This window comes from Aythya marila (assembly GCF_965140915.1).
Source record: "Aythya marila genome assembly, chromosome: 15".
NCBI lineage: Eukaryota > Metazoa > Chordata > Aves > Anseriformes > Anatidae > Aythya > Aythya marila.
The window spans coordinates 9,156,543-9,435,079 of NC_139056.1; the positions used below are offsets into that span (position 1 = coordinate 9,156,543).

General features: G+C 40.5%; 10 protein-coding genes across 20 annotated transcripts; 4 read left to right on the forward strand and 6 right to left on the reverse strand.

Annotated features, from left to right (window-relative positions):
• Positions 1–4,665: 4,665 nt before the first annotated feature.
• On the reverse strand, positions 4,666–19,369 carry ITPRIPL2 (ITPRIP like 2; the record flags this gene model as incomplete). The annotated part of the gene is made up of 2 exons (XM_082772621.1): positions 4,666–10,052; positions 19,340–19,369. 2 exons carry the CDS (start codon positions 19,367–19,369, stop codon positions 8,340–8,342), a joined length of 1,743 nt encoding a protein of 580 aa, XP_082628747.1. The 3' UTR covers positions 4,666–8,339.
• An 8,284-nt stretch (positions 19,370–27,653) lies between these two features.
• Positions 27,654–32,051, reverse strand: COQ7 (coenzyme Q7, hydroxylase). Of its 2 annotated transcripts, XM_082772083.1 has the most exons (5): positions 31,776–32,051; positions 30,671–30,785; positions 30,424–30,563; positions 28,961–29,029; positions 27,654–28,262 (listed from the first exon to the last, which is right to left on the reverse strand). In XM_082772083.1, exons 1-5 carry the CDS (start codon positions 32,037–32,039, stop codon positions 28,185–28,187), a joined length of 666 nt encoding a protein of 221 aa, XP_082628209.1. In that variant the 5' UTR covers positions 32,040–32,051; the 3' UTR covers positions 27,654–28,184. The 2 variants fall into 2 exon arrangements, with proteins under 2 accessions (XP_082628209.1, XP_082628210.1); XM_082772084.1 differs by lacking the exon at positions 30,671–30,785 and having other exon boundaries at positions 30,424–30,597.
• A 347-nt stretch (positions 32,052–32,398) lies between these two features.
• TMC7 (transmembrane channel like 7) lies at positions 32,399–47,989 on the reverse strand. Its single transcript, XM_082772248.1, has 16 exons — positions 47,614–47,989; positions 47,136–47,370; positions 44,334–44,482; positions 43,821–43,988; positions 43,532–43,617; positions 42,864–43,009; positions 42,088–42,235; positions 40,352–40,522; positions 39,040–39,197; positions 37,995–38,109; positions 37,389–37,486; positions 36,896–37,079; positions 35,914–36,044; positions 35,486–35,641; positions 34,653–34,731; positions 32,399–33,565 (listed from the first exon to the last, which is right to left on the reverse strand). Exons 1-16 carry the CDS (start codon positions 47,669–47,671, stop codon positions 33,506–33,508), a joined length of 2,142 nt encoding a protein of 713 aa, XP_082628374.1. The 5' UTR covers positions 47,672–47,989; the 3' UTR covers positions 32,399–33,505.
• A 2,166-nt stretch (positions 47,990–50,155) lies between these two features.
• TMC5 (transmembrane channel like 5) lies at positions 50,156–79,280 on the forward strand. 3 transcript variants are annotated; one of them, XM_082772245.1, is made up of 22 exons: positions 50,156–50,389; positions 58,459–58,620; positions 59,169–59,368; positions 59,784–59,888; positions 62,052–62,151; positions 62,757–62,847; positions 63,166–63,414; positions 64,643–64,794; positions 65,330–65,474; positions 66,052–66,207; positions 66,761–66,927; positions 67,578–67,656; positions 68,043–68,140; positions 69,893–69,988; positions 70,584–70,659; positions 71,924–72,057; positions 72,950–73,123; positions 74,307–74,385; positions 74,711–74,803; positions 76,448–76,546; positions 76,861–76,906; positions 77,462–79,280. In XM_082772245.1, the coding sequence occupies exons 2-22, from the start codon at positions 58,547–58,549 to the stop codon at positions 77,554–77,556; spliced, it is 2,508 nt and encodes an 835-aa protein (XP_082628371.1). In that variant the 5' UTR covers positions 50,156–50,389; positions 58,459–58,546; the 3' UTR covers positions 77,557–79,280. The 3 variants fall into 3 exon arrangements, with proteins under 3 accessions (XP_082628371.1, XP_082628372.1, XP_082628373.1); XM_082772246.1 differs by lacking the exon at positions 50,156–50,389 and adding an exon at positions 50,414–50,541; XM_082772247.1 differs by lacking the exon at positions 50,156–50,389 and adding an exon at positions 50,447–50,493.
• A 953-nt stretch (positions 79,281–80,233) lies between these two features.
• Positions 80,234–84,587, reverse strand: GDE1 (glycerophosphodiester phosphodiesterase 1). The gene is made up of 6 exons (XM_082772249.1): positions 84,249–84,587; positions 83,488–83,663; positions 83,162–83,267; positions 82,242–82,334; positions 81,393–81,604; positions 80,234–81,010 (listed from the first exon to the last, which is right to left on the reverse strand). Exons 1-6 carry the CDS (start codon positions 84,501–84,503, stop codon positions 80,863–80,865), a joined length of 990 nt encoding a protein of 329 aa, XP_082628375.1. The 5' UTR covers positions 84,504–84,587; the 3' UTR covers positions 80,234–80,862.
• A 1,045-nt stretch (positions 84,588–85,632) lies between these two features.
• On the forward strand, positions 85,633–105,353 carry CCP110 (centriolar coiled-coil protein 110). Of its 3 annotated transcripts, none has more exons than XM_082772242.1 (15): positions 85,633–85,709; positions 86,382–86,532; positions 87,900–88,028; positions 89,489–91,136; positions 92,126–92,250; positions 92,392–92,572; positions 93,712–93,851; positions 94,232–94,348; positions 94,629–94,730; positions 95,010–95,126; positions 95,640–95,719; positions 96,310–96,372; positions 96,889–96,948; positions 97,542–97,624; positions 103,050–105,353. In XM_082772242.1, the coding sequence occupies exons 2-15, from the start codon at positions 86,386–86,388 to the stop codon at positions 103,100–103,102; spliced, it is 3,045 nt and encodes a 1,014-aa protein (XP_082628368.1). In that variant the 5' UTR covers positions 85,633–85,709; positions 86,382–86,385; the 3' UTR covers positions 103,103–105,353. The 3 variants fall into 3 exon arrangements, with proteins under 3 accessions (XP_082628368.1, XP_082628370.1, XP_082628369.1); XM_082772244.1 differs by lacking the exon at positions 85,633–85,709 and adding an exon at positions 85,812–85,843; XM_082772243.1 differs by lacking the exon at positions 85,633–85,709 and having other exon boundaries at positions 85,988–86,532.
• Positions 105,354–105,476: 123 nt separating this feature from the next.
• VPS35L (VPS35 endosomal protein sorting factor like) lies at positions 105,477–161,155 on the forward strand. Of its 2 annotated transcripts, XM_082772847.1 has the most exons (32): positions 105,477–105,518; positions 109,042–109,141; positions 110,075–110,242; positions 110,546–110,668; positions 111,015–111,039; positions 112,053–112,129; positions 113,127–113,255; positions 116,263–116,347; positions 117,372–117,431; positions 119,082–119,178; positions 119,570–119,617; positions 120,640–120,733; positions 122,609–122,686; positions 123,324–123,446; positions 124,693–124,739; positions 126,672–126,783; positions 127,022–127,138; positions 127,482–127,535; positions 127,930–128,010; positions 128,818–128,880; positions 129,896–129,981; positions 131,746–131,826; positions 134,462–134,525; positions 136,352–136,450; positions 137,311–137,388; positions 138,185–138,299; positions 149,963–150,102; positions 151,808–151,973; positions 152,766–152,884; positions 159,663–159,809; positions 160,392–160,523; positions 160,780–161,155. In XM_082772847.1, the coding sequence occupies exons 1-31, from the start codon at positions 105,502–105,504 to the stop codon at positions 160,488–160,490; spliced, it is 2,892 nt and encodes a 963-aa protein (XP_082628973.1). In that variant the 5' UTR covers positions 105,477–105,501; the 3' UTR covers positions 160,491–160,523; positions 160,780–161,155. The 2 variants fall into 2 exon arrangements, with proteins under 2 accessions (XP_082628973.1, XP_082628972.1); XM_082772846.1 differs by having other exon boundaries at positions 160,392–161,155.
• A 2,836-nt stretch (positions 161,156–163,991) lies between these two features.
• Positions 163,992–173,801, reverse strand: KNOP1 (lysine rich nucleolar protein 1). 2 transcript variants are annotated; one of them, XM_082772849.1, is made up of 5 exons: positions 173,720–173,801; positions 171,455–172,799; positions 167,536–167,604; positions 166,948–167,025; positions 163,992–164,582 (listed from the first exon to the last, which is right to left on the reverse strand). In XM_082772849.1, exons 1-5 carry the CDS (start codon positions 173,731–173,733, stop codon positions 164,271–164,273), a joined length of 1,818 nt encoding a protein of 605 aa, XP_082628975.1. In that variant the 5' UTR covers positions 173,734–173,801; the 3' UTR covers positions 163,992–164,270. The 2 variants fall into 2 exon arrangements, with proteins under 2 accessions (XP_082628975.1, XP_082628974.1); XM_082772848.1 differs by lacking the exon at positions 173,720–173,801 and adding an exon at positions 173,274–173,317.
• Positions 173,068–229,225, forward strand: IQCK (IQ motif containing K). Of its 2 annotated transcripts, XM_082772853.1 has the most exons (10): positions 173,068–173,151; positions 173,246–173,350; positions 175,364–175,419; positions 177,116–177,254; positions 179,163–179,260; positions 185,347–185,399; positions 185,519–185,596; positions 196,042–196,126; positions 202,781–202,892; positions 228,660–229,225. In XM_082772853.1, exons 1-10 carry the CDS (start codon positions 173,133–173,135, stop codon positions 228,683–228,685), a joined length of 771 nt encoding a protein of 256 aa, XP_082628979.1. In that variant the 5' UTR covers positions 173,068–173,132; the 3' UTR covers positions 228,686–229,225. The 2 variants fall into 2 exon arrangements, with proteins under 2 accessions (XP_082628979.1, XP_082628980.1); XM_082772854.1 differs by lacking the exons at positions 173,068–173,151; positions 173,246–173,350 and adding an exon at positions 173,791–173,883.
• GPRC5B (G protein-coupled receptor class C group 5 member B) lies at positions 220,239–236,818 on the reverse strand. Of its 3 annotated transcripts, XM_082772852.1 has the most exons (5): positions 236,675–236,818; positions 229,767–230,780; positions 225,180–225,292; positions 223,739–223,803; positions 220,239–223,015 (listed from the first exon to the last, which is right to left on the reverse strand). In XM_082772852.1, the coding sequence occupies exons 2-4, from the start codon at positions 230,770–230,772 to the stop codon at positions 223,759–223,761; spliced, it is 1,164 nt and encodes a 387-aa protein (XP_082628978.1). In that variant the 5' UTR covers positions 230,773–230,780; positions 236,675–236,818; the 3' UTR covers positions 220,239–223,015; positions 223,739–223,758. The 3 variants fall into 3 exon arrangements, with proteins under 3 accessions (XP_082628978.1, XP_082628977.1, XP_082628976.1); XM_082772851.1 differs by having other exon boundaries at positions 220,239–223,803; positions 229,767–230,776; XM_082772850.1 differs by having other exon boundaries at positions 220,239–223,803.
• Positions 236,819–278,537: the final 41,719 nt, after the last annotated feature.

The window sequence follows — 278,537 nt, forward strand, 5'->3', positions numbered from 1 at the left end:
GCAGAGCTCAGACCACAATCTTCTTCTACAAAAGCGACAACCCTTGACAGCTTTGGCTGAAGAAGTTTGTGCAAATCACAGGCAGCTCTCAGAAGTGCTGCCACTTTCCCTGGCGAGGGCAGACTCTTCTGGTGACAGTTGGGTTAGCTGCAGCCTGCTCCAAAGTGATGCACCTGCCTCCTCCTTGCAGCAAAGCTGCTGCTGCCCCTGCCTTCCCCTTTATCTCACCATCTCCCCTCTAGCTTATCTACATGGATATTTCTGTTGTCACTCTAAGTTGGATACTAATTTCATCCCACAGCATCTCATTATAATTAGCTCTTAATTGCCACTAAACAAAGAGATCATTTTGGAAGTCTGTAACAATCTTCCTTGAAGAATTATTTGAGCATTGAACGCTAATTATCTGCCCCATATGCCCCTGTAAACATTGTGGATAATGAGAACTATTTCAAGAGGAAAATTTAAAGTGCTGTTACTCACACAAGCTCTGGAGGCCTGCGTTGTCTCTGCGGCTCTCAGGTGAGCACGGGCTGCAGTGTGAGCCCACAGACCTCGCCCAGAGCAATGTGTTGGTCTCTTGGAGACCTCGTAGTGTTTGCAAGGCATAGACCACACCAGTCAGGGTGTTTTGTGACCAGCCTCCCTTCCTCTGATGCCCACCATGTCTTTATACTGAAAGCATGAACATTTCAAGGAGCACCTGTAAAACACGAGGGGTAAACACCACGGGCAGTTGCAATGCCCTCATGGCATTGCTGCTGCTGTTGCAATTGGCACTCTCAGCCAGCTAAAAGCATGCAGAAAATCCTGAAGACTTGGCACTTCAGGGCCAGCAGTCACTCAAGGAGCAAAGAGAGAAGCAGACTGTCAGAAGAACCTCAACATCATCCTTTGGCAGATACAAAAGCTTTGTCTAAGACTTGCTTTGTTCCTGAACAAGTTAAACTCCTGCAAGATTTGAAAACCAACTGGATGCAATTTGACAAATTCCTACCAAGAACCACTGCCTTTTCCAGGCAGGAGTTACAACGAAGTGCCAATCAGCTTTATTTAGTCACCTACCTACCGCAGCAACAGCGAGACGGCACAGAGAGGAGACTGGTGCTATTTTGCTCTGCCTCACATTCCCCATGCCTCTTAAACCAGTCACCCTACCAAGAGCCGTTTTAATGTGTGGTTGTAGATCTCTGGAAAATACCACACTGAAATAAAAGTACAGACTCGGGTTTATGGTTTGTCAGTCTACTGATGTGCTCTTCTTTCCCCCCAACCAATCCTTTTTAAAAAAAATAAAAATAGAAAAAAATCAGGAGCTTTTGTTAGTTTTGTTAGGGTCCGGATGGTTGGTGAGCTCAGATAGCTTCTGGGAAAATGCTTCCAGGCTCTGCACAGAAATACTTTTTGGAGAAGTGCCCATGATTCAGAATCCTGATGACTAGCAAGTTTCTCCTTTTTCAATTGCACTTAAACAAGCCTTCAATGGTTTAAGACAAAATAAAGCGCTCCAATGCCACGCTACCAAAATAGCCCCCTCTGGCCACCCCTTCGGCAGCAGCCCATCTGCCAGCGGATGGACCTGGCACTGAGCTGCATGAACAGCACAAGGAACACCCTGGGAAGCACCTCCCTGGAGAAGCCAACCCTACACAACCTATTTAATACCCAGTGGAAGTCTGTATCATGCCTGTTAATACACTGGTGCTTAAACCCATGAATGTGGTGCTAGGGGGTGAACTTCCAAGAAGCCTTAAGAATATATTCCTAAATGTATTGTACAGCGCAGAGAAGTCCTTTGCAACAGAAATAGAGGAATGACTCATTTCCTCCGTAGCTGCTGCTCCAGCGCTCCACTTGCACAGGAAGCGGAGCAGTTACCTATGCCGTGCCGGCAGGAATGAGCAAACTCCAGAGCAGTTTTCAGCATGTACAAAAATACCTGAAAAGCCTAAATTTCAACAGGTGCTCGTGTTCTAAAAAAATGTTATCCCAGATGATAACGTGGGATAGAGAGGAGGTAGATTAGCAAACAGTTCCCGAGGACTCCCTCCCTCGACAGGAGTACTGTGTTTCAGTGGCTTCATTCTGCAGAGTAAAACATGGGAACCCAGAGCTGGGAGTTGCCTTCTCCCTCGCCCTGCAGCACGTTTGGTAAGCAGGCTGGGGTGCTGGTGATTTCAGCTCAAAGTTTCTATTCTCCCCGACTTGAAACTGGAAAGCAGTGGACTAAAATAGAAGTGGAAAAATAGTCCATCCTGTCACGTTTTGCTGTTCTTCCTCTGTGTCTTCAGCCAGCGGGTTTGTATCAGTACAGAGACTTGTCGCAGAACTCTGCCATTTTCTCCTCTAGGAATCTTATCACAAGAGGAATTTTTCTTCCTTAATTTGATAGCTAGTAACCTTCACAGCATAATCCTTGTCACTTCTGTCATCCTGATTCCTTACCTCCCATCATATTTTCCTGCCCAGATTATTGAGGAAACGCTTTGTGTCAGGGATAGACATCTATAGAGGACCACGAGTATCATGAAAACAGCAGCAAGCCATTATTAAACCCAGTCCAAGCCAGAGAACTGCTTATTCTGTATGCAGCTTTGGTCCTGGTTTTAGGGAAAAAAAAAAAAAATCCCAAGGGTTTCAAGAAATGCAGACCTGTAACTTGAGTACGCAGAAATTTCCCAAACCTCTGAATCAGTACTGCTATCCTTTAAAGGGAAAAAAAGGCTTCCTTAATGCAGAAAACTGGTACGCAGTGACATTTGATGCATATGCGTTTGTAACAACCTTTAAGAGTTTTGCATGTAAATCATTATTTGAACACTAACAGACTGTCGTGCAGATACTGAGCATATGTTATCTACAGCTCTATTGCTGATTTCATAGTACAACGCTTTGAGTCTCTTGAAAAGCAGTTGCAAATATGACAATTCTTGGGTATGGATTTAAAATAGGACACTGTAGGCACACACAAGAGCATAGGTAGTCTTTTAATTAGGCATACCTCCAGGTTGAGAAATCCAAGATGGCAACACAATGTAGAGGAAGCTCTGTGCCAGCCCTCCACGTCCTGCTGGTTTTGGGGTTGTGAGCTACTCAGACCCCTCAAGGAGAGCATCAGCAAGCACAGAAGCTGAATCCACAAGCCTAGAGGGGTGCAGGTTCCCTGCCCTTATGTTGATGGCAGCTTCCCAGAACTATCAGCACAACAAAAATGGGGCTGGCTGCTCTGCTGCCAGCTCCTCGAGTTAATTATCGTCAGTCAGAACTTCACTTACCTCAGGAAGACTCAACAGGCAGACATTTAAAGAGGTGACACAGGAAATAAAACAGCCTGGAAAAGCATGTTTCTCCTGCCTGAACTCTTTGAAAAATGGGATGAAAAAAGCCTTATGAAAACTGGATGCACACATAAGAGTCCTTTCCCCTCCAGGCAGCTTTAACTCGCATTAGCAGTACTTAATCAGCAATTCACTACTGACCTTGGCTGCATTACAAGGGAGGTATTTGCACAAGGGTGGAAGGATTTTAAACAATTTATCCAATGAGTTGGATGCAAACAGGCTTTTCTTTAAACACCAAGCATGCAAGTCCTTAGGCCAGTTAATTTTTGGTTAACAACAGATTTATCATGAAAGAAAATCCCTATGTTTCTCTGATGATTTTCTGCTGAATAGAACCTCAGGATTCAAATGGAGAAATACTTCAGAGAAATGAATTAATGGAGACCAGAGGATTGTTACTGCTTTTAAAGGAAGCCATTAATGTGAGATAATTTTATTAAAGAGGTAAAGATCTAAATACACTTCCTCTGTTCTGACTTGGGCGACTGAGTGTTGACACTAAAAAACTGATATTCCTTAAATGTTTGCAAGTGAGAAGTCCATTAACCAGCTGGACTTTCTCAGAGTCCTATAAAATGCGTGGTGCCCCTCTTAGAGAAGCTACTGTCAGCAATGTAAGAGGCAGGCACACAAAGATCTGGAGATAGTTATTTGCAACATAGCTTTGATTTAATCATCAAAAATGTAGAAATCTTGCTGTTATTCAATTCTTTAATAGGGAAAATCAGCACAAGCCACAAGTGTATAATTTTGGCATCTTACCAAAGAGTAGTAAAGGACAGGTAACTTGCTTGTCCATCCATTCAACTCCTGCTGGCTTCAGCAGGAGTTTTTCCATATTTAATAAAGCACAACCTACGTGATTTGGAACGGAGGCGTGTTTGTACATGCCATACAGAAAAGCTCACAGAGATACCGTGAAATGAAGTCCTAGCTCGTCATTAAGAATGAGGAAAAGCAGATTTTGTGCAGTGACCCGAAACAGAAGGTGGGGAAACAAGAACCGATACCTTCATAACCTCAGAGCACTGCAGCACAAACCTCAGCGTGCTCCATTTCAGAATTCAGCAACACAACCACCTGCGCCAGCTGTGCTCCAGTCTCTCTCCTGGCTTTCCTCCCGTATCTCTCTGCACAACTCCCAAGGCGTGGACTTCCTGGTTTCCCATGGTTTTGCCACTTTAGTCGTCTCCTCCTAAAGAGCATATAAACCTGCAGTCACAGTTTTACGGCTGTAGGTAGCTTTTACTAAGACAAAAAAATAAACAAACCAACAAGGAATTTCAATCTTGAGGCACAGGTGCTTTAAAACAGCTGTTTATTACTACAGTGAAATATTAAAACAAGAACACCAACTTTATGGAAACAATAAAAGTGCAAATGTATTTTGATATTAAATAGGAAATGAATTTATAAATGTTTCATTAAAAAGGGGCTGACATTTTGAGCCTATAAACACTTTTTGAAAACAAAACAAAACAAAAAAACAGCAATAGCAGCTGAACACTTTAGTTTAATCTTTGGTCTAATTATTAACCAGCAAAAATAGTTGTACCAAAAACATCCATTGCAGACAGACATTTGAAATTTACATTACTCTGTAGAAATTCAAATTCGAAAAAGGAGGAATGTTTTTGAGACACTTAGTCAGATAAGAAATAATGATGTCTTTGAGAAATACATATTATTTTTCAATACAACAAGAAGTCACGTGTATGCATTTTGGCATTGCCATTGCATTTTGGCAAATAAATTTACTCTTTCACAGGCGTGACTCCCCATCCCAACCAATGTTCAATAAAACCAACTTCATTTGCACAAAGTCTCTGTAACATTAGCTTGCAGATAAAGAGAACCAAGAACCCACATTAGTGCTAAATAACATGCTCTTTCTTCTGCATTTGTGTTTCAGTTTCCACGTACAGAGGCCACCATGCTGAACCTGTAGTACTACATGGAAACAGCTACGACCTTAACACATGGCACATATCCAGAACCCTGGTGTATTTAGTACAGTATCGCCAGGTCAAGTTCTCTGCACACCCCTTGCAGATAAGGCTCCGTAATGGCACCAGGACAGCACAGTTCCTACCACTGTCACGTTTCTTGTGGAATAAGATGAACAGCATAACAGAACCCAACTTCCCTTCCGCTCCTTTTGTCAATCAGACTCCTGAGCTTTGCAGTGGATGAAGAAAATACACTTCATGTCTCAGTTGCACAACAGAACTGCAAGTTAGTCTAGAGGTCTCCCTCAGCCCTCACCTAACAGCATGCATATGGTCACCTCAAGAAAGATTCAACTGGTTTGGAAATACTGTCAAAATAACACCCAGTTAAATCTCCTTTCCCTCCACCCCAAGTCTGCCAAACTCTCAATAGATCTCCAACCTTAACCCCATGTCCTTTGGCTTATTTGTAGTGTGTCTTCACTGAGAGCTTACCATCAGTCTCACTCACCCCTCAGCCCAACTTTCATTTTCTATTTATTTTCTCCATCTCTCCTTGCCATGAATTGCCTGATGCAACCATCTCTTCCTTTTATTACCCTTTAATGACAAAGTTCTTACCAGGTCTACTACAGACTCCCACCAGTACAGAATCCACACCAAACATGCATCCCTTTTCACAGAAAAGATCACTTTTCAGAGAGAGGGATGCACAGCGATATGAACAAACCAATAGCTGACTGAAACGGTTATGATGCAAGAATTAACAGCTGGAGTGTTTTTGTCATGAGCTCAGGCAGCCACAGTACCCTGGACTGGCCACCTAGTCCTTCAGGCAGACCTGCATCTCATTTCAGTCACCAAATAACACAAATCTGCAGAAACAGTACACATCTTGGTCTGCTAGAAAAAAAAAGAAAAAAAAAAAAAAAAAAACACAACGAAACAAAAAAAAAAAAAACACACCACTGACCAAGGTAGCTCACTTAGCCTTAAATACCATGTGCAAAGAACATTTGATCAATACTACCTTTAAATACACTATTTGTATTTGTAGAAAGAAGCCCAGCGCTTCATATATAAAAATAACCCAACTTGCGGGTGTGACCTACACTATAATTACCTGAAAATAAGACAGCAAGAGCAGTTAAAAAAATACACAGACAGAAGTAGGCAAACATCTGCCTGGGGAGTGTTTCCATTTAGAAAAATAGATTTTTATAAAGCTTCATAGATTTAAAAAATGTTTGTTTTGTGCTTTGTTGCATAGAACTGTGAATAAAGCACACCAGTATCTCTATGTACATCAGGGAGAGGAGGAGTGTATTAGTAATTTCAAGTTATCCTGAAGCTTCCCAGGAGTTACATTTAGTAATTTATAATTCCTTTCAGATTGCTCACCTAGGACACAGTAGAGTGGGTAATCAGGCAAACGTTAACATCCTGAGCATCAGCAACTCAGTAACACGTTTTGGCTTTCAATACATCAAACACTTGAGCAGGTGACCCAATGTTTTAACTTAAAGCAAAGATTTGCTATTCTGCATTTGCTGACACCCTAGGATACATCAGGCTCCTGTACCGGGAACAGAGGACACTCGCAGAGCTGCGTTACACCTCACCAGGTTATTCCAGAGACCGGGATGTAACCAGGCAGAGGCCCACAAGCCCAAGCACTCCATCAAGCTGGACTTCATCACCAAGGCCAACAGGAGTAGTTTAACAAACAGTTAAATGGTGCCTGTTCAGCCCGGTAAGATGCTTTGTGAGGTATTCTCAAACAGTCTTTCCACTAGAAGTGGAAATTATCTCACTGATGCTTACATTTAGAAGACACCATAATCCATAGCCTAAGACTGTCCCACTGTACCATGAAATGTACAGTGACTACATGAAATGTAGTACCACTGTACTACAGAATTTTCAAGTACCCTGAAATATTTTACTTCCTCCTCCCCACAACAAGATAATGATTTGCTATAGCACAGCACTAGAAAATCCCATCAGGTTATTTGGTCAAAACACTGCCACAGTCAAAGAACCGGCTAGGCATTAATCCAAAAATCCCACCACACTCTTACTGGAGAGCACAAGGGCACAGCAGTCAGCTTACAGCACTGAGATTTGGACTGGTTGAAGCTTTGTTCCAAAACAAATATAAAATATCTTTGTTTTGTTGTTGGTCCTTGTGTTAAAAAAAATTCTGAGAAAAAGTTACTCAAAAACAAACAAACAAAAAAACGGTTCAAAACCAAGAACCCATGAACGGACTCCCACATATTTCTGTCAAAAGAAGGTTTTCTCGGGGATGATTCAAACAGCATCCCTTTATGAAAATACTAATGCCTCCTCCATAGCAAGTATTTAGAGCAGCCAATTCTGGTAGAACGAAGGCCTTTGTGAAAATAAAGTGCTTTTTGTTTCTTTTTATCCATATTTCAATCCTTCAGTAAAACCTTCATTTAACACAGAAAGGCACAACTAGATTCTTCATACATCAGAGAGGTTTAACTTCTTCCCTCGATGCCACATTAGCATGCATATTATATTACCATTCAGCACGATGTATTAGATTACACAGGAAATTTAAATCATGTCATTGAACATTTCAAACTGAGATCAGCACCCATGCTCTAATGCTCATCTCATTTTAAGAGCATCTCGGTACATTAGGAGGTTTTGTTTGCACTCATGGGATTTTTAAATCCCAAATGGATTTTGTATGATAAAAAGCGAATCTCAGAAAAAGGTCAATTTTGCCACTAAAACAACAAGTTAAGACAGATTTCTAGAATCGTTGCTTGGAGCTGACTGAACTTTAACACTTCCTCACTAAGGCATTTCCCCAGAAATTTCACAATTCTCCACAAACCAACAAGGATGAGATTAAAACACTGAAGCAATCACAATTTCCTTAAGTCTTCGCCTTTGGTTTCCTGGTTTTCTCAGGTCAGGGACAAAACCGCAGAACAGTTCAGCGGGTGCCACCTTCCTCGGGGAGACGCGGGCTCTGGGCAGACAGGCAGGCTGGGCACGTGGGTGATGCCAGTCACTCTCCATGCAGCTCTTGCCGGGCCTCGGTGACGTGCCGGCACGGGGCGGGCATCGGCCGCAGGTACCGGGGTCTGCTGTACACCCTGATGAGGTGCGGGGCCTGGCTCCAGGTGTAGAGCAGCTGGAAGGCGGCCATGTCCAGCGTGGGCCCGTCGAAGGCAGCCAGCAAGTTCACAGGGGCGGCTTCCTTGAGGAACCTGGGCAGTGCCACGGCCTCAGGGAGGCTGGTGTTGCCCAGGAATAAATGCATCAGCACCTGCTTGCGCAGGCAGTCCCTGAGGTACATCACCAGGTCCTCCAGCCGCTCCACCAGGAACCGCTCGTCCCAAGCCTCCAGGGGCCCCTGCAGCAGCAGGGAGAAGAGGGCTGTCTTCAGCACGTAGGAGGAGAGCACCCGGCCCCACTGCGAGCAGAACGGCTCCTCCAGGCTCTGCCTGCGGAGATCCCGCAGGCCCTTGAGGATCTGCAGGCACTTGAGGTGGCAGGAGGAGGCCGGGGCTTGCTCCTTCAGCCAGCTCAGCAGCCGCTGCTCCTGCCGCGAGGCGTTCAGGCCCCACAGGACCTCCTGCGCCAGGGCTGCCTGTGGACCCTCAGGCGGCAGGGCCGTGAGGTAGAGCGCATCGCCCAGGGGGATGGCGGGGATGAGACGCACGGCCATGGAGATGTGGCAGCACACGTAGTCGGAGCAGGGCAAGATGTGAAGCGTCGGCGGGCGCCCTGGGCAGGCCGAGAGGCTGATGCGGCAGCGCTCCTGCAGCCGGTACCGCACGGCGCCCAGGCAGCGCTGCAGGTGGCCCTGGAACCAGCGCAGCACCAGGGCCGACGAGAGGAGGCAGCGGCCCTGCGGCTCCACGCAGAAGGCCTCGGTGAAGGGCCGGTAGCGGCGCGGCCAACCGGACCCAGCAGGGGCCCGCAGCCCGCACACGAAGGCGGCTCCCGGTCCCAATCCCGGTCCCGATCCCGGCCCCAGGTCCCGCCGAGGCTCGGGCTCCAGGCGCGGCGGCAGGCGCAGCGGCACCAGGACGTCGAAGCAGTCTGGGCTTCGCACCTTGTGCTGCTCGTAGGCGCTGCCGATGCGCACGAAGTCCCCGCGCAGGCTGAGGGCCAGCGGGCCGGGCTGCAGCCCCTGCGCCTTGGCAGCGCGCACCAGCTCGGCCACCACCCGGCCGACGTGCGCCTTGCTGTGCCCCAGGACGTGGGGCGAGAGCCGCAGCTGCCGGGCGTGGAAGCCCTCCAGGGCTCCCCGCCGAGCCGCGGCCGCCCCCCAGCCCGACCCCGCGCCGTGCCGCGGAGCGCCCCCCGCCGAGCCGCAGCAGCGGGCCAGCAGGCTGCCCAGCAGCACCGCCAGCAGCAGCAGCAGCGCCGAGCCCTTCAGCAGCGGCACGGAGCCCGCCTCCGCCGCGCCTTCCTCCTCCTCCTCCTCCTCGCCCGCCGCCGCTCGGCCCCGCGGGGCCTGGCAGAGGCAGAGCAGCGCGGTGCACAGGCAGGTGGCCAGCGGCCACAGCACCCGCGCGTCCAGGCTGTCGGACACGGCCGGGGCGCGGCGGGGGCTCGGGCCATGCCGGCCGCCGCCCGGCCCCGCGGGCGGGGAGCGCCCGGCCCCGCCGCCGCCGTCGTCCCCTTCGGCCGCCCCCAGCGCCGCCGCCGCCCCGCTCCCCACCGCCGCACGCCCCCCTGCCTGCCGCCGCCGCTCGCTGCGAGGCTTCCTCTTCCGAGGGAAGCGGCGCCGCGTCAGCCGCCGAGTGAGCTCAGAGGAAATGCCACGGGCCCGGCCGCCGAGAGAGGGCCGGGGGCGTTGTCAGCCCGGGGGCCGGCCGGCACCGAGCCGCCCGCGGGGCGGGGAGCGGCGCCGCCCGCTCCTGCCCGGGCCTCCGGCGGGCCCCGCTCCTCAGGGCCTGGCCCGGCTCCTCAGGGACCGGCCCGATCCTCAGGGCTTGTCCCGGTTCCTCACCGCCCACCCCGGTTCCTCACAGCCCCGCACCGCAGCCAGAGGATGTCCTCACCCCAACATGCCCCCGGAGCAGCCCCCTGCCCCTGAGGGTTCGGGCAAGCAGCCTCAGACCCATCTCACCGTGCTCCCATCACGGCCAAAGAATGTTTTGGGGCACGCATTTGGTGTAAAACTGCGTGATTCTGCAGCTCCCCCTCAAGGGGGTAGGGAGCAATGGGGCCAGGGCAGTGGAACAGCATCACGAGCTCGGCATTGTCCATTTCCACAAATAAAAGCGATAAAGGTCAGCCCCATGGCAGGGGAGTCATTGTTGGTCACAGCTCAGTGGGCATCAGTGCCTACAGAACAGCAAAGTTGTTGCCATCAATACATCGGGGTGCCGATGGGCTGCTGTACCAATAGCTGCTTGCATTGTGGTCTGCTGCTGTACCAATAGCTGCTTGCAGCCTCTTCATTCAAATCATGAAAAAAGCCTCTTTTGTTTTGTTTTGTTCGTTCCTCCTCCCCTCCCTTTCGCCCAAATCACTCATCAGCTGACAAACTAAAAGGGAAGAAGAAATAACCCCGGGAGAAGTTATTCATGTGTTGCACAGGGCCCGTTTCCTTGCCTGCTGTATGACAGCTGCCATGATGTCAGCCCTGCTGCCAGTAACGGTGGCTGTCTGCACAAACCAGATGGGAGAATTTGAGATTCATCAGAAATACACACCCAGGGCTACGGCGGGAGTCATCCCAAGCCCACGAGCGGCAGAGCCAGACAGGTTGGAAGACAGGCACAGAAACATCTCCACGCTCGCAAAGCCTCCAGCACTGCTGACAGGGTCATCGCCTTTCCCTCGCAAGCTGTGGTCTGTGGGGAGCAAGTGGCAATGTGACCTGGAGATTGCACCAAATAGTGCTGACCGAGGGAGATGTTGCACATAGTTAACCCTGCCTTTTGTTGCCAAGAGCTGGAGAGTCATGAGCCGAGCCTGTTGAGCTCGAGGTTCCCTCAAGAACAGCAACTCTTGGGCCCTGTTCTGGGACCGAGCAAGTGGAGCCAGGTGTGGGAGCACTCACATAAAGCTTTTGTGGCACGGTTTGCTTTTAGGAGGACAGTGCAGGCCAGGGATTGGGAACTAGTTTGCAGAAGATGTAAGGAAGCACACTTGCTTCAGACTGCATGGCTGGGCTGTCACAAGGTCTTTACATCAGCAACCACAGCCAAAAATGACAGTCTGACAAAGTTTCTTTGTTTGAGCCCTCCCTTGGCAAGCCTTTGAGGTCTATTGCATGAGGAGAGGGTGTGAAGCAGATTCAGGTGTGTGAGCATCCTGCTCCACAGGAGAGATGTACAAACCCGACTGCTGCAACCGCTCACACGGGTACTTCTCTCGGAAAGCAGAACACCCTGGAAGCAGGGTTACTACAATAAATATGAATAATAGGACTTTTAAAACCCCCAACGATAGAAACTACCAGTGTTGCTAGTTTGTTGCCTCTCAGAGGAGCAGGATAAATCACTTCTTTGTCTGTGGTTCCCTTCAATTTCTCAAATACCCGAGCCACGGGAAACTGAAGAGCTGAGGAATTACTGCTCTTCAGTGGACAAGCCATGCAGGTCAGCCAGGACTGCAGAGAGCAGCTGTGGGCCAAAATCTGGGAGGAATAGTGTATGTCCTAGAGGAGACAAGGGGGGAAATACTGGCAGCATCGTTAGTTAACCTAGGAGATGTACACAGCTCTATGTTACCAGATTATGGTTCTGACCTTCAATACTCAGCATAGAAGCCATAAGCAAGATAAAGTGTCAGGCATGAAACAAAATATACATATGGCAGCCTACTACATTTAAAAACATAATGGCGTCAGTCCACGTGCTCGTAATTTGCATTTTTTTATTTTAGTTATGGTTATGAAAAGGCAAATCAGATTCCTCCACATTTCTGTCCGCAGCCCACATCAGTGCTCCAGACTCACTGAGAGGAGGTTTGAGCAGTCCCATGAGGCCTCCGGGACTCATCTGTCGCTGAGACCTCCTCACCCAACCCTCTCCCTCAGGGCGCTGCCAGGTCCTGATGATCTCTTCAGACCTGCTTTTCCTCATATCTCACATGATGTCTCCCTCATGGGCCGTACCAAGCCCACTACAGCCAAGCTGTATTTCTGGATGCGTCTCTGTGTCCTGACTAGCTTTTGCTTCAAAAGTCCTGTGGTGACGATGCTTAAAACCAAGAAATGAGCATATTGAGTTCCTGCTCTTCAAAGACTTTGGAGTTTGCGATCGCCTGGATATCTGCAGGCAGCATCTCACATTTGCAGCCAGGGAAACTCCTGCCATGCAGTAACACACAAATCCAGTCACCCAGCTGGTCTGACAGTTCAGGACATGACTCCTTTACATAACATTTTCCTGTCACTGTTTCTCAACCATAAGGCCAGATCTTGTACTGCTGTTGTTTTCTCTAGAATTCCTCCCCTGCTTTCTGCACAGATAATTCAAGATCATTTTTAAACACGTATTTTGCTGGCAGTGTTAGCTCTGTCTCAGATGTCAGTGCGGACAGGGCCATCATCCCTGGCTGCTCTTTGTTTAGTAAATGTTTACTGAGTTTTGAAGCTGCTCGCTGAACTTTAAGAAGCATCTATATAAACATGGGTTGTGGTTTCATTTCAGGTAATCAAGTTAGAACTGCATTTCTGCAACACAGCTGCATCTGCACAAGGCTGGGGGAGGCCCCACTAAGGCACAGCAACAGCGTGTGAATGCAAGAGATTGAACCCAGTGAACTGAAAACACTGTAACAATCTGAGAAAGGAGTTAAAAGAAGGAATGAGTCAGGGAAATAAGTGCAAGAGAAAGGCTGCATAAACGTTTGTTTTTTGTAATTTGTCTTTATATGAAACAAAACATTACTTCAAGTACATAACCGTACTTTGCAGAAAGAAGCTCACGCTCAGTAGCCAATATGCTACACGCTGAGATGTCAAACTGGGTAACCAAGGCCAAGCAGCCTGAATTCATTCCCAGGCAGCCAAACCAGAGTGAGACTCGAGATTACATCTGAGAACTGCAGGGAGCTACTGCTCCAACACTGACCCTTGGAGTTATAAGCAAGATTTTTTTATTTTTTTTTTAAATAAAGCAGATGAAAAGGTAGGGAACCATAGGCTATGCTACGACATCTCAACCAGCAGAGTAATTCCATGCTCCATGAGGACGTTGCTGACAGCTGAAGTCACAGCCTTGCTCCTCAGAAGTGTTCTTCCAGTGGTCGGATTTTTGAAAACGAACAGGAAGTGAAAAGCTTTTCTCCCCACACACTCCTTGTTTCACATTTTCCTGTATTCCTTTGTAAGGCAGGATAAGAGGACCAAAGCATTTATCATGCTATTCACTGCCTATGAGCCATCACTGCAAGCACTCTGTTCTGCACCAACAAGCAGCAGAAGTGGTTAAAAAGCACAGCTGTGCTGGTACAAAGCTTATCCTTTAAGAAGCCCTATTACAAAACACCATTGAACTGTACAAACCCATTGGCCCATAGCTCCCACTTTCACTAGCCTGTGCTTCTTTACACCCTCAAACCCAAAGTGTTTCACGTGCCTTCAGGTCTTTGCCACAGGCACACTGATTTTTGACCCAGCCTGCACTGTCTTCATGCAAGGCTGACTTGAGGAGCTGCCCCTCTCTGCTCAGCAGCCAGCCAGCCACATCTGCAGGAGCCTGCGTGGCCGTGCCAGGCACCCGCTGCCCACCGGCTGCCCTCGAGCTTCGCAGCACGGCTGCTAGCACTACAGGAACAGTATACGGGGGAAAGGCTGCAGCCTCCCCCCCAGTTCTACATGAATTTATCTCTGCAGGTTCTGCTGGCTGGAGGAAATCCAGATGTCGCCTGCCCCCGTGGGACACGAGCCTGGGGCCATATGGCAGCAAGCGTGCATCAGCTGCTCCAGATGAGTGCAAGCACGGGCTCTGTGCATGCTTGTGCAGGTGCCAGCAGTGCTGGGGCAGCCTCGCCTGAGCCACAAAACAGCCGCTTGTACTCCAGTATCCACAACTTCAAAATTAGGACCAGAGTTGGCAACACTGGTTTTCACCACCATCATTGAAGTTACCAGCCAGTACCTCCTCAGCCAGCAGCAAGAAAAGAGCTGGAGAGCCAGGGGCTGATGAGGGATGGCCAACAGTCTATTTTGCAGGACCTTGGCTGCTTCCGTGTGCCCTGAGCACAGGTAAAAAGCTTTAGGCAAAAAGCTGAATACAGCAGAGGTAGGAGACTTCACAGGGGTGAGCAACTGCCCAATTTTGCTGTCAAGAGCTTACTTGGAAATTGCCAGTTTAAGAGTCACTCCATCTACCTGCTCCCACAAGCTAATAGCATCTGATGGCTGCTGTACCAGAAATAAAGGGGTTGTAAACACAAAACTACTTTCAGTTATCAAATAGCAGCAAGCACTGCTGCTCATTACACATCATTGCCATCCTACTGAAATTACGCTGCAGGGGCTGTATTTGCTTTGCAATGGAAACAGCTCATCCACGTTATCACCGTTGATCTGTAGTTCACGTTTTACAGCCCATCAGAGAGGAAAAGAAACAAACCATTTTATCTTGTCTGGAGTGCTTTGCTCCTCTTGTCACTTGGACTATCAAGGTTACATTGAACTTGAGGACAAGCAGCAGGGATGTGACTCGTCCCTCCGTGTCTGGGAGCTGGACCACAGGCAATGCATTTACTTCTGGAGCGGCTCTCCGATGTGTTTTCAGCCTCTCCTGGAGAAATAGCAGCTCATTTGTTTGGGTTAAATCATCTATAAACTCCACTGCTGGCAAGTTACAATGCTAATGCTCCTTGTTTTTCACTTAAGCAGCGATCTTATTGTTCCTGTATAAAACAACAACAAAGAAGTTGATGAGGTTTTTAATAGCAATTGCATACTCCAGAAAAATAACGTCATACACCAATAACCATAGCCTCAAAATCACAGAGAATCCACAACATTGATTTTTACTACCATTGTTTAAATCACCCATTGTTTAAATAAATGTTATCTAAACACTTGCTTCAGAATGCCCCCTATGCAGGATATCCTGTTTGCTAAATAAGGAATAATGTTATACTTAATCATGTACAACACCGAGCTAAAAATAGACAGCCCAGTATATACCATTTGCATGACATCCCTGCGGGAGATTCGTGGAGGCAAAAAGGAGTGTTGGGTATATAGCATCCATTAAGTGTTCCACCGAGAGCAGTATTTCATACATCTGTGTAACTGATATGTCAGTGCTACAGCATGCCAGACACTGTCTGAGACGTGGGAAAAGCAGCCTGCACCAGAGAGCTCGCCGTCTGGGCAGGCAGAAGAAAGCAGCAGAGAGGCAGAAGGCACACGCAGGTGATGACATTTGGTGCTTTCATGATGTACCTGAGGTGCAATCCTTAGAACCCTGCTGGGTGTCCCACGTCAGTGCCTGCACCGGGGAGCCCAAGCTGCACGTAGCCTGTGGCAGGTGCAGGAGACAATATGTGGGCACCCCTTCCTGCAGCAGGGAGCTACAGTTGCGAGTGGGTTATACCTGCTGCTTCATACCGCACGCTATTAAACAGGCTAAAGCAGAAAAGTACAATAAATCACACAGACAAAAAAAAAAAAGTGTCTGGAAGAGCAGTCAGACTCAGCAACCCAGGCCTCCAGAGCATGCCCATGGACATCCAGGAGTTTGTCCTCTCATGTCCTCTCTTAAAATATTTCCTATTTTGTAAGTGGGATGTTCCTGCCCCCTCTGCCAGTCTGCTCCCTCGCCAGCTATCAGCAGGGTATAACACTGAATCAGGAGGTCTGCGAGCAGACCCAGCTTCTATGAACCATGTATAGCCCAATACAGGATTTCCTTGCTGCAGAAGGACAGCTTCCTGAGTAATTCACACAACACTCTCTTGTCCAAGGCAGTCCTTAGAGCCAGAAATACCCTGGCTCTGTGCTGGTGAGCAGCACGAGCATCAGCAGGCTTACCTCCAGGTTGGCACACACTGTATGAAAACCTTCAAGGGCTCTTTTTTGGATCATGCAAGCAGAGAATTTATGCTTTCCCCTTACGCTGCTGTTCAGGAAGCCATGCCTATATGTTTCCAGCAATGTAATGAAACAGGAACAAAAACAGACAAAGAAAAAAACCCATATCTACATTAATGTACACTTACACACCAAATTCTGCCCACCAAGCCGTGAGCATGGGATGGGAGCATGCAGTGACATCCTCCAGAAGGCTGAGGCTGATGCTGCTGTGGAGACAGCCTCAGTATGTGTGTGTTCAGATGTAAATTTAATCACCAACAGCGATGGTTTAGCTTAATTAACGGTAAGCCACTTAAACTTGTGTTTGCTTCTGCCTGAGACGCGCCATAACTTGCTGAACTAATGAAAAGTGATCGCATAGCTGATTTCTAATTTGCTGATTAAAGCAGAGTAATTTAAATGAGGATTATAACAGTTTTGTTGCACCAGTTTGGGGTTATTTTACCATTTGATCAATTTAAAAATCTATTTAGCAAGATTGGAACATTTTAAACTGGTCTAGATTGTTAATGTTTGTTTGTTAGCAAAGAGAGAGCCTAGGAATGAGAATTGAACACCGGTTTCAACCTCCTATTTATTGCTCAAATTACTAGAGCACATTTTCCCCTTTGCTTTCCAAGAAAACTATGCTTGTCCTGCACTCTCACTCTGACTAACTCCACAAGCAATTTGGTTGAGATTAGGGAAAAGAGCAGAAGTCCAAACCATTACTGTTCACATTTTTGTACAAGAAAGCTCCTGTGGAGGTCCCCAGGCCGCACAGGAGGTCGGCCCTGCCTGGCCCGCTCCACTTGGGAGACTTCCACAAGTTCATAGCTTCACTGGGTGCTTAGAGCATCACTTATTCTTTCCCACATTTAAAACATAACTTTTCACAGAGTATGTTGAAGCTTCCCTTGCTTTCACCACCACCTGCATAGATCCCATCCACAAGCATTTTTCCATTTATCCTGGCAGAAAGCCTCATGTTGCACCGCAAAAACAGCTCCTCAGTGGTACTGATTACCTTGACCACCAAACAAACAAACAGAAAACCAAAATCACTTCTGCTCTGAAAAATAAAAAAAATAACAGTGCGAGGGAGTTAGAAACAAGACCTCAGGCTCGTACTAAGGCTCCCTGCTGTTTTCAGCGGCGCTGAGGATGTGTCCGTGTCACTGACGGCTTTTGAAGAGCAGGAGCTGCTGCCTCCCATTGGCGATGCTCATTACAGGGCAGCAGCCTCAGCCTCAGCTATCAGCCTTCCTGGTGTCTTTTAGTTTTAGGCTTTTACACCCCTAAGTTTGAAATTAGAAAAGGGCTTTGTGCCTGACAAATAACCTGTGGTGGTGCTGTGACCATGAAGCAATGCAATCCAGCATGGAGAATCAGAGGCGCATTGGGTCATGCGCTGTTATCAGCTTGCATCCTCCTATAACGGGACAATCCTGGCTCAGCCAACACTAATGAGCCTGGACCAGATCACTCGCCCAGGGAAAAGACGGACAAACAGCACTGCAGGAAACATGAGTGAAGAAGGATCTGCACAGGGAAACCTACTTGTCAACAGGCTTCAATTAGGGTAGAAAAGGCAGGCCCTCTGCCCCCCAGCTCTCATTCTGTGGGGCTGGAGGGTGGAGGTAGCTCGAGAAGCCTGGTCCTAGACCTCCTATCCTGTTGAGGACTGAGAGCACAATGCTAACAGCTTTAAAGGAAAGCAGCAAAAGAAGGAAAAGCAACCCCAAAATGATAGAGCAGCCTGAGCCAACACTGTTTCTCACTCCTTCATTCCGAAGGGGCTGACAGCATAGGTGATGCACGTCCTTATGATGCTATCCCTCCACCTTTGCCATCCCTTCCCATCCTCCAAATGGGATCTCTGCAATGGGGGCCCCAAAGCTTTACCAAGTGCTCAGTGTTTGGTGTGGCACTGTGGCCACACAACCACACAAAGGCCCCAAAACACAACCCTGGGGCTTAGACTTGTGCCCAGGGAGGATTCACCAAAACCCCATCAGCAAAGCCAAGCCTGGTCTCTTCCAGCATCCCTCTGCACTGATTTCTCAGGCAGCATCCCTTTAAGTAAGATTAAATGCTCCCCAGATCGATGCAAAGCAACACAATTAGCTCATTAGTGATACAGAAAGTGCAGCATATCCCCATCTTTGTTTAAGGCCAGTTAGATGAGCTCATTAAGTGACAGCTATTTTTACATCTAGTGTCATAGGTTTCCTTATTAGTACAGTGCCAACCACTTGAACAGAGGTAGAATCATCTTTCACATCCTACCTAATTGAATTTAAATCAGTTTTTTCCATTTGCCATACAGAAAGCATCACTTTGCTCTCTGGAACTGCAAAATGCAAGCCATCCTGCTCATCTCACACAGGTGCAAACGCAAAGCCAGGCCACCAAAGCAACAGGCTCAGCACAGGCTCATTTAGGTGGGATCGAGACCAAGCCTGAGCAGCCTCTACAACAAGCTGGCCCCCAGCCATGGTCTGTTTCCTGCTTTCCCTCTAGGAATATGCTCTGTCCCCCTGTTCCCTTGCTGATCTCTCAAGTGATAGCTGCAAGTGGAGGATGAGAACTCACAGCACTTCAAGAAAACAGCAGGAGGTTCTGCAGGTTGGGCAGCAGGGCACCTTCCAGAAGAGTAAGGAGGATGCTGAGATATTTTGCTTGGTACCATCAGTATCCACCCCCACTGACATGAGGTCCCCACAGATGGCTTCTCACCAGCGCTGGCCTCACTCTGCCCATGAAAACATCACTTCCCCTAGCAGCTGGGGCACCAGCACCCCTGGGACCTTCATAACTAGGTCCCCTCTGAATTGGGAAAGGACATATTCATAACTAAAGGGGGATATAAACACATAAACATCTGGAGAAAGCATAGGGCAATAAAGACCATGCTGAAAGTGTTCAAGGGAAACAGTCAGGCACCTTCATAACACCACGCGCTAGGGACGGCGGATGCAGTGCTGCAGAACAGACCTCACCGGCCACCCTTGCAACGGCTTGATGGTCATCATGGCAGCAGAAACTAGGGATGTCTGTGGTGGCCTGAGAACAAAAGGCCTGAATTGAAAAATAAAGAGGAATGGTCACCCACCCAGAACTAGTACTTTTGCCCAGATTGTAGCTCTTAAAATGACATGATGCTGTCCCCATACACATTATTCACCTCCCGCAGCTCCGCTCTGGCTGCTGTCACAGCGCGCCAGGTGACAAAGGCTTGGGGACAGACGCCTCGGGCTGGACAAATCCCAAGCTCCCTTTGAGAGCACTTTGATACCAAAAGAGACGCACTTGAAATTTCCATACCTTTTCCTCCACTGTGCTTACAGCTGTTCTGGGAGCTGATCGGATGTGAGCTTTAACAATTCATCTCTGTGGGGAGGCTTGGGTTGTTCAAGAAACGCGAAATACCAACGGTCGCCTCTAAACTCACTGAGAAATTTCAGTTCCAACAGTTTCAGCACCAGCTTTTGGCTCTGAAATAACAGATCCTGCTTCTAGGTCAGGTTTATTGGTTATAAGCCTAGGAAATACATTTTAAATATCACTCCTAAACACATTAAAGCACAATGAATTATTCCTGCTGAATGAGTGCCTCATTGAATTAATTTCCCTTGTTTTAGTGAATCATTCATGAACTTTTGGAAATTAATCTTACTTGAAATGTTCACCAAATACCTTGAATGAGCAATTCCGAAACAATGGTTTTTTTTGGACACCATTTGCCTCCACTGTCCTCTCACTGTCATTTGTGGTTCAGTTCCTGCTGTGTGTGCAGCCACACACATGCTACAGCACTGACTTAGCTGCCTGATTAGATGACTAAATAAATAACAATATAAAATTAATCAAATGAAGGTGTTTGTACGAAGATGAAGCATCCCCCCATCCAACCAATCAACCAGATCATTGATTAAAGAATACAGGGGAAAAAAATAGAAACGAATATAACCTGCTTTTAGTTCTATCTATTTTGTATTTAGTCGCTCAATGGAAAAATCATCACCAAGTTATTTTATTTGCTATAAACTCACACTAATAAAATTTACACCCCATAACATCTTTAGGGAAGCATAAATAGTATTCCTTCCTTGCATGTAGTGAGTGGGTAAAAATAAATATTTCTTTCCTATATCCTTTCACTATGATGGAAAAGCATCCTCCAGTAGAGCTCACAGGAAAGCATTATCATTGACCGAAGAGGAGATGAACTATAAACAAACAAATAAACAAAACCCAATGTCCTAGGTGAGCAGGGCAAGCCTGGAGTAAGAATAGAGTGGGGCACAACTGCCAGACATGCCAATGTTTGCGGTGGTTTTACAGTGTGAACAGCTATCCATTAGAAATCGTCCTCCTCAAACCTCTCCTCTTGGCTTTATGCTGTGTTTCCATACCTCACACACGCAGCTCACGCTCGTAATTTGTTCTGTTGGTTTCTCTCAGCTGTGACAGTAAGAGTCTTCACAAGCAAAATGGTTTGGTGCGTCTTTTCATTTGTTGGTTGGTTTGTTTTTAATTTTCCATCCCTCAGTGGATCAAAGACGAGCGTATTTGTTCTGCTGACTATTCTTAACTCATTGCAGCTCAGCCTGGAGTAAGTCCTCTGTACAAGATGACGTGAGTGGTATATTATAATGCATCTGCCGAATACAAAGGCTATATCACACGTATTTTGACAGCAGCAGGGAAAGTAAAAAGGTGAAGTATAACCACAGACTTTCTTGTCATTAGGAAGCCCTCTGTAAACACGACACAGGGCTTTCACCACTGCAAATGTGAAATTTATTTTACCACCTCCATCTAAAATACCAAATCTACAGGGAATAATGAGTTGATAGGAAAGAAATGTCGAATCATTAGGTCACTTCCAAGCCCCAACTTCAAGCAAGCATTTATATCCCAGCACCTTTGCCACACCACAGCCAAGCAATGCATCCGGCAGATCCAGCTAGCTGCTGAACCAGTTATTAACTGCCAGCAACGCAAGCTGAAAGCCAGGCTGTACTTCGCCTGCTCCATTTGGGATTTTTCCATGGGCTGTGCTACAACCCACGGGAAGGCTTGAGGTTGCTTGTGTCTGCTTACTGGTACAAATCCTCTTGCTGGTCACAAACCCAAAACATCCCCTGAGCATTAGGATTCACGCCACATCTGCAGGAGGGGAGTGTATGTTCCAGCTCACGCTGTATTAGTGCTTGTGCCGCATGTGTCTGCGTTTATGACAAACGATAATATAACCAGATCTAGAGTTTGTCTGTAAACACACGTAGCTGTCATTTTCCTTTGCAAGGCTCAGCTCTCTGACAAGAGAACTCATTTCTCATGCATTATCCCCCTAAACATATGCCTGATGTCTTACTAGATTCTCACATTGTATGTAAACAACAGTACTCGTGTCACTTAAAATTGAGATGTAATTATTTCTCATTAGCAAGTATTGCTGTGGTATTTGAGTGGGAGGAATTGAAGAGCGGACACATTACTTTTTTTTTTTTTTTTTTTTTTTTTTTAATATAAAACACATTTCAGCCACCCTAAAAATTTGCAGGCATGCTGCATTTTTTCTGCCAAAGTCAGACCCAAGAGGGCTGACAGGATGAGAGGCAGAGGCAGCACCTTAGCCATCGTTAGCAGTCAGCTTTCTGGTCAGGGCTGGAAGCGAGCCACTAAGCTCTGCTCACAGAACAACCTCACCAGGGACTTGAAGTCCCTCTGCTATTCTTTTGCTGGGTGAAAAATGCATAAAAGCTGTGAAGTCTGGATTTTTCTGTGAGATACCAGGAATGGGGTACAGGTGGTGCAGACACCCAGGAGGCCCAACTCCTCTCAAAGCATGATTTCCAGGAATTTCTGCCCCTCACCTGCTCGGTGACCGCAGGCAAGTTGCAAAATCCTCAGGGCAAGAGCCCTGCTGTGGTTTTGGCAGTGGGACACCAGCCCCAGCAAAGCAAAGCACTTGTGTCTTCCCTTCTGAGCAGCAAGGTGCCACCTCTGGAGCACGGCCCTTCCCTGCTGGCAGAGAGGGAGAGAGGGAATGATCAATCAGCAAGATGAGAAATCTACTTTAGCCCAGATACAACAAAGATGAATATGATCAGGTTGTTTGCTTTGGCACTGTCTGTCTGCTCCTATAAGCAAAGGCTTCTCACTCCTTGAAACGTTTTAGCCATTTACATACACAGTAAGCAGTCCCTGACTATCCAGCAGTCCTCAAACCACCAACTTGGGAAATCCATGACAGCTTGCTGAAATGCAGCTGGCAGAGGGTGCCTTCAGAACAGGCTGCAGAAAGCTATCACCCCTCACCCCTGCTGCCTCCGCTCTGGACCGAGCAGCTGCTGGCAGGTGGCTGGCCAGCAGCCATAAAGAAAAGTGCTTCTAGTGCCAGTAGTCTTTTCTTATTCTGCAGTCCACAAAATGTATTTTACACAGCAGAAACACAGAGTGCATGTGTTTGGCTTACTTTCATTGCTACCTCAGTGTACACGTGCCCATCTGTACCGTCACATCAATAAATCCACACATCCTAGGCGCAGGCAACATGAAAGAACGAATCACTGACACGCAAACAGTTGGGTAGAAAATAACAGCAGGGAAAAACAACAGCTTCAGGCATTCATTTGAAGCCTGGAGTCTAAAACAAACAGCATGGGAGACAGCCAAGTTGGTCACTGGATCTGTCTCTTGCTTTTGCATTCCTTTGTGCCAGCTCAGGAGCCCCACTACAAGGGGAGCATACTGCTCAGTGCCCTCCTTCCTCGGGACACAGTCCCACTGGCTCCTACCTTTTGCTGTGAAAGCCGTAACTGCAGTGGAAAAGCAGCAGGAATGATGCAGCCACACAGAAGAGATGTGTGCCCTGCTGCTGCCCTGGTACCCACTCAGCTCCTTAGTGTAAGGCTCAGGGGGGACACGCAGAAGGAAGGTGAGATCTAACAGTAGCCTCCAGCTTTCCGAAGGGTACTTAGACTCAGACTGTGAATCTGTTTAGATCCCAGATAATCACTGCTTAGATTTGGGTCCTGCTCTGTAAAACAGTACCATAAGGTGACACTTCCCAAAAATATGTGAAGGTAACAGGAAGCTGCATTTATTGAAAGCACTTAATGATAGAGAGCAGAATTTTCCTTCTAATGCAGTCAAGTTGTATTAGAGACCTGTTACCGCTGTTCCAATTAACTATTAATTCAGTTACTCAGCACTAACTCACACCCCCAGCTCCAGGTGTAAGTGCCAACAAGCTTTCTCTAATGCAAGTTAAGTTTTGCCACTCTAAGTGGGAGTTCAACTGCAGAGCTGCTGTCATTCCCTTAAATCTATTCAGGTTTTTTCATCTCAGTCACTCCAGGGAAACAGAATTAAGAAGTGGTAAGATGAATGGTCCTTTTAAAAGCCCTCCTATCATCACATGTTCCTCCTTTAACCTGGCCAATATTTTAGACTTCCCCCTTTGAAGTCCTTAAGCTGAAAATACCTGCAGAACTCAGCACAAGTGACATGCCACAAATTTGAAACTGTTGACAAAGAGTGACTGGCACCTGTCTGAAATGATATCTTCCCTGAAGTCAAGAAACCATGCAGACAGAAAGGACCACACAGATTAAGTAAGCCCCTAAATGCTAGGGAAAATCAAAGAGGTACAATTCACGTCATCACTAGCATAAATTGTAGGCACATCCTCAGCCTACCTACAACAAGCCTCGCTCTATTACACTCAAGTAAGCCACGCAGATTTAGTCCAGACAAAGCTCAAGCCTGTTATACCTGGCATTCATCTTGTATCAGTAATATTTATCATCTCAGACAGTGATCTAGCGCTCTGCCAAACAATCTGATGAGCCCCATTTTACATAACTCGCGGCACAACGTCCGTTCAGCTTATGTCAGCATCGTTACATTAATCACAGACACATGGATTTGGCTTTTGCTCAGCCAAGCTGCGGCAGCAAGAGACCAAAACACGTCCTGCCTATAGCCAGCTCCAAGCCCCTGTGGCGTCACACAGCTTTGCCATCCTGGCAGCTCTCTGGAGTTGAAAGGATGCAGATCTTCAGAGCTGTTTGGAACGTGCAGAGCCATCCTTTGCTTGCATGACAGAGCTGCAGCTGTCTGCCCACTTCCCTTTGCTTGGCTTTCCCTTCCCAGAGCCAGCAGCTGTGCCTGCGGATGGTGCAGAGCTCTCAAAACATCAGGAAAAGCGCCGAAAGCTTGGCACAAGACCCACACCAGCTGGCTGTCTCTCCAGCCTGCCAGAGAAGGCATTGCCTGCATCCTTGATCAGGAGCAGCTTCAGGGAACAAGGGCCACCCCCGTCCCAGCACCGATTGAGGCAAGAAGCAGTGTGAGAGGGCTCAGCTCAAGGCACAGGCCACAGACCCTCGCCTCACCGAAGGAGGAGGAAACAATGGTCAAGTCCTGTGTTACTGCGGAGTGGCAAGAAGCCATTGTTACTCTGAGGGGAAGCATTTTATCTCACTGCATACTACGAGACACAAATCATGTTTATCTTCAGGCTCCCCCCAACCCAAAGGGGCTGCGAAGACCCCGCCATCTCATCCGCTCCCTGATTTGAAAAGGCAGCATTTCACAGACTCCCCATCTGAGCCAGGTTCCTTTTCCTCTGGCAGCACGACCCGAGCCAGAGCAGAGTTCATTGGGAGTCACAGACTCGTACAAGTGACATGCTTTGACTTCTGCCTGCCATTAACCTCTGCCAGGATGGCTGACATCAGCCAGCTTTCGTTCTGGCTGAAGACAACATACAAAAAAAAAAAAAAAAAAGCACAGCCTTGCAGAAGCTCTGTATCACGCTTGACCACCACGTGTCTTTTTGCTGCCTTTTATCACCTTTTGTAGTCTTTCAAAACTTGAAATAAGTTTTGAAACAAAAAATGTCCATTTTGCACCACAAAACCAGAAAGCAACTCCATTTTCTATGTCGACTAACAGAAGTAAAGAGTAACTGGCAGCAAACAGAAATGCACAGCCATGAAATTGGCAGAACAGCTCACCCCCACTAACGGATGAGTGCAAATATGCTGCTCCAGTAAAAAGAAGGAACAAATCCTGATCCAGAACATAAAGCCGAGTTGTTCTCCCAATTCCTCCCTCATGCTCGCAGCTAGAGACAGCATTACTGTCTGACAGCCTCCTCAAATGTCCATGATGTTTTCAGCTGTTGAGGACAAAGAACTTGCTGTGAACGCTTTCACAGTTACTGCAGATATGGCCAAACACAATGACTTCATACAGTGATTTACTGATGTTTCCACTCTTCAGCCAAACAAAACTCACTAAAAATGGGATTTGTCTCTCAAACAGTGTTGCTCCAAATGAGCAGTGTGTGATGGTCCCAGAGGCCAACCACGCTTGGGAAAAGGATCACATAGACCCTTCTGTGCCAGCAGCAAATTCCCCAACAGCACCACAGACATCCTCAGAGGATCTCTCTGACCAGCACCATTAAGAATGGTTTTGGCAGAGTGCTGTCGATCTAGGAAAGCACCACACATGCCTCGACTGGTATTCAATCCTGAGGCAGCAGCTGAGAAAGCAGGCCACTGCCTGGCTCAGGGCTCCCAGTTTATACCACAGGCCCACTGTATGTGTGGGTGTGTGACTCCCAGCTTTGATTCAAAACACTGTTCTCCCTCCTTGATTTAATCACGGACAGTGCTGCCCCATGCCGCCCTGTTATTAAAGTCTTTACAATAGAGTATTCATCAAGCCTTTTTTTATTATTATTATTTTTTTATTATTATTTTTTACTCAGTTATTAAAGTTCATGGCTTACATGACTGCGCTGCACATTCTTTCAACACTACTTGCTACCGCTTCAGCCACTTTAGTTAACTATTCATTCATGCCAATTCCTCACTTCTTCAAACAATTTAGGAATTTTCCCACACCCAACCAGATCAATGTTTCAGGGAAATTAAGGTAAGAAGTTCAAGAGATTTAACTTCTGTTCAAAGAACTGGTCAAGTCAGGAAGACGTCTTAAGTGTAACGGGCCCTACCTTTAATAAACTCATATTTACATGCCTACTACTCACAACTGTCTGAGGCTCAGGCAAGAAGAATGAGAATCCATTAAAGCTACCCTGCTCTATTATGTAGTCCCTGAGAAAACAGTGATTTAGCTTTGAGTTCCTTACGTTATTCCAGTGGATGTGCAAACAAGTCATTGATAGAGAACCAAATACTACTTTGTTTAGACAATGTAAATAACATCTGCAGTTTGAGTATAACCAGGCCAGCCTCGCAATGGTTTGATAAAAAATATTCTCAAAGAATGTATAAAGCGTCAGTCAGAATAAATCATACAGGAGTTCCTATATTAAGATTTTTCCTTCAGTCTAAGCTCCTTTACAAAAAAGGGAAAATAATCCTCTTGAAGAAGTCTTTCATGACAAATTACACACTGATCAGTACCTGCAAACACTAACAGAACTACTCAAAAAGGCAAACTCAGATGTACCTGGATTACATACTGCCTGAAACCTTACCAAGCACACTGATGCAGGATGTTCTGGGTTCCTGTACACATCTCAGCATTGCTTCTCCTCCCCTGGTCTCAAAGCAACTACAACATCAGTACATAGAATTGGTCAGCAACACAAGACCAGAACCATCGCACAGCAACTCAATAAAAGAACTTAGTTGGCTTCAATAAAATTGTGCAGATTTGTCATAGCATGGTGGCCCCGTTCCTTATTATGGTAATGGGCAACACTGCTACCATTTTATTTCTTGGTTTCTAGTTCCTTCCTTCTTGGCTAGGTTTACATCCATTACATCCCATATCCAGAGCTGACCTGTCCAGTTACGCCTGGCTAGCACATTGTTAAGACCTAACAACCAAGGCATGCAATCTTGCAAGAGGTCCTTTTCATCTCTACCAGTTTAAGGCATACTAATTCCATCGTACTTTCATCATCTCATTAGAGTTTAGCAGAGCAGATATGCAGAAGTGTGTCCTGTGCATTCCCATCGGTCCATGGCAGGATGTCAGCAAGAAGCACGTGGAAATTGTTTGAAAGTTGAGAAAGCAACAGCTTTCTATTCAAGAACCACTGAAGACTAGACTAGAGGCAAAGATAAATGTGAAAACTGTAAGAGAAAATTAAGTGCAATTCCACAGGTGCTCCAAGTTGCTCTCTCCTGCTGTATATACCCAGATAGTGCATGCACTCAGGACAAATTCAAGGGAAGAAAAACTTCAGTTAAAAATAATTCAGAATTGAGCCAATAGAAAACAAAACAACAAAACCTCCACAAATAAGTCTTCAAATGAGAGTCTTACAATAACAATCTTTATTCAAGAGAAACTGAAAAGAAATACTTACTAGGACTTCATGTACTTACCCTGAAAATAGAACTCAAGAATATGCTACTTATTCAGTATTAACCATTTTAAAATGAGCTCATGAGCTCCAGCTTATTTCAAGAACATATAAATTTGAAGGCAACAGAGAAGATAGTTACCACTTTCATACGTGCATATATATGTTCTATATATCCAAACTCTCTTTATACACACACATATATAAATCATGTATATACAACATATTTTACTGCCACCTTGTGAACAGTTTCTGAATAAGGAGGTTAAAGTCACATAGACCCAATTCTATCATCATTCACATTTAGCTCAACTGACTTTAGTGTAGATACCTTTTGAACAAGTACTCAACGCAATGGCAGAATCAGGTGTTTAATGAAGAACATTTTAAAAGCCTGAATAAAATAGATTTTAGTCTTCCACAGTTTTCATAATCTTTGGCTTCACAGTTTATTGCCACAAACATTATGGAAAATATCACTATATTCTTTCTGATAAAAATATCGCAGCTTTGCATCCAAGCTGTATTACTGTCTTCAGAACAGAATAAGCTGGTGCCTGTAAAACAAAGAATAAAAGACTAAATGATCCTAGTAGAGTGGTGTTGTCTTTGAACTACATCTATCATAAGGAATAGTAAACATTTTAAAAAATTCACCTGTATTTTAACCTAATCTACCCTAGAGAAAACCAAATAAAAATTAATTCTAAATAAAGGTTCCATTTCACTACAAATATAAGCTAAGAGGAAAAACAAGTGAGGAAGCTACACATTCCTCCTCTGATATTCAGGGGAGCACAGTATTCTTCAGTAAACAGAAATACTTCAGTATTACACCCCTTCTATCATGGTTGTGTTTATCTATCAAGATGATGCCTCAATTTTCCAACTGTATTAATAGCATTTATTAGCCATATTTTTAAAAATATTTAATTCAAACTTAAAGAAGATCTTTACTGTCCAGAGGACAACTCTTAATAAAACACAATCACTAACACTTGACATGAGTTCCAACAGATTCAAACCGTTCCAGAAATATGAAAGCTCTAAGATGCCGTGCTATGTCAGCATTTTCTTGTCTTTATCTTCAGGAAAGAATATCATAGAATCATAGACTCTATGATTCTATGAATATCAAGCTCCTTATTTTCTATTTCTCAAAGAAAAAGCTGTGTCACAGTCACTGAATAAGGAAGACAAGAGTGTCACACCTAGATCTTTGCTAACAGCACGCATTAGTTAACATTGTACTTACTCCCTCAGCATCATGCTCCAGCCCGATGTCATGGTGCTCCCGTTCATCATCCCGAAATTGCTTTATTATCTTTAAAAATAGCAGTTAATTAGTAAATGTACTTTGCAGAAAAATCAAGGCAGCTAGAATACAGAACTACATCTCGTTGACCGTTGTATACACCAGGACTGGCATCTGAGGCTCATGTCTCTCAAAAGCTTCTCAAAATCCTGAACCTCCAATTGGCCAAGAAGGGGATTATTTGCATCCCCCTTAAAATCTATTCAAGTGTTCAAGAAGTCTTTAGAAAATTAAGCTATGGTTTAGTATACTACTGTCTTTTTCAATGTTTTAAGAAAACCTGTAGTCATAGTGACTTGTAACACTAATTTCACACATACAACAGTTACTGACAATTTAATTAAAAAAAATTGAAGTCCTTGCCTTGCCAGACAATCAGTAACAGTGTCTTCCTGTAACTCCACAGGGCTTTTGTCCACTTTAGTATACTCTAAAGAACACTACTTTTCTCCTCAATTTTTTCAACTAGTACGTAAAGGTTTAAAGAATTTCCTCTTGAGATACCTACAGATAATTAGGACTGCTTAATGATACGCTCAGAATTTACACTCAGGTGCTGTCCCAACCCAAGTGGTTTGCATTGGTTTTACCTTTATTACTGGTCTTCCTCATACTGACACTCTGAATAACCTTGCTGCTCAACGTTTCCTCTGTATTTCACACTCACTTCTTAGCCCTTATTTTCATGGGCAATATTTTCCTCACATAGATCAGCACAATTTGATTACTTATGATACTATTTTGGTATCGAGACAACAATTTGGAAGGATGCAGTCTTGGCTAGACATTAAACTAAGCACAGCTGAACACAGTAACGGTCAGCAGAGAGCTGGAAATGTGCACACAGGCCCTAGAGCAAGCTCCCACCACCCAGAGCACAAATGAGGTGAACATGCAGCACTTGAAAGCCCCTCATAAGCACCCTACAGGAGTGTGTCCCAGTTTGATGCTGGAAGTACTTGGGAACTAGTTCTCTTGCAGCGCTAACAAACATTAGCCCCGTTCATGCTCTGAAATGTTCAAAACTAGATACAGTCATATGCAGTATAAGCAAAATGTTACTATACAGACATAGTTTTTCTTTTTGTTTTCCTCTAAACCCTTCCTTTCATTTAAAAATAATCAAGATTTAAGTACAATTCTCCCAATCAAATGGAGAGTGATGAATTAATGAAAGCATGCTGAAGCTAATCTTACATTTTAATCTTGTTCCTCGATCAATTTAGTGTTATTGAAGGAACAGCCATCCTTTTATCCTAATGTTCCTATTGACTTTGGAATTCCAAATGATAGAACAAAGAGAGATATGCTGCAAATTCAATCAGCATATTGTTTTCTGAATCAAGTCACATTATGTAGTTCAATGAATTTGTTATGCTAGTTTTCAAGTCATGGTTAAATACCTGCAACAGCTCCTTGTACTTTTCTGGATCTTCTTCCATAAGAGTTCTGATCTGGTTGTTATAGTGATCCGATATGCTCTCTTCCACTGCCACCGTGCAAGCCATCGCGCCCTTCTTTCCAAGTAAAGCGCTTCCAGCCCCTGCGATTGGGGTACCAAACATATGCAATGAAATCTGAAACAACGTAAAAAAATTAAGTACTTAAAAATTTCATAAAGCAAAACCAGCAACAACGTGACAAACTCACCTAAAACAAAACCTGCTACATTCCAAAAAGGCAGCAAAACAGTAGGTCGAACCCTGTAGGCAATCATTAACTCGTTAAACTTTTTCAAGTGGTCTTTTTCTTGATTCCACATTTGCTGCAAAAAAGAAAAATGACAGCAAAGCGTAAGACCAAAAGAAAAAGTTAAACATTTCCAATAAAGCTAATAAATGAAAGAGTAAACTAAACTGCTGAGATCACACACAATGACTGTAAAGGCAACATTATTAACATCACAAAAAGGAAATGTGCAAGAAGGGGAAGTGAAGAGCTGACTGTGTATGCTTGCAGCCTAGAAGGCCAACTGCATCCTGGGCTGCAACAAGAGTAGTGGCCAGCAGGCCGAGGGAGGGGATTGTCCCCCTCTGCTCTGCCCTTGCGAAGCCCCACTTGCAGCACTGCGTCCAGGTCTGGAGCCTCCAGCGCAAGAAGGATGCAAAGCTGCTAAAGCAGGTCCAGAGGAGGGACGCAAAGATGATCAGAGGGCTGGAGAAACTGTCCTATAAAGAAAGGCTAAGAGAGCTGGGGCTGTTCAGCCTGCGGTGGGGGGGGCCTCACTGCAACCTTTCAGTGCTTAAAGGGGGCTTCACAAAAAACATGGCGAGTACCTCTTCGCTCAATCGGATAATGACAAGACAAGGGGGAACGTTTTTAAACTAAAAGAGTGGAGATTCAGATTAGAGATTAAAAGTAAATTCTTCACTCAGAGCATGGTGAGGCACTGGCACAGGCTGCCCCATCCCTGAAGGCATTCAAGAGCAAGTCAAATGAGGCCCTGAGCAACCCGATCCAGCGGGCGGCGTCCCTGCCTGCGGCAGGGGGGTGGCATGAAACGACCCGTGCGTCCCTTCAACCAGAGCCGTTCTATGACTCTAAGATAAGATAGTTACAGCTAGGGAACACAAGAGTTCTTTTTACGCTCCAAGTGCTTTCCCCAGAGCACCAGGACAACGCGCAGCAATTCCCCCCCGATCAGCCCCCCGCTCCTTATAATCCTAACCGCCGACTACAAGGCACACAGCTCGGGGAGCCGTGACCTTCCCCGTGCGGCTGCGTGGCGGGGCGGGGGCTGCCCGCAGGGCCGCACCTGTATGACGGGCCCCGCGGCCGACCGGCCCAGCACCGCCATCTGCCCGGCGTAGATGCGGTTGGCGCCGTACTCCCCGGCGTGGTCCACCCGGATGATGCGGTCCACCACGGCCCTGTTGATGCCGTCCAGGCTCGCCGCGGTGCTGCGGAGCCTGGGGGCTCCCCCCGAGGCAGGCCAAGGCCGCGGCGCCCCCCCGAGCCCTCCCCGGGGCCGCCCCAGCGAGCGCCGCAGCGCCGGAGCCAGGGCCGCGGCCGCCGCCATTTTGCTGACCCCGCCGCTCCGCGTCGCGGAGCGCTGACGTCATCACCGCGGGCCGGCCTCCCGCCGCCCCGTCCCGCTCTCCCATTGGCCGCTCGGCGCCTCCGTATTGGACAGCGGGGCTGTCAGTCAGAAGCGGCGTCCGCTGGTTGCCGTGGAAACGGGGATGGGGAGGGCGGTGCTAAGGGGGCGGGGGCTGCTGAGGGGCCGGCCGCGCGCCGCGCCTGGGCGGGAAGCGGCTGAGGGGCCCGGGCCGCCCCGCCTCACCGCAGCCAGCGCTACACGGGGGTAAAAATAAATCTGTAAAGCCCCACGGCGTCAACGGAACTTTTCTTAAAAATAAGTCAGCCACTAGGTTTAAAAAGAAGACATTTATTACACGTTAATTTCCCAGAAATGAAGAGAGAGAACATCACAAAACAGTCCATAAAAAGAACATGGTATCTCATGTAAATTACCAGTGTCCTGACAGAAATTTCAAGTTATGTACACATTCTTTGCACAAGTTCTTGAGAGGAACAATCTTTAAATAATAGTAGGCTACCTAGAAACATTTTTCTGAGTCACACAGCTCCGTCACCTCAATTAACTAAGAATTTAAAGGGTACTGGCATATAAGTTTCGGAATGCTGTATTTTTAACTACAAATAGCATAACTCTCAAATATTCACAGTTTAGAACAAAAAGAGTAGGCTTCAAGACATCTGTACATGAATGAAGGCAAGTAATAAAGCCTTACACGTGTTAGAGGCTACTCCGTGCCCATGAGACTGCAGCAGGGACACCCCGTGGTGACCTGACAGCTGCTGGTTTCTCCCTGTTCACAGTGTTTAGGCAGAACTCTCCTCTGCTGGTTTTCTCTAAACCATTTTATCTAGTGTTCAACTGGCCTTACTGTCTCAGAGCAAAATAAATATCAAAGTCTCTTGAAAAATTTACAAAGCTGATTTCAAACCCATTACATGTTTTCTTCTCCTATGGACTATTTCAAAATGCTGACATTAAGTTGCTTTGCTTTGGTTTTATATGGTGAGCAGGAAACACGTAAAATCACACCTCTCCCCTCACCAGTTCTTAAAGTATAATTCAGTTCTTAAAAGTATAATTCATAAAAACAGTGTAAACTTTTTTAAAAAAACTTTCAGTTCTGATTACATTTTACTCAAAACACCTGAAAAAAACAGGTGTATCATAAACCCTACCAATCTTGAAATTGCAGCACCAGTAAGTGTCCTACTGTACAATTTTTGGACAGGTCTAACACAGTACAAATAAACAACATTCCAGTCTTGGAAACTGTAAGGCCTACTAGCATAATCAACATGAAGAACGTTAAGTATTCCTGACAGAGAATGCAGTGCCACAGTTCCAGTCAGCTTCGCAGTTTTCACATTACGCTAATGTTCTCTTCTTACCTAGCAATTCCAGGAGTGTCAGGAAGTCAAGTTCTTCTGGCTTTTTTGTGGTTTTCAAGTACACTTCTGAGCTTCTGTTATTTTTCTGATTAGGAACAACTTGTCACGACTTTCCTGGAAAGACAGAATACAAAGTACACTCTAGATAAAAAGAAGTACAAGTTACCTATACACAGCTTATTTCTTTATTAGGAATAAATTGGTGCTCTCACTAAATGGTACTCTAATTATCAGTTAACAACATCCCCTCAACTGCCTAAACAATTTTAAGTTTACAATGGTTTTGAATTCATTTACCTCACATTCAAAGTTCTGCTTTGGGCCTAGCAGAAACATCTGACAGACCCAAAACCTTTAAAAATGTCCTTCAAGAAGCCTAACAACAGTGAGCAAACAGAAATAAAAAGCAAGAGCAGCAAGGCTTTTGCTCCTAAATGCATTATAAGCTTCAAATATCTCTTCCCAGCACACTGTTTTTCTAAGGACAGATTGTTAAGTGTCATATCTAAAAGAAGCACTTCACAAAACCCAGATTCTTTCTTAAGAAAGTGAGAAATAGTAAAAAGGTGAGAAATAGTAAAAAGGTGAGATTTGGACTAGAGCAGTTTGCAGACAATATCAAACTGGTAGATGGCAGCAGATTTTGATGATTGCAAACAAGCATATCTGCACTAGTGACATTCTCCAAAAGACTAGTTAGTGGTGATTTGCTCCACCTTGAGTACCTATTGCAGGTAGTGCTGGGACCCACAGTCAGGAATAAGACCAGATGTGACTTAATAGAAATATAGGCCTGGAGAGAAGGGTAGTGAATTAGGTGCCTGTCCATGACAGTAGAGAAGGAAACAGTGACAGAGGTCGTATAAGATGGTGGAACAGACAGGAGCCACAAGGTTGAGGTTCTAATTTGTCAGGAAAATACATGCATATGGGTAGATTTAAGCAAGACAACAGATAAAGAAGAGCAACAGCACTTCTTAGAGGCTACAGTTGCAGCTAATAGCTAAGCAAACCAACCAGACTGAAAAATGCTTCTGTACTTCAGTTATTTTTCCCTTGTAACCTGTAAAACATTCTTCACTGCCTGTCCAAAACCAGATATCCAGAAGACTTTGAAAACTGTTGTTCCTCTGCATGCCTGATTACTGATACAACAAGGAAAATTTCAGGGGCACAGAAAAGATAGTGGGTCAAATCTTACCATAACCAGTTGTTCCCTCAGCTGCTCAACCACTCTTTTATGGGCTCCAGCCAAGGCAATAAAATAGAACATAATAAGGCTGCGAACAACAAACCAACATTATACCTTAGCATCATACAAAACAGAATTGATCAGACAAAGGCTGTTAAGGATCAGAGGAAATACAGTTTTGTCCGTATGAGAAAAATACTGGGGAAATAAAAATAAATAAAAATCAGCACAGAGCTGGGCTAGGTAGGGCATAGCTTTGCTCAGAATGACCTGTGAGATATTTGTGTTGTCAGCAGGCTAGGACAGAGCTCTAGGAGATGTAGAGGCAGGGCCTCTATCAGATTTTACAGGTTGTGTTCAGACATGCCCAAACACACACAAAAAAGAGGACTTGATTCTTCCTCGGTACACAGCAACAGGTTCAATTCAGGAGAACACATTCAGAAGAAAAGGCTGGATGGAGTCTGAGATAAATTTCATGGTTTCTCAAGTATAGAAGTTGAAGAAAATGCCTGAAAACAGTCAGATTAAACTGAAATGAAAAAAAAAAAATCCATTTAAACACAAGAAAAAAGAAAAACCATATTGCTGCAAGAGCAACCAAACACTGGAAAAGGCTGCTCAGAGAGTTTGTAGAGTCTCCACTTTTAGCAACATTCAAAACCCAACTGAACAAAGTACCTGACAAACATGAATAAATGGCAAAGACAAAAGAGCCGAGGCTTCATAGAGTCTCTGATGCCTTTAACTGCAGATGGACAATAATTGTTTGGGACCAGTTCAGTAAGGAAGGAAATGAACCATGCAGCTGCATGACTACATAAGGTCTTCTCACTACTCACCAGACAACCATAAAAAAGGGTACTGCAAAGGCTTCTGATGCTATGCCATTAAGGACCATCTGTAGACCTGTTGGAAACCCAAGTATTGTATGTGGAACAACTGCCCATGAAGTGTTAAAATTCCTGAATGGCCCACATGCCTTAGAGGAGGGGATACTGTCAAAGAAAAGAAGAACAGAAAGGAGATGCTACACCAAAACGTAAAGACAAAATAATCCAACACAAGCCCATCACCTTGTTGCTGATGGGGTAAAAGCGTACTTCATCTTAAACCCATGTTTATATGGACTACATAATAATTTGACTTCATTATATGCAAGTGTATTTTATTCTAATTTATTATTACAAGTGTATGTGGTATCTGCTTTCTAGGGAAATTTCAACCTTAAGGCAAATACCAACTTCATAGAAGTTAAATTGCCACTTACTGTGCTATGCTGATTCCCAAAGGGATAAAAGCCAAGACGAGCCCAATCAACAGCACCACCAAGAAGAAAAAATTGGAACTCGATGCTCTGATAGGCCTACCTGGAGGCTTACGTGTGTGTATCAAGCTGATCTGGAGAGGAAAAGGGAGCAAGACTGTTACCAGGTACATCTGTCTACATACGCGCAAATACACCTCCCCCACCAACTTTATTTTCCCATCTTGCTAGCTGGTAGTGTATTTGAAGTAACCATCATTCCTTTGATGGACTGAGAAGGGATAAGACAAAAATGATTTATATTCTTCTATAAATCATCATCTCCTGTTTTGTGGAAGGGTTTGATCCAGAGAGAGATTCACACACTTGCACAGAGCCAAATGACACGAGACATATGGTGTATGATCTATGGTGCATCCTTTAGTTTTCATCTGCTGAAGCTTCATTGAATACATCCCCTCTTGTCAAAATTAAAGAGATCGATATGAAATTGTTGCACAGGAGATGTCTAATCATAGAGCAAAGCTTCTGATACACTGAAATCACATCTCATATGTAATACATCTTCCATTTCCCATTTTGCTTCCAAATATGTAGCAGCTTGGCAAAATCTTGTCCTAGTTCAAAGCTCTGTTAATGGTAAACACTTTTTTTTTTTTTTTGCAATGATTTGTTATATATTATCTTCTATTATAAAAAGATATTCTTTTAAAATAACATAATGAATTATATTGATGATGCGCACCATTAAGGTGCTGTTTTGCTTGATCTCAAAGGAAAATTCTACCTTGTCTTAAAAGCAAAAAAACACACAGAAAATGGAATTCTATTACCTCATTTCCAATATACTGCATCCTCGTTTTTTTGTTTTGTCTTTAAGGTTTTGTTTGTCTTAAATCAATTAAATATCTGTATTGAAAACCAAACAAACAAAACAAAAACACACAGATGTGCTGCTCAATTTTATTTACCACACCTTCATTACCTTTTTAACATAAAAGATGATGAAGTATTTTATAGTTGCTATTGCAGGAAGAAGTGGTGAAAAGAAGGTTCCAATCCAGCAGATAGTCTGTCCATAAATGATTTCCAGGACATTGTCAGAAATCCCAAATTCCTGCAAACCACACCACTGAACTAGCTTCCAAGAGCAATGAGTAACTAACAACCTAAAAACAAACAAACAAAAAAACATAATTAGTTCTAGAGTTCAGCTGAATTCTAACACATCTGAAATATCTGGAATACAGAAATTTAGCATTAAAGCATTAGACCACACAAAATAAAAATGTCTAAAGAAGATTAAAATATCAAAAACTACATCGATCTGAATAGCAAACAAGTACTCAAATCGCCAGAAATATGTTTTATTTTAAATTTCGTAATTGAGTTAGAAATATAGGAAATTAATAATTGAAAAAAGAAACATTTCATAAATCATTTTTGCAAAAGCACGCTCAAAAGGCAGAAATACTTACATCCTAGGGAAGTCCATAAAAAGGGTCACAGCAAGAATTATCATGAAATCAAATATCAACAGCTTATACATTTCTTGCCCAACTGCAGACTCCCAGCACTATAAAAGCAAGTCAGGAAAAAACAGGATTTTAAGTCTAATAACAAGTGGGGAATAAAATCTGTCAGTCACTACAGCAGCAAACTTTTCAATCAGTTAACACTAATATAGTTCAAGTTGTATTAATCACATTTCTAGAGCATTCAAGTGTTTTCAGAGCTTCCAAGCTACGTTTTTTGTCTGTTTTTGAATACAATTTGTCTTATTGAAGCAAAAAGACAGTAACACAACCATCTCCAAAACACAGCTACCTCAAATAAACTTCATGTCAGTCACAAAGTCTGAGCTAAATAACCTGTCACTGGAACAAGATCATTGGAGTTTTAGATAAATGGAAGTTGTATGAGAGTTGTACTGGTGTGCATTAAGCAGTAAGCAGCAGCACTAAGTACAACATGAATGACAACCTCAAGTCCAAATCTGAATAGCTCTAAACAAGCAAGTCTCATGGAAAAAGAATCTTTGTTTTTAATCATCTGAACTTGCAAATAAAGATAAATCTGCTTACAGGATAAAGTTTGTAATTGTATCCACAGGCCTTACAGTTGTCATCGTCACAATGGATCTGACTCCACAGTGAGAACAAGAGAACACCAATGTTGGCCAACCGCACAAAGACACACCTGGAAGAAAAGAAAAACCCAATTTTAAAAGTGCCAAAGCACAGCCATTCTGGCACCTGACTCAGTTTGCATAGGAGCCCAACGAAGCTGCACAGAGGCCAGAATGCGAGAGCTTTAATGAAATAACCAAGCAGATAAAGCTTGCTTTCTTTAGTAACAGGTTAAATCACTTTTCACCTTCAGGCTACAGTCCCTTAGTTTCTTTTCACAGTATTGTTTTTAAATCAGTCCTTTAAGTTCAGTCCTTCAACCCACAGTGGGCTGCTATTCTCTCAAGAACAGTTTGAGAGGCCAGATGACAACTCTGTGTGCAGCATTTTCCTCTTCAGTGGCTTCAGGCCTTCAGAGACAATAAGCCACATCAGAAATAAAAAGCACAGGGGCTTGACCAGAGTTCAGATGCTTCAGTCTGGATCTTACTACCTTAAGCTGCCAAATTCCAGTTCTTCATGCTGTCACTTTAAGGTATCTTTTATCCCCAGACTTTTAACTTCTGCCTTGAGCTGCTGTATAGCACTGTAGCACGAGTAAAGCTGGTTGCTGTGCACACACAACTGCTCATCCAGGGAGCTGCTGCACATAAAGCAGTATGAATTGACAGCTCTGCAGGCAGCACTTTCTAGTAATTTCCCTACAAACTTTCAGACTGTTGAAGATGTCCAGATCACACAGCTAAATGGAACAGAGAGAAACTTGGACACTAAATGGCTGCACTGTACTGTCACCAAACAGGAGACTGTTTCCAGATTTTAAATGAAAGCTTCCAATGAAACTTAAGTCAAACAATGCCTGCCTGGCTTACAGTGCCCAGGCCCTCCACTGCAGGGAGTCCAACCTCTCTGTGTCTTGATACTGGAATGTTTACAATATCTCTAACCTCTCAAGAACAATTTGTTCAAACATCCTAGGCTACAATAAAACCATCTTTACCTCAACAGTGTCAGCTTGATTTCAAAGGCTGGTGAGTAATCTTCAAATCTGATCAGAATTGAAAAGATCTGAGGAGCAACAAAGTTGGCCAACGTGATCACCATTGAAGGCAAATACTGAACTAAGAGATTAGTCTGGAAGTCCGTATTGCTGCCGTTCTGTACAAGAGATGAGAGAAAGATGAGACTACATGCACACATACATTTCTGACATTTTGCTCCTTTCAGATACGTACCCAGAACTCAGGCAGCACCTGTTTTGTCTTCAGCTTCTTCCTATATTTAGAACAAGCCTGACCACTGCCGTTTCTGCAGTTTGCTGCTACACACCCTTGCTTTCTTCTCCCTTCCTTCTGCTATGAATATTTTAGTGCTTCCCCAAAGCTTCTGTTGGAAGAGACTGTTTTCACCAAGACTTGCATGTGGCCATATTACCTAGCCTAGCACTAAATCTAACAGCTTTTAGACCTATGCCAAAATGCCAACACTTTTCAAGGTATTCTTACAGGTGCCAAGCAGCTCCCCGACTTTCCCATTATTTTAACAAGCTCCTCTACCTAATAATTTAGGCAAAGTCAAGATATCAACTCTTATTCATAAAGCTCCATTTCTATTAGGATCCTTTAACCCTGGAGTCCTACAGAGAGCTCAATTACTGTTGTGAAACTGTTAAACTGCTGCTTGCTCATGCTGTTCTGCTTCTGAATCACTCTTCCCATCTGTTTGTCCTGCCAGGGGTGAACATGCTAACAACTGTATTCTTTACACTACTGATGCAAGAACCTTTTCTTCTGCAAAGCACTCCCTGCTCCAAGACTTCCTGTCTCACCACACAGCTGTAACTCAAGCCACAATACAGATCATAATCTTTGCTCTCCCCTTCCCTTACTGTTTGTTTTTGCAGCTGAACAGTGAACCAGATCAAGAAACTGACCATAATGAAGTTTGTTTTGACTCAGTTCCCTGAGTCAGCTCATTGCCCAGACACACTAGTGGTTGTATAGCAGATCACAGATGTGAGAACAGTTACATGGCAAGGAAAGCGAGGGCTGCTTTTTTTTTCAGCTGCTCCAAGGCACTCGAGACAGAAGCCTTTGCATCAGAGGAAGACATCATTGTGCTTTTTCTTGCACATGCTTCTTGATCCTTCTCACTCTCTGCTACTAGTAAGTATAGGCCTTTTAGAAAGCAAGTGTTTTCAGATCCATTACGTGAAAGGTGCTATATTAAGATACTTGGCTTTCACAACACTTCCTCTTGCTCTAATCACCACACTTAATTGAATCTGTCCTAAGGTCACGTCTGATACTTACATTGGACTTTTCTTGAGAGAAGGCAGTTGCTTTATAAATAGAGTAAAAACATCCCAATAAAACTGCAAGAACAATTATATTTAGAAATATTCTCAGAGAGTAGATGCGTAGCTTTTCTTTCATTGTCCTGTCAGCTATTTTTCGTTTAATTCTTTCTTCCTCCAAGTCTGTCTACAAACAAAAGAAAAATAAAGTTTCATTTTTTGATGCAGGATATAACTTTTGACACCGTATATTCTACCTCTGGGATGTTCAGGCTCTGTGATATGCAAATCTATAGCCTGTTCTAGGAGGGTCACTCTACAGCCTGCCCAAATGGACTGAACTGAGAGTGCCTATTCATTGCCACAAACATGTCCACGCAGGAATGGGAACTCCCTGTGGGAGCCCAGCATGGTTTGTCTCCTCAGTCTGGGGGCCCAGTAGCCAAAGACAAGCAACTTGTAACCTATTACATCTACTGTATTAGTAACATCTTCTTGAGAAAGACAGCTTGTCTATTGTGAGAGACTGGTCTCAGATAGCTTGGTACTAAACTCTGAAACAGGCCGGCCTGCTCATCTCCATAAGGTAAGTTATGACTCAAACTTTTTCTGCTCTGTGAAGGTCAAGTGGAAGCTGACACAGAGAAAAACAAGCTCAGCCTGGAGAAACTAGTCATGTAAACTTTGTATATTTCATCTTAACTCATGTGAAAATAGAGTACTGACTGTGAAGGCAACATAACCTGGACAAAGCCAAATTATCCAGGTATTTTCTGAGGACTCATTTCCTTCAAATAGTATTTCAAAGAAAACAAAAACTTAACAAAGAAACAGAACTTCAAACATTTCCTTCAAACAAAAGGGACAATTTTTTTTTGTTGTTTTTGTTGGTGGTGGTTGGTTGTTTTTTTAAGATATGAGTTTTTGAGGCAAAAATGCAGTAAGAGCCTATGTGGCTCTGGCTGTAAGATTTAAAAAACAAAAACAAAACCCTGAAGATGGCAACTGAACTTTACTGGAGCAGAAAGCAACTCACTGTAATTTATGAAATCGATAATTACAGCTTTGTGGCTTGAGGCGGAAATATTTTTTTAGAGGTCACTGTTTCACTCCACTTCCAGTGTACAGATAGGAAAGAAAAAAAAAAAGGTAACTGGCTTCACCCAAAAAGCCTTTCAGAGCTCTCTAAAGATACTTGGTAAATTTATTAGCTCCCTCAGTATTTTGAATGTGCACATATGTCAAAGACAGCTAGTGAAAAAATTTTAGCATCTTCTTATGACAACCATGCACTGAATTTGTGAAGTATCCCTTCTGAATGTTATTCCTCTCCTAACAACTACCTAACACGTTGCAGACTTACAATCCAGCATATTCAAACTGACTCCCAACAGTAAAGGTTTTTTTTTTTGCCCACAACTAGAATAGCTTTTCCTGTTTCATTACGTAGAAACTAACACAGGAAGCGTGGTTGGAGTGTGAGGAAGAGGCAGATAAACAGCAAACAGGTTTGGCTTCAGTCCCCAGTGAATCGAGGAAGGGCCTTCAACATCAGTACCAACTCCTGTCACGTTATACCACAGTTCTAGCTACCTAGAAAGCATGCAAGAGGATGTGGTTCCCTGGTTCCCAGTGTAAACTACTTCAGTCCTTCTTATCCTTATTCCATTACCTGCACAATTACACACATCTCTTTTTAGTCATCCAAGTTATATTAAACGGTAATTGTAGAAAAATACACTAGATACTCACTTGGAGCTCGTACTGCAAGCTGCGATGTTTTAGCCGTGCTGCATTCAGATCTGTAATGCAGAAGTCCCAGCCTGCAAAGACTTTATTACAGTAGCTCTGGAACTGATCTTCATCATGCACCAAACTCCGCTTAAATCCTGACGCAGACCTAAGGAAAAGCACAACTTTACTTCATTCAGGACATATTTTACAGAATCACAGAATTTCTAGGTTGGAAGAGACCTCAAGATCATTGAGTCCAACCTCTGACCTAACGCTAGCAGTCCCCACTAAACCATATCCCTAAGCTCTACATCTAAACGTCTTTTGAAGACTTCCAGGGATGGTGACTCCACCACTTCCCTGGAGCCACAGGGAACAAAAATAACCCAAAACACAAAAACCCTACAGCTCAAGCAACCTAGCTGAAAGCCTAAATAATTCCCGAAGAGCAACCAGGAATATCTGTATTGTATCACTGAGTTTGAGAAAATTTCAGTGCGTGGTTCTGGAGCAACCCAAGACAACTGAGACCAACACAGGTTAATTCACTGTGCCGTTTAGCCACGTTCATTCTTTCTATTTTTACATATATAAAATATTGTTGGAGTTGTGTTCTCCCTTACTCCCCATTTCAGCTCCCCAAAAAACAGGCAAAGGCCACTGTGGTGTTGCAACCTCAAAAGATTCTCCATTTCCATACAGAACTATTCTGTAATTCAGTGTTCCCTACAAGTGAGAACGCAACATAAATTGTGCAACACATAGCAGTAAATGAAGTATACCCACATCTTTACCTTTTTATTATCCAGACAAGACTTAGCGCAAGGTAGGCAAATGTAGTCAGCAGGTATGCTAGTGGAAAGTTGTATCTCACGTTACGGAGCACGGCAGCATCTATTGCGTAATAGCCATAAAACAAACTTGTTGTTTCCAGGAATCCCTGTGAGAAAATGCGAAGAACACTGTTAAAAAAGAATTTGTAACAGTAGCAACGACTGCTAGGCTCAATCCTACCTGGTTTGAACCAAGTGTTTTGTAAATTTAAAATTTCTGTTGGGGCCACAAGCAAGCTACAACAGTCTGTAGCTTCTAAATACTGACATGCTTCTAACTGTCATGTGGACGCTCCATACTTAAAATCCCTCCCCTCTCCAATCAAACAGCACTGTGACAGGGACACTAATAAGCTACAGAAAGCACAAGAGGAGGCATGCTCTAGATCATGTACCATTTAACAGCTGGGGAAGAGAGGCACAGGCTGCAGTGTGCAATGAAGCTTGACACTCAGTAAAAATCTGTTTAAAAATGCCCTTCTCACAGGTAAGGGATAAATGCTAATTTTACCCAGTGAGCCTATGCCTTAACATTTTTGAAAATTATCAAAGCACAATTCCTTAAGTAAAATATTTTTGTGTTTTACATGTTATGTGAAACTTAAGGGAAAAAAAATGAAATTACTTACAGTTCCAGTGAGCAAATCTTTGAGGTAAGTATAGAAGTAAACAAGTCCCTTATTACCACTAGGTGTATAAACTGTGCAGAGAGAGTCTGTTAAAAGAAAGGCAGGAAAAGTCACTCTAATAGTAATGCCCACTAAACTGCCAGACCAAGTTAATTCAAGTATGACATGTTCTTACAGGAAACAAACAAACAAAAACAACACAGTATTTCTCTGTCCTGGTGGGTGAGGGAAAAACTAAAGGCATAGGGAAATCTTACAAACAACAGCAGTACACAGAGAAGATGTTTACCTGTGTTCTTTGGAGAAATTTTAGCAAAGCTACTGTTGAAAATTCCATATTTAGAGATGACAGTGGGAAAGGTAACAAAACCAAACATCAGGATAAAAATTAAAAAATTCAGCAGGACCAGAAAACGAAGGAAGGAGAAGTAGGACTGGATGCCAGTACCAAATTTCCCTGGGAATAAAAGAAGCATGTGTATTACTAATTAAGATGATAAAGATCACTGAAAAGTACAAACAAATTAGAATTTCAGTTACACTAACAATAATAATATAGCAGTAGTAAAGAAACATTACTAAAGCCAGTTTTAAGCACTGTGGGCTTTTAGAAATGGAAAAGGCAATGTGACTTTTTAATCACTTTCACCATTATATTTCTATCTATCCTGTTTTATACAGTTAACACTTTCTCATCACCAGTAATGAGGGTAACTGTTTAACCCATACAGGTACATCTGACATGTAAAACCACTAATAAAAGAGCAAGTTGAAAGAGGAGAAACCAAAAGAAGGTGAATACCTTCTATGCTGTGAATATCATGCCGCCAAAGCTGCAAGTAAGATAACGATTCCTTGATATCCTTGAGAACTTTGCTCCATGATTTACTACTCGTTCTTTTCCACTGATTCCATCCAGATAAATATTTTATATTGGCCTGCTGATAATCCCTAAGAAAGACGAAATACAATTACTGAGCACAAGAAATACTTTTTCATTGCATGTAACAGGACCTAGTGCAGTGGAGCCTGCTTGGAGCCTTCAGAGGGGTATCACAGTGCTAGCAGCTGGAGTAACGTATGCTAGTTGCCCCCATTTGTTCCTCTTCTTAACTGTCTTATCAGGTTAATTCAAATATAGCAAGTCCTCTCGTAGAAAACACTTGCCTCTCCTAGAAAAAAAATAATCAACTTGATAATAGGACAACACAGAAAAAACACGTAGCTGTACTTCCTGGCAGGATCTTTGAGAAGTCAGTGTCAACAATCTCATATTCACAAATGGCTGAAAAAGGAAGAGAAAATTCTTCAAAAGCATGTTAGTAAAGACATCCTGTTTTAAAATTTTTATCTCTATAAACTATTTACCTTCCCTCTTACAACATTATAAATGCAGCTGTTCAAAATAGAAAAATAACATTTTTGTTAGAAAATCAAGAAATCAAGAGATTTCAAAATCAGAATGAAGGTCAAAACATGTTGTAGGGTAAAAAAAAACAACTACCTTATCCAAAGCTATGAATTGGTTTCAATATTAAATTCAGTGCATAACATAAAACAAGCATTTTAAAAATTATTAACTTTTACTGATTCGGTTTTCCTAAAATTCACTGTAAACTGCTAACTCAATGACTTTGAAAAATTGTTTCTTTGTCAAATATGTATGGGTGTAAACCATTCTAAGAATAATCTGCAAACAAATGTCAAAGATGACCACAAATTGTCTGCAATTTTTGGTGATTTTTCAATAATTCCTTGTAGATTTTTATACAATCTGCATATACATTTTCATTTTAAAAACTGCTACATGGCCAGCAACAGTGTCAAAGAGAATTCTGAGTTGCTCACTGTTTGCATTTTGTTTTAAGAAACCTTAAAAACAAACAGCCCCCCCCAGAAACATAGCTTGAAAACTGATGTGTTTGCAGCAAATGCTGTTCCAAAGCCTGACACCCCTGAAGAAGGGCAGCAGTTAAGTACCCATGAGGAAGGAGCACTAGAGCAGAAGACAAAGGCTCTGATTTTTTAATAGTTGGTACAAAACCCTATTTATATGTATAAGTGACTCACTGAACAGCGTACTGTGTCAGGACCACAGCTATTGCCACATGTGCTCTATGTTGATGTGGTTTCCATAACTTAAGGTGATATTAATTTCATTCCACTCAGCTGAACATGAAATTAGGATTTGGATAGGAAACCTGATTAAACCCTGCTTGCGGCTATCAAAAAGCAGCAGATGATCTCATTTTTAAGTGTAAATACTCACAAAAGGTTTCATTGTATGGAAACTACAGGCTACAGCATGCAATGTTTTAAACAAACACTTCACAGAACGATCTGGCTTGTGTTTGCTTTGCATTTTAAATGTAGGCGTGGGCTGCATATTCATTCCAGACACTGAATATTCAGCATTTATTATATCAAGCATTTTGTGTTGGCAGCTGCTTACAATACACACACAATTACTGATCTGTGGAGGAGCCAAGGAGCCCCACCAGAATCCCATGGCATTAGAAACTTGTCAACAAGCTCAGGACATCCCAACTCCATCCCTAACAAGCACCATGGCCACAGAACTGCAATTCCTTTTTAACTGAGGAATCAAGCTTTATACACTCAACTTCAAATAAAATTCCGTGTATGGAGAACGTTCCTTTACCATGATCTAGATCTTCTGTAGCTCCTTGCGTACCATCTGCAGTGTTAAGCTTGACTCCAGAGGCAGGCTGCAAGAGTTGTTACCCAGGTTGAGCCACCCCTACCTGGTCCTTCCCATTTCCAGCTGCTCTTGCAAGCAATAGTTTTCTGTGGCGCATCTGTTTGTACTTTCACCTCTCCCCTAGCTCATCACCGCAACTACCAAGCACCTGATCTAAAGGTCCAAATGTGCCTAGACAATAATGTTGTAAAACCAAGTAATGGACTCTTTTCCCATAAAAGCTTTCAGGCTAGCAGCAGGACAGGAGACAACAGACAGGTTACAAGCAAGAGACACAGGCGGGGCAAAGCACACAAGCCCCAGCTGAGGGTTACCACCAGAGGACAAGGAACTGCTCACGGAAAAAAAAAAAAAAAAAAAAAAAACAATTTAAGAAAGGGTGAGAGAAAAAAAGAAAAAAAAGTCTCAAAAAGCTCTTTCCAGGCAGAATGCGACACATTAGGGAAAGCATGGTGTATTTGAGAAAACTGCCAACGGGAATGAGGAACAGCAGCAGGCACAGCAGAGAGAGAAGGGACTAACTCTAATGACAGATGATCTTTAAAAGGGCAAAACCCCAAGACAACAGAAGGAAGTGAATCGTTTCAGAAGCCAGGAACATATTTGTCTGCAGCAGGTAATTCGCAGTTCTCTTTTCTTCCAGCTCAGCTGGTCAAATGCTCCTTAATGCCAGCCAAAAGCCCCCAGTCCCACCTCCGCAGGTGAGGATGTGCCAGGGAGCCCTGTTTTGTGAGGGAAGAGCCTGGGGGGCTTCTTTTCAAAGCCGCGCCCCACAGGGCCGACTAAACCCCATTCTATTTCTGCCTCCCATCGTACGTGTAATACACGTACGTATAACAGCGTGTAACTTTTTTAAAAGTCAAAAAACGCGTGAAGACTCACCGTAACCTCCTCTTCTCCGCGATGCTCAAGGCGTGCTCCCTCAGGGGGCGAGCGTCCAGCTCGGCTCCCTCGGGCTGCGGCCCCCGGGCCTCTCCAGCTCGGGCCCCCAGCGAGCCCTGCGGGTCGTGGCCGCCCCCGGGGCCGGCCCGGCGCCTCAGCACGGAGCGGTAGCTGGGCAGCTCCTGCAGGAAATCCGCAGGTGCCGCGGCGTGCGCCTCCTCGGGGAAAAACATCTCTGCGGGACGGAGGAAGCACGGCGGTGAGGAGCAGAGCTCGCGCAAAACATGGCACCCGGCCGGCGAGGAGGGCAGCCCCGTTACAGCCGTCGGCACCCCAGGGCGCTGAGGGGGGACGGGGGCAGCGCTGCTCCCTCACCCCGCTCCCTCAGCTCCCCGCTCCCTCCCCGCGGGCGCCCGCCGCCGCTCCGTCCCCACGCAGCCCTCACCCGTCCCGTCCCGTCCCGTCCCCGCTCTCTCACCGCTGCGGCCGTCCGCCCCCCATGCCGGCAGCTCCCCGGCGACCCCGAAGCCGCTCATCGCCTTCCCGGGGCCGCCCCAGCCCGGCGCTGCCGTTTCCGGGCGCTGCGGAGTCGTGAGGCGAAAGCTGCCGCGGGGCCGGGGCCGCTGGCGGGGCGGGGGCGAGGCTCCCGCTCCGGGCCGCCTCCGTGGGGCGCCTCACCCGAAGGGGGCGCCCTCAGGCTGGGCTGAGGGGGTCGGGGGGCCGAGGTTGGGGTCTTTCACGTCCCTATCCCCGTCCCCGTGCCCAAGGGAGCGGCTGTCCCCGGCTGAGGGAAGGGGGTGGTGGCGGCGGGGGGGCTTCTCCTCACGTCCCCGCCCGGCGGAGCCCCGCGGTGTGAGGAGCGGCTGAGGTGAGGGGGCTCGGCACCGTGGCTGAGGTGTCCGGGTCCCTCCCTCCTCGGCATCACTTCGGACGTTGAAAAGAAGGATTTCAGACTTTGGGGCATTAAAGTCTGTTCATTCCTCATACCCAAGGCTTAGTTAAAAACCACATGAAGAAACATGGCATATAGACACTAACAAAAACTTTTTCTTTTTTTTTTTTTTTTTTGTAGCGAAATGAGGCCCAAACACCCAGCGAGTGAGGGGAAGGCTGAGGTGCATTGGCTCGGAGGTGGGTTTTGTTTACGTGTCGTCCCTTACTGGTACCTGACAGTGCCAGGTGCACTAAAAACTCCTTGCAAATTGATATTTGGTCAAGTCCTGTCAGACCATAAGCCTGAACTCCCTGCCTTGTTTGGAGGAATTCTTACCTTCGGTGTGAAAATACCATGTACGTGAGGAAAAGTGTTAAGTAAAATGAAACCTACAGTAATTTCCACATACTACATGAGAAAAAGTCAAAGCATTTCTGGCATTTCTTACTATGTTTTACTGATAGTTAAACAGACAAGATTTTTCTGAGTATTTCTCATCCACTTCCTGCAGTAGCTGTTAAAAAGAATTGTCATTAAGTTTCAGGATGATGAATCAGACATAAATAAGGAGATTTTTTTTTTAACTTCTCTCACCTGTGTGTCATCATGTCAGGTATGTGATCTTCAAATTGATTTATCAGCAAGAAGACTCGATATGGCTACATCACTTTTCATAATAAAACCATAAAATGTTAATGATAAAACTGTAAGCTGACATCTAAATGTACTCAAAGTAATTTAGGTGTACATGTTTATGATTAATAAGTTGATGTATTACTTGCAGAGGAATAAAGATACAGAGAATACTGAGATGGAATTAAAGCACGGGGACTTCCTTATTGCACTGAACTACTTTTCAGAAAAACATTTTGTAGATATTCATGTTTTCATGCTGGTATATCAGTCTACAATATAACTAATATTGTCAATATTGCTTTTTGGTTTTGTTCCTTTTCTTACCCCTAAGAATAAAAAGCAGAAAGGTAATATACTTGCTGATTAATAAGATTACTTTTCTGAAATGCCGTGGGGGTAGAAAAACATTGGGTTAATGACCCTGTAAGAACAAATTTAAATACAGATTGTACAAATTGAAACAAGATTAACTTTCCCAGGAATTATGTGAGAACATGGTCTATTCTCTCTTTCACTAGAGAAAGTTTTTTAGGCACTTGGCAATGTTTCAGTTAATTTCGAGGATCACAGCAATCTTAGGTGTGAGAACAGGAAGAGTAGCACACTGAGGTGAGCAGGTGATAGAGCTGGAGTCTGCCAGTCGCACAGCGATTGCAGCAGCTTCTTTTCTTGCATTATTTGTCCAGTGTATTCTGTTCACACAAGTAGCAGTTTTTAGTCTGTGTTGGGCACAAAAGCCAGTGCCATATACTATTTCCCACAATGCTGGAGATCCGGCTGTCTCATTTAGAAACAGCACATTTCCAGGACGTTTTTTCTTTCAATTTCCTCTTCATAATGCCACAGTTTAAAATGGCTACTAAAGGTTCACAAAAGTTCTTAGTGATTGTTCAATTCTGGGGCTTCTTCTGTTCAACTACCCTGTGTTTTCTCTGCGGTCTCTGCCACATGCAGGCAGCTCCTGGATCAGTGCAGGAGATCTACAGACAAGTCCTCTGCAGTCACGTCAGGAATGTTGCTTTGGGCAAAACATAAAGTAGGACCAGGAAACCTCACCTAACTCTATGTTGAATGCACCTGGTACAGGATAGACATGTTTTACCCAGTTTAGGAGCTGGAAAAGCACCATCCATTTGGTAAAAGTGGTCCTCAGGCGTTAAAACAGCACAGCTTCTGAACACAGAGCAAATTGGTTTGTTACTGATTCCCCAGTGGCTGGTAAGGGTGTCTTTAGTTGAATGAAATAAAACAAAACAAACAAACACATAAAACCAGAGAGGTACATATCATGCTAAAGGTGAAGAAATTCTGTATGTTCCCTACAGAGTTCAGCAACCTGGGCTGGGGCTGGTATGAAATCCCCCACCCAGAAGCTGCTAAGTACTGCCAGCTTTAGTGTGAACTCACTTTTTTTTTTTTTTTTTTTTTTTTTACCACTAAATGAGCCTTCCTGCAATACAAGATGCAAGGTCAAGATTTTTCTTTTTCTCTGCTATACAAATGATTAATCCAATAATCAATGTTAACACACCACGTGTCTGAAACTAATTACTTTCTGTCTCTTTGTACTTTGTGTCCCTTTACTATTGCGATCTGAGCCAACAGCAAGGCATGCCTTAACTCCTGGAGGGGAGGCGGGTGCCTGAGAGATCAGCTGGAAATAAAGTGACGTGTTCTGCACCAGGTAAAGCAAAAAAAACAAACGATCGTTTTGCTCCTTCCCTCTCCGTAAGCCTCAGGAGCAGGACTTCACTGGCGCGGTCCAGGGCTGCGGGAGGAGCCGGCAGGGTGAGGGACCCAGGTGCCTGCTGCGGGATGTGGGGTGGCCGGCAGCAGGTGAGGGGTGGGGGCTGTGCTGGGGTTTTGGTGGGGGCTGCGCTGGGGTTTCGGTGGGGGCAGCCTGGGGAGCTCCTGGGGGACCCTCAGGGCCTTGTAGCTGTTCTCCGATGGTGGGGCTGGGTGGTGGTTTCTCTCTGCACTTTGGGCTGGAGGAGTCGCCTGAACAGCCAGATAGCTGGCTGTAGTTTCCTAAGCTCGCTGATAATGTAGACGGATACAAGTCTTAAGGCTGGGTTGCATGTGTGCTGGGGGATGTGCCCGGCTTCTGCAAGGTGGGTGGTGAGTGACCACCTGGAGTGGTGTCCTCTCCTTGGTAGCAGCCCAGTTATGTGGCACCTCGCAGCTTCAGCTCCCCGTTTGTCACTAAAGAGCTTCTGCTGGCTTTAGCTGGAAGGATCAACCCCACAGGGGAGGATTGCCACAGCAATTTTCAGCCTTCCCTGATGTGTTCAGTGTGATGGGGTGTGCCACGCTCTGGACTGAGAGGGGTCACACCAGCCGTGCTGCGATCACCAGCTTGCAGTGCGACGTCTGGCAGGGAAATCTCCCATTTAAGAATCATGCTCTTTGTGGTCTAGCATTTTGTAACACCCTCAAAACACACAGGCTTACTACTTAAACATTGCTCTCTCTTCCTTCAATCACAGAATTACTTTTTTTTTTTTTTTTTCTCTTTATCCCAAACCTACAAAGGTTTAAACTCTTCCATGCAGAAGATTACATTCAAAGCCCAGTCTTTACATCCAAAATTCACTGCTAAACCTCTGTCCCTTTGAAACAGCCTTTGTTAAGCAAACTGCAACAAGTCAGTGGTACTGGGTTGAGGCTGTGCTAACTTCTGCTTCCACTGACCTTGTGTCACTGCAGTCTTGTCTGCAACTCATGGGACTCAGCGGCCATATCCTTTTCCATGTAGTAGTGTTATACACCAGTGTAAAACTGAAGCTGTGCTTGAGAATGGTGGCTCAGATGTGGGTGCTGTGTCAGTCCCTGCCCACGTAAAACAGCCTGACACAGGACAAAGCAGCAAACTTCCCATACTAAGCAATGTAATGGAAATTGCGTCCTGTTTTGGGCTAGCGCAAGGCAATCAATTATTTTCCTTTATTCTTTTCTCTCCCTCATATTCTCACCTCTTTTATTATTTATTTTTTTTCTAGAGTAAACTTGTGGGACATGCATATGCTGGAAGGTCTTTTTTTCTTGCCATGAAAGTGGTGAGGTGTTGTGGTGTTGCTCTATGGGCTGACATAACAGGCACTAGCACTTTGTCAAGATGTCCCTGTTCATAAATTTATGAAAGACTCTGTGACTTGTATAGTCCATAGCTTCTGTACATTCACTGAGGAGTAGAGCCCTAATGTACTGATGTGTTACACTGTGTTGTAATTTACCTTTCCTTTGTCTAAATAAAATAAAATAAAATAGTTTATACAAAATTAATTGTCCAGCAATTTGAAAACTGCTTGTAAGGATTTTGAAGAGCTAGGAGAAAGCTGTGACGGTACTGACTGTCTGCTCTGCTCACTGGTTCTTCCCAGACATTTTCTAGCTTCCTAGTTGACTTGCTAGAATGTGATGAATAGCTTTTGTTTTCCCTCAGGGTCATCATAAGTGCTAGCTGTGCAAATAGGATGAGATGACAATATCCTAACAGGAAGTTAAGCTAAAAATTACAAACAGAACAATAGCTTTTTTTTCAGATCAACAAACTTGTGTGTCTTCAAAGCACTGTTTTGACATAAAATGACTGTATGTGTAGTTTCTGTGGGGTTTTCCAATTGAACTTGTGAATGAGACTCCTGTAACTGATACTGCTCATTAAAGTATAATTTGAAGGTTGCATTTAAACTGAATAGGTGTCCATTGCACATACAGAATAAACAAAGCAAAACATTGGAACTGTTGTTGTAATCTGTATCTCCTGCCTCTAATACTCTAATAGATCAGGTGTGATAGGCTGTCTTTCCATGGAAAGCAGTAAAGTCAATTCCAAACAAGTGCTCTTGAAAAGTACTTATTTTTATTTTTATTTTTATTTTTATTTTTATTTTTATTTTTATTTTTATTTTTATTTTTATTTTTATTTTTATTTTTATTTTTATTTTTATTTTTATTTTTATTTTTTTTTATTTTTATTTTTTGTAACTAAACATTTCCTTCAGATCTGAGTAGCTGGTAGTGTTGGTTAGTAGACAGACTTAACAAACTTGTTTTGCAAAGCAAGATTTAGTCCTCATATGCAAAGAAGGCGATAGTTTGTAGTTAGGAAATTTAGTCACAAGACTGACTTGCACAGGTATGAAGTGATGCTTGCCTTAGCCTTTTTTTTTTTTTTTTCATAATAATGATCAGACAATGAGCTACGTAAAGTTTTTCAAGGGTCACAAAAATAATGCAGAATTCTGTTCACAGTTTCTTATTCTTGCTAATCTTTCCTCTCTCTGACAGGTATACTGTTTTTACTCTTTAGTTCCCTATTTTAATTTTAGCAGTTAGGTATATCCCCGATTTCTCCTCTTCACCCAACGCTTAAGTTTTCCCAATGGATTAAGTTGACTACTTGAGGTAAGAAAATAAAAGCAACAAAGCATCAAAGCACAAGAGATTTCATGTCAAAAGGATCTCTGGGAAGTGGGTTAGATAATACAATAAAATAATACAAAATCCTCATTGTATTTATATCAGTCCACAACAGTTGTGATTCTGTGAGCCCGTTTAGGCGGAGGAGCAGGTATTTTTGTGCTAGATGAGGGAGAGTACTATGAAGTATCCAAGTTTTAATCCATTTCCATTAAGCAAAAATTTTGAAGTGTGTGCCAAGTTCTCAAGACACTTAACTGGACACAGAAATTAAACTATATGCTGTAATAATTTTTTTTAATGTTTCAGGGGCATGTTTATTATAAAGGCACTTAAACTCAGGTGGAGCTGTAGAATCCTGCTTGAGACCTGCAAAGGTTAAGTAGCTGTCAGTCCTTCTCTAAAAGCCTTATCTAAGCAACCACGCATAATAGAAGGGATTTAACTTGCAAACAAAATTAACAGGATGAAAATGTTGTAGTGTCACTATATTTTGGGGGTAGGAGGAAATTACAAGAAGTCTACTAAATGGAAAGGACAAGGCAAACCAGTGAGCAGGTAAAAAAATGGATATAGAGCAGATAAGAAGCCAAGTTTATTGGGCTGAAGCTGTTTCTGGAAACGTTGGGAGCAGCCAGCTGACAGCGGAGATAGTCCAGCAGTAGGATGCCCCCATGTCAGACAGACACTGTTCTCCCTGCTCCTGACAGCTTGCCCAGCCACTCTGCACCCTGCTCTCTCTCATCAAGAATAGATGGGGGGGGGGGGGCACAGAGAGAATGGGACCTGTATTCTGGTAGGGAGCAGTGACCTATAGGACTGGGAAATACCTTCCTTTGTAAGCTTGAGGTTCAACAAGGTGTTGGGAGAGGCAACAGTATTGTGACAGTAACAGTGATGCTGTCACCTTTGCCTTCCCATTTTTCTTACCTGCAATTTTACTCTGCAGTGGTAAACAAATGAATCTTTGCTGCTACCACATCTCTTTCACTGGGAAGATCTTTTGTATCTGAGGCATGGTTTGCATTACTGAAACTAATTCGGTAGACTTCGGTCGAAGGTCTACTGTAATAAATCTCTGTTATCGTCTGTTGTGACAACAATAAAAACACAACAGACAGCCAGTAAGAGGTGGCACTTGTCAGTGCAGACCAGGTACTTTGGAAATATGCATAAAAGCTAACCTTCACTTCCCTGTATAATTCACACTTGTTTCATTGCTAATAGGTCAATTTAAGATCCGTTTTTCTCAAACGGAGTGCTTGTTTAGCTCACAGGCTCTTTAGATTTCTGAGAGACTTCCTAGTTTGTTGCAGCTGTGTTGAAACTGTTGGGGTAGAGATGGTGGAAGAATAGCGGTTAGTGCCAGACCTTTGCTACTGATGCAACATGTAATCTAGTTTTAACTCCAGTCTGACTTTCAAACTTACTTTTTGCTTCCAGAAATCAATCTGATATTCAGTTTGAAGCTGTGTGGAATGTGTTAAACAGGAGAGGGGGTCATGAATGAAAATAACATATATCTTGGTGAAATACTGTTCAGTCCTAGCCTACAAAATTAAAAGATCTTTATGCTAAAGGAACACATTCCACCATATGAATCATTTTTTCCATGATTTCTATCCCCTTCATTCATCATTGTTAGGTAAACTATGATGTAGTTCCGCAGTTTACCATTTGCATTTGTCTACAAGATTTGCACAAGTAGAATTTACTTTACGTAATCCTTGTTACTGAGAGATTACAGGTAAATGACTTGAAGGTGTAGATGGCTTTCCTAAAACATGATACCAGGGCAAAGTGTAATTAGCAAGACAGTCATGTTTGCTTAATTAATATTCTAAAAGAGGATCAGTGCCTATAGCAGTGAATTACCCAAACAGGAATAGGTGACAGTAACCTGGAATATTTTGTCATGGCTGTTGGTTTGTGACGTGAAAGCAGTTATTTTTTTTCTGGGAATCGATCCAGAAGCGCAAATTTGCACTGCTTGGAGTTTCCTGTTCTTTATCATTACAGAGTGTGTTGAGTGATTTAAGCGGAAAGCACCCTTTCTCTACCTATCCTGTACCTTACTTACGTATCTACATGTATGATTCTTAAGCCCACTGACCTTAAACCCTTCTCTTCTTCAGAGGGAGAGCATAAGATTTGCCTCATTGTTTGCCAAAATACAAAATGTCATCCAAAAAAACAGATGCCACCCTGCAAAGGGTTTGTCAAACTCCTGCTTTCTTTCCTTGATAAATAACCTTTGTTCTCCACCTATGTTATTTATTTTTTCCTTCTGGAAAATAAAATTTTCAATGGGAAGCTAAGTCTAAACTTCGTAGCTGTTCCTGGAGCTATGATTTACTGGATCTGGTCATAGGTCAAAGAGAAGAAGGAAATGTTTTAGTTTCAGTATTACATGCTTCTGGTTCTTTCCAACAAATTATACCTGATCAGAAATTTATAAACTGCCAGTGCATGAAACTGCAAACCAAACCAATAATGTATGTACTTGATTTGATAGGAAAAGTTTCTCATGGTCTTTGGGCGTGGGATGGAGGAAGAGGGTGGATTGGTGTGCTGTGTGTACACCCTATCTGTGCTACCTGTGTAACCCTGGCATGCCACTTGTACACCTTTAGCACGCATGCACAGACACACCTCCATCCCCTTCTGCAGCACTGTGTGCACCAGATATCACAATAATCTTTGGGTAAGTACAGCCTCAGACAAAAAAATGGGTTGTGCGTGTTCTTGCTTACTCTAAATGCCATTCAAGGTTTAGGATCTAATATTCTCAACTAGCAAGAGAAAAATCTCTAGTTTTTGCAGGAGCAAACTGCAAAAATTTGAATATGTCTCAGCCTACATGGGGAATTTATTTAAAATCCTCTAAGCTTCAGGAGTGCAGAGAAAGACGTGTGCTGTTTCACGTGCTGGATTCCTTCTTAGACTGTAAATGTCTCTGTGGATTTTTGCAGAAATTTTGGCATAAAGTGCATCTTTAAACTCAAAGGAAACAAAGTGAATAATGATGGAGCCCATGGACTGTCTCTCGGGTTTATTTGGGTGTTTTTGCAAGCCTAAGGTCTAGAGTTCTTCAAATGAAGTAAGAGAAAGAAGTAATGGATGTATTTTTTAGTCATGCTGATCTGTTTCCTCTGGTTGGGTGCATTTTAGTGGGCTGGTTGGTGTAGCTGGGTGATGCTTACTGCCAGAACAGAGCGCTTCTGGGTAGTGCTGGTTCTACAGAACCTATGTTTATCTGTCAGAGTGTTTGATCTCTACAGTTTGAGCAAAGACCAGGCAAGTTGACGGGCTGGTTAGATCTGTGCTCAACTCTCCAGTTGCCTTGCTGGCAGGCTTCACAGCTTTCTGGATGGCTGAATCTGAGAGTTTGGCCTCCTGGGAAACCAGCGTATTTTGGGGCACTCTTCAAAGACAGTTGTCTGAGAATTTTCTTCCTCTGAGAAAGGCATCTTTTCTTAGATAGCTTTCCATTACAGTTTGAAATGTTAAATGCTCTTAGAGAGGGAAATTTGATTTTCCAGGCAAATTCTTGCAGAAAACGATCATGATCTTTTTCAAAAATTGTACTTCTATGCTTTTTGATGAAGTGTAAGGACAGAACATGCTAATTCCTGAATAGTTTGTATAAAACTCCATATATATTGTAAGCTAGTTCTCAAAAGCTCATCAGGGGCTAAGTAGTTTTCTGTCAAAGAAAGCTTAGCTCTCAGGAGATTAAAACTTGCTACGACTTTTCATGTAAGACCCTTACATTTGTTTCCTGGAGTGATTCTTGGTTTTCTTTGGGGATAGAGGGAGGAAACTCTGCTTATTGCTTGTTTGATTACATGTGAATCTCACCCTGTCTCAGTAGGTTTTTGCCTGAAAAATACAAGTTTCACCAGGGGAAGGCTGTGTTTACAGTTTCTTGTTGGCAGGGATCAAAGTCCATTATTTACAGAAGCCAAGGGTGATATGGCACATACCAATTGCCTGCTGTACTTTTTTTTTTTTAACTGAATATTTGCTGAAGATGTGGGCATCATTAAAACATGCTGCATCATGATATAATGAAAGCATAGACAATTTTCTAATTAACATGTAAGAATCAGTTATCTATGTTTACAGGCAAATCTCTGTAAGTCATTGTGCAAAACCTGGACAATGTTTTACAAATGTATGTTACACAGCATGATTTTAGAGTATCTGCCAAAATCCTTAGGTGTGTAAATGATACGATAGTAATTAAAGAGCTAGGGTTTTGACAAGCCTTCAAAAGCCTTAACAAGACACTTCAATTATCCATTTGGAAGATACTTTTCTTCATGTGATACTTTCTTTACGGTGGTAGAAATTAGAAGTGAGAACCACTGAAGACAGAAAAGCTGGTTGAGAGGGTAATGTTAAATGAGATTCAGCTCTACATTTCTAGGAGTGGAGCTGAAAGTAAAGCAGGGAATCTGATAGATTTTGCCAGACATGTCTTTTTGTTTTGTTTTGTTTTATTTTTCTTCTCTGTTGTTGGATATCTTCCCAGCTATCAAACTTGGCATGACGCCTTTAAGAGCAAATGCTAAAAATTGCTTCTTTTTCATTTTTTGAGTATGACTTCTGAATAATTTCAATAATTGCTTGTTTAATATGGATTCTGTCTTTAATTTGAATATGAGGTTCTCCTTTTGCCAACTTAACTGCATACTCCCATTCTTGTAAATAAAGTTAAACTCTGAACAAGTCTGGTTTGTTTAGTGCTAATGTGGAACATTGTAAGAAATAAAGCTAAGAACGAAACTATTTACAAGATCAATACATTAGGTCATTGGAAGAGCTCTCATTAAAAATGGTTCTCTAAATAATGTCAGGTATGTACACAGCATTGATCCAACGTGTTGTGTGTTCACAACTAAGGCTTAGAGGTGCTGTTGCTAGTATGGAAGTGGGCAGACTTCACCTGCTCTTTGTTTTTTGGAAACACAGTGATCAGAGAAAAACCGTGTGTTTGTCTTTTCCTGTATGAAGAAGAAAGAGAATTTTTCTTCTTAATATTTCAACATGTTCTTACTTGTCTGTCAGTGCTGGGGAAACATGCTCAAGCTCTTTATTTTTTTGTAGAGATAGCTATAGAAAAATACTTCTCATTTTACCTGCAACTTCTCATGGACCATAATTTCTCAACAGTAAGTAGAATAAAATCAGAGAACAAAATTAAAACCATTTCCCATTTATATTGTTTCATGTTACTTGTTAGAAGAATGACATAATTAACTATTGTGCTAAAATGAACTTCCTTTTTTTCCATTTCATATGTATATGCATCTGTTTTGTAATTAGGTCTGATATTTGTCTTGTCATGAACATATTACTGAAGCAGCAGAGACAAAAGTAAGGAAGATTTCTTCCCTCAAACCACAGACTCATCATGTCTTATTATTACAATGAAGCTTTTGAAAATCCAGACTACCACTTCTCAGAGACACTGGAAATTGATACAAAGTGAGTTCATTTAATTCTGCTGTTGTGACTGTGCCATAAAAAAAGCAATTTTTTAAGTGCAGGGGAAACTTTTTTTCCTGAGTTTTGATTTGTGGAATTCTTTTAATCCCTCCTTTTTGCTCTCATTCTCAGGCACAAACTTTTAAAGCTGTCATCAGGAAGGTGGCATTTAAGAGAAATGGCTTGCTTGCTTTTTACGTGTTCATAATTTATCAGTTGTTTTTTTTTTAGGACTTATGGCATAGATATCATGGATATTTTTTAGTTTAGTAATTTTCACAGCATGTTATAATCTTGCATGTCCTTGTTTTCCAAGCACTTACTCATGTTTAGGCAAACTCCATGCTAAATTCAAGTGGAGAAAGTTTTAGTCTTTCTAATTCAGTTGACGACCAAACCCGAGTTATGATGCTGAAGTTCTAAATACAAAATACCTCTTCGTACCTGTGTTAGTACTCAGGTTTGATGATAATAGGTAACAATTTTTTAAGGATATCTATTGAAAGATTTTATGGCACTCAAGTTTTTCCTTTTTATTGCTCACACAGCAGGAGGTCTCAAAGGAATCTGTTACCTCACCAAAACCCCTGTGATTCTTCACCATATGGTAACAACAGAGAGCCCAATGGAAGAAGAGAGAATTACTCTCCAGCCATACCAATGGCCTCCATGAGACACGGCTCTGAATACAGAGAAAGTTTTTCACTAGCTGATGTCCAAACGAGAAGTCCATATGGAAAATTCCATGGTATGTAATTTCTCCTATCAACAATCGACATAAACATTGAAACAAATTATGGCTCACTCTATCCGGAGCGAGTCCTGTATCCTGTAGCTCCAGAAGGCTCAACTGTCTGCATATATTTGTACTTGGTGGCGGTGTGGCGTTTTGTTTTGTTTTGTTTTCCTAGAAAGGAGTTCTGATGATATATTAACAAATAACTATTGTAGTAACAGATTATTGGTAAATACTGACTTTTATGGAGTGTGTGATTCATTGAACAGTAGGATATACATAGTAAAGAGGGAGAATTTTTTTTAAATAGGATATATTGCTGTATTTGTAGTAGAACTGTATTTGGTCAAAAGACCTGATATTCTGTGTGTGTAAATAATCCATAGCAGCACATGACTTTCTGTATAATTCTGATTCCCTTCAACAGATAATCGTTCCTTTGAGCCTGAGCCAGAATGGGCATACAGCCCACCTTCTCCCTTCCATCTGTTGGATGGCCCCTCTGCTCCCAGTTTTTCCAGTGCATCAGAAGGTAAGATACAAGGATTGTGATGAATCAGAATACCGAACGTTAGTCTCACCTTCCATGAAATAATGAAAATTAAAAAAGCCTTCTTGTTCAGGTATGCAGATTTTCACTTAATGAAAGGAATCAGAACACACTAATTCTATTTTACTGTCCTACATCACTGTAGCTGAATTTTTCAATATCTTTCTGAAAGTGATGATCTTTGTTCCTTGAGGAATGAAAGCTGTAATACCTACCTATTTTAACTCAAACTCACGGTAAGTGGGTCAACATAAAAAATAAAACAAACCCCAACTTATACAGTTATCTGAAAAGGTTCATTGGAGGAAGAAATAAAGGGAGGATAGGATGCATTTTTTGAGACTGTTTTTAGTGAATTTTTCTCTCTGTTGTCTAAAAATAAAATCTGGACTATAGCAGTAATTGGAGATTTATGTTCATTAAGATATAGATGGATTGAAATAGTACAGTCTGAGTTCCCCCTTAGCCTAGCATAGCAGTTTATTGTTAATTTTCTGGGTAGGAACTGTTCTTCCCATATCCTGTAATCTTACTGTTACAGTCAGTTTGGTTCCTGCTTGCTGCTTCTTGAATGTAACTAAGAGTTCTTTTCTGCAATTATAACCTAGATGCATTGAAAGAAACATTTTTCTGTACTCTCATAGTAAGAAATTCTTTGATTTTTTCCTCTTTTCATCATAGGAACATAGTCTTTAATTTAAGATCTGATTTGGCAAAATCCTGTTTATATTAAGGTGTAACAAATTTTATTGGTATTTTATTGTCTTGCTCTGTAAGTGACCATAGAGAGAGGACATTTCCAAACATAGCTTTTTCCATAGCTTTTAATACCTGGTAGGAAGGAGAGTGTGCATTTCTAACATAATCAACTAGAGGTTAAATGTGTAGGTACTGAAAGTTCAAGAAGTACCTCTACAAGGAGATACAGTTGCTTTTCTTTTTCTGCTTTGTTTTAGTAGCTATAAAGGAAGTTGGCTTAAAGTAAAAATGACAGTAACATCAGGACAGCTTTAGACCTAAGTAGTAAATGTGGCTGGGGGCCTGCAACATGTGCATCAACTAGCAGACACTTCAGTCAGTTGGGGCCTTCCAAACTAGAGGGTTGAGCTCAAAAGGGGGGGGGAGGTGTAACATTGAGCAGATTGGCCATTAGCTTACTTGGGAGCTAAAGTAAGGAAAGCTGTGGCTAAACTCATTGGCATCATAGCTGGAAGATAGATGCATTTAAGGAATAAAGTTTGAATAATTGGATGAAAGAAGCTTGACATATGGAATACCTTGAAAACAGCTGCAATTTGGCCCCAGAAAAATGGAAGCTGATACATATATTCAGCATGATTGAATGTGATTCTGAAACAATCTCTCAGTCAGTAGAAGGATTTTGAAAGAAAGGAGGTGTCTTCTAGGAAGAAAACCTCCAATAATCAATGTGGACGTTTATGAATGGGTTAGATGAGACAGTTTTCCATGACAGCTGAAGACTGGGCCCAATACCATTTTTCCAGTGTGTATCTGAAAACTTGCATGCAATCATTGGGCGTGACCAGGGAACACGTGAGAGGGAGGGCATACACTTGCATGTAGGCAGAGAGATTGAAGGGTATATTTTTAAGTTCTTTCTGTGAAAGTGAAATTGTCCGAAGACAATTTTGCCTAGGAGCATCCTGACTTATTATACAGTTCATGTTACTTAGCTAACTTTATTCAGAGGAGTAATATCTTACTATCTATTTCATATCAACTAACTTCAACTAAGATTACAGAATAAATAACACAAAAGTCTAGCTTTCAAATCATTAAGTAGTATCTTAGAAATGTAACTATTAAATGATGATCAGCAATAGACCAGAACCTTACAGTCTGTTAGTATTGTATCTTCCTTTATATTACAGCTCCTTGCATTAACATTAAACAAACAGTAGACAAGTGACACTTATTTTTTTAACATTCAGTATTGTGCTATTTCTATACATCTCTATTAGGGTACTGGTAAGGATATTCTGAGCAGTATCATTAAGTCTCAGAACCTGCCACATGTTAGTGGCAGTGAAAGTGGGGAATATTATTATATCAATTTCATATGTTTTTCATAAGAACTACTGTTTTATCATCCCAAAACTTGGATTTTTCATGTTTTTTGTGCAGAAGAAAAGTTAGTTGAAAATCTTGCAAGTATGTCCACCCGTGAAAGGATTAAAGCAATACAGAAAATGCCAGAGACCATGAAAAAAAAGAGAGAAATCAGGTAAAAATAGAAGTTTATCTGTTTAGCTTTACAAGCAGCATAATGTTGACATCTAGTTATCAAGCATATGTTGCCATCTGCTCAACTTGAGTTTGTTACTTTGAGTATGAAAGAACTGAAAATACTTTTTTGTTCACTTTTTAAAAGTTAACATCTTGCAAGAAAAAATAATTTAAAGATGTTTCAGTGTCCTTTCTGTGAGTGAGAAGAATCTTTTACGTAACATGAAATGAAACAGCAAGGCAATGTCTTTCAGCATGCAGGAAAACTTGTGATTATTATTCAAAGGGAACTTGGATGTTGGTCATTGCAAATTAAGAACAGACCACATGATCTCAGCCATCATGTCTAGTTACATATAGTTATTTAATATCTGTGAATATTATATATATATATTTCCATCAATGAGTTAGTGGAGGGTCTAGGATATGCTGTCATAACTCAGCTTGTAATGGACAAGAGCTGTGGTATCAGCTAATGCAAAAACAACCATTAGAACTGACTCCACATTCATGAGCATGTGTTTGCAGCAGCTTCTTTGGCTTCTTGTTTTAATTACAACCTGTACTATAATGCCTGTCACCCTCTGCCCTGCTCTTCCTCAGGAATAATGTTCTTAGAGAAATAACAGAAAAATCAGGGAGACGTGGTACTCAATTTGACTGCTGTACAAAGTGTCTACGCAGAACAGAAGTGGTAAGTGTCAGACACTTCCGTTTATCACAATCAAGTAAACCACTACAGCTGCAGTGTTATTATTGTCTCCAGAGGTATTTGGCAGCTTGCTTTCTTACTTTCCAAAGAACCAATTCATTGCTGCAGTGTTCATTAGTAATGACTTGCATTCTGGTAGCCGTTAGGAACACCAGTTCAGCATCTTACAGTGTATGTAATGGGAGAAATATGTACTTATCAAAACGGAGCTGTAAAAATGTGAGTCTGCATTATGTGAATTTGAGCCCTGTGTAAGACTGCTTGCTGAGGTCCATCTCTCTCATATCTTTTGTACTTCAGTCATTTCGACGATTTAGAAACAGCTTGTCAGAACGTTTTCACCAACTGTGGTTATGGCACAAGACTCTGAAGATCATTGGTGGCGAGTTTGGAACAAGTGTTCTTTCGTATTTTATTTTCTTGAAGTGGCTGCTAAGTTTCAACATCTTCTCATTCCTCATAAACTTCAGTTTCATCACAGTCCCTCAGTTTATTGCAGCAGAACCAAATAACCTTTCATTCACGGGTCTGGAGCTGCTCACTGGAGCTGTAAGTATGTAACAATGGATTTGTGTTAGTACTCTCTGCAACAGATCTACTTTAAAAATCATGACAAAGTAAAAAAGCAAATATTTCTTCTTAAGAGATTGAGTTAGATGTTTATATGACTAGAAATGATAGTGTGTATTTGAAAAACAAAACAAAACAACAAAAACTACAACAAACATTAACCCAGGGTGGAACTCATTCTAATGAATGTGTCTTACTGCAAATGATTGCTGTGTTCAGCAATATATCAAGATTTTTTCATTGTTCTTCTAGAAAGGAGTGGAAGTCAGGCCTTCTGGAGGTGGATACAATAGTCTTTAGCAGAACATTTTTCCCATGTTAATTTTCCTCTAAAAATACAGTAAAGATTTCAGTATATATTCCTGTGAGTTTTGCTTATTTCTAAAGCTTTATTCTTCCAAGGAGTGCACAGATTTTGTGTGGCAACCCACCAACTGTAGTGTGCCCTGTAGACAGGAGGATCTTTCACTATGTGGAGATCTTTATATTCAGGGAATAAAATTCCAGGATATTTATAAACAAAAATTTTGCATTGCTCTAAGTTTAGTAGTATTCATCAACTACTTGATCTGAGAAGACTTACTCTTTTTTTCTGTCTCTGACAGTTGTAAAAATTGTGTCAATTTTATTGTTGTTGAAGGATTTCTCTGGTTAATAAACACGATTCTGCTCTTGCTAATGCTCTTTTTCAAAAGGAAAGGTGTTCACCCTTTCTTTCTAGAATTGGGTTTTAAAGTATTTGGCTCTATTTTATAGTAATGTTGTTTAATTTTGCAAAGTACAGTCGTCATTGCAGGAGGTCACCGGTGATGTAGTAACTCACGTATTGAATGTCACGTGCTTCCTCCTTGGTTCCCTTGCAGTTGTTACAATTTGTCAGTTCAGAACATTGCTCTGAAGAAATAAGCGATTAACACTTTCCCTCTTCAGGAATTTTCAGAGAAGGGTAAATCCTGCAAGCATATTGAATGCTCAAAATCATCCCAAATGATACAAGTCATTTATATACCTCTTAGAGTTCTCCAACATATGGAAGTTTATAGCTGACAGAATGAAAACAGGGTCCAGTTTTCACAAATTTAATCACACCTGATTTTACAGTAGGGAATGGGACAGCTCCCACATCTGAATTGTGCTTCAGGTGATGGTACTGCTCACTATATACAGGTACTAGAAAATATTCTGAATGATGTCCATATATTTACAGGGTTATTTTCAAAAAACAGTACTCTACTATGGCTTTTACACCAATGCTACAATCAGTAAAACGGAGAATGGTGCATCTTATAACATGCAGCTGGCCTATATTTTTACTGTTGGAATGTATTTTGTCATCTGCTTGCTTATCTTGTTGATCAGGTAAACTAATTATATATTCTTATTTCATTTATATTAGCCAAAAAATATGTAAATGTCAGACAGTGATAATTGCCTGAGTGTGTTTCTGTAAGTCCTTATTTCCAGGTCTCAAGTTTAAGCAGAAGATTCTGCTCAAAAGACAGTCTCACACATCAAACTTTCATTAGGTGAATGAAGAGCGACTGCAGAATAGTGAGGGCCATGCAGGTGAATCCCAGCTCAAAGCAACTGACAGCATGATCTCCCTTTTGTAATCTGTTGCTGCTGATATCATATAGTATTGACATGGCCTTTTAATATCCATGAAGTAATGATTGTCAGCAACAACTGGGAGAAAGAAGTGTGAGAGTTCACTCTTACATTAATATTTATTTTCCATGTCTTCTTATGTGAGATGCTCTGACATAAGTCCACTAGCCAAGGGAAGGGATGGAAAAGCTGACTCCTCTCCTCTCCCCCTTCCCGTCTTGCACTGCTGTGAAAACCTGACCTATTTCCCCATTATGCATCTCACAAATTTAATTTTTTGTTGCAGCATGGCAAAATCCTTCTGCAGGAACTTCATTAACCCTCAGATATACTCTGGAAATGCTAGCAAGCTTCTCTGTACTTGGGACTTCAATATAACTAATGAAAAAGCAGTGAAGCTGAAACAAAAGAATCTCAGCACACAGATAAAGGTACAAAATACAGGAGATGCAAAAAGGTGCAAAGAAGCATAACTAGCATGCTTGGATCACTCTGCCAGAATGTATGCACAAATAAGTCTCCAGACCAGTGACTCAGGCGTGCTAGTCATGTTTCTAATAAACTTAAGTCTTCCTGGCTGTTAAGTTTCATTTGATTTGAACTTCTGGAGTTGTCATAGCTACTTGTTTTTCTTTTCTCTTTAAGCTACATATAAATATTTATGTCGTTTTATTCTACTGAATGAATGCTTTTGTTCTACTGAACGAATCTCTATGACTATTAAACATATGCTAGAATATTGCTTTTTTTTTTCTTTTCCTTTTCGCAGTTTAAATATTTTGTCAACAAAAAGCAGACTTATCATATTAAACATTAAATTAGCATAACAGAGAAACAACTTTTAGGACAGGAACACAAAGTTGGCCATTTAATTTTCCCAGGATATTACTTTGCTGATCTTCTAGATAAAAAAAATCTTTTATTCAGTCTCTCAAGTAGTCACTTGAAACAGGTTTTCCTTCATGCTGCTGACTAAGCAATTCTTCATTACAATTTGTTTCCTTGCAGGAAAGCCTCACTGATGTAAACAAGGAAGTTCTAAATTATTCTGTAACAGAGACACTTGTTCACATTCTTATTCATCTTGGTGCCTGGGCTGCTTCCCTAGGAACAGCAGTGGCTGCTTGTGCCAGTGTTTACTTCCTCGCCATTAATAATCTAGAGGTAAGGACAGACTTTGCAACCTGTTTTTAGAGACGTTATTTTTCCACATGGATGTCATACACAGAATGCAAGCTGTGGTCTGTTTGCTACTAGGGAATGTAGGAAAGCGTGGATGTTACTGCCAATACACACACAAGTTCTTCTGTACCTAAAGAGCTGGTTTGCAAAGACTCACACCACTGGGACTATGGCAGGACTGTAGGACCTGAGGAGTCTGAGCAAATCTCCCACTTCATCCCAGAAGTTGCATACCACGGCTGGCTTAGAGCGCAGCTGGTGGCCTTGAAAGAAAGTGCAAGAAGAAGCCTCAGAAAGGACTGCCTCTCCTTTGCCCTGGAACAGCTTTTAAGCTGGGGCTCCCACCTGTGGTCCCATGTAACACAGTGGAAGGGGGGGGTCATTGTGGTGCTGGATATGGGCCAGTAAAACACGGTGGCCTCTAATCAGAGAACATTCAGATATGTGTGTCAGGTGTGTGGGCACAACTTGAGGAAGCATTTCAGCTAAGGTTCTGATTTCGGGGTTGGTTCTCTTTGTTTTTCTTCTCTCAAAGCTGTTTATGGAAGGGCATAAAAATGACCTGGAGAGCCAAGCTGCCATGTTGGTGCTACCAATTGTTGCATCTCTCCTCAATGTGCTCATCCCATTCTTCTACTCATGGCTTGGACAGCTGGAGAAATTTCAGAATCCCAGAAACAGGACATATGTCACTATTGCCAGGTATTTGTTGCTCCCTCCTCTTAGTGCTTTTTGCCTGAAGTTGGCTGACTCATCTTTTTTTTTCAGCAAGCTATGTCTAGATGGTTTGGTGGGCAGTAGTGAGGTATGGAACATGTGAATTCATCTTCTCCAAAGGCTTCTGCATGCTCTTCCCTCCCTATTCTGTTTGCTTTCTGTGAGTCTTCTGGAGTGTTACGTCTCTGCATGAGGACAGGGTATCCTTCCGAGTTAGGAACACTGTGACACTGGGCTTGGCTTTGTTTGTAGCTCCCATAGATAGCTACTGGGCTGTGAGCCTCCTGGGGAAAGGAAGGGAAGTGGAGAGAGGAGTGAGGAGGTCTAACTTTGCTATAGATGCCTGGAATTAACATTACATTACCACCAGTGCCCCTCAGGCCTTCCTCTCCTGTGAAGCCCACACACCCAACCAGCAGCATGTTTAGGCCTGTATCAAGGTCGTCACACCTGGCTTCACTTCTGCCAGGACAATAGAATAACGTGGCACCGGAGCTCCTGTTAGTCCTGGCACTGTGCAGTGCTATTGTTGGTGTGTAAGAAGGTAGCAACATGACCGATGGCCATCCTGCCATTGTTCCTCCCCGTCAGCTTACAGACTAGTCAGTGCAGTTACTGTTACTTTTTCTTTGTAGAAATATCATCCTGAAAATATCGATTATTGGAATACTGTGCTACTACTGGCTTGACATTGTGGCGGCATCAAAGTCCCAAGTAAGTTTCAAAAGTATGCGTCTTTGACTTATGATAACTCTTTAAGAACCACGTTGGTAATAGGCCTGCTTCATACGAGAAGTACATGGAGTCCTTTGGACAGCTGAATTTCCCACCCCAGCATTTCTTTATTAGAATCTCCAGAGAAATGAACTTATATAGGAGAATGAGTCACCCGATTTGAGTCTCAGCTGGTTTGCAACAGTCTTCAATGAGAGGTCAACTGTGATTAGTTAGGGTGCCAGCAAGTCTTTGATCCATAGCCCAGATTTCAGATATCCAAGCATTTGCATTTGGGAAAGTTAAAATCACGTAATTATTTCTTTCAGATACATGTATGTTTTAAAAATTTATTTATTTATTTTTATTTTTTCCACCTCTTAAAGTGCTGGGAAACACTGATTGGCCAAGATATCTATCGTCTTATTCTGGTTGACTTCATATTTTGTTTGCTTGGCTCTTTCTTTGGAGAATTTTTACGAAGGTGAGCACTATGTTCCTAATCTTGTTTTTATTAATTAGCCAAAGACATAGTTCTTTTGGTTGGTTGGTTGGGTTTTTCCCCTCCAATGTGAGAAAAGGAGAGGTCCAACAGGAGCAGACCTAGGAAAAAACTGAAGCTTCCTCAGTTCTCTCTACCCAGCATGGTCTCTGGGTACATGCCTTGGGTATATTCCAGCTCCCTCTTAGGAGAGGTCACAGTGTGTACTGTTCTACTCTCCCAGTGTGTCCTTGTTCCCTTTGGAGATGCAAATGCAGGCAGAGAGGAGTCACACTGTATTAGGTCTCCTTCATGGGATGCCAAATGACCGGGTGTCTCAAGCAGAAAACCCTGCTTTTCTGCATGCGCACAGGTGCACTGCTGGCTTTTCTTGGTATGTCCCTCTGTAAATGTTTTTTCTTTTTGTTATGTCACTCTACAGAGTGCATGCAAGTTTAAAATCTCATTTTAATCAGTCTTATTAGGGATGTAATATGTCTCCCTACTGTAGAGGTCTGTAGTGTGGTGTGTGAGAGAGTGTTTTTAACTGAAAGTAAGCTCAGCTAAGTGTGTAAACAAAAATTCATTTAATTCAGTAATGTGTTGCGTGTCCCTTCCTACTGCTAAACATTATTTACGACTACAGTAGTATAGTACTAAGTGCTTGCCACCTCTATAGAACATTTAGGGATCCTGGCTATACTTCTGTAGGAGATCTTTATGATTGTTTGCCCTTCACATGTGATGAGAACAAGATTGGTTTACAAGTTAGGACTTTGACTTTTGTGTCAAATCAACACAAAGCAATGTTGAGAAGCCCTTGATGACTTTCCCTTCACAGCTCTTGTCAGTGTACTTTAATCCATCCTCCTGTGTTATCGTTCTCTTTAGACATGAAACCACCTCCCTACAAAAAGTCACAGTACTAAAACTGTGTCATCAGCCATTATGAAAGTTCTCCACTGAGCTGTGTGAAAGCACCAGACTTACAGTCATAAAAGGTTAAAAGTACAAGTACATTTAATTACTTGTATGTCTTCAGAGTAACTGAAACACAGCCCTCAAATGTTGATGATGCAGCTGATCAGGTGGTACCCAGACCTTTACTCAAGGCAAGATGGGACAGTAACCAAAATCCTCCCTGTTCTTGCTACAAAAAGCAGAAACTGAATCTTCCCATCTCAGGCAAAGAATAAGTGATAAAATTAGGTTATAAGTCCTCAAGCGGAACCCTTGGGGTAATTGCTTACCTGTGTGTCTCAGCTACCTGCCACCTCGGTTAGTTTAAAGTAGAATATGTTTAGGATATGTTGCAAATGTCAGTTTAGAGGATTCATTTTTTTGATTAAAGCTAAGAATTTTCAGGAGTTGGGAACTGGAAAGCTGTTAGGTTTTTGTCATGAGGTTAATTGTCATTTCAATTGTTAAATCATAAGCATAAGCATACTTTTCTGATATAGTTATAAATCCTTTAATCCTTTTTTTTTTTTTTTTTTTTGGTCTTTTTTTTGACTTGCATTAAAAATGTCCTAAATCTTTCTTACTCCTGTTGTGTGTTATGGGAATTTGCTTTTGTCAGATTCTTCTGTTTCATTTTAATGTGCTGTCTAATCAACAAGCTGTGGCTGCTTTGTGGGACACGTGGTTAATGGAACCCCAGAATAACCTGTCACTGACCTATTTGCAGAGGTTTATACCATTTAACAAATGCTTTTTTTTTTTTTCTTTTTTTTTTTTTTCTTTTTTTCTCCCCAGAATTATTGGAACTACAGTCTTTGTAAGCCTGGGAATGCCAGAATTTGATATTGCACGAAATGTTTTAGACTTGATCTATGCACAGACTTTGACCTGGTAAGTGGTAAATTTACAGCTAAAACTTCATTTGCATGTAGGAATACCATGGAACATCCCGATTCAGACACTTACGGGTGCTTCGCATCATGAAAGAAAGTGTAGGACAAGTGTCCAAGAGAGATGATATATATCAAGTACCTTTGTAAGGATCGTGACTTGTCAGTTCTGTGACTGAAATTATTACCCGCATAATTACAGTAATTTAGATTGTGGCCCCCTGGTCTGGGAGAAAACTGTAAAAGGAATATCCAAAAGTTTTGTTTTAATCCCCACTGGAATAGTGTTCCTGTTGAATTAATCTCAGTGTTAAATACCGGAAAAACTGCCTTATTTCCTCCTTATTTCTGAGAATGAGTACAGTACTCCAGTTATGAGTTTTGCAGATGTGTACACAGATATGTATATTTAAAGTTGCATGTTTCTAAAGGCTAACTTACTGTTACAGGATCACTGTTAATATAATTATACATTTGCCGATAGCCAAACTCTAACTGTATATTAATATAGTGTGATATTTTCTATTTTTGGTGCACTGAGCACTGTGTAGTGAATAGTGAAGATGTAATTTTTTCTTATAAATCTTTTCTGTTAGGATTGGTATTCTCTTCTCACCTCTGCTGCCTGGTATCCAGATGATATCATTTTTTATAGTATTTTACGTGAAAAAGGTAACAAGCTTTACATGTATTCATCATACAGTACCATGCCATTTACGCTGCTTGAAATATGGGCAGGATTTATTGGGTTAAAGTGCTGGGTTTGGCTAGACGCTCTGGTTTTGTGCCCAGGGGAGCAGTTTGGTTGGTTTTGTTGTTGCTTTGTTATTGTTTTGTTTTTGTTGGTTGGTTGGTTAAAGAAACAACATTTGTATGCACACGTTTGAATTGCAAACCTGTAAAACTTGAGAGGGCAGAAGTGTGAAAGCATAGGAATTAGAAGGGGGAGAGAATAAAGGACTAAAATTAAAGCATAGGGAACTAATGGTATGTGCATTTCGTATGCATAATGCACATGAACTATACATGAACTAAGTGCATGTGGCAATATAGATACTCATCCTATTGCTGTGATTTTGGATTCTCTTTCTCTTCCCCAGCCACCTGTTTCCTACCCCCAAGTTATCTAGGTCTAAGTGGGGTGAACCAGCTAAATATCATGGTGGAAATTCTTCTTTTCAGTGTTCTTTGTTTCAGCAGTGTGATTAGACGACAGATTGGTTATTAGGTGACTGAACAGTTTGTAGCGTTGAATGCAGAAGAACAAAGCTACAAGCGCAAATTCAAACTTCCCTGAATCATATCACAGAACCACTTGGGTTGGAAGGGATGTTAAAGCCCATGAAGTTCCATCCCCCTGCGACCCACTAGACCAGGTTGCACAAATCCCATCCAGCCTGACCTTGAACACCTCCAGGGATGGGGCATCCACAGCTTCTCTGGGCAGCCTGTGCCTCACTGCCCTCTGAGTGAAGAATTTCCTAACCTCAAATCCGAATGTCCCCTCTTTTAATTTAAAACCATTCCCCCTTGTCCTATCGCTGTCTGCCTATGTAAAAAGTTGTTCTCCATCTTTGTTATAAGCCCCCTTTATGTACTGAAAGGCCACAATGAGGTCTATCTAGAGCCTTCTCTTCTTCTAGCTGAACATCCCCAGTCCTTCATAAGGACAGGTGCTCCAGCACTTTGGTCATCATGAACATTTTTCGTGTGTGCTGCAAAACCAAACTACCCAACGGAGTCCTCTTAGCATTTGAAAGACTATACCCTTTTTCTAAAACTACATTGTATCTATCAAGTCCTAGAAGTCCTTGGATACTTTTGATAGATGCTATTCTAGCAATTGCTTCCAACAATTTCAGTAGTATTGACTTAAATCCAGTTAGAGTGATAAGTAACAAAAATAAAAAAAGAGTATATTTTCATCTCTTAAAAGGTCAGCCTAATGAAGAATTGCCAACCCCCTCGCCAAGTCTGGAGAGCAGCTCAAATGACAACATTCTTCATGTTGCTGCTGTTTTTCCCTTCTCTCACTGGAGTCCTGGCTGTCATTGCAGTTACTGTCTGGAGGTAGGGAAGAGCACTGAGATTCAGTTCCAATATGTTATGCTGTGACCTGATACCAAGCAGAAGAATCTGTGTTGTTCTGTAGACAAATTTGTATTAATTGCTAAAGGAAGGATTCAAATGTTCATGAGATGTTTTGTGTTCTGAAAACACACTCGGAAAGTTTGCAAAAAAAAATGGTTAATGCAGAACTTGTCCCATAAGAAAGTGGGAGGGGAAACTTTGTTGCCTTCAAGTTTTAGTATTCTATTTAAATGTCAGAGAAAATCCTTTGATTCATCCTTTCCTTCTCCTGAAAAATTTCTGTGACCCAGCCTGTTCCTCGGATTAAATGTTATAGGCCATACCGGGCCTATTAAATGTTATAGGTCATGACTGTCTAGATTAGTTCAATTTCAAAGCAAACAATATTTTCCTCTTCCTGTCTATCTGAAAATGTTCATTTTTGCTAAGGAGACTACCTTACTTCACCACAGCTTGTTGTTACTGAAAGTTTGCAGTGACTCGTCCTGGAAGGCAAGGTGGGATGATGGTTCCTTTACACATCTGTTACGCAACTTTGGAAATTCAGATTTTCAAATTGCTGTAGCCTGTGCTACACTGATTGACTTGTTACATTTAGGTCAAGATTATGTTCACAGGTTGGTGCAGATCCACTGCGGCAGGGTGTCTTAGATCTCTGGCTGCAGTAGTCTCAGGGGGACATTGGGGTGGCGTTTTAAGGTGCAGGAGTTGACCCAAGTAAAAAATCAGACATAAATGATGGAAGTTCCCTGAGGGTCCAAAGAGAACAGAGAGCTATAGCAAACTAATGAGAATCTTCATCAACAAAGTGTTTAACTAAATCACATGTTAGTAAATGAAGCTTTAAATAGCTGTTTTCTCACACTTTCAGGTTAAAACCTTCAGAAGAATGTGGTCCTTTCAGAGGTTTGTCTTCTATGTTTGCAGCAGTCTCTGAGTGGATAAAAATACTGGAAAATTACACTGGCTCAAAATGGGTAGTGTGGATCTACAACAACTTAATTACTAGTGAACTTTTCTTCTTCATCCTCTCCATCATTTTCCTGTAAGTATTTGCTGATGAAAAGCACTTGAAAAGAACCTGAAGTGGAAAAACCTGGCTATGTCATAGCCATTCTCCATAACTGAGTTACAAAGTACATTCTAGAGCATCAGAAATTATTAATAAATTGGAATATCATGTCTTTGAAGTACATAAATAAGTTATAAAATCTATTCCTTTTATGTTAGGATGCCAAAGCTCTTTGTAAACCAGCTTCATTCTAACTATAGAATATGCTGCTTTCAATTGAATGCTTTTAGTTTAGTGATGCCTAGGCTTCCAGATCTTAATACCATCAGTTTATTTAGCTTTAGGACCATCAGCAAACAGGAACATGCTGCGTACAGTTGGCAGGTGAAATTACCTTTTTCATTAGTGTATAAATCAGTAGGAAAAGAGAAATCATTCACAAACACAGGTAGTACAGGCTTGATCTCTACTAGAACTTTGGGCAACATAAAAAGTGGGGGTTCAGAAGGTGTTTTCTTTGTCTTTTCTGACCATGGGGGCACTGTGGTGAAGGCCATGGTGGTACACAGGTGGCATGTTAAAGTGAGCACAGTATTTGGGGGCATGCTAATAAGTACATTGCAGTCTACATCCAGCTAATCTCAGGTAAATTCACATAGTGTCTTCCTGACTGAAAAGAATTATATTGGCAAAACCTGCATGTGAATCTTTAAGGTATTTGCCCACTGGTAGGGTTTGAAATTGTAGCTGTGCTGTTTGCTATTTCCATCATAGCCTGTGCACACGTAAGAGCCCAAACCTGTTCACATTAAAAAAGCACCCAGCCATTCAAGTGGAACCAGAACTGGCCTGGAAACAATAAGTGTTCAGTGTTGTGATTTAATGTCCATGAATGTGTCTGAGCAAATGACACAAAATTGGGTAAGAACATTAGGTTCATGTTTGTTATCTTAAATGCAACTTGTATTGTTTACTTATGTTAATTGTACCTCTCATCTTGAATAAGTCTGTAAACCTTTGGGCCTTTTCCAGGAGAAAGCAATTTCATGTTTGCCATTTGATATGCAATTATATGCATACAGACATATACATGTGTATATTATTAAATTTTTAGTGAACAAAATGAAAAAGATAACTTTCTGTTTAAGCAGTGACTAGAAGGAAATACACATGCGTATGAGTGTTCATCTGTTGGACTTTATTTATTTATTTTTAGAATTATTACTTATCTTTACTGGCAAATAATAGAAGGAAGAAAGACCATGGTCAAGCTCTTATGTAAGCAAATTGTTAACGTAAGTTCATCTTTCACCTTTATCTTGTTTAAAGTTTGGCTTCCTTGTTGATTTTCTCACACTTGTATTGTTCAATTGTAATCTGCTCCTCCTATAGCAATGCAGATGAGGGTGGTAGCCCTTCTGCTTGTCAGTTGCAGGGAAACTTACAAATAGAGTTGCTGCAAAAAAATTTTTACTTCTAAGCTGTGCTGCTGCAGCTCTCTTCATAGATTGATTAAATAGGAATCTTAATGATTATTCTGGTCAATGGTTACTCACAGACCTTGAGCCTCCCTTATGATTATTCCATTCCAGCTAATGATAAATAATTTCTTGACCACAGGTAGGAAAAGATAAAGTGTTTTTACTTCGAAAACTCCATTTACAACAGAGGGCAAAACAAAATCCATCTGTGCCAAGAGGACGAGACCAGCAGGTCAGTTTCGTAGTTCAGATATTCCTGTTTCAATTACATGTTCCTTATGATTCAATGGAATTTCTCTAGTCTTTCAATTAGGATGCCATTTTCAGCTATGTCTGTGTTTAAAACTTCACCTAAATTGCTTGCTTGCTATTTAGCTCCAGCCAGCAAAAGGATATCTGGGATATTCCCTACTTGCTCCAGAGAGGAATTTAACTTGGGAGGATGTAGAAGGTCCTTCCCCTCACTAAATATTATTTATGATTATTAAACTGCAAGAAAACATTTCTAATCTAGGTGTAGTGATGGTCAGAAAAGGATTCAGCCACACTTAAACCTTGCCTAGAATATGAAGAAGGCTGCATTCCTCCCCTGACTCTAGATTTCCTTATGGGTTTATGTTTTGTGTCCTCCTCACCCATCTTTGCTGATGTGTTGAACTGAGTGCCCTGATCTAACCCGATTTTAAATCCCACACAACATCAATAGACATCTAACATCTTTAAATTAAATTTATTTTTCAAGTCAGTGGTGCTTGCTGAACCATCAAATTAGTGTACATGTAGGTGCTGTGCAGTGTTTTCATTTAGGCTGAGTGAAAACTCTTTGACCTACATACTTGGGCAACAAAAAAGTTTGCTAGGCCCAAATAAGTACCTGTCCCATGGAGAATAGGTTGTCATCTGCAGTTGCTGCTTTGCTCCCTGCCACTTCTCATTGCCATTTTAGAGATCTGAAATAAGATAGGGCCATTTTTTTTTTCTTCTCCACCTGTTCATTCAGGTTAGTTCCTAGTAAGTAGGTCTGGATGTCACTCTCTGCTCCACGCTCTTCCCTGGCGTGTACTCACCTGCCACAATCTCACATATAATTGGCACTAAGTTACAAGCACCTTTGTCCTCACAGTTATCCTGCCTCCCCAGGCTTTCCTTTGCCTAGAAGAGAAAGAAAACAAGCTAACATAACTGCAAAACAATCAGAAATACCAGGACAAAAGTAGTCTCTTCAAGGCAGGAAGCTCCACGTATCCAAATTCAGACAGCATAGAGAGACCGGGCTACTTTGCACAGCATCCAGTACTACGTCCCAGCTCTGTATTTCCTCTATTGTGCACAACTGTATCTGCTTCTGTTCCATCTAGTTATTTGTGAATAAAGAAATATAAAGTATTCTAATAACAGCTAAATCACCTGCATAAGTCTTAAGGTGTCAAAGAAGCCAGTCCGAGAAAGAGAGGTGTTACCAGAAATAGTGGCTAAAAACAAGAGTCCGAAAAGGAAAAACTGAAATTTCATTTCTGTGTGGGTGGCAAACCATGAACACCTAGGTCCTTTTTATCTCAGATCCTTCCCCAACCTCTCCTATTTATAAAATTGGGGTTGTGGTGTTATCTGACTAGGTGATAATCTAGCAAAAAGTACCGTGCAGTTTGCAAAGCACTAAGGTTGTATCCCTGTGTCACTATGAGATGGAGTCCTGGTCTGTACAAAGGGCAGTGCCTCAGCACTCAGGCAGGTCCTGGTACAAGCCAGGTTGCCTTTTGGCTTCTAAACATCTCCCAAAACCATGGGTAATAGATGTGGGCGTGGGTACTGACCATAAGACCAGGACTGGAAGCCATAATATATTACTGCTAATGTCAAATATTATGTCTTTCAGAGAAGATCTTCATACCACCCATCCATGCAACGTTCCCAGCAAGAGCCAAACTACCTAGGCAGGACATTTGACAGAAATCAAAACGCATCCTACAACGAGGTGAGATAGTCAAAGAAGGACGTCTCTGCTTGTTTTCCCTATATAGAACATCGAGCATGTCCCTATATAGACAATGGGCATATGTGGGACAAAGAGGACAGACAGTCCTGTACATGTAGAAATCATTTTAAAAGATTGATTTGAAGAGATGAAAACATATAACCAGAGTAAGTGTTGGCATATTCATGTTCATAATCCTGCTTGAGATCTGGAGAGAGAATGGTTTACTTACAGGAAATGCATAATTAAATACAAGATAACAAGCACAGGAGGGAAAACTCTGACTTAAATCTACTTGTCAATTTTGTTTTCAGTATCCCTATTCTGCTGGGATCTTGAAGGGGACTGGCTTCCCACCTGGTAAGCAACAAATGCTAAGCACTGAGAAAGCAACTCTCACCAGCTCAGCTCAGTAAAAATGTTTGATTTAGTATAGACACAGCATACAACAGTTTGAGGTAATAGACACAGACTTTTAGCACCCTGTATAAAGAGAAAACAAAAAGACTGTTTCTGGGGCCAGCACTTGCTGTTGGTAGCTTATTGGTAGCTTGCTGCAATGTTGGGTGGTGACTTCTGAAGACTGATCTCGAGGTTCAGTATACTTGAGTTGAATTTTTTTGGGTAAATGAGATTCTTATTTTGTCTTATGGGAGCAGCTGTAGGAAAGAGTATTGCATCATATTAAATGAGTACTTAACCACTTCTGAAGTGGTTATTAACAACATAGAGTCCTTAGCACATTTTATGTCCAGAATAAAACACAGAAGCCTGCCTGGTAGCTTGAACCATTCCTGCTTCGTACAAACACAAATGTTTGACAGATGAAACTTAAAAAGCATGGGGCTTTCTAATGCAGGATGGCTATTGTACCCACATCAACACAGTTAACGTTATTTCTCTTGTGAAAAACAGATTTGGAGACATCCCAGCCCAGCAGCAGCCCAGGGGTGTCTGAAGCAGTGGCACTTGCTCTACGTGCCAGACAAGCAGCACAATGGGAAGATTAAGACGACGTAGATTTCCAGCTGTGAGCAGGCAGAGTCAGTGGTGAATGTTGTCATTGATGCTCTGCAGAAAACAATACTGATTCACATTAATGACTGAAACAAACACTTTTTCTTCCCCAAATGGAAGAAAAATAGGAGACTGCAAAATGCAGTTTGTTGTAAGAAAGACAGGGAATGCACTGCATGTTTGGTTTGGTTTTGTAGTGAAATTGTGGTGATAACGTGGCCAGGCCTGGAGGAAGTCTTTATCTTGTTTCAGTAAGGGTCACCCCACAGCTAGTCATTTGTTGTTGACTAAATATAAGAAAATTTGTGCCTAATTTTAAGTAAAAGCTTTGGTCTAAAACTATTTTTATGTGTTAGATTGTTCAAAAAACTTTTATCTGATCTAAACCAAAGGTGGAGTATCAGTCAAATAAAAAGAAAACTGAAGTGCAGTTGTTTTGAATGACAAAGATGTTGTAATGGCTGCAGACTAACGCGTATGAATGACTGTAAAGCTTTTATTCCATCTTCACTCTTCAGAGCCATTTTTACAGGGTTTATTTCAGTCACTCAAAACCAGCTTGATGCATTCAATTTTTTAAGAATGGTTTCTTACCAAACATCTCACCTGTGTAAAACAAAGTTGTGAACAAAAAAGTTTATGACACCTGTTCCAGTATTGAACAGAAGGGATTGGAAGTAACACAACAGGGACTTTTTTTTTTTTTTATCATGTGACTTTGAGACATTCAGTGCAGCTGCTTTTTACTCATAGCCCCAACTTTGCTATGATGATAAATTTTAGCTTTTGTTTTGTTTTGTTTTGTTTTGCCTGGTTTATTCCTCCCTAGCTGCTTTGGACATAGAAATGCCAAGGAAAGAGATACACCTGTTTCTCACGCTCATAATTTACATTAAAGACAACCCAGAGATACAAAAGATATAGAAAAAAGGACAAAATTTACATGCAAGACCAGAGATTCAATTTTATTATTAGTTTCTGCATGCGTAGCCCTGAAGTCTGGCTGTGAATATTTCAATATGGTCCAGTGTTGTCACTGAGGACAGTGAGATTCAGCACTACCAGCAACCCGAGCAGCAACAAAAAGAACAGACCTTTGTAGAAAGGATCATTTGCTGTTAAGCCAACTCTTCTTATCAGAGATTTGAGAACAACTGTAGAACACAGCTGTAAAGACAGAGGTTAGAACTCAGGGCTGGACAGAAACTGGCTGAAGGTATAAGTAACAGACACAGATACAGAACATGCACCAGAAGGCTGAGACTGTTGACTTTGCAGTACTTGGTAGAAAAGTGACATGAAAAGGTTCTTGTAATCATAACAAGAAAAACCACCTCAAGGAATCCAGCACGCCTCCTTACTCCTATGTTTCTTTGTGCTTATATATAACTTAAGATAAAAGCAAAAAATAAAATAAAAATTCATCACCCCTTGCACAAGATAGCATTCACTGACTAAATAGCCTTATACTTAGCTGCCTGAGTAGCAAGTTTGCTTGAAAAATAATAATGTAATAGTGTTAGTGTCCATTTGACACCACCTTAGGCAGCCCTCATAGTTGCGGTAGCGTACAAGGCTATCTACTTCCAGAACGTTATTTCATCGTCTCATCAATGTGTTAGATTATAATTACTTCTGCTGCTGTCTTTCAGGAGAGAGTATGTGCTGTAGCAAATATCCAACTCTTAGAAGTAAAAAAAAAAAAAAAAAAAAAAAAGAGAACACACAAAACCAACAACAAAACCTTTGTAAGCAGACTGGAAAGATAAGATTTTCTGAAGTGTGGCACATGCCAGGAAGTTTGCAACATCCGCGCCAAATTCAAGTATTCTCTTAATATGTGAAGAGGAAGATGCAGTTCATCTGCCACTAATTCAGAAGTTTGGACTTACCTTAATTAGGACAATTGTTCTTTCCACTGGTGATTTAGCGCACCAACAACACCTATATAGCTCAAGGGTCTACCTTACTAAGATATGATTACACAGTCTAGTCAAACATGCACACTGTTCTATGTGCAGTCTAATATAGCTTGTGAGATTACATCTGAATAACTTGTAGCAGGTAACCAATCCATTATGTTTCAATCACTCATTTCTGTTGAAATTAATATGACATTAAAGTACTAAACTTGGTAATTGCTATTTTCCATATAATGGCTATTAAGAAAAGGTGGTCTCATTTATGTTGGGGCTGGCTCCACGTGAGTTTTATGCCCTTTGCTAATCATCCACAGTCTTCTCTAACTACCAGCTCCTTCCAGAGCGGAGCCAAAATTGTTTATGGCATGTTAACGGCAGCTGTGATGATAACACCTAAGAGTTTTACTTAGAAAAAATCTCAAGCAACCTGCACTCGTTTTGACATACTACATCAATCTACTAGTGCACAGCTGGTAAGTATACTGTACCCTTAAGCTATCAGATACTTGTTTATTGTGACTGCAGAATCTTTTTTTATTTCAAGTTAAATCTGGATTACAGATTCTTATGTATCCTTGTGAATGTCCTTCAATCATGCAAACGATTAGCAAAGAAAAAAAGACAGCTCTATTTATTCTACCACTAGCAGCACTCGGTATGTACCTTGATTTTAAAAATAAATACATTGATGTGCAGTATTAATAGAAGTAATCTAGCCTCCCTTGGTGCTTTTAAAAAGACTGGAACATAAGAAGATAATCAAGTTTTAATCATTAATTCTCATAGTCTTCACAAAGAACATGGATTGTTGGCTTTTCTTTCCCTGTTAAGATGCAATACAGCCATTTTTCCATGCAGTGGAGGGAAATACACTCGCCCTCTATTTTGGCACCATTTTCACCATTGTTTTCAGAACAATAGTGTAGATGCTTTTAAGATACCGTAAATAAACCTCAAATTATTACACAGTTATAGAACAAACTGTTTCAAGTACTAGAATCAAAGTGCAATTTTACATTATGCCATCAAAAAGGCTGATACGACTTTATAACCAAGATTTAAACAATGCAAAGGAATAATAAAGCAATCTGCACATATAAAGATTGCCCAGTTATCTTATCAAAAATCACCCTTTCACATTACAATGTGATTTCCCCAGACTACCAATGGCGGTACGTCAGCTTTGCTCAGTGTTGCACCAGAAGGTTTTCCTGCATTCAAGACCTGATCACATAGCAGAAGTAAAATACTGTTCCTCCTCTTCCCAGAACTATCATTAGTAGTCCCATCTGCATTAGTGGATACTGTCTTGATGGTGAAATCAGACCTGCCTGAGTAAGAGAGCTTCTTTAAGGTGGTGAATAAGTAATTACAGGCCTAGTAATGAGGATCACAGTCTTCTACCAAGCTGTCTGTGATGTAGCTGGATTCAAGGACATTTTCATAATATATTTTTTCTGCAAATGTGTTCACTGTCCAGGCAACCACTTGAATTCCTTTTGAAGACCAGTGCCTCACATAATCTCTGAAAGGAACAAAGACACTGTAAGAGGAAGACAGACACTATCAGAGTCAAGACAGACAGCACTACAGTTAAAATTGAGTTTCAAGTCTTACAGTGGTAACCCATCAGGAACGACGGTTGCGTTATCTTTTGCAACATGTCATTTTTTGGCATGTGTCGCTACTGTAAACAAGCAAAAGCAACAGTATTCTTTTCCTTTGAGATTACACTTAGCATCTAACATAAAGTAAAAATAAAAGATAGAGGCTTAAAGAATAAAATAGCATGTAATAAGGAAACCATCTATAGAAACTTACACAATACTAAATAGAACATACTGATTAACATACTATTCTAGTGAACGATAGTGCCTCCTAATATATTAGCAAGCTTTAACACTCACTGAGAAACAAAATTTTTCTGTATGAGGAAGGCTGAAACCCCACATAATCTCCATAAGAAACTGTGTAGGCTCCAATCTAGAATGACATCCATCATCATATATAAATAATGTTTCCAGAAGGAATCGAAACGAGGCGTCCCATTTCCAAGATGACTCAGGTGCCAAGGCCGGTGTGTCAGGGCTGTTACCACATTTCTATCAGCTTGTCTCATCTGGAAGATCAAGGTGAAAAGACTAATTCAAACAAAAACCAAGTTGCTTTAAATATAAATTGGAAGAGGCTGGATACAAACTGCTAGCTTAAATTTACAGGTCTGCCACAATCCTTCTCCCCTTTCCCCCCAGATCCTTTCATAACACTTTTAGAAAGCTGTATATGATCCTGTACTGTTTTCTTAAAAATGGAATTAATAAGCAACTGCTCTTATGTAAGAAATAAAAAAATTAAAACGTGCTGGAGCAAAACGATCAGGCAATGCAATAAAATAAATGATAAATAGCCTTTGCAACAAGAATTAGGAAACAGTTTTAAGAAAAGTCTACATTTACACCAAAATATGGTATTTATTTGTCAGTTATCTTGCACATAGATAACTGGTCATGTGCCAACTGTAAGAGCGACACACTTTCAGAATGGAAGGAATCGCTGTAGATTCGTAAAATGTACATCTAATGAGCATAGAGCAATCTAATCTAATCTAATCTAATAAGATTCATGCAGGATTTATGATTTATGCTTCATGTGGTTTTAATGTCTCCACAGTTTTAACAACTCAAAGGCACTCTGGAAGTCGCATATCTTACTGAAATTCCCAGATAGAATTAAAAAAAATCCAAAATAAACATCACCTTATAAACAACATCTGGCATGAAAGAACAGACTATGCTGCTGTTATACAAACGAGGAAATTCCAGGTAGAGTTGTTTTAGGGCATCAACTGCCTGCCAATTAGAGATACACACAGATGTTATATTTACACAGACTCATATTTACTTTACACAACAAAGTCATTTTAGAATAACCCCCTTTAAAATACTTTCCTGTTTTGTGCAGCAAGATTGACATGGAAAGAGGGAAGAATAACAGTATCTTGCTCATAGCATTATCTCACAAACGCCGGTTTTGTTGTTTCAATAGAAGCCCTTTTTATGATTCTGATTAAGAATGCTACTCATTCTAGTGTTTGCAATACCCTTACATACATTACAGAAAACATTCTGAAGTACTGTCTAAGGTTTTGTTCAAGGGCAAAAATGAATTTATTTCCATATTTTGCTATGCTAGAATAAAAAATAATTTTAACTTAGAATAAAACATTCAGTTGGAAGGGGCCTTCAAAGATCATCTAGTTCAACTTGCATAAAATGGTAGTGATTCATCACCTGTATCTCTCTCAGTAATGCAAATTACAGACAATTGAGATCCCCAGTTGGAAGCTGCAGATGAGACACTAGGTCCCCCCAGCACAGGCGGGGAATTTACTTTGCTTTGTTGTGTGGTGGTGACGTGAGCTAAACTTGATACTCACGAGTCACATTCTAATTTTAAGTTGCCACTTCCTGGTTCAAAGGAACAGGGTGAGGGAACACACTGTTTTTGGTTTTGACAGGCCCATTTTGCATTACTTAAGTAACAGACCTGGCTTCACTCATGTTAGAGAGGACTGTACCACAGGTATCAGCTTGAGACCAACAGAAAAGGGTGAAAACCAAAAGCAAGGGTGAAAGAAGGTATCTTATTACAGTATATATAGTACAGTAAGCAGTACCTGATTTGCATGGCCTTTGACATCAAAGTAGATTGTAAGGTTGTGATGCATAGACTCCACAACAGCTTCTCTCAGAGTTGGTACCTTTTCACCCTGAAATTTGCTCCTGTAGGAACAGAGAGCTCCTCACTGGAATGCTGTCAAGATACCCATGGACATGCACGCACACACATACATCCCCAACTACACGGAACGGTTTCCTAGGGATTCCTGAAAGTTTTAAGTTTACACAAATTTTAACTGCTAATTGATCAAAGCAATCATTTTGTATATCAAGTATTTTTACCATTGAAACAATAGTTTCAGAATAGCAATATTTCCTTTACCATAGCCTGTGTTTTGCAGATGGATTAAGCCTCCTAATTTCATCGAAAGTCAAGTCACGCAGTCTGCCAGACCCATCAGTTGTTCTTTCGACTGTTTCATCATGCATTAGAATAGGAACACCATCGGCGGTAAATTCAAGATCCAGCTCAACACCTGTTGCTCCATTCTCAGCTGCCTTAAAAAGAGAGAAAGAGGAAACCATTTACACAACAGAACAGATAGCTTTATAGAATTAACACAGGCACAGGTACAATTCATTTGTTAAAAAGTAATAAACTACTAATGATCAGTAAGCCTGATCTGCAAAACAAGGTAGGTTTTACCCAAGTTCTTGTGAGAAGCATTCGTTGATCAGCTGAATGGATGTAATCTCTGTTACACACCAAGTGATAGTGTCAGGATGGGGACTGTTTCAGGATAAAATGCAGAAAAAAATCCTGCTCTCTCCTTCTGGCCCAGTACCTCCCGACTCCAGAAGTTGTGTTACCTTCTACAAAGCAGGGCAGCAAACGCGTCCTGTTCCTAAGGACCATTATTTTATTTCATTACGACTCGGGACAGCACACCCGATGACACCTTACCCCAACCCAGGGGCTGCGCTCCTGCCCCCGACTCCAGCCTCCCACCCACCCCACGGGGCAGCTCCGCGCTCCCCACAGCCCCGCTGCGCCCCGACCGCTTCGCTCCCGACCCGTCCGGGGCCAAACGCACCCCGGGACCCCCGAGGCCCCCGGGCAGGGCTGGGAGCGGCGGCGCTGACCTGTCGGATGGCCGCCAGCGTGTTCTCGGGCGCGTCGTGCGCCCCGCCGCGGTGGGCGATGCGGGCGGCGGCGCCGCGGGGCTTGAGGACGCGCTGGGCGCTCTGCGGGGCGGCGGGCTCCAGGCTGCAGAGGTGCAGCAGGAGGTAGAGGCCGGCCGGCAGCACGCACGACAGCGCCGGGCTGCGGCTCAGCGCCAGCAGCGCCACCAGCAGCGCCGTGAGGGAGCCCAGCAGCCCGTCCCCGCGGCACAACATGGCGGCGGCAACGGGACGAGAGCGGCCCCGAGCCCCGCCGCCTCACCTCAGCGCCGGGGCGATGGCGGCGGCGCCGTGAGGAGGCGGCGCGGGGCCGGGCTGCGAGGCCCGGCGGTGGCGGGCAGGGGGCGCTGCGGGAGATGCGGGGCGGGGCAGGCGTGGCTCGGGCTAATGTTTATTTATTTTATTTTATTTTATTAAAAAATTAGGCTCGGGATAATATTTATTTTATTAGCAAATAAATAAATAAATGGGGGCGGCTGAGGGAGGGGTGCTGCTCCGCAGGGGGTTGCTGGAGGTTTGTGTGTTTGGTTTTGTCCTGTCAGCTAATTGGGAGTGTAACGTTCATAATCTTAATTATGTTCCAGTTACTATGTTCCCAGCTGGCTGCCTGCTCCCACCCAGAGCGAGCCCCAGTCCTGTGAGAGGACAAAAGCCAAAATCATCAGAAAGTATCGGAGCAATGAGATACAGAATGGGGTGAAGGGTAAAGAAAAGGGGTGAAGGGTAAAGAAACGGGCTTGTCTGGGCTGGGATAAGAAAAGTAGAGCAGACAGCAGCCTGTCTTTACATAAATAAGGATTTGGGGTAGGATGTGAGAAACTCGCTCTGTAGCGAAGAACACTTTCCGACCAGAGGTGGCACAGGTACCAGGGAAGCTTCTGAACTGGATTCTGATCAACAAACACCAACGCCTGTCACACGGCGTCCCAGCTGGTTCTGAGCATCTCAGCTGCTCTTTTTGTCTGTGGCTTTGTGCTTGTGCCAGCCGTACACAAAGGAAAATCGGACGTGTACATACAGACGACACACAACAAGTAACTGAAAATCTTACATATCTGAAAATACTTTGATAAACGATGGCATTTTTAAGATTCAAGATGAAGATACAAACACAAAAGGAGCTGTTTCTGGAAGCCAGAACGTCAGCCTTCCCATCTCGGGGTGCTTGCTGGGATCCAGGCGCTTCCCCCACCCCAAGCGGCTGCCGTGCCCGAGGGCTGCGGGGATGCAGCGCCCCGGGGCGCGGTGCGAGCCGCCCCCTGCTCTCCCTATCACCACCCACCCTCCCTACGCGTCCCCGTCCCCGCCCGGCAGCCGCCGGGCCCTCGCTCCCCTCCCGCCCCGAGGGCAGGCGGCGGGCGCGGAGCACGCCGGGAGTTGTAGTGCCGGGACGGGCGGCGGCCGGGAGGGGCAGCGGCTGAGGCACGGTACCGGGCAGGCCGCGGCGGCGGGACCGGGACCGGGACCGGAGGGGGCTCGGGGAGGGAGGGGGGGAGGCAGAAACGGGCCGAGGGGGACGAAGCGCCGGCAGCGCCTCCTGAGGAAGCTGGGCTGTGGTGGGCGGTTTGTGTTCTCGGTGGCAGGGCTGGTCTGTGTTGCTGCAGGGAGACGGGAAGGGGGGGGGGTGGTGAGGTGAGCTACCCTCCTGTCAGCCCTCCGAATATCGAGGCTGCTCTGGCCTTAATATGGACTTAACATTAGTATTATTTTAATTTAGCTGCATTTTCTCTTTTAAGCGGCCGATGAGAAGTAACTGGTCGTAATGGGAGGCCTTAAAGGTTTAGTCTTTGATGGAAATGTTTAAGGTTACCTTTAACACATGTAACTGTGTGTGTCTGGGTTACCTCAGTGCTTGTCTCATCAACGGGTCTGCGATTGAACATGGTTTTTCACTCATATATGCAGATCTTAAAAGCAAATTAGCTTTGCTGCTTTTCTTAATGGCAGGAAAAAGATTGAGTGACATTTCTAACATATCATTTGTTTCCCAGATACAGTGATACAGACATAAAAACTGAAATTCGTTGTGTTGTTGTTTTCCTTTCATGGCCTTGGAAGTACAGTAGCTTAATTTTATTGCTCTCTGCTGTTTAGTTAAATGAAAATGGAGGACTATGAAGTATTCTGTAAGAAGCATCTTACCAGAATCCAGGGAGAGGCGATAAAGACAGAAACCTCTTTCATTGTTCAGCACAAAAATATCTCCTTCATTCAGTTCCATGGAGTTCCTGTGCTTTCGCCCCTGGTAAGGCTTCTCTTTCTTTTTCTTTCCTTCCCTGATGTGTAACCTGTGCTTTGATATGTGTGTAGTGATGCTTCTGAAGGTACAGTTCTGTTTTAAGGTACTACCTGACCGCTGCTTAGTGTAGTCTAGGCATTCCTAGCTTTAATTTTCCTAACTTTAATTTTCCAAGGTAAAGGGGTAAGTTTTTTTTCAGTTGGTTGGTGTTTTTTGTTTTGTTTTGTTTTGTTTTTTTCTGTTTGTTCGTTTCAATGACTGCTGTCATTTCTTGATTCTTCATTTATTATTGTCACATGGAGAGTGAAAATATTTGTAGTGTTAAATAGATAAATGTTAGTGCTGGGCTTAACTCTAATATTATATTGACATTCCAAATGTCAAATAATCTGTTTGTTTAAAACTGTCCAAAAATAATAATGTGAGAGTGGGAATAGGAAATACTGAGGTTGTTAAAAAGCTTTTTAATTATACTTCTTTTTCTCATGTATTTGTACCTTCCTCCTATATATTTTACAGGGTCATCAGATACGTTAAAGCTATTCTAAATTTAAACAGATCCAAGCAGAAAGCTGTTGGTAGTTTGTGTTGCAGTGATGGGAATTATGAATAGAGAGTATGTCTGACAATGATCTCCAAAAGTTGTGATGCAGATATACATTGGAGACTAGAAGAGTATATTGTAATATTTTTCATTTATAAATGGGTGCATTTTTGAATTTTCATAGAAGAAATGTATAATTTGGCTAGACACTGCTTAATTTTGGAGAACTTTATGAAACCACTTTTTGGAAATTTTGTAAATTTAGTTTTGACTTTTATCCAAACTACATATTCTAAAGTAGTAACTTAGAAGATTTTCTGATACAGGTTTTTGAAAGGATCCAAAAACTTGTTAGCTTACATTTCTGTTTGTCTGTCTCATTGTGAAATTCACCACTGGTTCAGAGGGCAAGTGCAAGCTAGTCCTTCACAGAGCTTAATAAATTGAGTGCAGGTAGGAAGGTTGGTCACAGGGCTGCCAAAAGCCCCCATCTCCATGGAAAACTGGGAAAGACCTGTCTTGCAATCTGAGTCCTGTGTCATTTGAAGTTGGCATTACAGCATGTAATGCTCATAAAAAAAAATATAAACTATCTTTTGAATTCATATTCATTAGAATGTATGCCAAAAAAGGCATTTAGTGCAACTGCATAAAAAAGTGTAATTGGTTAAAAAGAAATTGGCATTTAAAGTGTGTGCAAAATCTCAGCTTTGGTGTTGATTTTTTTTCTTCTGTTCTTAGTTTCTGTGGTTTTAATTTATTTCTTTAATTCTGTATTGTAACTTGCATTTAGTGGTATAAACCGTGTTTCTTACACTCTGTTTTGCAGCTGAACTTTGAAAAGAAAAAGGAAATAGAACAGTATAAACAGAAAGCACTGGATCTAGAGACCTGGAGACAGAACTCCAAGAAAAGAGCTTTACTGAATCGTGTTCAGGAGATTCTAGAAAATGTTCAGGTAGTGTTCAAATCCTTTTTATAGCTTTAGAGGAAACATCTCCTTACATATGCTTTGAGAAAGGGCTGGGATTTAGGTATTCACTTGTGAAATTAATAGCAGTTAACTCTCAAGAACCAGCATTTGCTAGTATTTGTGCTGTGTGACCAAATGATTGATTATTTAGCAGTAGTCTCTACATTCATTGTAATGTATGGGATTTGCTCTTCACTGCTTGTTTTGGTGTATGCAAAAGGCAGACCACACTAACTGACTGACTGTTGCTTTCGTAACGCTCAAGCAACTAGATTATAAAAGCAAACAAATGAAACTACTGTTGTTACAGCAACTGGCGTGCTTTATTTGCAAACCTGTGGTTTAATCAGAAAAATGTGTATGTGTATATGTATACAACTTCATGATTACAGAAGTAAAATTACCTTTGAAACAACTTGTAATTCAGTTGGGTGCTTTGTAATTTTACTGCAACTATTTTTTTTCTTTGGTTCTTCGGTGATGAATTCAGTAGGGTTTTAACTGAAAAGAATATTAAATACAATCAAGCAGTATTATTTGTCTTTGTTACATAGCTGTAATACAGCCTTTAAATTAACTTTTTGTTTGAATGGGTACAGTTAATGCTGAGTGTGTTGAGTTACTAAGGTGGCAAACCTCTGAGTTACCAAGCTTGTAGTGTTTACTGGAGCATGCATGGCAACAGTCACCTGACTTGGGATTTGAAGAGCAGACCAGGAACTTGCATTCAGTACAAAACTCTTTTTTTTTTTTTTTTCCCCAAGGATGTCCCCTTGATAATTGAATTGCAACATGTAGGATAACCTGTATTTTAGTGTGGAAATCCTTTTAACCAAATGCTGGCTAGAAGTACCATGTAATTTTCACTTACATAAAAGAGAAGCTACATAATGCATGAAATGTAACTAAAGTTGTTTTTACAAGTACTTAAAAAATTATATTTCAAGTCTCTGGATTAGTAAAGAAATGAAAAAAATATTTTATAGTTCTATTATCTTTAGGAATTATTTTGATTTGTTCTTAGTTGTCTGTAGGTTAATCTATTTGATGTTGAATTCTTTCAATTGCATTTCTTATTTAATATGGACGTGATTTCATATTTTAACAGGAATCTTGCAATACAATTTGAAGCCAAAAAATTATTTGAATGTATCCAAATTACTGTGTGAAGAAAAAAGCATCTTTACATTCAGATATTTTGTATCACTAAAAATTCTGAGTGGACCACTATCCACATTTATATTTTAATTCCAGTAACCTTTTTCTCATTGCATGGAGCTCCATATTGTGAGTAATTTGAAGGAAATTTGCAGTACTCAAACTGAAAATTTTTATAGGTTTTAAGGTCTCAGCATTCTCTTTTAAGTGCAGATGAAGTTTGCATTAATTTGAAAAATCAGAGATTTCATCCAAAATATGTGATATTTTTCAATTTTTATTTGCAGATCAGGAAGGGATCTATTGCAAGTGATGTGAACACATGGGAGGGTGTGAATACGTGCCCTGCTTCAGACTCAAAAGCTTTGACTGACCTCACAGCTCCATTTGATGACAATTTACCATGTTCTCCTAAACAGCATGGTCCCACAGAGCTTGAAAAGACTCCAGAACTCATGTCATCAGATACAGTGGAGCAAGTGATATCCAATGTGACAGAAGTACTTCAAGCAGCAGAAGAGAATGTTTTTTCAAAGCAAAGCGAGAGTTGCTTCTCCAAACACATACCTTGTCCAAGGGCTGCATCTCCTGATAGCACGCAGAGTAAGCTTGTGTCACACGCTTTGCAAAAGCAGGAGGTAGCAGCAGTGCCATCATCTGACAAGGAAGTCCAAGATCCGTACGCAATGAGCCTTCAGAACCTGCTGAAAAAATCCAGGGAGTACGTAGAGAAAGAGCAAACAAGGCGTAGCTCCAAAAGTAATTCAAAGAGGAGTATGAGTGAAAGTCATTCAGACAAAGAAAATGATGCGGTTAAAACACCTGATTCTGTGAAAGAGCGAGCAAAGCTTACAGGCAGAAATTCCACTGCTGTGCCGCTTGATAAGCCTAGTCTTAATAAATCAAATACCCTTCTCCAAGGTACCTCTGCTCATACCAGTAACACAAGTATGTCAACTTTATCCAGTTTTTCTAAAGTGGACATTCCTATGAGAGTTGGAACACCCCCGCTGGTGGATTCAGATTCAGATGAAGAATTAAAAAATACTTCTGCGGTTGATCGTGACAGTAGCATTGTCAGGAGCCTCATGGGATCATATACCAAATTGCCAAGCCCAGAGCCAAGCATGAGTCCTAAAATGCACCGAAGGCGCCCAAGGCCTCTATCGATGGGACACATTGTTATCAATAATCCTGTGAATGCTTATGAATTGAGCCCTAAAGGCAAGGGGAGAGCGATGGATTTAATCATGCAAGATATTGCTGATAAAAATAATGTGTCTGAATCAGTGCCAAAGTTTATGGTGGACTTCTCTATGCTTTGCCCTAGCAGAGTTCCTGGTGTCATCAGGAATTCTGCAGCTCCCTGTGATGGGCTGGTGGTTGGCAAACTAAATCGACATTCCTTTGGGCCCTTGGAAAGCAAGGGGCCGTTGTCTGCTACAGTGGAAGGACAGGTGGCCATGGACAGCAGGGGACCATATAAAGCAGAGACTGCTGCTACTACTGCAGCTCCAAAACTGAATGAGCCATTTGCTATCAGTCAGTCTACAGTAACACAGAAGCTCCTAGCAGTGCATGAAACCAAGCCATCTAGTTTGCTCGAAAATACTAAATGTAATTCTCCAGTAGAACTCAATAAATCTTACGATGTAGAAAACCCATCCCCGCTGCTAACACAAGGCAAGAATATGCATCAGCAGATGGATACTCCTAGTGTTCCCCCGGCAAATGAGCAGTTTCTGGAAAATACCTTTGAAAAGGTAAAACGTAGACTTGATTTGGACAGTGACAGTTGCCAAAAAGAAAACAGTTCCTGTGGTGTAACAGTTGGAATGGAAGAACAAGAGAAGCAGTGGTTGCAAGAACAGAAATATTCTGTGGGATCAGTTTACATTACCAAGAACGCAGCCCCTGATTCAAGTATAGTAAAAGGTAAAAGATTCATTAGTTGATGGTTTTTCCTTCAACTTAGTTCTCAGTTTATAATTTTTTAGGAAAAACCAATGATAATGTTATAATGTAGTTGTTGGTGGTTCGAAGTATGTATATATACCAAAAGAAACAGTTTGATTATGTCAGTTACCTTTTTTCAGTAATTTCATTATTTCTCTGGCTTTTAATCTCATTATTTCTCTGGTTTTTAATTAATAATGAATTATGAAATTTAAATTGCTACTTGAGCCTTTCTTAACTGCTACAGAATGGAGTCATTGCTGATTTAGGAGTCGATTGGAGTCAAAAGTCTTATAACATCTGTTGGTAACAAAAACTTGATTAAATAATTTATGAGGAAGGGCTGACTAAAACATTGTTTCTTAGTTTGGTGAATTCTGTATTTATTCTCAAGGGTGTCGTTTAACCACAAAAAATACTAAGTTCTCATCTGAATGTAGAATTTTGAACTTAGTTTTAATAAGAAAATAATATTCTATTAGACTTAAATAAGCCTACTGAAATACTCTGTGTAAATTAAAAGAAAATACCTTTTGAAAGGTAGGTTGCAAATTATTGTATAGGTATTTTCTTCCAGTTCAAGACTGTTACATTTGTGTGTGTCTCTACCACATCAAGCCAAAATGGCTTAAGTATTTTAACTCAAGTGAATGTAGGTATACTCTTCTCAGAACTAGATTTTTTGCATCTGTGTTTTAATGTAGGCTCAGTTGGTGCCACGTGCTTATCCTGCAAATATGAACATGCAAATATTTTGAAGGACTGCATTAACTGATAAAGTTCTGTGTAATACATAGTGGCAGCTTCATATCAAGGTTCTTGCAATACATAGTGGCTACTCGATGTGAATGATGCCATATTTTTTACCGATGGTGCAAATTACTCCTGTTAAAGCTTGTATACCTGTGGCAAGGATCGCATATAAAATGTTTGATGCTTGATTCTTTGTATTGTTTATATCTTCTTAGAAGAGATTTTAAAAACTAAAATGTTGGCCTTTGAAGAAATGAGGAAGAGGCTTGAAGAACAGCATGCACAACAACTGTCGATTCTGATAGCTGAACAAGAGAGAGAACAGGAGAAACTGCAGAAGGTAAAGCAAAAAAAGACGAAAAATTCCAAGCTGAAGTCATGTGTGTTGAAGTTTGTCAGGAAGCAATTGGTTTTAAAGTGTATATTCTGTTGCTTTGCAGTCTTAGAAAACCAGTCTTACAGTTGATTCTTTAATTTATAGGAACTGGAAGAACAGGAGAGGAAACTGAAGGGAAAGAAGGTTGCTACAACAGAAATAGAAATTTCCAAAGTGAACATTAACAGTAGGATGGAGTTGGAGTGGAGAAAAAGCGAAAGTGGCTTACTGGAAAGTGTGCAGTCTCAGCTGGAGACAGTCCATAACACAAACTCAACCAGCATTGGTAAAACTTAGAATATAATTAAATATTGTGAGATGTTTTGCTCTGGGGTGCTTGACTGAACTGACTGCCCAATGTACTAATAGAAACAGGGCTTCTGTTCACACCTTTTGTCAGCTGCTGCCTTCAACTGCTGACAGCATATGTAAAACAAATTTTATTTTGCAAGTTTTTCTGGGTGGCAGTTTCAGCCATTCTTGTACTGTTCCATGTGTTGCATCTGCATAGAGTTGTTAAGGGAAATATTTGAGTAAGGCAAGTTAAAAGTAAATTGATCCGGTCAAGGATGAGGACATGAATTTGCATCGTGTCACAGAACGTTCATCCTGATGCACGTAGCTGTGGTCTAGTGCTCTTGTGTGGGAGGATTAGAAGGGCTCTACCGGGGGGTCACGTCTGTAAGGATGTACAGCAGTAGTCAATGGCACGTCTTGCCTGTTCCAGTGTGTTATGAAATGTTTGTTCTTTTTTTTTTCCATTGGTTTATCTAATTTTGCTCTGAAATGAATCAAATTTTCAGATTGCTTCTTGCCTGTAATTGACCTTGTAAACAAAGTTGCTACCTCTGAGCTGAGTTCTGCTTCTGGACTGTTTTAAGGTGCACTTCTCAAACAGATGGAAAACTGATGTTTTAACAGGAGAAGAGCGAAGGAACTTTGAGAGTAAAATTTCTGAACTACATGATTATGATTATTTATTATTCATCTTTAGATGCCATGTTAGCAACATGAAACTCTTCAAAACTGCTTTTTTTGAGATGTTTTATGGATAAGATTTTGTGTAGCAACTTTAATATTATGTGAGTGATCTTTTTTTTCGTGCTGTAGCATACAGATATTTTTTCTTCCAATATGGAAGTATTATAGTCCACAATGTGAATAAGAATAGCTAACAGCACTGGGAGCCTCTCTGTTCTTTCCAAAAAGACTTCCTGACTGCAGCCTGAATTAAAAGTTTGTGTGTGATTGATTTTTTTTTTTCCTAATTAGTTATTTTTATGGAGTGCTGTCTTATGTTTTGTTCTTAAGTACAGTAATTGCATCTGATCTTGTATATAGAGCTCTGTGTGTATTTGTATGCATAGTCATTACTTTATGGAAAGAAATCTGTGTGTTAAACTGTACATTCTGCTTTGCATGCAGGTTTTGCCCATACTACAACACCTAACACCTTCACTTCAACAAGTGAAACTTCATTCTACCTCTGGGGACCATCGGGTAGTGGAGTTATAAAAACCTCAGTATCTAGGCCAAGTAACAGGATCAAAACTAGGTGGGCTCAGGTAAGGAAAAAATTTATTTATAAATTTAAAAGTCCTTTAGTTTTTGTAAGATGCTGGCAATTCTGTAATAGCTGTATAGTAATAAATTTCACTGAAAAGTTTGGTATCCCTTCCTCTATTGACTTAAATTACATGGGACAACTGTATAGCATGTTTTTCTTGCTATTACTATATGCAAAATAATCATATGACAGTATATTGCTTCTGCTAAATTAATACTGTAGTGGGTACTTCTGGCCTAGCCACTAGCCAAAACTTTTTACCCTTATCAACAGCTTGTTTCTTACTTCAAAACTTAAGTAACTGATGTTATTTGAGAAATAATTATTAACTTCTGCTTTGTTTATTCAATGTTTAGAAAATGCTACTTTTCTTTTAAGGTTTTCAGTCCAGAGATACAAATGAAGTTCAGTAAGATAACTGCTGTGGCAAAGGGATTTCTTACTCGTAGACTCCTGCAGACAGAAAAACTGAAACATCTTAAACAAACTGTAAAAGTAAGATCCACACTTTTAATTATGTGGTTTCTCCTCCTGTTGAGTATGTTCTTTTTATCTTTCTTTCTCTCCTGTTGTCAATTGACAGTTGAAGTAATGCATTTCCTGCTTTCAGAAGAATTTAGTAGTATCTGCCATTTGAACACATTTAAGTGCTGCATTGCTTACTGTCATAAGGTCCAAGTAAAAGACAACCTGCACTACGCAAAAAGTTTGTGATGATTCCTTGGTTGTGAAGGATTACGCTTGGTGCTTAATCTCATTTCCCCCTCTCCCCCAGGACACTATGGAGTTCATAAGGAATTTTCAGTCTGAAGCCCCATTAAAAAGAGGAAGTGTTTCAGCACAAGATGCATCCCTTCATGAAAGAGTAATGGCTCAGGTGACATAATTTAAACTTCCTTTTTCTTTCCTAGCTATTCTGCTTTTGTAAAAAGAAGTTGGTTGTTCATGTGTGGTAGTATAAATACATGAAACTTTCACAGTGGCTTTATTCAAAAGAAAAAGTTTAAACTCTGTGAAGAAAAGATTAGATTTTTCTGCTGACACATTAAGAGGGATTTCTAAATTACCTTTTAAAGCGTTTTGTCTAAACGGAGTTTGGTGATCATTTCCACAGGAAAGTTAACTATTTTATAAAATTTTTAACTATTCTTTCTAGCTGCGAGCTGCTCTGTATGACATCCATGACATATTTTTTACAATGGAGGCATCTGAAAGAATGAGTATTCTGCGTCATGATCGTGAAGTTCGTAAAGAGAAAATGCTCAGGCAAATGGTGGGTTATAGTCACAACAATGCAAAATGCTTTTTCTTTTTTTTAGAGTTTAAATATGTTTTGCTTTTAAGAGACTTTTTTTTGCTTTTAAGAGACTCTTCCTGACAAAGTAAAAAGTTTACAATCTTAATTGTTAAATTGTGCTCGTGTAATTATTAAAAGTTAAAAATAATAAGAAAAATCACTGCAGTAGGAGATACCTGTCTTGAAACTTTTAGTGCATAGACATAATAAACAGTGAAAAACATGATGAAAGTGACAATGAGGTTTCGGACTTTAAGAATTTGTTATGCCACACAAGCCTTCTTGATCTGGTAGTATAAGGAAGATTCTTTGATTTTAAAGAAGATAAAAATCTTGAATTTAGCCTGAACGTGAACTTTGTACTGAAAAGAGAAAAATTTAAAATATAGCAATATTTTTATTTGTTTGTAAAGTAGGGTCAGGTCAGATGAGGTTAAGCTCAACTAAAACATTATTGAGTGTTGCTGTTGGTTGTTTTTGCCTTTATAGGATAAAGTAAAGAGTCCAAGAGAGAGAGCAACGCTTTCAACAGCTACGCAGAAATCTCTGGATAGGAAAAAGTACATGAAGTATGTGCAGATCTCCCTTTGGTGGGTGGAGGGTGCAAGAGGATGGGTAGGAAGAGTAGGAAATAGTGAAAATAAGTTTTTTTGAAAAACAGATTATTTGGAAACCAACATCCCTTCTAAGAAGAATGAATAAAAAAGCTTCAGGCATGTGGTGTATTACCACTTGTAGCAGTTCCGTCTTAATTTTGAGAGACTTCTTGCCCCTATGGGCAAAACGGTTGTTCCAGGTTGTACATTTACAGCGTATTTCAGTGGTGATCAAAAAAACCTCTGTGCACTCAATTTATGGTTGACTTCTGTAGGTTATTTTATCAAACTTTCCAAAGTACCTAGCAAGAGAGATACTTGGTAGACTATCTCTGGCAAGGAGTATTTTTGGGGTGGTGGCAGACATCTGTCTACTGTAAAGCAGTGGACAGAATAGAAGTGTTACGCTCACTCATGCATAAAAAGTGGTTATCTGTAGAACTATTCTGGCAGTATTACATGTAGATGTAGATTCTGTTGCTGGTTTTCTCTTGCTATTTATGTTTAAGACTTACATGATGATTTTGTGACTTAAATATGCTTCAAAACTGTTGTTTCTCTAGGGCTTCAGAGATGGGAATGCCAAGTAAAAAAATAATCATAAAACAAAAAAGTCCTGAAAGCCGGTGAGTGAAGATTACTCTTATTATAATGCTTCTAAAGAACTGTCTTATAATGTTAGATTCTTTGATCTTTGTTGCTTGTTTGTCATCAATCAGCTTGATTTTAGCCATTATTATGGCATTAATGAAATCAGATTTAGTGTGGTCTGAGAAAAGGGGTTATTACTTCTGAAGTTAGAAAATACATTTTTTTAATTTTCCTCAAAGTCGGTTCAGAAATTATTTGTTTACGGTTTTAACTCTTTATGTTCAGGTTCAAGGTTTCTCTCAGATACCCTATTAGTATCTCTTAAGCTTTACTTTTGTGTGTGTGCCTTTGCTTTAAATAGCTAGTGAAAGTAGTATTTTTACTATGGAATTTTAATTCTTGCCACTTTTGCCCACATGTCAGAGCCTGCTAGCCATTCTGAAACTTGCTGCGTGAAAGATGATGCATAATTCAGTATACCTTGTGAGATTTTATTTTATATTTTTTTAAGAGGGGAAAAAAAGCACTAATAGAAGTTTGTGTTTTAACAGAGTACTTCAACCAAATCAAGGACAGAATGCCCCAGTTCATAGATTGCTTTGCAGACAAGGGTAAGGACACAGCATGTTCTTGGCCTAACGTTAAAAGTAAATGCAAAGTGCAAGAACACAGTAATTTCCAAGTAATATTTAGACTTAATGGTGCAACTGTTGTTCAAAGGCAAAATAATTCTCACAGTACTTTGAGAGTGTTGAAGCTTTATTTTACCTTGTACTGCAAGAAAATACTTAGTGTTATCATCCTCTTGTGTATTGTCTCCATTTACACCGTGTTTTGACATTTCTATTTGTAACATTCATTCCATGAAGCTTTGCTTCCACTTAATGAAATATATGTATTTTTAAATGTAGACTGTAATGCCACAGTATCTGAACTGAATCACTTTCTTGTACAGAGTTTTAAAATTCTCTGGAGAGATGTTCTCTTACGTAATGTATCTTCTTAAGCCTTAATAATGTCAATAGGTGTTGTGCGCATAGAATCATTAAGGTTGGAAAAGACCTCCAGGATCATCTGGAGGAGCCTATATGCGATGGCGTAAAAATGATTTAATGCCAAATAGTTTGATAGTGTCTTTATATGTTTGGATACGATCTTTCAACATTGATGCAAGTGACTTATTAACTCTTTTATATTTAATTAGAACCCCTAAGACCTCAATGAAGGGGGTTGAGCAAAATAGAAAGAAGGCCTCAGAGAGCAGAGTGTCTAACAAGGCTGTTCCAGGTGTGTAGAAAATTGGTGCTTGGATCGTATAGTAAATAAGTTACTAGTATCGAGAAAAAATAGATGGGGGATATATTGTTTTCCTGTTCTTGTGCACCTGCTTTGCTGTGTCTTAAATCTAACCTGTCTCTTCAGACATGCACTGGTAACTTAACCATCCACTGTAAAGTTCTGTAAATGTGGGGTATAGAATGTACAACATAGCTCATTTGATTTCATTTGCCAGATGCCCAACCATAAGTAATTTTTCCAAATATATTCACTGTAACTGTTTGAGAGGCTAATAGTCAAACTAGAGTTGGATCGATTGTGTCATTGCAGTTCTGTACCTGTGTAACTTGTCCTTCCAATAGGCTTTGTTTCGAAGACAGGACAGTTTCAGAAGACTTGCCAGTGGGCATTTAGTCTCCATAGGCTGAGACTTAAGTTTCTACTGTAGCATCTTACAGAATGTGTGAGTCTTAATGAGGCAAAAATAATACTCCAGAAGTGGAGTATTCCTGAGCTTGCATACAGAGATAACTGGTTGGTTACCTTTTTAATAAGAAGGTTTGATAATAGTGCCAGACCTCTCTGTTTTCAGCCTGTTCAGGCATGAAGAGAATAAAACTATGAAATATCTTTTGCAATTTCCATTTTTTAATCTGATTTCAAATTTCTTAAGTGACAAGCATTTATTTATCAACAGATGAGTTGATTTGGAGTTTTAAAAGCAGTTTAAGATCTTTATTACACTTTGCTCTCAAAGGAGAGTTCCACAAGTCAAGTATAAAACAATTAGGAACTTCTGGGCTCAAGAAGTCAAACTATAATGTGGCAGAATTTCAGCTCCTTCTCATGGTGTTCTGAAATAACATTGTGTATTAAGTATCAAATCTTTCCTAGAAGGAAGATTCTGCACTTACTGCTGGCCTGGAGCAATGCTATAGGGAGTACCTCTGTACTATAGTGCAGAGTGTGCGCTGTTCAAACGATCTGTTTTCTCAGAAATGATTGTCCTTGTACTTTGTGAAGCCTAGATAAGTGTCTGTAGAAAGACATACACTAATAAGAAACCATGCATATACATCTTTAGTACATACATCTACATTTCATTTTGAAAGGAAATAAAGGGGATGGGGGGAGGAGCAAATGATGAGATCCCAACCAAGGTTGGTTTGTTTTATTTTTCAGTTACCAATTCTCCTGGCAGTGTTGTCACCACTACTGTGCAGCAAGGCAGTTACACAGTTGCACTCAAAATTAGCAAAGATTGTAAATAATCTCTCTGAAATAGAAAGAAGAATATTAAGCAAGCAATATAACTGTAGCAAGCAAAGGTAACCATATGGCAGTTACTATTTGCAAGTTTGATGAAACGATCAATAACCCTTTCAGTTACAAAATTACAGCAGTTGTAAAGAGTAGTGATGAAAGGATGGTGTCAGTATCAAGCTTAGCATTGATTAGGGATCTGGATGCTTCCCCAGTCTCATATAATTGATGTTTGGGGTTGTGCTGGGTCTGTCTAGGCTGGAGTCACCTTTCCATGCAGCAGCCCACACAGTACTGTGCTCTGCTGGAACAGCACTGGTATCACTCCAGTGTTGTGTCTATTGCTGTGTAGTGCTGCCACAGCATCAGGACTCGTTCCAAGCCCCCAAGAGCCAGCAGGCTGGGGGTGGGCAAGTGATGGGGAGGGGACATCACCAGGTCAGCTGACCTAACCCAACCAAAGGGATATTCCATAACACCTGATGTCACACTCAGCAATAAAAGGGGGGCTCTCATGGGGGAAGGGGCTGTTCCTCCTGAACAACCGCTATGCATTTTGAGGCCCTGCTTCCCAGGATGTGGCCAAACATCGCTCGTTGATGGGAAGTAGAGAGTAATTTTTTTCCTTCTCTCTGTGCTTCCGCACGGACTTACTGTTTCTTTTGTTTCTTTTTCTCCCCATTCCCTTTCCCTTTAATTAAACCTTTCTCATCACAAACCTTGAGCTCTCTGTGCTGTATTTTCTCCCCCTTCCTCTTTGAGGAGAGGGAGAGTGAGAGAGCGGTTGTGGTGGAGCTTGGCTGCCCACCCAAGTAAAACCACCACAGGGGTGTGATGATCTATTGCATTTTTTACATTTAAGTCTGACATCCAGTTAAAACATTCACTGTCACTCTCCAGCATTGGCACTGTGTGTTGCTCTGCTGAGTCCCCAGGTCCGTCTTAATTGCAATTATCTAAGTTCTGACAGTTAGTACCAGGCAATGGAAGGAATCCTTTGGAATATATCTCTAAATTTCTCATTGCCGTTCTTTATTGCTACGTGTTGACTATCTGGAAAGCTGTGTAATGCCTCCTGTTGTGACCTTAGAACACAAAGTAGATGATTTAACCAGTTGTAACTGGAACTAGACAGCATACACAATATAACCTCAATTCAGTGTTTTAGACATCACATAATTTCCTGTGGTATTTAACAGACCACGTGGAAGTACTGGTATTAAATAAGTTAGACTACTTATACTACACATGTAGTAGAAAGGCATTCTGAAATTACTAGATGGGGAATGTTTGGCATGAAAGAAATCTGCATAACTTTGCATAATGAAGAATACCTTAAGTTGAATATATTTAATGTGGTTTTCTGTATATAGGCATTAATTTGAATAGTGAAAGATTTGGCAGTATGTTGAATATATTTGGTTTTAGTGAAGTAAGTTTCTTTTCAAGACAGATTCTTGAAAGTCAACTGTAGTAAGGCAACAAGTTTTGTCTGAGAGAGACCATAGAGAAACTATAATCTCAAGTCATTTTGAAAAGAAATGACATACTTATATCTGTAACTATGCTAAGTCTGCAAACTCTTAACCCATAATATTTCTATTTTGTTTATTGTCCTCATTCATCCCTAACTCGCAGTTAAATCCCTAATTTGCAGCTTGTTAGAGGGGCAAAAGGGAAGAAGGATTAGTAGAATACAGATATCCTAGATGTCACTTAAGCATTCAGAGTAGGTGTGAGAGAGAACTTCAGAAGAAGACGGTGATGGAGCCATCAAACTACTTTTTTTTTCCCCTTCTTTTGACTGTTCTTTTAACTTCTGTCAACAAAGTGCTTTGTAGTTCCAATACCACTCTGATTGCTGTCTTTTTCTAGCACAAAGGTATTTTTCTTTAATAGGTGGTCTTAAATTTAGTTTTTGTTGTGTACTCCTTGAATCCAAAGGTCTGTACTAAAGAGAGAACCTAACCTATGAAGTCATCCTTTTGTTTGTTTTTGTTTTAACGGGGCAAAGAAGCTCAGTCAGCAGCTTGCAAGATGTGCTAGGCAGGGAATTTACAGGGGGAGATTAGGCAGGGGGGAGAAAACTAACTTGAAATATGTCCACTTATTTCCTAATAGTGAAACATTAATAAAAGTGGGCTGATTCAAAACTATGTGCTTATTTTCTGTTTGTGAGATTTTTATATAACTTGGAGTGCACACAAGGAGAATTATGAGGGTAGTTTTCAATCACTACTAAAACATTGTGCTTGTCAGCCTGGTTGTTTGTCATATGGGATCACAGGTGAGCTGAAGAATACAGCACAGGTGAGTGCTGGGCCAGCAAGAATGTCTTTTTGCGTAGTGGGGAACAGTGTTCAGATGTCAGGGATCCTGCTGTGGTGAGGTCTCTGGGGGCATTTCCAAAGCTGCTTTGCACCGTGCTGAATGAAGCTCTTGGGCACCTGTAAGTAACCACTCTGACTCTGACAGAGTAACTGAAAATCCTAAAAAAAAAAAAAAAAAAAAAAAAGACTGGCACCTATTTGTCACATTTGTTTAATTGCCTGGTAACTGTTTCTTTTCCATGGCTGTCTTCCATTTTCACTGCTCTGCACCATGTGATACAACTTTCACTGCTTTCATGTAAATGTTTGCTCACATTGCTGGACACTCTCAATAACTGCCTGAACCTAATGAATGCTGAATTGTGCTTCTTTTTAGCAGCCTGCAGTGCTAAACCCTTATCACTGGAAGATAATTGTGCTATGCATAGTGTAATATGGCTTTCTAAATATGTATATATTTAGAAATTTGTTACACGTGGAGAGATTTTTATTTTACTTTTTAATCCTAAGCAGCTTTCTTTTTATTATAAGGGCTTTTTGCCTGATGAAGTTATTCATACTGCTCTTTTAATCCTGGTTGTGTTTGTCAACATATGGAAACCTACAACTGTTCTCCTGAAAAGACAGTTCATTTGTATTAAGATTTGAGTATTCTCTGGTGCGAATATTATTTTTTTTTTAATAAGTTATTGAAGTCTCTTTATGCTTAACAGTAAAGTTGCTGCTGAGTTATAGTTATCTGATAGCTAATAACTGCATTAGGAGTGTGGCAGATGCAAAGTATTTAATTCAAGTCATGCAAAGTAATTTAAATCAACAATTCCTATAATATTTTACCAAAGAGGTTTTGGCGAGTGAAGGTGTGGTGAGTGCAAGATTTGGTCCTTTCCTCTGTGTAACGCATGTGTGGGATGTTGCAAAAAGACAAGGCTATTGTTGTGGCAGCACGGGTGCATCTTGGTTTTGGCTGCTACTTCTTTGTGTCCCTTTCTCAGTTTTGGAGCTCTCTTTCTCAGATTTAGCAAGAAGTTCTTCCCATTTGCAGCTGCTTTCACAGAAAGTTGGATCACAAGATGGGAAAGGAGCTTATCTGTGAGAAGAAACTATCAGTGAAACTTTGCTTTTTGCCTATGCCTTATACTTGCTTCCCTCTGGCTCATGCACACTTTTCTCCTGAACCTGAAAATTACTCATCTCTGGGAGTTGCTATGCATTCAGAACAAGTGCAACAGAAGGGAGATGTGTTTTTGTGTGAATGTCTGAGGAAGAGAGTTTAGGCCCACATTCCAAGAAACCATAACGAAGATAATTAGAAATACTAAGGTCAACTTAAAATGTTAACTGCCTATGCTTTGCATTATTCTTGCTCTGTCACTACCTCTTTGTTTATTAATGTGGGAGGTGGGAACAGAAAAGTTGTCTTAAATATTTGACTTTGTATAGTATTTTCTTAATTGATAATCTGTTTAAAAGTAGTACATGGAATAGTTAATCATATTTAATCTGTCGTGATAATGTTACAAACAGACTTTTTAAAAATTTGCAAATTATAGTTGTACATCTTTTATATTAGCAGAAAAGACAATGGAACAATTACTGGGGAAGGAAAAACTAGAATGTGTTGTTACTTTCAAGCCTTCTAGTAGTTTTAGTAACCTGTTTTACTTACATGTTTGTAAGGCATTTCAAGTGTAACATTATGAAAATTCATTTTCAAAGTAGGCACTGAACGTATAATAATACTTTAAAATTTTGTCTTTTCAGCTATATTTGTTAGATAATCTTGTTTCAAAAGCAGTAGTATCAACTGTGAAATGGTAATATTTCTACTTTGTTTTTAGGAGCATATGCAGGAAGAACCCAAAGAAAGAAGCCAAATGTTGTGACAATTTAAGACGACAGCACTCGCTGGGATAAACAGGCTATTTTTTAATGATGACATTCTCAGCACTGATTCAAGTATTTTATGCCCTAAATGTTTATGTATATTCAGAAATGATAAACCTGCTTTGTTTTTTTCCAGATGATGACATATTCATACAATCATATTTAAGTAATAAAGGGCTGCAAAGCTCTAATACAGTGGAAAATTGCATGTTAAACTTATTAGATCTTCATACTACTGTGTACACATAAGATTCATAATGTTAAAGAAGACCATAGAGCAACATTAAGTTAATTCATGACTTAACACTATGTAATTCTTGTATCTCTCATACAATTTTTGTATGACTTAAAATTGCAAGTTCTGTGTATGGTTGGCACCATAAATATGCATATATATTTTTAGTTTCATACCATAAAGTTAAATCAGTTAAATAAGAAAAAAAAATCTTAAACAAAACTGAGCACTTTGGTCAGTGAATTTGTCAGCAGCCTTTCTGAATGGATTTGTGTAAATGCAATTACCTAACTTCATGTCTGCTGAGTTTCACAGGTATGGATCCAGATTAACTACTGGACAGACAGATGTACTTGCAATGACTGTACCGAAACTGCCCCTTTATACACATGGTAGATCAAACCATTGTACTGGAAGTCCTATGATTTTTTTTTCCTTCCTGTCTGTGGCACTTTGTTACAGAAATAATTTTAGCTGAGATTAAGAGAAGTATATGTTCAACAAAAACATGAGAAGGCAAGATTTTAATTGTTTTATCGTTTCAGACTTGCACACGATTGTCTATAATAATGATTCATATGACTTATGTTTTCTTTTTGACGACTGCAGTTTTTCTGAGCAGTTTCTCTTGTACCATGATCTAACAGCCCTTGTACTGAAATCATGTTTCCTGGTTTCAGAGGGGTAAAAACCTCTACCAAAACCCAAGGAAAACAGTCTCTCATTTAAGAAAATCTAATACTGAAATATCATGTTCATATTTTGTCTTGGTTGTCATACTGATGGATATTATTCTTCAACATGAGGGGAGTGGAAGTCTCTAAGTTCTTTCTCTTAATGAACTGGTGATGGGATTTTAACATTAGAAACCAGAGGAAAAACTTGGCTACTTAAGTCTTTGCAGTGCTTACTTCTTTGCTCTTTTACTGTAGAACTAGGGAACTGATTACTTAAATGTGAAATGGGTTATATTTTGTTTTCTTCCTAGTATCAGTACAGTGCAACCTTGGAGGCTTTGTAACATGTGGACACTGATAAAGGAGAAAAAAAGACTGATAAATTTTGTTGGGTTAAACAGTAACTTTAAAAAGGAGGATTAATAGTAAGATGAAGAGAGTTATCTTCAGCAACGAACAAGTTGGCTTGCTTGTGGCACTAGTTGTGACCTCTATAATAGTAAGTGTGTCCTCTGCAGCTAGTTACATTGTTTAAAAACAAATGTTTTGTACCAGGTGATACCAGATTGCTTATGTAGAAAAAGCAAAATACTTCCTAAATACTTTGAAGATGTCACTGCACAGTGGCTCTGTGCTGTAACTTTTATTTGAAAGCTTCCGGGTGCCTTCCCTAATGGTGCAAATGTAACAGTTTATGCCAGTGGAGAACCTGCCTCCTTCATATAAATTCTATGGCTCTTTAAAAGTTCAGATGTAATCCAAAAAATGCCTGAGACAAGCTTCCTGCTTACTGAGTAGTCATCAAAATGCTAATTTGATTTCCTTTGTTTGGAAACTGCAGAAATAGGAGTGGAAAACATCTCAAAGGGAAAAAAAAAAAGACAAGTGTAACCTGTGCCGCAGGTGGCAAAGCTTGCTGTTGATATATCAGAGCTAAGGACTGATGCTTTTAAAGGATGTTTTATATACTGTATTTATTATTAGCATAGTCAATATGTTGACATAAAGATAGGTTTAGTGTGTGAGTAAAAATGAATGCTTACCTTCAGGTCAGGTTTCACACCTGAGCCTCTTTTACTTTAAGCATGTTTCCAATGTGTGTAATAAGACCTTGTAGCACAACTTCGTTTGTTTTTAATGAACTTTCATGCGGCCTTTCTCTTGACAAGTGCCAGAGTTTGTTTTTTGTACTTGATCTGTGTTTTTTATTTATACATACTTAATTTATCTGACTTTTTATTTTGTGTGCAACTGTAATATCATTACAGAAGTGTATTTATTTTTGTACTTTCATTTTCACCGGTCTTGCTTTTTACTTAAACATGTTGCACAATAAACCTGCAATCTTTCAAAAGATTGTGCTATTTGTTTGTTTTCCCCCTAATTGCACGAAAATCGCCGCGTTAACTAGGACGGGGCCGCGGGATGGGGCGGGGCGGGAAATGGCGGCGGAAGGCTCAGCCCGGCCGCCGCACCACGTGACGGGGGGGCAAGATGGCCGCCTTCCCCTGGTGAGCCGGTGGGAGGGGGCCGGGGGCGGGCAGGGCCCGGGGCCGAGGTTCCTGAGGGGGTTGCCGGGCTCTGCGGCTCCGTGAGGGGAGCGCGGGGGGCACGGCGGGGGGAGAAGCCTTCGGGAAGCGAACCCCGGGGGGGCTCGGGGCCGCTGGGCCTGAGGGGGCTGAGGGGGCGGCGGGGGATCCTGGAGCGTCCCTCGGGGTCGTGGCGCCGCGGTCCCCCCTCAGGCTGCCGGGGAAGACGGGGGGGAGGCGGCTGAGGGGGGTGGTGGCTGAGGGAGCGGGCTGCTGAGAGCCTTTACGGGCTCTTCGTTTGTTTGTTTTCCCGAAGTAAACAAGAAAAATAGTTTAGAGCAGTTCGTTTTTTGGCCTGGTGTGATCCTGCTGCATTTTATGATGCCCCTCTAAGAGGAAGGGGCAGGGGAGGTAACGGAGGTTCGGTCCCGCCGTGCCCAGGGGATGTCGCTGTTGATCCCCATCGGAGCCTCCTTGGTGGGTACCGTGAGGTGAAGATTGCTGTGGAGAGAATTTAATTTTGCTACCAAGGGCTTTAGTTTCCATTAATTACCTCATACGAGCTAACTGGGACTGGGCGCTGTGGTTGTGGGCACGCGCTGAGGAAGCAGAGCCCAGGCAGCAACACGAAATGTTTCCACAGGAGCGCAGCATCCCGCCGGGGAAGCTGCATCTTCTTTGTTATTAACATGAGCAAACGTTTAATATAAAGTGGAAATAATTTGTAGCTGTAAAAGTTTGTTGATGGAAACCAGTTGAAATTTTATATCAATGTCAGAGCCGTGCTTTCTAAACTAAAGCATTTTGTACTGCAGTGAATTTAAAACGTGTATTTACACAGCTAAGAAAATCTGAGGGTATAAAACAGTTGTAAGCCATCTGGTGGCTGCTGGAATTGCTGGCGTGCCCTTAGCGTGCCCTAGTGACCCTGCAGAAACTGCAAGGAACAGGCACGGCTGCAACTCCCAGCTTTCTGGGGGGCTGGGAGCTGAAACAGCTCCAGTAGCCTGTGGGGTAGGGTAATAGCAGTCCCAGGAGAAAGGACCGCTTGCCGGGAGGAGGTTGGACGTCTGGCAGGCGTTCAAGGTTGATGGCAACCACAGTAATCCTCCTGTGTGAAAAAAGCTTGAAAACTGCTGTGGAGAAAGTACCTGCAGGCAGGGGCGTATCCTGCTGCATGCACTGCAGGTGGAACCCTGACTTGGCCTGAATCTTGTTTTCTCCTGGAAGCTGGCTGTGCTGCTGTGGCCGAGAAAGGAAAGCTTAATCTGCTTTCCCTAGAGGAGAGGCAGAACATCATGGCAAAGCGAGCTTGAACTCCTTACTCGTATTAGTTCCATTACAAGCTGTGTTGATCACTTGATCACATTGTAAATGCACTTTCTAAAGACTTATTTACGGGGTAAACAGCTCTTCTTCATTCCCACATGTGTATTTGATGCGTATGCATGCCCAGTGATGCCTTACGGTGTGGTTAGAATAAAGCTATTTTGGCCTGGGAATGGTGTGCCAAGGGGGAGCTGTGAGCAGCGTCTCTCTTTACTGTTGGTGTGGAAATATAAGTAAAGGAGGGTATGGAAATACTGACAGAACGGTAAGAGAGCAATAGCAATGCTGTAATTAGGAAGCCAGAGTCTGTCGGAAAGATTGTTCACCCAAATGCTAATTAACCCATGAAGTAAGTGAACAAGGAGAATAATTGAAGCGTGGGACAATAGTAAATTACAGAGACTATTCCTGTGTAAAGAATGATGCATGCAGTTGACATCTTTTTTTAGTTTCTTTTTTGTCCTGCTTTGACTTAGAACTCTAGGGAAGAGTAAGCTTTACCTGGACATCTCTGTTCTTGCAGTTCCACAGGAACCAAGGGCATGAGAGCTGAGGAGGGAGTTTTACTCCTTCTTAAACGTTCTTTGAATAGGAATTTTAAATTCAACTTTTTTTTTTTTTCTTCTCTTTTTTAGGGAGGCATGTATGGTATATAATATTTATATTAGAGCTGGATCCTTCACACAGCTGAAATTCTTCCTAATGACTTTGTGTCTGAGTAGGAATAGCTGTATACATTAGCTTTTGTGGGAAGGATGTGTATTACGTGGGGGGAATGTTTTGTTTCTGTTAGGAGCCTGATTCAAGACACCTTTACAAATCCACTGTTTTCACTTGTGGATGCTTTACTTACATAAGGCCTTAGTGCATGCTATAAACTTTCTCAAGATCCTGAAGGAACCAGGAAAGAACAAAAATTTTTTTTAAAGAAATCAAGAAATTGTGGCAGGTTGAATGCAGAGAAAATTATTTTAAATATATTTTTTTAGGTTTTAGTTGTTACTCCCTGGATCTCGTTCTGCTTTAGTTCTTACCTATTGCTGATGGAAGGTACCACGTGGTAGCTGTGATGTTATTTGTTTGGGGAAGGCAGGTGTCCTCTGTATTTTTGTGACCTTGCGTTTTCAGTTCCCTGTTTTAACAGTACTACTATTGCATACATGAAATGAATTCATTTCACATACTGATGTGTTGTAAGAGATATTAGAAAGCATGTGTAACTCTTCGTTCTCTTTTAAAGTTGTCACCAGTGTTAGTCAGGGAAGTTGTAGTTCCCCCTTTTCTTCCTTCCTACATTATCAAGTGTTTTTAAAAGCCTTTTAAAATATAAAATTATTTAAGCAATTAAAAATAGGATGGATGGTCTATTGTAAAAAAGAGCAGTGTGCTTAAATTGTGGTTAATAAAATGTATTACTCTTAGTTCCTAGTGGTAACATTATTTTACTCCAATACTTTTATTTACGTTGATTTCTGGAATCAAGTCATTTTAAAATTAGAAATGGAGATGGTTCTCTCTTAATTTCAGATTAGAAATAAAAATTGAAGTGCCTACGGTTTTGTGATTTATTTCACTTAATGACATACTTAATTTTGTAGGAGAGGCAAGGCTTTTTATACAAGGGCTTGTCCACAGTGCAAGCATACAAGTACTGATAGGTTTTTTCCTCATCATTTTACTGTTTTGACTTTCATTATGAGTACAGTGAACAGATGGAAATAGATTTCCCATGAAAGAGCTTTGCAGCTACACAAATTAATCTGTGCAGGCCCTCATTATATCTGTGCACAGTCACTCAGATTTCTTCCCTTGTGTTTTCACACTTATCTTTTTCCTTCACTCTGACAGCTCAGTTTAAAAGCTGTGTTTAATAATCTCCATCAGCCTGTCACACAGTCATATGCTTGGTTAAATTGCCCTTTTTGTGTTGTTTGGAACAGAAGAGAATACAGCTGAGAGAATACAATTGAATGGTTGCAAGTAAAATTTATTCACTTTTAGTTTATGTAACTGTAAGTAAAGAGAGAAATTTTAGTCTGTCAGTTGAGTTATTTTCCAATATGTGTTTTTTTGTAAATATGCCTGCATCTGTGTAGACATAAGAGCTGTTTCTCTGTTCATAAGTATGTGATTATTTATATGCATATATACTTATCCTTTAATCTTGTTTTTTAAGGCATGCAAGATCACGGAACTATGTTTCAGAATCTGATGTGTGCAAACTGGAATCTGTACCCTTGGATTTTGGTGACTACCATCCGTTAAAACCCATTACAGTGAGTTTCTTTTTGAGCATTTGGAAAATGCTCAAATCAAAACTGATTATGTTCCGCCCTTACTTCTGATCCTTCAAAATTGAAAGGCTTTGAAACTGGTGGTGGTACTAGCTGCCTTCTGTGTTAGTGGCCTTTTGTTCTAAAGGTATGAAGGTTTATTCTGTTGTTTGTCCTTTACAGAAATTTGCTGGTCCTGTTACGCATCAAAAATGGTCCCCAACTGACATAGCATCCCAGCTTGTGGGTTTTCTTGGTTGCATTAAATGCTGAATAATGGATAAGTTTGAAATCAAATTGTTGCATTACAAATAACCTGCATAATTGCTTGATGTAAGATTTGTTTTGGGTTAACTTCCAGTCAGCTGTATGCTTTAAAACATTTATCACTACTTTAATGTACGAGAGGCTTTTAAAAATGCGGATGTACAAAAAAAAAGCTTCAGAGAGATGATAGTCATACGCTAATGAATGATAAATGGACAGCAGCTTCTACTCGCGAAGGTCAGCAGGGAGGATAAGATGAAGTCCTTAAAAGTGGATTTGATGTTCAAGGCTTGTGTATTGCGAAGGAAAAGTAAAGATCAGACTGGCAGAGGAAATGAATAGCAAGAAAGAGGTTGCAAGAGAGCGAAGAAAACAAATAGTGAAGAGGTACTAGAAAGAAATTTAGAATGGATGTTCTTAGAGTTCTGTACACCCAGGACTGAGAAGAAGGAAAAAAAAAAAAAAAGTGATGGGAATGCTCCCAGACTCAGGGGGAAGAAGATGTGCTTCAATTTAAATGCCAATGCTGATTCCAAAGACTTTCTTGTAGGTGGGTCCTTGCTTTGTTGCAACAGTCCAGTGTGTGTAGTCCGTATTTTGATCTTTTATTGAAGGGAAGAAAGGGAAGACAATGACTTTTTGTTAAATGGTTTTGAACTTTTCTTCCAGGTTACTGAATCCAAGACCAAGAAAATGAGTCGGAAAGGAAGTACTTCATCTACTTCCTCTTCTTCTTCAAGTTCGATGATGGATCCATTGAGCAGTGTTTTGGATGGTACCGATCCCTTGTCGTTATTTGCAGCAGCTGCAGATCCTGTGATTACTACTGCTACCATGGTAATAACTAAAAATGTCAGAGTTATCTCAACTTCATAGAGCAAAATGACAAAGCCAGCTCTGGATAAAGTATATTTGTCTCACCAATTAGATGTTTAATGTAAATAGAAAATATATGGTATTAATAGAAGGAAGTATTTCCATTTACCTGTTTTATGTTGATGTATATTTATTTAAATAGTTTTTTTTTTTAATGTAGTAACTCATGGAACAGTCAGTAAGCACTCAAAATATCAAGCTGAACTTTATCAGTCTTTTTTTCTAGATTTGTATTTAACATTTGCACTCGTTCTCTCCTCATAGGATAATACACGAAAGAAACGAGATAAAGATGACAGCTCAGCAGTAGGAAGTGACTTTGAACCATGGTCAAGCAAACGTGGTGAAATCCTTGCTAGGTACACAACAACTGAGAAGCTCTCTATTGTAAGTGGCAGCTTCTCCAATTTTATTTATTTATACTAGACCTATAATGGATCTTGGATGCCGCTGTTCTGTGATTTTTCTCCTGAGTAAATTTTCTCCAAAATTTCGGTTTTAATGTTGTAGAAGGCTGTTCCACAAACTTCCACTTCTAATTTGTTGTTCAGACCAAAGGTCTGTTGATACTTAGGAGCTATCACTTTGTCTTTTCATAACAATAGAAATAACTTGTCTTATGTCCCTTTCTAAATTATTAGAGGCTTCATTAGCAATGTTATTACCCTGTGCATTCTTGGAATGCTAGCAAGAACATGTTTTCTAAAAGTCTGTGTTTTCTGTTTATTCACAGAACCTGTACATGGGATCCGAAAAAGGTAAACAGTTTCTTTATATCCAACAGTAAGAGTCTTTGCTTGAAGTAGGATACAAGTGACAGATTAGTAACCAGGAGTAGTTGAAATGTGGTTTCCACACATGCACGCCTACGCACCCTTCAGTATATGCTTGGATCTATGCTTTTTTGTGAATAAGTCATCTGGATTTTTACTTAAAACAATTACTGAAAATAAACCAACAAACCACCTTGTCTTGAGTTCCTGTAGGCTAATGAATTCCTGATTATGTGTTGTGGAAGGAAATAGAATTCACTGCCTTTCACTGTAGTTTAAAACTTTTTTTCCATTTCAAGTGAGTACTGATGATTTTTTGAGGATCATATTTATCGACTCTTCTGCTTGCTGGAAGGGAAGGCAAACAAATCCCGTGGGAACTTCTCAGTTATTTTTTTACATGAAAGTGAAATGATTTCAACTATATGCTGAGCGTTTGAAAAATAACCAGATCTTAAATTTTTCATTATATTTTCTAGTGAAGCAATTCTGAGTTATGTAGTCATAGCTGATTGCATATTAAATCAGAATATTTATGTATGAGTAAATGTGCAGCATTTAAGTTTCTGAATAAAATGAAATACTTCTTTGGATCGAGAATGGTCAAGAGCTGAAACAGGATGTCGAGAGAGGTTATAAAGTCACTATCCTTACATATCATTAATTTGACTGGATAACCTGCTATAACTTAAAGTTGGCCACAGACCTCCAGAGAGCTTTTCTGACCTAAATTATCCTATGGCTCTATCCAGTCGTTTTCTCCATACCAACAAAACTTACAAGAAAACCTCAAGCTGTAATTATATGTAGTTTTGATTACTTGTCATTCCATGTTCAAAGCAAATGTAGGTAGGATTAAATGTTTGTCTTCAGAGAATAGCTACCAAATGAATTCAACTACCTGGCTCCTGTCACATGGAAGTGTGAGTTTGTCAATCTCCTTCAGGTTTGTTTCCCTTCTGAAGTTCAAGTGAAACTAAAATATGGTCCCCTTACAGGAAAAGCTACCGCTACTGGCTCAGCAGTTTCTGAAAAAGTGAGAACTAGGTTAGAAGAGCTGGATGATCTGGAAGAGGTAAGAAAGGTTTTGGTCCAATTACGTTGCTGTTTGAAAAGTGAAATAAGCTGGTGAAATAAAAATCTTCTGTGAAACTTTTTAAGAAGGTCCTGAATCTGCATATGCTTATGCATTATTTAGATAAATCTATTCTCCACAGTAACTTCGATCTTTGTAGAATTTAGGCCAAATCACTCTATCTTGTATCACTAGAATTTGTGATCCAAAAATTCACCTTATCTGCCAATGTCAATTAACATTTGTACTGTTTATGGTCTGCAGCTGCTGTAAAACTTCATGAAGCCTAACATTCTGAACATTGGATAATTTTGTATGTTTCTAGGTTGCAGAAGCTGCATGTTGTCTACCTGAACATAATTATGTTGTATTTACTTATTTAGTTGAAACACTGAGTATTCAAATTGTTCTCAAACTGCAGTATTTTTCTGAATAAGGCCGAAGTGTTGTGTAACTTATTTTCCTAAAACCTGAATCTGTAGGCTACTGCTACAGTTGCTTTGGATAATGTTTTGAAACTTCTTAACTAACTTCAGCTTGCCTTTTGCCTGAGCAGGCACAGTTCTAATAGTTAAGTTTCACAAATACAGGATTGGCTTCTTGGAGTAGAAAAATACAGAATCCCTTACTGTAAGGTAAGGTGTAGCCTTGTGTGAAACTGTAACCGCATTTGCATTTTCTCTCTTCATCTATGATTGTTTCTACTTATGGTTGTTTCTAGATATTCAGATATTATGAAGCGTGTTTTGAAATACAGCTTGATAATAAATTAATCAGAATTTGTCCTAACAGTATTATTTTATTTTTTTTTAGTATCACTGGTACATTTACTGAAGACCATTACAAAGTTAAGAAGGGAAAGTGAGGGAATTCTCTAATAAGTTGTTTTTTTTCCACAGTGATTTGACTCTATAATAATGAATCTCTCCTTTCTTCTTCTTCTTCCTTCTCCCCCTCCTTTCCTCTCTTATTAATTAGACTTGTGTTTTCTTGCAAGGGGTCACAAAAAGAGCTGTTGAACTTGACTCAGCAGGATTACATGAACCGAATCGAAGAACTCAACCAGTCTTTAAAGGATGCTTGGTCCTCTGATCAGAAAGTAAAAGCTCTGAAAATAGTCATTCAGGTCAGTGTTACGTTTTTGTAGTAATTGCAGCTTGCCACCTGCCTGCTCATTATTATCTCTTAGTGCTCTGTGGACATAATTGTTAAGGACATCATGTGGCAGTTCTGAGGATTTTGATTAGGGTATGTGGGGCAGAATTTCCATTAAAAAGAGTGGCCAAAAGACAGATGTGCAATTTTTACCCGATTAAAGAGAATTATAATAAATAACATGTTGTTGATACCAGCTTCTCTAGGACTTGGAATTTCCTTTCCTTTTCTCTTCTTCCCTACCCTAGGATGATAATGTCTTTTGGAATCGTCAGTGTTCCCCATTCAGATCTGATATAGGACCCTAGCAAAGTGCAGAAAACTCCTTGTTTGTTTGTTTGTTTAATCTTCTCCACAGTCTTCCTCTTCCTCTGTCTCATCTGAGGTCATGGACTGTGAGGGGGGCGCAGGGAGGAATGGGACAATTAAATGTTCTCTTGTTTGGCTTGGCCTTTAAAAGATGCCACAGGCAGAGTGCATCAGAGGACAGAGGAGATAATGACATCCTTAAAAGCTGTAAAACTGATGTAATGCTAATAGTCATCAAGAAGGGTTATATAAAATCAGGAGTTTTTTTTTCATGCTGGATACTCTTGTGAAAACTGTTAGCAGCAACTTCATCTTAAATTGTGGTAAAGACAATAAAAGAAATGACGTGTAAATAAAGGGAAGTCAGGAAATGATACGTAACCTAAAGTGTCTAATGTTCTATTGTAATATGATGAAGTCAGCAAATTATTCTGAAAAAGAATCATGTCATTGTGAAGTGTGTGAATACTTTAATGAAAGATAATAAAATGTTAGCAGTCTTTGGAGGAGGAAAAAAGAGACACAGAGGCACTGTATTTATGGTGCACTAATACATATGCATGTATACAGCATGCACTGATAATCTGCACGTTCATACTTTGTAAAATAATATTAAAAACGATGTGATTAATGTTTTTGAAATAACATTGTTTCTAGGATGGGGTTCAGTACTTCATTTTAGGAAAGTTGTATCAAAATTGCAGGTACTTCTTTCTGTGTATTGTTCACTCTGTGTTTGAATTTTGTACTGCAGATGCTCATCGTTAATTGAAAGACTGGTGAGAATGAAATAGGTGTTTGGGTAATTAGCATGAACACAAAAATCCTTCATAAAGGAGTCTCTATATAACTGATAGTTAATTCTATACTTATAAAGCAGGATAGAGTAGAAACCTGACAGTTTTTCTTGTTGCTGCTGCTTCTTCGTAAGCTGCGTAATTTAAAAAATCCAGCATCCTCGTAGAAAGCTCAGTAGTTCCCTTGACGTCAGGCTGTGATTATACACGTAGTCTATCACTGTTAATGTCACATACTCATCAGTCTGCAATAGGAGGAGTAAGTTTAGCCTTTTTATATTTTGATTATTTTCAGAAATGCATACTGAGCTGGAAAAAGTAATTTAATTTGAATGCCAGGACTATCTTGATTTCAGAACTAATCATTGAATTACACGAGTTATTTGGCTATGGGGACAGAACCTTCATCCTCTCTGTGAGAGTTTTAAAGAGCTTGAGTGCAGAAGGAGTTCTGGTTATTAAGGCAGGATCTGAATTTATAGCACAGTAGCTACATGTGAATTGCTAAGTGCCTTTATACAAGATGCTTTACTTGTCAAGACAGAATAAGCTAAGCTACTTACTCAGAGTAAGCTGAAATAAGTTGATTATGTGTGTGAGCTCTAAAAACAGTGGTATGTGTTTGTGGGATAAGGAGGCACTAACCAGCGGCTGAATTGCCTTTCTGTCAGGGTGCCTCACTGACCACACAGCAGGAACGATTTTGCTCTGTGTGCAAGATGCAAATGCACTCACCTGTCTTTGTGGTGCGCTCCTGAGTTACTCCCTGATATTAAAGCAAAGAGACTAAGGGTGCCTGTCTTTGAAATAAGCTCAAATGTTATGATTTACTTGTTTTAAGAAAGCAGTTGTGGGATATCAGATTGCTTCCTGGATTTTTGGAATGCAGTGAAAACTTGCACTTTATTTACTTACCCATTAAAGCAGGGGCAGAGATGTCAGGGAATGCTGTACTTGGCAGTCTTAACTAGAGACCAGAGAAGACACTTTGGGCTCACGCAGGGATGAGGTGAAGCGCTCTCCCCCAGTTGTTTGCTTCTGCAGGCAGAAGCTGATTCTTGTGAACAAACTTCAGCCAAAGTTTGTGACTGCAGTTTAGTCTGCAGTTTTTGCATAACCTTGGAAAACAAGGTATAGCTTGAATAAATATCTTATAAATATCTTAATTTGTCACTGTGTGTTTTAAGTTCACGTGGTAAATTGACTTGTTCCTACCAGGACTTACATACAGCAGTGCTAGAACTAAATTGGCTGATCCATTTCAGATGTGACTTTGCACCAGCTGTCATCGTAGGCCAAGTGCCTCAGTCACGTTGTGTGCCCGGGTGTGGTGATTGATTAAATTCCTCCCTAGAGCTGACTATGGACCAAGTGGCTTGTTTCCAAAATGTTAAAAATCGTTATGGGAGCTGTAAAGATGTGTTTAAAAAGCTCATTAGCTAAACTTTTAAAAATTTTTCTTAGTTTATTCTATATCAAATTTTGTCTTTCGTATGGATGCTTAGGTCAAGGATAGGAAACTGAATAATACCCTTTAAAAAGTTGTTTTAGAGAAGTGCCTTTTTATGCTGCTTCTGGAAGAGAATTTGTCTTGTCTGAATGAATGCATGGGTCTGCAGGGTCAGCTGAAATTCTGCAGTATGGATTACCCTGTATAAAGGAAAAGCAGGTCTGTGACACTCTGCTGGAAATGAAGAATAACCTGAAAAATACAGAGTAGCATGATTCATTATGCTAGAGATTTTTGTGCTTTTTGCTGGATAATTCTTCATGTTGGTTCTTTCCGTCTGTAGGTATTAATTTGGTCCAGTCTGTGAGGAGTGAAAGCACAAACTTGAATTGTCCTCTAAATTTTTTTTTTTCCCCTTGCAGTGTTCTAAGCTTCTTTCAGATACAACTGTAATCCAGTTTTATCCAAGTAAATTTGTTTTAATTACAGATATCCTTGATACTTTTGGTGAGTATCTAATTTACAAGACTTATTACACAATTGTTAATAATATGAAATAATGTTTTCGTAATTCTAGAAACCATTGAATAAAAAATACAAAATACCTTTGCTTTTCCAGTGATCTGCTATGCTTCTGTGTTCTTTTTTTGTTTTTGATGTAGTAAAAGTGCTGAAATAGCTGTTTTATAGTGAATATTTTCCAACATATATGCTTGGGAACCAGTGATACGAATGTGCTATACAATTGTTCAGAAACTTATAAGTGAAATCTTTAAAAATCAAAATACTTTTTGTAGCAGTTCTGTGTTTTGTGTGTTAGTGAACATCTAGAACAAAACTGTAGGAAAAAAAAACACACATGATCTCTGAATTTCAATGTCTAAAATGCTATAGTTATTATGAAAATACTTTACTTTTGACAACCTCTTGACTCTCAATATTTCATTCTGTGTATTTGTCTGGAAGTTTTCTTTAGCTTAGTGGGGATTATGAAGTGATCTAAATGTAGTTACCAAATTATTTAATCTATTTAATGATCTTTTAGGTGAAATTGTCATTCAGCTCTGTCTGACTTCCTTGTTTTTCTGCTGTGTTACGGAAAAAATTTATGGTGGTATTCAAAGTTGAAGGGTATTAATGTTTAGCAGGATATGCTATGACATAGAACCAATTGTTTTTTCAGTGCTTGCTTCCTCTTTGTTCTTTCCTACTTTCAGCAAAGTTGCTGAAGATAACATAATATCCAAACCCTGCAAAGACAGGACACCAGCTGTCCTTCCCAGGCCTGGGAGAAACCTGACCTGTGTGCTACTCTGCACTTTATGGAGCCAGATAACATTTTTTGTGTGTGCAAAGAGCTGAACTCAGACTATTAAGATTTCAGCTTCACTAGAGGGCAGCATGATGTTAACATTCTAAAAAGTTTTTTTTTTTTTTTTCCTGATGATTTCAATTCATGCTGAAGAAAGAATCATCATTTAGTGTTTTTGCTGTTTAAAAATGGCTTATATTTTTTTCTTTCTTGAAACAGGTAAACTAGTGTATGAAAGAATTCTGTCAATGTGCATGGACAATCGTGTCTCTTTGTCAGGTAACTTTATTTCTAATGTGTGCTGCTGGAATAAATCATGTCTGAACTGATTTGAGGAAGAATTTGGGAAGAGGGAGGGAGCAGGCATTCACCGAGCTGGTGATCACTTTACTAAGCAAGTGTGATCTTTTGAGCTTGGGCCTTTTTCATGTTTTCTGTTGAAGTTCCAAAATAATATACAAGTGTAATTTGACAGTTACAGTACAAGTGTACAAGGAGAAACCTCTTTAGGAAGTCTTCTAAACATTCTATTGAAATATGGGCATGTCCTTGTATTGTGAAGTGTATTAAGTGCCTCATCCTGAAACACAGATTTTTTATTCTGTACTTGGCACTACAGCAGTAACATTAGGTTGCAGTTAAATCCATAGAATTTGAGCCAGAGCCTGAAAGCAACCAATATTGATGTTTGAAATAAACTTGCAGAAAATCCTTCAATTTAGCTGTTGTGGATCTGACAAACATTAATGAGGGCAGACAGTTCTTGTACCACAACCTAATTACTGAGCACAGCTCTGGAGAGTTGAGCTCATGCTGCAGCTGTAGAGCTGCCCAGGGCATTGCTGGTGGGAGCTTCTGGAGCAGCTATAGCAGTGAGAGGGAGAAGGAAGATCTCTGCTGTGCTTGCCGTGCGCATCTGTGTGAACGCCAGAACCCCAGGGGCTTTTAGGCTCAAGCTCCACATTGGTCAAGAACTCCTTTGGTCCTAGCTGAGGAAGAGCGACTTCCTATATTCAGTCTGCATCAGTAATGCAGCTTCTCTATAGTCTCGGAAGTGGAACACTTCTGTGTGGAACAGGGTGTTCTTACCTTCCAAGAGCAGGGATGGGACACCACTGGTTTCTAAATCTGCTTCAGAAGGAGTTTGTAAGCAGATACTCACAGCAGAAGCTGTTTGTGTAGCTTTAGCACTGAGAGAAGAGGGACTCAGCCTTCCCAACCATCCTGCTTCAGACCCATGTGGGTTACCAGAAGCCTGTTTTGCCTTCTGTTTCAGGCATCCTAGAGAAAGAGGAGGCAGTTTGCCATGCAACTGCATGCCCACCTGACCAGAGTGCTGTCCCCATAACCCATCTGTTCCTCCCTGGGATGGCAGCTTTTTCCTGCTGGCAGCTGATGTAATTAGTCCCGGAGCTCATGAGGAGACTGCACTGCAGTGCTAGGTGCTTAGTGAAAACAGCAAGTGTTCTCTCGGTGCTTAATATTGCCCACCCCTTCCAATATGGTTTCAAGTAATATTCTTTAAAAAATACATCAGACTTCTCAAGTAAATAATTAGAGTGCTTAAACCTCATCTACCATCTGTATATGTGTGCATTTGGTATAGATTACCTATGTGTTATTTTATAATTTCTGCTTTTATGGGGAGGCAGGGGTTAGATTTCTCAAGCAGCAGATCCAGGATTAGCTTTGGGTGCTTGACTTCAGTTTCTGATATGTTACTTAATGCAAGTTGTTTTTTCTAGCTGCCCGTATACTCAGTTCTTATTGCTGCAAGAGAAGGCTGAATCAAGCATATTACTTAGTTTATTTTGGTGTGCCTAATTTCTTGCTGAAAGGAAAGAGAGTACAATTTTAAATCTAGACTGAAAAGCAACTTGTTTCCAGAAGGAATGTACCTATTTCTGTTTTGTTTTTTTTTTTCCCCAGATAATTTTTCTCCAGAGAGCGTTAACGATACTGCCAAAGAAACATGCTTAAACTGGTTTTTCAAAATTGCTTCCATCAGAGAACTCATTCCCAGATTGTATCCTTGTCAGTGAGACAGGTTTTTCATAGATCTTTCCAAAAATGAATGTGTTTACTGTAGCAAAACTCACAGTAATCTGTTGTTTGTACTAACTTGGTTTTGTTTGTTTGGGGCTGCATGTTTTCCATTTAACTTTGAATCATGTTTAGTAGGCAACTGAATGCTGAGTTACTGGCTCTGAACAGCATGGCGGTGGTAGAGTGGATGTGTGAAAGCTGGGAATAAATGAAAATCTTTTACACAAATTGTAAAGAATAACAGTGTAGTGAGGTTAATTACAGAAAGTCTTGAAGGAGTTTGTTCAGTATGTATTCAGTTTATAATTTTGGTGTTGTGTTTTTAAATAGCATGTTTGTTAGCTTTGGTCCTTAACTTGGCTTCATTTTAGTTATGTGGAAGCAGCAATACTGAAGTGCAATAAGTTCCTATCCAAAACGTAAGAGTAAATGTTAATTGTGGGAAGGAAGTGAGGGGGCAGACATATAAGCTAATTTCAGAAGTTAAGCATGCAAATTCCATCATTGATAAGGTGTTAATAGGTCTGAGAAGAAGCAGTACTGAGGGGTTTTGAGTCTGTGGTGATAATTCCATGCAATATGGAATGTGGTACATGGACTGTGGTACAAATTGGAATGCAACAGTGCTTCTGGGTTTGGGATACGTGTATGATTGTGACATCCAGGTATTTGCAAATTAGAAACCAGTGGCTTCAGATGGTGGAGAGGAAAGCAAGATTGTTGAGATAAGTGAGGCAAAAAGAAGGAAGAGAAAACTGAAGGGAAAATATTGATGTGTCATATTAGTAGAGACAGAGTTGGAAGAACAATTTAGGAGCAATGAACCATTGTCTATTGAAAGTCTTGATATAAGCTTCTGTGTTGCCAAACAGTGTCAACTGCTGAGCTGAAAATGTTCCTTTGCATGTAATTGTCCTTTTTAGTTAAATTTTGAAACGAGTGTTGTAAGCCAAATTGCTGCTACAGTGACAACTTCATTATCACTGAAAGGCAGTTCTTGTACTGGAATTGATGGGCCTCATCTCCAGGTACTAGTACAGCTCTGTCAAGAAGAACCTGTGGAAAAATGGGATGTACAAGAACTTCTGCCAGTCCTTTAAATGGTTGCTTTTTTCACATTGAGTTTACAGCCCTTCCAGAGCTCTGCTGTCTCTCCGAACTAGAAGAGGCATTTCTCACTTGCACTTTTTGCAATCCAAGCATACAAGCTGGCTATCTGGGCAGCTCCTAATGGCAAATACTGTAGTTGAAATATAGGATATCTGTTAGTATTCACCTTAAATTTTATTTCCGAAATAAAATTTTGTGCTAATATGCTTCACCTTTGGTAGGTGTTCATGCTCAATTGTCAGTCTACTGAGTAGCTATTCAGGTCATCTGTCTGTGGTATAGTTTAGTTACCGGATGTTAAATCTGTTTTCATTTCTGAAAATCTTAACAGGGGGATTTCTGAGTGTCTTCCACGATTAACGTCTATGATTAGAGGAATTGGAGATCCACTGGTCGCAGTCTATGCAAGAGCATACCTTTGCAGGGTAGGCTACCATTTAGCACTTCAGATCTGTATCCAAGACTTAGTACAGCTAGCCCTGCTGCTAATGGGGGAAAAAAGAAGGAACTACCATTTTTATCTGAAGTAGTCAGAACCCTGTCTCTTCCTTCAGACAAACAAAAAAATATATATTCTCTTTGCTTTAATAATGGGGGAATCTTTCTTTAAGTATTTATAATATGTAAAAGGTAATTTTACATGCTGCTTATGCCTTTTTTTTTATCTTCAGGTAGGGCAAAAGCCAAGACATACTTACCCAAGAAGAGATCCTAAAATGATTCAAAGAGTCATCAGTAGTGGAAAAGTATTTGTGAAATACATTTTTGAAGTAGTGGCGATGATCTTAACTGTAACTGGAAAATATAAGGGCTGTTAATTGGCAATACTTGCACAAATTCAGCTGCCATTAAAAGTTGCAACAAATCTGTCCAGTGTTGATATATTTGGTATATCTGAATAAACTGTCCAGTATGCTTTTGGAATACTCTTCAGGGGTGCACATATGAATTCCTGCATTGGCAAGCAACTTCTATCTTCTGCTTTATTCTAAGACACGAGCTGCTTAATTCATTTGATTTTGAAATACAATAATGCCTGTTTTTTTTTTTTTTTCTCATAGCCTAATCATTACTGCTACATAGCGCAAAGTTCCCAAAAGTTTTTATGAAACAGTTTATAAGCATAGTCTAGCTTTTATTACTCCTGATACAGGTAAAAGAGATGCATAGAAGAGTTAGGGCTACATAATTGCACTTACTATTAATATATTGTTAGTGTGGAAGAGCTTAGCATGCTCCTTTTTGTTCATAAAGATGAGCATACAAAATAAATAGTGAAAACTTTCTTGCAATAAAATACCAGCTGTTTAAATACTGGCTTTTCTTTAAAATAAGAAAACTTAATAGGAAGTTTTTCAATTTGAAAGGCTTTTAATCTTTTGTATTCCAGGTACACACATTATATTAATACTTCCTACTGAAGATGGGGATTTTCACTGATTTTCTCCAGTGAAAATAGATTTTCAAAAATATAAATCCTTAAATAGGAAAACTGTAGTACAGACGTAAGTGATGTCTAAAGCCACAGCATTGTAAAATATGGCAATAAATGCTTGCGTGAAACCAGAGAACCAGTTCTGAGTGCAGTGAGGTGACATGTTTCTCTTTAGCCGCATAGTTTGAAAGGAAACGATACATAAAGCAAAGTGATAGGTGACTGTCTTGGGTTTGTGCCAGTAACCTGGGCTTCGTGATGAAGTGAGCTGGAATTGCAAACGTTCAGGGATCCCAAAAACTCAGATGTCTGAGTCTGATTGAAAAGAGGATCCTTAATCTGTTGAGATTTATTTATTTATTTAAGGCTGAACTGTAATTAACTTCTTGTATTATGCCATGTCTTCATTCTTTGAGAAGAGTTTTGTATGGATTTGTTCCATTTGCAGTTCCAGCTTTACTACACAGGCCTTGTATTTGTGTATAACAACAACCTTTATTATTTATCAGTACTATTTCTATATCTGTACTAATATTTTCATTTGAGATCTTTGATTCTGTGGAAAGAATGAAGCAATACAATGAATATAGGCTGTTGCAATGCAAGTACTAGTATTTCCTCACTGCTTATAGACACATGGAGTTGATGTTATGAGAACTTTGTTTAAATTCAGCTGTAATTACCTCAGAGTAGTTGCCAGTGGACTAGACTATAATAGCAAGCATGGAGATAATCAAAAGCATGTGATTCAATATTCAATATGTTTGTATTTTTGGTATATTCCTCTGGAAAATATATTTTGTCTTACAGTTGGAGGAGGAGCACAGGTGATAGATGCAAATAAAATCTTCCTCTTTTAATACAGGTTGGGATGGAAGTGGCACCTCAGCTCAAAGAAAGCCTTAACAAAAATTTCTTTGACTTTCTTCTAACGTTTAAACAAGTAAGCAATTGGTTTTTGTTTTCTGAATCACATAAAGATACTTCTTAACCAAACTACCATATAAATACTTTTCAAAAAAATCAAGTTCTTAAATTTAGATTTAGGGATATTCCTATGCCCAGCTGTAGCACAGGAAGCGTTACATTCATGCTGGTTAAGTTTCGGCTGCTCCGTTTCTGTGCTTTAATAATGTATGCTATGAGCTAGATATTTTTCCCCAGCTAGCAAGGAATGCCTCAGATTGTCTATGCATCTTTATCATCGAATCAAAGAATCATTTAGGTTGGAAAAGGCTTTCAAGATCATCAAGTCTAACCATCAATGTGAACTACCAAGTCCCATTGTTAAGCCATGTCCCTTAGAGACATGTGAATGTGGCACTTAAATACCTCCAGGGCTGGCAACTCCACCACTTCCCAGGGCAGCCTGTTCCAATACTTGACCACCATTATCTGTGAAAAAAATTCTTCCTAATATCCAGTCTAAACCTTGATTAGGAAAATATTCCAAGTATCCAATCTCATGACAAACAAGAACATTGTTTCAATTCGTAAGCAAAATTTGTCATAATTCTGATTAAGTACCAACTTCACTGCAATGTGTTTGTTGTTGTTGTTTGTTTGTTTTATTTCAACAGATTCATGGGGACACAGTTCAGAATCAGCTGATAGTGCAGTGTGTGGAAATTCCTTTGTATTTGACTCTATACTCTCCTGCTATAGACTGGATTTTACAGTGTATTGCATACCGTGCTCCTGAGGTAAGTAAGTGTGCTAATGCTTGGTACTAATGGCAGTGTTACAGTAGAGAACTAGTTTTATTAAAGAGTTGATAAACTCATCCTACGTTTTTCCCCGCTGTTTAACTGCATAGTGCAAGAAGTGAAGCAATGCTTCGTAAAACTTAAGGACACTGAAAGCATCTGATGTAAACACCATGTATTTTGTGCTACAAATTCTTGGAGAAGGTGTCCAATGCAGAAGTATAAGTATTTAATATGAAACTGAAGTTTAGGCAACATAAGTGCCTTTTATTATAAATTGCAGAATTCTGTGGCAAAATGTGTTGAATCGTAAGTGACTCAACTTAAAATACCAACAGTAATTTCAATTTGACTGCTCAATTTTTTACTGCTACAATATTCAGATTTGAGTTTTTGCTTTTGGAATGATAATATAGATTTTTTTAGAATTACAATATATATATATATATATATATATATATATATATATATAAAAAAAACAACCCTTATCATACAATGCTTAAGCAGCTGAGGAAGAAAAACTTACGTATCTCAGTGGTATCAAATATTGAAATCTCTTTCTATCCTTTCTCTAACCCTTCTTTTTAAAATGAAAAATAAAAAATCTGTCAGTACTTATGCGAGTGTACAAGTTAGTATAAAGGGGCTGGATCTTACTGCTTGCTTTTCTCTTTTGTACAGGAAGAATGTTTTTTTTCCCCAAAGCCCAAACTAGACCACTTTAAATTCATAGGCAGTATGTCTGTTTGTTTCTTGCTGTCCTTTAGGTAGTTTAATTTTTATTTCCTGAATTCATTAGTTTCTTCTGTCATGCAGATATAAAAATGATTTGAGTAAACTGTAGCTTCGTAATTGTTTAACATAGTCAAGAGGCTATTTTAGTCTTAAGTCAGTCTGTTCTGCATTCCACGGTAGAGAGTTTGTAATAGTCACCTCTTTTGCCAGAGGTAATTGACCTTGGTGGCAAATAGAAATCATTTTGAGAAATAGCACAGCTGAAGGGTTGCAAATTTGACTTCCATAAAATAGTGGTTTTGATTAAAATGTCACTGTACTCATTCCAGTAGATGTGTTTTATGTTGTAGTACACTGTTGTTTTCTTGTGCTGTAAATACAGGATAAGACAGGATTATTGGAATGAGTTGGGTTGGTAATTAAAACAGCTTTTAGTAGATTTTACTACAGTGATTAAAGCTGAATTTATTTATGAAATCTTACTAATTTTAGTAAGTAATTCTTACAGGTTCTGCTTACTGAGATGATGGAGAGATGCAAAAAACTGGGGAACAAGTAAGTATCATGTAATGCAGAAGATGTGAGTCTGTAATGAGTGCCCATGAGTCTCTGTAATAAAACTCTCTCCATTTTGAAAACATATCTTGGATGCACAGTGTAGCTTTTGTTCTTCCTATAGCTTACTAAATCATAATTATGAATGTCTATTTTCCAGAGATGAATTCTAAAGGATGGCAGATTACTTGTAGAGCAAAAGTTAAATTAATTTAACTCGGTTGCTGTCTCCTAAGCCAAAGTTTAGGATGCATAATGTGTTCTATATCAGCCGTGTCTCTGATTCCTGGTTATGCTTCATTTTTCTCTGATTTTCTTCCTTTCCTTCCCCCTTGTCTCCCCTGGTTACAGTTAGCCCATACATTCATTTTGGAGGGGAAGTTGTAAAGCAGCTGGCACCTTTGGAAGAATATTTAGATGACTGCTTTTTTCGAAACTAAAATTAGTACCCAAATGTCTCCTTGAAGTCTGTGTGCAGGCTAATCACATTAAGTGAATAATTCAGGAAGATTGAGAGTTTTGGATGTGCTTTCTGAGTTATGTGAATGTGATTTGGCCTGCTCATGAGCTAATCTCTGTTCATTTTACTTGGTAGGTAGGCAGAGTTCTATGAAAGTTTTCAGTTAATTTTTTTTTTTTTTTTTGGGTATGCTTTGTACAGTCTAGTTGTGCAGTGGCTGAGGAACTAAATTATGTTAATCACTGAAAGAGGGGGAATTGCCAGCATTAGCATTCTGTGACTGAACTAAGGACTGGGGTAAAAGTGTGATTTTAAAAATGAAGGAAAGACTACTTTGTGGGAGCGTGTGAGTTTGAGTTTATTTTGTGTGTAACATCCACACAAAAATCATCCACATATTCTGCTGTATTAATTATTTGGTATAGGTGTTGATTTGTTTTGTGGAACACATCTTTAAATCAATTGTTAGCATCCTGTTCCAAAGATGGGCCAGGTGTCTCATCTTTGTGATCATTTGCTCTTTGAAGGAAGCACAGAATGATGAGTATAATGAGGTGTTTTTTTTTTTTTTTTTTCCAATTAAATGTTTTTGGGATGTCTCTTATTGGAAAATTGAATAATCCAGTTGAGATGGTCTATAAAGTGTGATAGTTTTCTTTAAAATGGAGTTCTGTGGTTTTGTGTCTTCTTACGGCTGTCAAAATACCACAAAGCAAGTCACATCAGTTCATAAATCTTTAAATAATCTCAGTATGTTCCGAGAACCATGTTGCAGCCATCTAAGTGAAAAGTGACAGCCTGCTTGTCTATATTGCAAAGCATATACCTGGTGAACTCAAAGTACTTGTCTAATGAAAAAAAAATGCAAATTCTAGTCAGATTGCAATGGGACCGCTAATGCTCAGTCAAAAACAGAAGGGTTTCTGGGCTATTTTAAGTGCTCTGTACAATTTCCCTCAAGGTAAACTGCCTCAAATTCAGAGCGTCTGCTTCAGAATAGTGAAGGACACAGCGTTGCTTGGATTGTGAGACAGCTTCTGTGCTAACTTGTGTCTGAGTTTGCCCAAAGGAATTGCCTTTTTGAATGATAGCAGATTGTGTTTCTTATATTTGCACAGTAGTATCAGTAAAGTGGGTTTTACAGTAATGAGTTGAATCTTCCATTTAAGTTTGGATCAATAGTAATACAAACATGAGTCTAAACAGTTTGTTTTAAATATCTAAATATATCACTGCCAACTACTGTATAATTGCTGTTTGGATTTTTTTTTAATCCTAACAGTGCTGCCACTAGAAAACTCACTTTTATAATGCATACTTTTTTTTTAATTCAGTGAGAAAAAGTTTAAATTAGAGTTTTGCCCTGCCCAAGAATACTGTACTGCCCAAGTACTGTAGTCAAAAAGGAGAATGGGTTTCAAGAACTTCTCATTGCTGTTGAACTGTATTGATTTGTCTTATGTTCATTGTAGTGCTCTGCTGTTGAATTCAGTAATGTCAGCCTTCAGAGCAGAGTTTATTGCTGCAAGGTCTATGGACTTCATTGGCATGATTAAAGAATGTGATGAATCTGGATTCCCAAAGGTAACTTTTCTCGGGTAATTTATAACACTTATTTTTTGTCTGGCTGAGTTATGATCTACTTCTATCTTTTCTTTTACTTTCTTATCTGTACACTATTTATACTAGTTGCCTACATAAATTGCATGTTATTTAAATAAAGGGGATTCAAACAATCTTTCTGCATACTCTGCCTACTAGAGGAGTGTTGAACGAACATGCATTTTCTGCTTTAAATTTAAAATTTCTTATTATATTTCAGCACCTCCTCTTTCGCTCTTTGGGATTAAACTTGGCATTGGCTGATCCTCCTGAAAATGATCGCCTTCAAATATTAAATGAAGCCTGGAAGGTTATAACAAAGCTGAAGAACCCACAGGTGAGTTATTGACAGTTGTTTCACTACTGATCCTTTGTTCAGGGTAAAATTGTAGCCATTGTTCAGCAAGCTGTATATTTTGCATGGCATGATTTACGTTTTCTAGATATGTAAAATTGCCAAAAAAAAAAAAAAATATGATACCTGGTAATATGTTTATATAATCCCTGCTTTTCTGACCTCTGCTTACAAACAAGCAGTGCAGTTGTGGAAGTTTGTCATTAGTGCTAAATCTTTAGGTCTGCATGAATCATACTTCAGGAGTAATTACTTTAAGTGTAATTTTTGCACATGTATTTCTTTCCTGTAAATATTGGTAGTCATTAGAGATGTGTATTTCTAGGATTATATCAACTGTGCTGAAGTGTGGGTGGAGTATACATGCAGACATTTTAAGGTAAGTGATAATTACTTTGCTTCCTCTGAAGGTTTTCTGATGCAGACGAAGTGCCTGTATTAGTAACGGTATTAAAAATGGAAAAGCTATGAGTATTTAAGATGTCTCTAGGACTTCTTTAGTGTACAAAAAATGCATTTCCTTTAATGAAAGATGAATAGGGACGAAGCATGTGGCTTTGAAGCAGTCTTTCTTGCCCTCAAACCCTGCATGGTATTTCTTACCTTTTATTGGACTAGTTTAAGTAACGATTTACTGGAACTATAGCTAAAATTCCTTGCTTAACTGGAGTTGTGTAGAAAGCTGATGCTTTGGCAAGTGGGAATAAATTATCTGATGATTTACGTGCTGATTTTGTTACTGTATTTTGTAACTCCTATTTTTCGCTGTACAGAAGCGAGAAGTCAATACAGTTTTGGCTGATATTATCAAACACATGACTCCTGATAGAGCGTTTGAAGATGCTTACCCACAGGTAAAGAACCTATTTTTCCAAATCTGTAAAATCTGTGCATTTTCTTAGATCAAACTAATTCTTAAACATTTCTGATGTCTCTTAAAATAGTATAATTATTTTTAAAGGCTGTCTATGATTTGGGAAGCTTTTTTGAACAATATGATGTTGTGGTTTGTTACTCTTTTTCTCTCTCAGTCCAGGAAAAAAGGTTAAAACAATGATTTATGTATTTAGAAGTAGCAATATCTAATTCTCAAGTCAACAATATTATTCTACTGAAGAAAATCAGCAATCATGGCAGGCTGTGAGAACAGAAGTAAAACATAAATAATGATAAATCTATGTCTACTTCAGTGGATTTTAGTGTCCAGTTCTTGAGACTGTATGTCAGGTGAGATACCAATTAGTTGTAGAGGTTCTAGAAATGTTTTGTGGTTACTTGGAGAGTAGAAAAACTGCTTACAAAAGTAAATTTAACAAACTGTACTTCTTGTTTTAGTCAGTCGAACTGGAGAGGATGCAGATTATAAAACAGAAAAATCTTCCTAACTATAGAAAGTAAAGAACAAATAAAGCCTGGGTAGGCTGGTCATCCTCTCACTTCTTATGAGTTCTGAAGAGTATGCTGGAAAAACATCTGCTAGGAATAGCATAGCTGTAGTTGATCCTGCTTAGGGGAAAAGAAGTGGCATCAACGAACACTTGAAGTGTCTTCCAAACCTGTTTTCTATAAGTTATCAGAGAAGAATATGCTCTGGTTTAGGTAGTTTTAATGTAACTTGTATTACAATCATTTTCCTTTTTTTTCCTTCTTTTTCTTTTTAGCTGCAGTCAATTATTCAGAAAGTTATTACCTATATCTATGATTTCTCTCTGCTTTTTTCAGTGGTAAGTAATGCTATGCTTAATAAAATTTTAGGAGGAACTATTTTCCACTGTTTTTGCAAGACAGCTAACCTGACTTGCATATCTAAGTTGTTTTCAAATTAGCACAGCAAGAGGACTTTTTATCAAGTAGATAAGTGCAGAAACATCTTGGAAGCTCTATGCTGCTTAATACCTCAATGTTCATTATTCTCATTTCACTTTTCCAATTTTCTACACTTTGTTGTTACAGCATAAGAGACAATCAGTGGGAAATAAAATACCATTTATTTGTGTATGTGTTTGTGTAATTGCTGATAACTGTTTCTATGTTCTATTATGGGGTTTAAGTTTGTTATTGAAACAAACTGAAAATTAGGTAAGAGAATGCATAAGAGGTAGGGAAAGGAAAGAAGACAGCAGGTATCAAATTGCTGAAACCAGCTGAAGAATAAAACTGAAGACTGACTGTGGCTTTGGAGTCAAGTCTTGTTCACAAGTTACTTAGATAATTCTGAAAAACTTACCTTCGCTATATTTTTGAGACAATATCCAAACTAAATATCTCAGTGTCTGAACAACCTCAGCCCATGTCTTTAAAGAAAATGCAAATGTCCTGGACCTTCATAAGTTGCCGTGGATACATCCACAATGGAAAACATGTGACCTGTTTTAATAACTAACATTTTTTTCCATAGATGTCTGAATTTCAAGTGATGTTAAGCTGTTTCAAGTGTATGACTGCTTTTTAATAATTTACAACATTTGGTTCAAATGGTTTTGTATTTTGTTTTGGATTGCTCCAATCAGTAAACTGGTAAAACCTTTCAGCCATCAGTGCTTTGCCATTTGTTTCCTCTTTCATGGAATGGAAAGATGGTTCTTCAAGATAAGTTACTGTCTTAAAAAAAAAAAAAAAAAAGATTAAAATTATTTTCAATAAAACAGCCATGATTATAAAACTTATCCAAAATATTTATTCTTTTAATGTGTTTGTAAAAATAACTAATTTTACTTGTTTATGTATTTGTACTTCCAGGAGAAATTCTTGCCATTTCTGGATATGTTCCAGAAGGAGAATGTGAGAGTGGAGGTTTGCAAGTGCATTATGGAATCTTTTATTAAGTAAGTGGAGATTATTCAGATTAAATGCACTCTGGAGAATCTGGGCAATGGATTGAAAGATTGTTTGGGAAGATGGACTGAGCCAGTGTTTAGTTTAGTCCACATAGCTTGTTGAGGATGTTCCAGTCTGTGGAGAAGGAAAAACAAAACAAACAAACAAAAAACCCACAGGTGTCTGTTTTGTTGATCTATTGATTGACTCCTTAACTGTTCACAATGAAAGCTGAAATTGAAGTAATGCATCGATGCTGACTTACTATTGACTAACAGATCAGTTGTCCCCTGAGCCTTTATCAATTTATCACTTTAGGTAGTCCATGAAACGTTTTTGTATTTCATCTGATATCACAGTGCAGAATTATTACCTTGGAGTAACAGAAGAAGAGGAGAGGAGAGACAGACTGTTGTTACAAGCTCCATTATATAGAAAAAATGGTTATTTCCCCAGTTGAAAATGAATTTCAAAGATGAGACTTCATCTTCAAATATTGTAAAAGTCAAGCGGTCTTCTTCAATTAATTTTGAAAAAAAAATATTCTTTATCACCTTTTTGTTTTTAAATAACAAAATTGCAGGCAGATGCTGAATTACAGTGATCCAATCTCTCACACTGAATTGAGTTCTACTTTTTTTAAAAAAAAAAAAAAAAAAAAAGCATCTTTGTACATTCCAAGTATTCTTTTTTTCTGTGTTGTGTGTTTTTGTTTGTTTTTTTTTCCATCATTTGTAAGTTTGGGAAATATGAAGACAATCATTTTCTGCCCTACATAGAACTGGTGTAACACAGTCTCAGTAGATGATCAAGTTTTCGTTAGCAGAAACTTTATAAGGAAATAGCCTTTTAGCAAAAACCTGCAGCATTCAACTGTGAGAAGTACAATCAAAAATTGCTTTAAATAGCAGAAAAGGCACAGAGAATGTCAAATGCTGTGCAGGTTCTTTAGGGGGTTAAATGCTCAGTATATGAACAGACACACTGGTCATTGATTCCTTCAGTCCTGTCTTCCATGTGGTAGAAGTTTAAATTTGCGATAAACGGTTCTAGTCAAAAAGAGGGAAACCTCCTCCTGAGTTTTACACATTTTTGATGTTCCTCTTCAAGCACCTAAGTTGAAAAGCTTTTAATACTAGGTATCCAAAGAGCCTTTTTTGTGTATGGAAAACAAGTACTTATACTTAGGTGTTACTTTCTACCACCAAGGTACCAAATAAGCGAGCACAGGCACTTGACTGCCATGTTATGCATCTACTCCGTTTGTCTAAATGTTTAGCTATGCTTTTGGGTTTGGTGGTTGTATGCATATATTTTGATGAGATCCCCCACTGAGTCTTCTCATCTTAGTAGTGCACTTGTACCTCTGGACTTAAGCATGACACTTATCCATCCTGTCTGTTCATCAATAGCTGAGAAACTATATTTTTTGGTAGATCTAGGAATGTTTTGTTTTGACATTCTTAGATTGATTCAACTTATCACGTCTAGCTTGTTGTGTCCCTTAACAAGTTAGATTCCATGGCTTGGCAGTAAACCTCCATGTATTAAGGTAAAATTTCTTGACTGGTTTTAATTGGAACTCTATGTTTGTTAACCATGTGATCTTTGAATTCCTGAAGGCTAGAAAAAAAGGAATATAAAACTTCTGTAGATTGTTAGTGTCTTACAGCATTGCTGGTAGGAATTACTCGTTCAGTGGGTGTGCTATTCATTGTTTTTCATTTTGACAGTGCGGGATTTTTCATCACTTTTTCTAAAACATTTTACAGGCATCAGCAGGAATCTACAAAGGATCCTGTTATACTCAATGCTCTTCTGCATATCTGCAAGACAATGCATGACTCTGTGAAGTAAGATTAACTTTACTCATATTAATAACTATCATTTATGCAAAGTTTGGCTGCTTGGTGTACAGTTTCACACTTCTGAGACTGTTTGTTTCATGGTGGATTAAGACATTAATCCAATTAGTGGTGAGGGAAGAGCTGTGTGGTGAAGTGGTAGCACATAGTATTTGTTCCGAAATTAGTGCTTATATGGAATACTGAAACAGAATTTTAAAAGGGAAGTAGCAGCAGTTTTGTAGAGGTTGTTAGTAAAGCAAAGACACTAAAAACTACATTTAAAAAATATATTTCTGGGAATGAAACTGGTGTCATCTTTGAGTTATAGCGAATAAGAGACTTTATGAGCTTTAATGAATATGTACCTATTAAAGCACAGATTGCCATATTTAATTTATACATTTATGCCCTGCTTTCAGCCATTACCAAGGGGTGTGAAATCTTTAAAAGTACAGCTGAAAGACTTCTAGAAACATCAGTAAAGGAACCTAAAACAAGGGAGAAGCTTTTGAATAGTTTTTTCCCCTGAATTCTCCTCTTCCCTTTTCCCCTTAATTTTGAGTGCTGAGGTTAGGGATCTACTTTGTGCCGTGTTGCAAACCCCATGTTTGAATGGCAGGTGTGTAAAGGTCAGGGCCATTTTTTTTTTCTGTGCCAGATGCCTTGTGATATGCCAGGTTCTCAGCAATTGTGACTTGACAGTCTACCTGTAATTTCAGCTAATATTTATTTAAAAGCTATAAATAGAAAAAAAGGGGGTTTGTACGCCAAACTTTGGACTGTGACAATAGTTCAGTTTTGTTCCATTTTTGTAATAGTTTCAAGTAGAGTGTCTTAGAATATGAGCCAGATACTTGTGAATCAAATTTCAAAAACTTCTGTGTAATGTGGAAAACAAATGTGGTTAGTAGGTTGTTAAAACAACTAACAAAAAAAAAATTGTTTTGCAAAAATCACACAGAAATCTGCATCTGACTGAAAAAAGAGTCACAATTACCAGTGTGAAATCTTTATATCTTAAGAGCAAGAACTACCCCGCACGCACACTTTCTGGTTTGAACCCAGAGCCTCTTAGTATGGCAGGCACTTCAAAGGAACTTGTAACTTTCTCAGCCTTGATATGCCATGAGTGCAAGATTTATTGTCAATTACAAAGTCAGGTTTGGCATGCAATTTCAATTTATACCTGTTTGAGTGCTTTATTTTGTGTTAGAACACTGCATTTCTGTATGTTGCAGTAAAAGCCTCTTCAACCTTTTAAATAGAAGAATGTATTGAAGCTAAAACAACTTATTAAAAAAATTAGGCAGTATATGGCAAGCCATATTTGGTACTTCCTCTGACATTTTGCCAAAACAATTTTGCTGGGTTTTGGAGCTCCTTACAATTCCTTAAACCAGCAGCTCTTTTAGCTGAGACAAGATGATGTACATAATTTGCTGGGTTCTGTCTTTCATCTTTTATTGGCAAATCATCATAATTCTTACTACGTTAAAGTAACCCCTGCATCTATTCTTGCATGCTGGTTCAGGAAATTCCCAGCCCATTGTGTAGGGCTCATTAACCCAATAACAGCTGTTGGAGGGTGACAGCCTTTAGACTGGCAGTGGTATGATTCAAAATTGAATTGGAAACCTATAATTGACCTGGAGATCCCATTACAACTCTTCTGAGCCTCTCAGAGCCCATCAGTTGACTCTCTTGATTGGCAGTGCCCTAATGAGCTAATCATGCTGAGATTTTCTTTCTTCCTTTACTGAATTTGTATAATAAAACTATTGTCCTCTTCCCATCTGGTGTCTAAGCTAGGAAAATGGTAATTGCTACACTAAAGTTCAAATCTGGAGCCAACTACATAATAGTAGAAAGATTAAATTGTATTAGTTAATTGTTATTTATCTTTTTACTTATCCATCTTCAGTGAAACAAATTTGACTTACTGCATTTTCATGTGATGTAAATTTGTTTCAAATAAGATTTAGACTTCGTACAGAATAGGTATCACTGATAATTGTAAAATGAATCTTGTTTTTATGTATCAGTTTAAGAAGTTCTAACAGTGCTGCCTTTTTGATATTTTAGTAACAAGGTGATGTTAAAGAGAATTCTTAAATGACTAACCCGGTTACATATTAAAAAATATATATATTTTTTCTAAAATAAACACATTGATTATTATATACTATTTAACGTGCATATTAAAAGCTGTTCCCCATTAACAGGATGATTTTTCTCCTAAAAATGGCTTTACTAATTTCTTTAGGATTTTATAATCAGTTCCTACTCAAGTTCTCATGTTGTAACACAAGAATGAAGCCACTTTCTTGCTTGCTGCAATTAAGAACTCTAGCTTAGCTAGCTTCTGTTCATGCTGAATCTAAGCTTCTGTAAAATCTAAAGACTTAGCAATTTTTACAATTCTTAAATTTAAGAATTTAGTTTGGTGCATGGCTGACTTGAAGATATGTATATTAAAATTATTCTCATTCTATAACTAAAATTATGAGACTAGTGGTCTTAGTATTCAATAAATAATTTATAGAGACATAAAATTGCATAAATTAGCATGTATCATTTGAACATTTACAGATAAATAGTTAAGAAATATTCAGAAATCTGACATATACATTATCTGTTATAGTGCACTGACACTTGAGGATGAGAAAAGAATGTTAGCATCTTTGATAAATGGATTCATAAAAATGGTGAGTAACAATTGTATGCAACTGTTGGCGAGTACCTTACCACTTGGATTTTCATGAGTTCCCCATGAGAAACAGGTGCCTATGTAACTAAATTAGAGATGGTACGTGACTTGCCAAAGACTGTTGAAAACCCCAACCAGCGCATTTTAGTGACATAAGTATGTGAGTGTTGAAAGAAATATACAGTGGCGAAGCTGGCATGGTGCAGTATGCTAGTTTAAACTGTATGTGTATATTTAATTTTTCTGCTATTTTTTTAATCTCATGTAAAACACACTAAGTATTTAAAAGCTAAGCAGTAATTAGTCTTTATATTACAGCCTCAGAGAGATCATGCTTTTGTGAAATCCCACTACCCATCCCTCAATGAGACCATTTATCTCATTTACAAATGAGATAATTTCTATCATTAAATCAGTAGTCCCGCTAAAACTCCAGTTGACTTGAAATTAATTTTTAACCCTTCCCTCCTACTAATCCCTGTAAAATCTTTTGTTCCTGTGCCTTGTGTTTGAGATGTCAGGTTGTTCTAGGGAGATGTTTGTAAGCTTTTGTTGTGGCTCTTCTCATTCTATAACCATGTCTTTTCAATCTTGCTTTTCTTTTGTACAGTAATAGCTGACAGGCTTTGTCTCTACTTGTCCCCTTTATTCTTTGTTGTAATTCTATGAATTTATCTCTAGATGGTTGCTTTCTCTTCAGTTTTCATATTTAGCTATATAATAGAATGTTTTTAATATATTTTTTTTTCTTTATTAAGGGTTATATGCAATATAATGTACAATTTTCTTTAAGAGGAGTTCACACATTGAATAATATTTGATGTGGCTTTACAGTCTGGGGGGAAGAGTGGAGGGACAAGAATCCCAGAGCAGCAAAATGGTACAATTTTTAAACAAGCCTATGTTAAGATATGGAGAGAAAAGTAGTTGTAAGTCATTCTTACAGCCAGGCTTTTTAGTGAAAAATGTTATATTTCTAGAGAAGTTTTCTTAAGACTAGGGCTAGAGAATCAGCAGTTGCACAAATATAAGAAAGGCAAGGCAGTTAGGTCTGTAACACAAGATTGTCTGTAACACAACACAATCTGGTGCAGATCCTTTGATCTTTCACTGGATGGACGAAACACAAGTTTTTACAGAATTAAAAGGAAAATTCTTTCACATGCGACTTGAGAAATGAGGAATAATGCAACCATTACTCTTATTAGAAAAAAAGTGATCCATTTGAATCCATAAATGTAGACTGCCTGGAGACTGTTTCTCTTGCTAGGCTTTTGATTGACAGCTGAGACACTCTAGCTGACAGTGCTCAGTTTTGAAATCTGAAGGGTTGGAAGTAGGGCGTTCTCACACAAGGGCTGTTTTTGACTTTTCTTTCCTGGCAGCGTGCAAGGCTACAGGCTTTTGCCATACGATATAAACATTTATTAAATAAACTTGAGGAAAAAAACTCTTTTCTTACTGGTATGCCTAGTTACAAAAATGATCTTTTTTTTTTTTTTTTGAGGCCCTGTAATGACTGGGAATTAGACATCTGAATACAGATTCACTGATTTATTTCTGTTTTTTTGTTTTGTTTTGTTTTTTGTATAGTCTATACTAACCCTATGTTCCTAGTTCCATAGTATCATGAATTCTGCTAATTTTGAAACTACTTTTCACAAATCTAGGAGATAAATTTTGATTTTTGATAAGTATTTGTTTTATTAAGTAGACCATGTGGAATGTGAACAAAAAAAAAATCAGCAAAACCTTCAGGTTTAAGTATTGGAAAGCAGTTAAATGCTTGTACAATGGTAAAATGTATTTTTGTTTCTTCTATAGGTTTCATTTGGCCGTGACTTTGAACAACAGCTGAGTTTCTATGTTGAAGCCAGATCAATGTTTTGCAATCTGGAGCCTGTTCTAGTCCAGTTGATTCATGTAAGCTATAGTTTATCTACATTATCTTAATACTTAGGGTTATATTTGCAGTTCTCTCATTCCCTGCCCAGATTATTGTGCAGTGTTTGAAGTCTTTATATCAGGTGTTTTAAAAGTAGGCTTTGATCTTGTCTCTCATTTTTATCACCCCAAATTCTCTGAAGTTCTTGCTTGACTCTGAAATTCAGATGCATGGTATCATTGCAACAAAGAAAATTAGCTATCTTGGGAGAGATTTCATGGCCAATAAAATAAATAGTACTTTTATGTATTCGGAATTTGGGTTCTCTCTTCTATAATCCTCCATCTAGGAGAGATTAGACTGTCTCTGGTCTGCAGACATAGTCAGAATCCTGCTGTGATTGGGAAGCTTAATTGCTTTTCTGTATCGAGTCACATGACAGGTGAGCACTTGCTGCATCTGATTCCTTTGTATGATATGATAAATCGTATATCCTTTTAAATCCTGTTTTGTTTTTGTTTTTTACTAAATGAGTTTGCTAGAAATGGTGATTTCTATATTAGGAAGGCGATGATGAGAGAGCACTTTAGCTGGGAAACAAGGGATGATCTAAATGCTTGAATAAATCAACAACTCTACCTTGACAAACCTTCAGAATCACATTTGTTTTAAGGAACAGTCACTGGAATTCTCAAAGTGAAGAGGAAGTAAAAACTAAATAATACAGTGGGAACACCATATATGGGTTCCTTTTGACAGTTTCTGTTCTCTAAATGCACGCAGTAAAATGTGCAGTTTATTTGCAACTGACCTAATAAATCTGTGCATTTTTCTTAATGTTCTGCTTTTGTTGTTTTTGTTTCTTTTTTTTTTTTTTTTGGTATGTGTGCGTGTGTAGTCTGTGAACCAACTAGCAATGGAAACAAGAAAGGTGATGAAAGGAAATCATTCCAGAAAGACTGCTGCATTTGTCAGGGTAGGTCTGAGTCCAATAAACTTTGAGCCTGCCTTCTAAGCAGATAAGGTCCCTTCTAAACTAAGTCATTCTATGATAAGTGCTCCTTTTGATTTTCATGCTTCTAAGTCTCTGCAGTTACTGTCATATGAGCTTTGAAACGCACACAGGCTATTCAAGTTCTTTGGATTCACATCTTCTTGCCTGAAACATGTCAACTAAGATGAATTTCATCTTCACGTACTGTGAAGGAGTTTGCATATGCTATGGTTAATGAATGGATTTTCATTGACAGCACTTGCATATGATGTTCTGGACAGAAAATAGCTAAGGTGACATTGGCCAGGTTCTGTATGCCTGGGAGCCCCTTATTCCATCTATATGTTTGGGCTGCTCCAATAGGTTTACATCAGCAGCATGTTGTGCTAGATCTCCTTCCTCCCAAATGTACACAGTGCCAGTGCTGTGACCTGTTTGATACACAACTTGTCGCTGAGGACCAGACCTAACTGCTTTGCTAGTTAGGTTTTGGTCATGAGCTACATGCTGGTTACTTCAGAGGGACTGTTAGAGCTAGAGTCACAGATTGGACCTAATCTATTAGTAATAACATTAATAGTAAGTATAATTATTGAAGTAGTAAAGAGAAAATTGAAGTTGCTGATTTTGGACTTAACATAATACTAGCTGTTTAGGGAAAGTCTTTCCATAAACTCATTTACAGATTTTGTTTCCTAATCAGGTATATAATCAGTAATGACTGCTGTAACTCCAAGTAAGGAATTTTGTTCATTTTTTATTACTTTATTTGCTTTAGGCTTGTGTTGCCTTTTGCTTTATTACAATTCCATCTCTGAGCAGTATCTTCACACGCCTTAATCTGTATCTACACTCTGGACAGGTTGCTCTGGCAAATCAGTGCCTTTCACAAGGTAAGACGAGTTAATTTACTTAAAGGTTTTCGATTTCAGAAGTATTTCTAGCTGTGAATAGTAACTTGGTTGAAAACATAAGTCATATAAGTATATTTATTATGTAATTAAAATACAGCCCTTTTTTTAAGCACTGTTAAAGTGAAAACTTATAATATTAAAGCAACTCTTCAATTTCAACACTAATTGGGTTGAGTAAATAAGACAGCTGACACTATTTAACATAGTTGTGGATGTGAGGCAGGTTGTCCAAAATTAAATAATTTTAAAATTATGGAAACATATTTTTTTTCTCCTGCATAATTGTCCAAGCACTCTAATAGCAAATAATGTGCTTTAACCAAACTGTCAAAGAAGAAACTAGTTAATCTGTGTAGTAGTGCACAGGCTGATAAAATCATGGAAAGAGATTGAAAAGATTTAAAACTTAGGTTAATGATACTAAAACTTGCTATCAAAGCACAGAAGTGATAAACACTCAGCTAAAGATATGCCCTGTATCAGAGGGAAATGAAGAAGTAATACCAGATAATGTGAAGAATGAAAAAGGTATTTTCTTTATTTGATCTGAATTATTGGCTGAAACAGGGCCTGAGTACGGTTTTTGGCCATCCTGTTTGTTCAGTCCTAAGTAATTTGAAATTCTGACAAAAGGTGATTTGGGGAAAAAACTAAGCTACTCTGACAACAGTATGAGCACTACGTATGTATCACTGTTTCAATATGATCTTGTTCCTGTTCATATTGCAAATGAGAGACAGTTACCTATTCTGAAAGTCTTCTCCTACCTTTAACTGTTTCCAGTATCTCTATTTTCCTTTTCAAAATGTTGTCTTTCTACTTTGTTTTGCAATTCTAACATCAACTTGAAATGTGTCCTTTCCAATGGTAAATGCTTTTTTATATATTTTTTTCAATGTAATGGTGAAAATAACACACAGGATTACTTTGCAACATCCTTTGTTGTGGCTATTAATTCTGTGTTTTAGCTCTATGCTTCTTTATGAGACAATTAAAAACATCTTTGCTGTGATGATTTTAACCTATGACCACTACATCTTTACTGTCCTTGTGTGTTCTGCACTTGTTTCATTCTACTCTTACTGCTACTGTGTTTTGTTGTTGTTGCTAGGGCTCCTGCAATGAATATTCAAAATTCAGAGTGAACTCTGTGTGTGCAAATAAATATCTGTATATGTTTTACAAGTAACAGTTGATCTGATTCTGAGCCACCTGGATTTGACATTGTGCACAGGCAATTTTGATATTTGGAGTTTGCATTTTTCCTATCAGGCTGTCCCTTTTGTATGCTTGATGGCTCACCTGGCTGTGAGTTTGTGCTTGCCTTGCCTCACTGGGGTATGGTGGGCCAGATAATATTGTGCTGCTCTGCCACGTCTGAATATTTATGGTTACTGAAGCAGAGGTCAACTGGGCATTCTTTTGATGAAAAGAAGCATAGGCTGAGTGTATTTAAGTCTTGTTAGCTAAGCTTTGTTGCTTCAAGTCACAAAAGATTCCTATGTTTGCCAGAGGAAGGTATATGAACGTAGTAAAGTTGAAATTGTAGCTGCATTTTTTTGTGCTCTGCCACAAAAGTCATAGGTTAGACCTTTGGAAAGGCCTTGTCTATGGGAAGTAAAGCGAGAATGCTTCAAGTGGGTTTAACTTGCCAGAAATTAGATGCACGCAGAATATTGAAAAGGATAGATTTTCAAGTAAGGAGATGCATTGGAATTTGATACAGGTCCCCCAGTGGAAATGTCTGAGATAGCCTTTTAATACTGCTGTAGGGAACGTACTGTAGGGACTAAATTCCTGTTTACGTAGAGACAGAGCAGGGATTCATTACCCAGCCTGACTTCTGCAATGTTGTATGAATGAAAGGTGAATATATCTTTTCATTCGCTTACTTGGGTTTCCTTTTCAGTTTGATGTTTTCCAAGCTCTGCATTTACCAGTAAATTCCAGCTGCACAAACAAGCTGACTTAGGATGCTGATTACGACTTTTTAGTACAGGACGGCTGTTGTACTTCTTTGTTTTGAATGCAGTGCTGCCCGTACAGCAAAGGCGAGAGATTTAGAGTAAAGCTTTCTGTTGTGTCCAAGTATGTTGTGCAAATAAAAGATCTGCAAAGTTGGTTGTTGTGAAATTAGTATTATGCAGTTTCATTGTACGTAACCGAATTTACCAAAACTGGACTCTTTTCTTCCTATAGTGTTTAGTTTAATTGACCAGCTTTACCTTCTCCATTGTATCAGTTTTTGTTGGTGGTGCTGTGTTGCAGTGCATCTATTGTTGGAAACAAATCCAAAGCAGTTTTTCCATAGTATTCAGTCTTTGAAGACTGTGCTTTGCTCCTGCTGAGACCAACTCTGATTAACAATTTTTCAATTTCTGAACTCCTTTTCTGCTATTTTTGTGATCCAAGTCTTGCCTAACTGAGACTGCTGGGCCCCAACAACTGTCTTTTTTTTTTTTCTTTTTTTTTTTTTTCAGTGTGAGAGGTTATGAATGTGCACAGCTGTTGTCTGACTTGTGAATGCAGTGCACTCACTAAACAATGAATAGGCATCCTCATTCTGAAATCTCTTAAGGTAGCAGGTGTATGCAAAGTCAGTCTCTAAAATACATATTTATTAATGACTGTATTCTGAATTTTAGACTCACAAGCTAGAGAGAGAAACATTTAGCCAAGCTCAGTTTTTGTGGAAATGAAGCACGTTCTAAACTGGTGGATGTTCAATAACTTGGTTCATTTAGCAAGGTTTTATTGTTGAACACTTTTTTGCTTCCTTAGAAAATTTATTTGGGGCATAATTTGTGTTCAGAGACATGTCATTTGCATGAGTAATTTAGCATTTGTTAAACAGACAACAGTGGTACCAGGCTTCGGACATTTTTCTGAGCTATCATTGCATGTTCTGGTCTATTTTGGTTAGCTAAAGTGTTCTTGAAAATTACTTTTAACACAGTTTAATCTGCATCTCAACTGAATGTGTTTCATGTGTGTAAGAAGTAATGATTAATTCATAACAGCAAATTCAAATCCAGTCAGCTAACTGATGCCAAATAGATGCTGATCTATTAAAACCATTGCGGCATGAAGTTTTAAGAGGGTGCAGTTAATGAGAGCATTAGGATAGGAAGTGAAATCTTGTCTTATGTGTAACCTTTATTTCATTCCTGATCGGAACTAGCTTAATCAGTTTAAAATTGGGAAGAGAAATAAAACTGGAAGAAAATGTACCTGATCTGATGGCTCAGTCAGTAGCGCGGCATGCATATGTACATGTAGTTTCTCTTTAAAAATTCCAGCTGTTGTGTTTAGCAATTAGAATTCTTGGATTTTTTTTTTTTTTTTTTTTTTTTTTTTTAGTTTTAAAATCCTTCTGGGAGTGTAGTTATTTCAGTTGGTTGAGTTTTCACTTAAATATGTAATAAAAATGAATTTTACAGGGTAGACTTCTGTAGATAATAGGATGTTTTCTCTAAATTGTTAATGTATCTAACTTGAAAAGGGAGTAAAGTTACCTCTTGGGGTAGATAAGTATTAGAACTGTAACTGTCACTTTTCTTGGAATAGATCTGCTTTAATACAGGTGAAACTGGGTCAGAAACATGAATTTGTAGGTGCATGAAAAGGCCAATATTAATAAACTGACCTAGTACGCACCTGTTAGCATTCAGAGTTTTGGCAGAGGACAATGAAGAATCTAAAATGACAAAACTCATTGCATGATTTGGAGATGTAGGCTCAAAAAGTGCTTACAAATTGATTTTAAACCTAGTGTGTCCTATAAAACCAGTGGGGAGAGGACTGAAATTAAAACTAATCTATCAAAGAAAAACAGCCTTATTTTTATTTTGGATCAATTCTCCAATACAGTGTTGTAATACCACATCTGCAGAGAGGAAGGACACAGTCTGAAATTGACGTTACTGCTGGAAAGAAATATTCAGAAAATGACTTCCTTAGTTAACTGCACAAATACAAGGAATTTCCCTGAACACAGATCAAGTATGTAATATTTCTGCACATCAAGCATATATGAAAATGTCAAAGAATCCTGTAGACAATGTGGGCTTAAAATTTGGTTATTTTAACTTGACTCATAGGTAAAAATATTGAGATGAATTGTTACAAAAGATCCTGTGTCTGCTTCTGAGGTCCAGCATTGGATTATTTTTTTTTCTTCTGGAACTTCTGATTGTTCCTTCTCTTCAAAAAAAAATTCTTTACATCTTTACCGAGCCTTCCAAGTGGCTCTGTCACTTACTTACTTGTTCTTCCCTGCAGTGATAACCTGGAACAAATGCTGGAAAGAACTGCAGAGCAGGAGTAGGGAAACAGAATTAGCTTTCTAATATGTTCTTTGATTGTACTAAGCTTTTTTTGGAGGGCTGTCTAGTACAGTGAGTCTTCACCCAGGTGGATGTCTGTCCAGGTATGCTGTTCAAAATGTATTAAATATGAATACCATCTCTTTTGTCTCCAACTCACAAGGAGTGCTTTAAAAAAAATGAATCTATAATTACAGAAAGTTTTAGGGGATTTTTTTTTTTTCCTGGATCCGTTACTTGCATCTCTGGAGAGCCTATTAAGAGCCCACCCCGGGAAGAAGGACACTAGATTTTACAGCAATTGTGTGCGCTTTCTCTTTTTTATTTTTTTTATTTTTTATTTAACTGAGTCACAGAACTGTGCTTTGTAGAGGCACGCTGCCAGCATAGAATAATAAATTCTCATCAGTCATGCTTTCTGTCACAGGGAGTGCTTGGACTAAATTGAGATTAAATGCATGCTTCATTGTGTCACTCTTCTGGATTTTGAGACATAGGTATTATTTTAATTGCACATATTTCCTCCCTGTGGAAATGCTGCTTTTGGCTGTCAAAGAACAGACAGCATGATTTTAATTATTGGTCACAGCATTCAGCAGGTGGGTAGAAATGACGCAACTTTCTGGTAATGCATGTTGAGTGGTGTTTTCATCTTAAAGGCCTGTGAAATCCTTGCCTCGCTTCAGAATTAAAGTAATTAAATTGATTCTGTGTGACTTATTTAAAACATAATGTTGTCAAACAAAAATTTGATAAAAATGGAGAGTCTGTCCCCAGAATCAACTGATGCATATATTTGCTTTAACAAATGCAGATTTTAATTCTGAAGCATACAGTGCTTAACATACGTCTAAATATTCATTGGGCTGTTTTTTAAATGGAACCAGAACACATTTTCACTAGTGGATTGCAAAATTAATTTGTTTTCTACTTCAGAAAATGTTACTTTTCCATGAATATTCTCTAAACATGCCAGGCTTCAGCCACACTTTGGAGAAAGAGTATTATGGAATTAGTAGTGAGTATTTTAAAATCGTACCCATATCATATTTTAGCATACTTTCTCGGTAATATTAGAGAAGAATTTTATTAGTAAAATTTCCTACCTAATCTAAAATCTTTATAGATGTGAAGAATATAAATAGAGAGGATTTGACATAAAGAGTTTAAAGAAAGAAGAACCTAAAGAGTTTTTTCGAGTTACAGTTAGATTTGAGGACTTCCCAGGAACATGAAGGAAAAACAATAGTTGTATAGAACTGTAAAACCATTTAGGTTGGGAAAGACCCTTAAGATCATCAAGCGCAACCATCACCTACTACTCAAATCCTCTAAATCATGTCCCGAAGTGCCACGTCGCACATCTCTTAAACACCTGCAGGGGATGGCGACTCCACCACTTCCCTGGGCAACCTGCTCCAGTGCCTGACCACTCTTTCCATTAGGAAATCCTTCCTGATATCCAGGCTAAATTTCCCCTGGCACAGTTCCTCGTGTCCTCTCACCTGTCACCTGAGAAAAGAGACTGATGCTCACCTCAAGGCAGTCTCCTTTCAGGCAGTTGTAGAGTGCGATGAGGTCTCCCCTCCATCCCCTGGAACACATTCCAGCAACACGATGTCTTTCTTGTAGTGAGCAGCCCCAAACTGAACAAAATATTCAAGGTGTGCTCTCACCAGCACTGTGTACGAGGGGGACCATCACTTCCCTAGCCCTGTTGGTTGGACTACTTCTGATGCAGGCCAGGATGCCCTTGGCCTCCTTGGCCACCTGGGCACACTGCTGGCTCGTGGTCAGCCAGCTGCCAACCAGCACCCCCAGGTCCTTTTCTGCCAGGCAGCTTCCAGCCACTCTTCCCTGAGCCTTTGTCGCTGCATGGGGTGGTTGTGCAGCATGATGTGTCCTAGCCTTCAGCTGCAGCTGGTCTAAATACAGCCTTCAGTGCAGGGTGTCTGGGGATCATGGTATTTATTAAAACAGATGGATCAATCCTTATTAATTTCAATTTGTAACCAGTTTTTACTTTTTGGCCTTTGTAACTTCATGTGGGATTGAGTTCCACAGTCACGTGCTACTTGGAAATGTACTTCACAGGGATTTTGGGGGGATTTTCTTGAAATGTGAGTGCAGCTGATCTACTAGTGATATTTTGAGGACATCAATCATTCTCAGTTCATTTTCTTCATTACCTATGAGAAGCTGAAGTTGATAGGTTCCTGAAGAATTTTTGTCCTTGTAGTCTTTTCTAATGAGGAAAGAGATCCATGCCGTAGCACCTTTTTAATCTTCTCTTTATCCTTTTGGAAATGGGAAGGTCAGGACTGTATTGTAGGTAGAAAAGCACATCAGCTATATAAATGATATAACGACACTTTAGTTTTCCATGACTGGCCTAATGATTCTTATAATTGCTTGCCTTTTTGACAGCTGTTCAGGGTGTGTTTTTCAGGAAACCAACCATAATGACTCCAAAATCTTTCATGAGTGTAAATAGCTTATTTAGAGCTTATCTTTCTATAGTAATAGCAAGTGCTGTTTCTTTCCCCACATGCCTTGCTAATATTAGATTTCATCTGCTGCATTATTGCTCAGAATCATGAGCTCCATCTGCAACTCCTTGCAGTCATGTTCCGGAGTACTCTGCAAACGTTGTCACCTCCCTATCCACTGCTCTTCCCAGCTCATCGGAAGGATGTATCTTTCTGCAGAAGCTTAAGGAATTCAATAGTCATTTCACTCCACTTAGAAAACTCTTATTCCTGCTCTTTTCCCCCTGCACCCCATCCTTTATGAAGTTATGAATCCTTAAGAGGACTTCCTTCTTATCCTTTGTCACCTTAGGGTAGGATTTTTTCTTATTTTTCTTTTTAAAAGCTTTGTAAACATCCAATTATTTGCATTGGCTGGATCGCTTAACACAGACTTCCAGGTTCTTTGGACAACTTCAGGGGTTTGAGGAATGATTTCTCTCTGCAAAAACCATGACTCTTCAATGTTGTATCATGGTGGGGCTTTTGATTGTTTGTTTGGTTTTGGTGGTGGTGGTTTTGTTGTTTGTTTGTTTTTTAAACTAGTGGTGTTCTCTATAAAGACTGATGATATTTTACTGTACAGTCTTTAGAGATTACATGGAATTTAGAGAGGCAGGCTGAAATTTGTGGTTGTATTTTTTATGTCCTTTGTTTATGTGCTTACTGATTACAGCTTAAAAATAAAACATTTTTACAGTGTTTTTGGTCTGACTGTATGATGTCCCTGTATAACATTAGGCCTCTGTGTGCCTTTGTCGGGAAGTACTAAGGCCTTGCGAAAATCAGTTTTATAATCAAGCTTTTCCTCAAACTGGCAGTAGCAAGCTTCATCCACATAATTACATCTCTGTGTGTGGTTAATTCATAGTATGGATTAACGTGGTACATTCCAGTTCACCAAACAGCAGTGCATTCATTTTCTTATTTCATCTTTGTTACTTCAAATAATTCTTTGTAGTTTCTGGATTGGGAGTGATGTTTAGAGGGTTTCAGTACTGGAAATGTTCAGTAACTCAATAGCTCAAGGGCAGAACACATTTCAATAAAGTGAGAAATTTATCAGAGTGACCTCAGCAATGTTAAGAGAGTTCCAAATGTTTGCAGTGCTTTGTCATCAAACCAGTGATGTGCTAATTTATTTAAAAACAACAGCAGTGAAAAACCCTGCTTGCTTGCCATTCATTTTTGCACTACAGTACAAGGCTTCATTGAAGTTCTAACATCTAAAGTTTTGCTTCCACATCCAATAGAAGTATTAGGGTTGGCTTAACAGTATTGTAGGACATGAAGGTGATAGGGGATGCCGAAGATGTTGTATGGTCCCTGCTTTTGTCCTTTGGATGGACTTAGCCTTTTGTAACTGTATCTGGGACTAAAAATAGTTTGTGTAGGTATGTCAGACCTACTCACTTTTACTCACTGAGGGCATACTTCAGGAGCTTAATTGTTTTCCCATCTCTAATGGCTTTGTTTCTACCATTTTTTTGGTGTTTTTTTTTTTTTTTTCTTTCTGCCTGCAGTCTTCAATTAGTACCATTTAATTGTCTTTCTTAGATGCAGAAAATACAATAAGCTAATTTTTTTGTATGCAAAGATTGATACATAGAAATATATGGAAGTGAGTGTATTTTTGTGGTTGCGTATAATTAAACAAACATGCATGTAGGTACCATAATGAATACTGATAGAGCAAAGCATTAACAGCATTCCCACTTGTTTTTTTCTGTAGCAGAATATTACTGTAAGTGCTGTCTTGGGTGTGACTGTAAGTTTCCCTAGCCTGAAGGTCAGCATGTAAGCTCGGGGGAAAGATGTATAGGATTATGGTCAACCCAAATGAAGGAGCTGCACTGAAAGGATAAATTTAGCGAAGCGTGAAGTTTGTCATGTTCGGTGCACTGCACAAGATATTAACAGCAGTCTGGGAAGACTTTATCATGATGATTTGTTGTAATGAACAGGCTGCTCTCCCCTTAACCAACCTAGCAGTGGTTCACTTTAGAAGCAGGATCCTACTTTTGGCAGGTAAGAATACAGCATCCCTCATTGGAAGAAGCTTTTTTCATCTTTTTCTTGTTTTGTTTTTAATCAAGAACAAAACATCGCTGTGGCTTTTTTGGTGCTTTTAAGATTGCTTCTTGCACCTTTTGGAAACCAGGAAAAGCTGGTGCGTGGTTTTATCTTGAAGTATGTCTACAGTAATAGCTCTATAAATTGACTTTTAAAAGATGCAGAGAAAGCACTGTTGCATAACCTCATAACTGATGTAATTCAGAATTAAATACTGATGTTTTTTCATACTTATTAAGAAAATAGCCAGTGCTTCCATGACAACTTACTAAATGAACTTTTACTCCAAACTTGGAGCATGTGATACATGCTCTGTCACTTTTCCACAAAACAATAGGGAGGTAGTGTTTGGCAGACAGTTACTTTTCTGCAAAATCTTTAATAAAACCTTTGCATTAACATGAATTCACTTTCTCTTTGCTTCTTATGAAGCGCACGTACCTTGGTTGTGTATGCTTTAGGTGTTCCGGCACAAGGGCAATTTTGTGGTTAGCAAAGGCTGGCAGTACTCTCAACAGAATGAACGTATGCCCCTTAGCCAGAACTTCTGGATGTGCCTAAGTAAAATGTCGTCATTGATAGAAAATGCAACTAACTGCTTTTATGTTGTATTGCTTTTTTGGCTTACCTTGCTGCATTGGGGTCATAGAGGGCGAGGCAAAGAAGGAGAATCCAAAGCAAGGGAGCCAGAGCCCTGCAGTGTTGCCTTTGTGCTGAGGCATGACAATATTTGAGTACTTGCAGGGGGCTCTGTGGATGCAACCAAGCAGCAGTGGTGAGTTTGAGAGGAAGGCAGTCAAATGGAGACAGCAGGGATGCAGCAGCCCTGTGACTGCTGTGGGTAGGGAAGAAGATAATGGAAGCACTGAGGATCTTGTTGCAACGACAGGGACTGCTGAGCTGTCTGCGGTGTGTACAGGTCTCTCCTCATCCCCGGCAAGCCACTGAAGTGGGGCTGGGAGTGCTGCCATCACCAGCAGATCTAATGAGGTAGCTCATCTCAACCAGGGAGGAGGCAGTTCTTATTCTCAGGAATGTCAGGAGGCCAAGAGGAGTAAATCAGGTCAAATTGTGGTTGTTCATAGCAAAGACAAGAGGTTTTAGTTTGGGGCTGAGGTAAGTTTTGAGGAGAACCGCTAGGACTCTGGTGGTTGGGAGAGCAGGTGTGAGGTACTCTGCAGCTCTTCTGTTTCGCTGTGGAGACTGCTGCACAGATCATTCCTGTCCTCTTACAAAACAACTCAGAAGGCAAGTTCCCTGCACAGACATGCATGCTTTGGCATGCAGACTATTTTCTGAGACATGCTTTCTCATTTGTCTGGTCATATGTTCTGATTATATGGTGATGTGGGCACGTACTTTTTTTTTTTTTCTTTTTTTTTTTTTTTTTTCTGCAGAGACAACTGTGGAAATGATAGCAATTCATTTACTTGAGCTAGAACGAACATCTGCTGCTGCTTCCCTTCCTCTAATAAAGGAAAGGACAGATCACTTACCTTCCTTTGGGTTGCCTGTGTAAACTAATATGTCCTTTGAAATAAATAAAAAACATTCCTTCACCTCAAATTAAATGTGCAAGATAAAAGAAAATATGAGGTTTGAGTGAAGGAGTCTGTATGCAGGCACTGAGAAGTTCAGAAGTTCTCAAACACTCACATGCTGAAGCGAAATAAGAGTCAGAAGAATTAGTTTTTCCAAAGCACATGTTTCACTGGTATTCCTCATAAGCTTAAATTAGCTATCAGATGGTACTATATTTAGCAAATTTGCTTGGAGTATCATGTGTTCAAATGAATTTTTCCAGAGCAAGCTCTGCTCCTGAAAATGACCATGCATGCTTGTTAGTGGTTTTCTCTATCCCTGCCTAACACCTCTTGTCTTTTGCCAAGAATTATCTTTGCTAAAATTTGGTTTCATGGCTTTGGTCTGTGTTCTTGTAAAATAAAGATGAATACAGCATTAACTCTGACGTATGCTTCCAATTATATAACTAAACATCTGGAAAGGGAATATGACTAAATAACTTGAATGGGACTTGGATGTTTTGAAATGTAGCCAAGAAATTGCAAAAGAATGCTGCTGTCAGATTTTTTTTTTTATGAACTCTTAGCATATATAGCTGCTCTTCTACGGTAAGAGGAAAAATCTTATTGTTTTAGTTTGAAAATATTAACTTAGAACATCTACTCAGTTTATGATTAATGCTATCAGCTTTTTTTTTTTTTTTTTTTTTCCTGTAGGATTAAGTTGACTGTATTTCCTTAGAATTTTAACAGCCTTTGTGAATGGATTAGTGAACAAGTTAGCATGATCTAATATGTACAACCCCACCGCCCTTCTGGTTCCCCATTTTTCTGGCACAAGCATTTCTTTAGATAAGTTTATTTTGAATTGTGTGATTTTATTTTGTTTTTATTTTTTTATTGTTTTTATTCCATATATGCCATATACTTGAAACAACAATGTCCAGCTGTTAAGCAAAGTAGAAGAGTGTTAAATTCAGAAATCTCCAGTGATGTAGGAACTTCTGTTGGAAAAACAGCATTGCTTGAATTACTACAGATTTTGACTGCTGAGTCTTGAGTTTCTTTACAGTTAAGCATATGGTCATTTTCTGTAGTCTATTTGAAACAAACTGTAAGCAACCATCAGATCATAGGCTTGAGTGCAATAGCAGTTGGAGTGATAATAGAGCAACTATATTTTTATTTTGTAGCTGATGCTTTTTTCAAAGCTGCAGTGAGCCTTGTTCCTGAAGTGCCAAAAATGATCAGTATCGATGGAAAGATGCGACCTTCTGACGCCTTCCTCTTGGAATTCCTTTGTAACTTTTTTTCCACATTATTGGTTGTTCCGGTAAGTCACTTTGTGTGTGTGTGTGTATTTGTGTGTGTGTGCTGTATATAAATAGCACACAGCCTAGTCGACTTTCCTGTTTAAAAGTTTACTGTAGATTCTGGTTTAATTTGAAGTTCTCTCTTTATTGTACAATGAGACAAAAATGTCAAGTTCCTTGAGCATTATCTGGAGTGTGCTGCCTCACAATTTTGGCCAAAGAGCGCTGTGCGCTGAAGCCATGGGTGTATTAGCAGCTAATCTTTATTGAATCTAGTCTTCCAGATTTTCCTTTCCATGTGTCATCAAAAAATGCCTCACCACAAGTCCAGAAAATGCAGCATTGTTGGTTAAAAGATGAGGAAGAATTGTAAACTAACCTGAAAGATCTGAGATAAAACTTACATAACCAAGGTATTTTGTTGACCTTAGAGAAGGAGGAGAGGCCTCTGTCTCACAAGATTTCATTGCAATAGAAACCAAACACTTGAAGATTTTACCTCCTTCTGTTAACAACTCTAGCCCTCTCTGAGAAGATTCTGTTTTCCCTGCAAGGATTGGTTTAGTATCATGGCGTTTTATTTTATTTTTTTTTCTTGTGGCTTTTTTGTTTGTTTTAAAGTTTGAAGTAAGTTTGTTTGTTTTTTTCCCATCAAAGCAAGTAGGCCTTTCCTCCTCACAGTTTCCTCTTTTATTCTCCCTTTTCTTTGACTACATGTTCAGTGAAGCAGCATAGTGTTACTGTCTGAATCCTCATAATTAGAGAAGCTTATTCTCCTTTTTCCAGTGGAAAGGGGAATTTTCAGCAACGTGGAGGTGCTGTGTTGTTAAAGGGGAAAGGCTCATTGCCACCGCAATGTGTCAGTGTAGTCCACTGACTAGAGAAGTAAGATGTTGAAGGAAACTTGTGTCAGAACTGGATGCTCCTCTGAGAAATGACTCAGACTAGTAACAGATAGCTGGAGGAGGGAGATCCAACCTCTCAGATTCAGTAATGAAAAACTTGCAGTGAGATACCAGGCTTCAGAAATCAGTTTCCATAATTTCTCCTGTTTACTTTGCAGGGTAGACAATCACAAGAAAATATCCCTAGTGAACTGAGACTTGTCTTAGAAACGTTTGTGTCATTACACCAGCTGTGAGCTGGAAATAAGCTGGGTGCAAGTATCAAAAACTGCTTGCAAAAAAAAAAATCATGGTTTATATAAAGCAGATGTCTTTATAATTATATTCCTTTGATTCCAAGATTGTTGATTGTCTGTGACTTTGACTTCCCAGTGTAGGTGTTCTTCTAAAACTCATAATTATATGAGTAATATATGTGCTTCTGTAACTTACTGACATTATTTGAATTAAAAAAATCTACTGCGAGTGTGTAATTTTACAGGCCAAGCTGTTAAAAAGCTGATAATTCTGCACTACTCCCCCATGGATAGAAAACAAAGCATTTCAAAGTTTGTCTGTGGAGGCTGTCTAGATCAGGTTTATTATTATAGATCAAATGGTCATTTTAGAATGAAACTGGAACGTATTTTTTTATAAAAGAAATTACTGGAAGCACACTTCAGAAAAGGAGTTGTCACCTTTGATTGTATTGTAGTTTTTGCTCTTTTAGAGCTAATCTTGTGACTTTAAAATACCAAATGGCCCCTAATAATCCTCATTTTGTTTTGGGGTTCATTGGGGTTTTGTTTTTTGATTTTTTTTTTTTTTTTCTTTTCTATAGGACCACCCAGAACAAGGAGTGTTATTTCTTGTGCGAGGATTACTAAATGTGATCCAGGATTATACTTGGGAGGATAACAGCGATGACAAAGTCAGGATTTATACTAATGTTTTGCATCTGCTGTCTGCAATGACTCAAGAAACATATATCTACCATGTAGATAAAGGTAATACATGAGGGTGATCCTGGATTGTGTGTTCCACCATGCAATTTGCATTATTGCTGTACCTTGCTAATGAAGATCAGCGGTAGTAAATGTTATACAATGGATTATTCTCCTATGGAAATGGATTTAAAATAACCATGGGAGGTGGCTGCCAAGCAGATGTCTAGTCTATTATTGAAGTGAATTTGTGAAAAGTGGTTTACTTTGTTTATGGTGATGGTGATGCAAATACTTAGAAACATAAGCATTTCAAGTAGATATTAAGACTTTGTATGTATGAAGTGTTTTCTTTCAGTCTAAAGTATCAAGATTTGTATATACCACTGGTGTTTCATTTGCATTTATTAACAATGGTAGTTCTCAGAATATGATTTGACTATCTTGTTGTTTGTATTCGGTAAAACATTAACTGTTTGGCCAAGTCCTGCTGCCATTGAAGATGATGCCTAAACTCTTCTAGACTAAGGAAAGCAAGGAAAATGTGAAAATTGATTCTAGTTGTTGCTTTGCATTTGGGTCTAGTAGTCATTTTTGGACCTGGCAGCATCCAGGAATATAGGACTGGCTTTTAGCTAGGAGATTCTTTTCAGCGTTATGCTGAAAAGAATTTCCCTAAAATCAAGTAGGGAACCAAGTGGCAGTCACTTAAATAAGATTAGTTTTGTTTGCATTTCACAGAGGAGGGTCATTTTATAACTTCCAAATCTGGTCTTCTATAAATTGCTGGTGTTTTCAGTAGCAAACAAATGCATAGCTCTTTAGCCAGACTTAAGCTTCAGTTTGTCTCTGCAGTTGATTCCAATGATACGCTGTATGGTGGAGACTCCAAGTTCCTGGCTGAAATTAATAAACTGTGTGAAACAGTGATAGCACAGATCCTGGATCATCTCAAAACCCTTGGAAAGGAAGAGGTATGTCCTTAGTTTAACAGGATTTAATGTACAACTAAAATTACTTTAAAATTGAATAAACAGACCACCTTTTTGACCAGGATTGGTCTTTTAGAAAATTCTGGGAACTTTACAATGAGAGGGAATTAGTTTTACTTATTTAAAAAAGGGAATTGATCATGTAGGCAGACTTAGGGTAGAAAAATCTAATGATGCAAAAGAGATCATGTAGCGTTTATAATATGTTTTAAGATACAGACTAAAGTTAACTGCTTAACCATATGCTGTACCTGGATAGTCTGATAGAGGTGACAAATGTCAGAGGTTCTGTCCTACTGATTGTGGCAGTGTGCCAAAGAATGCAATTCTGCACAGAATGGTGTCTGCTGAGCAGCATAATGAGGTTAGTTTGTTTTAAATTATACTAGGACTCAAGGCAGTTAGTGTGGGTTATGGAAAAATGATGCTCAATGTGGCATAACTTTTTTTTTTTTTTTTCATTATGGGGGTCTTTCTGCATATAATGAGCTGAGCTCCATGTTGCAATCATTGGCCTAAGCTAGAGAATTGGAGTTGAGTGCCACAGCCATTCCTTTGATTGCTGTATAAGATCTGCTCCTTGTCCATCCTGCTTGTTTCCTCCTGGCTGTCACCTTTCTCTCTGCGTAAATAAACCATATTTTCTTGACAGCTAACAGTTTCTGAAAATGTCCAATTCTGTAACGAACAAAATGAGAATTCATTGTTAGTCTGTTACTGGGTCAAATACAATGGAAACCTCCTTTAATTTGGAAAAGCTTTGGATCCCAGACACTAGGATGAGAAGTGCAGAGGGAGGGAAAATGTGTTTATTTTTTACCCTGTTGTTAGTACAAGGTCATATTTATTCAATTTAAGAGAACGAAAAGTCTTTTGGTAGTTGATTGGATTTCTTTACTGGAGTTCAGAGGGCCTGAAGGATCAAATATAGCTTAACTGACTGGGTGTGAAAGGCAGATAACTGTTGTTTTTCAGTGTTACTGAAATCATGAGAAGTTACTGTTCTGTTAGCATATGTGTTTCTGAGATTGAGCCACTCCACAGCTTCCTAATCGCTCCTTCCAAAGTACTCTGTATTGATTGCAATCTAGCAGCTCGTAGGCTGAAATGGGAAGGTAGGAGATAATAATTTGATGGCACTTTTAAAGTACCCTGTTCGCACAGTAGCCTGTAGTGTTTACCTCTACAGAATGTATGATGCGATGCATGTTTGGAGACCACTATACTAAGTTGAGCCTTTTCATTGCTGTTACTGTCATACTTGTCTTTTCTTAAAAGACCGTAGAGATGTAAGATAAAGAAAACCTTTGCTGTAATGCCTTTACATCACTGTATGTATGACCACAGTGAGTGGCATTTTTTTCCCCAGAACAATAACAGCAAAAAAGACACATTGCTTAGGACTCTGGGTTGTATATTAGGTATTGTTTTGCTTCTGATTCCTACATGGAGTATGTAGATGAAAATGTTTGCAAGGCTTCAAATCTGTGGTTTCTGAAAGGCTTTTTTCATCTTTTAAGCTTAGTACTTTGAGCGATGAGATTCTGTATTATTTCATGGATGCATTTGTTGCATAGAAAACTGGATTTAAAGCTAAGCAGCATGGATATAGATCCTTCCCTACCTTTGTCACTGTGGTCTTGGATTTACTCCTATGTCCATCCCTATTTACCAAGGGGGAGCATTTATTTTGTTTTGTTGTGTAAAAGTCCTTGAGAGATTTCAGTAAAAAAATGCCATGTAAGAATGAATAATTCCCCGAGGAAGCTGTTGTTGCTGAAGAAATAGAGGTGACGAGAATATTGCCAAAGAGACCTCCCTTTGTGCTAAAGCAGCACCTATCATAAAATCACTGTGGCATTTGGACTGCTTTGGTGTTAGTGACCTTTTATTGTTCATCTGCTTGGCTGCTCATTTAAATGAAGAAGCCTCTGATTTCATTGGGTTTTTATTGGTTCGTTTCCTTTAAAAGCCATAAAGGAAAATAAATTTTTCTCACAATAAAATGCTTTCACCAAATGGCAATTTGGAGGAGAACAATGCATCTGATGTTAACACAGTGTGATCTTTTTGCATTATTAAAGTATCCTTCATCTACACTGCAGTGCTTGAACTAAAGTTTCACTTCTGGACAGTTCTGTAAAGTTCAAGCTGCTCCTGGTGACAAGAGTATGTATCAGTGATTCCTCTCACTACCTTATGTGGGTGGGTGGAAGGTTAATCTTAAGCTCCAGTTTCTTAGAAATGTAAATACCTGGCCTCTCGCTGCTCAGTGATAAATGTCCAGATGGAGCATGTTTTCTTCAAATGCCATTTTTGATCCAAAACATTAAGAGCAGGTGGTTGTTGCTGTGCCAGCGCCGTGTTAGGATGGCGGTCTGCCCATGTGCCATGTGATAGATACTGGACCTTTTATAGCAAGTATAGAGATGGAGCAAGAGAAAGCAATTCCTGGGTATCCTTTGGAGGCTTCTCCTTCCAACACAGCTAACTTAGGTTTATAATATGAACCTTATAAAACTTCAGTTGATTTCACATGTGTTTGAGCACTGAACAACAAGCAGAGTTGGACAGAGTTTTCCTTTGTGTGTGGGTGTGCCTTAAATTGAAAAGAGCTTGCTCTTCCTGAAGGATTGTGTGTCCTCAGCCAGGATTCTCTAAAGGTGGTTAAACATTTTGTTCCTCTTTTGGGAAGAGGGAAGCAAGAGAATTTACCTGTTGCAGTTTCCAAAAGACATTGCAGCTGGTGGAGGTGCCTGTTTTGGCATGTTTGCAGCTCATTTGCAGCTGGCTCAACAAGAAGGATGGGTGCATTGCCACGAGGAACTGTAGCTAGCTAGCACACAGCCACTCCACTTGTTTTTAATACAGCCTTGTCCACATACTGGTGGAATGTAAAGACTAGGAATAGATTGATTGGGAACATTGCCTCTGCATGCTTGTAAGATAAATGGTGGAAACCAAAATAAATCGTGATTTTGCTAATGGCCCAAAGCAGGATTACTGAGTATAGTTTTTTGGAAAGCATGGCCTAGTCCTCCGCAAGCCTCAAGTTCCACACGGAGCACAACTTTTTTTAGGTTACATTTAGAGAGAGAAATGTAGCTGATGTGAGCAGCACCGTGAACAGTGAAAGATTTAAAAATCAATTAATGACTTTGAAATAGCGATGAACCAACCATGGTGGCAGTCTAAGAGCTGGGAATAAAACATTTTAGCTTGCCTTCGCTACAAGGTGAATTACTGCCCCCTGAGCCTGCAGGGACTGCCACTTGTACTCCAGTTGAGTATTCCAGGGGGTGCTTTTGGACTTCTCTTTTAAGGATCGTATCCAAAACAAGGCACTTTTTCTTATGATCATCCTAGTGTGCTGGAAAAGTGGTGAAATAGGGGCCACACATCCTCTTGGATGGTCTGTGAGTTCCCAGGAGCAGTGTTGGTTGTTGCTGCTTTCTCTGCCCAAGTCATTATTCCCTTTTGTTATACATGAACTCGTTGCATGAGCTGCTGTTTGTGCTAGGGGCGTCATTTATCCCATGTTAGGGCAGTTGTGTAAGGCAACCTGACCTCCCTGATGCAGCTCCTGCTCTTTCCAGTGAACTAACAGATGTTACGAGGTCCCAGAGGGCTTCCCATCAGAGCTTGTAAGGAAGGGCAAGGCTGCCTGTCAAGGCTTTATTCAGGCATATCTAGATGTGGATCACAAGGATATAACCACCAGCTTCACAGTGGTGCTGGAATTAATTTCTGGCTAGATAGCCCTGGTAATCCTAGCAAACAGATGCCGTATCAGCATGGAGACTCAGCCTAGACCGATATATTTAGTACCCTGAAGCAGCTTTGCAGCCCATGCTGAGCGCTGTGCTGCCACAGATGGACTGGTACCAATTCTCTGAGCCAGTTGTTTTAAAGCTGTCCATGGGAGCAGCAGTAGACTAGATTTACCTTCCGAGGAAGCAACGAATCCAAATGCCCAAAGGCTTTTCCAACAGAAAGCTCATGGTATCCTTATGTTGGAGGTGTCTGGCACAATTCTCTGAAAGACAGGAATGTGTGTTTGTAGCACTAGCCAGCATGCCATGAAAAACAGTTACGTTGTCTGTTTTATGAAAGATTCCATTTTTATCTGATAAGCTGTATGAAATTTAGACTTTGCACTTTGGACGGGCTGGGATATGGGGGATCACGTTATGGGATGATGTATTATTTTGTTTCATAGTCATCAGCGTTATCCCGTGAGTTATGGAAAACACAGTGCCTAAAGGCTGGCAGTTCTTTTTGGTGTGGGAATTGTTAGTCCCATGGCGTGCGTTGTTGCCAAATAGCTGAGCTGTTCCTTTCTCCTTGCTGCCTGTAAATTCCTCCTGAGCTGGAGTGCCACCCGCAATTCAGTCTCTGTGAGGCCAGTGGACTCAGCAGCGTGCTGGGCTGGAGGTCGGTGCTGTGCTGCACAAACATTGCTGCTCATCGTCACCTGAAGCCTTGTCTGACTCTTGTTAGTTTGCAGACACAGGGGATTTAGTGCATACCTGCACTGCCTCCCTCTCCCTTTGCCTTGCGTTGTGTGACTGGTGACAGGATGCCAGGATCCTGTCGGTGACTTGTACCTGCCCCCAGTAAGATGAGTTAGTGTGCGTCTTGCTCTTCCAGCTTTTTTGTGTTCCTAGATCTTTTAGAAGTACACGTTTCAAATTTGTCAAAATGTCATCCTCACTTTAAAGAACGGGTGGTATGTTTGCATTCGTACTGCCTAGAAAACCTCAGTAGCTGAGAGTCGGGCTCCTTGAGTAGAGCTGCTTTTGCAACCTGCCCAATAAAGTAAGTGTCCCACTTCTTATGAGGACACAGCCCACTGCTTCCCAGGAACCTCTCTGAAGGTGACTTTCAGCAGAAGATGCACAGGCGTCAATGGGAAAAAATATAGAGGTAACACCTCATTTTGCTAATTCAGCATATATGGTGAATGTGGAAGGAGGGAGGCTGCCTTGTGAATAATGTGGCAAACACTGGACTAGCAGGCGGTGTGCAGTATCTGCTTTTCCCCCAAAGATGTTAGTCCTAAAAGAGAAATACTGTAGTAATATTTAAGCATTGACAACTGCTGCTACTCTTACTGACTTCCCAAGTGGCATTTCTGCTCTTTGTGTTACTGCTGGATGAGACTGATTGTGTTTCTCTGGCTGGTAAGGAGTGCAGTTCAACACTCCCTACTAATGGTGGTAGTTTTAGTCTGTAAACCAGATTAGGAGCTACTGGGATAGAAATTGCCAAAGTAGGTAACTGTTAAAGGAAGACCTGTTGTCTTGGTAGTTCCATGTAATTAATTTAGCGCTTAGAGAACTTCTCCTGGGGCCTTGAGCAGCTCTGGGCATTGCATGTGTGTGTGTGCACGTGTGGTTTCTGCTGTGTCAGATTTGCTCGGCACGTACTGCCGTGTGGCTCACGTACTGTATCAGCCTTCTGCTTCTTGTTTGGAGCATCCTGCGTCCTCTTTTCTTGTTAGACAGTTCTTTAATGGCACAGCGTTCTCCTTTTTCATATTTATCTGGGGGACTGATAGCTCAGTGCGTGCCATTTCTTTGATTAATAGCATCTGACCTCTCTTCTGCTGGCAGTGAGAAGTGAAATTAATTTACTTTCGGTTCCTTAGGGAAAGGGCAGAGGCTGTGTGAGTGCCTTGGTACAGTGTCAGGAGAGCACGAGTTGCAGCTATCACTCCTCTCTCCCAATCCATGCCTCGTTCTCTCTGTAGCTTTGTATCTGAGCACTGTATATTCACTACCCCTAATGTACATTTAACTGCAAGGGCCAAAGTGAAGTATTAAATTCATTAATCAAGGTGATGAGCTGACAGATCTAGCTGCTACCCTTCTGCTGTGGTTTCTGTGTAAGATGGAGCTTTGCTTTTCACAGTGGTCTTTCTTGAGCCAAAACCAAAGGACAGCTGCAGCAAAGCAGTATAAATACACACTACATCTCAGATACATCCAACAATCATTTGTCTTTCTAGCCTTTTAAAACATTTCATAGGAATGGGCAAAATCTGCAATAGGATTTTTATTACTTCTATTTTCCACTCGCTCCAATTTGGGGTGGGAGCACCTTTAAGTTTAGTGCAGAATTGTCTGTGCCTGACAACTCCCCTGCAGAGGCTGAAAGGCATGGCTCTCCTCCAGGGTAGAGCACGAGTCCTCATCAAGGTCCTTCCTCAGCAATTTTAAGGATAGTAAATGCAAATGTGGTGTAAGTACATTGGTATCATCGAAGTTTCAGTAGAAGAAAGGAGGTGGAAAATGTCTTTATTAAAAAAAATAATAATAATAGAAGGAATTGTTGAAAAAATTTGAAATTGTGTATGTCTAGTCTTAGATGTATCATGGTCTCTCTAAAAAATAAAGAACAAAAATTAAGGGAAAAAATGTGAAGTCATGCTGATCAAAGTTGGTTGGTGGGAGGGCGATTTCTACGCAACTGTGTGAAGTCCTGAATTTAAAATGTCAGAGCTACATGCTATGCTGTGCTGAAGTGGCGTGAGATATAGGAGTCTTGGATAATTTTGCAGTTAACTTAGGTTGGTTTGTGATTATTGGTTCTTGTTGTATTTTGAATGGGATGTACAAACTGCCCGTATTTCTGTGCCTGTAGTTGTTGCTGTGTATTACAGAACAGGTGTCTGCCCCTTGTACTTGTAAGTGAACTTGAAGAAATTTTGCTGGGATGACTGTATAATAATACAGGATTTTTTTAATTATTATTATAGACCCTGAAGCGACAGAGCCAGTTGGCACTTTATTTATTTAACACTATTTTAGCTCATGGAGATCTACGAAACAACAAGCTAAACCAGCTTTCAGTGAATCTCTGGAATCTTGCTCAGAAACATGGCTTTGCTGACACCAAGACTATGGTAAGGAATACTGCAGAGATTCTTTTCCAACTCCTTATTTGGGAAAAGGTTGCGCTACTTTCTTGATCTGAATAAAATATAGTATAAATCCTGATATAAATCTGAACAAACTCTTTACGACTCACTGTCATTTTTGTTTTATTTTTTAACATGCGTAAATTAGGTTAAAAAACAATATGTTTTTTTCATGCTTCTTAATGAATAAGCAACTTATCTTATTTGGAGTAGTCTACTATCTTTCTTGCATTTTAAAAACTATTTCACGTGTTAAAGAGCCTGGAATTATTGGGTGCTGCACTTTTCAGTACAGAAAACTTAAATTTCAAACAAAACAGAACATTTTTATATAGTGGAGGAACTGCATGGTATAAACCTGAAAAGTAGGCATTTTAGAGCCTTTCTTAAGGAAGATATATATGATAAGGAGTTCTGGAGTCAGAAATGGCAGCAGTTGCATATCCAGTGAAATTTAGGGAGAATCACAGGAGTGTCTATTAAAATGTCTTCACGTAGCATACATGATGGGCTCTGAAATAAGAAAAGACACACACAATCTCAAAATGCCTTTCTTTTCACACCCAGGTAAAGACGCTAGAATACATCAGGAGACGAAGCAAACAACCTGAGATGAGTCACTTTGCAGACTTGGCTCTTCGGCTTCCTCTGCAGTCCAGAACCTGATGAATGCCTCTTTTCCAAGGAGTCATATGTAAAGTGAGCATGGAGCCAAGGCTATAAATCACTGATTCTTCTGGTTTTTGACTGGAATTTGGTGTATTTTAATTCTACTCAGTGTGACAGATTTACTTGGACACAGGTAAAACTGTTCTGAGTGCAATAATTTAGTCTGAATTTGTTTCCAGATCTGCCATTATATACTCATTTTAAATCCGATTTAGTTTCAGTAAAGGGTACTTTGAACCTCTGTGGTTGCAAAAGCCTCTCCAAATCTAATCTGTTGTCATTTTAGTGACAAAGGAAGAAGATAATCTGCACGGATCAATTCACAGCCTCCAAACTTCATCCTGCTTGCAGAACAGTCTTTCTCCTGTGTAGAAAGCAGTATTTCAATATAGTAATCCTACCAAGTCATCTTTCTGCTTTGGGATGCTGCCAACATTTGTTTGGTCAGTTCCAGTAAAAGAGAAAAATGGCTGAGATGTTAGTGTTCTAATTTCTACCATACATTTTCACAGACATGTTTATGCTTTCATTTTTAGTTCAGTGGTGTTTTGTAAAATGGCGGGAATCTTTAAATGTTGTTTGCAAAGGAAAATGGAAATGTATGCAAAGTACTCCATGTTCTCCAGTACACTGTATCACGGAATAAAACAATTTGCAGCTCACCTATTTGTTCTGGGGGAGTTCCTTTGTGTATACAAATTTATCACCTTACCATTCTGTAATTTATCTGTATGTACTGCTTTTATTCCTAATAAATTTCACTCTTGCCACTTCTGTCCCATGGTAAGGAATCGTGTTGATCTTGCATCTATTGCTACTTCTGCTTAGTGGTAAGTATTTTAATGAGCTAAGTCATATATATTGAGATGTATATTTGCACAAAAATGTTTTATTTTGTTAAGGTTAAACATATAATCAATTTTGCCAGAACCATATATTCAAGGAGTTAGCAGGCTATTAATAAATAGCACCCAAAATAACTGCATTGTTCTTGTGTAGTTTTCATCTCTTCAGTGGCTACTGAAACAAGGTACATATAAAATATGCATTTTGTGTTCAGGTTGTAAGGAATTAAACTAGGACCCTTTGGTAACATAGTCTTGTACAAACTATATATATGCATGTGTATCTATACATATGCAGAGTAAAATTGCAGAAATACAAGATAATTCTGAAGTAGTATCCACTCAATAGAGAACCTTTCCGACTTGTAGTGTTCATCTTAATTACACTGGCTTTCCTTAGATAATTCTGTACAGTGGACACACACAATGATACGGCAGTACTGCATGTATTATCATGCCTCAGTTTAATTTAGCTTTCCTTCTTGCTGCAGCTGTACAAAACAACCTTCAACAGCACATGGCCAACTCTTCCTGTTGGACCTGGAAACTCTACCCACAAACTAGGTAAGTGGTATTGAACCATGAATTGTCTAAACAGCCAGGTGGGTCACACTAGAAGCAGTTGTATGGCAGAAACCGCCTTCCAGGGGCAAATGTCCTGCTACAAACCCAGTGTGGAAATTCTGTAGAATGGAAACTCTTATGGCAGGCTTACGAATGGCCCAGCTGTTCCTTTTCACCATACAGACACCAATTTCTGCCTGTTGTCTTTTGAGCACAGTATAACTTTATTTATTGATGTAAGACTGCCATGAGAAATGCTTTCAAATGTTTTACTGATGTTTTTATTGGTGCAAAAATAGCTCAATGACATCCAGAAGGCTCTAGTTATCTGGAGAAAACTCAAAACATCTAGCTTAGAAGCTAGCACCACCATTCTAATCAACTGCTTTTGGCTTACTTCCATGTGAGAGCAAAACTAATTTTAGTTAAAGCACTTCACTCACTATAGACCTGAATTTTATTCTGTATATATCAAATATGCAGGCTAGAGCAAGTTTGACTGCTTGAACAGTTATTTTTCCCCAGATACCTGTCTTGTTTTTCAAACTATGATGTTTTCACGTGCATAATGTTATCAAGAGCAAGGTGCCAGGAAGCTGAGCAACAGACTTATATGTGATATGATCCCAGAGAGGGGAAAGAAGTCCTCATCCAAAGGCAAGTCCAGGACTACCACCACCTTCAGCATCTTCACTGGTGGCAATGCAAGAAGACCAGTCACTACATATCCAAGACTGGCTCTGCAACAGAAATCCGTACGTGCTTTCCCGTCTCACTCTTCCCAAAGGAAGTCATTCCTTGAAATTTTCCTACCTGTTCCTTTATAACTACTTCTTTGCTAGGCAAGCAGTTGAGGGCCTGAATTCAGCATTTGTCTTAAATCAGAAAATACAGCCTCCACTACTTGAGGCAAAGCAGGAGCTGAAGACTAGAAAGGCTGGCTGATGCCAGTCACCCAGCTTTGAGAAGCACCAGTGCAAATCAGGCTCATGCTGTCGGAGTGGTGGTTTTAAATAACACTTTAAAGGTGATGGTTTCCTCGAAGCAAAGCCTGTTGTAGGCAGTAGTTCAGCATCTCCTTCCCAGGTACGGGAAAGAATTCATGGCAACTGTTTATGCTGGAGCCTCTGTGTGATTTTTAATTTCCCCTTAGGAGTTGCCCAAAATGCACTGGAACAAATGCTATTTTGCAAGTGTATTTTCTCCCAGGAGTCAGCTGCTTTCAGGTAGAGAGTCCAATTGAAAAGGCTATTGTGGAAGGTAAGGTTGCTTTAGAACAAGAAAATTAGCAGATTAATAGGCATGATCTTATGAAAAAGAATAGGTAACTGCAGGAAAACAGTGAGCTGGGTAACTAGAGACAATAACCTGAGCTAGGGCATAGGGGGGATCCCCTGCAAGGAGGCCACTGTTACTACAGCAGGAATAGACACAAGAGACGGTCACCTGTTCCTGCTCAACAACTAGAACTACACCAAAACTTAGGGAACAGTAGCTCCTGTAATGGATGGCACAGACAGTGACAAAATATGACAGTTTTCCACTATCTCTGTAACTTCCTGCAAGACACTGAGACTGCTTTGGACCATCAAATTCTGAATACAACATATACAAATGTACTCTCATACTTTGTACTCTTAAAGTCAGAGTGCAGGTTGTCTGGAAGACTGAATATTAGAAATTTCATTCAAACTGACATATACTGCACCCAATAAGCACGTTATTAAAATTACCTTGCTTTCTATAATTTAGAAAGTCTAGATCCATGTATTTGGTGCTGCTATCCACAAAGCATTTAGCTCTATTTACAAATAACAGCTGCTTCTTGAAAATCAAACTGCACAGTTAAAACAAATAGGATGTTCAACAGTATTTGTTATTATATTGAAGATACTAATATTTAAGAAATCGCTTTCAGAGTTAAGTTTCCCCTGGTCAAATTTGTAGGCATACCAGGAGTGTTTCTTCAAAGTAAGAAACCATCGCTTTGAACCACTCATTGAGTGTAAGAATGTGAAGATTTTACAGAATGCTAAAATCCTTCTGAATCACAAAGATGCAGCTAAAAATAAGCCCATGAAATCAGCATTTAAAAAAAAAAAAGTTTTTGTAGGCATTGTCCACATATCTTCAGTCTTTGAGGGAGGCTGGCTCTTGACTGAAGAAAATATTGTAAAGGTTTCAAAAACTTACTGTTGAGTTCAAGTGAGTACCCAGCTCCACATAATCTGGAACAGTCAGCTGTAGACTTGTACTAAAAAGGCCTCATCAAATTTGTTGAACATGTCAAATTTTATTTCAAGTAAAAAAAATTGTGGGAAGTGAAATTTACCCATTTAATTTTCATTCTTTTTATTGCTTCAGAGTTCTAATCTTCAAATTTTATAGATCTAGATGTATATTTGTCTATGTACACTTTTTTGGTGGCAGCAGGCTGAAATCCAAGACCGATCCTTCTATGTTGTTTCAAGTCCATTGCTTTATCAAATTCCATCTTCAGAGCCTGCTGTAATTTTTCCTCCCCTTCCTTGTTCAGAGCCATGTTTGGTTTGTTTGTAGTTGCTGAGAGATCTTGGGTAGGTGCAGAGCCCTTTTTAAAACCACCCATCAGTCGAAGGAATTTCATTCCTCTCTCAGAACTTTGAAAAGCAGCTGTACTCCACTGGCCAATCTTTGTATCCTGTGAAACAAAACAAGATGAACACTAAAATACCACCTTGAGTAAGGAAGACAATTTCCAGCTGTGCACTGTGAGAACACAACCAGCCACCAGAACCTGACAGGGCTAACAATGCTAGCAGTCATTCACGTCTTGAAGGGTGTAATTAAAGAATGACATAACCATGCATGGCTGCATCTTCATTAGCTCATTTAACCTAGAGACAGAGTTTGATGCACTTTCAGAATCTCTTTTCCCTCTGTCTTTAGAAAACCTGACTTTTCTGCTCTCTGGGTAACGTTCCCCTAACTCGGAGTGCCAGACCTTGTCCCACCATTTCTCTTACTTTAAGACAATTGTAAGTTTTACTTTTTTCTCACTTTCACGGTTAACTTTTCATTTTCCTACGTAAGTAGCTGTTGCTTCTGCACTATTTTGTTGCATTAATTTAAGAGATGGTATTCCATCTGGCTCATATGCATTAAGGAACAATTGCATTCTCATCCCCCTAGTTAGCAATTATACTGCAAGGGTGCAAAAACTGAAGGCATACCCTTAACCAACAGGACTAAACATAATACTCTTAAAACCTCACCTCAATTGCAGTTTGTTCTTTCCATAACTCTGCCTCTCACTGTATTCTTTACCTATTTCACTCCAGGATTCTTTTCTTGCCTGCAGATAATGGCTCCTTTCTGAGACTATATGTAACATCCAAGTAAAATCAGAATTCAACCACTTGTTTGTGTATAACCCAAGATACAGGGTACAATTTAGAAAGCTTATGAACTTTTGGCTTACTTAAGACCATGCTTCATTACCAAAGGATCTTATTTGACTTCTGAGCTATAGCTAGGAGCTATGCAGTCATTTGTAACTACTTTTGGCAAGAACTGCTACTCCCTTTTTTCTTTAAAATTGGGGGTGATATTAAGTGGAAGAATGCTTGATCATTAATTAAGCAGACTGATCTGGCTACATCAAAGGAAAAAATGAATCTAGTGGTGTGTTTGTGAGCCTGAAATTCTTCCAACTGAACAGTTGTAGTTTGCATGAAACAGTCATTCTCCACTGGACAACCAGCACAACACACAGTATGCTATACAACATTGCAGGCAAGCTGTGGCAGGTTTTATAAGTTATAGAAATATAGGGCTGGAGTATCTTTCAATATCACAGGTCAGAATACTTCTCATAAAAGAAAGTTGTCCATAATACTTTTGATAAAAGAAAAAAAAAGTTGCCATATAAGCCCAGGTCTGTGTCATGGAAGCACACACATGATAGTCCTCTCTTTGGAATGGTAGACAGATACCTGCACAGATGCAGAAATCATTACGACTTGTCAAACCCTGTAATTTTTTTTAAGTGAACTGAGAGCAAACACTACACAGAACTTTTGCTGCAGTATTTCAGGCTCACTATGTGTGAAGCTCATGATTTAGTTTTCATAGCTTGTATTCTTCTATGTACTAATAAACAATGATATATTAGCCCAAAGAAAGGGGATCCCTTGCCAAAAAAAGTAATTTTTCCTCAGTGATTTCAGACTATTAGATAGTTGCAATTGCACAGCTCACGGCAATCTGCCTCCCACTGCATAAGAATGTACATGAGTTATTTCTGCGATTCTGTTGAGGTCTTACTTTTTAGGCAAACTGGCACTCCTGAAGAACAGTTTTACAGACAACTAAGAATCCTTATTTATTAGCAAAGCTTTCTCTCCTCCTGAATCTTATTACTTCTGCTGAATATTGTTGGAACAGCTACATTATTGTATGGCAAACCTGCCAGGAGGCAGGCAGTGTAGGATGCAAAAACAAAGAATAAAGAATCATCTTTCAAAGTGGTGGAAGAAAGATGCAGAAGTTAGGAAAGTGCTGCCTGTAGGTATCACAGACGCAGTGTCAGTTATCATCTCTTTCACCTTTCCATGTACATCCTCATTTCTGTGTCTGTAAATTCTCCCAGATAGCTGTCACTGAATTTTATCTGAATTGCTATGTCCATGGCCTAGAATCATTTATATTTCACAGTAAGCAGAAAACATTTTTGTAGCAATTCACCATGGCTAGTTCTCCAGAGGAACCAGGGAAAATGCTGCTTTTGAGGACTGATGATGGGAATGAGATCTCTGAACAATTCCAACTCACACTGGAGTTTCACTGGTCAGCTCCCAGATTGCCTTAGTATTCGTTCCATAGCATGACCTTACATTCAAGCATGTAATTCGTTCTATAGCATGACCTGAAATTTACAATCAAACTGTGGTGCAAAGCCACGTGCATGAGCTGCATACAGAAAACTGTGCAATTTTCAGTGTTTTTTTCAGGAACTTGCTCTGGGATGCTGTTTCCATCAGATCAAGGTCTAAAATCATACATACCGTTTGAATTTTGGAACCATAAACTTCAGTTTTTCCAGATTCTCTATCAATTTCTTCTTGTAGAGCTTGCCGCCTCGCCTAGCATGCAGAAAAATCAATGAAAGTCACTGCCTTCAGTGTGTTTAATGACAATTTAATTCAAAGTAAAAAGATGAGGGAAGAATGATATGGTTACTTATCTTCAGTATTTTGCAAGGATAATTAAAAAGTTGCATGTGATCCCCTTTCACACACAGCTTAAGAACTATGCTTTTTCTTGTGGTATTTTAAATAGACATTTTGTAGTACCAGGTACGTTTAGTCTTCCTTCTAACTGCAGGTAACAGCTACACTGAAACTGACAACAGTGATGAGAGGCAGAGAAACCTGTATTTAACCAAATGAACTACTCAGAAGCTTCTGACATTGACTGGAGCTGTACATTTTGGATTTAACCCATAAGAGGTAAAGCACATTTTAAGTAGAGCTCTACTTAGAGACATACTGGCATAGACCAGTAACGAAGCAGTATTTTTGTTACAAATTCTAGGTAGACCTTAAATACTTATTTGCTTTAAATCACACGTAATTAATACAGTGCATACATACCTTGTCTATATTAACTTCATCACAGTTTCCTTTTTTTTCCTGCACAATAGTTACATCATCACTATGTTCCTATAAAATTGAATTTTTTTAGAATTAGAAATTTATACAAGAATAAACGGTAAAAATAGTAAGGAATGCAGTAGTATTACTTGGGGGGCCAGAAGAAATAGTCAGACCTAAACTGGAAATGCCAACTGAACCTGTGCATTTCTTTGAGAGGGATTTTCTCTCAGAGAAAACTTTCACAACAGATTTTTTTTTTTAAGCAAAAAGGGTAGGGGACTTTTTAAATTCACACATAAAAATGGACCTGCCAACATTACTGGCACATATAGTAACATTTACAGACAGGGTCATTTCAAATTAAAGACTTTTGTAGGAGCTGAAATTGAAATAGGGGACAGAAAGGAGTGGAAAAAAAATTCAACCAGTGGTAAGATAATGGCCCCTCTAAATGCACGTGACAAGCTTGGATCATGTCGATCCCACTAGCCACTGCTCAAAATAAACAAAACCACTCAAGAGGCAGCTGGTTTGTGCTTGTCTTGTACAAATGCAGAATAGGTGATGGTCCTCAAGGAGCTTTCAGTCTGGAGAGTATGGGGAGAGGCATGACACGTACATAAGCTTTCCCTGGCAATGGGAGCAAATAGCACGATAGTTCTACATTTGAGAGTGAGGAACAGGAACCTGATGTTAAAGACTGAACAACTACAGCAGGAATGGATGGGCAGGATGGCAGGAGGTAAATCCACAAGCGGTTACTGGTAACTCTTCGCCATAGCGCAGCTGTACAGCAGCTTGTGCTCCTAACGACTGGAGTTTTAAGATTACTGCCCTTGGTCTTTCTTTTCCAAATTTGTATTAAGGATAAGATTGTTGGGCACCCAGTGTAATAGGTAAGTTTTAAGTCCAGGATAGCGGTAAATTAGAGCCATAAGCTTTAGACCAGGCTGAAAAAAGTGGCCAAAGGGAAGATCTATTGATACAGCTAACACAATAATCCAAGCATGAAATAGCCAGGGAACATTAAGACAAGGAAAAGATTTGTAACATACTTCTGTCAGCAGAACCTGCTGTTAGGTTTTTGAGGGTTTACAGTTTTATTTAAAGCCATGAATGATTTACCTCATTTTCCAAGCTACCTTTTACACACTGATTTCACACACATTCACAAGTATATCCATTTACAGAAAGGAAAATACTGTCTGCAATGAGGAGAGCTTGCTCTCTTAACTGAAAAAAAGAAAAAAAAAACAACTTCTAGATGGCCTGGTACTGTCTTTTCAGATCTCTTAAAACAAGCAGGAAAACTGTCATAAGATTCTGCAAACAGCTGCACTGGATTTTTTTTTTTTTTTTAAGCTGGAATGGTAAGTGGCAGACAAGCAAGAAGGATTGGTTTGCCCCCTTCCTTGCTAATTCACAGCATGTTTTTGACCTACTGAAGGTCACTGAATGGCAAATATAAACCCCTGTCAGGGGGTTTGCAGGTCTCTTCTTCCTCAAACTTCCTGGAAGGGGAGCACATTCACACACGGAAGGGTTATGCTATCTGCAGCCAAAAAAAAATCAAAGTAAACTGGACCCTTTAACATTGGATATGCATTTGTTGTATTTGTCATTTGACTCTCCTTGGACTCCCTAACAGTATGAAGTCTCTTAAACACAAGGCATGCCAGACGTCATGGTAGCACCTTTGCTGTGAAGCTAGGAGTGCTTTCTTAAAAGGGAGAAGATCCTGTGCAAGCACAGTGGTAATGTCCTTGCCAGAATGACCACTCAAGCACCGCGCCTGCCAACCAAATGGACCAGTGTTTGCTCACTCTCACAGTTATTTCCTTCTAATGTCTACAGAAAAACTGAGAAGTTCAAGACCGCAGGCTCTTCCCACAGACATCAGTGGCAGTATTCATTCAAGTGAAAGAGGACTGAGCCTTGGATGCCCACGGCTGGCATATGTTCTCCTCCCACACACACTCTAGGCTGGTAGCCCAGTGTGCTTGTACAAGCTGCCCGTGTTGTTCTACAGGCAATGCAGTTACATCTACAAAATGAGGGAGCGCTAACAGTGACAAATAATTATTGGCAAAACATTTTCAGAAGCTGTCAGCTCCGTTTTCATATTTTAACAAAGGGACTGAACGCCACCTGCTCCATACTATCAAGGTTTAGCACACAGCAGCCTGAGAAGTGATGACAGCACGTGACGAGTTCACTGTAGGTGCAATCAATTCACATTCACTTTTCTCAAAAACTTCTGTATGTTAGCATACAGCAATCTTAGAGTTAATGTTGTGTATGTTTTGTATTAACTGACATGTTTTGTATTGTCTGTCTTTCTCTCTCTGGATTATTTCAGCCTCCTTACTTTGAGTTGCCCATAATGGTATCCAATGGGGAAAACATGAATCTCTGACATGAAGCGGGTAGCATTCCACACACTCTTCATAAACTTGCTACTCTGCTTGCTTCAGAAGCCCAACAGAGGATTTTTCAAGGTATGCAGCAGTGTGTGTGATGCAGTGTACCCTAGAAAATGGTTCAGGACTGCGGCACAATTAAATGCAAGACTGACACGATCAGCCATTTATTGCAGTGGTGTCTTTTGGCCTGGCAGGAACTAGATTTCTCTAGAACAAATTAAATTACCTAGAGTTTGAAATCTTGAGAATTTCTCTAAAGTAGCTTTTATTATGTACCAAGCTGAATATGGGGAAGAGGAATAAAGTATGCATCACCCTACCCCCTTTCTCCTCAGTAGTTTGCAAGGCATTTGTTACATTTTCCGTAATTAGATAGCACCATCAGGAAGGTCACTTATTTTAAGACTTATCTTGCCTCCACACACGTGAGCAGCTGCAAGAATCCAAGTAGTGTCCAACCATCTCAAAAAGACAATGTAAATTTAATTAAAGGATATATCCCAGCGATAAAACCACCCTGACTTTTGAAAGCTCAAAAGGAGAAACCTAAAGTCAAAAAAAAAAAAAAAAAAACAGCATCTGCTAGTCTAGACATCTCGATGGTCTAAATTTTGGAAAACTTTGAAGAAACCCCTGTATTTCATATCTTTCATCTTTTAAATACATCAAACAGATCTGTTCTCCCCATTCATCAGTTCCTCTCCATGTTTACTTCACCACAGAAATAGCAGTACTCAAGGATTCTTGGATGAGATTTCCTTTAACAGCCTGGATACGGTTCCATTTACCTTGAGTTAAATTCACACAGCTCTTAAAATCTATTTATTTCTAGTTTTGCATAGTTGTTTCTTTCCCCTCCAAATTAAGAATGTGTTCTAGTTTTTGTTTAGTTTGTTCCCTAGTACTTTTTATCACAATTTAGACATCAATGCTCTGGGTCTACTCTATATTTAAGATTTTCTCTTAAGTTTCATCCAAGTTAGGTAACACGTTTTGGCTAAAATTCCCCCCTTGGTTTCTAACACTATACAGTTCCAGTAGCAACAGCAGCAAAGTCTCAAGGAAAAGAGTCTGTCTAGGAGTTCAAGGTATTCATGCCACCACTGTTACATACCTGCTCTGGTATTCTGTTTTATATGATTGTTACCTCTTTTCAAAGAGCTAATGAAAGACACAAGGACATTTATAATTATATACCAGCATTCTTTCTGTTCCACTATTTGCTGTTAAGTGATTTATGTATTTTGTATTTTCACAATTGAAACACTAAACTACTACAGCACTGGGCATAAAAAATAACTTCCCTGTTTCACAAATATTATGTGCTATAATCAATAGATGATCTGATGCTGTGTGCTGTTCCTAAAAACCCAGAGGAGGCCCACATTGACCTTAGTGTAACAGGCAGAACAGCCTGCAAAATAGGGAACTGATGATGTAAGATGCTTTCAATTCCTTAGCAGGAGGGTGCAGATACCTTCTTTACAACTTACCGATGCCTCTTTTCCCATGTCTTCTCCTCTGATTTTTTTCTGTTTTATATTTGCTTTTGAACCTGTTTCTTCTGCAGAGTCCCGTGGTACTTTTTTTTCCCCTTTTTTGTCACAGGGCATGTGATTGGAATTGCATAATACTATATCTACAATGTCCCCTGTGGCACATTCAGCTAGCTTCATTTCGCTCTCTTTGTTCTTTCTGTTGCTTTCTAATAGTGTTATTTTTTGGCTGTTAGATGCGTTGTCATTGCTTAAAGAAACTTTTGAGTAAGTAGTTTCCTTGTCCTTTTGAATCTTCTTTTTCTTCTTCTTCTTGGTTACTTCACTATTATCTTTGTTATTCTTCCAGTATTTTTTTCCAGACAGTTCTTTCTGCTCAGACTCAACTTCTTGCTTATCTTCACACATTAAGGAGAAAACATCTTTGCTTTTCTTGTTTTTCTTCTTCTTCTTGGTCTTTCTGATAATTTCAGAGTTCTCAGTAGTTTCTTCTTCCTCTTTATCCATGAATGTAATTTCCTTTCTTTGTCTTTTTCTGAAGTCACTTAATGCAATGGTTCTATCATGAACTCCACAGATATCCTGATTACCTGCTACAGGTAAAAAGGAGTCAGGCTTCTTTTTCTTCTTCTTCCTCTTTTTTCTTCTCATACAACCTTCCTCATCACTCTGAGTAATATCTGTTCCATGACTTTCATCAATACCAGCTTTTTCTTCTGAAATGCATGCGTTTGTTTTTTTACAGTCTTTTTTAGAATGCTTATACGCATTGTCCTGAATGTCCTCTAATGCAGAAGAGGAAACATCTTTCTTCTTTTTTTTCTTAGTTACTTCACTACCCAGTTTCAAATTCAAAGTGACATTCTTTCTGCTTTTTTTGAAAAAAAGTTCATTTCCCTGAGTACCATCTGTATAATGATTTGAAAGCTCATCACTGCTGTGATTACTCTCTAGTAAGAAGGAGGCACGGCGTCGATCTTTTTTTCTCTTCTTTTTGAAAATCTTAATTTGTTCCTCCGATTCCTCTTGTTGTTCTACATCCAGATGGCCTTCTACATTCACAAAGCTTTCTGAACATGTTTCTTTTGGTAATTCGGAGCCAACTTTCTTTTTTTTGTTTTTCTTCTTCAGATTTAATTGATCTAAACATTCATCTTCTTTTAAACTTTCCTTTTTCCTGGCCTTTGTTTTTGTCTCAAACCGGTCATCATCCCCTGCTTTAATGACACTTGGAACGCCTTTCTCAATGTTAATGATAGTCTGGCTCCCACTACGTTTCACTCTTTTATTTTTCTGTTCAGGTTCCTCATGAATTTGTTTTTTCTTTCTCTTTACTGTCATTCTAAAAAATGAAATAAAGATGTTAGTGTACAGCTTCAACACAATGATGCAAATCCTAGCCTATTTGGTCTTCCTTTATTCTGAAAGCATTTGGTATCTCTGACTGCAAAACTGGAAAAAAAGTGTCAAGGACAATCTGCTTTCTGCAATGGCAGGAACCAGAACTGTCAGCAGCACTGAAACTATAGTTACTGGAGTGGTGAAGGGGTGACTTTTTGTCTTAGTGATGTCCTAGTTAGTTTTGTTAACTTTTTATTTGTCTTTTTGACAGCTGCTGAGCATATTTTCATAGAAATATCTACCCTCCAGAAGTCCTTCCTAACAAGATACATACATGCATATAAAATCAATCAGTAAGTATAGTGAAGGTGGATTTCCACACAAGCATGACCTTTCATTTACGCGTGTTGAACTTCTCATCACTTCATCTACCACTTACTACCACAGAATTGTTTCAAAGCACTGCAGCCATCACCTTGAACTTGCTCCTGCCTGCAGCTCCATGGCCTTGCTACCCGCTTCCTTTCTCGGGACACTCACACCTACGAACAGGTTAGAGCAGAGACGCCTTTGGGACCCATGTGCAACGCTCCCTCCCATTGCTGAAAACCCTATTTGTGCCTGTTCGGCTCCCATCTTTTAACCAATTATTAATCCACAAGATTTCCTGAGGTGCCCCTTGTCGAGCTTTTTTAAGGCCCCGGTCCTTAGGGGCGCACCGCACCCGAGTGCTGCCCCCCCCCCCCCCAACCCCATTTTAATTGACCCACCGCCCCGACACCGCGTGCTTCCCAGCGCGGGGGGCGGCTAAGCCGCCTCCAGCTCCTGGTTACAGGCGATTTCACCCCGCCGCCCCCCTTCCGAGCCCTTCGCACGCCCCGCAGGCACACGGGAACCCTCAGTGCGGAGGCCGCCGCTTACCTGCCGCGGCCCATGTGCCTCGCCCGCCGCCCCGGAAGGGGAACGGGAGCAGGGCCTGGGGCCGCCTCCAGCCGCGGGTAATGGCGGCGCGGTTGCCGTAGCGACGCGGGGCGGCATGGCGGCGGGCGGGCGGCCGCTCAGCCTGTGGCAGCAGCTGTGCGCAGGTGGGCGCCGCGGCCGCGCCTCGCAGCCGGGCCTGCCCGCTGTGTTACGGTGTCCTGCTGGGCGGCCATACCGGCAGCGGCTCGGTTCGGTTCAGCTCCGCAGCCCTGCGGCCGCTCCGTGGTGGCAGGGACAGGGGCAGGCTCCCTGAGGCCGGCCCCGAGCTCTGCTGAGGGGCAGGGCAGCAGAGCCTGCCCCGGGCAGGCAGCCTCTGGCCTTAGGAAGCCCTGCTGCTAAATTCTGTACAACCTAAAAAAAAGCCTTTTTTGCTAAATTTTCTCCTGCCCCACAAAGCCCTTTCTGGCAGCTGAGAGCAAGTTCAAATGTGTTTTTACTCAGGATCATTAACGTTATTTTGATGGCCAGCATCTTTCAGAAATGTAATCTTGGTGCCTGCTTCTGTCCTGTGCTGCCTGTAGGGCCAGAAGTATTAGTGCAGGCCTGAGGAAGCAATAACAACATTGCCTCTGTTTGGCGAGGCAGTAATCTGCTCCACAAATGAATCCAGTGCTGTGCTTTGTGGTGGCAAGGGAGTTAGATTACTGCCTTGGGAAAGCAAGAGAGGCGACAGGATTATTGCTATTATCATTGGTATTCAGCAAAGGCAAAACTCACATTATTACAACCTGATTCTAATAATAGTCTTGGTCTTTTTCCCAAACCTGAGGTGACTGAAAATGTTGAGGAGCTGAGACTCCACCTCTGTTGTTCTGTGGTGTCCAAATGATGTTTTCTTCCTTAGTGTTTTGCAAAGCCTTAGAGTAGGTATTTCACGTAAAAATGGCCATTTGTTATGTAGTAATAAAATCTCTTTTCTAATGTGACTCCGCTGAGGCATCTGCACTACCTACAGAAGTGATGATGCCAGTAAATCTCATAATTAAAATGGTGGAGTGGTAAACCTGCTGCTTTGCCTGTAAGAGTCTTCTGTTTTTGTGTAATCTGTATGTGGTGGCTTTTTTTTTTAATTATTATTTTTTTTTTTTTTCTTTTCATATCAGGTCTATTGGCCTTCTCTGTTCTTTTTCTTACCCTGATTCACTCTAACGTAAGTGGATCATGTACTGCTTTTGCATTGTTTTTTGCAAGTGGAGAGAATAGAACTTAGCAATGTCCTGGGCATTTCATTGCTTATAGATGAAGTTGAAAAGCAGTACTATATACTAGTAAAACCGATGATTAATGCCATGAAAGCATATGCATTTTACTTTTATTAAAATATCCTAAATTATTATTTTGGTCAAAATTATTTTTTCCAATAGAGGGTTATTTTATCACTTAGAACCTTGAACTTGAATTAAAGCCAAGGCAAGAGGCTTTAAAGTTCTCCCTTGTTTAAACACTTTAGATTCCCTATTAAAAAAATACGGATGTTTATTGTTTCAAACTAGCATAAATATCTCTAGAAAGTAATACTTATTTAGAATAAAAATAAGTGTTTTAAAAGTCTCTTGGATAAATGCTGTGCTTCTTTTTACTCAGAGTATGAAGCAGAACAGCCTCTGTGTCCAGATACTCCTGAATCAAAACGACAATCTGTGAGTATAGTTCTATTAAAAATGTTCATAGGGCCTCCTATTTTAAATAACTAAATGGGAAAATTAGGTACCCGCAGAGTAGTCTTATTCATAAAATGAAAACAAAACTACATTTTGTAAACAACTTTTGTGAATTAACAAATGCAATATTCCAAATCATTGCTTTTATTTAAAGCAGCTTGGGTACTGCTGCCCTAAAATTAGATTACCAGCTGTGTTTGGTTTGTACAGCTCACTGTCTTTGTGCTACGACTGTCTGCTTTGCAGGCAGGAGTCAGAAGTATGCAAGGATCTCTTTCTGGTGGTGTCGCAAGCAGACTGAGTTGTGAGATATGCAAAAGAGGAGTAAGCACAGCGAAGGAGTTAATGCCCCACTTTCACATACATAATAGGGCACTTAGATGTGGACACTGTACCCAGCAGAATTAAACTTGATCACACTTGGTCGAGGTCTAATTTTGACCAAGTAAAATCAGTCTAGGAAAACTTGGTTGGCAGACAGAAGCAGTATGTAATTTAAGAAGGACAAACCCATTTATCTCTTTGTCCCCAGCATTTCTATGAGCAGGAAAATTAATTATTTTGAGCATCAAATATCATTTAAACTAGCTATCTTTTAGATGCTTTATCTTATTACACTGCATTTAGTTTATTTTGTTATTTTAAAAATCAAGACCTTGTAGTTAAACTTGTCTGACACTTGGTAGGTTTAGACCTTTATATAATGTATCCTCTTTCCCTAAGTGAAACGAACTTCATCACAGGACATTATTAAATTGGAATGGTGAACTCTGTTTGGGACATGTATTAGTCTGGGCATAATTTATTGATGTATTTGCACATTTAATGTCAAAATGTAATAGTATATCTTTTTATGTTTATGTGTACTTTTTTAATTTCCAAAAGGATCATTTTATGAACTTTGTATATGGTAATGTATGTAATATGGCAGTCATTGACATGCAGAGTATAATAAGCTTGGTGGCCCGATGACATAGTTTTCACGACACGTTTTCATACCAAATGAATGCTAGTGCATTCTTGAGTATAATAGGAGGTATCTGAATTTCTGTGACAGTTATAGTTCACTGTCTATAAGAGTACTCTTCTGGCTCACTGTAACAGTCCGTGTGTTCCTAAAAACAGAAGTAAAATGGTGAACTATCTTTTCTCATGGTGTCTATAATTGGTTCTGTATGGGGAAACTTAAGATTTGGATTTGCATCTGCTCTGAATTTGTCTGCTTGTGCTTTGTTTAAAAAGAAAGTTTATTTTCTTTAAAAGGTGCATGTCATGACTTCTGAACAATATAGAAACAAATATTTAAGCATCTGAATGGAAAAATAGTTATTCAGAAAACATTGCCAATTTTAATTTTCAAAAAATTACTATTTTATACAATGGATAAATTATTTTTTAAACTGTGATACCTCAACAACTTCTTTTAAAAACATTCATGTACCTTCTGTTAGGTTTGGATGTTTTTTTATTGAAATGGAAACTACAAAAAAAGTGATTTTTTTTTAAGTATGCAGAAAATACTGAAATAACTTAATATTTGGTTTAGAAATTAGAACTTTTTTTTTTTTTAACTGAATGACCTTATATAGTTCTTCCTGTTGAATTGGTTCTGTTTTTTACAGTTTGATTGTGGTATTTTTATAGGTTACATTTATCTTGCATTTTTCTTGAACAGGTGTCTTTGGAAGCAGGAATGCTGCAGCCATTATGTATGGGACAATTTTACTCAGCCCCTGCAGCTGATACTGTTGTCCAACAGTTGCTTCCCAGTCCCGAGGCAGCCCCCCTTCCAGAACCACCTGATCCAAAAATGTGTAAGTAGGAGTGCATCATCTTGAACTCTGCTGTGAATATTTTTCTTGCATTTGACAAGGATTTGTCATTTGTTGTGCTGAAAGTGTTAACAGCTATAAAACCTTTTCTGAAATGGAATTGCACTGGGCTGTATGCAGGGAGCCGGCTTGAGCTCTTTGTCAGTGGAAGAAAACCCAAATGAGATGGTGCACATTTGAAATCTGTAACAGTGTCTAGCTGTTAAGGTAGTTCTACTCTCTTCTGATAAACTGACTTTTTATTTGGCCACTTAAATGAGTGAAAGACAAACGTTTCTGCCTCTAAATTAATAATGAAAAACTAGCATCAATAGACTAAACAGGTAATTAAATCTGAAAACTGCTTTCAAAATATCTTTGCCCAATTGATTACAAACCAGACATAACTGATTTGAGTGGAAACAACTCTAAAGTTTCGTTCTTCCATTTTTAACAATTTCTATATATATTTTTATCAAATTATGAAGTAGTGATGTTACTTTTATTATGCATTTTAGCCCTACATTTGTCTTTTTTTTTCCTTCACCTTTTTCCATCACTTTCTCATTCTGTTTCATCTCTTCCATTCATTCTTGCCCATTAGGAATTCCTGTTGCTACGCAGAAGCAGTGTTACCCTCAGGTTTTGTATATGTAGTGTCCTTCCAATTGTGAACATTTTCTCGCAGTATATGAACCAATTAAAAATATGAAGTAGAGAAAGAAATTCAATGTTTCGTGTATTGCCAGAAGAGGAAACTTGCATGACTTAATCTTTACTGCACACACTAAAACCTGAGTACTTACTGAATGGCAGGCGGTCTGGCTATAAATTGAGGACAATGCTTAGGCCAGTAAGCCAACTCTGCCTCTCTGAGATCCTAGCAGGTTCTATTTTGTTTCTGAGAGGATGGCTCATACTGCTTTCTACAGGGTCATGCTCTCTGTTCCCTCAGGCCCAGTAAACTTCAGTTCCTCACCTGTGGTATTTTCATTTTAAGGGACAGATTTAAACCAGTTTATAAGTTGATGGTGAAAGGTCTTGTTAGGGAAGATGGGAATGTGGGGAAAAGCTGAGAAAGAAACATAGCCTGAGTCTCTTGGGAAGTGTTTAACTATTAGCCTGCATGTCGCACATGTACAATAGCACTGCTGATTTTTGTTTTGTTTTGTTTTGGTTGTTTTTGTGATGCCAGCTGTAGCTGCCTTCTTTTGCATGGAACTCAGTGATGCCAATGTGCATGAGCACTTAGGAAACATGGCAAGTAGACCTCGGTGTAAGAGCAGTGCAGTCATATGAGAGATGCCAACCTAGACAGACCTTTCACTGTGGCAAAATTGGGTATATGGAGAAATGTTCAAATTTCTGAAGGATCTGGGTAGGAAGTAGTTATGAGAAAGAAGTCACAGCACCACTAAAATACAACCTTTTTTCCCTCTGTCTAGAAAGTGAATTTTACAACCAACTGTATTACTGCAGATTGCAAAGGGCATGAGTAGAGATACCCAGAGAGGTTTACATGTAGCTGTAATGGCACTGAGTTTAGCATAGGCTCATTTACTTTTCTTCCTGTCGGGGTAAATTAGTCTGCATTGCTCCTCATTTTCTATGCTAAGCTGCTTCTGACATCTGAGTTTACTCATTTAAAACTAGTCTGACATCTCTGAGGCATGCTGTAGTTTGAAGTGTTAATGTACCTTTGGTTTGAAATTTGCTCAAGTTTATGTGTTTTTGGCTGAAGGAAAGGGAAGACAGATCTGTGGCTGTATCTAAACTGAAAGAATCTGTGCTTAGTTCAAGCTGCAATGGTATTGATAAAATGACTGATACTTGATTTATGCTATCTGATGTTTGTCTTTTTGTGATATCCGAGTGCTTCCCTGTAAGTGAAAGCTGTGCTGTTTTGCTCAGGTTCTCCTCGAGAATACTTAGAGTATTACATCTTTCCAGTGCTCTTACCCGGACTGGCTGAACTTCTACATCAAGCAAAGAAGGAAAAGTGTTTTGAGGTTAGTTCTTAGTTTTCAGTTCAGATCAATGTCAGGAAGTCACAGCCTTTTATTTCACAGTCTGTATTTCTTTATTTAGTCTTTTACAAGAAAACCGATGACAATAATATGAAATAACATATCAAGAGTTGTTTCGGATCTTGCTAGCCTGGAATGTTCTTTTGTCTGGTAATTTAGAACACATTGCATACTCACCACACTTGGTCATTATGCATCTAATTCTCCTTAAATATTCAGTTACATCTAGCATAAGTAGTGTGATAATCCAGACAAACAGGCTTCCTTTCAGACTTGTACATGTCACTCATATGAGAGTGATGTAAAGAACTTGAATTTTACTTAACTGAGTAATGAAATGAACTCTGTTATTTTTTCTGGTCTAACATCCTAGGATAGGTGTATTTTCTATTTTAGCTTTATAATTCTATATAAATTCTATTTAAGTGGAAAGCAGAGCATCATTAATGAGCTTATACGAATTGTACTTACAAAAAAATCGTAATCTTCTGTATGTATTTACAAATTTGTTTGTGTGTGTGTGTGTAAACATATCTAGAGACATTCTTAATTATATGTTGGGAATGTGTAAAAATACATGAGAACTGATACAAGATAAAGCTCACTGTATCAGCATAGCTTAACTCAGTGATAGATTAGGAACTGGTAGTTGTGGGGTTTGCATCATTTCAACTATTTTCTCTAACTGGAAGTATTTTTTTTTTTTCTATTTGTTTCCTACTTTCTGTTTGTCATGAACACTTTTAATTGTAAGGCTTTGCTCCTCTATGTTTTTATGCCTGCAACTGAATCTCTTCTTACTTGCTTCATAATATAAAGAGCAATTAACATAATTGACAATGAAAGTATCTTCCTTTTTGTACATGATGCATATCTGAGGAAAACAGTCTGTGCTGTTTGGGTTATAGATCAAAATGAAAGCTATGTGAGGATGATTTTGTGTGGGTTACTAATCATCTTAGGTCTCAGTCTACCTCCGCTCCAACCACTGGCATATTCCTGTTACAGGCTTACATATATATGGCAATAGACATCATGGAAAAATTACTTGTAAAAATTACATATGTACAGTTTGACACTGACTTACATGTGCTTGGCACAGCAAAAAAGTCACAAGTTCACTTACCAAAATTCACTTAACCGTGCTTGAATGAACACCTCAAACTTGCATTTCAAATCCAATTCTATATTTTTAATAAAAGTATGTTATTTCCATTTTTGCTTAGCCTTCACAAGATTTGTGTCTATAACTGATTGGTTTATAGATGATTGTATATCTATTTATAATTTGTGATAGTACAGGTGAAATAGGGAAGCGGTTCACCTACATGCCATTATGACATGACATCTCTGTACATTATTCCTGCCATCACACTTATGTTATCTGGCCTAGAACAGATTTGATTGAACATATATATTATTCATTACACTTTTAATGAAATTTATATTGATTTTATTTTATTATTTTTTTTTAAGGAAGCAGATCTCCTTTAACAAAAAGGGAAGTCTTAAAGCTGGCTTAAAATACTGTCCTAAAGAGATCTTATGAATTTTGGAAAGTAATAAACTTAATACACTTAATACAAAGTTTGAGAATTCTTAGAAATACTTCAGTTTTCAAACTCAGCACAAATTTGTCTGTACTTTGTCTGTTTTTAATCAGAGATATTTTGCAGAGGTTCAGTGGTCTATAGGTTAGAAAGTATCTGTTCTCAAAATAGATTTTTGTACATTTCTGTGTTGCTTTATAGTAAACTAAGAATAAAAAGCAAATGTGAAGTTTCTGATATCTAGATGCTTCATAAAAAATAGCACAGTTTATCAAAAAGACACTGACTGATTTTTGTTTTAATTTGGAGAAATGTCCTGCTCTCGGTGAAGGAAGTTTAGGAAAGCAAGTTTATGTCCGATGATCATTTTCAGCCATGACATCATTTCCTCCTCCTTTTGAACAATAACTAGTAAAACAATAGCTCTTGATGCTTACCATATAACTCAATATTTGTGTTCTTTTCCATTACTGTCCAGGTATTTGTACTGAGACACTCTTTTTCCTTATCTGACTTAAATGGGTAATTTCTAAGTATACTGTTATTTCATAATAAGTGTGTTGTTCTATATGAATTTGAAGAAAAGACCATGCCATACCTTGCATTAAAATGGAACAGATTTTTAGGATCAACAGCAGAGCCCTTAGACACCCTGGAGAAAGTTAAGGACAGGGAGAGGGGTTCTTGTGATAAACACAGCAGAAAATATCTATGAAAATAGGAAGAGAGCAAAGAGTAGAAAGAATCATGGAATTAATGAGACAACAGCAGAGGTAAATGATGAATTGTCATTAAGGTAACTGATATCATAAAGGATGAGATCAGAATACTGTATTTGAATTTTGGCTAGACAAAAGTCATTAAAGACCCTTTACAAAGGGCAGCTCCAATAGAATAAACCAGTGGAAGATAAATGGAAGGAACAGTGGAAGAAAGGGAGGGACAGTAGAAATGACTGCGGTCAGTGTGGCACAGGGCTGGAGGAAGAGAGAGAATTCTGAGGGAGAATGAAGAATGTTTTTTATGAGAGGAACTAAAGGCCTTCATGTTTTGAAGGTGAATGAAGAAGAATGAGAAGGGAATGAGAAACGAAGTAGCAGAGCTGTTTAGAAATTGAAACTGGGGTAAGGCAGATTGCATCAGGGGACCAGCTGAGGAATTCAAGGAAGAGATCAGAACAGAGATACCCATGCCTGGGAAAGAAGAATTATAGAATCAGAAGAGAAAGTCGGGAAAGGAAAAGGAAAGGGTTATGCTGAAAATAGTCATTTGTGTAGGAAAGAAATCTTTCAAGATCTTATTTGGAAAGTGACCTAGCAACTTAAACATTTAATTTAAAATAGGCTTTTTTTTTTTTTTTCTTACCATGTCGTGCAAAAATCTAGAAAAACTATCAGCTTCCAGATATATTTGCAGACTTCAAACTAACGTCAATACGAGAACGGTCAGCAGAAGCTTCATTTTTAAGTTAGGAGTGAAAGAGACCTATTAGGTTGTCCAGTGTATTCCCATGCTGAATTGTGTGGTTTTTGTTTTTGTTTTTTTTTTTTTTTCCTACCATAATTTCTCCTTTGCTTTATCCTATCTGCTGTCAAATGTCTCTGGGGGAAAGACTATTTTCTTAAATCTCTGCTCTCATGAGACTTAAGTAATGCATTCATTTTTCAAAATTAAAACTGATCGATGTTTAACATTTTTATTATCATAACTTTGATGTTTCATTCTGGTTGGCAATTGCAGAAAGAGGTTGCTGTAGCAGACTCTGTAATCATAGAATCATTTAGGTTGGAAAAGACCTATAAGATCATCTAGTCCAACCTTTAACCTATCATATGGAATATGTTTTATTTTATAGTATGTTAGATCAGGGATAGTAAATGGAAGAAGATCTTTTGATAACTTTTCAATCTCCTGATCCTTGATCACCAATGTTTCTGTATGATTATTACAAAACAAGTCATACTTAAGCTGAAAAATGAAAAATAAATTCTAATTATAATTAGTTCACAAAGACATCTGCAGGTTAACAATGCACATTGTGCAGATATTTCCTGTGTTTATCCTGATTCACGTAGCATAGGAGGAATGTGTCAAAGACAGGTCAATTTATATCATTTTTTCCTTCTATAAATGTTCACTGCTGTGCAACTAAAGATTTAATTGACTGACAAAGTGAACTGTTTCCTGGCAAAAAAATAACAAAAGAAAAAATGTTCAGATTGAATTCTTCCCTGATAAGCTCACTGAATCTGACAAGAATAAAATGAATTTGTTTCCTTTGATAACTGTTTTGACAACACTGCTCTGATTGCTGCAAATTTATTGCAAAGGAAAAACAATTTGCTTAAAACAGATTAAATTAAAACTGCTAGATTAAATTGAATTTTGTTGTCAAAGTATAGAGTTTATTCTCTGAAAGAATTCACTGAGTAATTGGACCCAGTTTAGTACTGTAATTGAGAATAGCTGTATGAGAATGATCAGACACTGTTGTTTTCAGCTTCTGTTCAAGTAAAAAATGTAAATTTATCATCTAAAATAAGCTGTAGAAATCTTTCCAGTGAAGGTGTTGGTCTCTTAAAGCTTAGGTGCTTGGCTTCCAGGAACAGTGCCTGGTATTATCCTGACAAGTGTGAAAATTCATTAGGGAGATGTGTGTTTCCACACAGCCAAGCACTGTAATGGAGCTCTGTATGAACCCTGAAGGTTTTTTTTTTTTGTCATGAAAGAGATCATAAAGACACATGGGGTGCAGGACTGATAGCTGTGTTGTCATGTTCAAAGCAGTTTTCTTTCTTTTCTGTGGATGCCCAAGTGTATGTCTACCTATGATAAGATTCACCTTGGAAAGTAGATGCATTCTGGGGAATTATCTAGGGCTGCCAAACAGTCTAACTGTATTCCTCGCTATTGTCATCCCCTAGTTACGTGACTACCCCATGTCCTTCACCATGCAGTCTGCACCTTGTGTAATGTTTCGCATCCACTCACCTGTGGCTGGAATTTAACAGTGACCATCAATTTATGCCATGTGCTAGTATCCCAAACCATGAAGCTATATAGAGCACTTCTTTTCTGCCTCTGTTTACATCTCCCAGATTTTTTTACTTCATACTCATGCAGCACAGGGAGTGACATGTATGATGAAGGTAATACATAGAGTCAAGTCATCCTTCATGCATTAAATCTCTGATTACGTAGTTATTCTACTTTTCTTAGCAAGTGGTAGTATTTCCATCATTTCTTACATTTATTCAAAGCTCCAACCTCTTTCATGCTATCTAGCAGTATCACAAATGCATTTGACCAGGTTGAATTGTTTTCCTAAAAAGTAATAATTGCAGTTGAGTCCCCCATCTGACAGGGTAAGGGTTACCTTCTGGGTAGGGATAACCTTTCTCTTTGCTAAACGGCTTTATTTTGATAAAGCACTCAATGCCTCTCTTCAGCAGGGGCTAAGTATTCACTGTCAGGTTGTGTATGTCCATAACACATCTTGTGTAAGAGTGGTCTGGAAGAAACTAGATAAATTCTGTTATTCTGACCAGCAGTCTAGGTTGTGTTTTCTGTATCGTGGCTACTCTGGTTTCTGAAATGCTGAATAAGCACCTGTAGTCATTTGTACACTTAATCTGCAAGGATGTAATGCAGAGAGGAAACCTCTAAGAAAAGAAAGGCTATAATCAATTCTGTATTGATCAAAATTCATGCTTTGAATTTTGAACTCAAGAAGTATTTTATAGCATGTAGTGCAGTCCAGATAAATAGGGCCTGGCTGCGTGACTCGCTAAGGATACCTAACTGCAAAGCATTTTGCCAAATTCCCCTTAGTGGTGAAGATATCTCCGAAGTGGGAACAAAGGGCACTATCATTTTGCTCCAAGACTCCAGACTTTGAATTTTTTTTGCCTGATTGCAGTGTGTACAGTGTCTGTGATTGTTGTTGCATGTGCTTGATTTGTGCCTTCTTTTCCGGACTACCCAGTGGATGATTTTGTCTGAGCAGCCATATAATACGCTGGGGGGGTGTCTAAGTATGCACAATGCGTTCAAGCTGGTTCCATGCAAGAGGAAACAATATTCATTGGTGTTCTTTCTAAGCCTTGGAATCTTATGAAGTATTTTAAGTATGATAACAGAGCTTTGAACAGAATGGCAAGTAATTTACAACAGATTTTCATATATGAGTTCTGTTAATTTCTTTGCAATGAGATTGCCACTAAGAAAGATTGCCCTTCAGAGATATTTGTTATAGCTATACTGCAGCAAATATCAAGATAGTATATGTAAAATTTTCTCACTCATTTTTTAACTTGGCTTGAAAGCATTCCACAAAAGGTCTAAAATTTTGGCTGAGCCACTGGCTGTTGGCAGTAGCAATATTAAAGTAGACAGAGTAATGTACTGTATATTTTATTTAATAAAAGCAGTCAATTTAGCTTCTGTTCCTCTCCACTAGTAAAAACATGTGACCAATCCAAAGATAATAAATAATTTGAAACTATCTTCTGTCTTTAGAGAAAAAGGACGAAATTTATTGCCTGTGATTTCCTAACAGAGTGGTTATACAAGTAAGTTGATCATGGCTTTTACTATTAATTATGCCCAGTGATTCAAATACATTAATTTACAAATTGAATAGCTGCAATTTAAACTAAGTTGTTTTCTATTTTTTTTTTTTCATTATCAGCCACAACCCAAAGAGGAAAGATGAGTCATTCACAGAATTCTTTTCCATTCCTTTTGTTAACAACTGGCTAAAGAACCAGTAAGTTATTGCAGTATTCAGAGTAACCTTTTATCTTTTTATTCTTTTCCTTCAGTTATTACAAAAAAGTAATAGAGCTTCAATGCATTATAATTTTCCCCTCTGAATGCCCATTCTTGTGTGCAGCAGAGAACTATGTGATGCTTTCTAACTTTGCCATGCATTAGTTGCAAGGTATTTTGTATCGGCATTGTTCTCAGATAAATTGGTTTAGAATTCTTAAACATTTTAATTGTTGCAGAGTGTGGGACATTTGAATAGCCTGGTAGTATTATGAATATATTTCTCTTAAGGAACAAAGCAATGTTTTCAGTGTTGCTGTGGAAATATTTGAGGATACGTAGTCTAGAAGTTCTTTCCCTAGCTGTAAGTAGCAGTTTTGAAAATACCTGTAATAATCCTTGGCATTAGAATGCATTTATGCTGATATTTATGACTTTGCATTTGAGAAATGAACATTTCTTTTGGCAGTCTCAGTCTTAGGTTCCTCATTATTACTGTAGAACCAAGCGACACATCAGTTTTGAGAAAATGTTACTGTCCTTGAGGTTACAGTTTGTTTTCAATCTAGCTGTTGTATGAGAAAAGAGAAGTAATATGCTACAGTGAGAGAATAAAAAAAAAAAATGAAGGTTAGATTTGGAAGAACTTTTCTGTTAGAAAACTTAATTGGAGACTAGATTGGTGGTTGGTTAAAACTTAGAGATGAGCATCTTTGCAGGCATGTTTGTTTTGTTATGCTACTTACGTGGAAATTGAGCTTTCTTGAACTTCTGTCATGTGAAATTTAGAGTAAAATCCTTTGGAGAAGCTTTAAGCTTTGAGTCAGAGTAAAGCTCATTGGCATTTACTGGTCTTTGGAGACAAATTGGTGATTAAGACACAGTTACTTTGGCTGTCTTAGAGGTAGTCATGTAGTTAAAGCTGTGTAGGAAGCTTCTGAGCTTCTTTCTGTGATGACCCAGTTCATCTCAACTCTGTTACGTTCAGGTACCTGCTGCTACATCGTACTGCCCAGCCAGTGTTGTTCAAACCTACCATTGATGGGACTCTTGTAATAGTTTCATTCTCTAAATCACTTGGCCTTGCCAACAAAATTCCTGTTTAATGCAGTAGGGTTGTCCTACTCAATTCTTATGCATACTGAGGAGCCATTGGACAGTAAGGCAATTCTGATACCATCGAATTGTGAGGGTGGACATCTGTACCTAAGATAACAAAGATCAGTTTTACAAACATTTCCTCTTGGAAGTAAAGGTGACCTAAGTTGTTCCCTGCTCTCTCCTGTTCTTCAGCATGCTTCTAGCCAGCCTAATATCACCCTGTTGGGGAAGATGCTTGGTTATTCTGATCAGGGACTTCCCCTGAGCTAGAAATGCCTCTGCCAAAATATAAGGGGTTTGTATAGCTATTTAAATTGTAGATTGTTTCTCCAGTCTGGTTCACCTGGGAGCCAGGCAGGCCTTTGCATTGGCACAAATGAAAGATTAAAATGAAGGGCTTGGGGCAAGGTGAAGAGAACAAATGAGCTGGTAAGATATAGAGGTGGTGGCAGGAACTGCTTAAGTCAGCTTTGCCAGCAAGAGAAATACACTGTGGAATCACAGCCTGAATGACTCATAGCTTCTGTTCGGACTTGGGCTCCTGAATAACGTAGTGACGGATCCACAAGGACACTGAAGAGTCAGAGTCCTATTTAAATTGATACACACTTGATCTGAAATCCTCTAAACAATTAGGCCTTTAAAAATAATTTATTAAAAATCAACTTTTTGTGAACACATTAAAATTACAGATTTCTCAACAAGTATTGCTTATAAAGTAATCATTATTAGAGCAAACTGAAAGATTGCAATATTAAATGGGAATGAGAATTTATTATTATGTCCTGGATATGACATTTAAAATGTAATTGAATCTGTACATTTTATTGTCACTTCCATTTTTAACTGTAGTACAGGTTTTATGTTTTAATAGGATCAGAATATATGTAACAGAATATGCTAAAAATTGTTGGTCAGGTTTTCATGGGAAACTTCCTTATTCCAACCTTTTAGATGGTATATTAAAGAAACAGAAGAAAAAGGTGTTGCTACAGGTTTAAGGAGTAAACTCTTCTGTTGATTTTTTAGTTACATGTCTAAATTTGAAAAGCATAATGGAAGGTCTATTAAAGAGGAACACATTTCTAAACCGTATTAAAATAGGGTTTATGATTGTGAAGCTGTCTTCATGCTTAAAAAGATATAAAAAATAAAACAAAAAAAAAGAAGGTTAAATATTTCTTCTGCAGAGATCCAGCTTTTTTAATATATTCCACACTTGAGTATGACTTTTTTTTGGCTCTCTTCCAGTGCCTCCAGTTTTTTCTTTGATGTTAATTTTTTTAAGAATAGTCAAAGCCACAGTCTTAAGAGCCTCACTCCCCATATGATGTGTTTCTAAATGAGATCTTGCAGCCTACTTTTTCTTTAAAAGGAGAGCCAAACACTGCATCAGCTTCCAGAATTTTGAATGCAAACATTGTAGCTTCAAAAGCTGGTTGCTGTAGGTGAAGAAGTTGGTAAAATTACTTCAAATTTGTTTCCAGCTTTAGTATTTACAATAATTGCTATGACATCATTAGATAAAAGCCTTAGTATAGTTACCTTGTCTTCCGCTGTGCCCTGTATAGTACCAACAGCACTGACAAAATGTTATATCCCGTGGGAATCCTTGATTACTGAAGCAGATTTCAAAAGCAGGAGAGGGAGCAGCTTCAACGCTGACTGGTAATCTACGTTTCAATTCCAGAAGAGCACAAAGCATTTGTATTGTCTTAAAGATACTTTAAGACAACACAATTTGTGTTGTCTAAAGCTGTACCTTTTAGAAGACAGAAAGCTGTAGTTTTAACAGGCAACTAACAAAAGTTTTTGGAAACTTACTAGCATACATACTGATGTCCCTGTCCTACATTCAAGACCAATGATATAGTCAAATAAATAAATCTAATTAAAGTCTTGGATGTTTTTGCACTCCTTCTTTAAACATGCTAATGAGGAACACAGTTGCCTTTTGTCAGTATTTGCCAGTGGTGTTTCTGGTTGAATAGCAGTGAAGCTCAATCACAAGTAACCAGACTGTATATACTGAACCAGGGAGAAGGAAAGAGCTTGACCTGTGTTTATGCCCTGATCCTACTTCATCTTTGCTTTTCTACCATAGATAGGCTGAGATTTTGAGCATCACAGGAGTATCATTAGCCAACCCTCTTGAGTCTATTTAATGGAAGAAATAGGTAGAAAACAATTTTAAATAAAAATGTTCCACTGCTCTGAAAAATACTGGCATTATAAATGTCTGCTGTCACATGGATTTAATAATATGACAGTATCATTCAAGTTCATCTTCTAAGTTACGTTCAGTGAAGGAAAATGGTGTATGGATCTGGGTTAGTAATAACTGTGTGTATTTTTCTGGCTGTTGCAGATTAGTCTTTGCTTATATTACAGGGATTATAGGAACTGAAGAAGCCTTTTATAAATAAACATTTGTTTGCAAAAGCTGATTTATCTGCATTTCCTCATTTTCTGTATAAAGATATTTACCTGATACTCAGTTCAGAAGGTCACATTTCCTGGTTTAATATCTGTGTATACTGAAACAAATGTGCAAATATAGAGCAAATAAATTTATCATTGCTTTAATAAAGTGGCCAGATTATATTTATTTACTTATTTATAAATGGTTACTAAATATGAAGTAGTGGCTTTTTGCCAAATATCTGCATATGAATTTATACGCATTGATTTTTTTTTTCTCCCCTTCATCCATTCCCAGTATTCTAATTAGACAAAGCGTGCTGGTCTCAGCTGCCTTTACAGTTGACTTCATTGTCAGTTCTCAGATGGCCAATTGGGGTAATTTTGCATGGGTGACTGATTTCTTTCTTTCCATAACATGCCCATTTTCTACAGGCTTTGCTTTTTGCACACTTGTATTTCACTGGTCTATGTCTAAGTTAGCCTTTTTTAGTATAGATTTCATTTGCGTGATGTTTTCTCTTTATTTTTCTCTTAATAATTTGATCTTTACCTTTTTAGTGTAATTAGCAGCATCTTTACTTATTATAATAGAAAAATCCAACAGATATGTCTGTATGGATTTTATTCTTTGTGGATCTAAGCAAAGAATTGAATTCTTCCACGTTACTGGAATGTCAAATTAATGAAGGATAAAAATTTTTGATTTAAAAACAGTGTTTTGGAAAATTGCATTGTCAGAACTTCTGTCACAAAGTTTATATATAAAATATTTATATTGCATAATGGTGTTTTATGAGGCTGAGGTTTTATGGCTACAAATCCTGATGCAGCACCATAACTTGCCTTAATTTACGTAAAGATTGTCAAAATGGCAATGAGAAAATTGAAACTGTATTAGTGGTTTGTGATGTCTTCCTAATGTTGCTGTTAGAGCACTAATTAGAGACTATTGATGCTACTGTTCATTGTTCATGTTTATAGGATATGAGGTCTGATTTAAAGTATACAAACATAAATGGAAAATTCTCCACTGACATCAGTGGACTTTGGAACGGGTCTATGTTTGGTTTCCTTCAGTCCAGTGCTGCACTCTTAAAGAAAGCATAAATATTTGTCCCACAAAGGAGAGAATTGAGGCAACAAAGGGAGAGCTGAGTTTTATCATTAAAATGGATAAGTTCTGCACGTGTAGAGAGCATATTAAGGGGGAAGAAAGCCACTATAGTTTTCAGACAGAAACTAAGACAAAAGATACTTCTTGTGTTATTATTTTGGCTTCTTGCTGTGCTTTCTCTTCTTCTTCTTCTTTTGTTGTTCTCTTGTATTCTTGTTACCATTCACCTGTTCTACCTCATTCTCTGTTATATGACCCTGCGTCCTTACTTACCAAATGTCTCATGTTAGTTCCATACCATATTTTCTTTTTACTACATCTTTCCTTCATTATAAATAGGTAGATAACTATATCAATAGTTTGTGTTAACAGATGCATACATATTATCATTATGACCACTTTGATAATATTTCTGAATGTATTTTTATAGTTTTATTGTACTGCAATATTTTGGGGACAGTAACAGTTTATTTCTAAATGCCAATAACTTATCTAGATTTATTTTTTTTTTTTTTGCTACTACAGTTACGAATGATAATGGATGCACAAAATTGTCCCCATTCTAAAGTCTTTATGTAGAAGTAGGTAATAACCTGAATGAAACTGCATGGAGTAGATATTTTTTCCTAAATGCTTTGTGGTGAAAGGAAAGCAGGACTAAACTCTTGGGTTTTCCAGCACTGTGAATATGGAGGTGTGGAAGGGGTTGAATATATCTAGCTGACACTAATGTATTTTACATTAGATTTATTCATCCTTTTATGTTATCAAAAACCATAAGATTAATCAAGTCTGAAGTTTGCATATTTTTTCTTTTGGTGATAGCAATTAAACAGATGATTTAAAAGTGAAATGTTTGTTTCTTCACAATCTATTGCCTTTATGTTTGAGGGTTTTCAAAGTAAAAAAGCATGAGCCAGCAAAGCTGTGGAAGATTCAGAGAATAGAAGCAGGCAAAAGGGGTCAAAATATTGTGTGTTTTTATTTTTTTATTCTTCATTTAGCTATTGACAGCATCAAGGAACTGTTACTTGGAGAAGGTGATAGAGAAGAGTTCAGACAGTTAGCAGGAGTCACACTTCAAAACGTCTGCTCATTTGCACTTCCTTTCTTCAGAAAGTTAAATTGGGTTATGCCCACATTCACAGTCCTTCAGAAATATGCCCTTCATATAATGCACAAAAATGTTTTCTTAATGAGGATTTTTTTTTTCTTCAAATGTTTTCTCTAATTATAGTGTGTTTAGATTACTGCAAAAGAAAACCAGTGGTTAGTGTTTTCTTTCTGACTGTCAAATGGTTGCGTTAATACTAATAATGTTAAGAGAGGTCTCAGTTCACACTCAATTTGGCCTGTGGAAATGTTCCAGGAGTATTTTTATCAAGTGTCTGTAGGAATCTTTCCCTGGAAACTTGTGAGGTTCATGCAGTGATACCGTAATATGTGGTTAATATATCTAATTGCTTTTAAATACCAGGTCAGATAAATCAGTATTTCAGTCTCACTTTCTGTCAGCAGTAGTCTTCCTGCTTTTTGGGTAGATATTACATACTTAATAGTATGTATAAGAAGAGATTCTATAGACCTTTTTTTTTAAAAAAAAACATTTATAGATTTTTTTTTTTGACTATAATATTTCTAGATTCTCTGAGTGGGAATAAGAAATACTGGAAATTTAAAAGAAATCTACTTTGACAAATTTACAGAGAAAATCTTTTGATTGTTTAGGCCAACAATCAAAAGTACTTTCCAAATCTAATACTTTATCAGAATCCTTTTTTAAAAGTTAAGCAGATCACCATGGTCATTTATTTGACTGTCTTGTATTTCTTCCTATTCTTTGGTCTGTTCTTTTGTCTTTTAGATTATGAATTCTGTAGTGACTCTGTCATTGCATGTGTTCATACATGATATAAATATTCAAGAACAATAACCATCACAGTCAAATTAAAGGTGGAGTGGTTTGGGCTGTCATCTTGAAACTTCCAGGCCTCCAGAGGGCCTGATGCTTGTTATGAAGGGTTACTTCATTATTTCAAGAGACTAGCTTTCTGAAAAGAGAGAAAACCCTCATCATTTATTGACTGCACCTGGGTACTTCACTGTCACCTGCACTCCATCCTGTCACAGGTACTGGCGCTCTGTAGCTAGCACAGTGGTCTTGCAGGCACCTTGCTGCAAGACTGGTGGTTTGATTTGGAGGTTTTCTGTTACTGTTAGGAAATGGATTGGGGAAAAAGAAAAAAAAAAAAAAAAGAGCAATTACAAAATCCTGAATTACACATGGTGATTTTTTCCTTGATTATTATTATTATTATTTTTATTTCCTTTTCAAGGAAGGAGTTAGACCTATCTGTAGGACAGATGGGAGATTAGTGACAACTGAGGTTTTTGGACTTAGCTGCACAACCATACTGACTGTATACAGAGTCCATCAGTGTGACTGTGAGCCTGCTCCTGTTTGCTGACAAAAAGGTGCAGGTTCCTTGTCTGTTTTGCTGACAAGAAAATGGAGGTTCTTCCCCCTCCTTGCAAGTTCATTGAGAAACCCAGATTCTCTCCAGGAGGAGATGAGACACACATAGAATCATAGAATTTCATGAGTTGGAAGGGACCCACAAGTCCAACTCCTGTCTCCACACAGGGCCACCTCAAAATCAGACCCTATGTCTGAGTGCGTTGTCCAAATGCTCCTTGACCTCTGTCAGGCTTGGTGCCATGACCACTGCCCTGGGCAGCTGTCCTAGTGCCTGATCATTCACTGGGTGCAGAACCTTTCCCTAACCCCCAGCCTGACCCTCCCCTGTCCCAGCTCCGTGCCGTTCCCTCAGGTCCTGTCGCTGTCCCCAGAGAGCAGAGCTCAGCCCCTGCCCCTCAGCTCCCCTCGTGAGGGAGCTGCAGGCCGCCATGAGGCCTACCCTTGGCCTGCTCTGGGTTGAGCAAACCAAGGGACTTTATAACTCTAGTGTTGCTCTAACAGCAATTGTCTGTCAGTTATGCCACAGAGCCAGTATACTTGTTTCTTGTTACCATGTTTTAACAGGAAAGGAACTAATATGGTTAGTCCATCTTCATGGTTGTTTTTTTTTGACTGTAGTCTGCCCAGGATAAGATAATTTTTATGGATACTTCGTGCCTTCAGTAAGAACGTCTTTCAGTACCTCATACATCTATTTAATGAAAGCCTTTTTTGTTTCTTCTGGGTGCTAAATTCTACCTGCATAATGTACTGTAATTAGTAAGTATCGCACATAATCAGGATCTGTAAAATCTTGATTGCTCAGAAAGCAAGAAACACATTTATTGGCATTTAACTGTCCTCTGGTCAGTGCCTGCTTTATTCAAGTTTGGCAAAATATATACTTCAGAAAAAACATTTTATTGATACTTTTTTACAGGTGCAACTTACTTTATTCAATATATGATAGATATCAAAATAGATATTAAAATGTTTAGTGTGTGGACATTTAAGAGTGTGCGTAATCAAAGACCGAATAAGCAGAATGTAGCTACTGTGCATTTTACTGTCAGTTTTAATCTTCTTGGAGTCATACAGCTGTCTTCTGCCACAAATGACATATTCCCTCTTTTCCTTGTTCACTGCTGATGGGTGATTACCTCTGCTCAGATTCTATTTTTATTTGACCTGAAGCCAATTGCATATATTCTCTTAGATAAAAATGGACCTGACATAACTTTTGTTCTCTAAAGCTGCCCTGCTGAAATGATTGATATTTGCCAGTGAATGTCATACTGAAAATTAAGTCCCATTTTTTATGCTTGATTTTATATTGGTTTCTCAAATTTAGTGTGGGATTCTAAACTACATACTTTTATAATTTATAAATGAAAGCAATGCAATGCTAGAGTTGGCCTTGCAGATGTATTCCTTCTTAGGAAAGTTCAGTGTCTTTGAAATAACTGCTGTAAAATATGTAGGTCTTCCTGTGATTTTTACACTCTAAGATTTGGTTTTCAAAAAGATCAAAAATAGAACAGTGAATGAAAGCCTATCAGCCAAACCAGCACAGTCCAACTTCATATTTTTAAGTCTGATTATAGGAGTTAGCTCAGGAAGCCTTGCTTATCTAGCACTTATAAATTCCCTTGAGCGGTAGAAATGCTAATTAATGTTCACAGAACTAAAACTGTTTAGCTTAATGGAAGGACCTCTTTTTATTTTTGCCTTATTTCCACTCTTCCAAACAGACTGAGTTTTTCTTTCACATTGAAATAAATGTAGGCCAAAACCCAGCTGACATGACGATGAGACCAATTTAGCTGAGTGTACTGACTCAAACGGTGTAGTCAGTAGAGTGCTAGATAACAGTTAAGATTGTGCTCAAAGTTGAAGTGTTCCTTCAGTGAAGACAAGCCCTAAGAGAAAGGCCTTGGAGAGCATAGGAAGCTTACTAGGGCAGAGACTAATAGAAATTAAATTAAGTGAAAGGAAAATGTAAGCTGTCAAGCCTCCTAGCCTGAGCTGGAATATACTTATATTTCCTAAAGAAACAGAAGAAGTAATGCTTTAGCCAGTAAGTGCAGAACTGGATGAATAGCTTGTTTATCTATGGTCTTTGTAGGATATGCGTCTTTATTATATAAATATTATAAATAATATTCCTGCAGAGTTTGCATATGTCACTAGTTTTGTTCAAGTAGGCATACTTTAAGACTAATACTGATAAAACATATTTGGTAGTTAAATCCAAGTGATTGCTGAGTCCAAACTCATGTTGTGGTCTTCCAAGTCAAAGCTGTGATCAGTCCGTGTCTCATGCCGGGAGCGTGGCACCATTCTAACATTGTGCCAAGCCTACTGCTTATAAATGGTGTTTTCATAAATAGTAACATTACTGCTCTATATTTCTCTATTGGCTTTAAAGACTATATATTATATTCATTATAAAAGAAATCCATATAAATTAATGTAATTTCCTCTTCCAGATAGATGTGTTTTGATCAATGTATGTGAGAAATAAATTAACATCCATAGAAAATGTTTTTTTGCAAAGCACGGCTTGATACTGTGATTTGAATTTTTGTTAGTGATGGCTGAAATGTAATTATAGTTTCTCATTAAAAATAGCTGCAACAGAATCACCAGAAATGCTCTCAATTACTATATATTGTGGCTGAAAATTGTTAACTTCACATATCTGTTCCTTTCTTTTATCACCAAGTGATGTGTATACATTATCAAAAGTAAAATTTCAGCCTTTTAAGGGCTCCTTTAGATGTTTCTGAGCATGGATGCATGTTTATGCCTACACAACTATCTTTTTTTTTCATTTTTCAGTACATTTCACTTTTAACTGAAATTATAAGGTAACTGAATGTACTAAAAAGTATTTAAGTTGTACGACTTTAATAATTAAGTTATAAATATTTATGTGATAAAATTGTTCATTGTTGCATGCACATTAGAACCTTCTCTGCTTTACAAATGGCATGTCTCTGTCTCTCACTCCCTTCCCACCACCAGCCCAAACTCTACCATATTGGTAGGAATTTAAAATCCATGTAGAAGAGCAAGAAAGATTACTGCATTTGATATGCTATTTGTATATTACTGTTTTAAGGAAGAAGTGATTGTAGTGTACAAAAAATACATTTTTAAAGGAGGTATTCTTTGCACCTTTTATCTCAGTATCTCAGAGCAATAAGATATTTTAACTTTCAAGCACGCGAACAACCTTTCTCTTTTTTTGTAAAATATATTGCTAAAGAAGAAAGTCATTTACTTGTAAGGGCTGTCTTTTACAAAATCTTATTTTTTTAAAATGTATTTTTTACTTTTTTAGTCCTAGGCGACCAATGCCTCTGTCTCTTCACCTATCAGAAGAAGAAGCATGCATAATAATTCAGTCGTTCTGGAGAGGTTATCGGGTAAGAGTAATCTATAATTACTTTGCTTGATGTTGAATTTGTAGGACTGTGAAGGCCGTAGGGAAAATCCTTACATAAATTTTAAGTAGGGGATACTATAAATAGCTGTTGAGACCCTCATGGTTCATTGGCTTTGGATGTTGCTATGCCTTATGCCTGGTGACTACAATTTCTTCACAGGCATTTATGCTGATGTAATCACCCTGTTTTCCTCATAAAATCCACTGAAGGTTGGAATATTATTTTTTTTATGAGTTGATCTTTGGCTAGTTGCTAAAGTGTTACTTGGCTTCATTCAGGGATATTTAAGTGAGTGTAGAGGTACACAAAGAGGACTGGTGAGGTCTGTACAGAAATAGAAGCATATAGAAACAAAGATAAAATTGAGACAAAGAACAAGACGGGAGATACAGGAAAGGAATGAAGGCTGTTATTCAAGGAAAGGAAAAACAAAATGGTAAGCAGGTATGGCAAGCCATAGTAGTAATATAGCACTAATGCAGTCTCCAATTTAAGGGGGAAAAGAGAGGAACATAAATTAATTATGAAGAAGATTGGCTCATACTACTATTTTGGAGTGCGACAGCAGTGCTAAGTCTAGGGTAGGATATAAATGATTTTGAAAATGCTGAAAAGATTCTGGAAGCCTTTCTTTGAAAGGCTCTAACACCTTCATGCTTTGCGAAAAAATGGACTTAAAATCCATGTGACAAAAGAAGCATCTTTGACTGCCTTTTTCAAAATTTAAGGTTGTAAAAAGCCTCCAGCTATAGCATTAGTTTCATTGTGTTGGACAGTAAGGCATCTCTGTCTCTACATCAGGTGTTCTTTAAATCACAATCAGAACAAAACATTCTCTGTTAAGTTCTTTACTATTTTAACAAGCATGAATACGTAAGAGTTGCTACTCTAATGTGCCAGGCAGACAAAGATGACGAAATAATCCTGAAATGATCTTCTTGACTGATAGATTTTTATGACACTTGCTGTTTTTCGTTTTCCGTGTTTTTTTGTTTTTTCCGAACAGAGATGATGACACTAACATTAATTAGCATTGACAATATCACTGCAGGCATCCTCACAGTGGATTATTGCAAAGGCAAACATCCAGTAACAGTTCCATTAGAGCTGAGCAGTGCAAGGTTGCTCAGATACCTCGTGCTTCAACCGAAGGTTCCAAAGGGCACTGTCCCTTCTCACTGTGTTAAATTTAGAATGATAAATACTATGGTGAAAATTTTAAACCAGTTCCTAGAAATGAGAGGGTAACTATAGCTTTAAAAAGCAGAAGACAGAGAAAATAACTCAGACTATAAAATTAGCTGTTACATATTTTAGCTTCTTATAACTGAAAGGACTTGGGCTTTTAAAACTTACCATTAAAATCAGAATATAAAGTCAAAATCATTAGTAACAAGTTATTACACAGGGTGACGTTATCTTTGATTTAAATGAGAATTTATCACAGTAATGATAAAGTAGATTCTGAAAAATTAGAAAATATTTCAGATGATATGCTTTTAAAAGAAGTATCCCAGACATGAACCTTGTAATTTTATTTTATTTTATTTTATTCTTAAATGGTGTCATATAAAGTGTGAGAAACCACAGCTGATAATTTTTCACTGACACATCTTGTATGGAATCTCCATTTTTGAGATACCTTTTTAGCCGTACTGATCTAGGCAGTAGACTTTATTTAGTCATACAACTGACTGAGCATTGCATCTTTGCATGGATATTTCACTTGTTTCTGCCACATGTAGCTGTCTGCATGTGCCAGTATCAAAACCACATGAGATTCAGCAAAAACAAGGTGTCAGGCAGTAAGGATTTTTCTATGTGAAGAAAAAAAGACCCATAGGTATAGGATATTGAGCACTTTCTGATAATAAAAAGTTAATTAAAAGCGTACATACAAGCAGGTTTCAGAAAAATACTTGTTGTGGTAATAATAATTAATCACAGAATCACAGAATCACAGAATTTTCTAGGTTGGAAGAGACCTCAAGGTCATCGAGTCCAACCTCCAACCTAACGCTAACAGCCCTCCACTAAACCATATCCCTAAGCTCTACATCTAAACGTCTTTTGAAGACTTCCAAGGATGGTGACTCCACCACTTCCCTGGGCAGCCTGTTCCAATGCCTCACAACCCTTTCAGTGAAGAAGTTCTTCCTAACATCTAGCCTAAAACTCCCCTGGCTCAACTTAAACCCATTCCCCCTCGTCCTGTCACCAGGCACGTGGGAGAACAGGCCAACCCCCACCTCGCTACAGCCTCCCTTGAGGTACCTAAAAAGAGCGATAAGGTCGCCCCTGAGCCTCCTCTTCTCCAGGCTGAACAAGCCCAGCTCCCTCAGCCGCTCCTCGTAGGACTTGTTCTCCAGGCCCCTCACCAGCTTCGTCGCCCTTCTCTGCACCCGCTCAAGCACCTCCATGTCCTTCTTGTAGCGAGGGGCCCAAAACTGAACACAGTACTCGAGGTGCGGCCTCACCAGAGCTGAGTACAGGGGGACGATCACCTCCCTAGCCCTGCTGGTCACGCTGTTCCTAATACAAGCCAGGATGCCGTTGGCCTTCTTGGCCACCTGAGCACACTGCTGGCTCATATTCAGCCGACTGTCCACCATCACTCCCAGGTCCTTCTCTGCCTGGCAGCTTTCCAACCATTCCTCTCCCAGCCTGTAGCTCTGCTTGGGGTTATTGCGCCCCAGGTGCAGGACCCGGCACTTGGCCTTGTTAAACTTCATGCAGTTGACCTCAGCCCATCGGTGCAGCCTATCCAGATCCTCCTGCAGAGCTTTCCTACCCTCAAGCAGATCGACACACGCACCTAACTTGGTGTCATCTGCGAACTTACTGAGGGTGCACTCGATGCCCTCGTCCAGATCATCGATGAAGATATTAAAGAGGACCGGCCCCAGCACCGAGCCCTGGGGGACGCCACTAGTGACTGGCCTCCAACTGGACTTGGCTCCATTCACCACGACTCTTTGGGCCCGGCTATCCAGCCAGTTTCTAACCCAACGAAGCGTGCGCCAGTCCAAGCCAAGAGCAGCCAGTTTCTTGAGGAGAATGCTGTGGGAGACGGTGTCAAAAGCCTTGCTGAAGTCAAGGTAGACCACATCCACAGCCTTTCCCTCATCCACCCAGCGCGTCACTCTGTCATAGAAGGCTGTCATAGAATGGCTGTCATCCACAAAGCCTTTGCTAGAATCTTTCATACAAAGACATTTATGAGTACTTATTTCAAGTTTAATCAAGAATTAAATCCCATAATAAAAAGCAGTGTTAGCTACAGAAGCATTAGGCTGCACTTTGAAACACAAACAGCAATCCAATTACTTTTATAACCATTTTCTGGTAAAAAGGAGAAAACTAATTAGATTGCAGAATTTTATATAGGACCTAAGCAGAAGAAAGCTACCAAGAAGTGACAGTAGCTGTTGTGTGACCCTAATGGGCAAGGTTTCTGGGTGTCGAACTTGTCATAAAGAAAGGTGTAGGGGGTTTTGAGCAAAACGGCAATTTGCTGTTGCCACATCCATTGTGACCGTGGAAATCTTGTGCTTGATTTACAAATATGAAGGCTTGCTCCAAAGAAACTTTAATTAAAATTATCTGTTTCCCATCCCTGGCAGAAACTGTCTTGAAGTTCCAGGACTAAATAACATAATATTGGGTAGCCACTGTAGTCCAAAGGAGTAATGATAATGTCATTTGTTGCATGTGTATATATGAGACACAAGAACAGTCTGGCATAGTACTCTGAGGAGATCAGAAGGGAAGATGTCATCTTGAGAGGTCTCTTTGAGGCAAGAAAGAACAGCTGGAATAAGGCTTTTGACAGCTCTTTCATCAGATTTTTCTCTTTACTTCTCACATCTTTTATTGATGTTCCATTCATCTGTCATGGGCCAAGGCAGTACTCCAATATCTGATGAAAACCCTTGATTGGTAGATATCAATTTTCCAGGCACTTTTCCAATTCAAGAAAATGTATTTCTTCACTCTTCTACTGCTGGATCTGTGCTTAGTGCCATTTATTCTCTGGGGTCTTTTTAATATTTACAATTTGCGTAACTATTCTAGGCAGAAGGAATTTTTCATTAATAGAATTTTCTCTAATGATTCTGTCCAAAGCTTTAATGTTATCCTTCCATAGTACTATCCTTTCTTATATACAAGAATATGTTGTGACATATTCTTGCCTAGCATTGAACACAGTGTATTTTGACTATGTAAATCTCGTAATATTATGGAGCTTAGACTGGACAGCATTACGAAAATATTCAGTGCTCTTTTGTGTATAAATATTGTTTGAGCAAAAATTAAATCCAAAATGAAGTAGGTTTATCTTTATATCTTACAAAATGTTCTCGTGCTTTTGCTGTCATAATTTATTTTCCTTTCCAGCAAGGTGTGGTGACTAGCAAAGGCTCAAACCCAGAAGGTCACGCAAATATTTGCCATTCTTAACAGCAAATGTAGATTCAGTCGGGTGACTTGGGTTTTTAAAGAGACACATTATTTCTCTCAGTTCTTTGTTAGACTCCTTCAGTGCTTCATGCTTTGTTGATCTGCAGGAGAGTCATCAGTTGTTTGGACAAGATTTGAACCTTAGATTACTTACCTGAGATTTGGTCGATGAGTCATGGCTTTTTAATTGTGCTAGAATTGTACTCTGATTTACAAAATAGAGGCTACTTTCTGCTAAATTATCAGAGCTGTGCTAAATTAGAGTTTGTTAAGAATATTTGGAACGCGTGGATAGGATTCTGTTAAGTTCCTATCACCTGTTTTACTGAAAGTGACAGATTTGCATTCCTTTTTCTTACACATTTCTAAAAATCTGGGAGTTCGTGTTCACTACTTGGTTTTGATACTGGACCTTGCAGTATTTTAAGATATTAATATATTGGTTTTTTTTTGAAACATTATTTGATGGTTTTAATTAAAAAATAATTTGATTTTTTTAGCTAGTAACATTAAACTAATGTTGTTATTAATTTTTGAAATTTTATATTAACCTTGAAAGAACTAAATATATCTTTTATAGAAGATAATACATACCTGTATTAGTATAATGGGATATTTTAAGAGGCCTGAGAGGTATCTGATGTCAAGTCACTAAGTAAAAGTCTTCCCTGTCTGTATTGATCCTATAACCTTGCATTGTATTTCTGCTCTGTCAATGCACTGAAATATATATCTGAAATATGGCAAGTTATCTTCTTAAAAGTGGATTGAAAACTGCTCTTGGAGTACATTTGCTGTCTGTTGCTTTCATGGTTGCACCACAAAGGAGAAATTCTGTGTGGAAAGAATACTTTTGCTAAATAATTTATATTGTTTTGATTAATGTTTTTAACAAGTGGGAAACTGCATCCTCTTTTGCACTGTGTGCATTTCAGGAAATCATGGGAAAACTGGGATGTAATGGAGTGGAGTAATAGTGTTCAAATCACACAGCAAACTCATTACCATATCATGTAAGAATAAAATAAATATAAGAAAGTCACTAGAAGATTTAAGTAGTCAGCTTCATGAAAGTAGAAACATGTCTAGGAGAAACCAATCTTATTGCTGCTTGTTTCGACCATGTTACTCAATTTCGGCCTGAATAACTAGGACGTTAAGTCCTAAAACGTAATGGCATTTCATCTATGTAACAATTAGAAGAAAAAAAAGACACACAGAAACTCCATTTTAAATAATGTTATTATAATTTGAATGTGACTCTAAGAGAATAAACGCTTCCCATTGTTTAAGCAAATACTAGCATGTCCCCTTCCTGCTGTTGTCCAAGGGATGGTTTCTCTTCTGGATTTTTGCTCGAACGCTGGAGATAGTAATTGTGTGAATGCCAAGGTATATGACAGGCAACATACTGCTATTTAATCCAGTCTTGCTTAGAGCAAGTTTAAGTAGACTGGTAAAAGATAAGTTCTTTCTTATGTTAGTAGAATCCATACCAGTACAAAAGCAATAAAAGAGGAATTCAACTTAAATGGGGACAAGGCTTGTGACTATTGTCATTTTATATGGAAGCAGGATTAGGCTCTTCATAGGGGTGGTTGCCAAAGAATGGATACCATGTAATGCATTCCAATTACTTTAAATAACAGATTAATGGCTCTCCTGTTTGTGAAAATTCTGTGGCTGAGATTGTCAGTAAGCCTATTTGCAGCTGGTAGCAGGTGTGAATCAATTTGCTGGAATAAATTTCCTGCTGTATGACCCTTCATGTGCCTCTTCTGTTCTATTATGTTGGTCAATGGGCTGGTTTTATAGTGTTGTGGTTTTCTAAAGGCACTAATACCCTTCACTATAATGCTTTAAATTTTAATTAACTCAAAGAATGAGTGTCTCACTGCAATCACATTCTCAGGAGTCCTTGGTAATCAAAATGATCCCCTAATTGGCATATTTATGTTTTCAAAGGAGTTTGTCAATTATGTGGCTTTTATTTCTGTTTAAGCTGAAAACTGTAAACCTCTGGGATCACACTTTTATATCAAGCGCTGCAAAAAGGACGTATGTCACATATTTGCCCAGCCACAGAAAAAATACCTCTTGTCATACCTCTTGTCATCCTGGGTAACACAAATGTACATAATTTTAGTTGCATATTCTGTTTTCCTTTTCCAGGTCCGCTGTGATAAGGAAATACAAGAGCTACGTCAGTGGCAAAAGCAGTTCAGAGAGGAAGAACACATTTCTGAAAGAGTGGAAGAATTCTGGACTGAGCAGGAAGACAAAGGTAAGTGGATTAAATTACTGTAATGATTTTTTTTTTTTTTTTACATTAAGTGTTTAATTGTTATACTTCAAGTTGTATTAAGAAATAAGACACACGGTGGAACACTGATCATGAGTGACAAAAGAAGGCAATGTCTGGCGGAAATGCCTGGTATGTCTTTACAGTTACTATGTAAGTTAGTCGCTTGTCTAACGGAAAGTGCCAATGGAAAGTATGATACTGGGCCAAAGCTCAGTAACTTCACAGGACTATGGTAATGTGGTGGCACAGTATTTCCTAGGCAGGATTAAAATTCTACCAGCTATGCAACATTCGAGTACTGTTTTTTATTAGACAGGTTGTGTTGTAGTTTTTCTGAACTGCAGTATTTCTATCTGGTAAATGTTCTACTGCCATTTTCCTCTAGTTATTTATAACAGAATCACAGAATTTCTAGGTTGGAAGAGACCTCAAGATCATCGAGTCCAACCTCTGACCTAACACTAACAGTCCCCACTAAACCATATCCCTAAGCTCTACAACTTCCAGAAGTTGGCCTGTACTGTTCTTACAGTATTTGCTGAGGGATATGAGGCCAGGTTGCTTTAAGAACCAGCACTGCACCATGTTTCCTTTTTGCTGTGATTGTGGACGAGGCCTTACTGACAGGGCTGGAGTTATTCTTTACTTATTCAGGCACAGTGGTATAATAATGATTTTTCTGTGCCTGTTCTCTTTGTCTAATAACAACGCAGGAGGATTTGCTAGCTCCTCAACCAGTCTACGTTTTTTCAGCCTCTGTGGCTGGACTCATATGTGATACTACACATAGGGATGTGAATTACGAGTCAGTAGAAGAGGTTGTTCAGCTATATGGCTCGTGAGCTCTTGAGAGGGAAAATTCTGTTTTACCAGTCACCATTGTGTGGTCCTTCATTCTGACCTGCCAGAAGGGCTGTCCCACCCTGTATCTATTGCATCAATTTCAGCCGTTGTTTAAGTGCACTATGGCTTTGGATCAGTGAGAGGTTTTAGTGTTAGTTTCCTACGACATCGTTTTCATGTGACCCCTGTATGTACCACAACAGAGGAAGTGAGCTGGGGGAGAGAGGGATAATCCCTTTCAGAAGCCCACAGCTTGGTTAAATGGAGCAGAATTTGAGGTGGTATTCTCATAGCTGGTTACTGTTCACAGCTGAAGAAATGCCAGCCTCCAGATGATTGGTAGGAGCTAACAGTCAGTGGCAAGTATTAGACCTCCTCAGGTCAGACCACAAAAGGGTCAATGGCCTAATTCTGAGTTTGTGGGACTTCACTGGGAAAAGAGAGATTTACGTTTGAATTCTTGTAGGGTAAGGGAGTTTAGAATCAGTTTTCTGTGAAAGTTTTTAAAAATACTGAGAGCTGGTCAGTCAGATACCAATTATCCAGAAAAATCAACTGGATTTCAAGAGGCAGAAAATCGCTGATGCGCAATCTGGAATTGGGCAGCTTCATTGTAACAGGTTGCCTTTGGTCTCAGTGTTGTCAAATGACCTAGGCATTTTTACTGAAGCACTGCATATTTGTAGGTCAGCGTTTGGAGCTGTTTCTCTTCACTGCGTCTCCAGGCCTTGTCACTGCTTTCTTGGTTAGACTTCTTGAGCAACATGCCCAATTTCTAGACATTTAAAGTCCAAGCTGAGACATGGAATTTTTCCAACTGCGGCTTCATTCAAATGTTGTTTCTTTCACTATTTTGTATGCAAGCTAATTCTTCTTCTAAATTATGTGAAGTTATTGTATTCATGCACAGATACAAAATAGGGTATTCTGGAATTGAGTGCTTGACATTCTCACTGTATGCTTTGTTTTAGAAACTACAGTAAGGATGTCCGTACACAAAGAGTACTTATTAATATCACTGCTGGGGCAATTAGGGCTTGTTGTATATCACAGATCACAGAATTTTTAGGTTAGAAGAGACCTCAAGATCATCGAGTCCAACCTCTGACCTAAATATAAATATAATTAGGGTCTTGCAGTTCTTCAGTAACTTTAGTCGTCAAACCTTTTGTGGCTACTGCTAATTTCAAAATCGTCCTGCTTTTTAATAAATGATACAATGAAACTTTTCTACCAAGCAGTTTAATTATAAAATAGTCCATGCTCAGTAAATGCCAAAGGAATTAACAGCAGTCAGGTCATTAACCTAATGCACTGCAATTATTCTTTCACTTTTTATTGTGCATCCAGTCTATCTATCCAGTCACAAGTAGATCAGGCTTAAAAGGATGACATGAAAGTTCCAAACATTTCCCTTTGTGCTTGTAATCTTATGTAGAAAAGTTTGCCTAAAGGTGAAGGGGAAAATATGTCACTAATAACAATCGTTGTAACAACAGGAATTACAAAGTAGCGTCTTGTTTTCAGCTTTCCATATTTTGATGTCTTTTTTTCCTTCACATAAAATAAATGTAATGGGTGCTTGGGGCTAATAACAACATTTTAAACTAATGCTAGATTTTTTTTGTGTGTGAAATCCTGGCACTTCCAGATGGGCTACATTTTCATAATACCAGCAAACACAAAATTGTAAATGGGTAAGGTCTCTATGTTTTCAAGCTTCCTTGTCGACAAGCCTTTGATTCCTTAAACTTCTTTCCAATTGTTTCCTAGTTATACTTGTATAGCTGTTGGATAGCACTAGTTATGAAGAGATCCAGTCAGGGCAGTGTTGCAGTTACTCAGTGTTGAGTTTGCTGTTAAGCAGTCTGAGGTCTGTAAAACACCAATTATTTCTGCAATCACAACTGGGTGAGTAGGTATTCCTACTGGATGTTTCTAAGGGACACGAGGTGCAGTCGTTATAGTATAAATCTTTCAAATAGATGTCTTAATACATGGTGCTGTTGTACCACAATTTCTCCTCTATTGTGTGAAGTGGAAGAGTATTTAAACCCACTTGCAAACTCCAGGCAGTACTGGAAGTGACTGTTTTAACTTGTTGCTCTGGATTTCTGAAGTAATCTACATAATTGCATAATAATAAATTTTATCACATAATACGAAATGAATCAGTGGCAACTGTCATCCTGTCGTACAAGGTAAGATGTTAAGAAGCTACCTCTTTGTGCCTCCTCCTCTTGTCATCTGCAATGCTTAACCTGCCAGTCACATGCACAGGCTGGTACCGCCAGGTGATTTAATGTTGGCAGCTGCAAGAGTCACGCAAGGTGGATGTAGTACTGCGGCCACCATGCCCAGGGCCTGGACAACCTCAGCAACTGCTCCTGGCTCACCTATGTTAGACAAAGCTCTTACACAGAGGGAGGTCTGACTCCAGTTGTGCTTTTCCTGTACTGACAGATGGTGACAGCAGCAGCAGCCACTGGATAGTTCTGTGGTTTGCATGTTTGCAAGTGCGAGGAAAGCAGCTTCCTGTTGGAAGTGTTTTCCTGCCCAAACAGCCATTCTTTGTGATCTCCAGGGAAAATGTGAGCTGGATGGAGACTCCTGCAGGCTAGCTTCAGCTGTATGGTGCTGTTTAATGGAATATGTCCAGTGAAATCTGCTTTCATTGTGATCTTGGAAGATTTATAGTGTATGTATTAAAACTTAAGTTCACTAGACAGTATTCAATGGAGAAACCTACTTGTCCAACACTGATGGCAGAACTAGTTGGTGTTCTGCATACACTTCAAAATGCATGACATTCTTACAGTGCTCCTTCTCAGTATTCACTGTTGTTAGCATAAGGACTGGCCTGCACTGATAACAGTTCTGGTGCCAGTACAAATAGGAGTAGATTCCTCTGAGGGGGTATTTAGATACGCTGAGAGGCAGCCCAGAACTAACAAAGACAGTAATGAATGACAACACCCTTATGGTTCTGCACATCTATGCCAACAGCAAGGACCACAATCAAAGCTGTTCCTGCCTGTTGTATTTCAGCTGTGAAGGCTTACGTTTGAATATGGTCTACAGAAGCCTCACCGTAGAATTGTTTAAATAATAAAGTCAGTTAAGTATCAGCTAGGAATATTTGCACACAATGAAATCTGTGAAAAGGAAGAGTTAAAGCTGTCATAGAAGTTATTTTTCAAAAGACATCATGTTCAAAACCTTCCTTTATTTATCATGGCGTCCTTGGTTGTCTTGCTATTTCAGCATTATATAATGCAAAGTGTTATGAGCTGGCACACTTTTCTGTGTCTGCACTTTGCTATATGCAGGACTTTTTGGTCAATGCTTCACTTCACTGTGAAATGTTCAGAACATTAAGAATTTTCTTCAGTGCAGTATTTATTTTAGTACAAATACTGAAAACGGGAAGTGTCACGATTTTTTTTTTGTGATAGCAATTTGTTATGAGAACTGTATAGATTTTCCTAACATTTATTCATATTATATTGCAATTGTAATCCACAAATGTCAGGTTTCATTTACCAACCCATGCAATTGCTCAAGGGATATTTTATAGCTGAAAATAATTCATTCTGAGGAGTAAAAGAGTACATAACAATAGGAAAAACATGCATCTGTATGTGTGCACATATATGTGGGTTGTTTGCGTGGAAAATTCTTAGTTTTAGTAACTTAGAGCTGGAAGATGAAAGATAACAGTAATTAGTACCAGTGTACAGAAATAATTAAAAATAAAATCCATCCAACATAAGTGCTTGTCTTCTAGCAGATGTAACTATATGTAAAGAAAATTTTGGTAGTGACCAACATTTTCTTCAAGTCTTTATGGGATTTCATAGCCTATTTCTTGTGGTTTATTAAGAGTTTAGGTTTAAAAAAAAAAGTAGATATTATTAAAAAAAAAAAAAAGGATACAAGTAGATCTTTTTTTTTGAAATTCAGAGTATGTTTTCAGAAGATAAGATGAAGCCATCTTCAAAATGTTGGTAGTAAGAAAAGTGGGGAGAGGGGAAGTGGCCTGTGCCATTTGGCAGCTGGATTCATTCGAAGAATTGTCCCTGAAGAAAGTGAATTTTTCTATAACCTGTACTTAAGTTGTTTTGGAGAGTAATGCAGTGGTAAGATTTCCTTTGCCTTCTTTACTAATTATTTCAGAAGGAAAAACAAATTTCCTTTTAATCACCCTCACAGAGCTTTCCTGTCATCAGATTAATTATTTTAGGACTATAGGACACAGCTGTTCCACCACTTCAAAGTATGTTGTAAAATTGCTTCTTTTCAATTTTTTTTCTTAAACCAGTGCTAATTCTTGTTGTTTATATCACATTAGCTTGCAATATTATGAAATTGTTTCTGTAATGATTTAACTGAGCTCTGCTAAGTTAATTTAAGAGTATCCATACATAAAATAGCCGAGGGGCGCAGACAGATGGCTATCTGGAAACAGCTGTACTACTTAAAGAAGTTACTGTCCAGGGGTTTTCATTATCAATCTCAGCTGTAATGCCTTAATTAATTTTGTTAGTGCTCCAGCTGCTCTTATTTCTGCTGTTATTATTCTGCTGTTTATTAACATTGTTAAACCCTGTTTCACTGTAAAATCAACAAGTTTGGGTTAAGCAGCCTTCATCAGTGATTCAATCTAACCCAGCTGGCTTCGCACTGAAGTGGGTTCTGAGCAGTCATACAGTAATGAATAGCATAACACAACTACCTTTTAAGCTCGTCTTTCTAGGCTTTTGGTCGAACTGAGTTACTGTGAAATCTCCCCTTCAATTAAACCACTGAGCTCTTTGCATTAAACTGGACAAAGCGCTTGTTGTTACAAAAAAACTCAGATGTCACAAACAGAGCAATGGGATTCACAATCAAAAGAAAAAGGAGAACTTTTAGAAACTAAATATATATCAGTGTATTACAAAGTTAACTACATTAAGAATAACAATGAAGTCTCTCTTAAATTTGTATATGACTCTAACTCTGTTTAGTAGATGCTGTAAATAGTGTTGAATCTAACTGTAGGGGATGAATGGTGAGCTGCCAAATAGCTTTTAGAAAACGCTGACTCAAGGAGTAATGCGATTCTATTGACACTACTAGAAAGATCAGCATACCTTCTGTGAAATATCAGCCAAAATGCAAGCTAACAGTCAGGTTCTGCTGTGTTGTGGCTTTCGGCACAATGCTACATATACTTATTTCACGGGTATGTTTTGTCCAAATGCTTACAATTTTATAAAAGTATGTTTGTGTGTTATAGACCAGTGTGTTACTTAGAAAGGATATCAAAAGGAAGTTAGAAATGTATATATATCATAATAACTAAGTCCAAAGGCATTATATTGTAATTAAAAAAAGCCCAAAGACATTCTTAATTTATTTTCTCATTTTCAGTAAGTGTAGTCATCATCATTGAAACAAATAGTGACATTTTAGTTTTTGTTAGAATGTAACCCAGAACAAAACACTTTTTGAGTGTTGTTTCCTTGTTTGTTTTTTAAGCAGGGACCCAAAGTGTGATTTTTAGTGGGCAGCTAAGGTGACCAACAACATGCCCATTAAGAAGGTAGTCCTGTGCTTCCTTCACCACGGTTTCTGCCGTCCTTTCCTTTTCCCAGCTCTCCCAGTCGTGGCTGTTCATGGTGAGTCGTTTTCAGCTGGCTGACCTGCCACAGCGCTGCTCCCAGCTCTGTGCTGCAGCCCTCTGGGTTAGTGTTCTGCTGGATCAGCCCACTCAGCTGACTGGCCCTGTAATGACACAGCCCTTAGCTCCAGTGGAAGGGAAATGGTGCAGCAGTAATAGAGGCAAGGAAAACTGCCCACGTGTGATGGCAGCTGGCTTTTAGATCAGCTAATCTGTCCTGTGCCTACTGTGTCATATGAAACCATACCCTACGTGGTATGTCTGCTTGGTTCGGTAGGTCAGGATGTAATGTAACCTCATATAAACCACTGATTCTCCCCACACTTCAAAGCACATTTAAAAGCATCTCTCTGACTCCTTTTTTCTTTTCTTTTTTTTTTTTTCTTTTTTACTTTGCTACTCTTTATTCTTCTTTCCTTCAACACTAGTTATTGATAATTTTGAGAGTTGCTTGGGGGTATAACATGCGAAGACTTTGCATGAAAATTACTATAGAAAAGGAAGTGGGGAAATGAATAGCATCCTGCAGGACTGTGGAACTCTTAGTGCATAGAGCTACTAAATTTCTTTTTGAGTGGAAGGAAAATGTATGTTTCTTTCAGCCTTTACCTGAGATCAGAAAGATGTAACGTACTTAGCTGGCGCTTTGATTGCTCCACTCTTCCACTGCTGTAAAATTCCATTCCAAAAAAAGGTCTATATTTAAGGTGTGAAAGTACTTACTCTTAACAGTTTCTACTTCCAGACTGAAAATATAGAGGGAAGCATAACACTCAAGGCTCAGTTGAGTGGCTTACAGATTTAGGCTTGTAGGGAGTAAGAGAAACCTCTGTATAGCCCCACTGTTTTAGCACAACTGATGGGATAAATTTGTTCCAAAATGTTTTACAAAAGTTTTTTTTTAATTTTCACTCCACCATAAAATACTGCTAATAAAAAACAAACAAACAAACAAAAACCTCCAAAGGATATGAGTGAATAGTAAATGAGCTTGTTTTTTTTTTCTTTTTTTTTTCTTTTTTTTTTTCTGAAGATGATGGCCTTTCTGTTTTCATTATTCCAGTTTGCTGAAATTACTTTAATGTAAATGTATTCAAATAGCTGCTTCATTTACTTGCCTGTTGTATGGGATCATACTCGGCAGGATGTGACAGTAGCAAACACCATAGGAAGGGCTGCTTTTGGTTTCATTAGGCTGCTGATCTACCATTAGATCTTCCTTATTTAGGAGAGCTGCTTTTCCCAACTTGCTTTTCTTTAGGGCTGCCCATATTAATTTTGTCAATACCTGCAGCCTAAAGCACCCATTTCAAACTAGACATAATTTGATGCGTTTTCTTGCTTTCTATCTGGCATCCCACATAACTTCAGATGCGGTTTTGCTTTAGTGCTTTTAAAATGAAATAGGTCTTTGGTTAATGGCCTGATTGATCAGATCTGTGCCTCCATGCAGTGGATGAAACCTGTGTCACTGTGATGCTGAGCAGTACCTTCTGCAGATGCAGTACTGATGAGACACTGCTGGAAATGAAAATGTATGTGTTGTACAATGAAAGGAAGTTGAAAATACTTGGCTTTTGTTTTTGAAAATACCTAAATCTTAATGCATTGCTTAGGTGAAAGACAGACTGCTACAACAGTTGCTTCTCTCTGCTGGTGTGCTGTTGAAAAAATTAGTTCTTTACACACACTGTCTAGTACTTTCTGCTGTTTTTTTCCTAAGTGTTTTCCTTTCTTCTTTGTATCTGGGTAAAATTAGTAAATTTTTATGTTTAAAAAGCATCGTTCTTAGGAAGAATAGTAGAAGAAATAAACATTCCTGGTTTTATGTTTAAAAAAAAAAATTGCAACCCTATTAGCTACCAGTTCTTAGAGGTCAACCGTAGCCTTGGCTTTGCAAGGCGCAGTGAATGTACACAGTGTGTGGAAAATCTACTTAAACCAAACTGAGAAACAAAATAATCTTCACAGCAGGTGGGGAGAGTTGATTTCCAGATACAGGAGGGAATATTCCTTTATGCACCATTTGATTTCCAAGCTGTATTTCTCCTTTAGCAGTAGAAGCTATTACTTACCTATGCTGAGAGCTTGCAAACAAAGACTTTTCCCTTGGGAAGATGCACCCAGCAACGTGCTGAAGAACTCAAAATGTAGGTGTTCTGTCATTGGAAAATCCTTGAAAACATGAATGAGGCTGCAGATAAAGGGGAGAAGAGGCTGCATATTTTAGGAGCACATCTTGTGCTGGAGCAGGAACAGATGCACACTGTCAAGAAGCAAGGAAATGCAGTCACTCCTACAGCTGTAATGTGTCTCCGCCTGAATTATGAAGTAGGATTTGAAAATTGAATAGGCTTACCAAGTCAAGTCAAATGGAGGAGTCTAGTTTGCATACTTCTGAAGGATGGCTGTATCATAATCGTATTGCACTACATAATGATGTCATAGCACAACAGAATGAATTGAGGAAGGGAAAAATATTAAAATTGGTGCCCAGAAAAAAAAAAAAAAGTTTACAAAATGAAACTTCTTGGAATTCATTTTGTAAACTAATCTGTGAGTATAGTAATGTGTTCTAATAGATACTTATTTAAGAGGCCATTGAAGAAGTTACAGTTGCATGCATGTTTCCAGACAGTAGTTTCCCCCAAAAAATACTGAAAAGAGGTCATATGCAAATAGAGCATCTTATGCTAGGGTTTAAAAATATATTTTAAATGTAATGTAGGTGGTAATGTTGGATTAGTTTAAGAGGCAGTCTGAGTAGCTAATGAATCTCTTAAAAACCGTACCTCCATGGTTTATGAAAATTCAGCTCCATAAAATGTAAGGAATTCATCATTTTTATTTGACAGTCTCCTTGTTTCATATTTTTTTTCTGCTTTGATCAAAGGTGGTTGAAATTTAGTCATGCTTTCAGGTGATATTAAACAAAGGGATTATTTTTTTCTAATTTCATCTGCCCTCCTTTAACTGTAGCTGTAATTCTTTAATTTATCTCATAATGGAGCTCTTGTAAGTGGGGACCTGCCCATATTCCATGGTTTTTACACTTTTAAGGTGCTATATTCAAAACGATTTTAAATGGATTCATGTATGTTACTGCTTTTGAAATAAAAGTCAACGTTTAAGCTTTCAGTGGCACAAAATACATTACAGCTTCTTTTTAAAAAATGAAAGAAAATCCAGGAACAAAGCAGTGAGTATGTGGTGTTTTTCATCAAGCCTAATTCAAGATGCTTGAGATGTTTCTGAAAGTTTAATCTTGGCACTAACAGCTGAGAATGTAGTGATAAAAGTCATAAGACTCATGATGTAGATTCTGCTTTATTGGTCCACACCCCAGACTCAGACATCTCTGAAAAGTTATAAAGATTACAGGAACATTTAATTTCTGAAACTACAGTGGGAAGGTTTGGAAAGGAAAAAAATTGAAGATGGCAATTTAGATAAGCTACAAAATATGTGATCTTCTGAACTGAGCTTACACAGACACAGCAGTTATCAGCCAGCACAAGTCTGAACTAATCCTCCAGTGGCATAATTGTGCTTTTACCCATCACTGCAGTTTTTAATAATAATTTGTAATGGAAAAAAGACTGTTGCAATTTGGTATTTGTTCTGTGATTATAGAAATATATTTCATTTGATTGTTTTTCTGTTTTAAAGGAGAGGAGAAATTCTTAATGGGGTTTGCAGTTTGCGTTTTTTTTTTTTTTTAATGTTTTTCAAGATAGTAGTGAAAAAATGCTATATTTTTACTGAAAACTCAGGGGGGGGGTTGCATTCAGGTATGCACATTTCTGTTTCCAACTATGAGATGTATTAAAAGACTGAAGAAAAGGCTGTCACTGCGTAACAAGTAAAACCTCCAAATATTCCTGCAGCAAAGCTAGACTTGAGACTCTTTTGATTGAGAAAAAAAATAGGGAGACAGGGGAAGAAGGACCACAAACCAAGTAGAGTCTTAAAATACAACTCACAGATCAGTGAAGAAGCAGATGATGGATTGCAGAACATTCAAGCTGCTTGCCCCAAACTTCCCTTTGTATTACTCACTCACGTCTTTTTCAATGTAACTTTTTAAAATTTAACCTGATCACTTGGTTTAGTCTGTGAGAGTTTACATTTAGTGACTTTACAGAACCTACCATATATAGGAAATGCCTCGGACAGTGACTTTACAGAACTTACCACGTTTTCCATGTAGGAAATGCCTCAGAGAGAAGAGAGATTCATGGGTGTAAGTAAAGCATTTGTGAAGCTGCCCAGAAAATCTGGCATTCTAGTTTTCTGCCCCAACTGGCTTCTGCCTGTAATTCCCCAAATGCTTGTTGCTGGGGGCCTGGCACTCTGAGATTATTTCTATCTGCTTCTTGTCAGCTTCTTTCCATTTTCATGACTCTTTTTCAATCTCAGCTATTTACTTGCAAAACCCACATTGATCGGTTCCTGCTGAAGATGTGCTGGGTGCCTTCCTTCTGGGCTTTTCTTTGAGTGCTGCATCTTCTTACTTAACCTGTTGTGTTTCTGGGACTTTCTTTTAATGAATCTCAGGTCACTGAGTGTTTTGGAGGAGAGTTGGGCTGTCATTAGCATACAGTCCCCAGTATATCTAGTCTTTTGTAGTTTGTTCTCTCCTAAACTCAGGTGTCCATCTCAGTCAGTGTAATGGGTGTCAGTGCTTTCCTCTTCGTACACCTTGAACTGTAAAAATGCCATCCAGATATTTAACAAATTTAAAGATTTTGAATAATGAATTCTTAACTGTCCTGTCCAAATATTAGGAAAGCATTGTGTATTCACAGAACCACAGAATGGTTGGGTTGGAAGGGACCCTAAAGCACATCCAGTTCCACCCCCCTGCCAGCCAGCAGACCAGGTCACCCAAATCCCTTCCAACCTGGCCTTGAACACCTCCAGGGATGGGGCGCCCACAGCTGCTCTGGGCAGCCTGTGCCAGTGCTTCACCACCCTCTGAGGGAAGAATTTCCTCCTAACCTTGAATGTGAATCTCTCCTCTTTTAGTTTAAAAACCCTTCCTCTTGATCTATCACTGCCCATGTAAAATGTTGCTCTCCATCTTCTTTATAAGCGCATTTTGAGTACTGAAAGGTTGCAGTAAGTTCGCTCAGAGCCCTTCTCTTCTTCAGGCAGAACATCCCCAGCTCTCCCAGCCTCTCTTTGTAGCATTACATACACAAATACTGCTAGACATCTTTCAGCCTTTTTTCTCATCTCCATTGCTGGTTGTTGGTGTTCGGTGGTCTCCTGTTTGTCAGCTTACACTTCCCTAATTTGATCCTAAGTGAATAAACAAATTCCCTGACATTGTTTGTTCTCTAAAGGAATTAAATGCAGCCAGGATGACTGCATGTGCCTGGTATTTTGGAAAAATCTTGGGCAGACCTGTCACCAGAAAGCAAGCTAAGAGCTTGGTGGGCTGTTCTGGCATCACCTGCCCTCTGCTGCTTTCATTTCAGACTTGGTGCTGCCTCATCTGTGGGTTTGCAGCAAATGTCGTTATGGGAAGATTAATTATTTTACGAACTGTGTTGTTGCTTTGGAGAATTAGGTTTGTCCTATCACTTTTCTGTGTCCTTTTTACAAAAGCATCATCTGATGAGTGATCTGGTGGTTCTGTTTAAGGTTCATGAGTAGCAGGTACGTCTGTGGGCATAGGTTTCAGTGTATTTTATTTTTTAAAATATATCTTTTTTACAACATAGCACTTTGCCATTATTAGTCACTGAAGGTTTCCTGAAGTGGAAGGTTTCACTAATAATTGCCTGCATGTTAACTTCCAGTAGTAAGAGGCTAAAATTATACACACTTTATAAAGAGCTGTCTCTTTAAAAGTCAGGTCTTATTTCAGAGAGATTGCTGACAGCTCCGATTTCATGTTCAGGCTTCTTTGGCATTTCATTGGGAGGCTGGGGTGAAACTCCTTTCTATATATATATTTTACTCTAAGCCCTTGCTAATAAGTTATTCCAATAGATTTTCTTTTATGGATTTTCATCTTCTTACAGTCTGAGTCTGTGGTATTTTTCATTTCTGTTTTCACTTGTTTAAATTACTAAATGTAATTCTCATAGTTCTTACGATTTAAACAAAATCAGGAGTGTGGGTGTATAAACCTTTCCTAAGCTACTGTCACAAACCAGTTGTATTACACAGTAGTGTATAAAGTAGGTCAGAGTTTCTTTACTGTTAGGCTGAAACAGCCAAGTCTTAAACCAGAACATCAGTCCTGATTCTGGTTTTGTGCATTAAGATGAGGGAAAATTGTCTCTGTTATCAAAAATGGATGGTAAAGATGTTTGAACTTAATGCATAGATAAAAAGGACAAAGACTTAAGCAGGCAATCCTCAAATGTCTAATAGGAGTTTTGCAGATTTTTGAAAATCCTATTCCGAGGAGTTGCCTCAAACAGTAAATCCAAATACATTCAATGCCAGTGCTTCTTTTAGCCGTCATCTGTGCCTCAACATTACAACACGTATACCATAAACTGTATTAAATGAGCTGCATTTCCAAGGAACGTGGCAAACAAACAAACAGATGACTTTATTACAGTAGGAACAGCAAGTCAAAAATGTAACAGCTAACCGTTCTGCTTGGAGAGATCCTCACCTCGCTTCCAAGGAAATTAAGTAGTCTTCATTAGTGCTTCTTATTGTAGTGATGGGTGGAAGTGTTGTGTGATTTAGAATATGCATGTGACTGAAGTGGGGTTTAATCACATTAACGCTGCATTTTAAAATAAGAATTGTTAAAATCAGTAATGTGACAGCTGTGTACTGCCAACAACTTCAACTGTCCTGACAGTAGAAACCTTATGACCTGTGCGGATAGAAACCATAACATTGGAGATAAAAGAGATGCCCAATACTATTTGTCAATTGCAAAAGTGCGCACCATGAGTAAATCTTCAAGAAACAATGAGACTGTTATAAATGCATTAGATGATGTGGGAGAGATTGTTTGCCCTATGTAGGTGCACATTTATACTGTTTGTGTCACATCCTGAATAGTGATTGTAGAAATTCACCTGAAAAGTTCTCTCCTTTTTCTTGCTTGTGCTTTTCTTTTCTTTTTTTTTTCTTTTCTTTCCTTTTTTTTTTTTTTTTTTTTTTTTTTTTTAAATTACTGTCATAGCACCTAAGGGTTTCAGTCTTAGGTCTTGAAAAAGGAGTTGATGTTTCAAAATGATATGAAATCTTGTAATAATGCCTCCCATTCTTGTGTCATACTTCTATTTAAGTCTTACCTTACACCTCCTATGAATGCATAATGAATGCTCAGGCATTCTCTGTAGATCTTTTTCATGCATTCCGTTACACAAACAACTTGGGAGATAAGGTGTGTGTACTTCTGCGAGCTGAATCCAGCCTCCTGTGAGAATGGTTTTCTTGGCATTGTCCTGAATAAGTGGCATCCTCAGGCAGTTTGTTCTGCCCAGCTATGTCCACACACCTTTCCCCAACCTGCAGGAAATCTAAAGAGAGGCTGTCCCCATTGCAGTAGAACCACGCCACTGCAGTGGCAGTAATCTGCTAGCAGAACTGCACAGTGACTAAGGAGGTAGAACGGGAACTGTGCTACTCAACTTTAATATTCTTTCAAGGTAATTGAAAACAGAGATGGGTCTTTCTCTTGCTCCTGCTGAACAAATGGCAGGACTCCCAAGGCTTAAGTGGTTAAAATTCAGCGTATGAGTAGCACGGTGGTAAGCTAGTTGTTCATATCGGCATTTACAATATTCACTGCCTCCAGATATGTGTTGTCTGAAAAAATGTGTTGGATTATCAGCTAATGTAAATTGTTCTAAACTCTGCAGGAGCTCTGCTGATCTGCCAACTAAAGGTTTTGTGTAGGCCTTTAAAAATATCAGAGCAAGGTAGTTCAGTGTGAGGTGTCACAACCTGAAAAATACATTTTTCCAATGTAAATTTCTAGTGAAAGGACTTAGCCAGGCAGCCTTTTTCTCTGTCCTTCCAGCCTATCTGAATCCTGAGGACATCTTTTCTGTCTGCATAGGAAGCAAGTATATGTCGAAAGCTATTTAAATAACTGTCTGCAATCCAGATTCATGCTGACAACCTGTGCTTCCTGTTTAGTGTGATGTGATTCTGAATTGTTATGCTTAAGTAACACAGGTTATGATGAGACATGGATGCCCCTGACTAAAGCTAGAAGCTGCCTAAAACACCTGCTCATTCTAATATGGAACAGCATGTGTGAGCCTGGGGGTGTCTGAACTTGTTGCATTTTTATGAAATACTGGCAAAGGTCTCCTCACCACCAAGGAAGGTTAGGTAATTAGATATCCTGCCACCGTGGTCATATTTGGGGTTTCTAAGGTGTTGTCTGTGCTTCCTCCTCATCATACATCCCCTTTCCAGTATGTTTTCTACTAGCAGAGACCTTCCAGGTTGGTAGCACTCTGAGCACCTCAAATTAGCACGTTTCCCTGCTGCAGCCCAGTATTCTGCATATGTACCAAGAGGGCTTTGTTTGCTCTTTACAGTTGCATACCTCAGAAAAATAACTAAGTTCTCATGAAACTTTATGTAAAAAAGGGATTTTTTTTGGTTTATTTGGCCTTCTTTCCATTTAACATAATGTTTATAGACATTCCCCCAAAATTTGCTTGATACGAAATGTGTACACTATAGCTGTATCTTCTGAATTTTTTTTTTCTATTTAAAAGTTAAAAAGTGGTTTGTAAAATATTAAACTACTAAGAACAGAATATGATATGGCTCTATCATAGAAGTAGACTGAGGAACCAGACTGTTGTATCAGCAGAAGAAAAACATTAGGTTAATCTGTATTACAGCACTCTGAAAGAATACAGAGCTTTGAAAACAGCTTTCACTAGGGGGGTGGGACATTTTACTTTTATGTAGAGCTTTTGTTCATTTAGAATTGTTTACTCCAGCAAGCAACCCTGTGCTCTTTGTTTGACTGATTTTTCCCATTTGGCAGACCCTTTGCAATCACATGGATAACATTCTTCTTTCCACTGAGACATAGAAAAACTATTCTTTATTGACCTTGCTTGTTGTCCTTAATGGCAAAAATATATCTACATACTAGGTGAACCATATTACTCATCACTGACTTCAAGTGAAAATTCTTCAAAGCAAGCAACTCAAAGAGCTGCTCTCATTTTTATTTTTTAACAATCCAGTGATTTCTCCCTAGCAAACAACTCTGCCCTCAGCTACACACACCCAACTCCCACAGCTGGCACTGAGAACTGTGTACCAGTATCCGAGGGCTGAAGTTGTCTTAAAAGAAAAAATGCCATGTGTAGAAAATACGTCTTTTGGGTTGGGTGGGGGGAATTTTCTCCCTTGTATTGAACAGCAGAGTATTTGCTGGGGAAGTATGGATGCGTACTTTTTCATTTCTGTGGATGTTTTAGAAAGCTAAGTATTTAATGTTTTATTTTGTATGGTTGCAGTGGGAAGCAAATTGCAAGACTTAGAACATACACAAAAGCATTCACCATTTTAATTTTCGTTTTCTCACCAGTATCACAAAACATGGATTAAATTGCGTGGTACTGATTTAGAAACACATTAGCATTACAGTTTTACTTTGACATGTGAGTTGTTGTAAATCAAAGGGAGATTACGTAAGGGCCCAGCATGCCAAGATGAAATTCTGTTTTAATATGAGCAAAATTTTGTTGAAACAGATGGAATTGTGCACATTTAGCCAAATTTTGTGTCCGTATTTATTTATGTTTCTGAATGCTCACATAAAATCTTTTCTGATAGACATAAAACTCTGGATGAAATAAATGGGTCTCTAGTTAGCATAAACTGGAGCTGTTTTACTGACTTCTGCAGAGCTGCAACAATTTGTGTAAATTCAGGCTCTGCTCTGAACAGTCACATTTTCAGAAACACTGTGTTTCTGCAATTCCAAGTGAAGGCAAGGAAAGCTAGGGTTGCTCTGCATTTCTGAGGGGAAAATTCGGAGGGCCTTTTGTTATCACTTAGCACATGTGCTGAGAAAGTGTAAAATGAAGATCACAGGGACAGCATTTTCAGTGATCTTGCATGTGTACTTACTTACATAAGGCACAAGCAGAATAAAAAGTGGATTGGGCCCCCTGCTAAGGTCCCCTCATTATTTTTTAATTCAGCCTTGTCAAGTAAAACCCTACTTTGGCCTTAAAAATTTCAGTTAGAGAAGATACTTGTACTTCTCCTACTAACTCCATACAAGTCCAACAACGGCCTAGGTGATTTCAAGAAAAGAGTAATAAAATGTGGATACCAGGTAGTGTTGCTGTGGTTCAACGTGAATTTATTCCATCACTTCGGCAGACTTCATCTGCACCATTATACCAGTACCCACCTCTCTTTTTTTTTTTTCCACTGCTTCATGATGCTGGTGTTTTACCAGATCAGGAAAACAAAACCGCTTTTGAAAAACTCTGATAAAACATCAAGGTTACCACAATTCTGTGTTGTTCAGCCACAGCTGTGTGGTCCTGCTCCCCCCCCCCCCTCCTTTCACAAGTGCTTGAGCCAGTTCAAGGAACTGCTGAGCCAAGTGGAAGAATCAAAATTAGTTGTAGTGTTAGGAGCTTGTCTGTGCAGCTCCTTGCCTGGCTCACAGAGGGTTTGAGAGGTGCTAGAGCTAGGGGCAAGCATGGGAACGTGACCAAAGGTGGAGGAATCTTGCCCTAGCCTTTAGGAGACAGTTTCCTTCATTTCAACTTTGCTCATACTGCAGAAAAAATATAGGTGGATTTTAACATCAAGCTAGCACAAGTGTTGTAAGTAAATAGTAAAGCCTTTATTCTCGTTAAGAACAGCATTTTGAAAATAAAACATTTGCCCATGCTTTACAACCTTTGTAGTTTTGTATAGTTATGTACAGTCATCATGGTACACATTGATTGTCTTGAAAATCCTTTAAAGATGTACTTAATAAGAGATACCAGTATGCAACAATCAGCGGAAAAAAAGGTACGTTATAAAACACACATTAATACATTTAATAAATATATTATCTATCAAAAATGAGCTTTAGCTCTCATCAATTAATAAAAAGCACCTGCTTTGTAATCCTGTAAGTTGGTAGAATAGTTCAATTGTTTTATTATAAAAGCTACAGTGCTCCCTTTTGCATTGCCTTTGGTTAGGCCCAAGGCATCAAGCTCCAAAGCCAACCAAGATGCCTGTGTTTATACCAAAAACAGAAACATCTAGTTCTATACTTCATGTACCTTGTTTGTAGAAACAAGTGCATGTACTGAGAGTGCTATTCTGAAGATGCTACATATTTTCTGGCAAGTGTCAAACACCCTCAGCTCCTCTGAAAGCAGGACAGGACCTGTGAAGTATGGCTTTGGATGCTTTTCTACCCATTGATCAGAAGCCAGTTATTATAAATCTAGTTTTGGTAACAATTTTTTCAGATGCTTTACAATTTCTGTATGGAAACACCACGAGTACATACCATCAAGGGACAACATAGTAGCTTTTATAGTGTAAAAGCTAATTAAAATTAACTGAACAGTGAAAGGCTTGTGCTTACACTTATGTTGTTCACAGATGCTCTACATTCTAGGTAACTCATAAAAGGCAAAAGTAAACAATGTGTTTACTGTAACAGAAATATAAGTTAACATAAAGGTGCCTTTCTTCAATTACATTTTTATTTGGGGCATTTTACATAACAAACTAGTGACTTACAAAAAAATTGCTTATTACTAATTGTATGAAGTTGGAAAGTAAAGACCCTCCTAATCTATTGCCACACCTTCACCACAAATTAAGCCCAATCCTGCTACTTTGCAATGGTGTGAATAGTTCACACGACCAACCAAGGACAGTAGTCATGTGAGTAGCAGATTGTAGAATCTGGCCGTATTTTTGTATAAGGCCTTAAATTCCAATCAGCTTCGTTATGAGCAGGATTGGGAACTCTATTTATCAATTCAGTCACACCCAGAAAAAGAAAAAAAACAACACTATTTCTTAAGAGGACTATATCTCATACAGTTTTTGTCCAAGGTCTGTAAAATATGTATTGTAGTTCATAAATCTCGGCTGTAGCATGATAAAACTTTTAAAAGGAAGCTGGCCTACCATTTATGCCATGGTCATCTTATATGTTTTTACGGTAGTTTTCTGATTTTTTAAAACAAAACTCTTCAGGCAAGTGATGATAAGGGGTTTTATATTCTTCCAAATTATGCAACTTCTGGGTAACTATTGCTATCATAAATGTTACTTTATTTGATCAAAGCTTTGCTTTTAACAAGCAAAATGTATTTCTAAGTCACTGGATAGCATGCAATATCCACCCCTACCCTACTTGGTTACCTAGGCCACCTAGTTACTTACAAAATAAAATAAGCAATCCCTACAACAAGCAGATGCTTCCTTTGCCTCGAGGAGGGAAGGGCAGGGGGGAATATCTGACATGGAGCTAACACACTCCTTTATTCATGCATGACAGAAAACCATTGCGTCTGGAAGAGAAGGGCTGTGAAATAAAATCCTATAAGATGATCATGGCAAGAATGGCAATATATATTTTTTCATATATATATACACATATATATCAGTGTGCAACACTTAGGGACTGGTCTTGCAGCCTCTGTACCTGTATGTAGACCCAGACTGCTCGTGGGAGTACAATTCTGCAGGACTAGGTTCCTAATTCAGTAGAAATGGAGGTACATGGAGAATCAGGAAGACTCTTGAAAAATAAAACGCTCATTTCTTTTGCAGTATACAGCAAGTAACTTCTTTCTGTGAAGCTACTAAGCTATTCGGTTATTTGTACATTATATTTTTTAGTTTGAAAATATATATTTTTATTATAGCATATGCAAAGTTTATTTGTTATATGTTTCCTATGCCCTCAAGTAAAAACAATTTGCTTTTAGTATCGAGGAAAGCTAAGATTAACATCAGCCAAACAGTGAAGATACAATGATGTTTTCAATGTCTGATATGTATTAAATGTTAAATAAAGGAATGATTGCTTAAACATAATGAAAACCATGGCACAAACAATGGGCAATGGGAACCTTTCAAATAACCTGGAGAAAACAAAGATAAAAAGCTTTGAGAAAGTCTGCTTTATATCAACTCAAAGAAGTGGAGGTGGGGGGGAGGACGAGGGAAGAAACTACCTTAAAAAACAAAAACAACAACAAACCACCTCCAGAAAGGAGATTCTACCCGCTAGGCACTAAAACGCACAACCACATTTAAATGCACAAACAACTGCAGTCAATGGGACTACTCATATGAACAAGGATTAGAAACAGAGGCCTTGACCCTATATGCTGCTGAGTTTCTCCTGACAGGTGATCAGTACTTTTCAGCTGCCACCGAATTCCTGCTCGACGGGATCAGCCTACCAGCCCAGACCGGCTTGTGTTGTGCGGTGGGTCGCCCATCATCCACCATCACAACGAACGTACTTCTGGCAAACCCGCATCACGTTCTCTCCCCAGCTAAGTCTTTGCAAAGCATATCCCTCCAAAGTTTCCTTTCATGGCTTCTTCTGTAGGAGAAGTGACAATGTGCGCGGCTCTGCTCGCACCTGGGGTTGAGGAATAAGAGGGAATCCGATTCCAGGCTTCTGGAGAAAGCTGACTATGCTGGACCTACACTTCTTCTCTGCCTCAAGAAGCTCCATAACTCCCATAAACCGTGCACAGACCTTTTGTCTCTCCAGAACTGCCTTCATACACAGGCTTTTTAAAGAGAAGAATATCAACCTACAGTGTAATGGTAATTGAGTTGCCACGGAATGACAATGCTTGACTGCACATGATGCTACGTGATGTTACAGTACAGCTAGATAATGAAGCAAACAAGGACTTTTCATGGCATTGGAAATGAAGGTAAAAGGAGCAAAATGGAAAGAAATCCTGTATGTTTTCACACTGTAGTGGCAATCTTTTGTGGCAACGTGAATTAAGTTTAGGTGAAAGGAGGATATTTTGCAAGCAGCTGGCAACTAAAATCAGGCTTGCCTCACACACTAGTTACAGACAAGAGAATATCTTACATTTCAGAATGCAATATCCCTCTCTTTCATTTTGAAGTGTGCCTACTACTATTTTAAATCATATTCAGCTTCAGGCTTACAATTTTGTTTTTGCAATTAGTTTATCAGTTCAGTGGTGTTCACATTTACACAAAATCCTCTGTAGGATTTCACAAGCTCCTGGATGTTCTGTTGCTTTGTTCTGGTACTGCTATGGATTCCTCCCTCAAAGACACACTGCCAAGGAACAAAATCTGCAACAAGGATTCTTACTCTCTACAGCCTACAGCCTTTCACCAGAGGTGTCGTCCAGTGTAACTTGGCGGAGCAGTTGGTATCTGCAAATAAGGATAATAAACCCATAACTGAGAGATCTAGTGTGTTCAGACATCAGTGTTACCATGCTACATGTACACATCAGCTTTAGAGCCAGTATTTCCAGAGCAAAATGATGCAATGAAACTCATGTTCAATCCATACAGTGCATTTACCTCTGTAAAAGCCATGACTATAAATTCATTTCTCTCTCATTTTACTATCTAATGCTCTCCAGTAAGCTTTGTATCCACCTCAGAACAAAACAAATTCTCTAGCATCTTATCGTCCTTAAACTGCCTTTTTCCTGAGCTGCATAGTCTAGTATCAGAAAATACTGGAACAGATGAATCCAAGTATCGAAAGGAAGCTATTCATTACTGACAGCAAAGCACAAGCCTCATTTTATTCAAGTCAGTATGTTTCCCACTGTATTACCCACACTGCAGAATCCTCATACCTAGTCTCTCTTGCTTACTAAACCCAAACAAAACTGTTCTTACTTACAAACAAAAGAAGAGACCTGCAATCAGATTGCATTCTTTGGCTTTAAATGTTGAGGCTGAGTTATGGAATCAGCTCATGATTCAAAAGAAAAAAACCCAACTCACATGAGTATAAACTGGCTCATGGGTAAATTTTTAACAAGCATGTTGGTATGCATGAAAAAACATGAAGATGAAAATTACTTTCTTAACATTATGCCTACTATATGCAGTTTCTTAGCTGCAACTTAAACATCATGCGAAAAACATTTAGAAAGCCTGTTTGGCATCAGATCGCTGAGCCATTCTTACAACTGCAAGGCTGCAAAAAACAGGTCTGTCGAATAACAGCATGCCAAACTATTGCCTAAGAGAAAAATCTACGTTGTTATCATTAAAATATTCTATACTCCTCTTTTATGAATCTTTGACAGAGATCCATACATATGTAACTTACAAAGAATTATGGACGTTTTACAAGAAAGCGGAAGATAGGTGAGAGACCACCGTTATCTGCAACATTTACTGTTATTTAGAGTAAAGTACTGGCTTGAAACACTTGTGTGACTCACAAAATCTAGAAAAAAAAAATCAGGTGGGAAATTGTGTCACTTGCTAGTTAACAAACTTAACACAAGTGTGGTTCAAAGGGGTTGTTTAGAGAAGAACTTGGTTCACCCAAGCTACAGTGCAAAATGTGAATGGCTAAGTAAAGAAATGCAAAATACTCTGTACTTACAACTTTTCTAGAGAGGAAGGGGAGCATTACATGCATACTTGCTCCCTGAATTTTCATGTATAGCTGTCACCCTGCTATGAATAAGCTAAACGCAGAAGGCTTTTCAATTAGTAGCAGTTGTATATGTATTGGTACAAAGCAAAGATTTCTTAAATCATCACATTTTGATACTTACAGTCCCACCATTTAGCACAACTGCCATCTCAGTTGGCTGATAAACATTGCTTCTAAAGGGAGCACTAGGTCGGCTTCCCAAACTGCCGTTTCGAAATCCTGCCGTCCTTAGCGCTGTGTTTAGAAAAGAGAGATTGTTCTTAGAACCCGGTCAGTGCTGCGCATCTCCTTTGAAATCATAAAAGTTTAATCCTCCAATTTAGTTACTGGGAACTGTGCCATTTATTTTAACTTTTATGCTGCCATACCAGTTTTCACATTGCTTTTGAACAGCAGGTTTTTGTACAGAATTGGGGAGGGATTGCAGGAAATAAATCAGTTTTACATAAAATTAACTGTTTGCTGTGGAATGGGAAAAGTTTCTCAAACTTTGCTTAGTCTCATTTCACCAGGTGTTTAATGTCTCCAGTCAGAGAACCTGTGATGCATCTTGCACAATGCTTTCTGCAAAATGCTTCCTCTATCAGTCTGGATACTGTGGGGTTAAGTAAAATGATATTACTCTTTGCTTTCTATCAAACTCAGAGGACAGAGATCCAAAACATTGCTTGAGCCAGCAAGCATGCTCACAGTCCCCACGAGCATTACTTCAGCATGACGAGCACATAAGGATTTTCCAGATGTTTCAGATTATATTTACTCTGCAAAACTAGAAATATGAAGTAAATATTGCTTTCAAACAGCTTAAACATGGCAATTAACTGAGGCAAAAGAGATGCTGACTGTCCTTCTGAATGTTTATAGCAGACCTACATTAGTGTCTCCATTAATTGCAGCACAAGTTTGGATTCAAGATGTATATTCTGAATGAGTGATGCGTAGTTAGGGATGTGCTTCTTTCCCTCTAAACCAGTCCGGGGATTGGCGCACACATACTCTATTTTACTTCAGGGGTAAATAATGGCTTCACTGAATTCAGATGTGGCCAGGGAACAGAGCTCATTTATACACGCTGCTTGAGCGGTTACAGCGGGCAATACTCATCTGTCAGCTGGTAAATAGAAACATGCCTGGATCTGGCACCTGGGGCAAGAAATTCTCTGAGATTTAATTGAAATTACAATACTCAGCTCTCTAGCTGAAATTGAGGATGAACTGAAGTTTAGAGGAATTTCAGCATAAACTTCAATGGAGTCAGGATTTAATATCATTGCACTGTGTGCAACAAGATTTAAATGGATCCTACAGACATACACATTCCTCCATCCACTGCTGCTCTTCTCTTTGGGCGTTGGACACAGAGATCAAGAACAGTGTTCATTTAGCACAGATATTTAGAAATCCAGCCCTACAAATGCTCAGCTGTTTACATATATATGGAACCTTATCTGCTCTATATTTTAAAGTTATATATATATATCACGCTATATTAACATATTTTGCAGAACACTGGGAGGACAAAAGATGAAAGCCTCTACACTAGAATTATGTATCTTTTATTTTATGTTTAACTACCTCAGGCTCAGTAGTATTCCTTCTTTGTAGTTATGCTTCTTATTGTGTGTTACACAACTGATTGCTCTGATATTTGATAGTACACACAAAGAAAGATCTCTCTATAATGCATCCTATCGTTAAAATATTTACACATTTTAGTATATAATTTACATGGTGATTTCAAAACTATTTTAAAAGACACTAAATTCAATTTCAGATTGCTGAGTTTTCCTTCCTTATTACTGCCGTTAGTCTAAAATATTTCCAACATGAGAATCAGAGAGAAAGTTGCCAAGAAGGTTTGAGTAAATGTCATGTCATAGTCTCCTTTTAACACACATTTTAAATTTAGTTAGCTTTGTTTTTAGGCACTGGCTCAGAGGATGACTTTTAGTACTAAAAGTTATTAAATGAAATTCAGTGAGTAACAGAGCTTATTGGGCTTGGGTTTCTCAACAGTTGTAGCACTCCACATTTCTTATCCAGGTTTTTCATGTATAAGACAAACCCTATTTGCTTTGCAGAAGTTGCCCTGTTACTGAGCAATGCACTTTGAGACAGCACTGAGAATTCATTTAAGTTGCCCTTTTCCAGGGATTCTAAATACTTAACTAGTATTTTTTAGAAGACATGGAAATGAGAATAATTCTTCTAAGTAGATATTTCAACATATCTATCACATGAATATTAAAATTACAGATTAGTATGTTGTTTAAATAACTGAATTTAAAACTGTTTTGCTTTATTAATACTTAATGGTATTCCTGGAATAGAACACCTCTTGGTATGTATAACTTGGAGCTATGTTGTGATGAGAAAAAGGAAAAAATGAGACCATATGCTTATTTGAACCTATAGTTTAAAGGTTATTCAGATTTTTAGAATGATTATTAAAGTCTTTTTTTAAAAAAAAAAAAAAAAAAAGGAAAGCAAATTTGCTTTATACAGAATGAATTAATGGAAAATACGTTTAACCAAACATGTTTTCCATTTAATGCTAACCACTTATTTAAACAAATATTACAGTCAGCAAACCACGAGATGGTTTCTAGTCAGAGAATCACAGAATCACCTAGGTTGGAAAAGAGCTTCAGGATCACCAAGTCCAACCATAAATCACATCTTCCAAAATTTACGTATCATTGTTATTCTTAAACATCATTATTATTATTATTGAAGAAAGTATCCCTCCTTTAATTCCTGAACTCTTAAAGACAAATTCTTGAATTGAGGTTAATTAAATGAATAGCAGAAAAGATTATTCTCTGTATACCTGCAAAGAGCCAATTGCTAATGGATTCTGAGTGCTTAGCCACTGACAGCCGTCAGTGCAGTGATATGACTTAAATTAACACTTGCAGCCTTAATATGTGACTTGAATATTTTTACTTGTATTTACTTTTACTCTCCACCATGAGTACGTTTTGTCTCCAAACCCTGTTGTAATTCTATATATACACTAGAGAACAACTACAAAGGAATAATTATTCTGTTTTGATTTATTAAAAACACATCCTTCTTCCACATGCCATGGGAATAGGATTGACATGCATTTATTATGATAAATATTAATAAGGGTATCAGATAAGGAAATCTATTTTGTATTTAGATTAAAACATAACATCATAAATTACACTATAATAGATACTATAATTCTTTTATAGCTATCATACATTAATCCATTTCACTAAAAAAAATGATCACTAATGACTAGATAAAAAAGGAGCTTCTGTGTTTTTTTTTTTTTTTTAAATGTATGCATGAATGAGAATAATACAGGCTGAAAGATCCAATTTTCTTCTTATATCTGCCTTAGTCAGAAATAACTCCACTGAAGTCACTGCAGTTACCTTACTATGAAATTAATTTAATGGGAGTTGGAGGGCAGTAAAAAAAGAAAGATGAATGCATTTACAGTCTATGGCAAAGTTGCCTCTACTTCTTTGTAGCATTAGTAATAAATTCTTCCATCCACGTGATTTTTGTTTGTTTTATCACTACCTGTGTTACATACTCACAGATCTTCACTCCTTTCTGTTCAAAGCTTTCATACAAGGAGGAAACCTTTAAAGTTCCTGCTAAAGCACTTGGAGGGAAAATATTTTCCTTACCCAACACTGTCACAAACATGAGTGCCCTTTTCCTACATGTCTGGTGTACATCCAGAGGAAACATCAAAACCAGAGGAAAACAACGATACGTAAAGATGAAAACAAAGGTAAAGTGCCTGGATAGTCATTGGCTGGGATGCCAAAGTTCTCGTCTCAATTACAGTGAATAAAAAGCAGTTTGTGTAATACCAAAATCCTTTGTCCAATTGTGGGAGTTCACCAGAACACAACCTACCCTACACAATACCATCAGGCTAGTCACATAAGCATCCCTGTATATTTTCTGATCTGTGTTAAACTTTCAGCAATGGTTTGGATCTCTTAAACAACCAGTTGGGCTCTGGCCCTTTTGGTAATCACTCATTTTCATTGCAAATTTTCATTGTGTGTCAGAACAACACATTGTTCTGTGTCACCAAACAGCTATGACAAGGAAAGCAGCCATTACCTTGAAACCTGTCTCTGTGTATTCTGTTCATATGTTAAAGTCTTCAGGACAAAAAACTGTCTTTGAACTTGCCTGTATACCACCTTGCATTTTTTTTTTCCTCCAGCGTTGTAAAATAGCAAAGTCCTATGATATTACTGGTGGCATGATTATTATGCTACAGGTAGTATGATTAGTAATAATTATTTTGTTGCTGAAGAGGCTGAACACTTTGTAACATGGAGAACTTACTTGATTTTTTCTTGGGTTTTAAAAAAACACTTCATATAAAATGTTGTTAGTAATGACAAAAATATATATATTATTTACGTTATTTGAAAATAGAAGTTATTTTTCCAGTGTTTTCCTTCCGCTTTTGGTGTTGTTCATTTTTTTCAATGAAAAAAACAAGAGTCATTCTAACCAAAAGACATATTTTCTGTATTGTTTTTCCTCTACTACTTTCATAATTGATTTTTAACAAAAAATTTTAAAAGTGAGCTATAAGCAATATAAAAAAAATAAAAATGTAATGAGCCCTGTTCTGAATACCTGAAAAACATCTCATACAGATTATTTTCTTTGCTACTACATAAAAATAGTAAATTCTTACCTGCATTATGTTCATCCATTGAAAAGGCTTTATTTTCCATGTAGCTCCGAGGAAGCTGTATATCTTCGTCAAAAGCAGTTTCACGCATCCTTGGCTGTGAAGTATCAAAATAATTGGGAGTGTTTTCCTGCTGTGATGGAAGGATGGTACAGTGGACCTCAGGGATAGCATGAAAAATAACAAACACCCAACCACTGGACACCAGTGCAATAGCAAGAGTGGGATCACTCCATTTGTCTCTTCTCTTTAGTTCAGCATTACCAAAGAGGTACATAGTCATCCAGGCTACCCAAATCAGAATGGAAAAGAAAAGTGTTATAATGAGACATACTCCATTTTTCTTCCATTTCTTAAACTTTCCACAGAGAGTGAAAAGAGAAAAACCCATGGTAAATACCATCAGGAACATAACGTAAATCAAAGCCATAGCAAAATCCATCGGTTCATAGCTGCAGGCCAACTTGTTATCTCTGACAACTGTTAGTATTAACCACTCGGTTGCAATAATGACCTGAACAAGCATCAGGCAGATCGCCACACCAGCTAGATGCCAGCCAGATGGACTTTTCCCATGTCGAACTAGTCTACGAAGTCTCCAGGCTTGAGCTAGCAGGCACGAGAAGCACAAAGCAAAGATAACTCCCCATAGAAACCTTCGGGTAGAGCACACCATTTCATCTTCTTGGATGATGAAAGCAAATGTCAGCCCAAACAGTCCAAGAGTCCCAAAAAGAAAGAGGAAGTGCATTCCCAGGGGGCTCTTCTTCTCTTTCTCCTTGATGAAGGGCAGCCTCACCAGCAAAATCAGCATCAGCAGCAATGTTGTCAGCACACCTGCTCCCGCAACTGCCTCCACAACTATTCCCCAAATGGCATCCAGGTCGCACAGGTACACGTACTGCGGGAGGAGGTCCAGTCCGCACCCTCTCGGCGTGCTGGAGTTTTCAGAAGAGCCATAGCTGATCACGAAGAGGAGGAAGAAACCAATGGCTGGGTAGGTTTTCATTTTTCTGTCTGAGACAATAAAACATTTGTTTGTTTAGCTACATGTTACTTCGGAGCATTTCACAGCAATTGGAAGTACAGCCTGTTTCAATAGCTCACATTTACACTTGTTTTTTGCACTGAATTTTCAGCTGAATTAGCCTACCCCATCCCCTTGTGCTGCCCTCCCAGAAAGTTACTTTTGCCTGTTGTACGCTGAGTGCAAACTGATTCGTTTCTGCATTTGCATAGATTGAAAATGTTTCCCATCACCACCCCTGCAAATATTCTAAAACGCAACCATAAGAAACAATTTATCATGTTGTGAAATCATACATTAACTGTGGTGTTTTACTGTTCAAATTTGGCTTCTTAAAGAATGTGTGAATTGCACTGAATCTGATACAAGTGTAAGTTGCATCAGAATTAGACTATTTCAGAGGCTTGCTCCTTTACTGGAATAATGATAGAGTTAGCCCCCTTCCTCCCCTTTAAAAAAAAAAAAAAAAAGAGAGAGAGACAAAGCTGTCTGAGGAAAATAAACATTGTGCTTTATTTTTTTTTTTTTAAAGGAAAATCTTGTTTTCATCCTCAGTCAATAGGCAGTTATGATATTCATTCCTTTCATCCTCTTCCAAAGCCCAGGTATTAGATTGCATTTGCAAATGGGAATGGTTGGCTAGAGAAATCTCATATTCTGCAACAATGGTGCACACATGCAGCGTCATCAATCAACTCATCAAAAATGAATGTCTCTTTGTGCTTCTTAGCAAATCTAAAGCCATTCAATGAAACAAACAACAAAAAACAGAGCTTCACTTTCCTCAGCCTACAGAGTGAACAATTGTAAACTCCCCAGGAACACAACATACCATGCTCAATCACCAGGACCAAAAATCTGGACAAATTCCAGCAAGTCAAGACAAATTCCTAGTTTTAGGCAGAACACAGATTAGGTGATTTTAAAAGATGCATGTTACGCCATTTGCTTTTACTTAGCAAAGCGGGGCAAAGGAGAAGATTGTTAAAAATGTAACATTTAAATGAATAATCTATCCCAGAGAGTGTAAACACTACGTGTACCAGATATGAAACCTCATCCTGTTAACCTTCACTTGCTTAATTAGTGCTACAGATTTCAGTAGGATTACATTCAGTGATGTGAACTGCATGCCTAGGTGAAAATGCTCAGAATAAGAATTTCATTATATGGTGTGTGGAGACTTTATGGAAGAAAAACACCATGGAAGCAGGCACTGAGTTACTCATGTAACTCACATGACATGCTTAAGATATAGAGCAAGAAACTGAGATGCTATCAGTAACTTTTTTACAACTTACACAAAGCCCTAAATGATTACTCGTATAACGATGTTTTATAAATCAGAAATGTGTTTAATGAAAACATCAAGAAGTTTAATGAGTTGAAAATGTTTTAAAGTCACAGTGCAATGTTGTTACATTGGACATAATCAGTCCTAACCAGTGCCAAAACTATTTACACACACTTCATGAAACAGTGCAGCATCTATTACAGATGAGCACTATGGGTTTTCTTCCAGTGTGTTATAATCCTGTAACAGGCAAAGTTAAATCTTGAGAATCGCAATCTTTAAGCTAATGTTCATCCCCTTTCGCTGAATAATGAACAGTGCCCATTTTAGGCTACTGCCAGGAGACGAATGATGGAAATTACACTTTCCTATTAGAGGAACCAAGACAGCAAATGTGCTAATATAAATGTGTAATGACTTTATGGTCTTCATTTATGCAACAGACAAAAAAGCTTATTACAAAATTTCATCTCTGAAGTAGAAGCTGTGACAAATAAGGTGATAGGGCATCGGACAAACAAGAGACAAGTAATGAATGAGCTGTGCCTGCCCACAGAAATTACAGTATCCTCACACTGTTGGAAGGGCTAAAATGTTCTAACGCTACAATGACTTGCAGCTAATGACTAAAGATTTTTTCCTACCTAACTGTAATTTTCTTTATGGTGAAATGGTAGAAGATTTACTTATTTGTACCTGATTTGTATAACAGGTTTCTCAATAACTGTCATGACATGGTAAAAACACTGACTTTACACAAAGAAAATTAATCATCAGTGAAATATATTCATTTCCCTATTGAAAATGGTCATGCTCAATAAATATCTTTACGAGTACAGAATTAACTAGAAGGAAACATTCCGAAGGTAACTTAGGAATCCCTTCTACACATAGGTGGTTCTTACTCCAACTAGTGCATTTACTTTTTAGGATATTCAAAACATCCTAAAAATAAAAGTGGGGAATGGTCACCTGCTGGTACAAAGGGAGGAAATCCACTAGGATCTAAGGCAATGCTGTGAACCATGGGTACCAATTTCAAGAAGCAGGAGATCCTGTGGAAAGTTACTCAAAACTCATCCTCAATGTCTCCCAAATGGGAAACAATAAACAGCCCTTTAAATGAGGATCACGTTAATTTTCCACTACCCTACCACTTACAAATAATGATATACATGCACTAAATTGGTTTTAATACTAGCTTTGTTTATTCACTGCTCTCCAAAGACCTGGGGGGTAATGAATTAAGTGCAAGTATCTCTAGTTCTAAGATATTTTCCAGTTTTCTGGTTACTTTATTCTTGTCATGTAACCCTCATGTGATTGAGCTATTCTAGGACAGTCTGTTTCCATGGAGATTGTGCTGCATGGGTAAGCAGTCATATTGTCAGCCCATCATTTGTTTCCTCTTCCTATTTGGAAGTGTTTGCGAAAGGAGGGTTAATACATTTGGAGTAGTTTCCCCTCCACGAAGGAGTAGTCTCTTTAGGAAAGGGGAAAACACAGAAATTCAGAGATGTTCAACTCAGGAGTTTTCCCAAGTTTCTTCCATCTGTGAAATTACTTTTGGGAGAGCTGATGGAAATAAACAGTAGTTCTCTTAGAAAGCTCCAATGCAGCTACAGCATAAAACAAGAAATCTCTAGGAATGCTGACAGGTATTCTTGGTGTGCAATCACATTCCCATCACATGTCAGCAAGTCATGCTGAACAGTAAATGCTTTCTACATCAAAGCTTTCAAACTGGGCTTCCTCCAAATGAGGAATCTTCTCCTTGTCACTGCTATAGATACAGCCACGTTTGCAATCAGTTTAGTACATACTTCTGCCTGACTAGGTAAGAACTGACAACATTAATATGCAAACCCTGTGATGATACCAGCCCAAATCCTCTTGGTAGCACTGTTCCTCAGCAGTGAACTCACACTGGCATATAGACAAGGAAAAATTGCATTACAACACTGAAGTTTTAGCTTTAGCTGAAACCACAGACTCAGTAAGTAAAAGGGAAAACTATAAAGTCTTTTTTTTTTTCCAGAAAAGTTGTTTTGGAAAAGCAAAGTATCAGTATGGGTTTGTTGTTAAAATAGTGCCTTCCTCAAGCCTGTGTTGTGGGTGGAGAGGCAGAAGCCTGTGCGCCTCGATTTTACTACAGAATCTCATCTCTGCTCATTATTCCCAGTAGCTACATAAATCAGTGACTGCAGGAGATTAGTATTTTTACCTCTTTATGTCTAGATTAGCTCTCAGCAAAGTTATGCAACCTCTCGGCAGTAACAATAGCGCTCTGTTTGACTGGCACCTCACTCCTACTCCCACCGGAGAGCTACAGCGATAGTAATGCAGAAATGTCACAGAAACATTCCAGCACACACAGTCAGCGACACCAACGTGTCTCCGGCAGAGCTGAATGAAACTGTTAATACAGGAGGAAGTCAGATTGATTTTTTTTGTCCCCAGATCCCCCTCCAAAATCAGATTGCAGTACAACTGGTTAAGCCAACATACCTGGACCCGAGAGCAATCAGAAGCACATAAAACCAATTGAGGAGCTTTAGGTATTTCAGGCAAAAGCAGAAAGCAAACAGTAGGACAGCTTGCAAATCCAGCCCTCAATTTTTAGTCTAAGATCTGTTCTCAGTTACCAAGCACAAACTGCTGTTTGCAGCGGAGTGAAGTCCCCTGCGCTATCGGGTGTAGGGGACAGTGCAAGAACCGGTACAGAAATGGCAGACATGGAGCTGCCCCAGCGGTACAAAGTACAATTGCAAGCAAGCAACTGAGCAGAAAGAGAAAAATCTCACAGTTGTCATCAGAAAGTTGTCATGGTTAAAAATCAGTGAGGCTTTCAAGAGCTGAAGCCTTCTGACCAAAGACTGCAAATCTGTTACCTAGTCAAACACATGCTGCTGTGTGCCATTAGAGAATATCTATAGCAAGAATAAATCTGTAACCATGTAAAGGTTTATGTTATTTATGGTTAGATGCATTGTCCGATCCCCTTTTTACAGTCCGAACGTTAATCAACTGATACAGGAGGAAGCATCTGATCTCAGAAAAGGAAAACAGCCCAGTAAATAAAAGCAGTAGTAGCACAAATAGTAACCTGCTCAGCCACGCACAGGCAGAAGACTGGTTCACTGTAGCATTTCCAAAAAAACCCGCCCCCACCACCAAGTGTTGTGGAGAGATGGTAGCGAGTGAGGAATTAATCACAACACGGGATCTCTGCCAGCTCCTTTTGATCAGATTTGAAGAATGAGCTTCAAGACTGATAACAGAGCAGCAACAGTCGAGCCAAGATCAGTCTACTGAGCAGATGTATTTCTAGAATAATAATTAATAGTGCAATTGCACTTTGTATGCAAAAACACAACCCTGGTTTGGATTTACCCTGCGTTGGAATAACCCACGTAATGCTCACAGCTACAGAAAGCATGACCCCTCTCCAAAAGACGTAGGAAAATGTGTTTTCATTTAGAAATACTTTGCAACGCTGAATGTTATATGCAATGAGCTTTCAGCTGTTCTAGGTGCTCACCATTTCCTTCAGTCAGACACTGTATGTCCTCTGTACCTAAATGCTTATGACTATGAAGTCTGCTCTTATTATGCTACTATCGACCAATGACACCAATCAATGTTTTTCCTTTGCTTTGCTAATTCTCCAACTGTTTCTCTTCATGTCACAGCCTCGTGATGGAGGGGTTCCCTTCACCTGATGGCCCTGATGCAGGGAGACAACACCTCAGTACCCACAGCCCCGGCTGGTAAGCGGCACATAAAGCACCGCACAGGCTCCGTGCTCCAGCAGCGAGAGCCCACCGAGGTGTCGAGGTTCAGCGGGCAGGAAATCCTGTTAGCCTTGGGATAAACATTAGGTCAGGCGTAAACAAAGGGTTCACATAAGTGCTAAATCCTATCGCTCTTTGGCTTCGGGGAGAAGCAATACAGAGGGAGGGCTTTTTATTAAGTGGAAATTAAACAGCTGGCGGGGCTCAGCCCTCCCGAGCCGCGCTGCACCCCGACCTGGGGCTCCCACCTTCCAGCTGAGGCCGGGACCGGGCAGAAAGGCGCAGCCAGGGGCCAGCAAAAGGCTTCTCCCCCCGGTCCCGGTCCCGGTCCCGGAGCACAGCGCCCGGTGCCGGGGGGCGCGGGGCCGGGCAGCCCCCGCCTGCGGCCGCTTCCCCGCTCCCCCTTAATCCTCCCGCACCGCCGCCTCCTCCCCGCCCGCACCTAGCCTGCTCCCCTTCTGTCCCCCGCTCCCTTCGCTCTCCCCTCTCTCTTCCCAGGCTCTCCCTCCCCCCCCCCTCCCTCCTTCCCCCCCCCCCAGCCTGGCTCAAAGCCCCCTCCTCGCCAGCCCTTCCAGGCGGGGGCAGCCCCCTCCTCCGCCCCCCTCTGCTGCCCTATATCCACCCTAATCCCCCTGCCGGACTCCCTGCAGCCTGCTGTCTGCTGCCGGCCACCGGGCTAATTCCGCGGGCGCAGCTCGGGGCCGGCACCTCCGGGGGCCAGGAACTGGGGAATGGGGACCGGAGAATAGAGACCGGGGGCTGAGGAATAGGGACCGGGACCGGGGACCCCACTCACCCGCTGGCTGCTGCAGCCGAGGCCGGCGGGGCAGCTGTGTCCGCCTGCCCGCCGCAAGTCACATCCCGGAGCCTGCGAGCACCGAGCCCCCCCGGGGCTGCTCATGGAGCGCCTGGCCCCGGCACGGCACGGCACGGCACGGAGCGGTGCGCTGCCCGCCCTGCTCTGCGCCCTCCGCCCCGCTGCGCTACGACCCGGCGGCGAGCCCCCTCCCACCGCCCCGCCCCGGCACGGCTCGGCTCGGCTGGGCTCGGCACGTATCCACCTCCACGGGCACTGGCACGGCACGGCTCGCCCCCAGCCCGGCCGGATTGCTGCTGCGAGGTGCAGGGAGCGCAGGGCACGGGGAGCCGGGAGCAGGCACCGTGCACAGCCAGGCGTGCGGTCCTGCGCGCCCCGGTGCTGTGCGGACGGGGTGCGAGAAATCCGGGCTGCGCACCCATCCCGGCACGCCGGCTGCGTGTGCACACCTCGGGCTGGTTTGGGGCTGGCAGGGGAGGGAGGCTTTGCAGCTCCGTGGCAGCTGGGGTTTGCGATGGGCTGGAAATATTCGCCCCATCTGCCTCCGGTGCACGTGTCCAACCTGCTGCTACCTTAGACATTCAGAAGAGAGAAATTGTATTGAGCAAACGACATTTTCCAGGTTGCTTATGCAGCACAATTCAGGAACAGGCCCTGTGAGCACATGGGGCCCCACAAAGGCGATGCTCAGAGCTGGTCGGTGCCTCCCAGCTCGCAATGTGCAGCTCACGTCCCCCTTCCCAGCTTCTGCACAGTCCTTTCTGGGAAAGCTGCAACCCCTCCGAAAGCAGATGCTGTATTCACAGGACAGGGCTTCCTGCAGATTTCAGAAGGAGTTATTTGTAGCACGGAAAGACAGCTTCAGTTGGTGATGTTCATTGCACAGCAAAAACTTGTCTGCCTTTTAAGCCTTTAGACTACATCCGCGTGACGCCCCTGTGACTGGCAGCCGCCCTGTGCTGTGCGTCAGTCTTTTGATGCTTTCAAACTGCTAATGGGAAACTGGGCAGACACAAGCGCAATGGCGTTGTCAGCTGGGAGCGATGGACACCCGTCCTTCCTGACTGCAGGTAGCACGCTGTGCATCTTGCTAGGCTTCCATATCCAGAGCCTTTCAAAGGGAAACTGCCGAAATGTGTTCTCCAACACAGATCTGTAACCTTTAACCAGCCTCATGCTAGCACGCATGGCTTCATTTAGATGTCACTTGTTATGTCCTGGGGGGTTACCTGAACTTCTCAGGGTAGTTGACGTGCAGTAAATCAGATGGTGCTGTTGCAATGCGATTCCCTGTGTTTAGGCTGGGCAGCAAGAGGAGAACAGCTGCAACAGAACAATTTCATGTTTCTGCTCTTTTCTCCCTTGCTGATTCTGGATTTTAGGCACTGGCGTTATTTGAGTCACATGTAAGCAATAATACCCTGCCCTTGCATCAGTCGATATCTACGCGCTATACAAAGTAAACCAGGAATTTTACAGAAACTGAGGCAGTGAGAAGTGAAGTGGCTGTGAGCTGCCCAAGGTCACTCGGCAGCCTGGCAGGAGAGTAAAAAGTACCGATTCACCAGCTCTGCCTGTACCCCCACTCCGGCTCAGGAGCATGAGCCTGCCTACTACAGTAACAAGCAAAGACCTTCTTGTATATAGATAAACACACAGAGTTCTCTGTACCATGCTGGATACAGCGAGGTAAACCAGAGGGGAGGATGAATCACAAGAATTCATGTGATAAAGGTCTTGGCCCACTCACAATGGAGCAATGTACTGAGCCCTTCAGCAAATGCAAATTTTTGTCATTGTTCCCTTCCCTCTGTGCATCCCTACCACAACTCTTGGTACCAGTAAAGGAAATGGCCTCCTCCATTTGCATTTTACTGGCATAGCAGGGAAGATAATGCTCCTCTCAACAAGTACTGGTGGAACATTAACAAATAAGCCTGATTTCTCCCCCAGTGAGGCATATTTTTTAGTATTAGCTGCCATGAATCTGTGAAGGATAGAACACAGAATTACCAAGGACTATTGTAGAGTAGATGGACTAAACCATAGCTCCCTTTGCATTACTTTCTTCTGGTAGTTAACGTTAAAAATATGTTCTGAAAATATGCTTTAATTAAGGGGAAAAGAATTTTCATCAGTCAACCATCAGCTCATCAGCAAGTTCGGTGTTTCCTTCCCCCAAGAGAACAAGAAGGTAGAAGGGTGGAGTAGCCACTGTGAGCCAGGTGGGCTGTAGGAATTCCCTGGTTGTAAGTGGTGCTCCCAGCTCCTACCCCACTGCTAGGACTGCCTGTGAAGTGCACCCTGCTGTGGGGTGCCATGTAATACTTCCCAGAGCAGAGGATTTAAAAAGAAGTAAATTCATTTGCTTTTGTCTGTCTCTGAAAGATTGATAAAACCACATAATACTTATTTTTCTTTACGCTGGGCAGATATTATGCTCAACTTAAAACAAAGCAAAACAAACCAAACCACAACACTGCTTTTCAGTAACTTTGTTCTTCCTATATTCTACAACACATACATAATAATTACCTGATTTTTACCTTTTTTCAATATTTGACTTCCAGCTTATGACAATATGTAAACAGAGAGCCTGTATGACACTGCATGTCCCCAGATTTTTCTCTTCTGCAGCAGTGCTTTTAGCAGTACGTGACAGCAGAGAGCGAGAGCGCATTACAGCAGCCCTGAGAGGATGGCACTCACCTATCAACAAATGCCAAACCTGTATTGCCTCAGCCTGTCATCCTTGTTTCAGAATTTCTTCTGTCTCCCAACCTGAGATAAAGGCAATTTCCATCCTCTATTCTCTCCTCCCCTTCAGCAAGCCTGGAAGGTGTCATGCTTCCTGAAAAGCTGTCAAACAGTATTTCACCAGCAGCTTTCCTGTTGCACAGCAAGTCCTGCAGAACCTGTACGCTTAGTAGAGTGATTTTGTGACTCCTACCAGCATGGGACTGTGCTTGTGCCGGTGTAATTTAAGCAGAATATTTCATTACGAGATCAGCAATAGGTACATGGAAATGATGGGGATTGTTAAGTCTGCATTGCTTTTTTTCTTCCTTTTTTTTTTTTTTTTTCTTTCTTTTCATTATGGGAGCATGTAGAGAGGCCCCAGGCAGACACGGGACTGCACCACATGAGATGAAGCCAGCCCTCCTGAGCACAGTTCAGTTTATGAAGCAGCCTCCTTTCAAGCAGTCTTTGGAAGAAGACCCTGAGACAATCCACGTGGCTTAATCACAGGGTGACCAGGCTGTGGTATTGCTTGCTAGATGTTCAGCTGCCCCAGTGATGAACATGCAAGATGATTTCTCCATAACTGCAGAGGGTTTCACACATTGCTCCTTGCACTGCCAAGGCACAGTCTGCTGTCACAAGACACAGGACTCTGTTAAATTCAGGGAGGAGAAAGGGAAATGAAAGAAGAAAAGAGTTTTGAAATCAACTGGAAGCAAAAGATGGATGACAGGAAGGAGATGGACACACGGAGGAGAAAGAATTACTGAAACATTAAAGATAAATGTAATCCAGTACAACTTGTATTCATGGCACAAAAGAAAGGTGCACTCAGCATGGATAGTGTGGGCAAAAGGCCATGGTGTTGGATGTCACATCCACATTCAGATCCCAATTGCACCTGTTTTTCAACTTGGGTTGGACAAACCAAGGTAACAACACGCTTTTTATAGCATTGCACCTACCCATCGCTTGTCTTGTCTCGCTCTATACAGAAAGGCAGTGAGTGTTCACCACTTAGCAATCAGCTCTCAACACCAGGACAAGAGAGCAGCAATGCAAGCAAGGCTTACCATGCAGTCAGTATGATACTTGTTTGTTTTCTCAACACATTTCTTTTCTACATGAGTGCTCAATAAATGCTGCAAAGAAACATGGACAAGTTAAAACTGAATGTACCTGGCAGAATTTGATTAATGCACAATTCAGATCAAGGTGTTATGTGGCACCAGACATAGGTGGTTAAAACTCTTATTTTTGTACACCTTCAAATCCTCATTTCACAAGGAAAAGCGGCCACAGCTATTTTAATAAGTACATCTCTGTTTTGTGGACTTGTGAAGTTACGCACTGTCTGAGGCTCCAGCTAGACAGATACCTCTCAAGCTGGCCAAACCATTCAGCTTTTAAAAGTTTGTATTTGACCTTTGCTCAGGCAAAGTCCCAGATCTGTTAAAATAGATCTGATCAGACAAAGGATGTGTGCTTTTCTGTTTCTGTCCTGAGAACATTGCCTTAAAATTGCATGTTGGGGAGCTTGTGACCCTTGCCAGAACTGCTAATTTCTGTTTGATGCCATAGAGCTTCTTTTTGGAGATTAGCTGTGGATGTTGGTGGGTGCAGTGGGGTGTCTCAGAGTGCCAGCTTTACGTTAGGAAGTAAATGAAGTGATCGTGGAATAGAAAACCTCGCTCTACCCATGGATTCTCATTTTTTCCTTAAATCACTCATCATGGTTCTTACTGATCCATTCAAGATTTTTTTAAAAATTATTATTCTTTTGGATTTTAAACAAGGTGCAGCCATTCCAGTAAGTACTGTGTACGGTGGCTAAATGAACAAGAGAATATTTTCTTAGCTTTTACTACAAAGGTTGTCTTGGTCACTGCAATCAGTTGTGTTGTAGACACATGACTGTGTTCATAGGAGGAGTTTGTGTTCCAGACACGATCCCTGCCTAGGGCTGCTGCAAAGAAAATGTTGCAGCCACCTAAAATGCACGTACAGGTTTTCTATGTTCTGTTCTCTCACGTTGAAGGTATCAGCTGGTGTGACTGTGCCAGCTTGAATGTGCTTATGTTTTAAGTGAGTGTGGTGGTTTTCTATGATTTTTAAGATTATTATTTTTTTTTATTTATATATGCTAACCCTGAACCTACACTGAGATGTAAAGGTATTTTTTTTCCGAATGCAGCTAAGAATCGTGTTATTGCCTCATCTACAGTACCATTAATGTCCCCCTCTTGACCCCACTCAAGAGCTTTGCTGACCTTCCCTTTTATTGGCATGCTAGCTGAAAAATATTGCCCCCTGTTGCAGACTGTCTATATGTATAAGCAGAAATAAATAACATTTGCATTCTCACAGAACAGGGAACAACAGCCCCTCTTTGTGAGCTGCCCAGGTTTTTTTCTGTTGGAAAGACTGTCACCTACTGGCCACCGAGCTCAGGAACAGCATCTGATGAGTCAAAGATGCAGCTTTGCCTTTCGAAATGTCACCACCAAGATGGTCCTGCTTTATCTAACCCTAAACAGAGCAGTAATTCTGTAAATGGAACTGGATTAAGAACCCAGAAGTCCTCCTGTTTTATACAAAGTCCAGGTTTCATGGAGTTTTATTGCAAAGGAAACTAAGATCTCTTCACAGTGGGGGAAAAATCTTGTCCCTTTAAGCTTAATGATAGCAACCAGTAGTTTAAAAATAAGCCATAACCAACACTCAAGGGAAAGGCAAAAACAATCAATCAATCAAACAAAACCAGCCATTCTGCCTGTGGTGGATTTTCATTGCGTGAGGCTGTGGATGCAACAGAACCTGAAGAAAGGGCCAGATCTCAGTATTGGCCTGCAGAGTTCAATGGGAATCAGAGGACCTTTACAGAAGATCTGCTCTGTAGCTCTTACACAGAAGGAGGAGAATTGCTTTGAGCCCTGTCCTAGCCCATCTCTCACATCTCTTTTCACTGGTGGTTCATTTTCTGCCGGTCTTTGGGCCAGAACCTCAACCTATGTAAACAAGAAATGTGTGAGTTCATGGCTGGACTATGGGACCGGGGTGTGCTCGGTTCTCTCTGTTGGAGGACCCTGCTCCTCCCCAGACCTGAGAGCAGGTATGTACTGCCTGGAAGATGCTCTTCAGATGGGTTTTTCTTCTGTTTAAGACACAGAAATGAGTTGCTGAGCTGGACAGCAGGTGCTGAACTGCAAAACTGCCTCTTTACCATTTATTCTGATGGAGCTTCCTTCTGTGTAGCTCTTTTTAAATTCTGTATATTTTCTTATATGTACTTGAGCTGTATTGCTGGCATTCTGCAGGGATGCTGATAGGAAAGGGAAGCTGGTGCCATCCAGGCAGTTTCATGGCAACTATCCTCAGCTCACTGGGTGTTACACAAGGGTATTGCAGCCAGAAAGCACATCTAAAGTAACCCTCAAGCTCACTGCTGTATGTCATACTGAAACTTTAAAGAGGATGTTTTTCATATGCCTCTTAGTGTGCATCTCTGAAAAATAGATTTCTTGTACTTTAAAAATACTTTTTGACCATGTCTGGAGCCAATATGTAGTGCTGAATATGTTCAAACTGGCCAACTGGCCGTATATTTATTTCTTACTTGAAAAAAAGAATATATTTATATATATATATATATATATATATATTTTTTTTTTTTTTTTTTGTGAAATGGGTACATTATTTTCCTTCAATTCATTCCTGTGCTTGGACACTTACAAACTTTGGTTGTTGTCAGAGAACACTGGGTGCCTGGACATCTTTTCTATGAAAGAAAGTGGGAAGTTTAAAAAAAAATCTACAAGATTTTACAGAGGTTAGAGTCTGAAATTCCACTGAATTCAGTGAAAAGGGTCATTTCAAAGATTTTAGGATCAGATTTCCAATGCTTTTCGTGAGAGGCTTTGGTCTGCTGGATTAAGAGGATGCTGTCTCAGTTTCCCCCCCGTACAGGAAGGATAATGATATTTTCCTCCCCTCTAAGTTACTTCTCTGCCCATTACTTGTGCTCTGTTGTAAAAGAGTAAAACACTTCAAGGCCATGCAGTGTTGAGATGGCTTAGAAACCTCTGGCTTGCAGCCAAGGAGACCCTGGAGCCAGCTCTCACAACCATCAGCAGTGAGCAGCCCCAGCCTTTCCACTTTCATTGAGAACACAAGCCTTTGCCTGAAATGCTCTCTTTTTCCAAATTTATGAATGCAAAATGAGAAAAATCTCTCTGGCTTCCTTGTCTGTGATCCACCCACACTTCTCAGTAAATAATTTCCTTGAAGCTGGTGATGTCTTTATTCAGGCAGAGGATGGTTTGGAGTGCTTTGTGAGTGCTGTGGAGGCTGAGGAGGGCTGCCTCTCCAGAGGCTGTGGCACAGCCTCTCCAGCCCCGTCTGTCACTCTGTTTGTCACAAGGAGATGTTCTCTCACCATTGGAGAAGTATTTCCTCAAAACTACTCATTTTGTGGTGGATTTACTTTGTACCCAGACACAACACAAATTCATGTTGTTTTGGGGGTAAATAAAGGGCAAGGAAGATTCCAGCCCCCAAAATGTATCCTTCGAGTTTTATCATTGCACTGCACACTCATTGTAATGGTCCTTGCTGTGCGTTTTATTGAGGGCTGAGTCATAAGCAGATCTTACTGCTTTGGAAGGAAGGAAATGGAATTTGGGTAAAAACATTACAAGTCTCGAATCCAGCAAACAGAGACTGCTCAAGCTGTGAAAACACGATGATGTATCTTAACAAGTGGGAGAACTGAAGGTCAAAAAGAAATTCCTTGTGCTGCATTATAGATTTTGTCACCTGAAGCTTATCTGGACTCTGATTTTTCTGGTGAGAGGGCCTTTGCAGTGAGAAGGGCAGATCCTGCTCCTGTCCCTCCCTTCAAAAAAAGGAGCTCCCTCCTGGCTCTCATATTTCTGTGTTATGATGATAAACATTTCCTCACCTCTTGGGGCTGATTTTTGCACACAGTTGTGGTTGGGACCTGGTAGAGGCAAAGCATTTTTGACTGAGGTTGTTAGGGAAGGTGAAAGAAGCTCTTCTGTTAGGGCAGCACCTCTGTGGGTCGTATGAAGGTCCCTTTGCAGATGCCCTTAGGAGCTCTGCCCTGGGCTGGGGAGGAGTCCCACAAGCTGAGCTGTGCAGCTTGGAAGAAATCAGCACAGCTTCCACCCCCTCGTTACAAGTCATCTCCATCTCATGTCATGAGTAGGACGAGTAGGACTGGTCTGTAGTATAGTGCAGCAGTTGATTCAAAGAGTGATCTTTCATGCCCTTTGTAACAAACAGTACCTTCCTCCTCTCTTATGTTTGTGTTCCTTAAGGCAGAGACTGGATCAGGTGCTACCTCCATTGCCCTTTCCCTGGGGTGCTACTGAGCACATTCAGAGGGAGGATATGAGAGATGAGCAGGGGAGAAAACACCAGTAGCACAGCCCAGCAGCAGGAACAGCTCGGGCACAAAGATAAACTGCAAAGAGAAATGGGGAGAAGGCAGCTGGGCTCAGGGCTCCCTGGGGATCTACGTGGACAGGCACAACTGGCTGCAGCTCAGAACGTCCCTGACTTGCAGCCAAGTCTTGAAATAGGATTTGCAGAGAGCTGTGTGTTCAGTCACTGATAGTTTGACTTTGAGTTTGTTCAGAAAGTTAAGTTTCTTGATTTTTTTCAGATAAAACCTGGATGTTGGAGTTCAGAACCTTTTTGGTTTTCTTCAGGAAGCACACCATGGAGAGAATCAGATGTATCTGATTCAAAGCTCTGGACAAGCTGGGTCCTTCCACTACCTTTTCTGGTGCGGGATGCGACTGCTGTCACATTCTCAGATGTAGTTAAGGACCAGAGACGTTCCTGTAGCAGGATGTCTGTATAGGAGTCAGAGCCATGCTCATGAGAGGTGGCTCAAGAGTGTCCCCCCTGCATCCCAGGCGGGACTTCACGGTCCATCCTCTGCCTCCCCTGGATTTGGCAGGTCATGGTTTGCTGCAGTCAGTTAACAAAAGAGCCTGAGGCCTTTCCTCCTTAGATATATGCCCTGGACTTAGCAGAGCGAGTGGGAATTGTGTGGTCTCCTACGCTGAACTCCAACACCCAGAGGCTCCTTGCAGGATGTAAGAGCTGCCCAGGGACCCAGCGCTCCCCTGTCCCCAGCTCAGATCCTGAAAACAGTGCCTGGGGACCTTCCCTCCTGGGAGCACTGGGTCTGTGTCTGCAGTGCTGAGACGCCTGGTTTGAGCTGTTTCACTGCGCTGTGAGCTGAGCTATTGCTGCATTACTTCAGGGGAACATTTCGGGGGATCCCATTCCTGTGCCTGGGAGCTGCTTGCAGACAGTCTGCTTCTTCTTCTGAAGAGTCACAGTACCATGAGGCACGGCCAGACCAGTGCACTTATTCATCATATTATTATTAGAAAAGATACCTGTCAAATACAGCTGTGAAAATGTGGCCTCTTTCTTTTCCTCCCCTCCCCTTGGCCATCTGGTCTTCCTCCTAAATGCTAGGTGCAGAGGAATTTTATTTTGTTAAGGTTCAGGGTCGGGCTGCAAATCTGGCCAATGTTCAAAGGGGCTTTGGAGAACATTTGATGTTTCTGAGAGTCCTTGCCATAAAGGGTCACGTTTGTCCGGTTTCTAGTATGGGTTTTGTATTGCAGAAGGGAGAAATAAAAGGCCCTTTCCATCTTTGGGATAAAAGGAATTGAACGGGAAGAAAATTATAAATTTAGTTTTAGAAATATTAGTAGTTTACTTTCATGAACTTCTTGACTTTAAAGAATGATACCCAAGTAGGTGTTGCACAAGCAGAAGGTTTCTGGTTTAATTAGGATGTGTGCACACAGGCTGTCTCTGTAGCATTCTTAGACTTGAGGCGTTTATTGGCCCCTGTACCTCAAACTCACACTGATTGCAGCTGGAACTCAGGACCAGGAACTCTGCAGCAGGGCAGAAGTTGGGCTGCCGCAAACCGGTAGATCAGGATAGCTAAGTGCCTGTAAGATATCTTGATTTTGCAAATATTTATTCAAGTAGCATTGCATTTAGTTAGCAAGCCCCATGGGTGTCATGGCACTTCAAGTGTTTTCAAACTCTGACTTTACATCTTAGTAGACTGAAGAGTCCCATTTCTGATTTTGGGCAAGAGGCTTCCAGATGTCCTTGTATTGCAAATACAGGTCCAGGTGCTGCACACAGCTATGTACAGACATAATATTTGTACTTTCCTAGTCTGGCAGGTGGATTTGTATATCCATATGGGAAGGAAAAAAAAAAAGAAAAAGAAAAAGAAAAGCATCTGGGTTTAACCACTATTCTGTTAATGTTGGGGGGAAGGTTATTTTCATTCGCCTGTTGTTTATCATTGTAACATCAGAAGATAAAGGTCTTTAGTGAGCAGGATGAAATGTTGCTTTGTTTTACTCCTTACAGTGTTGTATTTGGCTGGAGAGCTGATGCTGTAAGAGCGAAAAAGCATGTAAATAACTTGTTTATCATCAGATGGGTGCTTTGTGCTGTAACAGGCTGTGCTGTTGACTTGACCTAGCTTTACTTTCCCAGAATTTGGGAAGCTGACAAAGATAGCTGAGGAAGACTTCTAAAACAGCCAGCTTTTGATTTGAAAAAAAGTGCAGTTCCACAACGAATCACAATGCTTTGATCTTGTGGTATTGATTACATGAGAAAGGAAAGGAAGGTGGGAAATGGAGATATTAAAATAAAATGCCCAAGCGCAGGTTTAAAGATACCACAGCAAAATTTAAGAGCAGTGTTGCGTAAGCAAGTGGGATTTGTGGGGTAATCAGGGAAGCTGGTGACTGGCAATAAAAGATAGCTACTTTGTTTGTTAAAAGGTTATTTTCTGTTCATCATGAAGAGACTTTTTCACACTGAAATACATATAAAAAATTGTGTGAATCAAACATTTTAACATAAGCCAGAAAGTCAGTTCCTTTTCAGGCTTTTTTAAATGCCTAAAACTTGAAACTTTCCTCAGTTCAAAAGCAGAACATTGAAATTCAATGGAGAAATTTTCTTGCTGGATGCATGGAAGCAAAATCTTAAAGTAATTTTTTTCAGAACTACAATTTCTCAAGCTTTGGCCAAAGTTGATACTTTTGGCCTTCACCAAACCATGCAGTTTGTTTACTAAGTTATTTGTTTAAAATTTACCTACTAATCCTGCTGTCAGCAGGAAGAGCACATGATGTTTCTCATCCTGAGGGACTGAGCACCTCTCCTGAAATCAGCAGGCTGTCTTCCACCGAGACCTTCTGACGGCCCTGTTGGATGGTTCTGATGACTTACCCTTGGTTTCTGTAGCTGAGCACCCAGTGTGACTGAGACATTAGAGCATGTTTATAGTAATGTCTCATATAATTGCCTTTCTGCATGTTTGCACAAAGACATACTGATCCTGAATTGCAATTATGACTTCTGAGAATGTGGACGGGTGGTTCAGAGATGAGGGAGAAACAAGGAGATGCTTAAAAACCCTCCTTGTTTCCCACTGCTTGGCAGGCTCTGTGCAAGGCACGTTGTGCCTCTGCTCCCTTCCTCTCCTCAGTGAAACAAGATTAATGCTGTTCCCCACTGGGGCTGTTTGTGAGGCTTAATCTGGCCTTTATAAGCCTCAGTAGAGGAGGTTCCACCAGAGCATGATCACATTAGAAGAATTATTGGGTTGGTTGGAAACTTCTTTTGCGGTGTGATACATCTCTTAAATAGCCTCCCCTATGAAAAGAGTCCTCTCTAGGATGAGGAGAACATCAGTGCATGATTGTGCTGCTGTATAACCAGATGTCCTGGGGGAGGTCTTAAGGCTGTGTTGCTGTCTCCATTTAGCTGTGCTGATGGAGCTGCCCCGTATGGGGAACTCCTCATGAAAAGGGACACAGAGCTGAGATCAGAGCTTGAAGCTTATGTCTGGGAGGCAAGATTGCCTGGCCTCACTTGTATGCTGCTTGAAAACAAGTGAGCCCTGTTTTCTCTCATATGAACAAATCTATACATTTTTCTGTGAATATGACTAGGTATTTCCTGTGCTTGATCCTTCTTACCACTGCATTTCAGCACATGCAGTCTTCTGTAACAGTCCTGTGCTTTTGGGAGCAGAGGCGTGGAGGAGCTGCAGGAATTCAGGACACTTTCAGGAGAGAAGCAGGGTTTGGCTTCTGCTGAGGTCTGCTTTGTGCACACACTGTTGTACTTCCCTCCCCCTGCCCAATATTTGTTTTGCTTTAACTGAGACCTAGCACGAGAATATGATATGCTTTGGAAAAATGCAAGAGAGTATTTTATGTAGTATCTTGTCCCAGTGTTATCAGCAGAAGAAAATGCCTAGAGTAGTGCTTGGCCTGTTAGTCCTTCGGAATGTGTCTCTCTTACTCCACAAAGTGTTACTTGTTAGGTAAAGTAACTGTCAGGGTTATATTATCCTGAGCAATGGGCTTCTAAAGCTTCCAGCAGATTTCTTATCTCAGGCCACTGATAGTTTGCAGAAGTGTCTGGATGAAATACATGCTGGCAGTCTCAGCTGAAGTAGAAAAAGCCTGTACACTTTCCTCACTGGGAGGAAGGTTCTGGATGTATGCAAACCCCAGTAGCTGCACCTCCTGTCCCCATACCTTCCAGCAGGTACAGCTGGATGCAGACCCATGTTTTCCTGTAATTTCTGCTGGGGTGACTGCACCACTCAGGCGTTTGGGCCCATGCGGCAGGAGCAGGCGTTAGGGGTGAACATGGCTCCTGACAGGAGCCGTCCTGCCATAGGCCGTGTGGCCAGCGAAGCGATCCCTAAATCTCTTACTTACCTCCAGCAAGCATTTTAAGTGTGTGAGGAACTTAATTAATTAATGCTTGTGAGGCAGTGAGCTCTTTAGAGGAAAAAAGCAGGGAGGGGGAAGGGAAGTGAATTTTCACTAGAGCTGGCAGAAAACTTTCTGTCAGAGTACTGAGCAGTGTGGTTTCTGTCAGAGACGGAGCCAGGGTTAGGCCTGCTTTTCCTTAGCCATTTATCACTGCCAAGAAGTGGATTTTTGTCACAGCAGCACTCCATCCAGAGCCAGCAACCAGCCACGTTGATCCCTGCGCCTCAGGTAGGGCTGTCAGTCGGCGGTTAGCTGAGTTGTGCTACCTGAAACATGGCAGTTTTCCTGAATGTGGTGACTTTTCCAGCATCTAAATTAATTATTTGCATTAAGTTCTACTCCAACCACATCCTTTTAGTTTTAAAGAAAAGGAAATTCATCAAAAAATAAAAATAAAAAAATCTCTGCTTGGAGCACTGCTTCTCCAGGCCTAGCCACCCCTAGCCCTACCCAGATCAAGGCAGGAGAAAGCCACCATCTCCTCACTTCTTTGTCAGTTCTCTGCTCTGTGGATCCAGCCCCTGCAAAAGCGGATTTATTTCAGTTGTGGCAATACACAGAGACCTTCAGAACTGAGCTGGAAAAGTCATTCCTGTGAGTAAATGATTACTAACTGACTGGCCTCTATCTGGTGACTCCATGGTCACCATCGTTTTCCCTAATACAATCTGTGATCATTGCCTGAGAGAAAATTAAAACAATTTCCATCCAAAAAGACCATCATTAGCTGGACTGATGTCAGCAGGGCCTCACAACTCCAAGACTTTGACATCATCTCATAAATTAAGACGATGTTCAGGCCAGCCAACACTCTAGCAGTGTATGTGGCCATTAAAGGGCTGTGATAATGAGCCTCGTAAAATGAAATGCTGAATATAGAAATGAGGAAACAACTGCTTGCCTTCAGCACTCAGAAGCATGCATGAGGGCTCTCAGCCAAAGTCAGCATAACAGATGTAGTCAGATCCCAACTCCTTTTAGCGTAAACCTGGAGTTAGCAGCTTTGCAGTTACTGATGCTAGGGGTGAGAAGAGACACCTGCCTACCACACATGCAAAGCAGTGGCAGACTAAGGAGATGAATTAAAAAAAAAAAAAAAAAAGATGAAGTATTGCTGTCAGGGTGAAGTAAGATTGCAGTGACTGCTTAGGTGGAGTAAATGTCTCTTAGCTTTGGGAACAAACCATGACCTTTGTTATCTAGGCCATGATCTCGCTTTCCCTGGAGCCAGTGCCAAAGTGCTCCTTGACTTTGCTGTTGCCAAACAGGCTCCAGCTTGTTTTGTCCGTGAGTGACACTGCCCCTTGCAAATGATCTGTGCGAGCAGAGTGCTGAACGAGTCAATTTGGTTCTCTGTGCCAGAGATAGATCTGATCTCACAGGATGTTATTGTGCCAATGCTTTTAGCCAGTAAAATTTTGGGCAGCAGTTATGCAAATGTTCAGATTCATTTAGCTGCATGAGTACACTGGGAAAATCAATGAAATCACTTAGATGATTAAAATTACTCTGTCCGAAGTGTTTCTAGCCTCTGTACAGGTCCTTGATCTGTATGGATGGCTTGGCGCTTACAAAGGTAAAAAAAAAAAAAAAAAAAAAAAAAAAAAAAAAAAAAAAAAAAGCTTTTTCCTTAAGAGACCTCGCTCTGCTTGAATGCAGAGAAGGTGACTATGGGCAAAGCAAGTTATTTTTCTACTGGCATATGTTATCTCTATGTCTCTGTGTTGTAACATCCAGATACTGTCTGTGGGAGACAAGAAAAACTATTATGCTATGCTCAGTGAATCCCTGATACTTGACAGTGTGTTTTCTTTATTTTTAGTATTTCCTGGAGAAGGGCTGAGTCCATCCATGTGCAAAATATTGCAACTGACAGAGAAGGGAGGCATGCATGTGTTTCAAGACATGTGCCTAGGGTGGCTGTGGTTATGTAAGGGCTCTTTTGACATAGCCAATTACATAAAATAGTAATACTGGAGAGGAAGGCAGTAAATGAACACAGGGAAGGAATATATTTGCAGCAGTAGAGCTGCAGGTGACAGGAATGGAGCAGAAGGGTCAGTAGGTTCCTCACGGGCTGCTCTGCTATTCTGGCGTTCACCTGTCCAGTGACCCCAGGTGCTGCTGACTTTCAGCAAGCGAAGCAGGAACCCTCCTGCTGCAGCCCCTGTGCTGGAATGGCCACAGGCAGCCATATGTTAATGCATCTGCAAGCAGGGGAGAGGAATGAGGCCACGAAGCCTCCCAGTTAATAAGATGCAATCTTCGGAAAGCTGTTGCTTTTGTTACATTTTTAAGAGAAATGTTCTCACTGAGCTGCAGGACACACAGCATGGCCCGTTCTGCCGCTGCAGTGGTAGGAGGGGAAGGACGAGTGCTTGCTTAGTGACTCAGTGTGTGCACAGCAGAGGACGTACGCAGAAATGCCCAGTGAAGCATATGCTCTGGCTGTGGGAGCTCATCCCCAGGGTAGGATCCGTAGCACTGATATCCCTGAAGATGACACATTGTATTGAGAAAGGCTTTTCTCGGTGAAAAAGAAGCTCAGAATTGTCTGGGCAGGCAGTGGACTGTCAGCCCAGTCCAAAGGTGGACTCCTCTCGACATACTGCGAGGTCATCGCTGCTAGACCTTCCTCTCCAGGTATCACTCTTGCTCGGACATCGTTATTGCTTCACTGGTTTAACAGCACCGTGCCTGCTGGCAGGCGGGGAGAGGGGAAGGAGGTTTGTACGCTTGGACTATCCTACTGTACGGCAGGTAATAAATCATAGATCTCCCTTGAGAACAGCCACACTGCACGTATATTTCATGTGCTTTCACCTATGTCAACCTTCCTAGATGTAAGGGCCACACTGCAACCAACCAAAGGTGTCTCAGCAGGCCAAATTTGGGCCACAGAGCAAATATTTCATGGTCTGCCATGCAGGTTCCAATGAGCTCTGCTGTCTGTGCAGCTTGTAGCTCAGGACATGGTGACCTTTGCCCAACTTTCCTTCATGAGACTCCTTGGCGTGGCGGTTCTCTGCTGAGGACTGCCTTCGTTACAACCAGGTGTCTTCACACGTACACGGCGACCAGGTTCAGCAGCAGGAGGGACCACCCAGGTGGGGGCTGACACCAGATTCGGTGGGGCTTCAGGAGGGGTGCCTGCATGGGAAACGCACATTTACCAGCTCACCTCCTCTAGGCCAGCGGCTTGCAGGTTAGCCCAGGTTTTGGTTAGTTACCATCGGCATGACCTGGGGAATCAGGGTTTCTGTCCCCAGACTGCCTACTCATGCATGTAAGCATGAAACGGTTTGTGTATGTCTCAGCATCACTGAAAGCACAGAGTGTAGGCTAGCCACTTGTAATGCATTTCCAACAGATGGTGCTGCAATGCCACCAAAAGCGAAACGTGTGTAAGGAAGAGAGGCTTTAGAGAGCGTATCCTACTCCCCATGCTTTCCCCCTCCCTGGTTTCCTGGTTGAATTGTAGTGTTTCTAAGTTTCCCTACAACAATCCGCACAGATGTTCCCTGGCTTTAGAGTTTATTCCTAACAGCTTTATGTTAGTTATGCTGCCCAGACCTCAGGGGAGGAGTGCCACAACAGGACACTGCCTAGGAGCCTGCAGCTCTTCCACTTCTCCAGTCCCTTGGTCTAATCCGTCTGCTCTTGCCGCTGAGCTGTCACCCACTGCAGACTCAGGTCGGCCTTGACATGGGCCCCACTGCTGCAGTCCACCTCTCGTGATGTGGGAGTAGCTGTGCCACTGCCAGCACATGCCATCAACACAGAGGCTTCAGCCAGCTGCTTCTTGTACCACGCGGTTAGGTGTTAGATCATTGGCAGCCTTCTTTCTGTCTAAATATTATTTAAGTTGTTGAGTCATTTCTCGAGACAGGGGCAGGGCTTTTGATGTCTCAGGGTGTTGAAGACCTGTGGGTTTTGGGGCTGGCAGCAGCAGGGCCTTCACTTGGAGCTGTAATGAACAGTCATATTGGCAAGGGAGCCACCCTTGTGTTGATGGGATGCCTCAATGGACGTTCCTTGTCTCCTAGCTTTTTGTTATGCACTCCTTTAAATCTTACACTCCTGCTGGAGGGCTGATAAGAGCCTTTTGTATGCACCTTACCCAGGAGATGTTTCCCTGGCTCTGCAGCTACTGGGGAGCTCAAAAGGTCACCTAACACCTGCAGTCTGGGGTAGGGCAGCCTCTTCTGCAGCTGTAGGTCAGGGCCTGAGCACACTAATTGGTCCTAAAGACCCTGATCTGTCCTCACCTGGATCCTCCCCTTCCCCCAGCTGTGGACTAGGAGCTCTATTTAAGGTCAGCTCAGGGGTTTTTACCCTTTTCTGAGCTATTTTGTAGGATTGGTGGTCTCTGGCTCAGTCAGAAGCATACATTGCTTGGCCATGGAGCTGCTTTGTTGCCCTGGACTCATATGGTAACCTCACCTCTTGCTGGAACCTGGCTGTGGTCTCTGTACCTGCCCTGCTCACCATGCTCAGGTACTGTTTCTGCATGATTTTAGAAACAATTTCCTTCTGGTGAGATCTGATGAGTGTTGTAGGGGATTGAAGCTAACAAAAAGTCTGTGAGCAGTGGAGTGTTTCCACCTTTTTGGTGGGGGAATAGTTATGGGGATGTGCTCTGGGCCAGGCTGAGACCCCAGCGTGGTGCTGGGCAGTTGCTGGTGGCCTCATGTGAAAACCTTGGTGCAGTTTGTGATTCTGAAAGGCTGCTGGGGCCAACATGTGCGAGTTTGCTTCTTACCTTCCCTGTTGTTTAAAACTGGCTTTGTTCTTCCATTTCTCTTCCTCCCCAAAGACCTGGTACTTTCAAATATCTTCACAAACAAGCCAAATTATCTTTATTAGATGCCGAAGAATGACCCTGGAAAAGTGAACTAAAACTAAGCTCCTTTTTGATACAGGCTAGAAACTCTGCTTCTTCCCCTGGTCTTGGTGAGTGCATAGGCAAAACCAGCAGTGCCTGTGCCTAGGGATTGCTCAGTGGTGGCTCTAAAGTAACCCTGACTTAGAGGCTCTTGTCTGTTCTCCTGCCTTGCTCTGTGCTTCTCCAGCACAGCCCCTGGATGGATGCTCTGCCCTCAGGGGTGCTGAGGGGCTGCTGGTCAGCAGGAGGGGGCCTGACACTGATGGGGTTCTTCAGGCTCAGTGCTTGAGTCTTCCATTGCCCCTGCCAGGTGTCTGTGCTTGTTAGGATGAACAGGGGCCAAATTCTTGGTTTTCCTTTCTTAAAAAAATATATATATATTAAAAAATCACTATTTATTAGAAGTAAAACTGCAAGGAAGGGAAAGCCAAACAGGGCTGTGATGGGGAATAGGCAGGAGGGACAGATTCCTCTTTCCCTCCAAAGCCCTGAAGAGATCCACCAGGAATTAAAGGCTGCCGTGTGTCCCCTGCTGTCCTCCCATTGCCTGTCACTGCCCTGGGAGGCTTGCCCACCACTCCCTGAAACAGGAGCAGTCCCCATCCCTCCTGCTCAGCTTCCAAGCAGCCCCTGGTGCCCTGGGCAGGCAGTGCCGATGGATGGAGCCAGCTCTGAGCAGAACTGCAGCCTGCTCACACCTGCCAAGACTCTTACTCTGGGACAGCAAGCAATTTCTTACTGGAAATGCAGCAGCCTACACATGTCACAGGGCAGGGGAGAGCCTTGTTCTTCTTGGCTCATGTGAGCTCTGGCTGCAAGACCTCTCTGCGTGGGAGTTGCTGGTTTGCTGAAGGAATTGCCAATTTCTACTACATCTCTCTGCTTATTAGGCACTGAAGATACTTTTCTGATTGCTAGACAAAGCTCACTTAAATCATCTGCTTACAGATCTGCTTGGCTGAGAAAGCTGGGATGTGGAGGGAGATTATGGAGCTGGTTTAATTGCATCATTACAAGGGCTGGGGATGCAGGGAACATTGAGCTCAGGTAATGAGTGTGGTGGTGAGGTTCTGACATGTGGCATGTGCTGGTCCTCTGTTCCTGACCTGAAAGACTCAAGGAATGATGTGATTTACCCTGAGCTCTGTTATGGCACGCTGCTCTGACATCTGTTCCTAGAAGCACTCAGGATTTTTCTGTGGGTGCAACTGATGGGCCTGTCCCTTGCTTTCCAGCCTCAAACATGTTGGGAACATCCTGTGCCTAGTGCCATGGTGTGACACCAAGTTACAGGGATGTTAGTCCTGAACAGGTGCTAGTGCAGGGACAGGAGGTCAGGAAGGGGCAGGAGCTGGGAGTCGTGGCAGGGCCCTGCTTCTTGCCAGGGTCAGGGACTGTGAGTGCAGGCACAGACCTGCACAAACACCCCGCATAGCCTCCATGTGCCCATCCAGCTGGGAACTGTGTCCTTGAAGCCTGTGCTACAAAATGAATTTGCTGTTGTTGAATGGTGCTTAAAGACAAGAATGGGAAGAGTATGAAAACACACACAAAAAAAAAAAAAAAAGTTGAAAATGGAACTTCCCTTCCCAGTAGGTCATCAAGTTGCTATCCAGCCCCCTTTCTGGCCTCTGTCTCCAGGAAACACTTCTGAGATTAGTTGCACTGCAGCCCTGAACAGCCTCTCAGAGCCTCGATTAAATCCCATTATTAACAGATCCAAACAGCAGGTGAGGCATTGATCGGAGCTGATGATGCCCTGCTGGTTGGCCAGGACATTGATCTAGACGGGCACCTCATCTTTGAGACCCAACTCCACTCCCTCACAAAAGGACAATTTCATTTCTCAGTATTTCAAGGCTATGAAACAAAGTGATTCCTTCTCATGTCATTTGTTCAGGTTGATTTCTTCAGAAACCCAGGGGAGCCCTTATACAAATACACGATGAAGTGACCAGTTTGCCTAACTGATGCTGACAGTAAAATCTGATCCCACCTCCATGTAGAGGAACTAATGTCAAGATCAATTCACCCTAATTTAGTTGAAATTACCTGATCGCCCTTTGGAATACTGAGAACATTTTGGCTTTATTCTCATGTTAATATTTTTCTAGGGGATTTATTCTCATTGCATTCAGAATAGAAGAGTTGAATGCTGTATGCAGTTTAAAGAACTGTCTGTTAAAACGATCCTCAGTTTCGTGGGCTGAAGTGCCATCCTGGGGGCAGAGTGCTGGTAGCAGTGATGGTTGGATTGTACTCGTGGGGCAGGCAGAAAGCTCAGCGGGGCAGCTGGACTCCTTTGTTCTGCACTTGGCCTTCGAGCTGTGACTCGTAGCACAGTGGGACCAGTGGAAAATCTCCGCTCAGCTGGGAATAGAGCAGTAATTTGTCTTGAGGCAGCCTTTGGCACACAGGACAGCTTTCAGGACAGCCAGGCTGCTTCGTCTTTTTTGCATCCTGCCCTTACGGGAGCAGTGGTGAGCCATGGCTGTGGTCCTGGTGGGGCTGGGGTTTCACTCTGCCTCCTGGTTTTGGGGCTTGTGCCCCTGCCTGTATGGACACGGGAACACTAAACTGCTATAGGGCTCTGCACGTGGTCCTGCTCATGCAAAGCACCACAACTTTGGGGCTTGCTTACACGCCCTGGCACTCTGTGCAGACCCCAGTGGTTGGGATCTTGGCTCCTTCACCCAGGATTGATGCTGTTTACAATCCCAGAGCAACTGTGTCATTATTCATGTGGCTCCGCTGCAGTCATCTGAGCGATGACTCCATTTGTCACATGCAAACCTCCCACGGATGGGCCTGTCGGAGGTTTGCCTCTCTGCCGCTGGTGTCATTGCAAACTCATTTCCTTTTGGCCCAGTGTGCCTGCACCAGCCCCCAAAATCCAGCCCTGCAGCCCCTCTTAAAGATGTTAAGGCTCTGATTCAGGGAGGTCTGGCAGCTAAATTACATTCTGCAGGTTTTTAGGCCATTAAGGTAGGTTTTTAACCTGTTATGTCTGATCTGATTCCTGGCCATTCGTGGCCCTCCTGGAGGCTGTGAGTAGGGGCTGGCCGTCCTGTGAGGGTGCGGTGAACTTGGCTGAGGTGCGGTGCTGGGTGATCCTTCCTGCTAACCCTGCAGGCACTGGGCTGAAGGCAGGCAGCGGGAAGTCAGGTTACAGTCTGCAATCATGATGGGCAGGAGCATTTCCACAGCCACCCAAAACAAGCTGGAGCTCAGGGGGTTTGCTCCTGATGGATCCCTTGCTTGGGCACAACCTGTGCTGGTGTGGGATAGATCCCATCCCATCAAGGGCTGTCTGCTAAGAGCCCTAGGTTGGGCCCCAAGAGAAGCCAGTTTGCCCAAGAGGGTGTGAGTAAAGCATTGCTTTAGGGAATGTTGGGCTGTCCTGCGCCAGGGCCGGTGGCACTAGGTGGCACCATTGAGTTAGGAGTGAGGAGCTGGGGTGTGCAGGGCTCGGGAGCTGCCCAAGGGGACTGGGACAGGGAGCGCTTCTCAGGGGCATGGTCAGGGCAGCCTCCTGCTGGGGCATCTTCTGCCACAGCCTTGGGCTGACTTTCCCATCACAAGCCCCTCATGCTCAGAATAATTAACTGGAGAGCAGAGCCCCTTCGCCCCTGCCTCCCTGCGCTGTGTGCCCTTGGAGCTTCTCCCCTCTGCCCCGTGTCCCGAGGAGCAGCTCACAGCAAGGCTGGGGGCTGCAGCTGAACGTCAGCAGGGGCAAACCAGCTGCTGAATGTCACTGCCACCTCTGCATCGCTCCTGCTGAGTAATTAGCTCTTCTGTCAGCAATTTGCAGCCGTGGGAAGGAGATTTTTTCCTTTACCTGCTCGACTTTCTATTTCTGACTTTTTCTTTCTGTCTTCCAGCATGACGGGGGCTTTCCTATCAGCTCTTGCTTTGCTCAAAGCCACCCTGTACCCACAGAAGTTTCCATGGATGTATTTACAATGACACAGGCACCACCAGCAGCAAGAGCTGCTCCAAAAATATTTTTTCTTACAAGATATTTTGATTAAAATATATTTTAATCTAAGTATTCCCTAGAAAATGTAGTTTTATGGAAGCAGACACCAATATTGTCTGGGGGTGTTTTGCTTGTAAATATTTAACATCAGAATTTCCCTGTAGAAACAAAGCATAAAGCAATGGAAAAATAGAGCTGAGGAGACTGCACGCAGAAAATTCAAGGCTAATTATCAAAACTAATTAAAATGAGAAGTTGCTCTAACTGACTAGTGATTGATTAGAAATTGCTGTTATGTTATGAGGACAAACATACAAAACATTCTTTTGTCAGGGGAGAAGTCATTAGGCACAAATTGCATTGTGCTGTTTGCCACGAGCTGTGGGGAGTGTGCCGGGGGTCCTGGGCTGCCCGAAGCTGGTGGTGACAGCACCAACATGGGGGTGGGGGGGGCCTTGCAGCCCCGTGTGCTGGTGGGCATCGCTGTCTGGGAGTCAGCTGCAGGTTTTAAGGTTTTTAAGGCATTTGCACCTGTCCTAAAGAAAAATGCTGCTCGTCTGTGCTGACTCATCAGGGTGATGCTGGTGCAGGGCCTGTCATTTGGCAGGGCTCTGTGTCCTCTGGGTTGTGCTGCTGGAAATGAGGCATGGCTTTGTAAGCTTGGGTGTAATCCTGGAACAAACTTCTGAACCTGGGTGTAAACCCAGACTGGGAAAGCAGGTAGCTTGTGAAGGGGCTCCAGTGCTGTGTGCACAGACCTGGGGGTACCTGGGGGACTGACCCAAGGTGTCCACGAACACCTGAGTGTCTGGGGAGTGTGGAGGATAGCTCTACATCGATAATCCAGGTGGAAATGAGCTGCAAAGCTGATGGCCAAGCTTTTCCCTGTCTGGGTTTGTCCAACCAATGTACTTCCCTGATGGACCCAGGAAGCTGGGTTTGTGCCCAGCTGCCCCCACTGATGCTCCCTGCAGCAGTGCTGGGTGGCCATTGAGCTGGGAAACCCAAGGGTATGTGGAGGAGCCACTGAAAAATACTGTGTATCTTTCCCTTATGTGCTGCTGAGCAGCCCCAGAGCTGCCTGGGGCTGACTCAGTGCAGCATGAAGAACCTGGGATTGCTGCTGCTGTTACTCTAAGCTGAAGTGCTTATATTTATTCCATAAATACATTAGCCTGTTACCATTGTACTACTGTAAGTATAGACTGCTATGTCATTACCTTACACTTAGGCAAGCTTTTCTTACTCAGCTTCAGGCTCGTGAATCTTCTGAGAGTCACTCTGAGGTCCTCCTGCCTGGGCCCTGCTGCCTGGCCCCACGCTGACCCAGACTTGCCTCTTCTGATGCCCCTCCTTGGGAAGCACACCAGTGGAAATACGGTACAAAAAGCTCCTTTCCCTCTAAAACATAACATCTCAGTGTTTTAGAGCAGTTGCTGCTGTTGATGTCAGTGCATGATTATATAGGTTAAAATATGTTCAGCATTTGCCTTCTCATTCAGAAAATGTGTGGCAGAATAGCAGTGGATGAGTAAGCAGAAGTTTTTGGCAGTTGTAGTTAAAGATGTGGAAAGAGGTATGGCATCAGGAACTTTTTTAAAAACAACTTATGCTATCTCTTTAATGCCATGAAGCATCAGTTAATGCTTGGAATAGACTGTCATGTAGGGTGTCAGGGCCATGATTAGGCAGTTTCTCAGACTTCACCTGTCAGCAGAAGATATGTGCTTTGCATCTCTTCTTAAATAGTTCACTGGAACTTCATTTCAAGGAGAGACAGATAAAGTTTTTACCGTTTAGATGAGGGGGATGTGAGAAACGGAATGGCAGAGGTGATAAAAACTGGTGTGTGATGGGAGAAATGCTGCAAGGGACAAAGCTAGAGACTCAGGTGGGGGACAGAGAGGATCTGAAATGAGCTGGAAAAATAATTGGTATGGTTTGTTCCTCCTTTCTTCCTATTTCACTCTTTGTTCATCCCCTAATTGGTTAGTCAGACTGACCCATCCTTGTACCAAAAGGTTATTTCATCTCTAAAGTGTAGCAAAGCCACTGAAATCAAAACTGTGCATGCTGGCAGGAGTATTTAATGCTGCCTGGTGTTAATGACGCTGGCTGGCAAGGCTGAGTGCAACACTTTGTTCTGTAGCTGTTATTTCAGAGTGAGTTTGAGCTTGCTGGAAGTTGCCTCCTTGTCCCAGCTCACCTGAGCTTTCCTTCCTGTGGCGCAGCCCCTCTTCATGGTTGCATTGCTAGGGGTGAGCCTGAGCTTCAGAGTAAGGATGCCCGAAGGAGACCCAAGGGACAGAGGCTGGGGAACACTTCCTTCTTGTTGTGTTTTCTGAGAGACAGGGGCTTAGGGTTAGCATACTAGAGGACAGTTCTGTAACCTGTTCTCTTCAGCACCAGTGCCTGTGTTGTGTGCCTGTTTCTTTTCTGAGCCTTCCAGGTGTTTGCTGAGTAGTGTAGCGAGCAGCAGGCACTGGCCTGCTTCTTCTTCCCCCTTAGGAGCAGCACTGACAGTGAGTGTCTTGCAAGCTGCTCTTTGTAAATGTACAGTCATTTGCTAGCAGAGGGCATGCCCAGGAAAGCTGCAACTCCTTAGATCCCCTGAAGTGAAAAGCTTTCTGCCAGAGCTGTTGACTAAAGAAATGTATCTCCCCATGGGTGGAAAGTGATCTTTCAGTGTGGTGAGGAATGGAGCACGTGGAAGAGAACTCTTCAGGAGCTGGTGTGCAAGCTATGTTCAGTGGCAGACACTTGTTTGTGTTGCTCAGATGCCCTGCGGTCTTCTGTGCCTTAGGTAAATGAGCTGATACTGAGGTCTCTGGGGACATGTGGGGAGGTGACGGGTCTGACAGCAGGTCATGCTTTACCAAAACCACCCCAAGCTTCAGGCACTTGTCCCAGTTTGGCTGTGGACCATGAACAGTTCAGCTCCCACGTGGAGTGCAGGGGTTGGAGTGTGCCATTAGTCTTAGCAGGGTGTTGTACAGCACCGATGTCCCAGTGCTTCAGGGTAAAGAAAAAAGAAATAACGGTCTCATCAAGGCCGGGGTTTCAAAAATATCTTGCCTTCCACTCAGGCTCTGTTGCACTGAAATAAATGGTTCAGCGGGCACCTTGATCTGCCCAGAAGCAGTCTGTGCTGCTGAAACTCTGTGCTGCAAATGTTCTCTGCAATAAGATGTTGTCCCATTTTTCCTTTTGAATAGGAATGGGAAATGGGTGAAAAGACCTTGAGAAGTGTAAACGCTGTGCTAAGGGCCTGTCAGTCTGGTCTGAACTAGGGTGCATGCTGTGATTGACACGTGAGATGGGCTGCCCATTTTGGGGAGGTTTGTTGAGAGGTTGCACCTCATTCAGTTAATTCATGATTGGAGAAAAAACACCTTTCTAATCTAACTTGGTTTGACTTTCCCACTGTTACAATGTGCACCAATTTGCTGAGTATTGTTCTGTGTTGCTCAGCCCATCTAATGCTGCAGGATTGTCTTCTGATTCTCCTCACGGAAATGTACTGCAGCAGCCTGTAAAGAACAAGTCATTTGATTGTGCCTTTTAATATTCAGCCCTGACCTCCCAGGTATCAGTGGGAGCTTTGTTGTCCCAGGCCAGCTTATGCTACAGGAGATGACCTGGATGAGAGCAGGTCCTGGTGCAGCTGGGCTTGGTCCCAGTACAGGGTGCTGGCCTCAGGGGCCTGCACTCCTCCTGTTGTGGTGCTGGGTCAATAATTGGCAGGAGCAGGCTGGCTGCCCAGCTTTGGCTGGCCTGGCTGTGTTAACCTGCCCTGCTTCTACAAATTTTGGGCCCAGGGTGGTGGTGCTTCAAGGGCTGCCCGGTGCTGCCATGAAATGCTTCCAGAGGAGCTGGTACAGCTTGCTGCACCTTCTGCTATGATAGCTAGCAAGGGTGTCTTCAACTTATCTCAGGTGGGTGTTTACTCAGGGCCCCTAACAAACTATGAATAAACCTAAAGCTAATGGCTGCAAGAATGGTGAGGCAAGGTAAGTCTGGAGGGAGGGAGGCAAAAGATCCTGGTGAAGTAATTGTGTGCTGGAGGGCAGCTGCTGGCAGAAACCATTAAAGGGCAGTCTTGATGGCTTGAAGTCATACATTAATGAGGTGATGTGATGTCATGCTGGCAAAGTTTCTTGATAGAACAAGGGGATTGCAAAGGAGGATTGGGATACCTCACCTCAGGGTGGACTGAGTAGAGGTGAGAGGTGCTGTGCTCCTCAGGCATCAGCCAGGGTGCCCCAGCCTGCAGCAGAAGCTGTTACACTGGGCACACAGCACTGGGGTTTGGGTCGCCCTTAGAATTTCTTATGATACCTGCATGAGGTGAAGTGTGGAGCAGCAGCAGGCTGAGGAAAGCCATGTCTGGGCTTCAGGAAAGGGAACAGGGCTGCAGGGAGCAGCTCGGGTATTCTGCACGCTGCTGCCTTGGACTGGGCTGATAAGACATGACAGCTGATAAAGGGCTGTGCTGACAGGTGAGCACATGCTGTCAGCTGGATATCTGCAAGTGGGAAATGGGAAGGGTGCTGCTGTATCACCAGATCTGTGAAGCCCAGGAACAACTTTTGGGCAGTATTTAAAAGCAAAACCTCAAAAAGCCTCAGAGCCCTTGTTCCTGAACCCTGTGTTCCCATTGCTTGGCTGCTGGCTTCTGGGGACAGGGGACCTGCTCCTGCCTGTGCTGCTCTGATGTCCCGCAGGCATGGCAAGGACAGTAGGGGACAGCTCTGGGAATTTTTCTAAGGAACTTTGGAGTTTTGGTCCTGACAGCCTTGGCCGAGCTGAGGGGTGCATGGACTTACCTGTGGGTGCTGAACTGGTGCTCTGCCCATTCCTTCATCCTAAATCCTGTGCGGTCTCATCTCTCTGCAGCCTGGATCAGAGCACTTGCCACGTGTTTTTAGGCTGCTGGAGGGCTTGGTGGTGTTGCTGGGTGGTTCCTTGTCTGAAAGGAGTGGTGCTGAGCCCAGGAGAGAGGTTATCTCTCTAGCCTGAAGCTGGCTCTGTGCTGCTGAGCTGTCCCTGCCAGCTCAGCCTCTTTCGTTATTCACTTTATGGCAGCAAATCACAAAGGGATGAGGGAAGCAGAGTCCTTTGTGCAAATGGCCCACAAAGCCAGGACACCTGAAGTATTGATGCGTGTCTGAGAAAGGACTAACCTTTAGCCAGGTCTGAGCTTTGTTAGAACATCTGGAGCTGTTCTGACAGGTGGCTCCCCAGGCACTGGTGGCAAATGAAACCAACGTGTGCTGCTAATTGCAGATGCTCATCTTGCGCTGGGAGCTAAAGTCCTCTGAGGGATTAAGCCACCCCCTGCCTTCAGTGTGGGCAGCGCACGGCAGGTCACAGCAAGGCGATGCGGTTAAGCAGGTGTAAGAAGTGCTGTGTGAGCTTTGGCTGCCGCTGGTCATAACGTGGCAATAAGATGTTCTTATTGGCAACAGTGATGTTCTTATTGTAGGAAGGGCTCGGCGTAAGGGCAGAGGGCTTGAATGCTCCTGGTGCTGTGGCTGGGAGGTGGAGAGTGTGCAGGTCACTCTGTCCTGACTGACACCCTGGGGGAGGTGGAGAGCTTACAGCTTGTGGTGCCACACCAGAGAGCTCTGGGTACCTTCAAGAGGGAGAAGAGAAAATGGGGAGCCCCAAAACTGCTCCACTGTTAATGAAATCTGGTGTTTCCTTTGTTTTCTGGATTTGCTTTTCTTGTTGAGCCTGAGCATAAATATAAAACAAATATAAATGCTTATGCACTATAGTAATGTCTTGTTTTCCCCACCTCCTTCCCAAAGTCACCCTGCTGTAGTGTGAACCCCATCATATTGTTAATTAGGAATGGATCAGTGTGCCTCTGATTAAAATTCTTCTTACTTCATGCCTTTTAACTAACTACAGTGTCTTTGGGTTTGTGCCAGCTTCGGTTTTATACCTTTGAAGAATCTCTAATCTGCATAGCACAGACCAGCCAATTATTTCCTTTATAAACAGTAAATATCCATTGAATCTTTTTGTTGCTGATGAGGATGCTCCTTAAAATTAGGTCTATTTTTCCTCCATGTTTTGCTAGGGTAGAAAATACCTGAGATGTACTGTCAGCCTTATCCCAGGTGTGAGGGAGAAAAGGTGATGGAAGAGCAGCTGTTGAAGAGGCTCCTTTAGGCTGAATGAATCCAGGCTGGAGCTTCAGAGTGAGTTCACAGCAGAAGATCCTATCTGGAAGGGCTGGATGCTGTGCACAGGCTTTTCTGTTAATGCATGTTGGAAATGCAGAGCAGGGCTGTGACTTATTCAGGAAGGGACTTTTGTCTGAGCCTGATCCTGGCCTCTTGGTCAGACCTTGTGTGCCACAACATCTATTGAAGAACAGAACACTGGTTACCAAACACTTGCTGCTTTATCAGGCTCATTATAATTTTATAAGAGCTGAGTTTTTGGGACATTTTTCCATGTCACCTTTGCATTTTGGGAAAGGTATTAATTCTCTGCGTGGAGGAAAAAGAGCTGAAATTAAACCAAAATCATGCCTGTCCTGGATGAGCATGACCACCTGACAGTACCTCACATGTCCTTAAACAATCTTTAAACTATGGAAGATTCTGCAGCTTTGGTTCCAAACTCAGTCTTTCAGAATGTTATTTTCTAAGCTGTAAAAGCAACTTTTGTTCTCTTACATTTTGGTGTAAGCAGGTCTGTCCTAATTAGCACAGAGTTGTTCTTATATCCCTCTTGAAGGGGTTGCAAAGTGGTAGCAAAGTGGCTTCATATAGGCAGATCACAAAAGCTCAGATGGAACCCAGACAAAGGAGTGGTGCTGACCTGTGGAAAGGTGTTTGTAAGTCACTTGTGGATGTCCTTGCTTTGTTTGGTGTGCTATTGAGAAGCAATGACCTAGTAAATCTCCTGAGGTTCTGGTGATACTTCCCAAAACTGATACTGGGTCTCTTTATAAAAGTGTGTTAAATGCATCTTCCTAACAAGCTTTGCTTGCCTTTGTTCTTCAGTTTCTGGTTGTAACATCACATCAAGAAATAGCAGTCAGTGTCTGACCCACTTTAGGTAAAGCTAAAGCCAAGAAAATGCATTGTCATCTGTTAAATAACTGTAAGGGGGAAGCCAAAGGAGGAATAACATCCTTGTTCTTCTACCAGCCTCAAAACTAATGGTACTATTACGCCTTTCTCCAGTTCTGCCACAGGACAGGAGCTCTGCACTCCTACAAGGATGTCAATCAAAGTCCTTTGCTGCAATAAACAATAGCTCCAATTATCTTGACAGCTGATGGCAAGAGCTAGGAGGCTTAAAACTTTCCCAGAGGAGTAGGTAAGATGAGAGCAAGCAAACAGCTAATAGTCTCCTGTTGTACTGCCTTGATGAATGGGGAGCTGACACGCCGTATCAGTGCGGTGGGTCTAAGGGTAAATAAGAAATAGTGTCACTGGGGGGTTTCCTCCCTGAGCAGAGACAGCTAATTTACTGTCAGCAGTGTGACTGCAGCAGAGATGGGCACAAGGTAGCTTGTCAGGAACCTGCCCTGCTTCCCAGGCAGGCTGCCTGCCACTCTGCCTGTTGTATTAATTTCAGCTCAAGGTAGCTCAAAATGGGCTCAGGTGTGGTGCTTGACCCTGACTTGAGTCCTGCACAGCGTTCTCCTGGCTGTTAAGGGGGTGGTAAGGAGGTTAAAGCGCCGTGTTTGCAGTATCATCTTGGACATGTTCTGTTCAGCCTTCCTCATCAACAGAGGTGTTTGCTGATTCCCAAACCCCAATATATATATAGCCTTGTGGGTGTTAGCACCATATATTACGAAGCACTGGGACTTGGTGGTGGAATGCTTATTCTGCTATCTTTAGTGTTCTGTATGGATACCCACATAAAACATGAAATCCCTCCCAGAAGTGAAGTCATCCTCAGCAGTGGTCAGCTGAGGAAGCTGGGAAGACACATTTAACAAGGTGCCTTTAGCAGACTTAAAATAGGTCTGAAAATGCTTTTAAGGTCCTGGAAAGACTTATGTCATCTTGCTGGGGCACTGGGGGCCGTGTAGGGGAGAAAGCTATATGGAAAGATAAAAATGGAAAGTAAAATGGAGGGCAGTTCTTATTTAGCTGTTACTGATCATTTTAAGTGTTTTGGGGGCTGCAGAGATCCGGACTTTTCATTTGATTATAGCACGGAAAAGGTAGTTAATCACACAAATGAGAACCTTGTGATGCTTTTAAATACAATTTAATGTTTGTGGCTTATAAGCGCTACAAGCTTTGTTACTGTCTTTAGAGCAGGGATGTGTGGTTTATAGATTGGTGGTCAGTGGTGCTCTTAACTGAGTGGGGACTTGTGCAAATAAAATCTGGACGCTGCTCTCCCCAGGAACAAACTGTTCTGATGACTTTCTGGCTCTTCAAAAGCCCTTTGTGTGTAAAGCCCTGGAGAAGTCCAAGTTTGTATCTAAAGATGTTTTGGGGGACCCAACTACTTTGACAATGAGACATTTTGTCTGAATTAGGTTTTCTGAACATGTATTTTTGAGAAAGAAACTGTTTCTATAGCCTTTATGTGTGAGTGATCACAATTGGTGTCTCTGGTATAAGACAATTTTATAAAGTTTAAGATGTGATGTACAGGTAAAATAGACAGGTAACTGTATTTGTGGTGTATTGCATGAAATGTTCATAAGCTAAGAACCTGTCTTGTACTTCATTACTAGTTCACAATAACATGCAAAACATTGTATAAATTCACAATGTGTGGGTGTGTGTCAGCTTGTTAGAAGTGGGCCGTTTTCACCTTGGAGAGAGATGGGCAATAGGAGAAAAGAAACTGAGTTAAAGTGTGGATGGGTGGATCTTTGGGTATCTGCTATGTTTCCAGTCCTGTGAGTTAGTGGCTTTTGAAGCTGGGGGCATCAGCAGTGCTTTAGGCTTCCTGTTGTGTGATCTCTGGCCTCCTACCTCCTTCTGTTACCTCTTTCCAAAACTTTTCTAGGTCAGCAGCAGGAAATGGATCATAGAGAGAAGCTGAAACTTCTTCTGCCAAAATCTTTCTCCATTTGACTTTTCCAAACTCAGTTGCTGCTTTCTGCAGCTCTTTACATACTCTGTTCTCCTAGCTTTCAGTTCAATTCCCTAAGCTACTTTCTAAAGAGGTAGGCTTTGGCTGCTCTGGCAACTAGAGCCCAAGTACTTTAAGAACTGTTTCGTTTTTTTTTGCTCCCAGGCTTGCCATGGCTCTTGTGGGACTGTCTTCATGGGACAACAGCTTGGGTGGCTCAAAGACTAACTGGTGGCAGGGTCTGTGAACGGAGGATGAGCTGCTGAGGAATTTCTCAAGCTAAAACTATACAAAGGAAGATTGGGTCTATTCTTCATTCTTTGTGGATCCTTGCTCTGCTGAGAACAGAAGAGGCACCTGGTCTGACTCGCTGCATTAATGAGCCTTGTTCCACTCTCAATCTGCACTGGAACTGTTGCAGCATCTCTTTTAGGCTGTTACTGTTGACCTTCTGGCTCTGGATGCTGAAGGGTTTCTTGGTAAGCCAAGATTTGCTTAAAGTTTCTAACTTCATCTTGCTTTGTGCAGGCCAGATGCTGGTGGTAGGTGTGTGGCGTGGTGGTCTGAGGGCAGACTTTTCTTCCTGTGCTCTGCGGAAAGCTGTGCAAGTAGGAGTAACGTCACTGGGTGAGTGTGGCTGGAGAGCTGGGCACAGTGACACAGTAGTTCCCCAAACCAATAATAGTTAGGCAGCTGCTGCAAAGGTCTAACAAATCAGATGAGTCTTCTCGCCTTCCTTTCCCCCTCAGGCCTCTTTACAGTAGTTCACAATTCATAGTGAAGATTAGAGTCTTTCACCTCATGCCTCGTGAGGACATTGTTGCTGGGATGGATGGTACCGTGTGTGCTTCAGCATGTGCCTGCTTTATTGGACAAAAGACCCTGAGAACAGAGAGGTATTTCAGAAAATGTAAAGTTTTCCCAGAGAAATGGAAACTAGCTAACAAGATGAAACATCTTTCCTACCAGCACAGGGAGCAAAACAGTAAAAAAAGAAGGGTGGCAGGGAGAAACAGGAAAGAAAACTAAAAAGCAATTAAAATGCAGCCCCTTCCTAATGCTACCAACTACTGTAATATTTGTGTGACGCAGTTAATGGGGCTGAAGTCTGGGTCCTCACTGTGCTGGGGGCAGGCAAAGGGTGACAAGGGCTGGCAGGGAAGGTATATTGCAGGCCCCAGCATCCCCCAAAAGCAGCGCTGCTGGTGACAGCTGTGCAACCATGAAAGCAGCTGGGAGCAGAAGTGCCCCGACTTCTATGCCCCCCACCACTGTGTGGAATAATCCTGGTTGTGGGGCAAGCCTTTAATCAGAGGTGGCAGCTTGTATCCCATTCCCAGTCCTGCAGTGTCACCCAAGTCCCAGTTCTTGACTTTCACCTCTCTCGGGTGCAAACATGGCAAGAGGAATCAAATTTACAGCCCACAGTCTTGCTGCCAAGGACCTTCCGCCTTGGGTTTTGTTCCTTCCAATTTGTTCTCCTTGCAGCCTTAGCCACTTGCTGCTGCCAGTAAAATGCATGCTGTCAGTGTCTGACTGTGCCAGACGCGGCATTTGATTTCCAAAATGATTTTAAAAGCTTAATTTGTTTTATTCTCCATTAAAGAAAACTTTCCTCTGTAAGGAAGACATAAATTAGGATTTGAGGATGAAGAGGTCATGCACAGGAAGGCAGAAGCTCTGACTTTCCCAGTAACCTCAGACAGGAACTAACTCTATGCTCTGCTGTTGTGCTGTTACAGGGCCCGTCTCAAACGGGTCACCTCTTGCCTAGGCTTGTGTTTAGTATTTTTTTTCTGTATGTTTTCTCTTAAGCTAGCTTTCCTTGATCATGGGTATTCCCACCTCTGAGCTTTGGGTTTGAGATGAGCCTGGAGGACTCAGCCGCACTGCTTTAAGGAGAGCTTTCTTGCTGTGCTCAGCTCTCTGTGCCAGGTCCTTTGAGTGGGTTTACAGATGGGATGGACAGCGTTGCCTTGTATCTGCCATCCAAAAAGCTTTCCTGGGCTATGAGAGAGGCTCCAGAAGTCTAAATGTGCGAGTCACCCTGACAGAGCTGAAGAGCTAGTGCAGTGCACTGGTTGGGAAATGTCGCTTGAAGATGGAGACCCAAGCACTCGAGGAACATAAGGACAGATGCTTCCTGGATTTTTTTTCCAAGCAATTTGCAAGCACATGACTGTTCCTTATCCTGTGAGAAGGAGGTGGGACATGTGAGTAAATCTGTGAAGCAACCACTGGAACACTAGCTATCCTTAAGGGTTTCCCCCCTCCTCCATTTCTATCAGACAAAACTCTTCCATCAAATTGGTCCTGTCCTATTCTAAGAAATTTGGCCCATGCATTTCATCTCCCTGAAACAGAATTGCAAATTGGGAGCATTTGGCTGAGTTAGCTTCCTGAGTAAAATCACAGGATTGCTATTCATTGGAAAGAGTGGCTGTGGTTGTTCTCATTTTTATTCATTTATTTTTTTACAAGGTGAGTCTTTTTTTTTTTTTTTTTTAGAGGTGCTGGTATAAGCGAAGCTGACTTGCAAATGAAAACTAATGAGTGAAATTACCGCATTAATGAAGAAAATCTTACTAGCAAGATGTGAAAAGTATTTTAATCATAATGAATAGGACAAAATTAAAACTTAACTCTTCGCTAGTATTTTAAGAATTAAGTTTAATATTGGTTATGGCACATATCTCTATGCTTCAAAGTACCTGCGTCAGGGCTGTCAGGAGAACACAGCACTTCTAGTAACTTCTATGATGACACATTTATCAGCTTTGATCTGGAGGGACTATTATGATCAGCTTGTCTCATCCAATGTAAATAACCAGTCCTATAAGAAGTGGCCTGAGATGTGACGTGGCACAGTGCAGCACGTTATCCATGAGACAGGTAACAGTTTGATGGGGCAGCTGCTTCACAAGCTATTTCTTCTACTGTTCAGCCAATCTGGTTTGCATTAAGTGAAAGCTTTCTCAGAGGTTCCATTTATCATCCCTTTAGAGCACTGCAGACCTCCTACAAAATATAGGCCAGTGAATGCTGTCTGGTGATTTTTTTTCCATCCACCTTGAGCTACAGGCTACTTTCCAGAAATATTTGTTTGCGAGATACTGTCACTGCCTGCAGAGGCCAGGTGGTAGCAGGTGAAATCGCACATGGTTTGCAGTGGTGGTTTTCTCTGTGCTCTGCTGGGATCAGGGAGCTGAGCACCTCTTCCTTGTGTTCTGCTCTGTGGGGATAGATTGGAACTAATTCTCCTGGGGGTGGGGTGTCTGTTCTGTCTTTAAGCTTCCTTCAGAATATGCCTGGGACATGAGACGTGATATACCCAAAGGTGGTGGGTGCCCAGGAGCTACAAGTGGATCTGTAGCACAGGATGTTGTAATGAGCAGGTTCTACAATGTGGTTTGAGGATGGTTGTGAAGCCTATGGGCAAAGCTGATGCCTTGGCAGGGAAAAGCACTTAGAAGGTGGCAGCTTTGACTTGCAAGGGCTCTGCTCCAAAGCTCTGATGATGCATTGCCAGGCTGACTGATGTTTGTGGCAGTGAGGTGTATTTGATGGCCACTCTGCAGGATCACAAAATAAGATGCCAGCTGCATCACAATGCAAACAGTGCTCTGTTTTGCTCTCATAGAATTTATTCCCAAATTCAACTGAGAGGATTTATCTGAGGCTCAGTTCTCACATGTCATGGCTTGCATCTTCTGAACTTCCTAAGCTATGCAGTCTAACATCTGTGGGGAGGTTGGCATTGTGAAGTGATGTGGCTGGGGTTACAGGCAGCGATCTGGAGATGGGAGGTACAGATGGTGTTGCCAGCTGTGGGCTGTTGGGGTCTGAGGAACACCAACAGGTCTTAACTGCCCCCAGGCATCTTCACTTGGGTCCTCCATGTACACTCTGCCCATGGGCCCAGTTGTGGTCATTGTCCTCTTAGCAATGCTGACTTGAAACTCTGCCACTGGAGATTGAGAGGAAGCAAATGTCTTCAAAATATCTACATGTTTATATAGACATAAAAGCCAAGAGGGAAAAGCAGTCACAGGATACCTAGAAACTTGAGAGGTGAGGACTGTTTCTGGCTGGACAGGGCTAGATGGAAATGCCGAGGAGGAGTGGAAGGTGGGAGATGTCCTGTGCTGCACTGGAAGGGGCTTACAGAGGGAGGGGGATGTGGTTTTATTTTACCTACAGTGCAATGAGCATTCTCCCAAAACATGGGCTTGTATCTAAATGGCATTGGGTATAGTGGGAGTGCTCCTGCTTGACTTCAGTGGGCTGTCTCCCATTTGGAAGATGTTTTGCTTATATGTTTTGTTTTCAAATATGTTCACTTTCAAAATGAAATGGGTGCATGTTATGGAGGATAAAAGACTGTCGGCATGCAAGGTAGCTGAAGGCCTCATCCAGTGAACAGTACATATTTAAATTCTTACTAAATTAGTGCTTTCTTAATGAGGCCATCCTTATCTATGCAGGAAGATGGCTGTGAGAGGAATGAGATGCACTTGGAGCAGTTGTTTTCAGGTCCCTGTCTTTGTCCGCAGGTGTTTGTGGAAGGCTTAGATTACACTGGTCAAGAGGTAAGCGTATTGTTTAGAAGCAAGACTAAGAATAGCTGATTCTTTCTGGCTTTAGGGGAGTAGCTTCAACAACAGCAGCAAACTCAGGCAATTCCTTACCTTTTCCACCTTTTACCTGCAAGATTCCTTTGTTTGCGCTCCTTCTGCGTTCTTCCTTCTGTGAAGGAGAGAACGAGATGCAGCGAGCTGTAAGGAAATATCAGAAGTTGGTAGAAAGTGAGCTTTGAGTTTACAAATGCAAGTATTCATCCTGAGATGGTGACTCTGTTGTTCCCATCTAGCTGGGGAGTAAACTGCTATTCAGTTACTTGTCAAATCTAAATTGTGCACCAAAGATTTGAATTTCAAATCTCAAACCCTTGCAATGCAGTGCTCATAAACAAGTTATGGATCAGGAATTAGTCACCAAAATCATTATGACTAATTTTAAATAACTTAGATATGGGGAGGGGGAGAACAAATCTGCTCACAGATCATTTGCAAGCTGAAGAAAATAGTCTAAATATTATTCATCAAGCTTATCAAGCTTCATTCTTGAGTAATGTTGTGTCATCACTGGCAGGTGGTGGGAAATGACATAGCATACCATAATTAGTAATAGCCACGTATTTTTGATACTAGTTTATCTGTGTGATGCACTTCCAGATGGTTTTGAAAATGGAATAAAGATGAAACAAATTTCCTGGATCAGAATTTGCTCTGTAGATAATGAGTTAATTCAACACGTATTTTTAAAAAAATAAATCTAGATTATTAAGGAATTGGTAGATGTTGGGATCATTCCAGCTTTATTGTTGGATTTCTTTTTAGATCGATATCACACATGAGCACTACCATAAGTACGTGTTACAGCGCTGTCTTGCTAGGTGCCTGCATACAAAAGTTTGTTTGCAGATGCTTGCCATGTAGCTTTGACAAACTTCACTTGCTGACCCCCCAGAAGTTACCAGTGACTTAAAATGGAGATGTTTGACATGGTGGGCAATAGCGCTGTCAGCCTTGTTTCTAAGCATGTGCAAATAGCTGTCTTCCCATGAAGGTTCAACAGGTAGCATGGTACTGAACTGGCAACAGCAGGAACTTCCTCAGATGGGTGCAACCCTCCCTTAAAGAAGTAATGCTTATTCACAACATGCAGTGTGCTTGCTGGGTCACAATGTTCTCATCTGCAGGTCTGTAGCCTTCACTAATACAATTTTGCATTCAAGTAGCCTTCAGTTTCATCAAACGTTTCTCAAGTCATGTCAAAATCTCTTGACCTGGCATACTTGGACATCTTTTGCAGCAGAAGTGCTGTCTTCCAGGAAATCTTCAAGTAATTTCTTCCCTTTTGATCCCTGTTGACCATCTATAAACTTGCATATATCAGTAGCACCATCTGCAGATGACTGCAGTGTAGATGTGCAGAAATTGAGTCTCTGTCCTACCTGAAGAACCATGGGTCTCAAAATGCCCTAAGCTTAGACATCTGTGAAGTTTGGTATGTCTGCACTCTTTCTATAGCCAGTGGGGAAAAACAGCTCCAGGTTCTTTATATCCCAAGAGAAGTGTCTGACTGATGGCAGCTGCTTGCTTTGACTGTAACTTTGTGCCACCTAGGTTGAGATAACTCACCCTAAATTTCAGGGTGACCCCACCTGGTGACTAGCTGGTACCTGAACATATAGGTCTTATATAACCCAGCTGTGTTCTGGCTAATTTACTACAGCAGTGAGCTTTGGGTTATATGAAAACCTAGTAATTTTGGGGAGGGATGTGTGGTGGGAGCTGCATCGGGTTGGCTCCTTATTCAGAGCTCCTTATCTGGGCTGAGACCTACTTTGTGGTCAGTCTCGGTGTGTGAAGTACCCAGCTGTGCTTCCTGAGGTAGCTGTTTCCTTGGAGCATGCTGAAAAAATGGTGTATGGGGAGTGATAATACATACATACATATATATATGAAGGTTATACTATGGGCACCTTCTCCTGGAGAGATCATTCTATGGTAAGAAATAATCTATTGCCAAGCTGTGGTAACATTTGGGTGGGAGTGCTTAAAAACAATTCAGTGAGATAAAGCAGATGAGGGTGTTTTTAAGCTGCAAAAGGAACCCAAGTAAAATGCTTCAGTGGTCAAATTTGTATGGGTTGTGAAAACTGGCATCCTTACTCAGTGGAGAAAGCGAAGGTTTTGGCTCAATTTCACATCGGTTAGGATGGCAGCTTTGGCACAGGGCTGCTCTGGTACCATTGCTCAGATCAGAGTAGAAGAGGGACCTGTGCTGACAGACACGTGGTTTGCAGCCCATGGAGATTCCTTCTGCCTTGCTCCCAGAAGAGATCAAGGAATGAACACGTGATCTTTTCTGAATGGACTCAAAGTTTGTTTACTGGAATTTAAAACTCAGGTGAATAACTTGCTCCTGGGCAGAACAAGAACAGACCAAAAAATAACCCATGGAAGAAGGTGTCTTCCCAAGACACAGGCAAAGGAACAAGCAAGCCACCTCCCTGGGAACACCCGCTGTTGTAGCAAAGGACCAAAGGTCTGTTTCTTAGCAAGATGAGAAGTGGGCAGGGTAAAAAAAAAAAAAAAAAAAAGATTGAATTGTGGATATATGGATTTGTTTAATCATGCTCCTGTTTCTATTTCCAGATCTTCTGATGTAAAAAATATAGCTTCTAACACAAACCATGAGTGAACATGTTAAAAATGAACTTGGGAGAGGTAGGGAGGCTAGAGACAGGAACCCAGGCAGGAGTGAACTGCTTTCTCAGAAAGTGGAGGGTAGGGGAAATCCCCACATCTCTGGGCCTGAATTTCAAAAGATGCATCCCTCAGCTCTTCCTACTTTTTTCAGCACCTGTTGCTTTCAGCTGAGCTAAGGTGAGCCTTTGAAAACCAATTGAAGTTAAAACAGATATGGAACAGGTCTCTGTAAAACATCTGCCTTATCTTTACATTTAATGAATTAACAAAGATGAGCTTGGAAGAAATGTAATAAATTATTCAAAAACCTCCTATGCTTTTGAAATGCTAACAAGTCAAATCCTTTGAGACAGCTTGATCAGATTATGGTGTATCATACAGCAAATCTAATTGGTTATATTCAGTCCTGAATTATCAGATTTACTGGTTGGCCAAACTAATTTAAACAGGGCATATAACACGAATGCTGTGTAGAGCTGAAATAATGCTAAATGGCTTAAATATAAATTAACTCCTGTAAAATAAGGAACTCTGCACAAATTCTCTTCAGTCTGGGAGCTGGGATGCACTTGTTCTTTTATCAGACCTCTGCTCAGCTGCAGTGCTCACAGCTTTTCTTCCCACTTGTGCATGCCCTGCTTGAGACTGAGTGCCCCAATTCACTGACTGGGGGTTTGGGGCTTTCTGATCACCAGGCTTTTAAGGCAAACATGCAACCATTGTAAAGACTAAAAAATTGAGTTTGGATTTAACTTGATCGCTTCTGACCTAAGTGTTAGCAGTGTACACAAAGTTTGGCTTCATGATGAGCCATGCGGTGTGGGGAAGAAAGAAGCTTGCTATGGGACCCATAGCTTAGCACTTTCTGAGTATGTGGGTCAGGGCAGATACTTGAACACAACTCATTCACACCGAACTCTGAATCACGTTCTTCATAATGACCTAACCAGCCAAGTACTAAGGTACATATCTAAGTACTTTTCTGCACAGAGTTAACTGGATTAAAGCCAATAAAAGAAGTGGGAGGAATCCTCTGCAATGCATAGGCTGTCTTCTCTTTTCAGTAAGTTTTAGGGTGCAGCTTCCAACCAAAGCCACTCACAGAGGATAGGGCTGTGGTTCATACCAATGGGAAATCCATAATGACCATGGGTTTTCAAGGGCTGTGTGTTACACAGGGCTCACAATGATATGTTTCCAATGAAACATTTTCCTGGATGAGAGGAATGTGTAAAATGTGGTGATTGTTTCCAGAGCTGTTTAGTTGCCAACAGACTTCCTTCAAAGGTTTTAGCTGTGTAAGGGCTTTTGAGATAGCGTTGCCTGGCAAAGAGATCTTAGGCATTGCTCTACATTTTCTTTCTCACTTAAAGCTGCCTTGTTTCCATCTTTCAAACCTTTGGGACAGGCTGACACAGGAGAGAGCATCCAGTTCTTAAACCAGGCAAAGCTGCTGGGTGTGTGAGGGTGGGCAGGGGGTGACAAGGTGAGCCTGACAGCCAGCCTGAGGCGGGGAATGGGGTGCTCAGCATACCCACAGCTCATGGCAGAGTATTTATTACTGCTCACCTCATGAGGCTTGGAGCATCTCTGAGAAGCTTTAATTATCACTTTCCCTTCTAAAGCATATAGCACAAAACATTGCTTAAGAGCTTCTTTTGTGCTTCTGAAGGCTCTTGATGGAATCCTCTGGCTATCTCTGTGTGTGAAGAAATAACAAGGCTTGAACAGTAAAAGCATTCTCCTTTAGAAATGTATTTTCCAGTGCTTGACCTATGGTGATTGATAATACATGTGCCGAGTGAATGAAGTCTTCTTTACCAGCCTCAGCAATCTCAATGCCAACTGCGTTTGTTATTCAGGAGCACTTGACGCTGACCAGTGCTCTTATCTCCTTGGCAAAGAGGAAGAATGAATGCATCTCTCACCTCCATGGATGGCGAGCGTTCAGGCTCAGAGCACAGACACCAGGGCGAATTGGCTGTCCTTTGCCTGGGTGGGCCCCCCTGCAGGGTTTATTCGGAAAGGTGGAAGGGAAGAATGCTAAGTGCAGCTACACCCAGAAATGCTGATCTCCTCCTTCACCAGCTGTCATCCAGGCTCTTTGGGTAAGTTGTGACATGTCAGTGTGCTTGGGCAGCAAATCCCAGTGCTTTTGTGTCAACTGCAGAACACGTTAGAAATTCAGATTGAAAACTGAGGTGAAGAGGAGCCCTCGCATGTTTGAAAGGCAGTATGCTTATAAGACCATTGGGTGCTAAAGTCCCAGCTCCTTGCGAAGCTCAAAGAAATATTGTGTTTGGAGGAAGCAGGGTTTTATTGGACAGCCAGTTCTCCATTGGTGTTGTTTCCTTGGGTGGAAGGTGTGGCACTGATCGAAGTAGCAAACTTTAATGAAGTTTGCTATGCTAGCTTAGACAAAGACTGGAGGCTGTCCCCACACCTCCAGTGGTCACTTTCATCTGTTGATGCAGCAGGGTGTTCCAGGATCATCCTGCTGGGCCTGGTTCTGAGCTTGAGCTGTGTGTTTTTTTTTTTTTGTTTTTTTTTTTTTTTTTTTTGCCAGATGTTAAAACCTGAAAACCTGAAGTCTTGTGCTTGCTGCTGCATTGGTGTACAGTTGGTACAATAAGAGTATCTTGGCCTGAATAAGTCCCTGCCTTGGCACATGCATGCTGCTAAATGCAAAAAGGAGAGGTGATATAAAGCAAAAGCTGTTCATACGGTATGCCTCAGTCCCCAGGGAACAGGCTCTGCAAAGACAGTGCTGAGCAGCACGAAGAACTAACAGCTTGTGTGCAAACAGAATAATGTGTAACGAGACAGCTAGACAGACAGAGGCGCAACCAGCGTGGTTAAAGACAGGCTAGGGTGTTAAAGGCAAATATTGTGATGAGCCTAACGCTGTGCGGGGAGTGCTGCGGTACAGCCTGTGCTTGAGAGCAAACAGAGGGGTCTGTGATGCCTCCTGCTACTTCAGAGACAGGGCATGCAGTGACTTGGGCAAACAGAGGAGAACAAACCTCTTGGTCTGCTGCCCCAAGGCGGGTGTGTTCTGAGTGTTTATTCAAAAGCATCGTGTAGTCCTTGTAGGTCTCCAGTGTAGCTTGAGCCCAGTCCTGCTGCCCTGGGTGGTGAAGGGCTGCTGGAGATTGTGCCGTGTGGATTTGGCTGCAGCACTGGGTAGGTTTGAAGCCCAAATGCTTGGTTTACTCTGCTGGTGCCCAGCCTTGGATAAGGCTTGTTCTGGGTGCGGCAGTGTGCTGTGCTTCTGGCTGCATCGGGGCTGGCCCTGCCATGCGAGGGGACCTCCTGCTGCTTCCTCCATGGCTGTGAACTGCCACGGCCCCAGCACTGACCCGTAGCACTCCACTGCTCAGCATGCGGACAGGTTTGGCCTAAAATTAGCTTTTTTTTTTTTTTTTTTTTTTTTTTTTTTTAAATGAGGCTAGGAACAACTCTTTTTTGGGCACAGTCAGGTCACAGTACAGGTCTGAGGGTGTTTGCCTGGGTCCGTGGGCACCTTCAGCAAAGCTGGGCAGGGCTGGGGCTGCAGCCAGGTACTGCTGCAGTCTTCCAGTGTATTTGTCCCTTCTGAGATTACATTAAAAAAAAAAAAAGCTCATATAGACATCTGATTAAGCATGGTAGGAAGATGGAACAAGCTTGGTTGTAATGTCTTTTAAGCATCAGTTGAAGAGACAAGGCTGGTCCCCTGCCTTCAGAGCAAGCTGTGGTTAAAAGCTGGCCATCTGCAGTGAGTAGCAGACAAGTGGGTGAGCACCTGGCAGATGTTTAATCATTTTGTGGATTCTGCCCTTTCCACTTAATTAAAAATCTGCCTGCTTGCAAACCTCCTTCTGCACTTCTGGGGAGAGGTTTGTTTTTGCTGTGATGAGTGCTCAGATGGTGCTCAGTGTTCAGGTGGACAGGGCTGTGATGGACTATGGAAGTTCTGACTTCACAGGGGCTGCATGTTGCTGCTATACATTAAACTGGCCTAGCAGGGCTG

Bases quoted from the DNA above. Each gene is read 5' to 3' on its own strand.
- KNOP1 (XM_082772848.1), bottom strand. From the start codon at position 173,302: ATGGAGCTGCAGGCAGGAGCAAGTTCAAG. The intron at 172,800-173,273 runs GTGATGGCTGCA...TTCATTTTTTAG, and splicing joins CAGGCAGGAGCAAGTTCAAG to AATGACAGTAAAGAGAAAGA. The intron at 164,583-166,947 runs GTATGTATGATT...TTTGTTTCACAG, and splicing joins ATGGTTCCAAAATTCAAACG to GATACAAAGATTGGCCAGTG.
- TMC7 (XM_082772248.1), bottom strand. From the start codon at position 47,671: ATGAGCGGCTTCGGGGTCGCCGGGGAGCTGCCGGCATGGGGGGCGGAC. The intron at 47,371-47,613 runs GTGAGAGAGCGG...TCCGTCCCGCAG, and splicing joins GGGGGCGGACGGCCGCAGCG to AGATGTTTTTCCCCGAGGAG. The intron at 34,732-35,485 runs GTGAGTAGTGAG...TGTTGTTCGCAG, and splicing joins CCCTTTTTTATGGTTGTCTG to CCTTATTATGTTCTATTTTA.
- VPS35L (XM_082772846.1), top strand. The intron at 109,142-110,074 runs GTGAGTTTCTTT...CTTTTCTTCCAG, and splicing joins ATCCGTTAAAACCCATTACA to GTTACTGAATCCAAGACCAA. The intron at 116,348-117,371 runs GTGAGTATCTAA...TTCTTGAAACAG, and splicing joins AGATATCCTTGATACTTTTG to GTAAACTAGTGTATGAAAGA.
- COQ7 (XM_082772083.1), bottom strand. From the start codon at position 32,039: ATGGCGGCGGCCGCGGCCCTGGCTCCGGCGCTGCGGCGCTCGCTGGGG. The intron at 29,030-30,423 runs GTATTTAACCAT...CTATTTTTAAAG, and splicing joins AGTACAAGGAGCTGTTGCAG to ATAATAAAGCAATTTCGGGA. The intron at 28,263-28,960 runs GTAAGTACAATG...TTTGTTTTACAG, and splicing joins TGGAGCATGATGCTGAGGGA to GCACCAGCTTATTCTGTTCT.
- IQCK (XM_082772853.1), top strand. The intron at 175,420-177,115 runs GTGAGTATAGTT...TTTCTTGAACAG, and splicing joins CTGAATCAAAACGACAATCT to GTGTCTTTGGAAGCAGGAAT. The intron at 177,255-179,162 runs GTAAGTAGGAGT...TGTTTTGCTCAG, and splicing joins ACCACCTGATCCAAAAATGT to GTTCTCCTCGAGAATACTTA.
- TMC5 (XM_082772245.1), top strand. From the start codon at position 58,547: ATGTCTTATTATTACAATGAAGCTTTTGAAAATCCAGACTACCACTTC. The intron at 64,795-65,329 runs GTAAACTAATTA...TTTTTGTTGCAG, and splicing joins TTGCTTATCTTGTTGATCAG to CATGGCAAAATCCTTCTGCA. The intron at 76,907-77,461 runs GTAAGCAACAAA...TGTGAAAAACAG, and splicing joins GGGGACTGGCTTCCCACCTG to ATTTGGAGACATCCCAGCCC.
- CCP110 (XM_082772242.1), top strand. From the start codon at position 86,386: ATGAAAATGGAGGACTATGAAGTATTCTGTAAGAAGCATCTTACCAGA. The intron at 95,720-96,309 runs GTATGTGCAGAT...TTGTTTCTCTAG, and splicing joins GATAGGAAAAAGTACATGAA to GGCTTCAGAGATGGGAATGC. The intron at 96,949-97,541 runs GTAAGGACACAG...ATATTTAATTAG, and splicing joins AGATTGCTTTGCAGACAAGG to AACCCCTAAGACCTCAATGA.
- GPRC5B (XM_082772851.1), bottom strand. From the start codon at position 230,772: ATGAAAACCTACCCAGCCATTGGTTTCTTCCTCCTCTTCGTGATCAGC. The intron at 225,293-229,766 runs GTAAGAATTTAC...TTCTAAACACAG, and splicing joins AATGGATGAACATAATGCAG to CGCTAAGGACGGCAGGATTT. The intron at 223,804-225,179 runs GTAAGTATCAAA...CCTTATTTGCAG, and splicing joins TTGTGCTAAATGGTGGGACT to ATACCAACTGCTCCGCCAAG.
- GDE1 (XM_082772249.1), bottom strand. From the start codon at position 84,503: ATGTTGTGCCGCGGGGACGGGCTGCTGGGCTCCCTCACGGCGCTGCTG. The intron at 82,335-83,161 runs GTACTGCTTACT...TCTAATTGGCAG, and splicing joins TCAAAGGCCATGCAAATCAG to GCAGTTGATGCCCTAAAACA. The intron at 81,605-82,241 runs GTGATGTTTATT...TTGATCTTCCAG, and splicing joins TGCCAGATGTTGTTTATAAG to ATGAGACAAGCTGATAGAAA.